Source organism: Quercus robur, chromosome 11 (assembly GCF_932294415.1).
Source record: "Quercus robur chromosome 11, dhQueRobu3.1, whole genome shotgun sequence".
NCBI classification, from domain to species: Eukaryota; Viridiplantae; Streptophyta; class Magnoliopsida; order Fagales; family Fagaceae; genus Quercus; species Quercus robur.
Genome location: NC_065544.1, coordinates 46,894,669 through 47,183,026, shown reverse-complemented (window position 1 = coordinate 47,183,026; position 288,358 = coordinate 46,894,669). Strand labels below are relative to the sequence as shown.

The 288,358-nt window shown below is 35.2% G+C and overlaps 17 protein-coding genes, 1 long non-coding RNA gene and 4 pseudogenes across 28 annotated transcripts; 6 read left to right on the top strand and 16 right to left on the bottom strand.

Annotated features, from left to right (window-relative positions):
* Positions 1 to 26,280: 26,280 nt before the first annotated feature.
* LOC126705365 (TMV resistance protein N-like) lies at positions 26,281 to 35,143 on the bottom strand. 2 transcript variants are annotated; one of them, XM_050404333.1, is made up of 7 exons: positions 34,485 to 35,143; positions 32,979 to 34,077; positions 32,557 to 32,877; positions 31,392 to 32,471; positions 30,446 to 31,281; positions 30,195 to 30,264; positions 26,281 to 26,588 (listed from the first exon to the last, which is right to left on the bottom strand). In XM_050404333.1, exons 1-5 carry the CDS (start codon positions 34,970 to 34,972, stop codon positions 30,496 to 30,498), a joined length of 3,774 nt encoding a protein of 1,257 aa, XP_050260290.1. In that variant the 5' UTR covers positions 34,973 to 35,143; the 3' UTR covers positions 26,281 to 26,588; positions 30,195 to 30,264; positions 30,446 to 30,495. The 2 variants fall into 2 exon arrangements, with proteins under 2 accessions (XP_050260290.1, XP_050260291.1); XM_050404334.1 differs by lacking the exon at positions 30,195 to 30,264.
* An 8,903-nt stretch (positions 35,144 to 44,046) lies between these two features.
* Positions 44,047 to 49,787, bottom strand: LOC126705366 (uncharacterized). Of its 4 annotated transcripts, none has more exons than XR_007648262.1 (5): positions 48,906 to 49,787; positions 47,502 to 47,714; positions 47,031 to 47,207; positions 45,285 to 45,543; positions 44,047 to 44,731 (listed from the first exon to the last, which is right to left on the bottom strand). It is a non-coding gene; the product is annotated as an uncharacterized LOC126705366 (long non-coding RNA). The 4 variants fall into 4 exon arrangements; XR_007648261.1 differs by lacking the exon at positions 48,906 to 49,787 and adding an exon at positions 46,911 to 46,975 and having other exon boundaries at positions 47,502 to 47,762; XR_007648260.1 differs by lacking the exon at positions 48,906 to 49,787 and having other exon boundaries at positions 47,502 to 47,762.
* A 3,576-nt stretch (positions 49,788 to 53,363) lies between these two features.
* LOC126705131 (TMV resistance protein N-like) lies at positions 53,364 to 53,843 on the bottom strand. The gene has a single exon (XM_050404074.1). It carries the CDS (start codon positions 53,841 to 53,843, stop codon positions 53,364 to 53,366), a length of 480 nt encoding a protein of 159 aa, XP_050260031.1.
* Positions 53,844 to 66,154: 12,311 nt separating this feature from the next.
* On the bottom strand, positions 66,155 to 67,495 carry LOC126705130 (uncharacterized). Its single transcript, XM_050404073.1, has one exon. The coding sequence runs from the start codon at positions 67,493 to 67,495 to the stop codon at positions 66,155 to 66,157; it is 1,341 nt and encodes a 446-aa protein (XP_050260030.1).
* A 93-nt stretch (positions 67,496 to 67,588) lies between these two features.
* On the bottom strand, positions 67,589 to 71,020 carry LOC126705129 (uncharacterized). The gene is made up of 7 exons (XM_050404072.1): positions 70,660 to 71,020; positions 70,437 to 70,517; positions 70,277 to 70,345; positions 70,085 to 70,153; positions 69,013 to 69,413; positions 68,732 to 68,915; positions 67,589 to 68,634 (listed from the first exon to the last, which is right to left on the bottom strand). Exons 1-7 carry the CDS (start codon positions 71,018 to 71,020, stop codon positions 67,589 to 67,591), a joined length of 2,211 nt encoding a protein of 736 aa, XP_050260029.1.
* A 4,890-nt stretch (positions 71,021 to 75,910) lies between these two features.
* LOC126705128 (putative pentatricopeptide repeat-containing protein At1g26500) lies at positions 75,911 to 85,441 on the top strand (annotated as a pseudogene).
* A 7,084-nt stretch (positions 85,442 to 92,525) lies between these two features.
* LOC126705127 (putative pentatricopeptide repeat-containing protein At1g26500) lies at positions 92,526 to 97,191 on the top strand (annotated as a pseudogene).
* A 1,479-nt stretch (positions 97,192 to 98,670) lies between these two features.
* LOC126706043 (T-complex protein 1 subunit zeta 1-like) lies at positions 98,671 to 101,071 on the bottom strand. Of its 2 annotated transcripts, XR_007648499.1 has the most exons (4): positions 100,455 to 101,071; positions 100,089 to 100,206; positions 99,897 to 99,983; positions 98,671 to 99,057 (listed from the first exon to the last, which is right to left on the bottom strand). XR_007648499.1 is itself a non-coding variant. In XM_050405304.1 (3 exons), the coding sequence occupies exons 1-3, from the start codon at positions 100,134 to 100,136 to the stop codon at positions 98,935 to 98,937; spliced, it is 258 nt and encodes an 85-aa protein (XP_050261261.1). In that variant the 5' UTR covers positions 100,137 to 100,281; the 3' UTR covers positions 98,671 to 98,934. The 2 variants fall into 2 exon arrangements, 1 of the variants encoding a protein (XP_050261261.1); XM_050405304.1 differs by lacking the exon at positions 100,455 to 101,071 and having other exon boundaries at positions 100,089 to 100,281.
* A 1,948-nt stretch (positions 101,072 to 103,019) lies between these two features.
* LOC126705126 (uncharacterized) lies at positions 103,020 to 104,983 on the top strand. Its single transcript, XM_050404071.1, has 2 exons — positions 103,020 to 103,893; positions 104,004 to 104,983. The coding sequence occupies exons 1-2, from the start codon at positions 103,020 to 103,022 to the stop codon at positions 104,981 to 104,983; spliced, it is 1,854 nt and encodes a 617-aa protein (XP_050260028.1).
* A 756-nt stretch (positions 104,984 to 105,739) lies between these two features.
* LOC126706954 (pentatricopeptide repeat-containing protein At4g35850, mitochondrial-like) lies at positions 105,740 to 109,752 on the bottom strand. The gene is made up of 4 exons (XM_050406545.1): positions 109,354 to 109,752; positions 108,691 to 108,767; positions 106,832 to 106,925; positions 105,740 to 106,114 (listed from the first exon to the last, which is right to left on the bottom strand). Exons 1-4 carry the CDS (start codon positions 109,546 to 109,548, stop codon positions 106,016 to 106,018), a joined length of 465 nt encoding a protein of 154 aa, XP_050262502.1. The 5' UTR covers positions 109,549 to 109,752; the 3' UTR covers positions 105,740 to 106,015.
* A 1,635-nt stretch (positions 109,753 to 111,387) lies between these two features.
* On the bottom strand, positions 111,388 to 115,086 carry LOC126706455 (RNA demethylase ALKBH10B-like). Its single transcript, XM_050405935.1, has 6 exons — positions 114,956 to 115,086; positions 113,996 to 114,075; positions 113,749 to 113,866; positions 112,024 to 112,143; positions 111,799 to 111,911; positions 111,388 to 111,715 (listed from the first exon to the last, which is right to left on the bottom strand). Exons 2-6 carry the CDS (start codon positions 114,011 to 114,013, stop codon positions 111,557 to 111,559), a joined length of 528 nt encoding a protein of 175 aa, XP_050261892.1. The 5' UTR covers positions 114,014 to 114,075; positions 114,956 to 115,086; the 3' UTR covers positions 111,388 to 111,556.
* A 968-nt stretch (positions 115,087 to 116,054) lies between these two features.
* LOC126706454 (uncharacterized) lies at positions 116,055 to 124,235 on the bottom strand. Of its 3 annotated transcripts, XM_050405933.1 has the most exons (10): positions 124,083 to 124,235; positions 123,881 to 123,995; positions 120,721 to 120,832; positions 119,815 to 120,572; positions 119,446 to 119,536; positions 118,934 to 119,332; positions 118,042 to 118,848; positions 117,772 to 117,939; positions 117,013 to 117,158; positions 116,055 to 116,161 (listed from the first exon to the last, which is right to left on the bottom strand). In XM_050405933.1, the coding sequence occupies exons 4-8, from the start codon at positions 120,057 to 120,059 to the stop codon at positions 117,850 to 117,852; spliced, it is 1,632 nt and encodes a 543-aa protein (XP_050261890.1). In that variant the 5' UTR covers positions 120,060 to 120,572; positions 120,721 to 120,832; positions 123,881 to 123,995; positions 124,083 to 124,235; the 3' UTR covers positions 116,055 to 116,161; positions 117,013 to 117,158; positions 117,772 to 117,849. The 3 variants fall into 3 exon arrangements, with proteins under 3 accessions (XP_050261890.1, XP_050261888.1, XP_050261891.1); XM_050405931.1 differs by lacking the exon at positions 124,083 to 124,235 and having other exon boundaries at positions 123,881 to 124,046; XM_050405934.1 differs by lacking the exons at positions 116,055 to 116,161; positions 124,083 to 124,235 and adding an exon at positions 116,322 to 116,838 and having other exon boundaries at positions 123,881 to 124,046.
* A 1,844-nt stretch (positions 124,236 to 126,079) lies between these two features.
* On the bottom strand, positions 126,080 to 128,730 carry LOC126705125 (receptor-like protein EIX2). The gene is made up of 2 exons (XM_050404070.1): positions 128,120 to 128,730; positions 126,080 to 128,069 (listed from the first exon to the last, which is right to left on the bottom strand). Exons 1-2 carry the CDS (start codon positions 128,728 to 128,730, stop codon positions 126,080 to 126,082), a joined length of 2,601 nt encoding a protein of 866 aa, XP_050260027.1.
* A 12,594-nt stretch (positions 128,731 to 141,324) lies between these two features.
* On the bottom strand, positions 141,325 to 166,277 carry LOC126705124 (disease resistance RPP8-like protein 3; annotated as a pseudogene).
* Positions 166,278 to 175,284: 9,007 nt separating this feature from the next.
* On the bottom strand, positions 175,285 to 181,229 carry LOC126705818 (putative disease resistance protein At1g50180). 2 transcript variants are annotated; one of them, XR_007648435.1, is made up of 4 exons: positions 179,970 to 181,229; positions 177,073 to 178,769; positions 176,829 to 176,901; positions 175,285 to 175,621 (listed from the first exon to the last, which is right to left on the bottom strand). XR_007648435.1 is itself a non-coding variant. In XM_050405033.1 (3 exons), exons 1-2 carry the CDS (start codon positions 180,997 to 180,999, stop codon positions 177,091 to 177,093), a joined length of 2,709 nt encoding a protein of 902 aa, XP_050260990.1. In that variant the 5' UTR covers positions 181,000 to 181,224; the 3' UTR covers positions 175,285 to 175,621; positions 177,073 to 177,090. The 2 variants fall into 2 exon arrangements, 1 of the variants encoding a protein (XP_050260990.1); XM_050405033.1 differs by lacking the exon at positions 176,829 to 176,901 and having other exon boundaries at positions 179,970 to 181,224.
* Positions 181,230 to 192,816: 11,587 nt separating this feature from the next.
* On the bottom strand, positions 192,817 to 202,013 carry LOC126705123 (putative disease resistance protein At1g50180). Its single transcript, XM_050404068.1, has 3 exons — positions 200,957 to 202,013; positions 194,328 to 194,474; positions 192,817 to 194,219 (listed from the first exon to the last, which is right to left on the bottom strand). The coding sequence occupies exons 1-3, from the start codon at positions 202,011 to 202,013 to the stop codon at positions 192,817 to 192,819; spliced, it is 2,607 nt and encodes an 868-aa protein (XP_050260025.1).
* Positions 202,014 to 228,652: 26,639 nt separating this feature from the next.
* Positions 228,653 to 237,591, bottom strand: LOC126705122 (putative disease resistance protein At1g50180). The gene is given in 7 exon segments (XM_050404067.1): positions 228,653 to 229,230; positions 229,340 to 229,716; positions 229,807 to 229,941; positions 229,944 to 230,107; positions 230,186 to 230,306; positions 231,398 to 231,841; positions 237,259 to 237,591. Coding segments are annotated over 7 exon segments (1,929 nt in total). The 5' UTR covers positions 237,527 to 237,591; the 3' UTR covers positions 228,653 to 228,810.
* Positions 237,592 to 238,130: 539 nt separating this feature from the next.
* LOC126705121 (uncharacterized) lies at positions 238,131 to 239,500 on the bottom strand. Its single transcript, XM_050404066.1, has 3 exons — positions 239,306 to 239,500; positions 239,001 to 239,144; positions 238,131 to 238,886 (listed from the first exon to the last, which is right to left on the bottom strand). Exons 1-3 carry the CDS (start codon positions 239,498 to 239,500, stop codon positions 238,131 to 238,133), a joined length of 1,095 nt encoding a protein of 364 aa, XP_050260023.1.
* A 12,110-nt stretch (positions 239,501 to 251,610) lies between these two features.
* LOC126706693 (putative pentatricopeptide repeat-containing protein At1g26500) lies at positions 251,611 to 256,108 on the top strand (annotated as a pseudogene).
* A 1,375-nt stretch (positions 256,109 to 257,483) lies between these two features.
* On the top strand, positions 257,484 to 261,633 carry LOC126706150 (uncharacterized). Its single transcript, XM_050405451.1, has 5 exons — positions 257,484 to 257,803; positions 258,836 to 259,002; positions 259,419 to 259,476; positions 260,599 to 260,677; positions 261,327 to 261,633. The coding sequence occupies exons 1-5, from the start codon at positions 257,611 to 257,613 to the stop codon at positions 261,445 to 261,447; spliced, it is 618 nt and encodes a 205-aa protein (XP_050261408.1). The 5' UTR covers positions 257,484 to 257,610; the 3' UTR covers positions 261,448 to 261,633.
* Positions 261,634 to 262,838: 1,205 nt separating this feature from the next.
* LOC126706400 (protein FMP32, mitochondrial-like) lies at positions 262,839 to 267,168 on the top strand. Of its 2 annotated transcripts, XM_050405819.1 has the most exons (8): positions 262,839 to 263,130; positions 263,212 to 263,275; positions 263,364 to 263,495; positions 263,658 to 263,717; positions 266,263 to 266,339; positions 266,446 to 266,502; positions 266,612 to 266,678; positions 266,766 to 267,168. In XM_050405819.1, the coding sequence occupies exons 1-8, from the start codon at positions 263,057 to 263,059 to the stop codon at positions 266,883 to 266,885; spliced, it is 651 nt and encodes a 216-aa protein (XP_050261776.1). In that variant the 5' UTR covers positions 262,839 to 263,056; the 3' UTR covers positions 266,886 to 267,168. The 2 variants fall into 2 exon arrangements, with proteins under 2 accessions (XP_050261776.1, XP_050261775.1); XM_050405818.1 differs by having other exon boundaries at positions 262,844 to 263,275.
* Positions 267,169 to 282,829: 15,661 nt separating this feature from the next.
* Positions 282,830 to 285,891, bottom strand: LOC126706083 (cytochrome P450 84A1-like). 2 transcript variants are annotated; one of them, XM_050405348.1, is made up of 3 exons: positions 285,850 to 285,891; positions 284,337 to 285,188; positions 282,830 to 283,450 (listed from the first exon to the last, which is right to left on the bottom strand). In XM_050405348.1, the coding sequence occupies exons 1-3, from the start codon at positions 285,889 to 285,891 to the stop codon at positions 282,830 to 282,832; spliced, it is 1,515 nt and encodes a 504-aa protein (XP_050261305.1). The 2 variants fall into 2 exon arrangements, with proteins under 2 accessions (XP_050261305.1, XP_050261304.1); XM_050405347.1 differs by lacking the exon at positions 285,850 to 285,891 and having other exon boundaries at positions 284,337 to 285,266.
* Positions 285,892 to 288,358: the final 2,467 nt, after the last annotated feature.

Below are 288,358 nucleotides of genomic sequence, written 5' to 3'. Positions count from 1 at the left end.
AAGCAAAAGAAGACGCAGCGAAAAATAACACCGAGGAAGACAAAGATTGCTCTTAAATATACCATAAGGACAGAAAACCATGACCACAGGAAGGTGGCTCTGATACCATGTTAAAATATTAGCATTGATACACCATGTTGAATATGCTAGTATAGATGCGGAAGCGAAAGCATAAAGTATAGAACACAGTAACACACGGGAGTTACGTGGTTCAGCCTAACGGCCTACATCCACGGAGGAAACCCTAAAGGGCTACATCAATAATATATTAGAGTGTAGTACAAATCCTGTGTTATAATGAATCATAACATGTGTATATATAGTAGACTAAACCCTAGACTAATAGACTTCTAGTACAAGTAGGAGACTTGGCTTGCACACAAAGTAGAATTAGACTTGGGCCTATGCTAATGGGCTAATATATCTCTAACAGTATTTGTACTATAGTTTTACTTGTGGGGAAAATTTGATGAGTTTTCTATGTTTGTGATTTCTAGTTCGTATTGATTTACTCAATGTGAATGGTGATATGGGGGGACTTAGACAAAGATGATGAACTACTTGTCTTCTATCTCAAGGTTTCTGTTTTTCCTTTATATTAAGCTGTAAATGCGTAGTAGTTTCTTTGAAATTTATCTAGATTCTATTTATAGTCATAAGTTCAACATAATATATTCAAAGAAACTCCTATTAATTATTATTTTTCCTAAGTTATTGAATCAAACATGCATCCAAAATCCGTTTTAAATGGAAATAATTCAACTGATGATTATTTACCCTTTTTTTTTCTAGACTAGAGATGAATGTTTACATTGAATTGTGTATGATAGGCTACAAACTGAATGACCCCTTGTGATAGAAATTAATTAATTAATTAGCCAAGTTATTAATTAATCAATTTATCATGTAAACGCATGGTAGCACAAACAAATCACCAATAAGCTAATAATGCAGCGGAAAATAAATAATACGGTAATTTGTTTATGAATGGGGAAAACCTAATGGCAAAAACCCCACCGGGTGATTTTCAGGTCACCACTATTACAAGTAAAGGAATTCCAGTACCTTACCAACTTACAGTTAAACCCTTACCCCAATACCCAATTGGACTTGTTCTGTAGTGACAATTCCCCTTTTTGATGCACGACTCCCAGTACGTGACTAACCAATTGCGCGTATCCCAGTACACGACTTCAATCACCAACAAAGAAGGTTGTTGGTTGTAAAGTTCTTCAGTTCATCCAAACGATGAAGATTAAGAAGATGCTTGGTTACAAAATTCTACGGTGCACATACACAGCAACTTCTTCAAGAGAAAGAGATGAACTAGGGCAAGAACTTCGTTTCCGGTCACAATTTGCTTGAACAGAGTTTGCTCAAAGCTTGTGCAACTTGTGAACACATTGACGACCCTTAAACTAATCCTTTAAAATGTCTAGGTTTAGGAGAAAAGAAGGCCCAAAGATACATTCACGGATACCAAGAAAATCAGATTGAAATTTTGAAAATCTTAAATCTCGACAGATAGCAGGTATTGAGCAACTGTCGAGAAGGTGTCGAGCACATCGAATGTAGAACAGCTTCCTTAAGCTCGATAGATGCAGCTGTCGAGCCAGCTGTCAAGCTTTAATGGTTTTGCACACTGAACTTATTTTCTTGAACAAACTTGAAAGCTTCAATACTTGATCTTGAAACAAGGTTTCTTGAAGTATTTAAAACATCCTAAATCTACCCAAATACAAGTAAAGTGAGTTTTGTCAAAAGATAAGCCAATTTCATAAAATCATGACATATGTTTTTAACAAGTGAAACACATATGTCCTAACAGTGTACCTGATGGTGCACTCCCACACATAGATAGCATGGAAGAAAACCATAAACTAAATTGATGTGTGATTGTTTCATTATCAATTCTATCAACTACATCATTTTCAATGTATACAACCAAACAATCATTAAACTACTGATATCCCATCCAATTACGAACATCTTGCCTAATAAGTAACAATATGAACAAAATACATCATTTTTTTTTTATGATCTATTCTAAAATTTCAAATAGTGTATAAAACACCCTTGAACGTTTAGACCCCCAATAACTAAAATACCAATTCAAGCTTTATGACAAACAATAAGTGTACGGAAAATGAACACAAGCTATAAACAGAATTGGTCAACAATCTAAGCCAATTAAAATCACATCCACAGCAGAAAATAAAACGCAAAGATTAAGGGAAGAGAGATGCAAATACAAGGACAACACAACGATGTGTTATCGAAGAGGAAACCGAAGCCCTCAGTGTAAAACCTCTCTGTCGCCTTCCAAGCAGTAAGTAATCCACTAGAAAATGTAGTTGGGATACATGAACAATAATAGACCCTTCAAGCCTAATCTACCCAGTGTACCTAAGCCCTCCAAGTTTTTTGCTCCAACGAGGTTGCGCCAAACCTATTTCTTTTCTAGCTTCCCGGATTCCACTACTTGACCATAGCATCAACCAATGTGAAATTGGTTCCTTTCTAACTGTTTCCCAAAAACACCAAACAGCTCTCTCATAGTAATGGATATGGTGAGAAAAGGTTTTGGTAAAAAGCCTCTCAAGGATTTAACAATGGAGAGGAAGAGAGTAGAGGAATTTGAAGAGTCTCTTATGTGAAGATTGTGCATGAATCAATCTTGTTTTTCTCTAGGGTTTCTTTCTCAAAATTCTCTCGAGAAACTCTCATTCTTTCGTGGGTATAAAGGGTATTTATACTAGGGTGAGAATGGAATGTGAAGAGTCAGGTTTTTCAAAACAGGGCTGGCTCGCGGCTTGACTGAGTCGCGAGTTCTAGCCGCAAGATAATTGAACGGCCAGTTGTCCTATTTTATCCTGTAGTGCTCTAGCTAGCATGACGCTTCAACTTTTGGCATGCCTAGCACGTGTGAAGCTTCTACTGGCTTGCAGCCGCGAGTCACCCGCGAGATCCAGTCGCGAGTCTCTGTTTTTCTTGCACACTCTTGAGCATTTCTTCACACTATCTCACTCACTACCTTTACAAGAATCCCACCTAAATACAGGGTTACTAATTGTTGAAATACAAGCAAATTTGGCATGGAATAAAGCCAACAAGATGGTTGATTAAATTCAACCTTACATATTCCAACCAATTTTTGTATTCTTTAAACTAATTAGTATTAAATCAACACAATGCTCCATTAATTTCTTTTTTAGGGAAATCATGGCCAAGAAGTTGACAAAAACCTCTTTGTAAATATGCTCTTCTTATTTCAACTTGATCATTAGGATGAAAGAACGAGACATTTTTTCATAGCCTATGATTTGAAAGAAAATTATTAAAGTCAACACAATCTTGCCTAGAATATTAATCTTGCAATACAGGTGATTTCTTTATAAGAAATTTATTCATGGTACAAAATAATAAAGTGTAAACTATAAGTTCATTCAATATAGGCATTCAACTATTATATTAATCATATTCAATAAAGAATTCAAGCATTACTTAATTTAGTGCATATGCGTATGTACAAAATATATCACATAAATCCAACAAATTTAGCTAAAGACAAAAATAAACACTAATAGACTAGCCATTTGAAAAGGTGTGTCTTTTGAGAACACAATTTAAAAATTACAATTAGGATCTATTTGAGATTCGCTTATTTTGCTGAAATTGAAAACTTTTTACTGAAAGTACGCTGAAATAGTACAGTGGGACCCATGAATAGTACCAAAAAGTGCAATGGGGCCCATAAATAGTAGTAAAAATAAGCTGAATAGAAAAATAAGTTAACTTTTAAATTTGGAGCCAAACATACACTTGGATGAATTCTCTTCCCTTGCAAATAGGAGAGCAAGCAAGTCAGCAAGACTAGAAACAGTAGCATTATAAATATTTTTAATGTAAAATTGATGGGTAATGGTAACGTCAGTGGGTGGTTGGGATAGATAATGAAATGAATTGAACTTTATCACTTGATTTTATTTTGGCACAAGGCACAAGGCACAAAGCACATCCATCCACAATACGTGGTTCAAGCGTGGATGAAGTTTGTACTCTTGAAACAACAATTTTATTATTATTTTTTCAATTTGTATTTAAATTTTTGATATAAAAGGATTAAAAACCTCATAGATTCACTTCCCAAAAAAAAATTGTTTGGTCACTTGATGTGATACTAATTACAAGTCTTTTGTAGTTTGTACTACAATTATTGATACATTGTCAACAACTTATTAGCATTATTTGAACAACAGGGACAAACTGGGATACTTGAAACATTTTCCTTCTTTCAATTATTATGCTCTACATAGATATTAAAAGCGTTACTTTGTCGAATGGATCCAAAACATTTTCTTAAAAATAACCACATAAAACAAAAAGGGCACTAAATGTTCATTTGGGAACAACTTAAACATTTGATTTGGGCTTTTGGGCTAAATTGTATTTGTTTGGGCAATTTTTTAGTAGTGTTACATTCGCAACATTTTCACGACATGTTTATAACAAATCCTAGATGAGCAGTTTTTACTAGTTCTAATTTGAACCTGCCACAAAAATTACTTTTTTATCCACTAATAACAACCAGTAACAACTTACTATTTAAGATTTATTTGTGAAACTACTGTGAAAATGTTGTAAAAATTGCATTTTTTGAAATTCTTTGGTTCAACCTTCAATGGACCAAACTATTGGAGAGATCAAATTTTATTTTTAATGGACTTAAATTTTTATTTAGGGTGTTCAAGTTTTTTCAAGGTGGTCAAGATTTTTTTTCTAGAGTGGTCAACAACCCATATTAATTAAAAATTAAAAATTTTTAAGGTATTAAAAAAAAAAAAATCAATTCAGGGTGGTCATGTGACCACCCTAAGTAACATGTAGAGCTGCCAGTGGTATATTAACCATATCATCATCCAAACCAAACTGCTAGAGTTGTATAATACAATACAAAATATTAAAAAATGCAAATAAAATACCTCTTTACCATAAAAGCCTTTTTTTTTATTTTTATTTTTTATTTTTTTATATTACAGTAACTTTTTTTTTTTTTTTGATCCATTATTATATTTTCTAGTTCACCAAACTTACTCATGTACTGCCTAAATCCTTCCTAGAACCTATAAAAAACCACATCAAGAAAAGGATATATTATTAACAAGAAGAGCATGTCCTAAGTTTGAAGATACACATACTACCAATTTTTGGCCTTCACTCGTCATAACAACTAGGCTCCGAAATAACAATGTAGAATGGCACATAAAAGTAATTCAATTATATGCAAGTGAATAATATATATATATATATATATATATATATATATTTGATCTGCCTGTATTCGGGCAATCTATCATGTGAGCCAAGGTTTGTCTTGTTCCATTTGAGTGGCGAGTGTGTCATGTGCACCACGATCTGTGAAAGGAGGCAAGATGGTGACTTACAAAAAATTTAGAGAAGAAAGTTTATTAGCATTCTAGATTTGCCAAAGCTACCATTTTCACTGGTATTTCTCATAATCAGAATTATCTTGTGTGCTTAAACTCCCAATCAAATTTCCCAAACTTGGAATGAATCTTTCAATATTACTAGATAATTTCCCGCACGATGCGTGGATACTTGGTAATTTCATTTGAATTTTTATTTTTATTTTTATTTTTTTAAGACTCTTATATAATACTCATTTTGTTATATAGTATTAATGATGTTGTAGGAGGAAAAATTTTAAGCAAATTATAAAATGCCACATCAAAGTTTAGTGACAAATTCTAAACTAATATGCCATTAAATTAGTTAAATCAAATGATGACATGTGTCATCCAAATTGATGTTACATTGGCATATTGAAATTTGCCATGTGTCACTTGGCCCACAAGATAAAGATAAATCCCCTATTCAAAGTTTATGGATCATTATCTTTATTAAAATAAAAGATAAAGATAAATTTCTATTCAAAATTGATGGATAATTATCTTTATTAAAATGAATAAATAAAATAGAGATAATTATTTATCTTTATTGATTATTATCTCTATCAAAATATGATCTTTATCAAAATAGATAAATAGAGATAATTATCTCTAAGAAAATTTTGGCCAATCAAGAGTCTACTACATCTTTTCAAGCATATCAATTCAAAGGGGAGTTTATCCTCTGAAACCACTATAAATAGAGGACATTCCCTTTTATTTCCAACACCAAGTTTTCAAGAGGCCCAAGCTCTGGAGAAATTCTTTTTGAAGAATCTTTGAAGAACTTGAAAAACATTTGAAGAGCTTGAAGAACTTGAAGGAGAATAAATCTCTAATAAGCTCAAAGCTAGAGATTTATTGTCAAGACCGATCAATCCATCTTCCAACTAAAGTCAAGAAGATTTCTTGTTCGAGTCAAGTTCAAAGAAGATAGAATTAGAGGGTATTCTTTTGTAAAAGAATTGAAATAGAGATTGTACTCATTATTCTTCAATACAAATTTATATTTGCAAACCATATTTCTTTTCAATTGTTTGATTTTCTGCAATTGAGAAAATTTGTGTTTACAAATTTCTGGCATGCTCGGTGGGAACATCTCTACCTCTCATCTCTTCTTCATCAATTTGTCATATCTTTTGAAGTCTTATGGCTTCAAAGAAGATTCAAATCAACAACCCTCTTTTTGGAACAAGTAAAGTTGATCCTACAATGGATTCAAACTCTTCATCAAGTTCTAACACTGGCGGCTCTACATGTTACTCAGGGTGGTCACATGACCACCCTGAATTGATTTATTTATTTGTTTAAATACCTTAAAATTTTTGAATTTTAAATTAATATGGGTTGTTGACCACCCTAGAAAAAAATCTTGACCACCTTGAAAAAACTTGAACACCCTAAATAAAATTTTGAGTCCATTAAAAATAAAATTTGATCCCTCCAAAATTTTGGTCCGTTGAAGGTTGAACCAAAGAATTTAAAAAAAAAAAAAAATTTTTTTTTACAACATTTTCACAACAGTTTCACAAATAAATCTTAAGTAGTACGTTGTTACTGGTTGTTATTGGTGGATAAAAAAGTGATTTCTGTGGTAGGTTTAAATTAGAACTAGTAAAAACTGCTCATCTAGGATTTGTTGTAAAAATGTCGTGAAAATGTTGCGAACGTAACACTTCTAAAAAATTGCCAAAACAAATACAATTTAGCCCAAAAGCCCAAATCAAATGTTTAAGTTGTTCCCAAATGAACACTTAATACCCTTTTTGTTTTTTGTGGTTATTTTTAAGAAAATGTTTTGGATCCATTCGATAAAGTAACGCTTTTAATATCTATGTGGAGCATAATAATTGAAAGAAGGAAAATGTTTTAAGGATCCCAGTTTGTCCCTGTTGTTCAAATAATGCTAATAAGTTGTTAACAATGTATCAACAATTGTAGTACAAACTACAAAAGACTTGTAATCAATATCACATCAAGTGACCAACCAATTTTTTTTTTTTTTTTTGGAAGTGAATCTATGAGGTTTTTAATACTTTTATATCAAAAATTTTAATACAAATTGAAAAAATAATAATAAAATTGTTGTTTCAAGAGGACAAACTTCGTCCACACTTGAGCCATGTATTATGGATGGATGTGCTTTGTGCCTTGTGCCAAAATAAAATCAAGTGATAAAGTCCAATTTGTTTCATTATCTATCCCAACCACCTACTGACTTTACCATTACCCATCAATTTTACATTGAAAATATTTATAATGCTACTGTTTCTAGTCTTGATGACTTGCTTGCTCTCCTATTTGCGAGGGAAGAGATTTCATCTAAGTGTGCGTTTGGCTCCAAATTTAAAAGTCAGTTTATTTTAGTATTTAGCTTATTTTTACTACTATTTATGGGCCCCATTGCATTTTTTGGTACTATTTATGGGTCTCACTGTACTATTTCAGCATACTTTCAGTAAAAAGTTTTCAGTTTCAGCAAAATAAACAAATCCCTAATAGACCCTAATTGTGATTTTTAAATTGTGTTCTCAAAAGACACCTTTTAGTCTATTAGTGTTTACTTTAGTTTTTAGCTGAATTTGTTGGATTTATGTGATATATTTTGTACATACGCATATGAACTAAATTAAATAATGCTTGAATTCTTTATTGAATATGATTAATATAACAGTTGAATGCCTAAATTGAATATATTGAATGAACTTATAGTTTACCCTTTATTATTTTGCACCATGAATAAATTTCTTATAAAGAAATCACCTGTATTGCAAGATTAATATTCTAAGCAAAACTGTGTTGACTTTAATAATTTTCTTTTAGATCATAGGCTATGAGAAAATGTCTCATTTTTTCATCCTAATGATCAAGTTGAAATAAGAAAAGCATATCTACAAAGAGGTTTTTGTCAACTTCTTGGCCATGATTTCCCTCAAAAAGAAATTAATGGAGCATTGTGTTGATTTAATACTAATTACTTTAAAGAATACAAAAATTGTTTGGAATAGATCGTAAAAAAAAGAAAAGAAAAAAAAAGATGATGTATTTTGTTTATATTGTTACTTATTAGGCAAGATGTTCGTAATTGGATGGAATATCAGTAGTTTAATGATTGTTTGGTTGTATAAATTGAGAATGATGCAGTTGATAGAATTGATAACGAAACTATCATACATCAATTTAAAAATATGAAAACTCTCCAAGAAGAATAACAGGGTGAGGAGGGGGTGGTGGAGGCTATTTGAATGGCCATGGAAGCAACTGGAAATTTACTAGCTTGTAAAACCATGTAGCAGAATTGGAGGAATATAGGAATAAACAAGAAGAGACCTTAGAGCATCCGTAGCCGATGTGCCATAAAAAATGCTATTTTAACACACCAAAAACCTACTTTATTATTTTACCACATCATTTTACAATATACCATTTATTAGACGTTCTATTCTTCAATTCTATACATTAAAATAATATTTACAACACATTAAAATGATATATTAACTCATCCCACCATCATCATCATCAAACACAACAACAACAGTGGCAACAACGCACAACCACCATTGCCGCAACAACGGCCACCAACAAACACTGTCGCAACAACATCGACAGCCACCACCAGCATAAACCCACATCCACCAACGCCAACTAAAAAAAAAAAAAAAAAAATCCACAACAACTTGTCACATTCACAAACCTCAAAACCCATCCCAAATCAAACAAACCCACAACCACCACTGCCGCAACAAACATCGACAGCCACCACCGGCACAAACCCACATCCACCAACACCATCTTAAAAAAAAAGAAGCCCAAACTTACATGTGATCTCCACTAGTCGACCTCATCGGTGAGGCCAAACTCCACGGCAACGGTTGATCTCAATGGCAACGGTTTAGGCGAAGAAAAAAGAAGAAAGAGAGAGAGAATGACCAAAAAAAAAAAAAAAAGAGACAAAGAGGCGCAGTGAAAGTGATAGAAAAAAGAAAAAAGGAAAAAAAAAAGAGGGAGAAAAAAAGAAAAAGTAAAAAATAGATGTGAAGCTTCTGGAGAAAGAAGAAGAAAAGAGGAGAAGAGAGTGACCGAGATGGAGTGGCGGAGAAAGAAAAAAGAAAAAGAAAGAGAGAGAAGAGAGAAAGTCAAAAAGGATGAGAGAGAAATGAATAAAAAACTTTTTTTTTTTTAGCATTCTCGTCCGTACCGTTTCAAAGATGGAACGGTATTGTTCATATGTTACAAAAATTATGAGATTTGGAACATTTGATAAAAGAGGATTTTTGTGTTTGGTGTGCCAAATGTGCCAAATATTTGGCATTTGGCACATTTGCCATGGATGCTCTTAAAATTTGGAAATTGCAGGTGTTAATGAAAAAGCTCAAAATGTCGGCATGCACAGGTCAACAGAACACCCTTTTCAAATAACAATAAATATAAAAAAAATTAGTTAGTTGTCACGTTTCAAAACAATGTTGAAAAGTAGCATCTCGAGTGTCTAAAACTCGAGTTTTTAAGTCTCAATTTATAGGTGGACGGGTCTGATGTGGAAAAAATCTACGTGGAAATCGAGTTTTAAAAACTCAATTTCCATAAATTGCAGGAAAACGCCGCTATAGGGTTTTAAAACGTCACTATATGGCTTATAAAAATGCCACTATAGGGCTCCCTGAACCTGGTACGGGGTGATCATACTTATAAAAAAAATTTGCAAGAAAACGCCGTTACAGTGATTCAAAACGTCACTATAGGGATTAAAAACGCTACTATAGGGCTCCCTGAAGTGTGGGGTGATCATATAAAATTTTTTTTCAGGGAAACACCGCTATAGAGCCTTAAAACGTCACTATAGAACTATAAAACGCTACTATAGAAACTCGAGATCTATGTAGCAGTTTTTAGTCAACTCAGAGTTCACAACAACTGCAAAGCGAGTTTATAAAACTCGATTTTTAATTGAATCTCGAGTTTTTAAAACTTGAGATGTTACTTTTCTTAAAACTTTGAAACGGTTCCTAACTTACTACTTTGTATCTCTATTAACAACTATTCTGCACATTCCCTCCAGGTCAACAATTCATCAATTAGAAAACAAATCCTCTTCTATTGCACGACTTTGCTGCCAGCTGTCATGATTATATTCCTTTTTTTATTTTATTTATTCTTAGTTAAATAATTTTGGTCGTTGTTTTGCCACTTGTACGTGCACCTACTTTGTTTCAACAATCAGTAGTTGAGCATAATTCTTCCTCCTTGATTGATTCCAATACTCATTGTTCTCCTTTGACCATAATTATCTTCCTCTTTAATTTATGCTATGTAATTTGATAAGGGTAATTGCTAGTTTACGCACGCTTTGTTGCACATACCATACCTTTAATTTATTTATTGAACTAAAATCGTTACTTCAAGTTATAATTACAGTTCAAAAACTGAAATATGTGTAATAGACACTACCCAATTGATAATTTCTAGTCTTTGGTTTGCCTTGAAGATTCCAGGAAGAAGGAGAGGGCAATGTGCATGCCTACACTTATCAAAAATTGAACTGTTGACTTTACTCAAAACATATGGAAGTCTATGTTTGGAGCAGTTGATTGGGAACAAAAGATCTTCATTTGAAAATCAACAATAAACAAGCATGTGGAATTGCGCATGTGCTTAGTTTTAACAATTATAAGCACTAGTCGCAGACCCCACGCAATGAGTGGGAATAGATAATCTATATATCTATATAATAATAATAATAATAATAATAGGTGAAACTGAGAAAAACTCAAATTAGAATTCCAAATTAGAGTTCTAATTTTGCGCCATGTGTCCTAAATTATTTATTATTAAAGAGTTTTATTTCTCAATTTTAGAATCAAATGTGGGACTACATCATAAATATTCATCCAGGTGAGTTATTAAGTACAAAAACCAAAGAATTTAGAATAAATGAATCTTAAAAAAAAAAGTGCTTCACAATAATAAATAAATAAATAAATAAAACATTGACAATTTACATTTTATACCTAATAATATCCTTACAAATTTTTTTAAAGAGTTAACAAAATATAAAATGACTATCAATAGCATTTAAATTATATATATAAGAATTATATTATGCATTTTATTATATATCTTTAAGTATTTCCATGTATATGCATGGGTTACAAGCTAATTATTTTATAATTGTGGTATAAAAAATAATTTGTTTTCTAAATTTTGTTGAAGATAATTTTGTTCTCCCTAAAAATTAAAAAATTTCTAAAATTATTTTATCTTTCTAACTCTACCAATATATCATTCTATTTTTTTGGGTTGCGTTTGATTGATATTATTCCTTTATGAGATAGTCCATATTATTCGAAATTATGTTATAGTGCACTATGTTTTTCTAATTTTTTTTTTGTGCAATTAAAATTTTTAAGTTTTGAATAAATCATTCAAATTCCTCATTCTCTTAAAGAAGATTATTATGATAATAAAAAATCAAAACAAAATTGCACTTAATGTTACTCAAATAATTGATAGACACATTCAAATACATAGCCAAGACTTTTTTTTTATTTTATTTTTATATAAATTCAAATTCTCACTTACAAAATAACTGAGTAACTCAAACAAAAATTAAACCAAAACTATAAGAGGGAGAGAGATTACTTATAATATAGAAATCTCAAAAATATAACACTAAAACGTATGAACCCAAAATAAAGTTTAAAAAAATACAATGATTTGTCAACCTAAAGTAGAGTCGCAAGAAAGAATAAAAAATAGAGAGAGAGAGAGAGAGAGAGAGAGAGAGAGAGAGAGAGAGAGAGAGAGAGAGAGAGAGAGAGAGAAACAAATTTATAAAAAATAAAATAGGAACAAAAAGAGTAAAAATATAAGATATAGTAATAAACATCAAATTATTCTTATATACTATCTTTATAATGTAATAAGATGACATCTATTAAATCAAAGAAAAAAAATAACATCATAAAATACAAAACTAAATCACATCAATCTAAAGTGAAGTTCTAAAAAACATAAAAATTCATCAACTTAAAGTAAGTTTTGAAAATAAGTTACGTTGATAATATGAGACTAATTAATTCAATAACCTACAACTGAATGTTAATTATTCAATAATTGAAAATATACTTGCATTTCTTTATAGTGTAATATGAGGCTAGCCATTCCACATCAACCACACACACAAACACACACACACACACACACATACACACACACACACACACACACATATATATATATATATATAAAAGAGGGAAAATAATTATGAAACTTTTCAATTATCAATAATATGGAAAGGAACTCATAATCTCAACCAAAGAAAAAAAAAATTTTAACTTGGAAACTCATATGGTCTAGGCATATTTGATAACTCAAAAGGATATGCATTTCAAACTTCGGCATGGTCATGTTCAATTTAGGCCAAGTATATAGGTTTCATTACTTCAGTTCAACAATAACAATGATAACATAAACAACAATTGTAATTGACAATTAACAGTGGTATACTTAGGCTTCCCAAGCATTAGTGGTATACTAATTCTGTACTCCCATATCTACATCAGATTGGCTGAAATCACAAACATGAATTCTATGATGTGGCTTGACGCAAATGAGCTGCAAACAAATATTAATGATAAGCATGAAAGAAAAAACTTTTGATACAATGAACCATGATCACAAAGGATTGGGAGTGGACCATGATTTCTCTAATAGGAAATCATGATCACCAAAAAATGAAAAAAAAAAAAAAATTAGAGAAAGAGAGAGGAGTAACATTTTGTGTGTGAGAAAACTATGCACAGAAGCTGAGAGAGAATTGGAAATTTATAATAAGAAGAGCAAAAAATAAAGGAAGATGACGGGATAGAGGAAGAGAGATATTATGGTAGTTAATAGTGGGAAGATGAAAGGGTAAAAGGGAGGGGAAAAAGTTTGAGAATTTGTAACAATAAGTTAAGAAAATTAATAAAAAGAAAGAGTTAAGAGAGAGAGAGAGAGAGAGAGTTGGAAGTAAGTAGATGATGTGTCTTAACAGAAACATAGTAATAATAAATAATATGCTTCAGCTTTTAGATATATATATATATATATATATATATTTATATAAATATGGAACAAGAGGGCTACAAGTCAATTGGCCCTCCTCCTCTTCCAATTGTGAATGTCCAAGAGAATATAGATTCCCTATAGGTTTAGGGTGTTAGAAATGATGTCAAATTCCTATTCAGATTTTGGTTTTGCTATTAGGTTTCTTTGGTAAGAGAGGAAATTTTTTTCCTTATTGTAGAAGAAAAAAAATTCTCCTTAGTATAGAATGAAAAAAATATTCCCTATTAAAAAAGTAATTGGATATTCCTTGTGCATCAATGAATAGAATTTGAACCTTATATATAGGTATTGTTGGAAAGGATTGGATGACTTCTAACTAAGGGTCCTTCCACATTGAGAGAAGAAAAGACTCTTTTAGAAGAACATAGAGTAGGTTTCTTCGAAAAGTAATTTGAGTGCTTATCTATTTGTGTGTGTGTGTGAGGTTTATGACATAGTTTGTTTTTTTTTTTTTGGTGAGAGATTTTGTTTTTGTAAGGTATGTGAGTGTTGTTTGTGAGAGTATGTGAGTTTGGTTTGAGGTTAGATTGAGTTTAGTTGTAATCCATATTGTTTTTTTTTTTTTTTTTTTTTTTTTTTTTTTTTTTTTGAGAAAATTGTAATCCATATTGTTGATAGTGAATTTTGTTAAGCATTGCTCGTGGACATAGGCTTGGAATTGGCCAGGTTACATTAAATATTGTTGTTTTGTATGGTTGTTTTATATTATTTTTCGTGTAAATGCACTTTTACTAACCCCAAATAACAAATATTGGTAATTAATTAATTATTGTTGTGATCACAATCAAGGAAGGTGAAGAGTTTTTACAAGCACCACATTGATTTGCCCTCAATGGCATTTGCAAGCACTGAATGTCAATTTTTTTTTAAAATTGTTTTTTAACAGATCTCTAATCGTTTCCAAAAACATATTAAACCATAAAAATATTAGCATTTTGAAGAAAATAATTAATAGATTTTATTCAATCAATGCTGTTAAAAGAAATCTGCTAACCACATGCACTAACCATAGCTGTGTTACATCACATTATTTAACATACCATTCTTCTCAACCTTTTATTCTTGAATAAGGATTCTCAGTTTCAGTCTCCACCTAACTAAACACCTTTTTTTTTTTGGTTAAGTAAAGAAAAATTTTATTAGAAAAAAAAAAAAAAAACCCTAGTATAACTGGTGGCATACTAAGAGAGAAGTACAATCAATTCAAAATACAATGATCAAATAATTGTAAGAGAGAAAACTTGTGCACGCAATGATTCTTCTTTTTTTGTCATTATCATCTTAGAGCGTTAAATTACCATATTTTAGAGTGTTAAATTGCCATTTCTCCAAAGAGTTTAAGCCATTAAAAATAATAAATTTAATTATTTAACCATAATTCTAACATAATGCCTAACTTTCATTTAGGTATATACGAAATTCTCTCTCTATCTGTGTGTGTGTGTGAAGGATGGAGAACAAAGAAAACTTTTTCATTGAAACAAAAATCAGAGATAAAGAGAAAACATAGTAAGAAATCTTTTCCCCCCCTTTTTTTTCCAATCTTGAAACATTAAAATAAATCATTTTAATGTTAGAATTTTCTTCCAACTAGTTTCTACTTTCAACTAATGATGTAGCATGCACTGACATTTCTCTTCCACTACAAGTTCCCTCATCTCCATGCTAACTCCATTAAGAAACCCTTTTTTTTTTTTTTACTTCAATTTTATTTGTGCATGCTGTGACTTCAATTCACTAACTCTAATTAATCTAGAATTAATGGTCCATTATTCAGATTGATCTTTGCAGACACATGCATGTTTGATTTATCTAGCAAATATTCCTTATTGACTTTAAATTCTAAATATGTGCATTTTAATGTACAATGTGTACATTGTAGTCAATTAACCTTAACACAAGTTCTTCTCCAAAAAAAAAAAAAATCTTAAATAAGCAAAACTTTCAAGTTTTATACAAATAACTATGTATGCTTGATAGGTGTCAATTCATAACCAAAATGAGAAAGAATGAAAGAAAGGAGGGAGGAAAAAAAAACACTATCATCTCATCAAAATGAGTAGTAGCTTTCAATATACGTTTAGTTACAGTCACAAGCTTGTCAAAATGCTAACGTGAGAAATAAAAGAGAGAGAGAAAGAATACCATAGGTAGTGCCATTCAAGTCGAGGTTAAAGATGTGCATGGGGGTGCCCGATTCGAGGCTGAGGAGAGTGTCCATATCTGATAAGTTTGGGTTCTTTAGGACATCAGCGAGAATAGAATTTTCAACAAGAGCAGTGAGCTTTGAATTTAGACATGCCTTCTTCACGCTATTGCTTTTGTTTTTATTGATAGGTTCACACTATTTCTTTTGTATTCGTAATTGATACTAATAGAAGAATGATGAGAAGAGGAGTTAGGAAGTGCAAAAATAACGTGTTAGGGTGAGGACACAAAAACTACATGTGGTACTAGTACCAACAAGCTAAATTAGAAGCATTCTGATTCCTTTTTAAATAAGCAGGACACATGGCAGCAATTCACACTTTTCAGGGGGAAAAAAAAACACAAGAAGAAGAAGATGCATGCTACCATATAAAACATAGCTGATTTGGAATGTGAAATGAAGAGAATTTTGTTTGCTTCTCAAGAATGCACCACAGTGGAGGGATCTGCAGCCTCCATATCATTTGCGATAGGAGCAACTTTCTCTAGTACAATCTGCAGGAAACAGAATTCAAGATTTCTAGGGCACCAACAATAAAATGAGAACAAGTTGTTTTATAATTGTCTTCAATGTAATGACATTCCATCCAGTATACGTCCTGTATACTTCAAATGTTCAATTAGATTAATAGAGTTTTCTTAAAATGAAAGTGAAATTCAAACCCAACAGAGATAGCACAAAGAAAAACGCAACAGGAATTTATGGAAGCTTTAACTAGATTAATTATGTCAAACTGCTTCTTCTTTCTTATATTTCAAGTTCCAACCAACTGGGACTAGCCAATTAGGCCAGTTGAGTTCTAAGTTTCTGCTGGCACTACTAGAACTACAATGAGTCTTTAATCACAAGTTTTTGTATTTTTTTTTTTAAGTCAATTCGAGAGTTGCAATCAATACAGCAAATTGGTATAAGGATGGTGGTGAAGTATTTATAGCTATCACATTACAATTGCCATATCCACAGAACGTGGTGTCCATAGAGTAGATCAACCTTGTTTTCAAAACTTCACCCACACCCAAAATGTTAGTCCCGACCCTTTTAAATTACAGGCTCAAATGTGCTATCTCTCTCTTACTTTTTTAAAAATAAAAAAATGTCATTAAGGGACAATGGGTTAGCGAATTCCCCATCCTCCCACAGGTTGAAAACTAGAACCCAATACCTGCACTTTTAAAGGGTTAAGATCATAAAAGGAGTTCATCATATTATCAAACATGGTAATTTAGTTTTAAAAGAAAGTCTAAAGATTCAAGAAAATTAATATAAACATCACCATCATGCATTAAGGTGTGGAATCCTGAAAGTGGAAGTCTGTCGAGAAAGCAACTCTTAAACATTATCCTACCGCTAAGTTTATAGATTTAATAAAGAAGTGCCAACTACATTGCAGGTATCCTATGAGATTTTACCAATACCAATCAATGATCGCTGTTAAAATAAATCAAGATATTTATGCTTTAAGAATTTATCAGAACAAATTCAAAATATAACCATTTTTAAAGTTGAGTTTAGATTTGGAAATCCAAAATGTTCTTTTTCATTTTCTTTGGTGCTCATTTTTTAATGTGCCTATCAAGGTTGACAACTTGTGCATAATAACTGAGCTAAGAAAATCTGTGTAATGCAGAGAATTTAACTTCTGTTCTTTTTATATTGAAGATCCACATCTACAAGCTCTGACTTTATTGGCACATCCTCACCGAGTTAGAGTAAGGTGGAGGGGTAAGTTGTGGGTTTAATATCCACAAGGTGTGTGAGTAACCTAACAATAAAGAAAGCTCCTGGCTCCACCTACACACACAAAGCAAGGAAAATTCCTAGCTCCACCTAATTGGAGATGAGAACTGACGCAGAGGCATAGCTGACATTAGCAGCAGTAATGGCAACAAACCTGCCCAAGCATCCTATGTACTTTTTGAGAAGCATATTGGGCTAAAATTTCATCAGCAAATGTCATATAACCAAACCCTCTATGACAAGTTTTTCTTTCAACTTGAAGCAAAATGCATCATGATATTAGTTTGAAGCCAAAACATATCGGCAAAGCCCAAAGAACATGTGAAGGATACCTCTTGACCATGTATCAAATGTTTACGTCAGGCAACCCAGGCAGGTGAGAATCATCTGCAAAGGTCACAAACCCAAAGCCTCTCTGACAAATTTTCTTCACATCCTGCACATACCAGAACAAAAGGCATGAGTAGAAAAAAAAAAGTTAGTTAAAACCGTGAAAATTATACAATTGAATTACCCTGCAGGAGAACATAGCCTTGAAGTTGAACACCACATGCTAGATCAAAGAATCAAGTTGGAATCACTAGAGATGCGTAAAGGTTTCCAAATATATCAACAAATATATTTTCTCGTTTGGACTACTTCAATACTACAAAGACATTTTTAAAGGTGCTTAGTATGCAATCAAAAATTCTCTTCCAGTCCTAAATTGGTTTTTTTTTATTTTTTTATTTTTATTTTTAATTCAAATGCTAAAGCATTCTTTTATAGCTTAGTTGACCATAACTTTTTTAAAAATCAACTACTAAGTACAGCCAAGTTTAGAGGGGATATTACAGAAATACTGTGTAATGAAAAATTTTCCAAAATGCAGAGAACATTTTTCTGTACCTACATTTTCTATAAATGTACACCGATTGATCATTGGGAAGCAGAGTTCAAATGTACTATAAAAGCCATGCAAGGAAGCGGCTTTACATCTACACTTCTAAAAGTAGCCTACCTAGCTAAAATCTATCGTATATAGAAGAAAATCAGAGATGCCATGCTCAAAATTTCAAAGATGAAGAAGCCATTTTTGAATTCATAAAGGATGCCATAAGATTCAGCTTCATCTCTTATTTTTATAATTAATTTTTGTAGCTTAAGCTGCTTGTTTTTCTGTTGTATTAAAATGTACACTCATTCTTCCTAACCCAAAAAAAAAAAAAAAAAAAAAAAGATGAAAAATAAATGGTTAAGCTCGTTGACACCTAAGTTGGATTTTGCTCTGTATTATTAACCTATTAGGTTCCAGATAATACCAACTTTGGACTTTGAAGAAATTAAGGTAACGATAAGTTTCATTTTTCAAAAATAAAATCTTATTTAGCGTGTAAATCCCATCCAGAAATGATCTTTCTTAGTTCAATCAAGCACCAACTTGATGAAGTGTTATCTCTTGAGAATGACAATAATGAAATTAAGGAGAGGGATGTGATTAAAAAGTGAGTTGAGAGATTTAGGAAAAGGAAATAGAAGCGGTAACTGAAAAATGCAGGAAGTTTATGAGATTCTTGAAATGTAATTCACAGATTTAGGAAATTGCAGTCCACCAACCCAGCCCTCTGTCCATGCTGCCACAATCACTTCAGAAGATCTCATTCAGCAGAATAAACACAACAAGAGCAGAGGAAAAGTGAAAACAAACCCTTAGCATCCCTGAAATGACAAATGGTATGAACAATGAACCATCAAGTGTTCCCAAAAGAACTTTTTGATGTTGCCCAGAATTTCAATGAACATGTCTTGAAACTTGAGCATATGCCATTCCTCACTTATCCTTCAGTCCATAACAACAAGAGGAGAAGGGAATAGTACCCTTTGCAGAAGCACAGAACTCTGGCATTCTTCCTCAGAACAAGTAAGAAAATACAAAGAGTTTGCATCTGAAGAGCTCACAACCTCAATTAGCAACTACAATCAATTATACAATTATATGTGTTTGTATGTATGTAGCCAAAGTATGACAAGCGATGCACTAAAATGGGTTACCAGATACAATTGGAAAAGGGCTGCTCTTTGAACCATTTCTATAATGGTCTATATTCTCAAGTAGATACTAGAGGATGTGAACTGTATTCCGAAATAGGAAACACATGAAACCCGGCCAAAATGGCCAAATACCACAAATTTTTGAAATATTTTGTAAAAAAACACTGTTTCGGAACTATATAGGGAAATACCAGTTTTTATGGAACTCGAGTTTCTTAAACTGGAGTTCCTAGGAGTTTTGCCACCGTGGCACTGCTGAGGTGGAAATTGGGCCATTCAAAAAAATTATGTGGTACTCGAGCATGGTAAACTTGAGTACCATGCAACACAATACTCGAGTATACCAGGCTCGAGTACCATTAAAATGCTGTTTTTTTTTTTTTTTTTTTTTTTTTTTTTTTTTTTTTAAATTTTTTTATTTCTAAGGTACTCAAGCTTGTTTAGGAACTCGAGTTTAATAAACTCGAGTTCCTTATAAATTTTTTTTTTTTTTTTTTTTTTTGTTGTTGTTGTTGTTGTTGTTGGGATTATTGACAAATAAACATAAACATAAAAATAAGTAGCTTTTTTTTTAATGTTTTTATTTATTTAAATAGAAGCATTGTAAAATATAGAGATTTTAATTTCAAAATATGAATTTAATTTCTACATTAAGTAAAACTGTTCACTGTTTTCTCATAAAATTTTTCCAGCCCAAGTCTCCGCTCCATGGACTAAGCCTCAAAAAATCTCCCATTAAAAACCACACAACATTATTCGAGTCGTCAACATGAATCAAATGATACCCTTAATGTGTGGATGAAATGTTTTATAATGCTTAAATTTATAAAAGATACTAGTGAAAGTTCCATGCATTGCATGGCTTTAATCCTGCATTTTCTTTATATATTTTTTTGAGAAATTATAACTAAATGAGTTATTATTACATAATTTTAGAATTATTTTCTAACTATATATAAGACAACTAATGACTGTGTACATTCAACTTTTACAAATCTAAAGATTAACTATTCATTAGTTTTTGCTAAGTTTATATGAAATCATTGTGTCATTTTTTCCCTGCTGTTCTTTGTTGCTACGTATGATTCTTGTGCTTTGGTTGGACAATGTCCTCTGCTTTGTAATGTAGGAAACACCTTAGGAAGTGAAATGCCTCCAGTTAGATATGTTGATGTTTCCAATATTTGTGTAATTTGAAATGTTACACACATAACACTTATCACACAAATTAGATTTATTGTACATTACTTGTAGCAAAATTTAATAAATTCAATACATACAGACTCATCCAAACCACACAGACCAACCACTCTTTCACAAAAAAACCATATGGCTCTTAAAGTAAGGACTTGCCATGTGAATACACAGATATGCAACCCTTTGTAATGCACCGTTTTCAAGGATGCAGAGCATCCCTGGAAAGTTTATGCATCAATTTTGGGGGTGAGCTGTCCACCATTACTACATTGATGTTCGTAATGCTGCATGTGCTGCTCAACAATTTAGTACGTTCTTTGATTTTCCATTGAGTATGATTTTCTTCATTCAACGATTTCGAATTTTTCAACAAATTTGGATGATCGATACATTAGTACACAGTTTTCCATTTAATTTTCACGATTTTGTACATTTAACGAATTCAAACTTTTCAACAAATTCAAACTATCTGTACATCTAATTTACACAATTTTATTTTGTACTTTCAAGATTTTATACAATCAACGAAATCAAATTCGAACGATCTGTACATCTAAATTTTGTTTTTTACAAATTCGAACGATCTGTACATCTAATGTACACAATAACTAAATGAATTTTCACGATTTTGTACTTTCAACGAATTCAAATTTCTCAACAAGTCTGAAATATTTGTACATCTAATGTACACAACTTTCCATTGAATTTTCATGATTTGGTATGTTCAACAATTTCGACTTTCCATTAAGATTTCACGATTTTGTACGTTCAACAATTTTGAAATTTTCATCAAATCAGGATGATTAGTACATTAGTACATAGTTTTAAATTGAATTTTCACGATTTTGTACATTTGACGACTTCAAATTTGGAAACAAATTTGGACGATCTGTACATCTAATGTAATTAATTTTCCATTAAGTTTACTCAATTTGTTATGTTCTTCAATTTTCATTTGAATTTTCATGATTTTACACACTCAACAAATTCGAATTTTTCAACAAATTCGAATTTTTCAACAAATTTGTACTATCTGTACATCTAATGTACACAATTTTTCCTTGAGTTTTCACGGTTTTGTACATTCAACGAATTCAAATTTTTAAACAAATTCATACGATCTGTACATCTAACGTACATACTTTTCCTTTGAATTTTCATTATTTTGTACTTTCAACGAAGTCAAATTTCTCAACAAGTCTAGACTATCTGTACATCTTATGTACACTTTCACGATTTGGTACGTTCATTGATTTTCCTACGATTTTTCCCAAATTTCTACATTCAAATAATTTGAACTTTTTTACAAATTCGAATTATTCGAGGCATTTACCATTAGGTGATTTATACGAATCATTCATTTTTCTTTCATGGAGTTTGTCCATTATTCATATGGTTACATATTTAAAAAAACACAAAAACCATTTAAGTGCAATAACCGTGCCAATGCTAAAAACAGTTTATGCAGAAAATTGTTCACTGTTTTCTCATAAATACTGTTCACTATTTTCTGCATAAACTATTTCTAGCATTCTACATAAAATTATTTTCTGATCAGCATTATTTAAAAAATTGTTCACTCTCTTTTCTGCATAAATTATTTTTTATTCACTATTTAAAAAATTGTTCACTGATTTCTCATAAAACACCTAGTGAAATCGTGTTTTCTAAATTTAAAAGCCAAATCTGAATGCTTTTTCATGTTTGAATTTCACAATAATCGAATCTATTTTTCTGCATTGATAAAATCTGTTTCTACATTAATATAATTTTCTCTCTGCACATCATGTTTACTGCATATTCAAATCTGCTTACTGCATTCATAAAATTTGTTTTTTGCATTAATTAAAACTATTCATTGTTTTCTCATAAAAATTGTTCACTGTTTTCTACATAAACTATTTCTAGGATTTTGCATAAAATCATCTTTAAAATTTAAAGCATATATAATAAAACAAACTTTTTTCTGTACACCTTTGTGCTCTTGCTGAGTAGTGGTATAAGAGTAGCCATGATGATCAATTTTATGCAAAATCCTAGAAATAGTTTATGCAGAAAATAGTGAACAATTTTTATGAGAAAACAATAAATAGTTTTAATTAATGCAGAAAATAGATTTTATGAATGCAGTAAGCAGATTTGAATATCCAGTAAATATGATGTGCAGAGAGCATATAATATTAATGTAGAAACAGATTTTATCAATGCAGAAAAATAGATTCGATTATTGTGAAATTCAAACATGAAAAAGCATTTAGATTTGGCTTTTAAATTTAGAAAACACGATTTCCCTGTACTTAGTTTTGGAGGTTTGCCGACCATGATGTGCCCCACGCTTCCAAGACTCTCGTATGTGTATATTGGCATATTAAGGAAGGCTATTACAAAAGGCTTTCTAAAACTTGGAACTTAAAAGCCTAGAATCTTAGAAACTTAGAAACTTAGAAACTTGTCTTCTGTCTTCGTAGTTCATCTCTTTTATAGGTGAAATGAACCATGGTAAAGTAACCTGAGTAGGTAAATTTAACTTAAGTTAATCTGTCGGTGGTATGGAAATTAGTACTAATGAGTAATAGTTTGTCTGTATCTGTCTGGGAATCTTTCAGATCACGGGAATCTATCAGATCTCGGGAATCTATCAGATCTCTTTTTACGCATGCTAGTAACAGTAGTAACTTTTGAACATTTGTCTGGATTGTCTTGATTTGTCTGGAAGCTATTCACGCGTGCTGGAGAATAGTAATCTGTCATGGATGCCATCTTCGGTGGTTCTACCCAAGCCATTAAAGATGCAATGGCTGTCTTGAATCAAGAAATTATGTAACTGTGGTAGTCAATGTTGATGTGAATTTGAATTGGTTCAGAACCTTAGGAACAAGTACAATGAGTCCATGGCTTAGGTGATTATCTTGTTTTGTGTTTCATTCTCTTTTCCCTTTGCATGCAAATTTCATTCTAGATATGATTCACATTTGTTTGTTCATTCTAATGATTTCTGCCTTTATATAAACTACAAAATGGCAATTCTTTGTTAGGGTTCTTGTTTTTGAATAAACAGAGTAATATCAATAACATTCTAGTGAATGATCATTATTGACAACTACCCTCTAGGAAGCTGTTTTATATTCAGGTATTTGTTATTTTGTTAGCTTTAACACATTATTAAATAATTTACGCAGAAAAAAGAGTAAACAATTTTTAAAATAATGCTAAACAGAAAATAATTTTATGCAGAATACTAGAAATAGTTTATGCAGAAAACAGATTTAATGAATGCAGTAAGCAAATTCGAATATACAGTAAACATGATGTGCAGAGAGGAAATTTTATTAATGTAGAAATATATTTTATCAATGCAGAAAAAGAGATTCGATTATTGTGAAATTCAAACATGAAAAAGCATTTAGATTTGGCTTTTAAATTTAGAAATCACGATTTCACTAGATGTTTTATGAGAAAACAGTGAATAATTTTTTAAATAGTGAACAGAAAATAATTTACGCAGAAAAGAGAGTGAACAACTTGTTATAAAGTTTACACAGTAAGTTGTTACTAATTCTCATCTGGACCTATTAGTGACATTATATTTTTCCCTACCATTAACAACTTGCCATGCAGACTTTATTGTGAAATTTTTGAAAAAATATTGTGTCCATAACTTGCATAAAGAGAGGTAATTAAAACATATATATTTATATATATCTTGTCTTTTTTGGTAATTTACAACTCAAACCGCCACTTTTATAAGTATTAGCCAAACATTCAACTTTGTCAAAAAGCATTTTTTGATAGTTTTTACCAAACATGTTACTTTAAAAAAAAAAAAAAAAAACACTCAGTTTCATATTTTATTTTTTAAAACTTCCACTTTTTCCAAAAGAACTGTTTGAAAAAGCTGAACCAAACTCACCTTAGTAGAACTAATAGATTGTGGTTTTTTTTTAGTTGCAACTTACGCATATGCAAGTAACAATAATATGCAAGTATTATAAAAGATTTAATTGCTTGAGTTCAAATCATCTCCTTCATTAATAAATAAGGAGTTATAAAAAAAAATTAGAAAGGTTTTTTTATTGATAATCTTAATTAAAGATATTATATATAAGGACAAATATACAAAATTATGCATGTTATATTATAATAATCATTCATTTAGTTAGAAAATAATTCTAAAATTATGTAATAATAACTCATTTAGTTATAATTTCTCAAAAAAATATATAAAGAAAATTCAGGATTAAAGCCATGCAACGCATGGAACTTTCACTAGTATCTTTTATAAATTTAAGCATTATAAAACATTTCATCCACACTTTAAGGGTATCATTTGATTCATGTTGACGACTCGAATAATGTTGTGTGGTTTTTAATATGCATGGTACTCGAGTTCCATAAAAAGTGGTATTTCCCTATATAGTTCCGATACAGTGTTTTTTTACAAAATATTTCAAAAATTTGTGGTATTTGGCCATTTTGGCCCATGAAACCCCCCTAATTTGTATTTATACTCCCAATTTTGCTTTTGTCAGAAAATCCATGTTTTTAATGTCAAACCAAATAATATCCTCAAAAATTTTGGATTTTCATGCAGCAGAAATAAAACCCAGCATATTATGATTTATGAGATGAAACAAAAAAAGTGTCGCTTTTGACACTAGGAGCAAGAGAAATGGGAAAAAAAAAGTTTCAAAAGGATTAAATACTGGAGCTGTTAGAGGCAAATCAGGCTTGCTGATGCAAAGCATGTAGGAAGACATTTGGATTAGAAAAAATTCCCCAAGTCCTTTGGCATTTCAATCATAGATAAATCCTTTCGAACAATCTGCATCTACCTTGAGCAATAAAGAAAGTGTATAATTTTTGACAAAAGCTCTTTGAACTTGGCTGAGGTATATGGTATAAAGGGGAAATTGATAAAGTCGTGGATGTATATCAACACCCAAATTCTGCCAGCAACCCAGCTGGATATGGATATGTTGGATGGGACCATCTGGAAGCACTGAGCAAGAAATTTCCAAGGCAGTAAAACTATAATTAAAAAGTTAAAAGACTTGAGGCAAATGATCTATCCATATTCATCTAATTGAGTATTGCTTGGAATATGATGATTGGTTTTTGTTTTTACTAAACAATAAGTTAATGGGCACAACTTTTTTCATACACACTAATATGATCTATTGTACGATTGGTGCAAAATAACGATAGTGTAACTTTATAAGTGGTAAGTACATATAAAAGTGATTTTACAATCACAATTTGCTATTTACAAAATATATAAAACCTTGAGGTCTTTTCCTTCTTAATATAAAAAGTATATCATTGCTTCAAACATTTTTTTTTTTTTTTGTTCCTTAAGCAGTCAAGTCAACTGACCAGCCTTCATGGCTTGATTCCTGTTAGATTGCGTTCAGCGTGAGCTTTCAAAGCTACAAAGTTTTGTGACATAATATCATCGCTGATTAGAATGAATCTCCCATTATCCTTACTAAAAAAGAAATCAAATAACAGATAGTACCAATGCCAGTAAACTGTTCTAAAGAACTAAAAGCCTTTTCTTACCAACTTTCTCCTTCATGCAATCAATGTGGTGAAGGTTTGGAAATATCTATTCAAGGTAGATTATACAATTAGCATGCATTTGACAGCAAACAGAAGAAAAATACAAACTACATCACAGTACATTTAGCATGGTCCATTCCATCAGATTTGAAGTATACTAATTAGATTACAGGGGGAGAAGTATAAAGTTCATAATCAATGACAATGCTTTCCTTGCGTCCTATCAATTCAATCATCCTTGCCAGCAACACTGATAAATGCTTTGATTTCAGTCCTCCCTATTGCAAACCAGCAGAAAACATCAACACAAGTTATTGGACAAAAGTGGGTCTAGAAATGGACTTACATCTACTTACAAAGATTGTATTAGAAAAATGCATATTGACTCAGCCAGAACCACTTCATCTTCTTAAGTAAAGTGACATACGTATGAAATCAACCAATGGTAAGTCCAAGACCATGCATGTAGGATACTATACAGACTTTGTAAAATTTGATCAACAAGAAAGTTAAACAGAGAAAATACATCAATTTGGTTATAATAAATATTTGATAACTGTTAAAAGTATTATCCTTCAAAATTTTGGAAAAAAAAAGTATACATATTTAAGATTATACATAACATATATATAATCTAAAATATGCGGAAACCCAACGGGTGGTCCTAATATGGTGGGGCTAATGAAAGAAGAATATAGGCAGTTTCAGTTCGTGGCATGTCACAAAGAAGGGCTGTAATGCTATGGTATGGATCGCTGTGTAAAATCCAATGTTCAAAGTAGCACAGCACACAAATTCAAATAATAAATATAGCTCACAAGCACAGAAACACAGATCTACGACTACAAGCAACTCATATAGTTCACAAAAAATAAAAATAGAAAAGCTTTTTAAATTTTAAAATAGCAAAAACAATTTACAACTAAAAAAAGACTAGCAGATCAGAGAGGAAACAGGCACCGTACAACAGATCAGTATGAGAACAAGTATTAGGCCTCTGTTTGGTAACTGAGAAATCGCAATCCATCTCCTTCTTTCTCGGTGTCAATATCTCTCTCTCTCTCTATCTCAGTCTCAATCTCACGATCCCTCGCCGACTCGCAATCTCTCTCTCTCTCAACTGCCGATCCGACGATCCCTAACTCTTTCTCCTTCCCCCTTTCTTTCTCCCTCAATTCCTCAGGTAGGGCTCAATCGTATTGTGATTTTTTGGTTTGTTTTCAGGGGCAAGGAACGACGTCGTTCCCCTTTTCTGCCTTTTTCTTTCTTTTCTTTTCTTTTTTTTTAATTACAAATTAAAAAAAAAAAAAAAAAAAAAAAAAAACCTACATCATTTTGGTTAGTAAACGGAAAAACTTAACAAAATCCTAACAGAATATTTAATTGACAAAATTTGAAACTTAGAGGACTGAAATAACAAAACTAAAACTCAGAGGACTGAAATGACAAAAGATGAAATTTAAAGGGTCAGTTTTGGGTTTTAGTCAAAGTTTTACAACTAGTATTCCAATGTTATATTTATGAGAAAGTTTAAAGACACAATTTTAGTGTCACAATTTTTACTACAATTCTGAAATGTTTAACTAAAGTAGTAGAGAAAAAGTGGTGAGTATGTGAAAGTGATTGTCCAAACTCATAATTGCCAACTTTCAAGTTGTGGTATAAGTTGGGGCAAATAATGTGTTAGTAGAAGAAAGGTATATTTATACATGTAATTTTTTCCACAAGTGTATAAAATCAGTACTTTCCACTCAAATAAAAATAAAAATAATTCCTATAAAAAAAATAATTATTTCATATAAATTTATTGATAGAAGACTAGGAAGTATAGTTTTAAAAATTGGACTGACCGGTGAAATCGGGAATCAGGCACCAATTTGGTCTGGTAAAAACCCCTAAAACCGGTATAAAATAGGCCAAAAATTGAAAAAAAAAAAAAATAGGGAACCAAGACCAAAAACAGTTCTTTGGTCGTACCGGTTTTTAAAACCATACTAGGAAGTGAATGACATATCAGTAACTTAAAAAGGAAGAGCTCAAAAGACAAGAGTCACAAATGTAGCAATGCAAGTAGAGGAAAGGTTATTCTACAACTTGTTAAACCATTTCTTTAAGCATGGGATTGTTAGAAATAGGATAATAATTGTTGTAATCCCTTTAGTTAGTTAGTTGAGATTATGATGAGTTAGTTAAGATATGTAACTCATTTAACACTTAGATTAATTCTTTGACCACATGTAACTCATTTAACACATGGATTAATTCTTAGAGCACATGTTGAATTAATTAACTAATTATCTTACGCCAAGTGGGCCAATAAGATTGGAGCTAATCTTCTATAAATACTAAGTGTAATTCAACGGTAGATGTTGAAGAATAAACCAATTAATTGCTTAGTGTATTTTCTCTCTTTTAATATTTTTCTATTGAGGGTGATTACCTCAAATTAAGTCAATTCTCCTATATTCTCCTACAATTCCTATCAATCCCCACTAGGAATCGCTAGGTTCCGAACAAGGATCAACAGATGTTATTAGTCTTTCAGGATAAAATTCCCGATTACAACTTCTAGTTCTACGAGGTCTCACTTCACTATTACAATTTTGCTTATTTCTTTCCCTAATATCAATTATCAATTAACAAAGGAGACCCCAATTGTAAGATAAAGAAGCCATATGGACACCCCACAACCTGTCCCCAAATAAACACTTAACATTCTCCAAAACTTTCTGGCATAGCTCAAACTAGTACCCTCAGAAAACATTTTACAAAACAACATAACCCACAATAAGCTCCTCCTATTTTCTTGGGAAAAAATGCATTTTATATAAAGGAAAGAAATTGCCAGCAAATCCGAACAAAACTAGCTTGCTTGAGCTATGCGTATGTGTTCTAAAAAGAAAACCATATAAAGGCATAAACCCCAGCATTTTCTCACTTGTCCAGTTTGTATGAAAAATATAGGATAAGAAAACAAAATTTATATGTTTCAAAGGGAAACCAGAAAGTTGAGAACTCAAGAACTAAGTCTGGCACCACTATTTCAACCTGTTTTAGTAAAGCATTACAATTTTCCAAATACAAATATTAGGGATTTGTCACGTTTCCTTATAGCCATACAGAGAAATAGTCACATACAAGAATAAATTTTGTGCTGAGTACATCAATAAAGATAATCTGACCAGCAAAAAATAAATAATAATTAAAGATATTCAATTAATAAAAGATAATCCATCAAATACAAATATTTTAAGGACATAAATAAAATATACTTAACTAGAGCTCAGTTGCCACAAACACCTAACAGGAATTCTAGACAAAAACTTCAATTTTAAAATCAAATTGTTTAAATGAAACAAGAAATAATGACCTTTAAGTTTCTTATATTAGGATCCCCAAAACAAAAAGCCCTCCAATAAAAAGAGCTCAATTCAACTATTACAAACTCAATACAAAAATCAAAAAACCAATGAGCAAAATTTCCACTGCTTTCTAAAAATCCAAACTGAACTAAATTAACAAAATTCATCATAGCCTCAAAGATTAACAAAAATAAAACTGAACTAACGGTTAACTCAATTTTCAGATTTCAAAAGGTTGATGCAGTGAAGGGAAAAAAATGATCAAATGCTCTTTTTTTAATTAATTAATATATTTATATAGGCCCTAAGAGAAGGCGGCCTCTATGGGAAAAAGGGCCCAATGTTTTTCTCTGTTTGATTTTATGTGGCAAGCATCTATTGTATTCTTTTATGGAAAATTATATTCTTTTATGGAAAATTGTAGTAAGTACTACAAATGGAGCAACAAAAGTTCTAAGTTTACCCTCCAACATTATTGAACAAAAATGATGAGCACACAATTAATTGCACATTTCTTCTCACCTGCTAGCAATTTGACAATTTCTCCCCCCCAACAAAGTCTAACAACTTCATCTTATGCACCATCCAGCAACTAGACAAAACAAGAATCACACATTACTAAACTCAGATGGCCCTTTGTCACAGATTAAAAAAAAAAAAAAAAAAAAAAGCAAGCATATGTCAATGAATTTAAAGAGAAAAAAGAAATTAAAAAAAAAAGCTACAAACGAGTTCTGTAAGAGAGAGAGAGAGAGAGAAAGATGGTGACTTACAAAAAAATCAGAATTATTATCCTTGCAGATTCATCAAAAAGCTACCACTTTCACGGGGATTCCTCTTGCTCGCAATCAGAGTTACCTTGTTCATGTGTGCTTAAATTCCCAAACCAATTTCCCAAACGCGGAACGAATCTTTCAATTAGATTAGGGAGTTGTATCCTCTTTGGATCAGGTATGTCTGTGTCATTAGATGTGCCTTGTCCACTAGGTCCAGCCCCATCCCCATCAGATTCATCACGGCTTCGCTTAACTTTGGTATCTTCTACTAAATTATCTAAGTCATCCTCATAAGGAGTGATGTTGCAGTTGTTGCCCCGAGCCATTTGTTTGAGATCTTCAATGTCTTGCTCATATACCAAACGGGCCCCACATTTCGTAAACTCCATGCCTGGACTGGTAGATTGAAATCCAACCAGAATATGGCTGAATCCATTAGCATCAACTTGATTCAATTCTTCTATCCAATCCCCTCCGAAATATTGGAAGGGATAATATTCTAGCCAAAGGTGATTTGATTCAACATTACCAAACTCTTCGGTTAAAGAAATGCCCCGTGTGGTATATTGATATTCATTGGCTATAACAGAACACCAAAGCTTATGCGTAAATTTAAAAAATCCCATATATTCAATTTCAAGTTTGTCAAGTGGATGATGCTGGCGAAATACATAAGCAACACACACGGCGATTCCTATCAATTTGTCACATAATAAATCTGAAGGTACTTGTAGTTTCAATGAAGGCCCCACATTTTGGTGGCTAAACCATTTTGGAATTTCACCTCCAGGCATCTCGAAACCATATGTCCACAGCTTTGGATTACAGTTTCTCTGAAATATACAAATCATGATGATTAGTACTTCACATGAGAGAGAGAGAGAGAGAGAGAGAGAGAGAGAGAGAGAGAGAGAGAGAGAGAGAGAGAGAGAGAGAGAGAGACCTGAGTGATATAACGCCATAGCATTGTTAACAACAAATCACCATAGCCTTGATTGTCAATCAATTTGACACAATTGGTAAGACGAATATCCGGCCGAAAATCATCTTCTGGTCTTAATGATAATGTTTCCAGTGAGGTACACTCCATTGCATAAATATGCTTAATATTTAATGGAAGTTCTGGCAATGATCGAAGACCAGTGCAACCACACAAATAAAGTTCTTCCATACTAGATAGTTGAGTGATACTTTTAGGAAGGTAAGCAAAATTATTTCCTATTAGACTTAATTTTAATAAAGACGACAAGTTGCTAAGAACATCAGGAATTGTTTGAAGATTGCAGTAACTAAGATCCAGTTTAGTCAAAGAGCACAAGCCTGCTAAACTATGGACTAACATTCTCATGGGATTTGGACTTCTTCTTGGCATTAAAGGAAAACTAAGAACTTTATTTGAAGATTTAGGTGATAGCCATTCACATCCTTTGAAAGATACTGCTCTAAGATTTTTTAAGTGACCAATGGATGAAGGTAGCCTTGTTATAGCAGTTCCACCCAAACCTAGCTCCTCCAAGCCTTCAACATTTCCCAAGATCTCTGGCAATTCATCCAGTTTTGAGCAGCCAGATAAAATGAGAGATTTAAGAGACGTCAAGCTACAACAAGCAATAGGAAGAATTGAAAGGTTTTTGCAGTCTCTTAAATTCAATCTAACAAGGCTAGTTAAATGCTCCATAGATATTGGTAGATCTTTTATAGAAGTATCATTCAAATAAAGCTTCAACAAACGTGACATATTTCCCACAATCTCTGGAAACTTCTTCAATCTTGAACAACCACCAAGATCAAAAATTTCAAGAGCATCCAAGCCAATCTTGTTTGGAAGTCTTTTGAGACATTTGCAACCATTCAGGTCCAATTGAATAAGTTGTTTGAGATTTCCAAGAGATGCATGGATATACGACAATCTTGTACATCCTCGAAGAATCAAATGCTTAAGATTTGGGGCTCCACTGAGGTCTGGGGTCTCAATCAAGTTTTGAGACTCACTTAGGTCAATGAGTTTTAACTCATCTAAAATCTGTTATAAAATAATATTTAATTAGATAAACTCAATCCTTAATGGAAACGAAGAAAATACACATTTGTAAAAGTGAAAAACTTACCAAAATCCCTTTCCATAATTGTCTAATGCCACTGCAAACCATTCTCAATTCAACAAGTTTGTTTGGTTGAAAACTAGTTGGGATGTAATTTAAAGGATATCCATGCCAATTTATAACATGTAACTCATTAGAAAGATAGTTGAGACCATGTGGAAGTTGCATATTACATCTAATGAGGTCTTCTGGAGGTTGTACATCTGAGAATGCTTTCCCAATTTTAAGAAATCTCAAATTTTTCATCTTTGAGAATGCTTCAGCATTCAATTGTTCCTCTTTATGAATAGGTATTATTAGGGCTATGCCTTCAACTACCTCTGTTCCCTAATAACAAAAAATAATAAAATTAGAATAATTGGCAATTTCTTAGAAAAACTATAAGAATATATGTATTTCTAAGTTCAGGTTTAGACTAGTCAACTTACAGTATTATTATTCAATACATGATGAACATCCTCATAGAGCCACAACCTACTACGCCCACCAGGCTCTTCAGGGGATTCACGAAGAACAATTTCTTGACCCATTTTTTGTAGCAAATCATGCATCCACAAATTTCTATCGTCATCAACAGTTATGAGAGATTTTTCCATAAGAACACCAATATTGTAGTCCGGATAGTAACCAAAACCTTTTAGTATATCTCTAATGCAATCATTGCTCTCTCCTTTGAAAAAACATGCAATATCTAAAAACAATTTTTGTTGCATGTCCGTCAGCCCATTATAACTTATTTGAAGTATATTCAAAATGTTTTCATCAGGTTCTGCTTTTAGTTTTTGTAAGACATTTTCCCATTCATTAATCTCCTCATCAAACAAAGAAGAACCTAAAACTTTAAGAGCTAAAGGAAGGCCTTTGGCGTAACGCATAAATTTCTTAGACAAATCAATAAAGTTTTCTTCAGGACGAGGTTTCTTAAAAGCTCTCCAACTAAAAAGTTGCAAGGCATCATCTTTATTCAACCCCTTAATTGTATATATATAATTCACACCACATCTTCTCAACAAATGGCTATCTCTACTAGTTACAATGATTCTACTCCCTAGACCAAACCAATCATGCCTCCCAGCTAATGCTTTTAGTTGTTCATCTCCATCCACATCATCAAGGACAATCAAAACCTTTTTATTATGTAGTATAGTCCCCATAACATTGATTCCCTCATAAAAATTCCATATATCTATTTCGCTTTCCATGAGGATCGTAGATAGAAGCTGCTTTTGTAAAAAAACTAGACCTTGATTTTTAGTTTTTTCTTTAACATTTTCAATACAGCTGCTAGCTTCAAAATTACCAGAAATTCTTTTATAAATTTCTTTTGCAAGAGTTGTTTTGCCCATTCCACCCATCCCACAAATCCCAACAAAACGAACATCACCCAACCCTTCATCTAAATATAAATCCAACACTTCCTTCACGCGGGAGTCTATTCCAACAAGTTCCTCGCAAACACTTGGAAATTCACGATTCAACTCACTAAATATCTTTATGAGAATTTCATGGATAACTATTGAGTCATGCCTGTAAACAAGAGAGCAGAACAATAATTTTGTTGAGATAGAGTAAAGTCACATTTAGAGACAAAACATTCAACATAAGTACAATCTTAGCTACGTTCATTAGTAAAAGGAATCTTTTAAAAGTGTAAAATAAGACATCTTGGACATTCTAGGTTGCTTATCATAACAATTCTTAAGGAAACTAAAACTATAAAAAGGAGGCAAGCTTTATAGATTCGTCAAGTCATTTGTAGAATGTGGATCAACCAATTTTGTGTCTATGTTTGTCCATATTGGGTGATTTAGTAAGTGACTACCATGTGGTTCTTCAACCAAAGTCCAATTTGAGCTTATAATTTCCTAATTTTGTAATATGGATGGAAGAAAGAAATTAACGATGGATAGAATTATTCTAAAAGAAATTCTTACTTTTCCTTTAAATCCCATCCAGTGAGATCACCAATTTTTGTCAAAGCAGCTTTCCATGTTTGCACATTCCCTATGTTATCCTGGAGGTGCTCTTCATGTTTTGCAAAGGCATTTGCAAAAGTCCCCCTCTGATGACGCACGTCATTAGGATCTACATAGTGGAAAACTGGCAGAACTACCAACCCCATCTTCTCCATGCACTCAACAATCTTTGCTAGTTCAATCAAGCACCACTTCGAAGAGGCATAGTCTTTTGAGAGAATAACGATAGCAACTCTTGATTCTTCTATTGCTTTCAAGAGTTCTGAAGTAGTGATTGCTCCCTGCTTGAGTTTTTCATCAACCCTAAAAGTGGATATACCCTTTTGTTTCAAACCAGAATATAGATCATTTGTAAAATAAGTGCTCTCACCTTTGAAACTAAGAAACACATCGTGTGCCCACCTAGGGGTAGAAGAAGAAGATGGTAATGATGAAGTAAAAGCCATGAGAGAAATGGATGAGCTTGAACCGTGAGCACTTTTAGTTTACAGACACAGAAAATTGTAGGTATGACTGAAGAAAGCTTGTTGAAATAACACTGGGCAATGGAGTGTACTGTAGCTAAGTGAGACAAATTAAGGTTCCAGCATTCATGAATCATGTGTCAACAATTCATTTTCTATGTGCAAGTGGCCATCCTCATCTTTCAGGTATCTTCCTGGCCCAACAACTACATAAATTTAAAAGTAAATTGTTAAACTATATTATTTGGTTTATAATGGGGGACAGGTATATAGAATTTCTATGCATCGCATGTGGTGGGTTTGTGAGAGTGAGAAGATGCATGGTATTGGTGGGGTTTGTGTACGACTATTTCTCTTCTTCTTTTTTGGCTAAATGAACGACTCTTTATTGAAAGAGTGGATGTCTTTTTGTCCTAACTAGGTATAGGATACTTTAATTTACATTAAAAAAAAAAAAAAGATACTTTAATAAGTTTGGATTTGGGTCATAAACGGGTTAACCCGAAAGCAATATGATAAGAAATATGTCATAAGCAGGTCAACCCGCATAACCCGCAATAGATACGTTTGGCATGCCAATTTATTTGTGTCAACCTAAAATGACCCACTTAACACAACCCATTTAACAAGTATAACAAATAAATATTTATTTTATTTTAGATTTGTCAAATACCTTTTGATATCCAACATATATTTTAAATTTAAAAAGAAAAGTGAGTAATTACAAAAACTTACTAGGTATATAATTGGAAATTGAAACTTTACAAATCCTAGATTTCTAAACCTTACAAACCCTAAATCTCTAAACCTTCTTATAAATGTCTAATTTTTTTATTTATTTTTATTTCAGCTGTACTACTCACTCTACTATATGATAGACTCATGCACAATTCTCAAACTCAAAGTTTCAAACCGGTTATTTCTCTCTCTCTCTCTCCCTCTCTCTCTCTCTCTCTCTCTCTCTCTCTCTCTCTCTCTCTCTCTCTCTCTCTCTCTCTCTCTCTCTCTCTCTCTCTCTCTCTCTCTCTCATGTGTTTAGTGAGTTTTAGAATTAAAGAAAACCGTTTTCTTGGTGTTTCAAAATTCTGCAATAATTTTTTCTGCATAATGTTTTTGTTCTATAAACTTTGAACCCATGTGTTGTTATTAATATATGAGATATATTAATTGTTAATTAAGGCCACAAGTTTCTCAAAAAAAAAAAAAAATTAAGGCCACAATTGTAGCTTTTATCTTGTACCGTGTGTTTTTTTTTTGGTGTTTGTATTAGTGTTGGACACCGTCTGCATATCTTGCAAGTGGGTTTATTGAGATAGTTTATAAACTAGATTTGATGGGTATTGCTTTTAAAACTATTGAGGCATGATCATATTTTGTAACTACTAATACTTATATATATATATATATATATATATATATTTTTTTTTTTTTGGCATAGAACTTGCACAAATGAAATTGGATGAGCTTGTGGAAGATGTTATGAATTTGGACATCAACAAAGAATCTATGGATGATAATCGTAGTCATAGTCAGGATTAGTCAACTGTTTGCTCCAATTCTTTCAATATTGATACTTAGCATTTGGCGAGTTCTAAGGATATTATACTTTTGTTGAACTATGTTATTTCATTTTTGTTAAACTATGTTATTTTGAATTTTGGGTTGAAATGTATGCACTTCTTTTAGAGTGTAAAGAACTTATTTCTAGATGAATGTTATATTTTTGTTGAACTATATTATTTTGAATGTGGGTTGAAGACTTGAAATGTATGCACTGCTTTTGAGATGTAAAAAAAATTATTTATAAATGAATGTTATATTTAATATTATGTAGGTTGAAATGGGTTGTGTTACATTTGTGTCAACCCAACACGACTCGTTTATTAAGCGTGTCCAATGGGTTGGGTCAGGTCAACCCGCCTTATTAACAGGTCGGGTTAGGGTTGAAGGATCATGACATGATTATTAAATGGGTCGGGTTAGGGTTGAGTCATTTAGTCGAATACCCTACCTCGACACGACACTAACCCGAATTGACACCCCTACTGAGAAACACATCGTGTGCCCACCACCTAGGGTTAGAAGAAGAAGATGGTAATGATGAAGTAAAAGCCATGAGAGAAATGGTTGAGCTTGAACAGTGAGCGCGTTTAGTTAACAGTCACAGAAACTTGTAGGTGTAACTGAAGAAAGCTTGTTGAAATAATGCTGGGCAGTGGAGTGGGTGTAGGTAAGTGAGACAAATTAAGGTTTCGGCATTCATGAATCATGAGTCAACAATTCATTTTCTATGTGCAAGTGGTCCTCCTCATCTTCCAGGTATCTTCCTAGCCCAAGTACGTGAATTTAAAAGTAATTTGTTAAACTATATTATTTGGTTTTTAATGGGGGACAGGCATATAGAATTTCTATGCATTGCATGTGGTGGGTTTGTGAGAGTGAGAAGATGCATGGTATTGGTGGGGTTCGTGTACAACTCTTTCTCTTTTTTTTTTTTTTTTTTTTTGGCTAATGAACGACTCTTTATTGAAAGAGTGGATGTCTTTTTGTCCTAACTAGGTATAGGATAATTTAATTTAGATAAAAAAAAAAGGATACTTTAATAAGTTAATATTATTAATGATCATTCACATTATTAAAATCATATAATATTTATTGTTTAAATCTAATTCAACAGCCAAGAATCTTGTAGTTCGATTAGTTGGCACTTTATAGTGTTTTCAATAGTGATATTCTTGATTCAAATCTCCTCTCTCCAAACTATAAAATTATCAAAAAATCTCATCCCATAATACTAGATACTTTTGTCAAAGCAACTCTCTATTAGTACACATCCTCTGTGTGTTTTTTTTTTTTCAACACTCTTCATGCAGTGGTAGCTCAAGACCTAGCATAAGGACCCTGTTTATTAAAAAAAAATGCTCTACTTACTTTATAAAAAAAAAGCACTACTCCAAAAAAGCCAAAAATTGTAGAGTAATGCTATAGATATACAACTTTTATTACATAGTGTTTACAATTTTTTTTTTTTTTTGAGTGAGTATTTACCTATGGTGCCCGCTCCTTATAATAACTCTTTAACATCAGACTAAGACACCAATCGATATTTGGTGTAGGCCGAAATTGAACCCTAGATCTCTTATTTAACCATAAGAGACTTTACCAATTGAACTAATTGGAACCAACTAATGTTTACAAATTGATGTGTCACAATCACAATTAAAAAAAAAAAAATCAAATAGTTATTTTTTAGGTGGTTGAAGTCTACCAATCACATCAATTGTCACATCAATTTGTATGCTTTACACAATAAATTTTTTTAGGTATCTTTAGCATGTTCTATAAATATATGACTATAAGTGGTTAAAAAATGATTGTGCACTATTTTTTCATACCTCCAAAAAATCTCTAAAATATTAGACTAATAGAAACTTAACCCAATTGAAAACCATAATTTATATGGAAAAAAAAAAACATTTTGAAATTTCAATTATTGTAAACTAATATTTTACATGGTAGATTACTAGATTGTTAACGTTAGCAACCTAATCTCTCACATAACCATATATCAAACAATCTCCAAGAAAGCCACTATAAACTTACCAAACAATCCCCTCTTTCCACGTTGTAGAAATGTGACCTTTTTTTTTTCTTGGGAGAAGCAAGAGGAGTGACTTTTAGACGAACAAATTAAGCTTGTTTGACGGGTGTGAAAAGCACAAATGCTTTGAAAGAGTGAATGTCTTTTTGTCCTAACTAGGTATCTCGTTGTGTGTGTGTGTATACATATGGGGACAATAGGATACTTTAATAATGATCATTCACATTATTCCAATAAAATAGTACTTATTATTTATAGTGTAAATCTAATTCAACGACCAAGAATCTTGTAGTTTAATTTTTTGGTACTTGACAGTGTTTCTAATAGTGACATCCACGATTCAAATCCCCCTTCCCCTATTTTATTTTAATTTTTTTGATACAAGATAAAATTATACTTTAACCTAATCTAAGTGTATATGTATGTGAAGCTCTTTCCTGGAGACTTGAACCTCGGCCCTTGCCCCCCACACCCCACAAGCACTTATACTTGTGGAGTGACCATCACACCAAGGGTGTGCAGTAGTCACCTTCCCCTAATTAAAACACAGAGGATGTGTAATAATAGAGATCTTTTGATTCAAAAGATCTCATCCCATAATACTAGCAACTTTTTCCAAAGAAAGGCTCTATTAATACACATCCTCTATGTTTTTTTCTTTTAAAAACTCTTCAATTCATGCAGTGGCAGGCTGGCAGCTCAAGGCCTAACTTAACCTAAGGCCCCTGTTAATTTAAAAAAAGAAAAAAAAATGTTCAACTCACGTTATAAAAAAGCACCACTCCATTATAAAAAGACTCAAAATTAAAGTTATGATATTTTATGTATATACAACTTTTATTACATAAAGTTTACAAACTGATGTGTCACCAATAAAAAAATTAAATTATATTTCATTTATTAAGCCATTAAAGTTGTACGCTTTTACACAATAAATTTTTAAATATCTTTAGCATGTTCCATAAATACACGACTATAAATGGTTAAAAAAGGATTGTGCACTATTTTTCTTACCTCTAAAAATATGTCTAAAATTATTTGGAAAGAAATATTTTGAGACTTTAATTTTTGTAAACCAATATTTTACATGGTTGATTGTTAACGTTAGCAACCTAGTCTCCCACATGGCCATATACTAAATAATCTCTATCTCTTTTATAACACCAAAATAAAAATTTATAAAGATTAATATATATACATATTATATATATATATATATATATATATATATATATATATTCAATTAGAAATGAGGCTAAAAATCCAATAAACAAATTAGAGGAGGAGAAGTTGGGGAGGTTGTTTTAGTGATCAAGGAATAAGACACTACAAACTTACTAAGCTTTGCTATATTGTATCATGTACCAAGTAATTCCCCTTTCCACTTTGTGAGAAAGGTGGTCAAGATGAGTGACTTTTAGGTGAACAAATTAAGCTTGTTTGACGCATAGTCATGAAAAGCATAAACGGTGATGTGGAAGGCATTTTATGCTTAAGTAGGTGAAAAGAGGATGACAAATGCTACCATTGGAGAAGCCACTATAAATATTGTATCACTATCATGTACCAAGGTTTGGATTAGCCCAACAAGTACGTGAATTTAAAAGTAATTTGTTAAACTATATTATTTTGTTTTTAATGGGGGACAGGCATATAGAATTTCTATGCATTGCATGTGGTGGGTTTGTGAGAGTGAGAAGATGCATGGTATTGGTGGGGTTCGTGTATGACTCTCTCTTTTTTTTTTTTTTTTTTTTTTTTTTTTTTTTGGCTAATTGAACGACACTTTATTGAAAGAGTGGATGTCTTTTTGTCCTAACTAGGTATAGGATAATTTAATTTACATAAAAAAAAGGATACTTTAATAAGTTAATATTATTAATGATCATTCACATTATTAAAATCATATAATATTTATTGTTTAAATCTAATTCAACAGCCAAGAATCTTGTAGTTCGATTAGTTGGCACTTGATAGTGTTTTCAATAGTGATATTCTTGATTCAAATCCCCTCTCCCCAAACTATAAAATTATCAAAAAATCTCATCCCATAATACTAGATACTTTTGTCAAAGCAACTCTCTATTAGTACACATCCTTTGTGTGTTTTTTTTTTTTAAACACTCTTCATGCAGTGGTAGCTCAAGACCTAGCATAAGGACCCTGTTTATTTACAAAAAAAAAATGCTCTACTTACTTTATAAAAAAAAGCACTACTCCATTATAAAAAAGCCAAAAATTGTAGAGTAATGCTATAGATATACAACTTTTATTACATAGTGTTTACAATTTTTTTTTTTTTTTTTGAGAGAGTATTTACCTATGGCACCCGCTCCTTATGATAACTCTTTATCATCAGACTAAGACACCAATCGATATTTGGTGTAAGTCGAAATTAAACCCTAGATCTCTTATTTAACCTTAAGAGACTTTATCAGTTAAGCTAATTGGAACCCACTAATGTTTACAAATTGATGTGTCACAATCACAATTAAAAAAACAAAAAAATCAAATAGTTATTTTTTAGGTGGTTGAAGTCTACCAATCACATCAATTGTCACATCAATTTGTATGCTTTACACAATATATTTTTTTAGGTATCTTTAGCATACTCTATAAATATATGATTATAAGTGGTTAAAAAATGATTGTGCACTATTTTTTCATACCTCCAAAAAATCTCTAAAATATTAGACTAATAGAAACTTAACCCAATTGAAAACCATAATTTATATGGAAAAAAAAAACATTTTGAAATTTCAATTATTGTAAACTAATATTTTACATGGTAGATTACTAGATTGTTAACGTTAGCAACCTAATCTCTCACATAACCGTCTACCAAACAATCTCCAAGAAAGCCACTATAAACTTACCAAACAATCCCCTCTTTCCACGTTGTAGAAATGTGACCTTTTTTTTTTCTTGGGAGAAACAAGAGGAGTGACTTTTAGACGAACAAATTAAGCTTGTTTGACGGGTGTGAAAAGCACAAATGCTTTGAAAGAGTGAATGTCTTTTTGTCCTAACTAGGTATCTCGTTGTGTGTGTGTATACATATGGGGACAATAGGATACTTTAATAATGATCATTCACATTATTCCAATAAAATAGTACTTATTATTTATAGCATAAATCTAATTCAACGACCAAGAATCTTGTAGTTTAATTTTTTGGTACTTGACAGTGTTTCTAATAGTGACATCCACGATTCAAATCCCCCTTCCCCTTTTTTTTTTTTTTTTTTTTGATACAAGATAAAATTCTACTCTAGCCTAATCTAAGTGTATATGTGTGTGAAGTTCCTTCCTGGAGACTTGAACCTCGACTCTTGCCTCCCACACCCCACAAGCACTTATACATGTGGAGTGACCATCGCACCAAGGGTGTGCAGTAGTCACCTTACTCTAATTAAAACACAGAGGATGTGTATTAATAGAGATCTTTTGATTCAAAAGATCTCATCCCATAATACTAGCAACTTTTTCCAAAGAAAGTCTCTATTAATAAACATCCTCTATGTTTTTTTCTTTTAAAAACTCTTCAATTCATGCAGTGGCAGCTCAAGGCCTAACTTAACCTAAGGCCCCTGTTAATTTAAAAGAAAAAAGAAATGTTCAACTCACGTTATAAAAAAGCACCACTCCATTATAAAAAGACTCAAAATTAAAGTTATGCTATGTTATGTATATACAACTTTTATTACATAAAGTTTACAAACTAATGTATCACCAATAAAAAAAATTAAATTAAATTTCATTTATTAAGCTATTAAAGTTGTATGCTTTACACAATAAATTTTTAAATATCTTTAGCATGTTCCGTAAATGCACAACTATAAATGGTTAAAAAAGGATTGTGCACTATTTTTCTTACCTCTAAAAATATCTCTAAAATTATTTGGAAAGAAATATTTTGAGACTTTAATTTTTGTAAACCAATATTTTACATGGTTGGTTGTTAACGTTAGCAACCTAGTCTACCACATGGCCATATACTAAATAATCTCTATCTCTTTTATAACACCAAAATAAAAATTTATAAAGATTAATATATATACATACATATATATATATATATATATATATATATATATATTCAATTAGAAATGAGGCTAAAAATCCAATAAACAAATTAGAGGAGGAGAAGTTGGGGAGGTTGTTTTAGTGATCAAGGAATAAACCACTATAAACTTAATAAGCTTTGCTATATTGTATCATGTACCAAGTAATTCCCCTTTCCACGTTGTGAGAAAGGTGATCAAGATGAGTGACTTTTAGGTGAACAAATTAAGCTTGTTTGACGCATAGTTATGAAAAGCATAAACGGTGATGTGGAAGGCATTTTATGCTTAAGTAGGTGAAAAGAGGATGACAAATGCTACCATTGGAGAAGCCACTATAAATATTGTATCACTATCATGTACCAAGGTTTGGATTAGCGGTATATGCAAGTAATTCCCCTCTTTCCGCGTTGTTGAATCCACTGGACTAGCTCAGCAAACCGTGATCAATTCAATTGTATTCATTTTGTAAGAGTCTTAGTTTTTCTTGAGTGTGTTTTAAGCTCCATTCTAGACCAAAGATTCAAGACCAAGAAAAACAGAAGTTTATGTGATATCGAAACCACTTGACACCAACTCAATTGATCGAGAATCACTTATCTCAAACTATTGATGCAAAAGTCTTGACTTATCAAAATTTGTGCATAACAGAATCCAAGTATGTTTCAATCAGGCTAGGGTTTAGTGGTTTTCAAGTGAAGGTATAAAAATGACCCTAGGGCACATATTTCAAGACTTTGTAGAACTGTGTGGTGTACACAATCATAAGAGATATTTGGGTACTCTCTAAAGCATCAATTGGAGATCCAAATTCATGATTTTGAAGATCTGGTGATCAAGATGAAGTTATTGCATTCAATTAAAAAAGAATTGTTGGAGTTAATCTTCAAATGGGTACTTGGAAGTCATGAGTGAGTGTTCACGTTCAACAAAGTTCACTTGTAGAAGAGTCAATCAATTCAGAGCTACATGTGGTCACTTTACTAAATAACACATATGATAGTAATAGATTTAAAGTGAAGCCTATTGTATATATTTCAAATTTAAATAGTGGAGCTATTTTCCTTATGGTTGTTAGTTAAGCCCCCGACAGTGGTTTTTACTTTGGAATTGTTATTCCATTGGTTTCCCAAGGTAACTAAATTATGTATTCATCTATTTATTTATTTACGCAATACTGTGTATGATAATATCTATCAAGTCTAGAACATAATTAGAATGATTAACTATATGGCTTAAAATACTAGGATGGAATACAAAGGTGCTATAGCGGGAAGATGATGACAAATGCAATAACGGATTGGGTGCTTGTCCTTGCCCCTACAGACACTTTTGTTGCATCCTCACAAAAAAAAAAAAAAAAAAAAAAAAAAAAAAAAAAAAAAAAAAAAAAAAAAAAAAAAGGAATTGAGCATTCTTCTATCTTTTTTGGATAATTCATAATTTTTTATTGTTACAAAACAGAAACACTTAAAACACTGAGACTTCAGTTAGTCCACTACAACAAAGGCATCTGCCCTGACCTATACATTAAAAGATCATCTCCATTTGAAAACAGTGTTACATCGTCCCAACCCAGTTTTACATAGAGATATGAGCCTTCGGACTAAACTACAGCATCAGATTGGTGCTAATCGTACCCAACATCTTCTTTAATAAAATAAGACCAATCACAAACCCAGCTACTAGCAAAACTTTTAAGCAGAAGCCATGAATGATAGAGTCGCAGTTACTTCCTTTGAACATCATTCTAAACTTAACATCCTTTCTCATTCTCTTCACTTTGATTTCCTCTGTTTTGACCTCTCCATGAATTCTTAAGTTTCTCTGAGACCATATGTGATAGACAGTAGCCCACCAAACCACTCTGCACAAGAAAGTTCTGAGGCTCTTTCCTTTGATAGTCAGCTACCCACATGAGTGCCTATTGGACCCAAGCACCTGTCTATCATATTTCATGATAACATACACATGTCTGCCCACGTATCCTATGTACTTTCTGAGAAGTGTACTCAGCTGAAATTTCATCAGACAATGTCATAAAACCGAACCCCCTATGACACATTTTTCTTTCATCCTGAAGCAAAATGCATTATGATATTAGTTATGCCAATAACATATGGGCAACACCCAAAAAGGATTTGATAAATACTAATATATAACACAGAATATGCAATTACAGTACAAAATGAGTTTACATGATGTGCAAATTCAACATGAAAAACCAAGCAATCAATTACAATTAGTACCAAGAAAAGCCTCTGAGAAATTACTAATTTTCAATTCTTGTCCCAGGATGAATTTGGCAGAATATCTCATCTGTTTCCAATTGGTGTTACGTCTAAGTGCTCATCATGTGTTCATTTTCCCTCTCGTAGTCATATCTGAACATCTTAATTTCAGCATTGAATTTTTGCTATATAGATAAGTTGGTAAAAGTATCGCTCTACAAGCAAGCCCATTTTAAAAACTTGAACCCCAAGCTGGTTTAACAATACATCTAATCACATGCTTCATAGCATGGTTGAAGCATTTAGAAAGTTGTCAAGAAAAACAATGCAGTAATATTTTCATTAGCTAGCCATCCACACATTCTCAATTAAACGACATATAAATCAGCAACTTTTTACCTTAGGAAGATACACGTCCAAAACATAGCTAAACTGACTGAAATGCAACTGCACATTATCAACTGTAGATTCAATCGGAATACATCCTATGAAAATCCTCTTTCTCCACTTAGCAGCTGAACTTGTCAAAGCCTTAACAGCACAGTCATCAGCAGAAGCAGAACCAACCGCCATTTCTGCACAGTCATCTACGAGTCTTCTTTACGTCCAGAAGATAATAGTCAATTCACAGGCATCTGACTGGTTACATGAGCATGATCTGCTGGAGAGCAGAGTCAACAGCAATATGCACACCCCCCACCCCCAAAAAAACAATTTTAAAAATTGACAGCTTGAGAGCCAATATACTAGCATAGCATTGTAAATATTTTCTAATGTACAATAAGGATATCCATAATGACTGTAAGTAGAACTATTCCATGTCCTATAAAATGGAGAACCAAACCAAAATTAAGGAATAATATGGGCTCATTTAAATCTTGAGGATACATTTTCCAGTGCAGGTTGAGATGCAGAGAACAATATAACTCATGCACATGAGATCTATCAACTAAATTCCATATTAGGACATTGTCCCATAAAAGTGTTTGTGAACACTAGCATTGGACCCAATATCACACAGATCATATACACAAGCAGTATGCTTCTCTCAGTTGTTACTTCCAATGACCACTTAAAATGTTGTAAAGGGCTGGCAATCACATATTCTAATTTAAATTTCTTTTCCGTCAGTGCCAATCTAATTCAACTATAACCAACAAACAACAATGGTCTTGAACCTCTTAAGTTGTCTATTACAATGTTTATCCAAGAGAATAGGAAATATATACATTTTGGCAAAGTAAATATATCAATTTTTGAAGAGTGAATACCCATTTTGCGGTAAAATTTCCAGTTATTATAAAATGAGGAAGTGCTATTATGAGTGAAAGGATGGAAAAGTCATTACTCACCAAATCACAAAGAGAGTTAGAAAAAAATGAGATATTTTATTTAAATTTAAGACAGAAGGAAGAGCACAATAGTACTGAAGGCAACTGTGCAAGTAGTGAAGAGGTTATTCTAAAACTTGTTTTCCCATATCTTTAAGAATGGTATCAGTGGGGTTGTCTCAATCTCTCAAGGTGAAATTCCTCATTAGAGCTTCTTGTTCTACTGGGTCATGCCTCATAAATCATAATTAGAGTTTTGCATTTTTCTTTCACAATTATCAATCATCAATTAACGAATGAGACCCCAATTAACAGATAAAGAGGCCACACAATCCTTTATTTGCTTGCTTACACTACATATCACCTAGCTGTTTAAAGAGTAAGCCCAAACTTCTACACTATCAAGGTTGGTCAATTTCTAGGAATTGAATCCTGGGTTCTAGGAATTGATGCTTTTGTACTATTTGGTAGTCTAGCCCTATCTTGATTTTGTTTATATATTTCAAGGGATCACGAGATCATACTTCATAGTATAATCATGGTTCTGATGATAAAATGCTAAACTCCCTTCCATTGTGAACTTGAAGTACCTAGATTCAAAATGCCCCTTCTTAAAATCTAGAATCACAATGAGAAATTCCATACATAAGCACTAAAAAGCAACAACCCTACCCGCTTCTCACGACCTACATACCTACAACTTCAGCCAAGCCAAAGAGCACATCACTTCATTATTGTGCAATGTACCAGCCGTATAACCTACAAATACTGTCTCAAACTTAACTACAAGCCAACATGATAGATAGTAGCTTACCTGCTGAACCAGAGCCACCGTAGGGGCAAGGATGATGCATATGCTCTTCTAGGGCTTCCTTATCAAGTGACCCAGCTCATGTATAAGCAGTACAACAATGTGGTTGTCCCACAACCTGTCCCCAAATAAACAACAATATTCTCCTCCAAAGCTTTCTGGCATAGCTCCAACTGGTACCTTCAGAAAACATATATACAAAACAACATAAACCACAATAAGGTCCTATTTTCTTGGAAAAATAAATTTTATTTAAAGGAAAGAAATTGCCAATAAAGCCAAACACAACTGGCTTGCTAGAGCTGTGCTTATATGTTCTGAAAAGTTTCTAAGAAAATGATAGGATTAGAAAAAATAAATAAATATATAAGTGTGTGTGTGTGTTTTGAAGGGAAACCAAAAAAATTAAGAACTCAAGAAATAAGTGGGGATGGGAATTGCTATTTCAGCCCATATGATTCAAAAGCTTTTTACCCTTTTCATATTATTTAACCTCAAGTTTCCTCGTAGCCAAACAGAAATAGCCCCAAACCCAGTTCAACTCTCCATCATCATCAGCATCAACCCCATAGTCACTCAAAGACAGTGTAGTGGTCGTTGTAGTAAGCACCAAACCCTTTGCTTTGGCGGTAGTATGAACATCTCTGCCATTTGGCATTGCGTAGCCTCTTTATCTACTATTGGTTTCTAAATGACAAATAAGATGATGAGAAGTTTCTAATTCCAAATTGTCCAGAATCGGTTTGTCCAGTGGAATGGAATATTTCGGTACCGGCCGATTTCGGCGTATCGTTTCAGGGTGTTTCGGGATTCTTAAAAAATAATTTATATATATTCTTGTAGAACATAAAATTGTCAATTCTAATAAATAAATAACTAAATATCAAATAATACAAGATTTACTCCTCCTCATCATTATTCATGAGAGAAGGATCAAATTCATCATCAAAAGAACTCCCAAATATAACCCTTTTTTTTTTTTTTTTTTAATAACAGGCCAAATCCAATACCGGCCGAAATTTACATCTCGGCCGGAATTTTCCGGAATGACCGGAATGGACCGAAACGACCCGAAATTTGACCCGAGGTGGAACGTGGGGTATTCCGGTACCATTTTGCATACCGGTATGAAAAATTTCGGCCGTTCCAGCCGGAATGGAACGGAATCAATAACAATGGTTTAGAGCACAACAATTAAGACTATTCTGATAAGCAATAACACAAATAATGATATTTAATTGATAGAAGATAATCCATCAACTACAATATTATAAGGAAAGATAATCCACACACAAACACACTAGGAGTTCTAGACAAAACTTCATTTCTAAAATCAAATTGTTTAAATGAAAAAAAAAAAATTATAATTAAGTTTCTTATATTAGGATCCAAAAAAAAAAAAAAAAAACAACAACAACAACAAGAAGAGCCTAATTCAACTATTACAAGCCCAATTCTAGGGCAAACTCAATACAAAATCGGAAAACCAAAAGGCAAATTTCCAAAGCTTCATACGACTGGGAAAAAAAAAAAAAAAAATCATTGACTCCATTTTCAGATTTCAAAAGGGTTAATTTGGTGAAGAAAAACAAAATCACGTGCCTTTTTTTTTTTTTTTTTTTCAAAAGGGTCCAAATATTCTACTTTCCATTTGATTACACAACAACACTGAGTAAGGATGCATCTATTCAATTGTATTCTCCTATGGAAAATATTGTAGCAAATACTATAGATAGAACAACAAAAGTGCTGATTTTACCCCTTGGCATAATTGAACAAAAATGATGAACACACAATCAATTGCAAACTAGACCCATAAGAAAGAGAAAAAGGTGACTTACAAATAAATCAAAGAGAAAAAAAAAAAAGTTTCTCAACTGTGCAGATTCATCAAAGTTGCCACTTTTGCTGGGATTCCTCTTTCCTTACTCACAATCAGAGTCACCTTGTTCATGTATGCATGAATTCCCAATCCAGTTTTCAATTAGATTAGGGTGCTCTGTCTTGGGTGTGGTGGTTCATCATCATGGCTTTCCTTGATTTTGGTATCTTTCTCTGAATCGCCTAAATCATCATCCTCATAATAAGGAGTGATAGTGCAGCTGCTAGACCCAGGCTTAGTTTGATTGAGATCTTCAATGTCTTGCTCGAATATCAAATGGGCTCTGCATTTCGTAACCTCCAAGCCTGGACCAATGGTTTTAAATGTAACCTCAATTTGGGTGAATTCATTAGCATCCACACGATTCAATTTTTCTTTCCAGTTGCTTCTGAAGTCTTCATGGGGAAAATATTTGAGCCAAAGATGATACGATTCAATCTTACCAAATTCGGTTGAAAACCTAACGCCCGGTCCGCAAGATCCATATCCGTTGCCTCTAATGGAACACCAAAGCTCATGTTGGTGAAGTAGATGATGCTGGCGGAATATATAAACAGCGCACACAGCGATTCCCATAAATTTGCTATTTAATAATAAATGTGAAGGCACTTGTAGATTCACTGAAGCCCCCACATTTTGGTGCCTAAACCAATTTGTAATTTCACTTCCAGGAATTGTGAGATATGTAAACGAATTTTGGTTACAGCATCTCTGAAACAAACAAATCTTGATGTTTAGAACTTCACTCACATGCAAGAGAGAGAGAGAGAGAGACCTTAATGATAAAATGTCTTAGAAATGTTGACAACAGGTCACCTTTGCCTTGATTATAAATCAATTTGACGCAATTGAGAAGATTTATACTCGGCCCAAAATCATATCCTAGACTTAATGATAATATTTCCAGTGAGGTACACCTTGCTGTATTGATAAAATACATATTTAATGGAAGCTTGGGCAACATTTGAAGTTGAGTGCAACCACTCAAGTAAGGGTATTGCAAATTAGATAGCTGAATGATGCTTTCGAGAAGGCAAACAAAATTGTTTCCTTTTAGATTTAATACTTTTAAAGATGACAAGGACCCAAGAACATTAGAAATCGTTCGAATATTGCAATAACTTAAATCCAGTTTCGTCTAAGACCATAAGCCTTGTAAACAACACTCTAACATGCCCATGGGATTAGGACTTCTTTTTCGTTGCATTAAAGGAAAACTCAGGAGCTTATTGAAAGATTTAGATGATAGCCCCACACATCCATGGAGAGATAGTACTTTGAGATTTTTTAAGTGAACAACAGACAAAGGTAACCCTGTTATAGTAGTTTCACTCACGTCTAGCTTTTCTAGGCCTTTGATATTACCCAAATTCTCTGGTAATTCATCAAGTTTTCAGTAGCCAGATAAAGTGAGAATTTTTAGAGACATCAAACAACAACATGCATTCGAAAGACTTGAAAGGTTTTTACAGTCCCTTAGATCCAATTCAATAAGGCTAATTAAATGCTCCATTGATAATGGTAGATCTTTTATAGCTGCCCCACTCAAACAAAGTTTCAACAAACGTGACATATTTCCTACAATTTTTGGAAACTTCTTCAGTCTTGAACAACCACCAAGATCGAAAATTTCAAGTGCTTCCAAGCTGATCTTGTGAGGAAGGCTTTCAAGACATTTGCAACCATTCAGATCTAATCGAATAAGCTATTTGAGATCTCCAAGAGATGCATGAGTCTTATATAGTCTTGTACAATGTCGAAAAATCAATTGCTTAAGTTTTGGGGCTCTACTAAGGTATGGCATCTCAATCAAGTTTTGAGAGTCACTTAGGTCAATGAGTCTTAACTCATTTAAATTCTATTATAAACCAACAAAAAAAAAAAAATTATTAGATAAAGTCAAGCCTTAATGAAAACGAATAAAATGCACATTTGCATAACTAAAAATCTTACCATATTTCCATTCCATAGTTGTTTGATGCCACTACAATGCATTCTCAATTCAACAAGTTTGTTTAGTTGGAAATTGGTTGGTAAGCATTTTAAATGATATCCATGCCATTCGAGAAGAAGTAACTCATTAGAAAGATAACTGAGGCCTTGTGGAAGTTGCACCTTACCTCTAATGAGGTCTTTTGGAAATTGCATAGTACAATTTATGTAGTCTTCTAGAAGTTTCTCACTACTAATTTTAAGCAATCTCAAAATTTTCATCTTTGAGAAGGCTTCAACACTCAGGTGTTCCACTTTTTGAATAGGTATGTTTAGCATTATGCCTTCAACTACCTTTGTTCCCAAATAAACAAAAACAATGAAATTAAAATAATTGGTAAATTCTTAGAAAAATTTATAATAACATAAATACTTCTTTAAGTTCAAGCTTGTACTAGTCAACTTACAGTATTATTCTTCAATACATGAATGACATCATCATAAATCCACAACCTACTACGTCCACCAGGCTCTTTAGGAGATTCATGACGAACAATTTCTTGACCCATATCTTGTAGCAAATCATGCATCCACAAAGTTCCATGGTCATCAATGGTTACGAGAGATTTGCCCTTAAGAACACCAATATTGTAGTCTAGATAACAACAAAAACTTTCCAATATATCTCTTATGCAATCTTTGTTCTTTCCTTTGAAAAAACATGCAATATCTAGAAACAATCCTTTCTCTGAATTTGTAAGCCCATCAAAACTTATTTGAAGTATATCCAAAATGTTTCTATTAGGTTCTTTTTTTAGTTTATATAGGGCACTTTCCCATTCTTTCGATTTTTTAGCAAACAATGAAGAACCTAAAACTTTAAGAGCTAAAGGAAGGCCCGTTTAGCAAAATTCACAAAGTCCTTAGACAAATTCACATAATTTTCTTCAGGATGAGGTTTATGAAAAGCTTTCCAACTAAAAAGCTGCAAAGCAACATCATTATTCAATTCCTTGGCTGTATATATGTAATTCACACCACATCTTATCAATAAATGGCTATCTCTGCTTGTTACAATGATTCTACTTCCAAGACCAAACCAATCATGCTTCCTTGCCAATGCTTCTAATTGCTCATCACCATCCACATCATCAAGAATAATAAAAACATTTTTATTACATAGTGTATTCTTTATAACATTGTTTCGCTCACAAACATCCCATATATTTATTTCACTTTCCATGAGGATTAGAAAGAAGTTGTTTTTGTAAAGAAACTAGACCTTGATTTTTAGTTTCTTCTCTAATATTAGCAATAAAGCTTCTAGCTTCAAAGTTACCAGAAATTCTTCTATAAATTTCATGTGCAAGGGTTGTTTTGCCCATTCCACCCATCCCACATATCCCAACAAAGCGAACACCACCCAACCCTTCACCTATGTATGAATCCAACATTTCCTCCACACAGAAGTCCATTCCAAGAAGGTCCTCGGAAACACATGGGAGTTTGTGATACAACTAACTAAATATCCTTCTAATGATTTTTTGTATAATTATTGATTCATGCCTGCAAAGAAAATAGTAAAACAATCATTTCTATGGCGCAAAGCTAGCTACGTTTAGAGACAAAACATTCATCATAAACATAATCTTGGCTTCATTAAGCCACATTGAGAGTGCCTAATTATAATTAGAGATTCATTACTAGATGTATTATGAGGACAATTTTAGAGCTATTAGGGGCCAAATTTGTTGCAAGGTCTGTGTAAAGTTTATACTTGCATGTCTAGAATCTAGTCCTAGTAGGATTAGAATAGGGTTAGTCTAGGTTATTCTATAAATAGTTAAATACTCTCTTATCATGTGGCCAAATAAAAAAAAAAAAGAAAAAAGTTAAGTAATAATAATGAACGTATGAGAAATCTACCAAAAAATCAAAGTATATATGGGATTAGAACCTACGTATCATAGACTTTGGAAATAACTACTGATTAAGTAGATGTCTAAACACATTTGTCCTGTAATGAGTCTTGTCACCCTTTTGAGATAAATAAGTAATAGTTTTGAACTAAAAGGAGGCAAGAATTTGAATTGAGGCATTAAAGGGTCAACTATAAATACCAAACAAATCACTTTAAAGAATGCGGATTAATTGCTAAGTTTGTGTCTTAATTTGTATATATTGAGTAAATCACTAATATAAATATACTACCATGCTTCAAACTACCCAAAGGTTCAACCAGGGTCCAATTTGATATTATATATAATGTCCTAAGTTCATAATATACATGCAGGAGATAAACATAAATTTACTCTGGTTTGACTGACTAGAAAAAGTAAAATAATAATAATAGTAAATTTCCTGTTAGTCCATGGGAAAGTCAGCAAAATTTTAGTGTAGAAAATTATGATATTGATAATAGTATGATTCAGTAAAACAAAAAGATAATAGTATGAACAAAATTACTCAAGACAAATGTTACCTATCATGCAAATGCCATCCAGATATATGACCTAAGTCTTTTAAAGCAGCTTTCCACACTTGCACATCTTATGTGTTAACTCTGGTATCTTCCTCATGTTTTGCAAAGGCTTTAGCAAGAGTGCCTCTCGGTTCCTTACGTCAGAAGGATCCACATGATAAAAGACAGGCAAAATTGTCAATTTGGCCTTTTTCATGCATTCAAAATTTTTTGCTAGTTCAGTTAAGCACCACCTTGAAGAAGCATAGTTTGTTGAGAGAACAATGATAGCATACTTGGACTCTTCTATTGCTTTCAAGAGCTCTGGGGAAATATACTTTCCTCGCTCAAGTTTCTCATCATCCCAAAAAGTGATAATACCCTTTTGTTTCAAAGCAATATAAAGATGATCTGTGAAATTCTTGCGAGTGTCAACACCACAAAAATTGAGAAACACATGGCATTTCCATCGAGGGCAAGAAGAAGAAGAAGAAGATGAAGATGTTGAAGAGGGGGAGGAGGAAGTTGCTTGAGTGGCCATGGAAGCAATTGGTAACTTACTAGCTTGTTAAGCGATATGTACCAAAGAGTGTTGCAGACTTAGAGAATGGGAGCAACAATATATAAGAGATTTTAAGTTTCTTTAGCAAGGCTGAGTGAACTTCTAGGTGACCAGCTATGAGCCATTTTTATGGTTGAAGACCGGCTATGAAGTTTCCCACTTGCTTTCGTTTAGTCTATAAAGTTGAGTCCAAATCTTCTGTCCTATTTTTCCTGTTTTACTCTATACTCCACTAATAAAAACTTGCCACATGCTTACCTAATTAATTAAATACTACCATTATTGACTTATTAATACTACTATTATTAATTAATGGTAGTATTTAATTAATTAAGTAAACATGTGTCAAGATTTTATTGGTGGGGTATAAAGTGGAGGAGGTAGTGTTGATGCGCTTGCAAGGAATGGTAGCACGATGGAGGAAGAATTTTACATTTTTGATTCAGCCCCAAACTTTTTTAAGGAGTTGTTATGCTCTGATGTTAATGGGGTTAACTATTGTAGGCTATTAGCCGCGAACTTAGCCATTTTGGCTTCCTAGTTTGTCTTATTTATGTCCTTTTAACCCAAAAAAAGTGGAGGAGGTAAAGCCTGGCTTTTTTGTTTATCAAATATCAAGTTGGCTATTAGTTGTTGTTTAAGCCCGTACGGCCATGCGGACATATGGTAAGGCAAGAGCAATAGGCCAAAATGGCTAAATACCACCATTTTCAGAAATTTGTAGTAAAAAAACATTGTTTCAGAACTATATAGGGAAATACCACTTTTTATGGTACTCGAGTTTCTTAAACTCGAGTTCCTAGAAGTTTTGCCACTGTGGCAATGCTGAGGTGGAAATTGGGCAATTAAAAAAAAATTATGTGGTACTCGAGCATGGTAAACTCAAGTACCATGCAACACAATACTCGAGTATCTGGAAATTTATTATTTATTATTTTTTTTGGGATTATCAACAAATAAACATAAACATAAAATGGTGTTTATCTTATTTATAGAGTACTCAAGCTCAGCAAGCTCGTACCTAGTAATTTTTTTTTTTTTTTTTGGGGATTATCGACAAATAAACATAAACATAAAATGGTGTTTATCTTATTTATAGAGTACTCGAGCTCAGCAAGCTCGAGTACCTAGTAATTTTTTTTTTTTTTGGATTATTGACAAATAAACATAAACATAAAAATAAGTAGCTTTTTTACGTTTTTATTTATTTAAATAGAAGCATTGTAAAATATAGAGATTTTAATTTCAAAATATGAATTTAATTTCTACATTAAGTAAAATTGTTCACTGTTTTCTCACAAAAATTGTTCACTGTCTTCTGCATAAACTATTTCTAGCTTTTTGCATAAAATTATTTTCTGTTCAGCATTATTTAAAAAATTGTTCACTCTCTTTTCTGTATAAATTATTTTCTATTCACTATTTAAAAAATCGTTCACTGTTTTCTCACAAAACACCTAGTGAAATCTTTTTTTCTAAATCTAAACGCCAAATTTGAATGCTTTTTCATGTTTGAATTTCACAATAATCGAATCTATTTTTCTGCATTGATAAAATCTGTTTCTACATTAATAAGATTTGCACTCTGCCCATTATGTTTACTATATATTCGAATCTGCTTACGGCATTCATAAAATTTGTTTTTTGCATTAAGTAGAACTGTTCACTGTTTTCTCATAAAAATTGTTCACTATTTTCTGCATAAACTATTTCTAGGATTCTGCATAAAATTATTTTCTGTTCAGCATTATTTAAAAAATTGTTCACTCTCTTTTCTGCGTAAATTATTTTCTGTTCACTATTTAAAAAATTGTTCCCTGTTTTCTCATAAAAAACCTAGCGAAATCTTGTTTTCTAATTTTAAAAGCTAAATTTGAATGTTTTTTCATGTTTAAATTTCAAAATGAACGAATTTGTTTTTCTGCAATGATAAAATCTGTTTCTATATTAATAAAATTTGCACTTTGCCTATCATGTTTACTGTATATTTGAATCTGCTTACTGCATTCATAAAATCTGTTTTTTGCATTAAGTAAAACTGTTCACTGTTTTCTCATAAAAATTGTTCACTGTTTTTTGCATAAACTATTTCTAGCATTTTGCATAAAATTATTTTTTATTCAGCATTATTTAAAAAATTGTTCATTCTCTTTTCTGTGTAAATTATTTTCTGTTCACTATTAAAAAAAAATTGTTCCCTGTTTTCTCATAAAACACCTAGTGAAATCTTGTTTTCTAATTTTAAAAGCCAAATCTAAATGCTTTTTCATGTTTAAATTTCAAAATGAACGAATTTTTTTTTCTTCATTGATAAAATCTATTTCTACATTAATAAAATTTGCTCTTTGTACATCATGTTCACTGTATATTCAAATCTGCTTACTACGTTCATAAAATCTATTTTTTGCATTAAGTAAAACTGTTCACTGTTTTCTCATAAAAATTGTTCACTGTTTTCTGCATAAACTATTTTTAGCATTTTGCATAAAATTATTTTCTATTCAGCATTATTTAAAAAATTGTTCACTCTCTTTTCTGCGTAAATTATTTTCTGTTCACTATTTAAAAAATTGTTCACTGTTTTCTCATAAAACACCTAGTGAAATTGTTTTGTCTAAATCTAAACCCCAAATCTGAATGCTTTTTCATGTTTGAATTTCACAATAATCGAATCTATTTTTCTGTATTGATAAAATCTATTTCTACATTAATAAAATTTGCACTCTGCCCATCATGTTTACTGTATATTCGAATCTACTTATTGCATTCATAAAATCTGTTTTTTGCAATAAGTAAAACTGTTCACTGTTTTCTCATAAAAATTGTTCACTGTTTTCTGTATAAACTATTTCTAGCATTCTGCATAAAATTATTTTCTGTTCAGCATTATTTAAAAAATTGTTCACTCTCTTTTCTGTGTAAATTATTTTCTATTCACTATTTAAAAAATTGTTCACTGTTTTCTCATAAAACACCTAGTCAAATCGTTTTTTCTAAATCTAAACGCCAAATCTGAATGCTTTTTCATGTTTGAATTTCACAATTATCGAATCTATTTTTCTGCATTGATAAAATATGTTTCTACATTAATAAAATTCGAACTCTGCACATCATGTTTACTATATATTTGAATCTGCTTACTACATTCATAAAATCTGTTTTTTGCATTAAGTAAAACTATTCACTGTTTTCTCATAAAAATTGTTCACTTTTTTTCTGCATAAACTATTTCTAGCATTCTGCATAAAATTATTTTCTATTCAGCATTATTTAAAAAATTGTTCACTCTCTTTTCTGCGTAAATTATTTTCTGTTCACTATTTAAAAAATTGTTCCCTGTTTTCTCATAAAACACCTAGTGAAATTGTGTTTTCAAAATTTGAACGCCAAATCTGAATGCTTTTTCATGTTTAAATTTCACAATGAACGAATTTGTTTTTCTGCATTGATAAAATCTACTTTTAGCCATACAGTCTGCCTTTCTAGAGCATCAAGTAGCCAAATGATTGTGTCTGTCTATTTGCCTACCTTCAGGCTTTGCAAGAAACAAATTTACTTTTATAGGGATGCATACACCTCCTATTGTAGTCTTTTAAAGCTGGCCAGTTTGCATTTTGTGCAGCCACTTCTTTCATACTCATGGCTTGGGTACGTAATCTTTAGTATTGCACAACTGCATTGTACAAACACTAGGAATTGCACATTTTTAATTTCATTATTATGCCATTCTCATAATTTTTTTAAAGTATTTTTCATGTGTATTATTTTCATACTAAGCTACATTGTATTTCTACAAAATTTAATGCAACACAAGTGCTAAATGTCTCTTTTAGATTTCTACTGCCTATTGCTTCCATGCTTTAGAAACCTAAAGATTTTCTAGCTGATTGCTGAATGGAGAACAATACACAATATCTGGTCCAATCAGAGTCCACTCACATAGGCTTAATTTATGCAGTAATCTTCCAATCAAAAGTACGAGTTGGCATTAGAACGTAACCATTAGTAGAGGAAAGTCAATTAAATTTGAAACAAGAGGTATAGAAAAAGTCATGTTTCTTTAGCAATTTTATGAAACAAAGTCTAACAAGATACATAGCTACAGTTAACACTGAATTAAATAAACTATCTATTACACGTGGAACAAGAACTTGGAGACAATGTCACTTTGCAAGAAATAGAAGTGGTATCAACTCAAAACACAACAAAAGTGAAATGTCCTATGATATTTAAAAGATTTTTTTTTTTCATAAAAAAAAAAGAAAAAAAAAAAAAGAAGATATTTGTTTTGTGATGCGTTTGGATGGCTATCAAACTATCTATCATTTTGCCATTTTGTAAGGAATGTAATAGAATGATTATATATATATATATATAGAAGGATTTGTTCAAAATTTAAATTGAAAGAAATGAATCAAATGATACCCTTAAAGTATGGATGAAATGTTTTATAATGCTTAAATTTATAAAAGATACTAGTGAAAGTTCCATGCGTTGCATGGCTTTAATCATAAATTTTCTTTATATATATTTTTGAGAAATTATAACTAAATAAGTTATTATTACATAATTTTAGAATTATTTTCTAACTAAATGAATGATTATTATAATATAACATGCATAATTTTGTATATTTGTCCTTATATATAATATCTGTAATTAAGATTATCAAAAAAAACCTTTCTAATTTTTTTTTATAACTCCTTATTTATTAATGAAGGAGATGGTTTTAACTCAAGCAATTAAATCTTTTATAATACTTGCATATTATTGTTACTTGCATATGCGTAAGCTGCAACTAAAAAAAAAAAAAAAAAACAATAAACAAAAATGTGGGGTGCAAGAGAGATTCTATGGCAAGATTATTGGTGAATGTATATAAGTTTTAAAATTTTGATAGGGAGCTAGGTTACGGAATAGTAACGGAGTGAAATAGATTCGATTATGTAATAATAGATTACATAAGGACAATGCAGAAAAATAGATTCGATTATTGTGAAATTCAAACATGAAAAAGTATTCAAATTTAGCGTTTAGATTTAGAAAAAACGATTTCACTAGGTGTTTTATGAGAAAACAGTGAACGATTTTTTAAATAGTGAACATAAAATAATTTATGCAAAAAAGAGAGTGAACAATTTTTTAAATAATGTTGAACAGAAAATAATTTTATGCAAAATGCTAGAAATAGTTTTTGCAAAAAACAGTGAACAATTTTTGTGAAAAAATAGTGAACAGTTTTACTTAATGTAGAAATTAAATTCATATTTTGAAATTAAAATCTCTATATTTTACAATGCTTCTATTTAAATAAATAAAAACATAAAAAAGCTACTTATTTTTATGTTTATGTTTATTTGTCGATAATCCTGAAAAAAAAATACTAGGTACTCGAGCTTGGTTAGCTCGAGTACTCTATAAATAAAATAAACACCATTTTGTGTTTATGTTTATTTGTCGATAATCCAAAAAAAAAAAAAAAAACAGCATTTTATTATAAAATGGTACTCGAGCCTGGTATACTTGAGTATTATGTTGCATGGTACTTGAGCTTACCATGCTCGAGTACCACATAATTTTTTTTAATTGCCCAATTTCCACCTCAGTAGTGCCAAGGTGGCAAAACTTCTAGGAACTCGAGTTTAAGAAACTTGAGTACCATAAAAAGTGGTATTTTCCTATATAGTTCTGAAATAGTGTTTTTTTAAAAAAAGTTCTGAAATTGGTGGTATTTGGCCATTTTGGCCCAATAGGTATGTCTATAGAATCTTTCAATTTTATTAAATAGTATTTTTTGTCTTTTACTTGATTAGGTAAATTATCTATCAATTTCATTATTATGTCTTTTTGTTTCCTAATTCTTTTGTTAACCTTAAGTGGATTGGTTGATTTTAATTCTTTCTTTTTCTTTACTTGATCTATTTCTTTTTGATTAACATTAAATATTTCCATTAATTCATTTATTATATCTGGCTCAAATTCTAATTTACTTATACGTTTTACATTTTTATTATGTCTATCACATTTTTTTTTAGGATGTCCATATTTTTTGCATTTATGACAAATAGTATTACTAACATGTCTGTCAGTTTTCTCATTATCTGATGACTCAATAACATTTAAAACTATTATATCTCTTTTTCTGTCTAGCTCTAAAGGTGCATTAAAATTTCTATCTTTTTAGTTAATTCTGCCAGACTATCATCTTGGGTATCTACTATAGATCTTTCAATTAATTTTAGTCTTTCCTCAATTTCCTCTTTTAAATTATTATTTTTATTTTTCCTACCTTTGTTGACTTTTCCTATCTCATCCTTTGTATCAAGTTTCCTACATAGAGATTCTTTAAGACTACTATTTTCTTTCTTTAACACTCTTTCTTCATTACTTGTCTCTATTAGGCTCTTTTGTTTTTCTATTTTTTCTAACATTTCTTTTACTGCGCCTTTCCTTATCATACCTCTTTCTTTGTCTTCATTTATTATATCTCTGACACTTTCTATAGTACTTTTTATGAGATCCTTTCTTTTATCTTCTATACGTGTTACTCTTTCCTTAATTGGGCCAGTTTCTTTGTCAACTCTTCTGTCGGTTGCTTTTAATGTCTATAAGTTCTTATCTATTTCTTCTTCTTCTTTTGAATTATTATTTATATACCAACTATCTATCATAGTTTTAGTTGAAGATGATCTATGATGAGGTTCAAATTCTCTTTCATTTTTTAAAGGTGAATTTAAAGCTTTCATTCTTTCATAGAGGTCCAAAAAACTATCATTTTTCCTTTCTACTTTAACAGAAAACCCAAGAACGGTTAACTTCTGCAAGTGGTGGGAAAATGCAGATTGAATTCAAAATCCCAGAAGCAGTATCTTAGTGCATCCTGTAGTGGTTCGGGCCAATTTTGTTGAGTTGAACCAAACATTTCCCACCACTTGAGGAACCACGAAGGTATCTGTCCCTTGAAATTCCTGTCAAACTGAATGAACCATGAGTGATCATAGTTCTCATTCTGGAAGAATAATACCTTTTCAAATGTGTCCATATAGTCATAATAGTTGTACAGGGGTTCTGAGCCCTTGAGCACTGTAAGTGTCTTGAGCGTGGAGGGATGTCCCCAAGCTTTGCTGCTTACAAAACTCTGTATTATGAATTTATGGTATAGGACAATTGAGGGATTATTCCTATCTCTGATATCTTCTATTCGGGCAGACTTTTCTTGTGTGAGAATGCCTTTATAGAATTTGATGCTTTTTTCTGGGCTTTTAGGAAGGAAGTGCCATTCAGGAGGCATTACTTCCATTGCCAGTGCCAGTGGATCCGTTATATGGGCCAAGTGTGGCTCAATATAAGAGATATGCTGAACAAAAGGTTTCTTAAGGTAAGAAGCTCTACCTGTTCTGGGAGGGAGAGCAAATGAAGATTGCTTAGACACGATAGGACCAAAGGGTTCTTCAACTTTGTATGGAGCTAAAGTTGCTTTGGGAGGAAGTGTGGCTAAAGCAGAGCTATAACTGTGTTGTCCTTGGGGCCTTTGGTAATTTGGTTTCGGAATTGTGGAGACCAAATAACGATTGGCAACAATGGATGGTGACACAGGTGAAACTTTTGGTGAACTAGAAAAGGGTACTAAAGGGCCAGGGTTCTGTGCCTGACTGGTACTCCTAGTGGTTTGCTATTTAGGCAATTTAGGGGGTTGGGGTTGTGCGGGTTTCTTCCCGGACATTTTGGTCTGGATTCTGCAAAAATTCACGGGTTAGGAAGTCAGGGATACTGTTCTGAGTTCCTGCTATGAATTCAATGTCAAAATCGAAAACAGAAAGAATAGCTTGCCAACGTGCAAAAATCTGTTTTGATGCAATGTTTTGAACATCTTTTTCTAAAACATGTTTTGCAGATTTACAATCAATTCTTATTAAAAACTTTTGATTTAAAAGGTCACTTTGGAACTTTGAAATGCATAGTACTATAGATAAAATTTCTTTTTTAATAGTACTATAATTTAACTGAGTGGGAGTCCAAACTCCAGAATGGAAACAAACAATTTGTTCCGGGGAGGTGGGACTAACACGCTGAAGGAGAATGCCACCATAACCAACGTTAGAGGCATCTGTCTGTACTACCTTGAAGGAATTTTCAGAGGGGATTCCGAGGCAAGGGAGTGTTTTGACATACTTCTTGATCTGTTGGACAACCGATGTATGAGTGGGTGTCCAAGGAGGAGGATTGGTTCGGAGTCTATCAAAAAGAGGCTTGCATTGTTGCCTAAGGTTTTGATAGAAATCAGAAATGTAGTTGAGGGATCCTAGAAACCTTTGGAGTTGGGTTTTTTCGAGGATCTCATCTGGGAACTTTTCTGCAAACTGGATGGCCCTATCTATGGGTTTGATGACTCCATGTCTTATATCAAAACCTAAGAACCTAACACTTGTTTGGAAAAGCTTTATCTTCGGGGCCGAGACAACAAGACCATTTTTCTTGATGGTTTGGAAGAATGTCTGAGATGCTTCCAATGTTTGTCTAGGGATTCAGAGAAGATGAGTACATCATCAATGTACACAATGACATGACTGGAGAATGGATTAAAAATCTCATTCATGATGTTCTGGAATTCAGAAGGTGCATTTTTAAGACCGAAGGGCATTACATTCCATTCGTAATGACCAAAGGGTGTGGTGAAGGCTGTCTTGTACCTATCAGACTCTCTGATCTGTATCTGCCAAAAACCACTCTTCATGTCAAACTTACTGAAAACCGTTGCTTTACTAAGCCTGTTAACTAGGTCTCTCTTATTGGGTATTGGATACCGAATCCATTCTAAGACTTTGTTAAGGGGCTTGTAATTGATGACAAGTCGAGGAACACCTCTCTCAATCTTAGCGTTTTTCTGGACATAAAAGGCTGGACAAGACCATGGTGACCTGGAATTTCTGATGATTCCCTTTCCAAGGAGATCCTCTATCTCTGCTTTGCAGGTATCCATGAGGTTCTGGCTCATTTGGATAGGTCTGGCTTTGGTTGGGATGTTCTTTTCATGAAAATCTTTGACATAAGGTAGTGCAACTTCATGCCTTTTCCTATGCCAAAAAGCTGTGGGTAGATCAGAGCAAACTTCATGCTTGAGTTTTTCTTCAAACTTTCTGATGTCTGATTGGTAACTTTTGCAAGCTAATTGCTCATCAACCCTAGCGTAGTTCAGTTCTTTACCGAGGTACTTAAGGTGTTGGGTTTTGGCTTTAATAAGGTTAAGGGTCTTGGAGATAGAAACCTCTTGGAGACTATTGATGTCTTTGGGTTCTGGGCTCTTAAGAAACTTGAACTTAACTGGCTGGCCAAAAGGATGGGTAGTGATTCCTTCACTATCCGTGGTGAAAGGATATAACAGACACATGAATGGGTTCCCTAAGATGACCCTATCTGTCATGTTCTTAACAAGAACAAAGGTGGTTTTGAAACACGCATTGTCTTGGCAAACATGTGCTCTTGGGATTTTAAATTCAATCTGCATTTTCCCACCACTTGCGAAGGTTAACCTTTCTTTGGTTTTCCGGAAGTATTTAGAGGGAATGATTCCTTCTTGAATGTAGTTGAGATCTGCGCCTGAGTCTATTAAGGCAATGACCTCGAATTGAAAATCCTTACTTATGACAATCCTGACTTTGGAATGCCATTTCTGGGAGTTAATTCTACTAATGGTTTGTAAGAACGATCTATTGGATAGTTCCGATCCCATATCTGCAGTAGGGTTAACTGTATCATTTGCTTCTTCATCAGAAGGGTTCTGTAATGAGATTCTGTCCTCATTATCCTGATGAGAAGTATACTCAGGGTTTTTGATTCTTTGATCCATAAGATCATGATCAACCTTGAGGATGATTAGCTCTTGCCTAAGGGTTCTAGCCTCGGACTTGGTATCTTTAATCTCTTTCTGGAGATCTTGGACGGTTATCTCTTTCTTGGATTTAGTAAACCTATTGTAGATTTTTTCCAAGTCAACTCTGGGTTCCTGAGACCTAGGTTCGGATGTGCTAGCTTCCGTGACTAGGGTTTTGTGGAACTTACTAAGTTTCTGAGATTTCTCAACTGGATCCTTGATCTGTTCTATGAGATCTAGGAGTAGTTGTTCTTGCTGAGAAAGTACTTTGATAGTGTTGTTCCTGCAACAACTATCTTGGCAAGGTATGGCTTCATCTGGGCTACTAGAGGTGCTATCTGAAACTCTAGGAGAGGATGAATCTTGGTAAATCTGACTGATTTCTCGGTCGATAGAACTATTGGGAGACTCACTTTCCGGGTGGTCAAGCTCTATGGTTTTGGAAATATCATCAGATACTAAGGAATGGGTAGGGGATTTGCCTGGACATTCTTTCTTGAAATGTCCTTTCTTTCCACACCGAAAGCATTTTCCTTTTGCTTTGGGTTTGAGGTCGGCAATCGGTCTAGGTTTGGAGTTTCCTTTCTTATAGAGGCCTCTTGCTTCCAATTTTCGCCTTCTATATTCTCTGGAAACAATCCTTTCCCTGTGGAAATCTTTAAAGGCTGGGTTACCTCTAAACTTGGATATCCATTTCTTAGGAGGAAGTGGGGGCGAATTATATAACTGATCCTCTAGATATTCCTTCTCCTTTTCACTTTCTGAGGAGGGTTAGTTGGAACTACTAGAAGATATGTGGGCTTCTAAGGCATTTACTTCTGGTAAAGGAGAGACTAATTTCTCTACTTTTTGTGTTGAATGTCTAGCCTTTGCTGGTGAAGGAGTTTTTGTTGGAAGTTTGGTTTTGACATAGTTCTTTTTATGCCAATTGAAATGTTTCTCAAAGTATTCAAAGAAAGAATAATCTGCTTTCACCGTTCTCATGAATAACTTCCATTTCTCCAAAACTTCAACCTTTTGTTCTCTGGTATGGTTGGCTCGATAGGCTTCTCTTTTAACTCTGTTCTGCTCAGAATTAAATTCCTTTTCAAGCATGTCCATATCAGGGATGAATTCTTTGGTCAACACAAGGAGCTGATGATCGTATTCAGTTTCCTGCTGAATAGGATTTTTAAAGTCAGATCCTGATGGTGAAGGGGGTTTAAGACTGTCCTGACTGTTGCTGTCTTCTTCTTGATCAACAACTGAGTCTTGTTTGGCTATGTAACAAGGGGTACTAACCTGAGAATGGTCTTTGACTCCTTGAAACAGTGGACCTAAGTCTCTTCTAGAGGTAGGAGCTCGTGTTCTAGACGAACTACTATACTGGGATGCAGGTCTATCTTTCAAGAGGATAGTTGGCTGCCTAAAGGGTTGGCGTAGATCTATGGATCTAGACCTGTGATGTAGATCTATGGGAGATCTGGGTTCCTCATAGTCTAAAGGTGACCTAAACCTATACTGATCAAAGCTTAGTCTAACCGTTCCATCGGCTAGCTGCTGGATGATATCTAGATCTGGACTCCTAACAGGGTTCTGAACCTGTAAAGGATAATTCTCATTTTCCAAAGTCCATTGGGCTGGGAATGTTATTTCAGACCATTGCAGGGTTCTTGGTACCTGAACAGTGGATCTAACATCCGAGGTTTGGATAAGAGTAGTTTCTCCTGGCTTTCTCTTATCGAACGCTTGAATGGACATGTTGGTTCGCATGCACTTATAATACACTCTGTATATAAGAGCAAGCTGCTTGGTTCCATGTAACACAAGGTTTCCATGGGTCTTGATGTTGAGAGTGAGGACCTTCAAGATATGAGGGTCGTCAAGTGCAACTGTGAGGTTCGGGTAACAGTCGAAGTGAACTGGACCATTACTCAGACTGGATTCTATGGTTCCTAGGAGACTGTCTCTAAATCTGATAAGACGGGTGTCTCGTAGTGCCATAAGGATCGAGTTGTTCAAACCTTCTCTGATCAATGGTTTTACTCCAACTTGGACGAGTCCTATGTGGAGGAATCTATGACCATTTTCCCTGTGAGCTTTCATGGCTGTAGGGGACAAATGGCAGGTGTACATTTTCTGTTGTCTTCAAAGGGATTCTTGGCAAAAAAATGCGTGTACCCACATATTGTCCAGTCAAAATTTCAGCATCAATTACGTTGTTAAAACATCCACGGCATATCAATCTTGTACCATTACATAATCCGGCTTTTGGATCTATATTGCGCAACAACATAATTGGAGCACCCTTTTTTAGCCTTAATATATGTGGTGGTAAACCCCCTGGAGATATAGAATTTAGGAATTCTTGTTGATATAGATGTTGTGTATCTCTTTCAACCTCATCAAAAGAATGTAATGTAAACTCATCTCCTGGAAACTAAGAAATTATCTTTGCATTAAGTTGTTCAACATCATCATTTATAGGTGTTAGCAAAGCCCTATCAACCATATACCTTGCATCATTGACATGGTCTTGTAAATTTGGAAAAACTTGATCAATCAAGTTGTATATAGAATGCTGACCCTCCCATTCCATTGCCATTGAAGGGGGTAGTTTAATCAAATCATCAATTATATATGGTTCATTCCCATCACCAATGTGTTGTATGTACTCAGCATACTCTTCATCATTGCTAGACCTCATATTCTGCTTCAAATGTAACACTTTGACATCTTTCCATAATGGGGACTTGACTATGCATGCATCAATCATTTCTGCCTTTGTACCCTTTGGAACAACCGGAAGTACTTGACGAAAATCTCCACCCAAAATTAGCACCTTCCCACCAAAAGGTAAATTTACTTCCATAATATCTCTAAATGTTCTATCTAAAGATTCGAGTGCACGTCGATTTACCATTGGGGCTTCATCCCAAATTATTATGGTGGCACGTCTAATAAGCTCAGCTAAGTCTGATTGTTTACTTATTGAGCAAGTAGATGAAGCATCTAGAGTTAAAGAAATCTTAAACCTGGAATGCGCTGTTCTTCCACCGGGGAGTAATGTTGCTGCTATGCCAGATGTAGCTGTGGCAATTGCAATGTGACCAGCTTTTCTCAAGGCTGCCAATATTGTGCGATACAAAAATGTTTTTCCAGTTCCCCCTGGCCCATCGACGAAGAATATCATGCTTTCGTTACGATCAATAACTGTCATGATTGTCTCATATGCAAGTCTCTCGTCGTTATTCAACTTCTCAATTAAAGTGAATTCTTCATCTATATTAGGAATAGTTAGCTCATCTTGAATGAGTCTTGGTATAGTTGAATCATTGTCACATTCTCCAGTTAAAATCGGCAAATCATACTCTGTAATATGCTTTCCATGTTGCAAGAGTAATGCCTCTAAATCATTGAGAAGTTTATTTGTACGATGTGTCTCTGTTGTAACAGATGTTGATGGGTAATCTTCTATCATATATGGATAGAACTCATTCCACAATTCTCTTACTCCAATTGGTAAACAAAATACCAATATTGTTGCGAACAATCTTCTTAAAGCTGACGGCATTCGAATGTCTCTTGCCTCAAGTAGACATTGTCGTATGCTGTTATCATTTTCTAGTAAACCCCTATGTTCAGCTGCTTGTTTAAAAGTTGGATAGGTTATCCCATTCACAGTCAATAAATCATCAAATCCTGTTGGCCCCTTGACATGATTAAGAAGAACACGCAAATTGAACTTCTCTCCATCAAATGGTGAAACAGTATATACCATGCCCACTACTTTTTTATGAGATCTTCTTTGTGTCCATGTTTTGTTTTTATAATCCCAACAATAATGCTCAGGGAACTCTCTATATAGATAATTTCATGCATCATGATCAATCGTGTTCATATAAAAAAATTCAGTGAGCATTGTCTTTTTACTTCGCTCCAAAACATTAGCAATTGGTTCATGTGGTCTAAAATGTACCTGTTGTCTATCTGGAAGATGAATTTGCAAACGAAAAACGGCAGGGTACATTCGATACATAGGGAAAGAAAATATCTTCCAACATGCCTCTTGAGCACATACCCATCTTGCATCAACGTACTGTTGGACCTCATCATAATTTGGGCCTGGTCTAACTTCCATAGAGACACGATCTGGGCCTTTATACACATATTTGTATAAGTACTTTACACTCTTGATACTGCAACATATTTCAACATTAATATGACAATTATATTTTAGCAGTAACCAAGGATTATATGGAACAACCCAAGTATTATCTACCATAATCCTGCAATGATCATTCAATGGCACGGGATTATTAGTATCATATCGTTTGTAAACAGGATATGAGTCATTGCCTTGGTAGGTTTCTGGTGAGAAAGGCTTTGGGTATCCTTTTTTAAATCGCCCATTTTTCATACATGGTGATCTTGGATTTTGTACTCCGCAAGGACCATGTATCATATGTTTCAGTACAGCTTTATGTAACTGAGGTTGTTCCTCCTTATACGGTATTTCTGCTTTAACAACTCGATCGTAATCCTCTGGATTATGCAATTTATCATCTTCATCGAGAATTATAAGCATGTGTGCATGTGGTAAACCCCTTTTTTGGAACTCAAAGACTTGCACATATACAATAACTCTTCCGAGAACCCCTTTAACCACAATATCATCTTTCAATTCTTCAAATTTTGATTTGAAAACTCTTGCAAGCAAGTCTGGACGATCTTGTGCGGTTTGTGCAGGTAAAAGCTCATTTTGGATTTCTTCCCATCCTGGATTACACGTCATTGTGATGAATAAATCTGGTTTCCCAAACTTTTGAACCAATGAAATTGCATCTTGAAATCGTTGGATCATATCGCGTGGGCTTCCCACAAATGATGAAGGTAGAATGGTTCTATGTCCAACATTTCCTAAATATAAGGTGAAAAAGTTGGGTCATTAATAAATATTCCTACCAATTTGCCATTAATAAGATAATGTAAATTTCAAGTGTAAAATTTACATTACCAGTATCACTCTCTCCTTCATGGAAAGCATCTTGTAGGCCTTGGTACAGATCTGCCCTAATAGAATCTTGATTGTGCTCAAACCACCTAAGCTTGTGTGTTTCAATTTTTACATAATTATCAACAACATACTGTTGTGAAAGGCGTCCTCCATACCAAATCATTGATAGAGCATCGTCGCGAATCTTGAACATTAGTAAAAATAAATGTAAGTTCAGTTATTTTATAGTGTAAGCGGCATTTTGAAGTAAAAAAAAAAATTGAAAATAATAAAACTGTTACCTGAAAGATGAATGCATAATACTCACGACATGACACTTTATTTCTATTAGTGTCGCGTGTATTGATATCCCATCCATATGTTCCAAATGGGAAAAGTATTGGGTACTGCAATGGATCATAATATCCTGCTGTATCTTGAACATTGATCAAATTACCACCAAATGTTTGAACCAAAATTTCTCTACCACTTAAATGACCAGCTTCTTCTCCTCCTACAATAATAGCTGCCACTTGGGAAGCACTAGGAAGGCAATATTGAGGTTGGTTTAAAGGTTGTTCTTTAATCAGAAGTTTACATTGATGTAAATTTAGACTTCGAGATAGTTGACGAAATTTCTCCACAAATGGGTTATGCATGTCTAAGATCCTTTGAATAAGTTGCACAATATCTTCATGAGCTTCTACAGATTGAGACATTTGCCGTTGTATTTCAAGACCAGTGTCGTAGATATATAATTGTAAATGCCGTACACTTAGAGGTGTATGTGGTAAAAGACTACCAATTCTATGATAGATGGCACCTTGGGCCCGAAATGTATATATTCCTCGACTATTCAAGGCCATGGTTTCGTCTACGTGTACTCCCATTGAGGTAAATGCAAACATGTTGTTGTAAAACCGTATATATTGCCTGAAATGTCTGCCTCGTGGTGTTTGCTCACAAATGAGCTCCCTAAATTCAGGACAAATTGGTATGTTGGGTAAGGATATTTTTCCATCCTTGCAACACATCGAGGATGTCTCTCGATGGAACAAACGGGCATTACAAAAGTAACATGTCTTTGGTTGTGGTAGTTGGTACCTAATGGTCTGTATACCTTCTTTATAATCCTTTGCACAATTGTATCTGCCTCGCATACAATTTATTACATGTGCAGTACCATCAAACGTGTTGTCAACACCTAATTTTTATTTTGAGGAAAAAATTAGTGATAAAGAGTGTTATGATAGTTGTGAAAGAAAATATTAAAATATTAATAATGTTTCAAATATGCAGCTTATTAACAAATAATAAAATTGATAATGATAAACATGTAAATTGAAATTAAAATGGTGAGATTGAGTAACAAACCTTGTTCTCTGTAGCCATCCCCGTGATTTTGACAATTTATATTTTCAACTGCTTCTGTTCTTTCTGCTCCTGCAATGTAATTATAGAAAATGCTCAATTGGTGTTATTATATATAAAAAATAATGATGAAATGTTTATAGAAGGATATAAACATGAAATTGAGGATAAAAATGGTGACATTGAGTAACGAACCTTGTTCTCTATAGGCATCCCCTTGGTTTTGCTCAACTATATTTTCAACTCCTTCAATTCTTTCTGTAACTGCAATGTATTTATATAAAATGCTCAATTGGTGTAATTATATATAAAAAAATATGGTTAAAGCTTTATCAATATATTATATAAGACTTACCAGTAGTAACATTAGAATTTATATGACTTGATCCAGCCTCAAAGTCATTCGCCATTATAGTTGGATAGGTTGGAGGGAGACCTAAATTTAATATTATAAACATTGACTTAGTATCTTTGTATACATTGACATACAATTAACATGCCAAAGATTACGGATTTTATCAAAATAATAAGATTCCAATCAATGAAGAATGTTTAAACAGCTTAAACTATAATCTCACCACTGACTTCTTGCATAGCCCTATGCTCAACTGGCATATTGCGTGCCAAGTTACGGATATGGGTAAGCCGACGACTTCGTCCATCCTCGTGATTAGGTGGTATTAGTGATGGGTTTGTTGATGTTGAATTAGAATGTACAACATCTTCTTCATTTAAATTTGTTGGGCCTCCCACTAAAATGTGATCACCACCTAAAGTTTGTTGCCTTTGTCTTGAGTAATTAGCACGACGTCTTGCCAATCGAATATTTCTGCTTTCATTGTCTTCTCGTTGTCTTCTCAAGCAAGCATAATATCTCCATTGTTCTCGACGACGTTCTATGTCATCGGTATTCACCGCCGATGTATTTTGCGAACTCATTTCTACATAAAATTAAATTAAATTTATGGTGGTCGTTGCGCATACATACACAATAATCAATAGATTTTTCCTTGTCACAAACAGGGTGTTTTAAAACCTCATTAAAGTGAACTAATTTTGAACAAATTAATCACATGTAAGAATTGTAATAATATGTGTGATTGTAATAAACTTTTAGTAAAATAGGAGAAATAAGTTACACTTCTTAAAATTATTAAATTATTATTTTAGGTTATGATTTGTTAGATCAATATGATGAAAATATAATTCAGAAAATGTTTAATTTATTTCAAAAAATCATTTATTTATAGTTAAAATTAGATTAAATTTTTCGTACTCATTTCACACACTTTAAAAAAAAATCATGCCATTTTGGTTAATTTGGATGAGAAAATAATGTGTCTGTTTGTAACTTTATGTGTCTGTGTGTAAGTGTAAGAGAGAGAAGAAGTGGCTTAGTGAGTTTAGAAGTTGAGAGTTGTGGAGGTGATGATTTAAAGGATTTGAATGTACATTTAATTTCTTACTTTACCGGATATAAATATAATATCAAACAAATATACAAAGAGGCGTTGAAGTCTGAAAAGAAAAATATTGTTGTTTTACGTTAAAACTTTTTTAATCCCTTCTTTACTAAAGTTCCCTTAATTATCCGTAAAAAAAATACCCTTAATTACGTGGGACATACTGATAGATGGCTAACGTGTAAGAGTTAATTTAGAACATTTATTATAATTTTGGATTATTACATTTTCCAATCACAAAAAAAAAAAAAAAAAAAGTCTAGGGGTGTGATGAAAAATTCAAAAACTGTAGGTTAAAAATTGAGAAGATGACTAGCTCGATCAATTGAGAAGAAGTTTTGACCGATCGAGTCATAATTTTGTAGAATTTAAATAAAGCCCATCAGCCGTTAAACAATTATGGTTTCACCTAGATTTGATACCACTTGCAAAGTTTTAGACCCCTGGAAAACACAGTGTTTAATCTAATTTATTAGCCAAGTTTTTACTCAAATTAATTATTCAGATTTTGGTTGAACATTCATCACAAATAACATGCACAACAGTAACCTAAATAACACAAAATATGATGACTTAAGAAAGCAAATCTATCTCCAAGCATAAATCAAAGATTCTCTAAACTATAACCTGTTTGAGGAAAATGAAAGTACCATAATCAGTATTACCTAAATCCACTAAGGAGAGAACCTGCAAAATTGCTGCAAGATTCTAAAAACCATATAAGTAAGGTATATAATGTAAAATTATATCTTTAGGGAATTTATATCCTACATTGCAATGTGACCACATCTTGTTTGAAATGTTTCTGTCACTCAATTTTTTGGCTTAAAAAAAAAGGGTGGGGCCGACAGTCCAATGAAACAAAGCCTAGACAGCAATAAAACCATATACGTTCCGTCAGATGGTGTCAACCGTACCTTTGACCTTACTTCACCATTCCAAATATCCTTAAGACCAATAAGAGGTGCATAATTATTTTCATATCTTGTTAAATTGTTATTACAACCGTATCAATTTTATAATAGGTATTTGTTAACACAGTTTATATTATGTATTAATTATACTAAACCATTTCAATCGTTATAAAAAAAAAAGTGCAAATTTTTGTGTCCAAATTTTATTAATTAATTTAATGTATACTAATTCTTGTGCCATAAATTAAAATTTCATGTAAAAGAAAAAAAATTTATTAATTCTATTGAAACCGTTTTAATAATTAGTGAGTCATGAGTAAATTAACAATTTTAATAATTAGTTAGTCACATTACAAAAACTTTTTAATTTTAAGGCAATATATCTTGAGTCACTCGGCTTGAGCAAGACATGTAACATGTAGTTTTGCTACATTAAAACACAAAACTATAATAGATATGATCAAAAAATAAGTATTAAATTTCATTTTTTAATTTTTAATAAATGAACTTTAGGTGTAATAGAATATTAAATTTATTAAAGCTTAGGTAATAGGGTTATACAGAGAATAAACATCTTAACAATTAATAAGCAACTTAATATTTTGGTAATAGAGTTTCATTTAAATTATATTATTTTAAAATTTACTATATCTACTTAGCATAAACAAAAGATATATAGTCACTCAGATGAGGGGGATTTGAACTTTAGATGTCATAAAAATACTAGGAGGTGTTAACTAATAAAACTACAAGGCTCTTGGCATCCAATCCACATAGTCAAGCCCATTAAAGCAATATCGTTTTGGAAAGTGAAAAATATAAATAAATAAAGTTAAAATTGGATATAGAACTGATGAAATGACTAAATTGAAATAAAAAATGAAAATGAAATAAAAAAATATTAAAATTAAAGAAACAAAATGAAGTAATATTAGAGGATATAATTTTTAACATATGTAATTTTTTGATTTAAATTTCCTTCATGTAATTATCATTTTTTTGGCTAAAAATAAAAATGTGATAGGCCAAAAATGTATTGACCCCTTTGGTAACTTAATCAAATCAATTAGCCAAGTGAATGAATTAGATTCTATTACATGCAATAAGTGTGATAGTACAAACAAATCACTAAATAAGTTAAATGTAGTGGAAAATAAATTTGACATAGGTGATTTGTTTACGAATAGAGAAAACCACCAAGGCAAAACCTCATCGGGTGAATTTAAGGTCACTACTCAAAATCCACTATTATCAAAACAAATGGTTACAAGTAAAAGAAATCCCAGTACCTAATACCAACCTACAATTGAACCCTTACCCTAATACACAATTGGACTTGTAATGTAGTGACAATCTCTCCTCTCAATGCACAGCTCCCAGTACGTGACTAACCAATCGATACACGGATCCAAGTACGTGACTAACACACTGACTTTGAGAAAGATGTTAGCCACAAAGTTCTTCAGTTCATCCAAACGATGAAGATGAAGAAGCTCATTGGTTACAAAACCGTCGATGCAAAGACACAATAGCTTCTACAATGAATATGATGAACTAGGGCAATTGTCTCCGGTCACAATATGCATGTACAATGACTTTGCATCAAGTTGCATAACCTTGCATCACCTTTGAGGGCCCTTAAAATAATCCTTATATATGTTTAGGATTGTGAGAAAAGAAACCCTACACAAATAACTTGGATATGCATGAAAAAAAATTTTTGGAAATCTGAATTTCGTAATTCTCGATAGATACAACTTCTATTGAGAGCTGTTGAGAATTCTTATTAAACCTCAATAGATATTATCTGTCGAGCTATCTATCGAGTTTTAATGAACAACACTTCTTAACTTGTTTTTGAACAGATTTGCATGGCTTCAATATTAGGCTTGAACTCTTGTTTCTTGAAGTACTAAATCATCCTAGATCTACCCAAGTACAAGAAAAGTGCGTTTTGTCAAAGGATTAGCCAATTTACAATAGCATATGTTCTAACAAGTACCACATATGTCTTAACAAAATGATTTGAGCAAAAAGAAATAGATAACATTAAACAGTTCTTGATAATACCATTTTTACACTTTCAATCTAGCATGGTTAATTTAGACACCAAAAAAATATGATTGCTACACGTTTAATTTGCAATGACTCAACAATGTGAACAAACAATTCTATAGTCCAAATTCAGGGTAAGTAATAATAGACGGACCTTGTAGAAAAATATGCTTCCCAAGTCTTTGCAAGTTAAACGTCAACAAATAATGAATATCAAAATTATTTTTTAGTGATTGGTTATACAGTTTGTAAATGTATTATAATAAAATTTGTAATATTTCTAGCATGACTCAAAAAAAAAAAAAATCATTGTTAAAGAAAATAATTGATTTTTACTAAGCACATTCCAATAAGTAAATTAAAACAATATTGGTTTTGGAATACACAAGTCTCACCAATTTCCTTAGCACAACCAATGAAAAATAACATCAAAATTGAATCTGACTCTCTGTTTTTGTATACTCTCAACACTATAAAAGTTCACAGCTATGCAAAACCAAATCATTTTGCACTTTTTCCATTACAAAAGGAAAGAGGAAAAAACAAACAATGAAATGATTTTTTATTTATTCTAGTTTATCTTTTTTTTTTTTTAAGTATATTTCATTGAAAAATAGTCAGTCATAAGTAATCCCCCCTCCCCCCTTTTTTTTTTCTACCAAATGGAAATTGAGTATGATGTTGGCTTGTATACATGAAATTGAAAATGCAACACCAAATTGGACCTTCCCCATTTTTTTGATGAACTGAAAGACTATTAAAATTTAAAACACAAACAGCAAGATTTTACAAGGCATTAGATAGAATCGTTAACTTGACTGTCTGGCAAGATAGTATTAGAGATGGCGTTTTGATTCTCCAATGGGTGTGTTTCTAAAAAAAAATTCCAATGGGTGTCACTGCACTTGGAATTCAACTTTTATTACTTGTTGTTGATCATGACTATACTTGAAATTTAACTGTTAGATTTTCTAATGAGTGTCACTGCACTTAAAATTCAATGGTTAAATTTTCAAAACTACAATTAGTTTTGTAGCCTTAGGCTACAATGAGTTTTGTAGTTAAACTTCGTCATTTTCTAAACTAATTTCCTTGAGGCATCAATTGACAAAATCCTGTTATTATATATGAAATGTAATTCCACTAATCTTCAACATCCGTACGCACCCAACCTCTTTTAAATACAAACGTCTCTTTCTTTATTTGATTCTTTATTTCATTAGCATTACTCAAATATTAATGGTTTGTTATTAAAAAGTTAGCAATAATTGATTGAAATGTCTAACTTTAAGCACCTCAAAAAAGAAAAAAAGAAAAAAATGTCTAACTTTAAAGCGACATCTAGCTTGTCATTCGTGCTTGAAGTATAATGATAAATTCATTCGTAGTCATTAACAATGTCCTTTGTTATAATGGAATCTCCAACCTTATGGTGAGTACATTTTCAGGGTTCGATCTCAGTATTTTCAATTAACAAATGAGTTTATTTAAACGATTTACATATATTATGTATGTGTGTCAGTGTGTGTGATTATTTAAACGATTTACATATATTATAACTAAATGAGTTTAGTATTTTTAAATGAGAGATTTAAAATGTGGTTATTTAAAAAAAAAAATGCAAGTACTAAGATTTGGATATACTTGATATTATTAAATTTTGTTGTCAACAATATGGTTAAGGCGCCAACTTAAAAAAAAAAAAAAATTTCAATGGGTGTCACTGCACTTGGAATTCAACTTTTATTAATTCAACTTAAAAAAAAAAAAAAAAATCAAATTCATACCTTAAACGAATTAAGGATGTTTTCCGAAGTGCTTGTATTTCTAGGCCAAACTAAATTTTAGTAAAATACAATTGTGGGAAACCAGGAGGTTTTGAACATCCTCCACAAGCTGCACCATATATCAAATGAGAACTGAGAAATTCAACAATTATGCCAAGAGGATGCCTTATTTCTTATTTGCTGGGTGGGTGGGTCCTTTACAATGTGCTAAATGTCTAGCATTAATTTTTTACCCCCCCAAAAAAAAAATGTATAGCGTACATGTCATAGGTTAATTATTTTTATAAGCTGATGGTCCTAGATAGACAGAGACAAATATATCCACTATAGGTATCAACATGAGTTTCTCAAAAAATAAAAAAAAAAAAAAAAAAAATAAAGTATCAATATGAGTGAATTTTTTTTAGAAGAAGATATGAATGAATCTAGATCTAAAGTATATGGGATTATTATGATACTTGTGTTTATAAGGAGTTTTTAGTTTTAAAAATCTGAGCCAGATAATCTGATTATTTTCACTTTCAAAACTAGTTCTTTAAATTAAAAAAAATAGAGTAACCCATCCAGTAGTAGTAGTAGTAATAATAATAATAATAATGTTGTAACCCACAAGAGATTAAATTTTCCATGCCTTTGACAAGTGTCAACAGTTCCATAGACCACAATTCACACTAGTTATTAGAGTGACCCACAAGACCTTAATTTTCCATGTCATGGGCCAAAGACTTTTTGAAACATTTTACTGGGTTAAAGTCTTTTCTAAGATAATGAGAGCCAAGAAGCTAAAGAAAAGCCCAACCCATAAAATACGCTAATACTAAGGATTAGAATTGTGTTGTGGCTAATAACCGTGGTTATGTTCTCCCCCTAGGTTGAATCGGTTAGAAATTAATTCATTACGAAAAAATGTTGGAAGAAGAATGAGATTAGTGTTAGTTTCTCTTCTCAAAAAAAAAAAAAAAAAAAAAAGGAAAAAAGATTAGTGTTAGTTTCCTCCCTTCAAAGAAAGTATTGTGTATGGCTCCGCATAGATATCTTATTAAAACACTAATTTGAAACTTACCAAGATAATTAACACAATTTCTCTTAGTTCAATCTAGCATGAATTGTGGGTTCCAATTAGTTCAACTAGTAAAACCTTTGATGGTTGAATAAGAGATCTGGGGTTCAATCCCTATCTACACCAAAAATCAATTGGTGTCTTAGTCTAATGATAAAGAACTATCATCAGGAGCAGACACCATAGGTTATAACTCTCCAAGAAAGGAAAAAAAAAAAATCTAGCATGAATCTTTAGCAAATAGTTATATAGTCCAAAAGTCATGCTAGTTAATAGTTGGACCATGATGCCATTACTTTCCAAGTCTAAATTGAATTTCTAAACACTAACCAAAGACTCATTCAATATAATTAGGATTAAAGTCTTCTAACAGATTCACATGTTTTGAAGTCTATTGGATAATTCCATAGTTATAACAAAGGAGAAGGCTTTGAATCATGAAGATACTAGAAAGTGTCAACTAATTAAGCTATAAAAATCTAGGCACGAGTTTTGAAGTATATTCTCCCATAACACATGTTCTCAAGTTTGAATGAATTTAGAGAATCAATGACCTGAAAAGAGTAGTTGTATATCATCAAACAATTATATAGCTCAAAAGTCATGCTAGTCGATAGTGGGACCACTAATCAACGTCTAAATTTATTTTACAAACACTAATCAAAGACTTCTTGCTATCAGGATTAAAGTTTTCTCTAATAGTACCACATGTTTTGAAGTTTTTTTGTTTTTTTGTTTTTAATTCGATGGTTATACAGAAGAGGGAGGATTGAAATCCTTGATGTCTCCATTTATAGTTATATCCAATTAGAATATACTATCTTTTCAAATAAAGAAACCTAATAGTAAATAAATTTTAGTTTAGGTTTGATTAAATTTCCTTGAACCAATTTTAATAAATATGTATATTCTACACTAAGAGGTCTCTATCTGACCTTTTTATTCATTACTACTTATTAAACAAAGGCTAAATTACAAATTACACCTCTAACGAAAAAGTAATGGAAGGCGTAAAATTGACCGGGATATTATGATTGCTACACATTTGATAATTTCCATACACTTAGTCTTGCAATTATACAATCTACACCAAACAATTGTTATATAGTCCAAAATTTTAAGATTATAACTTTCCAAGTCTTTGGAAGTTTCAAACAATGACCAAAAGACATTGGAAGTTTTGAACAATGACCAAAGACTCAGTGAGACGTTAACAAGATTAAAGACTTCTAATAATGGTGTCACTTGTTTTCATGATTAAAGGTATCTGGCATATCAATGACTTAAAAAGAGTTGCGATTATATATTTTCTCCCAAACAAATTTTAGGAGAGAAAGCTACTAATTAAACTTTTCTTACCAGTTATTTTGGAAGACTCTGTCTTCCCCATAAGTCCACTCCCCCCATTATCTTAAATATTACAAAATGTATGTATGCATATTTTGGAAGGCTCATACAACTACTTAGCTCTAGTTTCTTCTTAATGTTATGTGGACTTGACGTCAATGCATGTTCACTGATTGAGAAGTTATCTCTATAAATTAAGAAAATTCAGAAAGTTAATTATGATTTCAAAAAATGTCAAAAATACACCTAATTTAATTAGATAATTCTTATTTTTAAAAAATAAAAAATAAGGTTAAAATTGTAATTCAACAAAATTCAAAAAAAAAAAATTCAGAGAAACTTTTTTCCTAAAAATTAGCACTCTCTATTTAAATACTCCCTCTGTCACACTTTTTTTGTCCTTTATTCCATTTTGAGATGTCCTAAAATATTGTATTTTTTCTAAAAATAAAAGTAATTAATTTACTGATGTTCCTATTATACCCCTATTAATTTACTAAGTCAATTTTTTGATAAATTTTTTTAAGGATAGTTTTGGAAACTTATACATTTTTAAAAGGTAGACAAGACAATAAATGATGTTTCCTTAAAAAGTTTGACTTTTCAAACATGACAAAAAAAGTGAGACGGAGGGAGTATATCTTAAGCATATCAAATACAATTTTTTTTTTCCCTAAAAACTAGCACACACTAATAAAATTTAGCATTTTACTCTATTTCAAATCTTAAATTTTAGTTCTTTAAAAACCTCTTCCTGTGTACCCTCACTAATAGTAAATAAATTCAAATTGGAAAATTACATTAAACTCAAAATAGAAAAAGAACCCCATCACACGTGCAAAGCACGTATGACGAGGCTAGTATATGTTAGTATAATACGTTGAATAACAACTAGCAATTGTGGTGCAGCGGTGGGAAGCTCTAAAAAAGAATCATCACTTTGATGAAGAACCAAGTATCAAGAAGTCGATTCTCAAAAAACAAAAGAGTGCCAAGAAGTCAAATACTCAAATGATGAGTCCCAACTTTCAACATTGTGTGTGTGTGTGTGTGTGCTTTTTTTTTTTTTAATTTTTATTTATTTATTTATTTATTTTACCTATAGATAGGTATCTACATTGCATATGGTTATTGCGGGGTTAAGGGCCCGGATCACATATTGGGCCTTGGGCCCTATCTGAGGAGGTAAGTAATCCGAAGATAAGCAAGCAATACAAATTGTTTTGAGTTAGAATTTACGAACAGAACATGGAACGAGAAGGTTGTCCGAGGAGGAGTGTCTCCTCGGACTGGCTAGGAATAGGTCAAACACCGGACCTAATGATCAAGGTGACCTCCCAGGATGCATCAATGACAAGGACGTATCCCAGAAACATGCAAGAGAGAAGAAAACCCCAAAAAAATATCTAAAGGAAAGATGCTACCACCACATTGAATGCACTGCAGCTACTTTTCTGGCCGCATTTATGTGGAGAAGATCCCTGAACAGTATTGCCTTGGCAACCGCAACTCACAGAAAGCCAAGGAAGGTGTTTGATGGGACAGGTACTCAAGTAAGGGTTCAAATGGTCAACAAGTGTAAGATCAAGATGGTCCAAAGAGGGCTATATAACGTGAAAGACCCTCCATGAAGAGGGGGAGAAAAAATCTGTAAACAAAATCTGTAATAAAGCTTTAAGAGTAAATATTAAAGAATCACTATCCTCAGACCAATCCGAATGTTATTTCTTAACAAACTTCTGTTATCTTTCTCTTTCTAGCATCAAATCCTGTCTTTCTGTTATCTAGTTCACGAAAGCCCAGTTTTACAACACATTCTCTACAAATTTATTGTTTTGGGTTGTTTTGGGCTTGAGTCCATAAACCCATTGGGTTAGGAGTCTAAATCTGGTCCTTACAATTATCATGAGTCATGAAAATTTCATATGCATTTCCACTGCCAACAAGAGGATTGCATTCAAAGTTTTGCTTTTTACTTTTTTGCACGCACCAACAAAGGGGTATCACACATAATGCTAACATATTTTAATCACCCTATCAAAGAATTTGAGTTTAACAAAAATAAAAATAATGCTATATTCACAACATTTTCACAATAATTTCACTAAAATGAGACTAAACAAAAGAACATCAAGTGAACAAATTTCCGACAAAAAACTATTCAAAAAAAATAAAAAATAAAAATCTCTAATCATTCAAATTTGTAATTCATTTAACTTATTACATAAAAATAATTTCTAATTTCATTTTTCCTTAAAAAATGTATCGAGTAATACTGTAGTCATGAGTTCTCCTTAGCAGTACTATCAGTTATGGTCTCTTTGGCTTTACAATCATAATAATTTTGCTCTCCTTAACAATTCGACTTGCAGTTGTAACAAATATCACATCTCTTTGTCTCTCTCTCTCTCTCTCTCTCTCTCTCTCTCTCTCTCTCTCCATTCTTGAGTCCCATTTTATCTCTTATCAATCCCTTTTTTCTTTTTCTCTTTGTTACTAGAAAGAAATTGTAATACTTTATTTATTTGCATTTTTTTTTTTGTGAGCATAATATATTCAAGTTCTCTTTATTATATTTTGTATAATTTAAGGTTTTTAGTCATTATCCTTAAAAAAATTCCTAAAACTGTCGTTGCGCATAAATTATAAAATCCAAACCGTCCTAATTGATCAGACTATAAACCAAGTGACCAATATGTAAGCGGGTTCGATTGATTAATTAGACTGCTCATGTAATTAAATTGGTAAAACCCACTAAATCCCAACATTGGTTTTGTAACCTGTGCATCCTAGATGGGCTGTTTTCATCAAACAGATTTACCCACTAAATTTCAACATTGTTTTTATAACCTTTGCAACCTAGATGGGTTGTTTTCGTCAAGCAGATTTTGTAGTTAGGAAAAAAAATTACATGCAAGGGTCCATGATAGTGTCTTTTTCTACTTCCTTGCTATTTAAAGTGAGACAATTGAGTGAATTTGCTAGAAATACTAACTTAAAAGGAGTCAAAACTGATTTGCATTTGTGAAATTATGATTTTGATTAGGTGGCTAACTTCTAAACTTAATTTTAATTAGCTATTTTGGGATATGCCTATTTTTTAACTTATATTTATTTTATTTTATGTTTTATCAAAATTATTATTATAGCTATATAATTATGTACTTTTTATTTGACCCTATGGTTCAATCAGTGACCCATTGATTGAACTAGAGAACTAATAACCCAACTCTAAGATTAGGTTCATGTCTAGTTCAGGTTTAATGACTATGTTATCACCTTTCTCTAGGAGTTTAGCTCGCGGTAAGTGCTCCTGTGGACTATGACACATGCTGATCTTGTATCCTGTATAATGTATAGAAGCACTAGTATTTTGAAATGATCCATTTTTTTGGGCACATTGGGATACAGATATCGAATATCCTTTCTTTTTTTTTAATGTAAAAATCGCAATTTCATTCAAACGAGAATAAAAAAAGTACATCTTGATACACTAGGTGCTCAACAATACAAGGAATTTCCCCTGTCCAGGTGATAAATTCAGGAATGTCTCTAGCATGTTAGGCTAAAGCATGAGATACTTTATTCCCCATGCGTGGAACATGTAGAAACTAAACAGAGCGAAACTAGTGAATCTAAGACAGAGAGCCTGAAATGTTATTAGCAATTTGAATGGGAGGAACTTAATTGCCCATCAAGGCATTAACAACCACCTGGGAGTCACCCTCAAATATAGCATCCTAGATCCCATGTCCCAAGCAAAAGCAATTGCTTCTTCCATAGCCTTTGCTTCCACTTCAAGAGTTATGGATTCAAAATGTTTAAACAAGCCACAATAAGCGAGCTGAAAAACGTTCAAACCGTAGTCAACCCACCAAAATCTATAACTAACGGATCAATTGAAAATGTAGGCAATTTCAATTCAGTGAGTTGGGCAGATTGTGCGAGTTAACAAGATACATTTACTTATATTGGAATTTCTCTGATTAGGCCAAAAAATAAAACTTTTTGTGGATCTTCTTTCAAACAATTCTTTATTTTCTCCCAAACTAAAAAGAATAACAAAAGCTTTTTAATTTAAGTAATATTTTTTTTATGCCTACATATATAATTATATAGATAAATGGATCAAATTCATTCTTGACGGATCAAAAAAAAAAAAAAAAAATCAACCCGCATGTCAAACTGACCCACAATTTTAATGGGTAAAATAAAACCCATTTCGGATTGAATCAAGCGAGTGAGTCAAGCAGGTTTCTCACAAAGCCCTAGTTCCAAGGGCGCGTATGTTGGTGTTAGCTTCAAAGATCCAAATCAGAATGGGTCGATAGTGGTTGCTTCTTTACTACTCCAAATCCAACCCATATGAAAAAATTTAAAATTTTAACAAAACACTTCTTTTAGAAAAAATTAAATTTATTATAAATTTTATAACATAAAACTTTTTTTTTTTTTGAAATTGCAAATTATACACTTAAAGTTTGAGGGTGTTTGAATTTTACATTGTGACATTTTACAATTTAGATTTTACCCCTTAAAGTTTGATAATGTTTGGATTTTATATCCTAAAATTCTGAAACTTTAGTTGTAAATTTAAACACCTCCAAATTTTAGGGAGTAAAATCCAAACATTCCTAAAATTTAGGGCGTAAAATCCAAATTCTAAAACATTAGAGTGTAAAATTTAAACATCTCAAATTTCAAAGGATAAAATTCAAATTCTAAAATTTTAGTGTGTAAAATCTAAACACGAACTAACTTACGATTTACCTTCTTTTTTTATTTTATTTTATTTTTATTTTTATTTTTAATGAAGTTTGTAAATTCTCTCGTAAAGGATTACTCTACTAAAGAAAAACCCAACCCCTGATTTTATTACTGCTCTGTCTCTTTTCGTTTGTGCTGATCTTCCAGGTACTAATCTTTCTCTATCTCTCTCACTTGTTTCCTTTTTTTTTAATTACTCAGAAACCGCGGGAAAATCAATTAAAGCTTCCAAACTTTGCTTATGGTGGTAATTTTAATGGGTTTTTTCATTCTCTTTGTCATTAGTAGTAGTGTGTTAATTGAAGTGCCTTGAATGTGAAAGAATTGTATGCGATATTATTTTCAATCTTATTCCATCTGTCGCTTTCTTCATTTCCAAGTGTTCAATGTCTAAAAATTCACTGGAAGCTTAGACTGCTGATTGGCATTGTGTTGTCCATTGGGACCCTTTTTTTTAAGCACCAACTCTACTCACACACACAACCTTCCAACCCCATTACCACCATTTCACCACCCAAACCCTGATCACCTACTCCGAGTCTGCACCATCCTTTACCAGCAACAATACTCCCCAGACCCAAGACTCCACTCCAAGCTCCATGCTTGCTTGTCACAATTTGACCAAGACAAACACCTCACCCACGAGTTCTTCCTCCGAGTCCGCAACAAGTTCCCTTACTCATGGCAACCTGTCTACGGCTTCTTTCAATACACAGAAACCAACACAACTTCACATTTCACTCACACCTCTGTCTCATTCAACAAGTTGCTTGACGTGATTGGAGAATCACGCAACATTGAGCTTTTTTGGGAGCTTCTCCATGAAATGGGACGGCATCATCTGGTCAATGATAAGACTTTTAGGATTGCGCTTAACACCTTGGCAGCAGCAAGGGAGTTGAAAAAGTGCGTGGAGTTTTTCCACTCTCTGAATGCATGTGGGTATGAGTATTTGAATAAGGTGGTTGAGACTTTGTGTGGGAATGGACTTGTTGAGGAGGCCAAGTTTGTTGTGTCCAAGTTGAGAGAATGAATAAAACCAAGTGGGGTTACATATAAGTGTTTGATAAAGGGTTTTTTTGATGTGGGTGATTTAGTTGAGGCTTCAAAGGTTTGGAACTTGATGGTGGATGAAGGGTTTCAGCCAGATATTGATGCGGTTGAGAAAATGATGGAAACCCATTTCAAGATTAATAGGTATGATGAGGCATTAAAGTTATTTCAGATGATGAGAACGATGAGGATAGACAATTTGGGTCTTCCAACTTATAGGCTTGTGATTGAGTGGATGTGCAAAAGGGGTAAGAATGCGCAAGCATGCATGATGTTCGAAGAAATGCGTGAGAGAGGTATTCAGGTCGATAATCCAACGTTGGCATCACTTATTTATGGGCTTTTGTTGAGAGGGATAGTTAGAGAGGCTTATAGGATTGTGGAAGAGATTGAGAAACCGGATGTCAGTGTGTACCATGGGCTGATAAAAGGACTTTTGAAGTTAAGAAGGGCAAGTGAAGCAACACAAGTGTTTAGAGAGATGATAAAGAGTGGGTGTGAGCCTACAATGCATACCTATATAATGTTATTGCAAGGGAATTTAGGGTAGGAAGGGAACTTACCCAATTGTGAATTTTGAAACTATTTTTGTTGGTGGTTTGGTTACGGTGGGAAAGTCTTTAGAAGCCACAAAGTATGTAAAGAGGAGTTCGAGGAAAGGGCTTGAGGTTCCTTACAACAAGTTTTTGCATTATTATTCAAGTGAGGAGGGTTTTGTTATGTTTGGGGAGGTGGCAAAGAAATTGGGAGAAGTAGGGTCGGTTGATTTGGCAGATATATTTGAGAGGTATGGGCTGAGAATGGCTACGAGAGGCAGAAGAAGAAACATATCAGTGGAACCTTGAGAACCAATTTTAATGACTGAATTTGTAGATTATAATTTTCTCCAAGGAGGTTATATGACAAACAAGAAAGGAGGTGAAAATATAGAAAATTAATTCATCAGGATCCTCTCTCCCCCTCTACTGTGGTCCACAAAATTTCTCCCTTTGACCAGATTGTTTTGAGGCTCATGGGGTGTTTCTATTATGGATATATGAAGTGTACAAGATGGCCAGAGCAGTACAAGATTTGGTAATCCTAGTAGTAGAGCTAAAGCTTGCTTATATTCTGTGCATGCACACATATTGATGATTTGTAAACTCTATCATTTACTTGGATCAACTTGCTATTGTCTTCCTAGATGCTTAAGGGTGTGCTTTATAATGTTCCTGTGATTGTAGAACTGGTTGGTAGTGCAGTTGCAAAGCAAATATTGCATATTGATGAGAAGGATGGGGAGGGAAAAGTAAAGTTTGTTCTGCAGTCAATTTTCACCCAACTACTGTTGGCTAGCAAAGAGTCACCCAAATCATGTTGGCTAGCAAATAGACAATAACGGAAGTGATATCCAATATAAAAAAGTCGTATCTGGTTGGTATTTACATTGCATATGGTTATTGTGGGGTTAAGGGCCCGGATCACATACTGGGCCTTGGGCCCTATCTGAGGAGGTAAGTAATCCGAAGATAAGCAAGCAGTACAAATTGTTTTGAGTTAGAATTTACGAACAAAACATGGAACGAGAAGGTTGTCCGAGGAGGAGTGTCTCCTCGGACTGGCTAGGAATAGGTCAAACACCGGACCTAATGATCAAGGTGACCTCCCAGGATGCATCAATGACAAGGACGTATCCCAGAAACGTGCAAGAGAGAAGAAAACCCCAAAAAAATATCTAAAGAAAAGATGCTACCACCACATTGAATGCACTGCAGCTACTTTTCTGGCCGCATTTATGTAGAGAAGATCCCTAAACAGTATTGCCTTGGCAACCGCAACTCACAGAAAGCCAAGGAAGGTGTCTGATGGGACAGGTACTCAAGTAAGGGTTCAAATGGTCAACAAGTGTAAGATCAAGATGGTCCAAAGAGGGCTATATAACGTGAAAGACCCTCCATGAAGAGGGGGAGAAAAAATCTATAAACAAAATCTCTAATAAAGCTTTAAGAGTAAATATTAAAGAATCACTGTCCTCAGACCAATCCGAACGTTATTCCTTAACAAACTTCTGTTATCTTTCTCTTTCTAGCATCAAATCCTGTCTTTCTGTTATCTAGTTCACGAAAGCCCAGTTTTCCAACCCATTCTCTACAAATTTATTGTTTTGGGTTGTTTTGGGCTTGAGTCCATAAACCCGTTGGGCTAGGAGTCTAAATCCGGTCCTTACAATTATCATGAGTCATGAAAATTTCATATGCATTTCCACCGCCAACAAGAGGATTGCATTCAAAGTTTTGCTTTTTACTTTTTTGCACGCACCAACAAAGGGGTATCACGCATAATGCTAACATATTTTAATCACTCTATCAAAGAATTTGAGTTTAACAAAAATAAAAATAATGCTATATTCGTAACATTTTCACAATAATTTCACTAAAATGAGACTAAACAAAAGAACATCAAGTGAACAAATTTCCAACAAAAAACTATTCAAAAAAAATAAAAAATAAAAATCTCTAATCATTCAAATTTGTAATTCATTTAACTTATTACATAAAATAATTTCTAATTTCATTTTTCCTTAAAAAATGTATCGAGTAATACTGTAGTCATGAGTTCTCCTTAGCAGTACTATCAGTTATGGTCTCTTTGGCTTTACAATCATAATAATTTTGCTCTCCTTAACAATTCGACTTGCAGTTGTAACAAATATCACATCTCTCTGTCTCTCTATTTCTCTCTCTCTCTCTCTCTCCATTCTTGAGTCCCATTTTATCTCTTATCAATCCCTTTTTTCTTTTTCTCTTTGTTACTAGAAAGAAATTGTAATACTTTATTTATTTGCATTTTTTTTTTTTGTGAACTTAATATATTCAAGTTCTCTTTATTATATTTTGTATAATTTAAGGTTTTTAGTCATTATCCTTAAAAAAATTCCTAAAACTGTCGTTGCGCATAAATTATAAAATCCAAACCGTCCTAATTGATCAGACTATAAACCAAGTGACCAATATGTAAGCGGGTTCGATTGATTAATTAGACTACTCATGTAATTAAATTGGTAAAACCCACTAAATCCCAATTTTTTCCCCTTGCGTGACAGTGTTACGTATAGGGCTTGTGGGTTAACTTTTTCTGGGGGCTGGGAAACAGTTCTCTTCTTTCCTTTCATTCCTCAAAGGACAGTTTTTTTCTATCCAGTATTCCATGGAAGATCTCACATGGCATTGGAATCGACTATCTCTTTCCGAAAAGGAGGGAGATGATGTTTGTTTCAAAAAAGATAGATGCTCAAAGGAATACATCATAGCAGCACAATTTTTCACAAAACGGGCTTTCAATATGGATGCAGTGGCAAGGACTTTTAAGCCACTATGGAAGGCGGACAGTGGTTTCACGGTGAGTAAGGAAGGGTCTCACACGGCGCTATTTATTTTTGATAACAAGGAAGATGTGGATAGGGTTCTCTCTAGTGAACCATGGAGTTTCGATAAATATTTGGTGGTCTTGGAGAGATATGAGAGACAAACTCCTCTGGAAGAACTGAAATTTGACAAGGCATCATTCTGGGTTCAAGTGCATAATATTCCAATTGGCTATAGAAATAAATCGGTCGCTGATGATATTTGTGAAGCGATAGGCCAGGTTGATAGATCAACTAGTGTCTCTGCCAATGAGGGAGGCAGCTATGTTAGAGTGCGAGTCACACTAGATGTATATCAGCCACTCTGCAGAGGAAGGGTAGTTACTTTCGAAGAAGGCGGAAAAACATGGGTAAGCTTCAGGTATGAACGTTTGCCTAATTTTTGCTACTGGTGTGGTTGTTTTGACCATGGTGACAGGGACTGTGATAGTTGGATCCAAAGCAAAGGTACACTGAGGGCAGAGGATCAACAATTTGGATCGTGGATTCGTGCGTCGCAGACAGGTCCGCCAAAGAAAACGGTGGTTCGGGTTTCCGGTTTCTATGAAGATAGGGTGGAGAACATGTCTACACGACGGCGGAGGGAGATGAAATCCACTCCGATGGCGACAGGACCGATCCCAAAAGTCAAACCCCACTGCCCATACGGATAAGGAAACACCAGACAGGGGAGCGGATTTTGTGGAAATCAGAGATACAAATCCCCATAATCAAGAGTCAGTAACGGAAACTTCCATTCCTGATGCCCAAGTCCACGGAAATCAGGGGACTGATTTTGAGGAGCAATTAAATGATATTGACGCAGAACTGGGGATTTACGAGCAGCAAAATAGTTCGGGTTATACCGAAAATGTTACAGCTATTCACGTACACACCCAGCCTTTCAACTCTGAAAATCTTAAGTCTAAGCTGGCACTCAACCAGGGGCATGCTGAGACCCCACAAAGAGACATGCCACGTCACAGGGCCCATGCACGTCCACTCCAAGATGTCACTAATTACAGCCAAGCTCCCCTGTTCGTGGAGAAACCATCTCAGACAAAATGGAAGCGATTGGTCCGTGAGTTTTCTGGTAATGCTGCCACCACAGAAGATCCGATTGGCTCTAAACGCCCCATTGACATGGCCATTGATCTCAGTGAGTCACCTTGCAAGAAAATCTTGGTCTCTTATGGAGTTGCAGAAAATTACCCGGTTATGGTGGAGGCTGATTTTCAGCCCCGCCAAGCGCAATGAGTTGCATCGTGTGGAACTGCAGGGGGCTCGGGAACCAACTGGCAGTTCAAGAACTTGCGGAGGTAGTGACCGCAAAAGCTCCCACTGTCGTGTTCTTGGCCGAAACACTGGCAGATGAAGCTAGGCTTGATTTTGTAAAAGACCGGATCCGTTTTGACAAAAAATTTGTTGTTCAGAGGGTTAACAGAGGTGGAGGTTTGGCTCTTTATTGGAAGAATGACTTGTTAATTGATGTTGTTTCTTCTTCTTTGAATCATATAGACGTTATCATCAACAAGGACACAGAGGAAGCATGGCGTTTTACCGAATTCTACGGCGAACCGGAAACTCACAAACGGCAGGAAACATGGGAGCTACTCCGCAATCTTCATAGCCAAAACTCACTGCCTTGGCTGTGTGCCGGGGATTTCAATGAGATCCTAAAGCAGAGTGAGAAGCTAGGGGGGCGGACTAGACCACCAGGACAGATGCAGCTCTTCCGTGACACACTAGATGAATGCGGACTGATGGACATTGGCTTCAAGGGTTCTCCCTTTACATGGAGTAAACTTTGCAACAACGGAATTTCGATTTGGGAGAGGCTAGATAGAGCTGTGGTGTCTTATGAATGGTTCTCCAAACACCCAGGTACTCAAGTTCATCATATTGACAGCACAACTTCAGACCATAAAATTCTTTGGATTGAGCAGTCGGTCTTGGATTGCTCACCGAGGAAAAAGCTCTTCCGATTCGAGGAAATATGGCTAGGTGATAAGGGGTGTGGCGAAACAGTGGAAGGGGTATGGCAAATTAACTATGAAGAGGCAGGGACCACTAGGGTGATTCGAAAGGTTGAGAAATGTGGGACGGCACTGACAAATTGGAGCAAGGATAGCTTCGGTAATGTAAGAAAGCAATTGGAAAAAAAAAGAAGAGAACTTATGAAGGCAGAAAAAGTGGTCCTCCAGGGTGGAAATTCAAGCAAATTAATTGAGCTAAAGAAAGAGATCAATTCTTTAATGGGTAAAGAGGAACGAATGTGGCGACAGAGGTCACGCACCTTGCACATCAAAGATGGTGATCGAAACACTCGATATTTCCATTGTCGGGCAACTCAAAGAAGGCGCAAGAATCTTATCACAGGAATTAAAAACCAGTCAAACATCTGGTGTACAAAACCAGAGGAAGTGTCCGGAATGTTCATGAACTATTTTCAGCAACTATTCTCATCCACCAATCCAGAAATCGAAGTGTCTGATTTAAACTCCATTCCACGGGTAGTTACAGCTGAAATGAATGATAGTTTGTCTGAAAATTTTCAACCTTGGGAAGTTAAGTTGGCTTTGAAGCAAATGGCACCACTTAAAGCACCTGGACCGGACGGGATGCCGCCACTATTTTATTAGAATTTTTGGGAGTTGATAAGAGGTGATGTAATCCATGATGTGCTTGGTTTTTTGAATTCAGGTTCCCTTCCTAACTCTCTAAACCATACTTTCATCACTTTAATTCCTAAAATTAAGAATCCAGAGTATGTTACTCAGTTTAGACCTATTAGCTTGTGTAACGTGCTTTACAAGATTTTTTCAAAAGTTCTTGCCAACAGGTTGAAAAGAGTCCTCCCCAACATTATCTCAGAACATCAAAGCGCTTTTCTCAAAGGGCGCTTGATCATAGATAATATCCTAGTAGCCTTCGAAACATTGCATTATATGAAAAATCACAACTCCGGAAGTTCAGGGTACATGGTGCTCAAACTTGATATGAGCAAAGCATATGATCGAGTGGAGTGGTCTTTCCTGAAGGCGGTGATGGCTCAGATGGGGTTTAATGATCAGTGGATAGATTTGGTCATGGAGTGTATCACCTCAGTCACATACTCAATCTTGATCAATGGAGAACCTAGTGGCGATATCAGGCCAAGTAGGGGTATTCGCCAAGGTGACCCCCTATCACCCTACTTATTTCTGCTCTGCTCGGAAGGACTACATCGATTGATTCAACAAGCAACAGATATGGGTGACATTCAGGGGGTATCTATCTGTCGTAATGGCCCTAAATTAACTCACCTGTTCTTTGCAGACGATAGCCTCTTATTCTGTAGGGCTACCACCCAGGAGTGTGAAAAGGTGATGGATATTCTCTCCTCTTATGAAAAAGTGTTGGGGCAAAAATTGAATAGAGACAAAACTGCACTCTTTTTTAGCAAGTCTACCCCTCCCGACACGCAAAGGCAAATAATGGAAACTCTTGGGGTTCATGAGTTGAAGCAATATGAAGATTACTTGGGATTGCCGGCCTTGGTAGGGAGAAATAAAAGAGCTAGTTTTGACCAATTGAAGCAGAGGATTTGGAAGAGATTACAAGGATGGGAGGGTAAGCTTTTATCACAAGCTGGAAGGGAAGTACTCATCGAATCAGTTATCCAAGCTATCCCCACCTACACGATGAGTTGCTTTAAACTACCCATTACTTTGTGCCACGAAATTGAGACTCTCATCAGGAAGTTTTGGTGGGGGCAAAGGGGAGATAGGAGAAAGATACATTGGATTAAATGGGAGGATTTGTGCCTACATAAAGATCAAGGGGGAGTAGGTTTTAAAGATTTGACAATGTTCAACGAGGCGATGCTTGCCAAGTTAGCTTGGCGCCTTCTCCATGATGATAAATCCCTATTTTACCGAGTCTTTAAGGCTAGGTTCTTTCCAAGATGTTCCATCCTAGAAGCCAAGGACTCCCCTTCCGCTTCTTATGCTTGGAAAAGTATTCTAAAAGGAAGGGAAGTTATTCAAAAAGGGGCTATTTGGAGAGTGGGAGACGGGAAGAAGATAAGGATTTGGGGGGACAATTGGTTGCCATCAAAATCTTCAGCCAAGGTTACTACACCGGTTCTTTATGGACAGGAAAATTCGAATGTGGAGGTGCTTATAAATCCGGTAACAAAAATGTGGAGAACTGAGATCATTGACCATGTTTTCAATGAACAAGAAGCTGAAACCATCAAAAATATTCCCTTGTGTGCCACAAACCAATCGGATGTGCTGATTTGGCCTTTTACACCATCCGGCAACTACTCGGTCAAGTCAGGCTACAGGTTTCTTTTTGAGAATTCTACACAACCTCAGAGAACAGAGCAAGCCGATGGTTTGTGGAAGAAAATCTCGAGATTGGAGGTCCCAAGCAAGATCAAAAACTTTATTTGGCGAGCCTGTAGAGAAGCGCTACCGGTGAAAGCAAATTTATGCCGTCGACGGATCATCCCTGAGGGTTGGTGTGAAATATGCAGAACAGGGAAGGAGTTTTGTTCACATGCTATTTTCTTTTGTGTTGATGTGCAGGTGATGTGGAATGCAGATTCTTAATGGCGGTGGCTCTCAGAGATGTCAGGAAGAAGTGTAAAAGAAATCTTTACACGAGCCTTTGAAGAGGAGATGGACGTGGCGCTGTTGGCCTTCACGAGTTGGGCTGTGTGGAACAGAAGAAACCAGGTTCGACTCAATGAAACGGCATGTCCTCTGGAGCAGATTCACGCCTTATCCAAAGACAGGAAGAACGAGTTCCAACTCATCCATAAATCGGTTGGAACGCCTCAGCATAGGAATCACGTCAGATGGAAGCCACCAGACCAAGGCCTCTACAAAATCAACTACGACGGAGCAATATTTGCCCAGCAAGCAAGAGCTGGTATTGGCATTGTCATCAGGAATGAAGACGGCGCTGTTATGGCGTCGATGGCACAGCAGCTGACACTCCCAACGACGGTGGCCCAAGTTGAAGCATTGGCTGCGAGGAGAGCTCTGGACTTTGCACTGGACCTTGGCTTTACTAAAGTAATCTTGGAGGGAGACTCAGAAGTGATTTGCAGGGAGCTAAATGAACCAAACCCGTCTCTAGCTTTACACGGGCATATCCTTCAGGACATTAAGCTTTTGTCAAGTACTCTTTCATTTATTGGCTTTTCTCATGTACGTCGCCAAGGGAATAGTGTAGCGCATGCTTTGGCTAGAAGGGCTGTTAGGGAAGTTGATTTAACTGTCTGGATGGAAGATGTACCATCAGACATCCACCATTGTGTTCAGGCTGATTTAGCCAATTTTTGATTAGTAAAATAGTTAACTTCTTTCTCAAAAAAAAAAAAAAAAACTAAATCCCAACATTGGTTTTGTAACCTGTGCATCCTAGATGGGTTGTTTTCATCAAACAGATTTACCCACTAAATTTCAACATTGTTTTTATAACCTTTGCAACCTAGATGGGTTGTTTTCGTCAAGCAGATTTTGTAGTTAGGAAAAAAAATTACATGCAAGGGTCCATGATAGTGTCTTTTTCTACTTCCTTGCTATTTAAAGTGAGACAATTGAGTGAATTTGCTAGAAATACTAACTTAAAAGGAGTCAAAACTGATTTGCATTTGTGAAATTATGATTTTGATTAGGTGGCTAACTTCTAAACTTAATTTTAATTAGCTATTTTGGGATATGCCTATTTTTTAACTTATATTTATTTTATTTTATGTTTTATCAAAATTATTATTATAGCTATATAATTATGTACTTTTTATTTGACCCTATGGTTCAATCAGTGACCCATTGATTGAACTAGAGAACTAATAACCCAACTCTAAGATTAGGTTCATGTCTAGTTCAGGTTTAATGACTATGTTATCACCTTTCTCTAGGAGTTTAGCTCGCGGTAAGTGCTCCTGTGGACTATGACACATGCTGATCTTGTATCCTGTATAATGTATAGAAGCACTAGTATTTTGAAATGATCCATTTTTTTGGGCACATTGGGATACAGATATCGAATATCCTCTTTTTTTTTAATGTAAAAATCGCAATTTCATTCAAACGAGAATAAAAAAGTACATCTTGATACACTAGGTGCTCAACAATACAAGGAATTTCCCCTGTCCAGGTGATAAATTCAGGAATGTCTCTAGCATGTTAGGCTAAAGCATGAGATACTTTATTCCCCATGCGTGGAACATGTAGAAACTACACAGAGCGAAACTAGTGAATCTGAGACACAGCCCGAAATGTTATTAGCAATTTGAATGGGAGGAACTTAATTGCCCATCAAGGCATTAACATCCACCTGGGAGTCACCCTCAAATATAGCATCCTAGATCCCATGTCCCAAGCAAAAGCAATTGCTTCTTCCATAGCCTTTGCTTCCACTTCAAAATGTTTAAACAAGCCACAATAAGCGAGCTGAAAAAAGTTCAAACCGTAGTCAACCCACCAAAATCTATAACTAACGGATCAATTGAAAATGTAGGCAATTTCAATTCAGTGAGTTGGGCAAATTGTGCAAGTTAACAAGATATATTTACTTATATTGGAATTTCTCTGATTAGGCCAAAAAATAAAACTTTTTGTGGATCTTCTTTCAAACAATTCTTTATTTTCTCCCAAACTAAAAAGAATAACAAAAGCTTTTTAATATAAGTAATTTTTTTTTTTTTATGCCTACATATATAATTATATAGATAAATAGATCAAATTCATTCTTGACTTGTCAAAAAAAAAAAATCACCGCATGTCAAACTGACCCACAATTTTAATGGGTAAAATAAAACCCATTTCGGATTGAATCAAGCGAGTGAATCAAGCAGGTTTCTCACAAAGCCCTAGTTCCAAGGGCGCGTATGTTGGTGTTAGCTTCAAAGATCCAAATCAGAATGGGTCGAGAGTGGTTGCTTCTTTACTACTCCAAATCCAACCCATATGAAAAAATATAAAATTTTAACAAAACACTTCTTTTAGAAAAAATTAAATTTATTATAAATTTTATAACATAATTTTTTTTTTCAAATGATAAATTATATGCTTAAAGTTTGGGGGTGTTTGAATTTTACACTTTTAATTTGGAATTTACCCTCTAAAATTTGGAGTTGTTTGAATTTTATTTTAGAATTTAGATTTTACCCCTTAAAGTTTGATAATGTTTGAATTTTACACTCTAAAATTCTGAAACTTTAGTTGTAAAATTTAAACACCTCCAAATTTTAGGGAGTAAAATCCAAACATTCCTAAAATTTATGGCGTAAAATCCAAATTCTGAAACGTTAGAGTGTAAAATTTAAATATCTCCAAATTTCAAGAGGTAAAATTCAAATTCTAAAATTTTAGGGTGTAAAAAACACATCCAAATTTTAGAGGCATAATTTACAATTTACCTTACTGCTCTGTCTCTTTTCGTTTGTGCTGATCTTCCAGGTACTAATCTTTCTCTATCTCTCTCACTTGTTTCCTTTTTTTAATTACTCAGAAACCGCGGGAAAATCAATTAAAGCTTCCAAACTTTGCTTATGGTGGTAATTTTAATGGGTTTTTTCATTCTCTTTGTCATTAGTAGTAGTGTGTAAATTGAAGTGCCTTGAATGTGAAAGAGTTGTATGCGATATTATTTTCAATCTTATTCCATCTGTCGCTTTCTTCATTTCCAAGTGTTCCATGTCTAAAAATTCACTGGAAGCTTAGACTGCTGATTGGCATTGTGTTGTCCATTGGGACCCTTTTTTTTAAGCACCAACTCTACTCACACACACAACCTTCCAACCCCATTACCACCATTTCACCACCCAACCCTGATCACCTACTCCGAGTCTGCACCATCCTCTACCAGCAACAAGACTCCCTAGACCCAAGACTCCACCCCAAGCTCCATGCTTGCTAGTCACAATTTGACCAAGACAAACACCTCACCCACGAGTTCTTCCTCCGAGTCCGCAACAAGTTCCCTTACTCATGGCAACCTGTCTACGGCTTCTTTCAATACACAGAAGCCAACACAACTTCACATTTCACTCACACCTCTGTCTCATTCAACAAGTTGCTTGACGTGATTGGAGAATCGCGCAACATTGGGCTTTTTTGGGAGCTTCTCCATGAAAAGGGACGGCGTCATCTGGTCAATGATAAGACTTTTAGGATTGCGCTTAACACCTTGGCAGCAGCAAGGGCGTTGCAAAAGTGCGTGGAGTTTTTCCACTCTCTGAATGCATGTGGGTATGAGTATTTGAATAAGGTGGTTGAGACTTTGTGTGGGAATGGACTTGTTGAGGAGGCCAAGTTTGTTGTGTCCAAGTTGAGAGAATGAATAAAACCAAGTGGGGTTACATATAAGTGTTTGATAAAGGGTTTTTTTGATGTGGGTGATTTAGTTGAGGCTTCAAAGGTTTGGAACTTGATGGTGGATGAAGGGTTTCAGCCAGATATTGATGCGGTTGAGAAAATGATGGAAACCCATTTCAAGATTAATAGGTATGATGAGGCATTAAAGTTATTTCAGATGATGAGAACGATGAGGATAGACAATTTGGGTCTTTCAACTTATAGGCTTGTGATTGAGTGGATGTGCAAAAGGGGTAAGAATGCGCAAGCATGCATGATGTTTGAAGAAATGCGTGAGAGAGGTATTCAGGTCAATAATCTAATGTTGGCATAACTTATTTATGGGCTTTTGGTGAGAGGGAGAGTTAGAGAGGCTTATAGGGTTGTGGAAGAGATTGAGAAACCGGATGTCAGTGTGTACCATGGGTTGATAAAAGGATTTTTGAAGTTAAGAAGGGCAAGTGAAGCAACACAAGTGTTTAGAGAGATGATAAAGAGAGGGTGTGAGCCTACAATGCATACCTATATAATGTTATTGCAAGGGCATTTAGGGAAGAGAGGTAGGAAGGGAACTTACCCACTTGTGAATTTTGAAACTATTTTTGTTGGTGGTTTGGTTACGGTGGGAAAGTCTTTAGTAGCCACAAAGTATGTAAAGAGGAGTTCGAGGAAAGGGCTTGAGGTGCCTTACAACAAGTTTTTGCATTATTATTCAAGTGAGGAGGATTTTGTTATGTTTGGGGAGGTGGCAAAGAAATTGGGAGAAGTAGGGTCGGTTGATTTGGCAGATATATTTGAGAGGTATGGGCTGAGAATGGCTACGAGAGGCAGAAGAAGAAACATATCAGTGGAACCTTGAGAACCAATTTTAATGACTGAATTTGTAGATTATAATTTTCTCCAAGGAGGTTATATGACAAACAAGAAAGGAGGTGAAAATATAGAAAATTAATTCATCAGGATCCTCTCTCCCCCTCTACTGTGGTCCACAAAATTTCTCCCTTTGACCAGACTGTTTTGAGGCTCACGGGGTGTTTCTATTATGGATATATGAAGTGTACAAGATGGCCAGAGCAGTACAAGATTTGGTAATCCTAGTAGTAGAGCTAAAGCTTGCTTATATTCTGTGCATGCACACATGTTGATGATTTGTAAACTCTATCATTTACTTGGATCAACTTGCTATTGTCTTCCTAGATGCTTAAGGGTGTGCTTTATAATGTTCCTGTGATTGTAGAACTGGTTGGTAGTGTAGTTGCATAGCAAATATTGCATATTGATGAGAAGGATGGGGAGGGAAAAGTAAAGTTTGTTCTGCAGTCAATTTTCACCCAACTACTGTTGGCTAGCAAAGAGTCACCCAAATCATGTTGGCTAGCAAATAACGGAAGTGATATCCAATATAAAAAAGTCGTATGCAAGAAGGTTAGGTCAGTTGCACAATTTCACTTATTAATAATTTCCTTTTTTATGTTTGTAGTTCTATAAGTAAGATTGTTCTTCAAGAGCTTTATGCTGTTATCTGTAGAATGGTTTGTAGTTCTATAAGTAAGATTGTTCCGCTGCGAAGCCTTCTTTGAGCACGGAGGTTTCCTGTTCTATCTCAGGTTCAGATTCCATCTAGTTATAAGCCCCTGGGGTATCACCCAAAAGCTTCTCCTTGAAGGAAACCTTGAGGGGAACCTGCCCATTACCCACGAAGGGGGATCCCAAGGAATGGCCTTGGTCTTCATTGAAGCTGGCATGATGGACATCTTTAACTTTTTTGTTACTCCTAGCTAGTTCAGCCTCTTCCTCTCTAGAGAGAAAAGGAGAGCTCTCGCGAGACAATTTTCTTTTTGTCAATGTTAGAGTATATATCATGTTTGGGGATTTTTCAGAAAATAACTACAAAACCCAAACTATTTCATTAGTTAGGAAACGTTTGAAACTAATTTGGAATATAACAACTCGAGTTCAGTAGGGACGATTTCCTGGGTTTTTTTATTTTATTATTGCGAGAAATCGAGTTGAAAGAAGTCGACTTCTAAGCCTAGAAAACGAGTAGACTACACTCGACTTCTAATCCTGGAAAACGAGTACAGTGTACTCGTTTTCCAGGCTTAGAAACCGAGTCCTTCGAACTCGGTTTCTTTGTATGCAAAAACCAGTCCAATTCTCACTCCCATCCCACAGGCGAAGCAGAATACAACAACAGAACTCAGATTGACATAAGCGTGTTTGACAACAATGTCAATGAACTTGGGACTGTTTTGAAAATTAGAATATTAACAAATTTGATTTTTCTGTTGTTATATTATTTGGGTTTAATGTGATTTCTGGTCCTTTCATATTTATTCTGTCCTCAAGGTTAAAATCAAATTTAAAAAAAAAAAAAATACCTGACCACAGAAGGGGCGAATTTTTTAAGCATAACATTATTAGCTCTTCTGCTCCTAAATGTCAACATAAGTATAAGCATTGTATAATTAGAACAAGTTGCAGTAGTAAATCCTTGAAATGCCTCAACTTATTAGTTGCTGCATGATTCAGTATTTCTTTATTTTTGCTCTGCTGTGTTGTATGCACAAATAATATAAAATGAATGAATCTCCTTGTGTGCTGCAGTGTTGATGAGTTTTTGATGGACATGAAACAAAGTAATGCTTAAAGAAACTGATCAGAGAGATAACTAATGCTTAAAAAAAATTATGTGCAGGGAAAATTTTGGGAGACATTTTGTTACCCCTTGAACAGTCTTCTTTACTTCGTTTATTAGATATTGTCTGGCAGCAACTTCAAAAGCTCCAGCACCCTGAACAAAAGACAAGCATACTTCATCATCCAAAATATACACCAGTAAAGCAAGCCATTATTACAACTAGCACTGATGCGAGCATGGTCTAAAGCTGAGTCTTACAACAGCCAACCATATTAAAGACTCAAAACAATAATTTAAGTTAAAGAGTACATACAGGAGCTAATGAACAACTAATTCGGCCTTTGTATTACTCAGCAATAAATAAACAAAAAAAAAAAATTCAGTGATTGTAATAGTTGCTGATGCATCCTATTTCTTTTTCCTGATCTCTCTATTTTTCCTTTTTGTTGACGATTTGATCTCTCAATTTATGTTCCTATCTCTAGGATGGGAATATGAAACACCAATACAGCATCCAAAGAATAACCAGCAAGTTTCCAGTGAAGGGTGGCAGAACATGAAGGAACAGTCTCCTACTAAGCATGTCTAACCAAGAAAGACTCAATCTTGTTGTAACCTGGCCTACTCATATTCCCAGCGAACAAATTGTAGTAAGAATTCAATTGGCAAATAAATGCATCTGAACAACTGAAAAAATTCCTTCCATCAGGTGTTTAATCAAACCTTAGGCATGTAAACAAAAATCCTATAATCCCACAGTATGTTTCCCCATCTCAAAGGAAGTAGTATGGCATCAAGTATTAGTTCCACCCCATGTTTTATTCACTAACATTGATTGAGGATTAAATTTGACAACAAAGTGATCAAAGTTACTAGTAGCATGGGATCCATTTAAACACAAATAGAGACCATTCAGGAAACACTGAAAGATTAAACAAACACAAAGCTAAATCAATAAGTGAGAAACAGGACAACAATGGTGCACAGCTTACCCCTGCCCTCGCAAGAATGTCCAGTGATGGGGGATCAATTCCCTTTTGATTAATGACAACAAAGTTATTGTCATTACCAGAACAAACCTGCATTCAACCACAAGAATTAGTAATATATCAAAAACCATAAACTCTGCACATCTACACTAATGTACTTACAATCTAAACAAGGACACAACTAGAAGTAGGTACCTTATTTTTCAGTTCAATGATTTTAAAGTCTATTTTCCTTTGTCTCATCAATAGTTATTGGCTTAACAAATGGAGCTACCTTAGGCCCATAAACTTTCACTGGTGCTCTTAGTCAAGACTACAAGTTTGACATGTAAAAAAAGTCAAATTGCAAAGTATATTGCAGAAACTTCTACAACAAATAAAAATTCCAAACCAGTTTTCTATATTCTAATGCAGCAAATGAATTTAGAGATACATGATAAATCATAACAACAAGCCTAAGAATACTAGCTGATAACAAAATTCCATAAACTTGATGGACTAAAGTTCTATTCATATAGAACTTTTGAATGAATTCACATCAAAATTTCATTTGACACATACCTAATTTGTTGACTGTATAGAATACATGTGCTGAGTATCCAACACTGAATAAGAACAAGAAAAAATGAATCTCAATATGTGATTGCAATTGTAAAATAAATCCACTCCTAAGTTGATCAGAAGGTGCAGGGAAAAACCGAGTTCATTTGAGTCGGTTTCTAGGCTTTAAAACCGAGTTCATTTGAGTTGGTTTCTAGGCTTTGAAACCGACTTTAAAGGACTCGTTTTTTGCGCTTAGAAACCGAGTCCATTGGACTCGGTTTCTACTCTTTGAAACCGAGTTCAACGAACTCGTTTTTCAGGCTTAGGAACCGAGTCCTTTGGACTCGATTTCCTTTTATAAGCTGCCAGCATCAGTTCCATCAAACAGCAGCACTCCCATCCAACAGCAGCACTCCCATCCCACAGCAGCAACTTCACGTGGGCATCACAGTTCCCCCACAGCAGCATCAGTCCCCAGCCCTCCACGTGTCTGTGGGTCCCAGCTGGACCTGTCCCTCTTGCCGTGGGGTCTCATAAGTGAATATGTCTTCCATATCACACATTCAGCTCTACATTCAGCTCTACACTCAGTCTCTACATTCAGCTCTTCTCTTCAAACCCTTACACTCACAGAACACTCATCACACAACATTCTCAGGTAATATTTTTACAATATTGTGATTATTTGCTAGATTTTTTTTAAAGAAAAATTTAGAACATATTAGGAAAAGTTTTGTTTTTCTTATTTGTTAGTGTAAATATTGTGATCAATTTATTTGTTAGTATATTGTGATTATTTGCTAGGTTTTTTTTAAAGAAAAATTTAGAACATATTAGGAAATGTTTTTTTTTTCTTATTTGTTAGTGTAAATAGTGTGATTAATTTATTTGTTAGTATATTGTGATTATTTGCTATTTTTTTTTAAAAAAAATTAATGTTATGAGACATTTATATAAGATCATAAATCTACTTAAGAAAAAATATCTATAATGAGTAGTAATTTAATGATTAATTGTTGGGAATATTTAGTAAATAATTGTGATTAAATTACAACATATTGGGGAATTTTTTTTTGTTAGTGTAATTATTTTGATTAAATTACAACATATTGGGGAAATTTTTTTTTTTTTTTTTTTTTTTTTGTTAGTGTGAATATTGTGATTAAATTATTTGCTAAGTTTTTTTTTAAGAAAGTTAATATTGTGATTATTGGGAATATTTAGTACCAAATATTGTGATTATTATGTTATTACAACATATGGGAATATTTGTTTTGTTTGTTAGTGTAAATATTGTGATAATATGCTAAGTTAAAAAAAAAAATTAATATTGTGATTAATTATTGGGAATATTTAGTACTAAATATTGTGATCAATTGTTAGGAATATTTAGTACTTTTAGGTCTTTCTCATGGATATGAAATGGATTATGAGTTTGATACCTAAGATAGTAGTCTTTTTACCATAAATTATTTCAAGATATATTTGTTTAAGATTTGTAACAGAGATTTCAATGGATAACTGGTTGGTATATAATATTTTTGTTCATCATAACTTATTTGAATGGGTTTTGAAAGTCATGCCCCTAGAATGATTTAGAATTTTTAAAGAATATGAAATTGGTAATGACTATTTTTGTAAGATTACTAAAGGTGAGTATATGCAAATTTGGTTGAGGTTAGTATTGTTGGCATTTCATACGCAAAGTTTTGTGATTGATGTTGATTGAGCGTTATAAATTTGTCACTAACACAATTGCACTTGATGATCTATAGGTTGACAATGATCTATATAAATATATACTACGGTGGACCCCTTAGCAATGCCAACCCTTATGATGGAGCCTCATTTCAAGGTCCGGGTATCCAGTGCTACTATATGATGATACGCCGTAAGCTAAAGACCCTGAATGAGCTGAAAGTAAAAATTATGGAAGAGTTGCAAGTGAACCCTGCTTTGCATGACATACATATTACTTTCCGTTCTCCATATGAAGTCCTCAATCAATGCATTAATTACAGATATATGGCGATAACAGAGGACAAACATGTGAAATTCATGTTTAGTAAGATGGACAAATGGAAACAAGCAGCAGATTTTGAGTTATATGTCACTTTGGAGCCTCGTGCAGAAGTCGGCGTAGAAGACGAAATTGTACAAACAACTACATCTCTACAGTTTGCAGTCCTAGATGATCAATGCACCACATTGGGAGGCTATACACCCCCTTTTCAAGAGACACCAGTAACAATTGAGAGTGAACCTGGAAATAGATATGAAGATCAATTTTGTACACATCGAGGTGAATCCTCTACAGTTCCAGTAGTTGAAGATGAAGATGAAGACGAAGACTGTTCTGGGGAAGATGGTGAGGATAGAGATGAGTATGAAGAGAGGATTGACGATGGTGACTTTGACAGGGGTCTTGATGACCATGAAATTACTCACATTCCTCATGTTGATGATATGGCTGAATGTGATGAAGATGATGAGGACGCTAATGCTAGAGTTTAGCATGTTACAAATACGACCCTCGTTTATGAACCTCCTGCCTCATCATTTTATGAAAATACTTGGGAAAATATGGTTGATCCTGAAGTTGTTCAGCAATCATTTGGTTCTTGGAATGCAGACATGAATTTTGCAAAAGGGTTGATTTTTGCTAATAAAGATGCGGTGAGACGTGCATTAACAATTTACGCCTCAAAGCATAACAGAAACTTTGTGACTAGTAGGTCGACCACAAGTAGACTGTCTGTGAAATGCAGCGATGAATCATGCATGTGGTACGTTGGGGCAGTTGTGAAGCCTGAACTCGGACTATGGATGGTCACATCTTATAGGGGTCCTCATAATTGTATGCCCCTTGCCACGACCCTTGATGGTAGAATGATGGATTGTAATTTTCTAGCAGAAGAATTTGTTCCATTGTTGAAAGAGAAACACACGGCAACAATTTATCACCTCAGACATTTCATTAAAGGGAAGTATTATGGGCATATTCTTTCTTACTATAAGATATGGGATGCGAAACAACGAGGTATTGCAAAGATATTTGGGGATTGGGAAGAGTCTTACCAAAGGTTGAGAAAGTTATTGTTTGCATACTGGGATCAAGAACCTGGCACCCGTTTCTGGTTTCACACCATACCCAGGGACGAGTTCGGTGATACAATATTGCGCTATATATTTTGGGCTTTCGCTCCATGCATTGCAGGATTCAGACATTGTAAGCCAGTGATCAGTATTGATGGGACCCATTTGTATGGTAAATATCGAGGGGTGTTGTTGATTGCAATGGCCACCGATGCCAACAACAAGGTTTTGCCTCTTGCCTTTGCCGTTGTGGACAAAGAGTCAGGGTCTAGTTGGGGGTGGTTTTTAGAACGCCTCAGGAATGCACTGGGGGATGTGATAGCAGATAAGGACATCTGTATAATTTCTGACCGACATAAGGGTATTCAAAGTGCAATTGCAAACTGGCCTAGACATGATGATGGACGACAACGAGTAGTTCACAGATATTGCCTTCGACATGTTGCTAGCAACTTCAATACGCATTTTCAGGACGCCACTTTAAAGTCATTAGCCTTGAAAGCGGGTATGCTACTCAGGAATCTAAATTTGAGTTGTACATGCAACCTATCAAGGAAGCTGAGATCGAGGCCCTTAGGAAGAAACGGAGAACCGAGCGGCAGGAAAGTGAACCCGACTCATCCATCATGCCATACACATATCTAATGAACGAGGATCTAGACAAGTGGACCCAACTACATGATGGTGGATACCGTTATGGGGCTATGACAACCAATGTCTCGGAGTGCTTCAATGGAGTACTCAAAGGTGCCCGTGGCCTACCCATTGCTGCAATGGTTGAATTCACTCATTGCAAACTTGTTGCGTATTTCCATGATCGACACAAAGAAATTACTCATGATCTCTCAAAGGACAAGGTATGGACTAAATATGCCTTAAAAATCTATGGACACAACCTACAAAAATCAATTTCACACCACATAAATCCGTTTAATAATCTGAATGGTATATATCAAGTAATTACTTCATACAACATCTATAGCTCTGGAGGGGGACACCATAGTTATGAAGTAAATGTAAAAGCCAGAACATGTGGTTGTGGAAAGTGGCAAATGAGAAAGATCCCTTGTTCACATGCAATTAAAGCTCTTCAGTACTTGGGGCAAGATGCGACTGCATATATTGACCCATGTTATAGTTTGGTGAACGCCATTCACACCTACTCACATGCATTTGTGGTGCCAAAGTCAGATTCATTGTGGAGGGATGTGGATGGTCCAAAGTGGGTGCCTGACCCAAAACTGTTGCGGGGCAAAGGTCGACCTGTGGCGTCTAGGATACGAAATGAGATGGATGGGGTCCGGCGAGAACCGGGAAGCCGGAGGCCAGATTCTGACTTGAGGGAGATTCAGCAAAAGCAGAGCTGTGGACTGTGTCATCAACATGGGCATAACCGTAGAAGATGTCCGCTTTCCCGTGGGGCTTCGACAAGTAGTAATAATCCAAACTAGGTAAGTGATGCTTTTATATAAAATGCCATGATTGTATCAATTAGCCAAGTTGCATAGATTAGTACGTATGTTTTGGGTTTTGGTATCTAACAACAATATTTGAATTTTTGCTAGGCATGCAAATACTCGAGTTTGGAATGGCATTGTAGATGTCAATTGGGGTTCTCTTTATTATGTATTTGAACTTACTACTGGGTTGTATCCACACAATTATTATTTTGTTTGTCACTGAATGAACTTGTAATTGAAGTATTTTATATCCAATGTACCTGTTTCTAGATTGTGATATCACTGAATGAACATGTTATCTTATTGGCTTCAACCAATAACTCAATAATTTTTTAGTAAAAAATAAGTCCAACAACTTGTTACACTTAAGTAAAAGCAGAAATTTGAACAAAAAATCCAATTTAAATGCACATATATCTATGTATTATCCAATACATGTGACTTATATTATTATTATTTTTTTTTTTTTATGAATGATACATGTGATTTACAAATCAAATACATATGATTTATATAATACACATGTATCATATGATTTATGAATATGGTTGATACGTTGACACTTTTTTCACTCAATCAATACATATTGTAGTTTTACCTAAAAAAATAACCAATAGGACAGTGAAGCTCAATTTGTATTTATTAGTTCAGTGTTTAATTAGGTCCTTATGGAATGAGTACATGCCTGCAACTCATTGCTGTATACAAGAATAGAAAGTGGAAGGAAAGGGGCAAGAAACCAAGAACTAAGAAGCAGCCAACACATTGATGCTTTACTTGAAGAAATATCAAAATACTACAATGTCCTTATTCCTCATGTTTCTCATTCTAAAACTTGATTAAAACTGTGTATGAAGCTAAGAACAATACAGAGACCATTATAAATTCTACATGATCTTTGATACAACAGAGGATTAGGCCTGCACAAATCCTTGTAGTTGTATCTCTTGCATCAAAACATGACTAATATAACCAAAAAATCCATGCCAAAGACTCTCCAAGGAATCTTTTGTTATCATCCAACTAAGGTCGTCGAGGTCCTGGTCCAGATCTTTGGCGAAGGTTGTCGTAAGTCTTAGAAACCAGCAACAGTCGTGGATCATCTTCAGGTATTTCACGTTCCTGAACCCAGAACAAAAATGGACACAGTTACGAATATGCACATAATGGGAATCAGTTATGAATATGCACATAATTCATATATGAAGAGATATCTAACTATATGAGGGCCAGCATGGCCAGACATAGTAGCAATTGCAGGCATTTGGATGCATCCAGAAGACCAAGGACTGGAATTTGACAACTTAGGATATTGTTATTGACTGTAAAAATAGCTAGCTGCACTTTCTGCTATGAAGCATTACAACTTCTGGTTGTGTTGGGCTGGAAACAATGTAGGTCATTACTAACTTTTTGGATCTAAAAAAAAAATCCCTCATACATGACAATAAATGATTTCTATTCTAAGAAAGCTGGTCATTACACAATTACTCCGATAAACTTTTTTGATTAGTACAAATTACCCTGATAACTTAATGCAGTATTAACAGCAAAGTGATATGTTCATCGGGTTGTCTAAAACCAAGAACAATGTAAAACTGTAAATCCAAAATTTTGTCAAGATCATATAACAAAGGTAACAGCATTCAGATATTAAGAATTAATATATTCATTCATAATTGCAATTCTCTCTTAAAATTTTATTCTAATTTCTTGGGAAGTAGTATACTCTTTCCTGTATATCTATTCATTAATTTTTAAAAGAATTGTTATTATTTACTGAAAGAAAAGATATCTGACTTAGCACATTGCAGAAATTGTATTGGTTTAAAAACTCACCACATATAGTTCCACTATAGGCGGCTTCCCTGAACTCACGTAGTCTTCAAAAGTTTTAAGGCCACGATCGATGTCCCCAGAATGTAGATAGCACCTACAAATAAATGTTAGTTTAAGGCAATACAGAAATATGTAAAGTGATATGGCCAAAAAGAAAGGTCAAGATAAGATGAACTTTCTCAAAAAAAAAAAAAAAAAAAAAAAAAAAAAAAAAAAAAAGATAGGATGAAGGCAAAATAAAAGAATATAACATCAGGAGCACCGTCTAGTAAATAGAGAAAGTATTCCAGAACACATACACACAAAATAGAAAATGGCAAGGTGGATAGAACGTAATGTCCAGAGAAATCAGGTTAATAGAGAGATTCCAGAACAGAGTCAACAGACACAGACAGACCTAACCAGAGTTTACAAGGAATGGAAGAAAATAGAAAAGCCTACCTTACAAAGATATAGATCAGTGGAACTTCTGAAGATACAACCAAAGAAAAGATTAAGCTTTTGGCTCACTGCAAAGGACCTATAAAGTGATGGCTGAATTGCAAATGTTATTAGCCATGACAAACTTCCTTGGCAGTGCTGCTGGTCCTGAGTTATGTTTTTATTTTTCTCTTTAACAATATATTTTTTGATAAGTATCATAATGCAAACCACATCCCATCCAAGAATATGCCTGGGCAAGTGGGATTTGTAAAACCAAAGATATTCATCTATAGAACTGCTCTAAGCTCATCAACCAGACCATACAGTTTTTGCCTTTTCTTTTCTTTTTTTATTAAAAAAATTCTAAGTAACATGCAGCAGCTACTGCTGAGAGATACCAATTTCATGAGACAATCAGCAGGGCAGTTAGCTTACATGTAAGTTCACCTTCACATCGATAACCAAAAATTAATTTTCTTCCAGTTTGTTATAAGAGAAGCATACATAATGTTTTTACCAATTTACCTTGACTCAAATGGACTGGCAATGCTCTAGCTTAACCAAATCAGACAAACACATCTTTTATATGTATTGGCCACTTTAGGAGCATGACTTGTTGCAGTTTACAGATGCAGATACACACTCTTTTTTGATAATTATAACCAAAATTATTTTTCTTCTAGTTTTGTTATCATAGAAGTGTAGCATATTAGATTCTCAATTTAAAAAAAACGAAGAAGAAGAAAGTGTAGCATATATGTTGGTCAATTAAAATAAACTCAAATGGATTAGAAACATCCTTACATAATCAAAACACACACACACACACGCATCCCACTCCAGCTCAAATGGCACACAAACAAAAAATATGCATTTGCCAGTCAGGAGTATCAATTGTTGCATTTTACAAAATTTATCTAACGCACACAACAAGAGATTCGCAAATTATTAACATCAAAATGGATTGCAGATAAAAGTAGGCTTCTGCACCAAATGTTCCATGGCCAGGATGCCCATATTGAGTAGTGATCAGGAAGGTCATGTAGATACAGATTCTAAACCTTATATAAAAGTAGTGAATCTGTGACAGCTGCATCTCTAAATGATTTATGTGCAAAGGCTTTTTCACGCCTTTTTTTTGTTTTTTTTTTTGTTTTTTTTTTGTTCCTTTTTAGGCCAGTGTTGCACAGAGAAGAACAGATCAACTAAACTAAGAGACAAAGCTATTCTCACTTAAAATGCAAGTATGAACCACAAGTGAAAAAGCACACATGCACTAAGAATTGAACTTTTCAGTCATGATCTTAATATCAATGAATGCATCTGTACAAATAAACATATATCATGTATGTATACATGTATTTGCCACATCCATGGTAGTCCATAGCTCATTTAAGCAAGAAATAATTCGAAATTATTCGTCAACAAATATTTACCTCATAACTTGCATCACAGTAAAGACATCAGGAGTGTTTCCATTATTCTTTAGCATCTCCAACAAAGTTTCCATCACCTACCATGGTCATAAAAAAAAGCACCCATATGAAAGCAGAAAATTGCTTCATAGCATTCAACAGAAAATTCTCTCAATTCTTAGATATTAAGCAACAGAAAAATAAATGAAAATTAAGCAATTAATGAGTTGAAGCTTCTCTTCTTTCAGACTTTTTTTGGATGCGTAAATGCTTCAGTTGTTTTTACTTTCAACTCTCTGCCTGATCTGCTTGATTTTTATACTTTCTTTGTTATTTAATTTTTTTTCAGTTTGCCTCTTAGCACGCTGCCTGTGTGCTTTGCATTCTTTGTAATTTCTTTTAGCTTTTTTCAATGAAATTTATAGCTTATTAAAAAAAAAATCACTAAACCGAGCAACAATAGAGGAAAATTTATGTTATAAATAAGGACTTCTACATTAGGGCTTCAAAAAAACAAATTTTTCCTAGTCTTCTGTGTCTGTATATAATTATAGATACAAACTAACAAATGAAATAGGTGACAGAAGGTCATGAGAGCATATTGACACAAAAACTGTACCAATCACCATTGGCAAAAGGCCAACAAGAATGCAAAGATACAGTAAGAGCAGAAGGTTCACTTACAGTCAACTCAACCTCCAGCACAGCTAGGTCTTGGAGATTTGAAGAGTCCTCAACTCGTGATGGATCAATATACTTTGTAGATGTTAAATTCTCTGAAGTCTCATCATGTTCACTCCTCTCTATGACAGGCTCTTGATCTTTCTCAAAATGTTCATGTACAGCCACAGAAGTTGGGAGATGTTGAGGATTTTCCATCTCTAGTGAATCAAACTTCCTCTTTCAATTATTAGTACTCAAATCACCCATTTTAGTGACTAACTCATGGCTTGTTGAAGTAGAATCTACAGATATGCCATGTTTGCTTTCATCTACAAGATCATTAATTGTGGTAATTTCTTGAGTATCCTCCCATTGAAGGAAATGACAAGCTCCTTGTCCCTGTTTCAAAGCCAGAATCCATTAATCAGATATCAACTAGTATGTGAAAGAATGGCATTTTAAAATGCTCTATAAGGAGGATACACAAAATGAACAGAGGCTGCTCTCCTAAAATGCTGCCATTGGATCTATATCTTTTCAAGTTTCTTAGTTTATTTTTATCTGTATTGGTTTAAGGACAAGGTGCTGTATAAGTAGTTGGAACTAAGCAAGACCCACTTACAGATGGATGTTTGGCACATTATATTTAATAACATTAACACCAACAATGAAATAAGCAAAGGACCATGCAATATAAAATTATACATGGATACTGAGAAAATTTATATCACAAAATATCACTACATGCATAATCACCCATCTCATATGAATTTGCATTACATGCCTCAATTTGTTGGTGAATCAACGGTAGTGATTGTTAAATGGAAAATCCAACTGTGAGTTCAACAAGTATATACTTTTCTTCTATACATGTTAATAAGTTACACTCAATCAGGTATTGCAAGAAGGATTAATCATGCCAACAAAAGCAGATACTAAACCGCAGAGTGCTAGGGCAGCAGTTCTTAAGTTAATAGACGATCCAAAACGATAAAAGTAGATTCCACCACCTGTATCATGGACTCATGTTGAAGCGGATTCATTGATTCAAGATGGGTAAGAAGCTGATTTTGAACATGCAACACTGTCTGCTCAAGCACATCCACGTTTAAAGTTGTTACGCTACCTTTTAGCAAAGCAGGAGGACTCTTGGGGATTGACAATTCACTCGAAGACTGAGCGTCACGACAAGATGTTTGTGATGACGTCTCATCAAATTCAACAATTGAAGGACTATGATGCAGGTCAGCAGAGCCTTCACAATTAGACACATCTTTATCTCGAGGAACAAATATGGAATCAAAATTAGGGAAAACACCTGCCAAAAATATGAATCAGAGTCACAACCAAAGATGAAAGAGGGAAAAAAAACCAAACAAATGGAATGTAATCTGTATTTACCACAAGAGAGAGGCCGAGGTGGAAGAACTAATAAACATCGAGGAGGAGGGAAAGCAAGCCGGCCCAACCAACCCAGAATATGAAGTCCTAAAACTTGACTTACACAATCTGTCACTGGAAGAAAAAATATATATATTAACAGATAACTGATAAGGGCAAGCAGCAAGTTAGCAAGAACAAAGCAAGAGAAACATAAACTATAAAGATACGGTGGGTGAGAGAGGGGGGGGGGGGGTTGGGCTGGGCAGGGCAATAACTGAAGGATACATAGCAAATGTGTACATGCGCAAGAAAATACCTTCAGTACAAGTGTCTCCAGCAGCAGTAATCTGCCTCCAGATCTCAGCCTGTCCGCAATGAATCTCAGCCTGGACCATAAAATGGTTTTTCTGCTTCTGGACCAATATAATATCCTTCCTTATAATCTCCTGATTTTACAATACAAACAAAAATTATAGATAAAATGAGATGAAATGATAAGATATCGTGTAAATAAGATGAAATGATAAGGAGGAAATAAGTGTCAATTAGATGAAATGACATCTTGTAAATTAACAATAGAGTGCTATGACAAATAAGTGTCATTTAGATGTTGAAATTTTAATTAGTAATTTTATTAAACTTGATATCCCCTCCATTCAAATTCCCCAAATTTGAAGGAATTGAAAAGAAGGCTATTGAATGGTGCCCCTTCCCTCAAAACTCAAGCCTTCCCTTCACCTTTCATCTTCTATCCATCCATCCAAACATACCCTTAAAGTAGCAACCTCTTAACCAGTAAAAATAAAGCAACAAGAAGAAAAGAGTTCAGGGTTAAAATTGATTACCCAGGTGTAAGAGAAAGCTTGAGAGAGCCTCTAAACTCCCCAGGTTGTCCTATCGAAATACTTTTTCCAAAGGTCATGTCACAGTCTGTCAAGAACAGGACGCAAACAAGCCTTCCAAACCAATGTGGGAAAATGTGAGGCTGTGAGTGATCACCCTAGAAGTAATCACCATAAAATTAGGCTTGGTTGGCACATTACACACTTATAATTAAAAAAAGAAAACACCTTAATGATCAACCTCATTATAAAAATCAATGATGCAAGAGTCTGGCTTCACAGTCATAATCTGCATGCCTACTAAGCGTTCAATAACATCTTGCAGCAAGGAAGGGATGGATTCTGTTCCCCGATCTGCAAAGTTAAATTTATAGAGATCCAAGAAATGATATCTAAGTAAAAAGATAACCAACAGAGCTCTTAAAATTTGACTATCCAACACAAATATTCTTAATATGGAACATGCCTTTGGAGGTTCCTACTGCATTATCCTCTTCTGGAGGTGCATCTGCAATTGGAAGGCCTAACTGAATCATCTCTCTTCCATGTCCCTTCATAGGCCTCTTTAAGGCCACATAAGTCTGACCTGCTTCTCAACAAACAAAGATCCTACCCATTGTTATTACTTATATACATAAAAGGAAAATCTTTATAAATTTAAAAATGCTTCTACAAAAGCTAGCAGCGAATTTCTAACAAGAAATAATGAAATACAAATCACATAAAAAACAATTTTGTCCAATAATGTATACAAAATTAGAATAGGCTTTTTTCCTTCCCATTCTTTTTTTCTAGAAAGAAGTAGAGGTTAAGTACACAAACAACAGAAAGATAGCAATAAAAATAACAATAACAGTGCTGGTAATAGTTGTAATAGTAGCACTGTCAACCTTTTACTCAGAAAGTTTCTCAAAAGGCAAATCACTGTTCTGGATTCGGACAACTTTCTTACAATGCAAAATACCACCAATCTCATGGTCCCCGCAAAACATCAACACAATCCCCCCCCATCATTTATTAATTTTATAATTTTTTAGTTTAATAGATTTATTTAGTTCTTCAAGTTTTGTAATTTAATGGAGTTTAAATCTGTCAAAGATTTTCATCAATCACATGATGACTTTGTAATACTGTTCAAGATAAAATTGTAAATTATGTTGGAATTATCATATAATTGTTCATAATTTCATATATACATACATACATACATACACACACACAAACACACACACACACACATATATATATATGGACAGAGAGAGAGTTATAGACAAACACAGATAAGCACATTAACCCTTGATTGTAGAGTACACAGTGCAGTTGAGTAATTGTGTGCAATGAACAAATTCAAGACTTGTTAAATCATATAATGCTGACACTAACAGCTTGTTTGGGAGAGGGGAATAGGGGAAAATGGAATGGGGGAAAAATGAAAGATTATTTTTTTTATTCCCTCGTTTAGGACTTTAATAGCCCTCTTGAACCCATTTTTTAATCCCTCCCAAATTGGGAAGAATCAGAGAATGGAATGTGCTTTTATGAAGTTTTAATGAAGTCCTCATAATACCCCCCCCCCCCTCTTTTTTTTTAATGATTGTCTATAACCCTTTTTTTAATAAAATAAAGGGCATAATGGCAATGTTTTTATAACAGAAGTCATTTACATTCAATTCCCAATCAAGGTTACTTTCCATTCCATTCAAATGCAGTCTCTTATAAAAAATAATACGCATGTAGTCTACATTTAATTCGGAATTGATGAACTTTTTGTAATATTTTAGGGAAACCAGAAAAACAACAGGCACAGATTATATTTGAACAAACCAGTAAGAATGCAAGGAAAAAAGCATGGCATACGGAATTGCACAATTTCATACAGAGATCACTTGCACTGCTATCACAGAAAGTCATTTTAATTTTCTGTACCTCAGATGTCATCCATAAATGTTACAGAATCCATTTTGCAAGCAATGTGTCCAGAAATGGATCTCCCTAGATTTTAAAACATACATGGAAATGGATTATGTCTATTTAAAATTTTGAAGCCTACATGGTGAAACTTGTTCCAAATTTTTAATGGCAACAAATGAATCATCTGAAAATCACAGGTACAGTTTTAGAGAAAGAAACCACATGAAAATTTCTTTCTTCTTCAAGTGTACAGAAAAAAAAATGCACTTAGCAAACTTGCCTTGATTTTGTCCTGTTTTTCCTGCGGCCCTCAAATTATTAACCAAAGAAACAAGTTTGGGAACTTCCGAGTCATCAAGTAACGATTCAAAATGTTTCAATCCCTCGACCACATTAACCTGACATGAAGATAAGCACATCTCAAAAATAGAAAACAATTATAAATGAAAATTCAGTATCAAGATTCAACATATTAAGCAATAAAACTAAGTCATAGATATCCACAAAAGTATTTAGTAGAATACTACCTCCTTATGGTCAAGCATCTCAAAGACAGAAAAAGTTTTTGGAACCGGAGCAAGATTCTGCTTCTCATTTTGATTTTGTTCTGCAGAATGATTCTCTGTAAGAAAATTATAGGAGTCCAACTCAAAATACAATAGCAAAAATATTTAGAACTAGCCTCATCACACACGCTTCACGCGTGCGATGAGGCTCTTTTTCAATATTAATTTTGGTTTAGTGTCATAATGTTTAAAAGTGGGATAGAGATAGTGTCCTAATTCTTAGGATCTTTCTCTATGTGAGTTTTTTTTACATGGAATAATGTTTAAAAGTGAGATAGATATAGTGTCCTAATTTCTAAGATATTTCTCTACATGAGAGTTGATAAAAGTTTGAAGTTTTGAATGTAAAATTTATAAAAATAAATATAAAAGAAAGGTAATTCAGATTGGAGAAGAGAAAGGGAAAAAGCCTAAAACTTAGGAACTTTTTTAAAAATAGTAAATTACTCTTTTAAACAGTTTTTGTTTTTAAATTTAAAATTATTTAACTAAAAGATAGGGGTATTTTAGAGAGTTTAAGAATTTTTGTGAGGATATTTAAGTACACAAAATGATGAAATCTAGACAGAGAATCCTATTATTAGTAGCATAAATAAATTAAAGAACAAATTTCTAGATAAGAAGCATCTGTATTCTGTCCTAAATTCAGGCAAGAGAAAGGGAGAGTTTCTCCCCTTTCAGCCAAAAAATGGAACCTAGATGTTCCAACCACCAAACCGTTGATACCTAAAGAGCTACGAGAATTAGCCTTCAAATTATATCCTGCTCAGTACAGCCACCACTTCCTTTTTCTCTTTGGCCAATCAAGAGCTGATGGATACAACCCCAATGGCTCACCTAGTCCCAAGGGGTTTTTAATCCCCCCACCCCCCCTCTCCCCAAAACCCAAACCTGGCACATTCCATAAAGAAATCCAATTACCTTTGCAATTTGAGGTGCATCCATCATCTACCACCTTGGCTTCAGTTGGAGAATTGCCACACGTTGTCCCTTCTGAACTTCCCAAACTCTTCAAGCTACCAGCATCTGCTTTGGTAACCAGAAACAATAAACATCAAAGTTGCCACATAGAACTTCTCAAATATAAGGCATATTTCATATTTCATAATTCTGTAACTTTAAGCTTGATTCTATTTGGAGTTGTCGAACCTTCATTAGGAGAGCAACGAAATTTGTTAGTTAATGAGTCACTGTTTGCTAATAGTAAATAAAAAAAAAATCCAATATATTTCCAGAAAACCAGGCAAATAGAGGGAAGAAGGTGCAAAACAAAACCCATAGGCAATCAAACTTTCCAGAGTTTTAGGCTTTCTAACAACAGAGCAACACAAGACTGGTGTTGTCATTATACAGGCATGCCATGCATGTCTAAATATTTATGTGATACTTTGTTTATATATATATTTAAATTTTCATTTTCAGATACTTTGTTATTAATGTGCATTGATTGTTTAAAAATCAGTATAAACAGCTTTGCAATATACACCATAATGATCTATTTTGATAATCATACCTAAATTTTATAATAACAAATTAACATTTTTTTTTCTTTTAATTAAGCCACAGACTATTACATTACCAAAAAAAGGCAACAGACCCTTGTCCTTCCTTGTAAATTGTCACTTGGTATTGAAAACTATATAAAAGCCACTTAAGAAAATTTATTTTGCAATGAGTTCGCATCAAAAGATATGTGCAATGATCCAATATGATGTTCTATAAGCTTTCAGGTAAAACAGTACTATTGACAAACAATCAAAAGTAGTAACTACATATCTCAAAAGTAGCCATAATCTAAGGAAGCAACTTTCAGGTAGGAGAACAATTACCCCTAATTGACTTACGAAATAAATTGCTTGATATTTACCCTAAAGAAAATTAATACTTATCCAAAATTCCCATGTAACATGGCTGCACACATGGCCAAAGAAGCTTAAAAGAAGTTACTTTCCTATTCAATAACATTAACATCAAAGGGATGACCAAAAATGCTTCAAAAGAAGTCATTTTCCTAGTCAATAACCTACAAAAATGCTGCTGAAATGGATATGACCTTAAGTTTTCCTGGCACTGCACTGTTGATGGCCTCCCCTATATCCCGAGGTTTTATATCCCTTCTCCAAGTAGCTAGATATAACAATTATAAGGTCAGCAATTATCACACGCCAGATGGATAAAATGGAACAAGTGTCAAACTTTAAACAGGATAGAGAACCAATAAACTTTAAACATTATGTCCAAGTGGTACAATGCTTGGACTAATATACTAGAATAGTCCCAAGCCATATCAACACCTTTCCCATGTTCTGTATATAAAGCATTAGAGCATACAGCCAACCAGCACTACCTCACTTGAAGCAATGTCCAAATGCATGAAGTTTATGTGTGTGTGTGTGTGTGTGTTGCACTTCATTGAGCTCATACAACAATGTTTATATCCTAGCTACCTTGTTACTTTTACATAAAGCCTTTGAGATCTTATAATTGATGAGTTCATACGTAACATTGAATACAGTCCAAATCTACAATTTCCTCTCAAAACCTTATAATGAAGTCAAACCAATTTAAAAACATTCTTGCAGTTATATATCACAATCATAGAGATAACAGCATCTATCATTCTAAATAAGGGCATTTCCACTAGACAATTGGAATTTGTACATGTAACTGAATATGGACCTCAGTAACAATAGCAAAAAAGTTAAGAAAAATTCTCAAACTAACATATGTCTTTAGGGCAAGACTACAAGAACTCCACTCTTAGCTTCTTTTACTCCACACAATGATAGCATCATAGTTCATACCTAAATAGAAAGTGGAGTGTGTTAAGCAAACAGCCATCAGAGCATAGCCACCTTTATAAATGTTTAAATAATAACATCATGGCCAAAAGTTACATGTTCAAGTAGCCAATATACAACAATTAGGGATATGAAGTAATAACATACTTATCAAAAAAAAAAGAAGTAATAACATACAAAAAGCACAATTTTGTTGAAGAGCTGTGACCCCTTTGTCTGTGCGCCCAGCAACAACAACACAGCCTTCTAGTGGTAAACCTTTGTCTTTCAGCAGTTTAACTTTATTCTCATCAACAAATTTCCCAAGAGATATTTCAATTAGGCTGTCCAAAGTAAAGTTTAGTCAAGACTCAAGAGTATTAATTTCCATGAAAGAGGACTATCAAAGTATTTAGCAAATTCCAATCAATTCACTCATTTTGTACACATAGGAATCTTGATAGTTTTAAATCAGCAGAAGGCATATTGAAGCACCCAAAAACACAGAATTAGGTAGCATTTGTCATTGTGTATTAACCAATAATGATGACAATTTTGTTAGCACATTTAGAGGCAGAAAGACCAGACTTCAAAGTTGAGTTCCTAATTCAAAAGGAATGGTATAAGTTGTGATTCCGTTATTCCTATAACTAAAAAATCTATGGAAAAAGCACAAACGGTCCATTGACCAACGAAAACCACAATAAACTCATTTCATAAATCGTTTTTTTTTTGTAAATATAAATAAAAAGGATCAACTCCTCTCCACTTGCAGTTCAAACAGTTTCAACTAAAAACCCATGCAAACAATTACCACTTGGTGGGAGTTTTAATAATGGAACGATAAACCCCATCATTTTAGATTTTCCGTAAAATATGAATTCCTTTATCTAAAGCCAATATAAAGGAAAATATATTCAATCACAAGACCAAGGGCTTCATTTAAGTTTTCCTTACCTCATCAAAAGTTAATCCACCAATTTTTGACACACTTCCACAAAATGAAAGATCAACAATCTCTATGGGATGCTAATCTTAATGCATTTTACGCTTATGCTGTCTCGTATAGTGTCTGGTATGTGGGGGAGGGGGTACTGCATCTCCTTCGTGAGGCTCCTCACGATGCTGCAAAGATGAAGTTACAACCAAACAATGGATTACATGAATTCCAATACCAACCATAACAGTAGTTACTCGATATTCATTACATTAAATGATTTGTCATACTGTGGGGCCAACGTTGTGTCCTGCTTTGTGACCACCTGTCCCACAAGGAGGTGCTTTTATTGTACGTTTAGGTCGACCTTGTGGGGGTGACTGTAACCCAACAACCTGCTCATTCTCAACATACACAGCTGGCTGTTTTGCTTGACTCCCAACAACTGCGGGGGAGGATGGTGTAGCAAATGAAATGTGAGTGCCCGTAGTCATGGGATCTATATGCAGTCTAGGAGTGGGCATGAATGACATGGAGTGACTATGGGGTGGTACATGGTCTGTATGACCAATGCTGTACGAGGGGGATTGCGTGTGCATGACAGGAGGGGTTTGACTGAAATCAGGGCCTAGATCAAAGGATGGTGGAGTAAATGAAAGATGAGCAGGATCAAAAAATGTATGTGAGGTGTGTGAAGGGATCTCGGGGTGAAAAGATGCATGAGCAGTGGGTAGAGAGATCTCTAGGTCAGAAACTGCATGAGCAGTACGTGGAGGGATCTCTGGGGAAGGAGATGCATGTGGAGGTGGAGGGAACTCTGGGGCAGGAGATGCACGTGGGGGTGGAGGGAGATCTGCCCTACTGACGACCTGATGGGATGCAGCACGCTGACCATGGCTATGGCTGGCATGAGTTGAGCTTGTGCTTGGTCGTCCAGTATCTTCTGGCGCTTCTGGATTTGCCCCATCGATATCTTCCAACGGAAGTCGAGCAGTTATACGGTGAAGGCGTTCCACTGTCTTAAGTACAGCTGAAATATGCTTGTACTCATGACTGCCTACTGTATAAAGTTTCAACAACTTCTTGTGACTGGCAACCTGAAAGTAAATAAATACCATTAGTACATCATACTGAAGTTCTTGATACGCAACAAAAATTGAAAAGAAAGGTCGAAGCAATTACCATAATAATAAGTGAAGCCGAAGTGTGGTCGACGAACCTCCAAGTCACCCTATCGTACCAATCGAAGTATGGATGAGCAGGCGATATATCACCCTCTAGTTGTGCTCCAGGACATGGAGATCGTGCTCGACTATCCCATACTCGGATATGGCCATAATGTCTGTCCCTCCAATTCACCTCCATCTTCCCCCTCAGGTCTATGGCATGAAGGGCTTCGTCAGTATCAACATATAGGGGGGGTTCTTGTACCTTCCCGAACTGACGAACAACACGGTCCGGTGTATGTTTCTCTACTAGCCAGAAACATACAAGCGGTACCCTCGCTGTCCATACATCCCTTCCGGCGACACAAAACGCAGGCAGGTGGGCTAATTTAGCTTCATATGGTTGCCACACCACCTGAAATAATCAAATCAAAGGGCAGCACATTATGCAATGTTCCATATCTATGAGCTTTTTTACATTTATAAATACAATAGTCATAAACAATAGAATAAACACAATTTTGGTACCTGCTTTGGATGCATACAATCTAAAAGCTGACGGTACCGGACCAAACAGATTTCGGCGGGGCTATTCAAGGTGTTCACAACCCACACAGTCCTACAATTGCGAAAGAGGGAGTCAATACTTGGAATTGAGAATATGAAATAATCAACAACAATAAATGATGGGCAATCGTAAATTTAACAGTACATACCACTAAGTTTATACTAATAAATGGTTATCTAAACATATGATTTGTGGAGCTATTACTCAGCTATTAATCAGTCAAAATTTAAAGAATATCAAGGTTAAAATTTAATTTTCTATGTCTAACAATGTGTTTAAAATTATGGATCTATTTCCAATAGAGAGAATCGGTCAAGGAAGAGACTTACTTAATAGACAATGGAGAAGGTGCAAATGGTGGGCCATATGCACCATCTGGTGGGAGGTCCATCCTTGGGCACAAAAAAGGGAATCTGACCCATGCCCAATACTGAACTAGCAACAAGGCCCCACCAATCTGACTAGCACCTCTGTCGGTTGCCCTGCATAACTGTCTGTACAGCCATGCAAGGCAAGCGCTCCCCCAACTGTACTGAGGTGGATTTCGAAGGTTCCTCAGCATCTGCAACCACATCGTATGCACCCTATCACCAGACTTGTCGGCGAAAATTGTGTCTGCCAGGAGTGCTAGGATATAACACCGTGCATATTGATGCACAACCACCTCTGTTGCATCATCGGGCAACCCTTCGTCAATTTTTTCTAGTAGCTTCTTAATTTGGATCCTTTGTCCTTTAAGCGTGGTGCTATTAGTAGCAATTCCAAGCAGACTCCGACATTCATCCTTCCATTTCAAGTCAGTTGTTCCAACAATTGCCTCACCATCGATTGGAATCCCGAAAAGAACCTCCACATCTTGTAATGTGATCGTTGTCTCACCATGGGGCAGGTGGAAGGTGTGGGTTTCAGGCCGCCATCGCTCAACGAAGGCCGTGATCAGGTTATGATCAATCTCTCTACCTGGGGTCCTATACAGCCCCTCTAATCCAACTCTCTTCACAATGTCGACGATACGATCATCCACCACTATCCGGCGTCGTTTTCAGAACTCGTCATTACGACCGCGGCATTTCAGTGGCCCTGGATCCTGCACATGATAGAACTATGGTGATGAGATGCAATATGTCATAACCTTTGTATATATGATTGTAGTTATTGATCCCAAAAAACAAAAATAAAGCAGTTATGAAGGATAAGAAGAGAATATTCAGCAGGTGGTCGGTTTTAATTTTTACCTTGCCTTCCCAAACAGCGCACGCTCGATGTGTTTTTATAAACCTTAACACCGAATCGTTAATGGGCCCAGGACCAAACTCATCAGGGAGCTGAGCAGGAATAGCAGCCATACTGCACGAAGTTTAGGGAGTCAAGAGTAATATAATCACATGTTAAATTGGCAAGGAAAGTGATGAACAAGAAAATGATTCAGTTTATTTTGACAACAAGCAGATGGTCCTCTTTACTCATCAAATTAATTTGGGCTACAATGAAGTTTTACAAAAGGTGACAAAAAGAATGAAGGAAAATCATATCCGCGTTGATTAATTTGGGCTACCCACGTAGTTCGCCTTACTATTTTCCCTCCTACCAAATGGACCCTACAGAGTTACGTGCTACATAAAAGATCTGAAAAAATTAAAAAGGGGGGAGGAGTTTGTGGGGTGGGTTCTTAAAAGACTTTCTAAAATTGATTGTCTGAACTCACAACAAAACATCCAAACCAGGGTACAATGGTGAACAAAGCCTTTACCCTACCACCCCAACACAAGTAGGTACGAAAAATCTCATTTCTACACTTCATCCTACCAAACATAATGTAAGAAATCATAAAATCATTTCAACATTGCAGCATTGCCTGTGTAGATTCATGTGAAAACTATGCAGAAGAAGTGAAGAACCAGATGTTAAAAATAAGACAATATAATGCAAATTTTAAATACCAGGACAAAAAAAAAATAAATAAATAAATAAAAAATCTTCAATAACAGCAATGTATAGTAAAGCAAATGAACAAAGGTAACAAAGCAAACATGGCAGCCAAGATTTGAAATGCAGCAACATAGTAGAATCATTCCCTGCAATATCACTATGCAACTACCTTCTCTAAAAACTTATGTTGTGAAGCCTTTTCAAGCCTATTCCTGCAAGGTATAAAACGATTACTTGGAAATATGCTGATTTGAGAACTAAAACGATTAATTGGAAAGAGGAGCATTAATGGCAAAGTCCATTTACACTTGTATGAGCAGTTAATAACGTAATTTTTTAATTTCCAAATGATGAGAAATCTATCAATAGATTCTTTACATATAAATATGTATAAAGAAAATCTCTGCCCTCTCGTTCAATGCCTAACAGAAAACCAAGATTAAAGAGATGTTTTTATTCCTTAAGTTTTCGAGGTTAAAATTATCTTTCTATCGTTTAGGATCCTCTATCCGCATTTTATAGCCAATTCTTTAAAGCTCAAACTAAATCTTCAAAGTAGTTACGAGTCACACTTTTTTCCATTAGATTACAAGACAAGCATTAATAGGAAAGTTCCAATTTCAAGTCAGTCTTATGCAAGTAGAAAGATAGTCAGAAAATGAAAATAAGCATTTAATAGTGCTTATGAGCAGAAGGTTATGAGCTGTAAGCATCTCAAGCTTAATGGGCAGTCTAGCAAAATTACAATGAAATTGTGCATTAGTGAGGAATTGATATGCATCTCATGGAGCCAACTCTATCATTCAGAAGCAGCTAACTCCTAGGTTTGGAAGTGCAGTTAATCCGATTAGGGCCATGAATCAGTCAGCTCTCTTTACTGTCAACCGATCCAACTGGCTTCTCCATGTTGAATGCTTATATTGGAAGCTTCAAAACTCTAAGATACAATTCTTAAATGTGGGCTGACCTATGGCCAATGTGCTTCAATACTCAAAATACTCAATAGTTTTATTAATTAACTCTAACTTGTTTGAGTACAATAAGACACTCATAGAGCTCACTCTTATAGGACCCTAAATAAATTAAATCAAAGCCCACACATAAAGACCTAAGTTCACAAGAGCCTATTAATGATAGGATTTTTATGTGAATGCTAATCTTTGAATTTTTCTCTTCTTTTAGGTGAATACAAAGTTATGCCAAACAAAGTTAAAAGTTCAAGAGTTTTGTAATTTTGATCTAAACCCCCCTTCCCACTTATTATAATAGTTCAATTCTTAAAAAAAAAAAAAAAAAAATACTAAAGCTAAAGCTAAAAGTAGAGCAGAAATGCAGTTGAAAATACCAATCAATTTTCGTGACAATTCTTCCATAATGCTGATGCAGACATAAAAAAGATAAAAAGGACACTAACCCAAATGGGAAAATAATGCAGTAAGAAATCAAAGTAATGATTAGGTAATGAAAGTTTCATTATTCTTCTCCTTCCTCATCAGATCATGATTATAATCGTTAATTTGACTGGCAATTTCACAAACATTGCATACATCACATATGACAATGCGAGGACACCCCATGACAATGCATTATGGCTTTGTACAAATAACTTTAACTTTCTCCCCTTTGATCATTAACTAGACACACGTTTTTATTATGGTCAAAGCCTGTTTAATCAATGTATCATCAATCTTTCAGTTACCGATTCCTACTAGACAGAAAGGGTTTAAAGGTCCAAAGTCCACCGATTATAGCTAGCCTAAATTGTTACATTTTTAATATTGTAAATTGTGGGTGATATATATAATGAACCCAATGAAATTTGGTGTTGTAAAATTACTATAGTCTATTATATTAAAAAAAATAATCATGGTTTATAATATATATAGTAATATTCAGAAGGGCATTGTTTGCCTCACAGCAGAGATATGGCAGCAAACTCTGCACCCCCAAATATCAAGTACAATGCATGCGGAGAGAGAGAGTAAGAACCTCCCTTATGATGACTTCTCTTATCTTTCAAACAATATCAGTAACGTTTCAATTAAAAATAAATGAATCCTAAATTCTTATCCGTATCGATCAAACAATGTACATCCTCCCACAACAAACACAACTCATCCTCGTCAATAACTCTAACATTATAACCATATATGTAACCAATTCAATCCTTTAAGAAAAACCTCTATACTTGGCTTTGTTGTTGTTGTTGTAGTATTATAAATAGAACCAATATAAACATAAAAGCAATACATGTTAATCTGCATCAATCAAACAATGTACATCATCTCGCGCCAAATACAACTCATCCTCGTAAATAACTCGTATAACATTAACCATATATGTAATCAATTCAATCATTTAAGCAATTCCACCAATAGTAACACTAGCACTGGCACTAGTAGCAAACAAGACAGTCACAAAACCTAATCAATTGAATGAAATTCACAGTGAGAAAAGAAGCAAAACCTCGTTGATTTCCTCGGGAGGCGGAGGCGGAGGCGGAGTCTGGCGAGGCTGATAGAACTGCTTGAGCTTGGACAAATCGACAGCGAGGTCAACGTTGCACTGAGGGCAAGTGAACCTGGCCAAGCCATGAGGGACATTGAGAATGGCCTTGCAGTGAGCGCACGGCACCAAATAAACCCAGAAAAAAAGAGAGAGTCCTTACTTTTTTGTGAGGTACTTCGCCAACCACTGAGGGAGAAAGATGCGAGGCGGAGACAGACCGACGGAAGCGAAAGGCAGCGACGGCGACGGAAGCGAGAGAGCCAGCGACGGCGACGGTGCCGGCGAAGGAGCGACAGGCTCGGAGAGAGTGTGAGAGTGAGAGAGAGAGAGACTGAGAGTGAGAGTGAGAGGGTCTAGACTGAGAGTGAGACGGCGACGGTGCCGGCGAAGGAGCGGCAGGCTCGGAGAGAGTGTGAGAGTGAGAGAGAGACGTCTCGTGAGAGAGAGAGAGAGAGTGAGAGTGAGAGGGCAGAGACGAGTGCAGTCAGGAGTGAGAGGGAAATGTTTGAACTTAGTTTTTTTTTTTGTGTTTGGCTGTCTGCGATGGTTGACACGTGGTTTTTTTTTTTTTGAAAACAAACCGAGTTCAATGAACTCGGTTTACAAGAATGGAAACCGAGTTCATTGAACTCGTTTTCCAGTCATACAAAACGAGTTAATTAAACTCGATTTGTACCTATAAAAATTAACTTTAATAAACTCGGTTTACAAGAATATAAACCGAGTTTATTAATCTCGTTTTCTACTCTTACAAAACGACTCCTACGAACTCGATTTCTGGCATATCAGACCCACCTGGGGACAGTGCAAAATAGGGAAATCGAGTACACCATACTCGATTTTATAGCACACAAATCGTGGATACTGAACTCGAGTTGTTATATTCCAAATTAGTTTCAAACGTTTCCTAACTAATGATATTGTTTGAATTTTATTGTTATTTTCTAAAAAAATCCTCATGTTTGTCGCAAACTCATCTTTACTCTTATTTTTTCTCTCTTGCTCCAAAACTGTAAAAGTTATTTCCCACTTTTGAGAGGGAAGCTTCTACGAGCAGAGAAGAAATGTTAATCTGTAAAAGGTTTTTGTTTTTTTTTTTTTCCACCTCAAATTAAAGGTCAAAGTGCAAAAAGATTATTTGGGATTTGGATTAGTTGCAAACTGACTGTACTACCAATTTTGTATTATCAATCCTTGAGGTTTAAGAGTTATCTAAATTGATCCCTCCATCTTATTTATGTTAAGTATAACTAACAGGAAATGGTCAAGTAGTATGCCCGTTAGTGTGTGTTTGTGCTTCCTACTTGGTGCTAACGAGCCCATTGACATGGAGAATTTCCAAGAGCCTTTATTTATATGGATGCCTAGGGCAGTGGTCATCAAAATTAATGGAGAACTACAAATAATGTTTATACCAGAACATTTTATCATATTCAAAGAACTTTGTCTAGAACCTGGACACTGAAGAAAATTTGAGTATTTTTTACAACGGGAAGTAGGGATTCTGGTAAAATAGTTTCTTTGTTTGTTTCCAGTTTTTTAATTTTGTTCTCTTTCCCAATATTTGGAATGAAGTTCATTGTTCATAACTGGTAGTTTCTGCATAAGCTACATTAGTTGGTTTATTACTTACAACAAACTACAAGCCGTATTGTAACATATTAGTTTAGTTGTTTACTATAGTTCCACGTGTAAATATGTTATTGGTTTAGTTAGGTTAGTGAGTCAGTTTTTCTGTTTTGACACGTGTATTAGCCGTTGGATTTCCGTTAGGATTTAGCTAGTTTGTTAGTTAATCTCTCTATTGGCTTTGTTTCTCATATATAAGAGCAGAGATCAATGTAAATTTATCTAAGCTTAATACAAAATCACATGTGGAGAAGGAATAGTACCTGAATTAGGGTTACGAAAAATATCCTCGCAATCTGCTTTTACCTTGATTCTTGAAATGGAGTTAATGCCATTGTCATTCTAGTTTGCTGCAAATTACTTTGATTTAAATTTTAAAACATCCTTCATTTGACAGAAGAAGTTATGACAATGCAAGCATGGGAAGCATATTCCAACATAGTACAATTTATTCAACACTTATAATACAGAAAGACATAAAGCAGGTACTCGCAAAGGTGATTATTGAACATAATTATTGAGGACCCTTTACTTGGGAGCTTGTTGGTGTTGAAACTTCCTTTTCAATTTGGCTGCTCCAACTACTACCATCACATAAATTTTGTCATTCATGTTGCCCAAGAAGCGGAAATAAGCATACCTCCAAGATTTATTCAGCAGTAAAGAGCCCCAAAATCCACAATACCCCACAATAAATCCAAGTCCCATGCTTAAATAAAATGAAGGTATTTTGAAGTCATGCTGCTCTTGTTTTTGAATGCTTTGCTTTTCATCATCTCCTTCTTCAATGCTACAATGTGGATCTCCAAATGATTCATTGCTCGAGCAATTGTCTGAAAGTGGAGGCCCACAAAGTTGAGGATTCCCTATAAAGGCTTGGCCGGAAAATGATTGTAACTGGGTAGACAATGGAATTTTCCCTGACAAACTGTTATGTGATATGTTCAAATACGATAGGAAGGATAGATTTGTCATGCTAGCTGGCATAGTGCATGAAAGGTGGTTCCTTGATAAATCAAGAGCCTCTAAATTTGCCATTTCACCAATGTTTGGTGGGATAGGTCCAACTAGATGATTTCTTGACAAATTCAAAACTATCAATCCGTAAAGGCTCATTACTTCCGTGGGAATCTTTCCTGACAAGTTATTAGATGAAAGGTCAAGAATGTTAGAAAATAAGTAGTGAAAATTACGATGTCTAATAAATTCCCTGGAGTTGAATGTGAGTTTGACACTGTCAGAATATGCCATATATGGATAACTCATGTCGGGATTAGTGTCTACCAAAGCAATCACCATGCTAGGAAACGCGCATGGTGGAATAGCTCCCGATAAATTATTTGACGAAAGATCCAAAAAATTCAAATGTTGCAGTTGACACAATTGCATGGGAATATTTCCACTGAATGAATTAGAACGTAATGAAAGAAATTTCAGCTTTTGTAAATTTTCACTAATCCATGTTGGTACGTTACCCAAGAGCCTGTTATTCGCAAGATACAAAGCAGTCAACTCAGTGCAAGTCTTCAATGCTAAAGGCACTTCCCCTGACAAAATATTGTTCTCCAATCGCAACGTGTTAAGACGTATTAATTGGCCCATTGAGTAGGGAATTTGTCCGGAAAGATTATTATTAGCTAAGTTTAGAGCGATCAGATTGTGTCCATATTTCCAACAGTCTGGAATCTCACCCCATAAATTATTTGAAGATAGATCCAAATAATTCAGGGAGTTATTTATAGACAATATTCCACACAAGTTCGAAATATGTCCAAAAAATGAATTTTTAGCTAAAAGTAATATCCTTGTGTTGGCCGAGAAGCGAGGCAGGGGGCTCGAAAAGTTATTGCCAGTCAAATCTTGTTCTGATAGTTGGTGCTGCGATGAAAAATCGGGCACATGTCCTTTGAGCTTATTGAAAGACAGATTCATATACATGATCCTGGAAGAAAGGTTCCAAAACCAATCTGGCACAACATCTACAATACCAGCATTAGAGATATCAATGGCAGAAAAATTCTTTTGTGATCGAAGCCACTGGGGAAATTTCGGGCCTAGAAGGCAAGACCTCAAACCTATGGCTTCAAGTTGAAAGGGTGGAGTCCATTTAGAACTCACTTTCAATGCTAACCGGTTTGAAGAAAGATCTAACACCCGCAAGCTATTGAATTTTTGCAAGTGAGCATCTTTGATGCTACCCTTCATGTAATTCATAGCCACATCCAGGACAGCCAGTTGCGAAAATTGGGCAAGACTTCGCGCTAAGGATCCATTCAATCCATTGCTAGAAAGATACAATTTTCTCAGTGATGAAGATCTGTTACGCTCGCCTTGCTCTTGAAATAGGCCTAAAGTCAATGGTATTGGACCCTCGAGATTATTATCCGAGAGATCAAGAGAGATGAGAGAAGTCAAGTTACCGAAAGCATCTGGGATCACACCATATAACTGGCATCTTGAAAGATTAAGGTAAACAAGACTATGACCAATGTCAAACAACCAATCTGGTATTGTAGAACTGAAATTATTCAACGAGAGATCAAGGATTTTAAGAGAAGTAAAATTCACATGATGCAAATTTTGAGGAAGCTTGTGAAGTTTACAAAAGATAAACGCAATTCTACCAGAGAAGGTAGCATATTTACTGCATCAAGCCAATCCTCTGCATTGCTAATCTCAACACCACCTAGAGCAAGAACTTCCAAAGAAGAAAGACCATAAACCCAACTGAGGTTTTCGGCTTTTAAATAAAAAAGGCCATTTCCACTCAAATCCAGAGACTTTAAGTGTGAGAGGTTTCCAAGACTACTGGGAATGGTTCCTCGAAAATTGGCATTAGATAGGTTGAGATGTTCGATATATTTAAGAGAACATATAAACTCTGGAATTAGAGTCTGCTGGAAATGGTTGAGGCTCAAGTTTAGAGATCTCAAATATGGTAAGTCAAGCAGAGAAGGACTTACCTCACCTAGCAATTTGCTGGATGGGTCTCGACTGTGGAGATCAAGCATGGTCACATGACCAGTTGTGTTGTCACATCCAACTCCTCTCCAATTGCAACAATCTTCTACTGCAGTCCATGAAGAGAAGGGTTCTGAAACATCCTTAAAGCCTTCTTTGATCTTGAGAAGAGCCTCTTGCTCACTATCCATGCACGGTACCACACCAGTCAACGCCATTTCCATGCAGTGAAGCCCAATGAGATAAAATACAAGTATTTGAATAAACTTGCTTCCTCTGATCAACATGATCATGGTTGTGTTTGAGATTGCAAACTATCGGTACAAAAGTAAAGTAAGGTTTGCAAAATTAAGTCTCAAGCCTGTGAATAGAGAATATATGACCAACTCTTTTTGCAGTAGAATTTTTGTATTATTTTTATCAACAATTATGGCAAAAGTTCTATCACGCAGGTGTGTAGAAACTTCCCTTTGGTACCCATGGACTTACCAAAAAGCCAATCTTTTAAAGTCCATCTGTCCATGTTTTCCAAGAAACTCGTTCCATTTATAATTATGACAAATTTAACGCGTTTTACTTTTTAAATTTAAGGACTTGACTCGAGTCAAATGATCGTGTCCAAACTTTCTAACATTGCTTTTTTCTTTTTCCCCCATAGACAGCTATCTACATTGCATATCGTTTATAATGGGTCGTGAAAATTTCATATGCATTTCCACCTCCAACAAAAGGATTGGAACTAATTAATATTATTGTGGCTCATTATCAGGAGGAGCAGCAGTAACCTATCGATGTTCATAAAAACACTAACGCCACTCTTTTGTTTTGTCCTTGGCATATTCTAAGGTAAAGTGGAATACTTCCAATGGGAGCTTTTGCTCGTGATCAGGTTAAGATTCATTAGAAATTTTTTCTTAAATTTATCACAATAACACGAGTGAAGGTCATCCATGCAACTAGGTCGACTTGAGCGTCTAATAACCTCCCAAGTTCATAACCTAACTTATTCAAAATTGTACATTTTGCCTTTTTGCATGCACTGCAACAAAGGGCTATCAAGCATAATAATAAAATTCGGACCTTATGTTTTTAAGTTGTTATCATTTTTCTTCTCTTTGATTTCATAGATATTATCCTATTGCTCTATATATAAAGATGGTATATAAGAATAGAATACTATTTTATTATATAACATAACATGACTTCGATAATTTGGTGTTTATTACAATAATTTTTAATTTTACTTTTTTTCTTCTCATATTATTTTCCATAAATTTCTTATTATTCTCTCTTAAAACGTGGCTGTTCTCTCTCTCTCTCTCTTCATTTTTTTTTTTAATTCTTTCTTACAAATCTTCTTTATATTGATGAATTATTGTGATTTTTAAAACTCTATTTTGGGTTCATACGTTTTGGTGTTTTAGTTTTTAGTTTCCCATTCCAAGTAGCTTATTTTTCTCTCTTTTAGTTTTGGTTTGATTTTAGTTGGGTTAATAGTTGATTATTTTGAAAGTAAGAATTTGAATTTATATCAAAACACAATCTTGGCTATATACTAATAACAGATTGGCATTTGGTCCACTTCATCAATTTGGTCCGATTCAGTCTACTTCAGTCCACTTTGGTCAATTTTAGTTCAATTCAGTCGACTTTAGTCCACTTCAATTCAATTTGGTCTACTTCGGTCAATTCAATCCAATTCGGAGCTGGTTCGGTCCATTCAAACCCATTTAGTCTACTTTGGTCAGTCCGGTCCTCTTTGGTCTATTCCGGTCTGTTCGGTCCACTTAGATCTATTCAGTCCAATTTGGTCCATACGGTCAACCTAGGTCTATTCGGTCCAATTTGGCCAATTCGGTCCAGTTAGGTCTATTAGGTCCATACAGTCCACTTAGGTCTATTCAGTCCAATTTGGCCAATTCGGTCCAGTTAGGTCTATTAGGTCCATATAGTCCACTTAGGTTTATTTGGTCCTCTTTCTCAAAAAAAAAAAAAAAGGTTTATTTGGTCCAATTTGGTTCATTCAGTCTATTTAGGTCTATTTGGTCCAATATGGTCCATTCAGTCCACCTAGGTCTATTTGGTCCAATTTGGTCCGTAAGGTCCGTTGGCCAATTCGGTCCAGTTCGGTCCTTTCGGTCTACTTTGGTCAATGCGGTTCTGTTTGGTCCATTCGGTCCAATCCGGTCCATTCTGTCCACTTTGATCTATTTGGTCCAATTTGGTCCATACGGTCCACCTAGGTCTATTCGGTCCAATTTGGCCAATTCAGTCCAATTAGGTCTATTCAGTCCAATTTGGTCCCTACAGTCCAATTAGGTCTATTCGGTCTACTTTGGTCCCTATGGTCCAGTTAGGTCTATTCGGTCCAATTTGGTCCATACGGTCCACTTGGCCAATTCGGTCCAGTTAGGTCTATTCGGTCCATTCAGTCTAATTTGGTCCATTCAGTCTACTTTGGTAAATTCAATCCTGTTCAGTCTATTCGGTCCAATCCGGTACATTTAGTCCACTTCGATCTATTCGGTCCAATGTGGTCAATTCAATGCAGTTACACACACACACACACACACACACACACACACTTGTTTATTTATTTATTTTTATTTTTTTGCTTGAATGTATAATCAACCTCAATTCATTTAAAAATAATGATGTTAAAATAAATGAGCCATAAATATTAGATTTGTATATTCATAGGCTTAATGTTTAGAAAGACTTTCACTTAAATTTAGCCGGATCAAAGGGGACTGAAATACTATGTTAATGTGGCTCAACAAAAGTGTAGCAACAATAAATGCTATGACTAAAATTTTAAATATTACGAATTTAATATATATATATATATATATATATATATAATAAATTTGGATTTAGAATCGGTACTCTCAACTTAAACATTTCTTTTCCCTGTATGCAAGTGTACAAAAATGGATTGAAGTGAACACAAATGGACCAAATGGAAGAAAGTGGACCGAATGGACAAAATAGGATCAAATGGGAATAAGGAGGACTGAATAAGACCAAAGTGAATTGAATAGGACAGAGTGAACCAATGTGATCTGAGTAGGAACAAATAAGACGGAATAGGACCAAGTGGAAAAATTGGACCAAATAGGACAATATGGACCAAATAGGGCCAATGTGAATCGAATAGAACCAAAGTGTGCAGAATGGACCAACATAGACCAAATAGGACCGATGTGAACCAAATAATACTTTTGAATATTTATCATTTTTATTGCATTTTTAGGGCTCATATTTCTAATTTTTAATGTTTATTTTTTTGTATTTTTAAATTCAAAACTAAAGAGTTTAGCCCAGATATAATAAAATCTCATACTTTCTGACACAAAAATTAAGAAAAAACAATGAATTCTTGAGCTAAACTTGAAAAGGCAACCTACAAAAGAATCAATTTAAGTCTCAATTTGTCCAAAATGGACCGAATTGACCGAATGGACCAAATTGGACTGAATGGGACCAAAGTGGACTGAAGTAGACCTAATTGGACCGAATAGCAACTGTTTAATTTTTAGGGAGAACAAATTATACATTATATTACAATTACAATTACAAAATAATTATTTATTCCCACACATTGCGTGAGTTTGCGACTAGTTTCCTTAAAAATGAAGGGCATGGTTGGAGGATTATTGATTTTGGACTTAGCCAAGTTCCTTATATGAACCTATTATCATCTGATTCACTCTGAAGAGAGAGCATTTGAATTCTTTTGTCATCTAATTCACTACTAGTCTATAATGATTGTAGAAATATTAATGTGGAGCTTGACCAAAGCTATTCCTTTTTTTTTTTTTTTTTGAAAAAAGACTTCCTATTAAATTCAACTTGAAAAAGTCATTACAATGATTCATTAAAAAAAAATCTCATCAACACAATTAGGACTATCCTCTATCCTTTTAATAATATAGTAGCTGCAAGAGGATTAGAATATTTATCTGTTTTTATTGCCCTCTACCTTAAGGACTATCCTCTATCCTTTGTATTCCAACATCTATCTATTTTCATTCTCCTATAACATCATTTAGCTTTCAACGATGTTAAATTGTTTATAGTAAAATCTTTTCTTTTCCTTTAGAATTTTGTCCTACTTGTCCTTTTCCCCCTATGATGGGAGCATTTATTCATAGGAATGAAAATGATACTTCCAAAATAAATAGGTGGGTTTTAGGATTTAAGAGTGTGGGGGCCAATTAATTAGGGAGTACTGTTAAGACAGTGTTAACTGGGCCTATTGCCCAATCCGAGGAGGTCCAGATAAGATTGTAAGGAGAACGAAATGAAGAAAGGAGTAGAGACAATATGAGATAGGTCCAACAGGCGTCTGAGGACAAAAGCCCTCTCGGCAACATGTGTCCGAGGTCGATCTGAGTGCCATATCATCACAGACTTACTTTGGAGTTACATCATCACTAAGGGTTAGACGTCGGACAAAGGATAAGAAAGGAGAAGGACAACAAATATCTTCAAAAAGCTGCTGCCTCCACATTAAATGACTCCCAACCAACTCTCTGGCTACATTAATGTGGAAGTGATGCCTGAACAGTGATCAAGCAGCCTTACAGCTACTAGTTGATGGTTTTGGGAAGTGCTAGATGGGACAGGAATGAGTTCTCCGAATCTAACCTACACATGTGTGGTAGGGACGACACCAAGGTTGGAATATATAACATGGAAAGATGTACTAAAGAAAGGGAGGAAAAAAATAAAGGATTAGGACTGTAACTCTTGTACAATTTTTATTCAACAAAACCATATGATATGAACTACTTGGACTATTTCGAGGATAGATTTTCTAATCTGAATTGTGTTTTACAGTCTGAAACCACTAAATCTAATCGTTTTTCTTCTGGAATAGATCTAGTTCTTCCATCCACGCTCTACAAATTTATTGTTTGGGCCGCTTGGGTTTTAGCCCAATCTTGTTTGGGACCAATCCAATTTCAGTCCTTACAATTGGCGCCATCTGTGGGGATTACTTGATCTAGTCTAAAGGAAATTCGGTTACAATGTTCACGATAGAGGAGGTAGGTCCACACCAGGCAGCAGCAGGACCGCACCAGATAGATGCTAATCTACATCAAGTAGAGTCAAGGGGTTCCCAGCATGGCAACCTGCGCAGGAGCATCGAACGAAGAGGGGGCCGTGAGGGAAGTGTGCGCACAACTCATACCAGCAAAAGTCAGTCTCAAGGGAATAGTCATGTTTCCCATGCAAAGAATGACAGAGACATGCAACGTGAAATCGACGAGTTGAAAAGAGAGTTGCGTCACACTCGGCAAAGACGTTCCCTGCCCAGCTCCGAACCGTCCTCTGAAGAGACAGATGGTGCTAGTTATAGACGGAGATCCAGAACTCTGCCTAGCGAGACCTTTTCCTATGAAGAGGAGCAACACCGTCGACATAGGTACAAAAGCCCACCTCATAAAGGCTTGGGGAACGATGCCATGTACAAGGCACTGAGTCAAGTTTCTAAATCACCCTTCACACGGAACATAGAGGATGCGAGCCTTCCTCGGCGATTTCATCAACCCACATTCACCATTTATAATGGTCGGACAGACTCGGTAGAACACGTTAGCCATTTCAATCAAAGGATGACTATTCACTCCAAGGATGAGGCCTTGATGTGTAAGGTCTTTCCATCTAACTTGGGCCTGGTGGCGATGAGGTGGTTCAACGGTTTAAGGGCTAACTTTATCGATTCCTTCAAAAAACTCACCCGGGCTTTTGGCGCTCGCTTTATTACTTGCAGCAGGGTTCCTCGGCCTTTGGGGTCCTTATTTTCTATGTTCATGTGGGAGGGTGAGACTCTGAAGACTTATTCGGATAGATACTGGGAGATGTTTAATGAGATAGAGGGAGAGCACGATGATGTGGCCATAAGCACTTTCAAGGATGGTCTTCTAGCCGAGCATGATTTGAGGAAATCTCTAACTGGTAAACTTGTTACTAGTGTATGCCAATTGATGGATCGGATTGACAAGCATAGAAGAGTAGAAGAAGATCAACTGTAGAGAAAAGGAAAGGCTAAGGTGATCCCTCAGGAGAGAAAGGATTTCAGGTCGGACTGGTACAACAATAATCGACCTCGGAAAGACTTTGTTGGGCAATCAGGTTTTACCAACACCCAGGCGGTTAATGCTGTGTTTCGAGAGCCAGTGCAACAAGTACTGGAGAAGATCAAGAATGAGCCATTTTTCAAGTGGCCAAAAAAGATGGCAGAAGAGCCTATGAGATGCAACCAGAATCTTTATTGCCACTATCATCAGGATCATGGACAAACAACTGAGAATTGCAAGAATTTATGGGACCATTTGGACCAGCTAGTCTGAGAAGGGAAGTTGAAGCAACTCTTGCATCATTCCAGTGGTCGGATAAGCTAAGCAGGCTCGGAGATGCGGGAAGATGCTTCTTCGAGACTCCCCCTTGGCACAATAAACATTATTTTTGCTACCCCAGGGAGGACTGGATCTTGTCCTTCCAGGGTAATGTCGGTATCCCGATCTCCAACCGAGGAGTATAGCTCAATGCCTAAGAGAGCCAGGATGGACATCTCGTTGGTTTTGGGTTTTTCAGATGAGGATAAGGTTGGAACCATACAGCCCCATGATGATGCTCTTATGGTCACACTGAGAATTGGCGGGTACGACATGAAAAGGGTGATGATTGACCAAGGCAGTGCTGCTGATATAATGTACCCTGACTTGTATAAGGGACTAGGTTTGAAGTCTGAGAACTTGGCAGCCTACAGTTCTCCTCTGGTGAGTTTTGAGGGAAGAATGGTCGTCCCAAAAGGTCAGATCAGATTACCTGTGCAGACCGGTACAGATGTGGTGGAGGTGGACTTCATCGTTGTAGACGCTTACTCTCCATACACGGCCATCATGGGCTAACCTTGGCTTTATACCCTAGGGGCTGTCTCTTCTACTCTACACTAGAAGATGAAGTATCCATCCGGAGATCGGGTTCTGGAGATAGTAGGAAGTCAAGCTGCAGCCCGACAATGTCTGGTAGCGGCTATTCAACATTGGTCTGAGGTAGAGACCTCGGCCACTGCTGATAATGGTTTATAGTAGTCAGAAACCCCGACGTTACCCTTCAGCGGACCAGCTGACGAGGCAAGATGCGAAGATTTGGAAAGGGTAACCGTTGGAGATGATCCGGAGAAGTTCTTTCAGATTAGAGCTAAACTGCCTTTATGGGAAATAGAGCAGTTGGTTGGATTCCTCAGAGAAAATATTGATGTATTCGTGTGGAGCGCATATGAAGCTCCAGGTATAGACCCAAGTTTCATCTGTCATCATCTAAATGTTAATCCTTCCGTCACCCCGAAGAGACAACCACCTTGGCGTTCGTGGAAAGAGCACGCCGAGGCTGTCAGAAATGAAGTGACCAAGCTCAAGCATGTAGGGGCTATCAAGGAAGTTTTTTATCCCCAATGGTTGGCCATCATAGTGGTGGTGAAAAAGAAGACTGGGAAATGGCGAGTGTGTGTTGACATCACAGACCTCAATAAGGCCTGTCCTAAGGACCCTTTCCCTATGCCTCGGATAGACCAGTTGGTGGATGCAACAATAAGGCATCCTCAGATGAGCTTTTTAGATGCTTTCCAAGGATATCACCAAATACCGTTAGCATTGGAGGATCAAGAGAAGACAGCTTTTGTCACCCCCATTGGAAACTATTATTATAAAGTGATGCCCTTTGGTTTGAAAAATGCAGGGTCTACTTATCAACGAATGATGACTAAAATGTTCAAACCATAATTGGGCAGGAACATTGAGATCTATATCGATGATATGGTTGTGAAGAGTAAAGTGGTGTCCGAGCATGTGGGGGATCTTACTAGCATTTTTGGAATTCTGAGAAAGCACAAGCTACGACTGAATGCTTCAAAGTGTTCCTTTGATGTAGGTTTCGGAAAGTTCTTGGGGTACATGGTGACTCACAGGGGAATTGAGGTGAACCCAGATCAAATTAAGGCCATTAACGGCTTACAAGCACCTCGAAATCCGAAAAAAGTGCAGAAACTGATAGGAATGACTGCTGCCTTGAACCAATTTATCTCTAGGTCAGCTAATAGGTGCAGACCCTTTTTCCTTTTATTGCATAAATGGAAAGGATTTGAATGGACTGAGGAATGTGCTATAGCATTTCAGCAGCTAAAAGAATACCTATCTCGGCCACCTATCATGTCCAGTCCTGAGGTGGACGAGGTCCTGTTTGCCTACCTGGCAGTGGCCTCTCATGTAGTAAGTTTTGTCTTAATACGAGAAGACAGTGGCATCCAAAGACCGGTTTATTACGTAAGTAAGTCACTTCATGAAGCCGAGGTGCGGTACTTATCACTGGAAAAGGCCATCTTAGCAGTAGTGCATGCTACACGGAAACTCCCACATTATTTCCAGGCACACACTACGTAGTTCTAACTCAGTTACCGCCCAAGTCCATACTTAGGAGCGCAGATTATACTGGGAGGATCGCTAAGTGGGGCACGATCCTAGGGGCTTTCGACATCAAGTATATGCCTCACACCTCTGTGAAAGGCCAGGTCCTCGCCGACCTAGTAGCTGAGTTCCCTGAGCTTCCAGAAGAAGCTGAGATGAAGCAACATGGCATGCACAAAAAGTCGGTTGGCCTAATCTCCACACAAGACTCCCCATCCTGGAAAGTATATGTGGATGGAACAGTGAACCAGTGGGGAGCAGGGGTGGGGCTAGTTTTGGTATCCCCTGAAAAGATCATCATTGAGAAGTCCTAGAGGCTGGGATTCTCAGCTACGAACAACGAAGCGAAATATGAAGCTTTGCTAATGGGAATGACTATGGTCTAGAAAATGGGTGGAAAGGCAGTGGAAATGTTTTCATATTCAAGACTGATCGTCGGCCAAGTAAAAGGGGAGCTGGAAGCACGAGATACAAGAATGCAAGAGTATTTGGGTCAAGTCAGGCGTGTACAAACAAAGTTTGAATCTTTTGACTTGTCACATGTTCCCAGAGGTGAGAACACCCATGCAGATTCCTTGGCAACGCTTGCCACCTCCTCGGCAAGGAATTTGCCTCAGGTGATAATTGTTGAAGATTTATCACCCCTACCTCAACAAGGAAGGACTTGCTCCTGATTCATCAAGTCAACTTAGGGTCGAGCTGGATGGACCCCATACTCCTATTCCTCGAAAGCGATATATTGCTTGAGGAGAAAACAGAATCTGAGAAAATACGAAGGAAAGCTCCTCGGTTTTGGTTGTCCGAGGATAAAAAGTTGTATAAACGTTCTTTTTCTGGGCCGTATCTACTTTGTGTACATCCTGAGATGTCAGAGTCACTCCTAGAGGAACTGCATGAAGGAATTTGCGGAAGTCACACGGGGGGAAGGTCCCTATCTCATCGAGCCATTACTCAAGGATACTGGTGGCCAAATATGCAGAAGGAAGCGCAAGAGTATGTTAGAAAATGTGACCAATGTTAGAGATTTGCTCCAAACATCCACCAGCCTGGAGGAATTCTTAATCCTTTTTCCAGCCCTTGGCCTTTTGCTCAGTGGGGTTTAGATATTGTAGGTCCTTTTCCTAAAGCATTAGGAAACAAAAAGTATCTGCTGGTCTGCATGGATTATTTCACTAAGTGGGTCGAAGCTGAACCTTTGGCTAACATCAGAGACGTTAATGTTAAAAGGTTTATCTGGAAGAATATCGTTACTCGATTCGAAACTCCCCACACCCTTATCTCCGATAATGGCCTTTAATTTGATAGTAAAGCCTTCAGGCAATACTGTTCTGACTTAGGGATAAAGAATAGATATTCCACTTCGGCCTATCCTCAAGGGAATGGGCAAGTTGAAGCTGTTAACAAGGTTATAGTGAATGGACTTAAGAAGAGGCTGGATGATGCAAAGGGAAAATGGGTGGAGGAATTGCCACATGTCCTTTGGACGTATCGAACAATGCCTCGACGGTCAACAGGATAGACCCCTTTTTCAATGACATTTGGAGCTGAGGCTGTAATCCCTCTGGAAACTGGTTTCCCAACATTAAGAACTAGTGCATTTACCTCGGATAGTAATGATGGGTTGTTGGAAAAAATTCTAGACTTGATTGAAGAGCGAAGGGAGAATGCAATGGTCCAACTGGCTTACTACCAACATAAACTCAAGCAACGTTACGACACCAATGTAAAGCTGAGGTCATTAGCTGTAGGAGATTTGGTGCTGAGGAAAGTTCTGGGAACCACCAAGAATTTAGCCTACGGAAAATTGGGGCCTAATTGGGAAGCACCGTATCGAATTACTTCAGTGGCCAAAATAGGAGCCTATTATTTGGAAGACTTAGATGAAAAAGCTGTACTCCATCCTTGGAATGTAAACAATCTGAAGAGGTATTATTATTAATAAAAGTAATCTTGTTTAGTCTTCCTTTAATTTATGTCAATCACACATCATGTGTTCCACATCTATTGAAGTATTAAATAGAAACTAAGTTATGTCAGGTTCCTCGGACCACAAACTTAGTGGAAATTAATACCCTATGACATCTATTGAAGTATTAAACAGAAACTAAGTTATGTCAGGTTCCTCGGACCACAAACTTAGTGGAAATTAATACCCTATGACATCTATTGAAGTATTAAACAGAAACTAAGTTATGTCAGGTTCCTCAGATCACAAACTTAGTGGAAATTAATACCCTATGACGTCTATTGGAGCATTAAATAGGTTCCATAGAAACTAATACAACCTCTTATTATTAAAATGCTAGTGCAACACAAACTTGGGCATTTAAAGGGAGTAAACCTTCAAGTCCCATTCTCGGATTACGGAGTTTCTAATTACCTAGTAAAGGTATAAATCCCAATAAGCTTGTGAGCATCATTTAAAGCATACTGTGGTGCTCTAGACTTAACTTTATCCAACTTTTGGACATTTTCTTAAGTTTGAACTTGTTAGAATGGATATATATGTATCCAAAATATATCTATGTGATGTTATAGACTCAATGGTTATCATCCATTTTAACTGCCAATTAAAAATGTATGTAAGTTATGTTTTTCTCTTGTATAAACAAAGGGCAGTCAAGATGAAAACTACTCAAAACCAAAGTAACAAAACGAATAAAACAAAAATGAAATAAACAATGACTCAAACGAATTCGAAAAAGTAAAAGTGCCCACTTCATTAAAATATGTCTAAAAAAAAAAAAAAAAAAACAGAAACAGAACCCCTTACAAAAGTTTTAATTACATTACAAAAGGAAGCTCATTTTTTCAGCTTAATTTGAAGCTTGGAAGTTTTGTTGGTCGGGTTATCTGCTTCCGAGGTAGTTGTTCCCTCCTTGTCTTTAGAAGCTCCCTCAGCGGGCATTACTGTAGAAGCCAAGTCTTGTTGAAAGCCCTAGGAAGCTGCCCCTACCTTCGGAACAACTGCAGCCTTATCCAAGGATACTAATTGGGAAGCACCGGTTTCTTTTGTTGGCCCTTGTTGGCTGGAAGTAGGAGGATCTTGAGGCAATGCTTCTGGATTTGGATCAACAGTTGTAGAAGCCACATCATCTTGAGTGGAAGGAGGATCCGAGGCTCGAATTTCAGAAGGGTAAAACACATTCTCTGCTTTCCTCAACTCAGATGACGCCTCAACCCCAGCTCGGTTAAGAGCTTCATCCTAATTTTGGGCGTAGTAAATATGGCACACTGTTGGGACCTCTGCCCTAAGGGTTTCCTCTATCTCAGCTACTCCAAGGTCATAACCCTTCTGCTCGGCCTCGTCCCTTGCCTTCTCGGCCTCAATCCTTGCCTTCTCAGCTTGATCCTTTAGCCTTTGGGTTTCCTCTAGTTGTTTTTTAAGGGCTGCCATTTGCTCCCTGGCAGCAGTCAATTCATCAATTACCTTGCGCAGATGCCTCCTCTAGTCCTCGGCTTGCCTCTCTGCGCCCTCCAAGGCCGAGTCAGCGCTACGGCGAGCCTACTCCTCACTGGTCAATTATTTCTTCAGCTCAGCAATATTATGTTCAGATATGGTCAGTGTTTGTATAGCTGCCGTTCGTTTTTTCCTTTCATCTTCCAACTGCTGATAGCAGTTATTGGTGATCTCTTCCAACCTGAAAGTGGCTTAGACAATCTTAAAAAAAAAAAAAAAAAAAAGGTGTTAATACCGTAGCCAATAAAAAATATATATGTTTACAAATAATAATTATATAAAAAAAAAGGTTAATATAATACCATTCCCAGGTATCTTTTGTAGTTGAGGAAAACCTCATTCTTCCTCATGCTCCTCAGGTCGGCCATGTCTTTGGGGAGCAGCAAAGCCTCCTCCACGGCCAAGGTAACATGGCACCCAATGCCACCGTTGAAGTCCCTGAGTGATGCATCATCCCTCAGGGGCTCCCCACCATGCATGGGTGCTGGGAGCCAAGCTTGTGGCTCAAGAGGCTGAGTGTCCAACCTCTCCTAGCCTCGCTGTGATGGGTGGCTGACCTTTTGCTGCTTTGCAGCTCGTTGAGCCTCCTCTTCCTGGGTCGGGCAAGACCTTCCTGTCTCAACCACATCCTTCCCTTTTTGCTCCCTTCTCCTTTTTGGATCAGCAGTATCAGGTCTAATGGACTGAGGTGGGTGAGGAGCAGGCGGAGGAGATTTAGGAAGAGGAAGGGGAATCTGAGGCTGGGTGGATTTCCCTAGTACACCTTTTCCAGGCTGATTTTCTATCAGCTCCATTAAACTCCTTTGAGGCTTCCTTTGGATACCATTTCGTCAAAAACGTCCTCGGGAGGTAGATTCTGGTTAAAAACCTCGAATTCTTCAGAGGAATCTGATAAATCTACAACTTCCTTTGGATTTCTTTCTTTCTTCTTCTTCTTCTTCTTCTTCTCTTCTTTCCTCCTCTTCCTTGAGAACGAGTTGGGATGAGGATGCTCCTACTGAAGGAGTGGCAATGAAAAGTGGTTGGGTGCGGGAAGTATCTCTAGGGAGTGGAACACCTTCTGGAACGACAAACCCTTGGTAAGCAACGCCAATGTGGTGGAGCCGGGGGTCGCGACCTTTGATCACGTATTTGGGGTCTTGGAAGGTGAACGGAAGGGGTGTGTATCCAAGGATCAGATGAGCTGCTCGAAGTTGACCATCAGCTTCGTTCACGTACACCTCGGCTTGCAAGATCCTATCCAAGCTTGCCTTGTTAACTAAGCTGAGTTTGGGCTTGGTAGTACTCTTGTCTGCAAAATCATTGAATTAGAATGGGGCTTCGTTAGAAACAAGGACATTGAGACACAAAAAGGAAACATAAATCAAAATTCATGAATCTACAGCTATACCCCCACCTAGTTCTCCCTCCTCTGTTGGACAGGGTAGGCCATCGTGCCATTCCTCGGAGAAGATAAGGAAATCCTCCTTTAAATTCTTGTTTGAAGTGTGAAGGCACTGGATTAGCCTTACTGCGGGATACCTCGATTTGAGGTAATATCCCTGGCCCTTCAAATTGTGCAGATTGTACACCCAATTCACATCATGGTGGGTCAGGTTTAGATTCATTCTCTTGTTTAAAGCTTCTATACTTCCCAAGATCCTAAACATGTTTGGGGCACACTGTGTGGGAGATAACCTAAAAAACCTAAGTTAATTCCTAGTAATAGTACCCATGGGAATGGTCATCCCACCCTTTATGAAGGCAATTATGGGAATGACCACCTTCCCTGTTTTCCTAGCCCCGACCCACTCCCCTGGGCAACGTACCTCATGCCCACTGTTGGTGGGATCCTATACTTAGCCCTGAAACTTCTCATACCCTCCTTGGACTCAACCAAACATTGGAACTTACCCATTTTTCTAAGAGGTTACGAAGAAAATTAACAAGTTTAAGATGAAAGCTAAAAAGGTTTTAAGAAGACTTACAGGTTTGAAAGAGGGTCCTCGGACAAAATTCTAGTATTTGTAGATGCACGGGGAGATGAAAGAGAGAAAGAGAGGTTCAATGTATGAGCTCTGGGATTGTGTGATTGTTGAAAGTAAGAGAGAGAATTGATTTGAAAATCTATTTATAATGGTACAAAAGTTACAAGCGGGAAAGTTCCCACTCGTAAAACAAGAAAAACCTTCCACCGTTAGATTTACATCTTACCGTTGAACGTGGGGGATAGGGGCATCGCCAAAATTTAATGCTAGCACGCTCTGGACGCCGAAGCATCAGGAGCGTGCCTTGAGCATTCAAAAAGACATATTTGAGGTCAGGAATACAGAATAGGACCAAAAACAAGATGGGCTAAGGATGTCAAAATCATCCTTTCCTCCCAAGGAGTCGAAAATCAAGATTTTGAGGGGCTATTGTGGGGGCCAATTAATTAGGGAGTATTGTTAAGACAGTGTTAACTGGGCCTATGGCCCGATCCGAGGACATTAGACCATCCGAGGAGGTCCAGATAAGATTATAAGGAGAACGGAATGAAGAGAGGAGTAGAGACAATATGAGATAGGTCCAACAGGCGTCCGAGGACAAAAGCCCTCTCGGCAACATGTGTCCGAGGTCGATCTGAGTGCCATATCATCACGGACTTATTTCGGAGTTACATCATCACTAAGGGTTAGACGTCGAACAAAGGATAAGAAAAGAGAAGGACAACAAATATCTTCAAAAAGCTGCTGCCTCCGCATTAAATGACTCCCAACCAACTCTCTGGCCGCATTAATGTGGAAGTGATGCCTGAACAGTGATCAAGCAGCCTTACAGCTACTAGTTGAGAGTTCTGGGAAGTGCTAGATGGGACAGGAACGAGTTCTCTGAATCTAACCTACACGTGTGTGGTAGGGACGACACCAAGGCTGGAATATATAACATGGAAAGATGTACTAAAGAAAGGGAGGAAAAAATAGAGGATCAGGATTGTAACTCTTGTACAATTTTTATTCAACAAAACCATATGATACGAACTACTTGGACTATTTCGAGGATAGATTTTCCAATTTGAATTGTGTTTTACAGTCTGAAACCACTAAATCTAATCATTTTTCTTTTGGGATAGATCTAGTTCTTCCATCCACGCTCTACAAATTTATTTTTTGGGCCGCTTGGGTTTGAGCCCAATCTTGTTTGGGACCAATCCAATTTCAATCCTTACAAAGAATGTTGATCATATTTTGTTCAGTAATGGAAGGGTAAGATTGTGGTTAGAAAACATAGGAGGCTTGCAATGTGTTATGCTGTCATAAATTGCGACTATATACGTGATAGCAGACATAAATTTGGGGTATATGAGGCCAAAATTGGCTTCTTTGGGAAAAGAAAAGAAGTTTATGATCACTACATTAATACTAGTATAATTATAATCTAAATATGTTACCAAGTGGTAAATTCATTTTTTCTAATTTTTTCTAATTCATTTTTTTTTTCATGTGAAAAATACGGGTCAACCCAAACCTAAACTTGAATTCAATTGACTCAGCTTGTTTCTGACTCATGACCCTTTTTAAGCTAAATCTAATTGACTTGACCCAAACCATTTGCCATGTCTATGTGATATAATGCATGACCTGGTATTTTATTTAGTGACACTTACCGGCCGGTATATTCTGGTCAATTGACTTGACCCACTCCCCCTGGGCAACTCACTAGTCAATTGCTTGTTTGTTATACGGGAAAGTTAAAAATTCTAATTTGTATTTGCAGGCTGGTTTTGTCTATACTTATTTGGCTTATGAGTATTTTAAAATTGAGGACAAGAATATGCCAAAGATTGAGCAACTTCTGTCTTGGCTAGTATTGGTTTATCTTGTGCTAGTACCCAAGAATACAACTAAAATGGAGTTAAAATTAGTTTAAGACACCAATTGATTTTTGGTGTAGGTAGGGTTTGAACCCTAGATATCTTATTCGAGAACAATAGACTTTAATAGTTAAGTTAAATGAAACCCACTTTAGCCTCTCATCTTAACGGTTGAAAATTGCATCAAGTTCACAAAGTCCTCTTGGCATCCATCTTAGGTGTTGCTTCTGCACTACACCTTCCTATTGTTAGGAATTTAACCTAATTCTTAGAATCTAGGAGATGCAAAAAATAGAGAAAAATTATGCAAAGAAAAAATCACACATCACAAAGATTTCCATGGTTTGGCAATGTGCTTACATACACATAGTTGTAGCTGTTTTCACTATGTCAGCAAAAAAATACAGAGGCGGCAGTTTAATTTTTAATAGTTCAAAGCATAATTTTGAATATATATATATATATATATATATATATATATATATATATATATATCCCAATCAAACAGGCCAAAAGTGGCTCCGAAAATAGATAAAAAATTTCAGCCCAGACCTCTGCTTCATGAGCTAAGCCTCACAAGATCTCTCATTTAAAATCATAATGCTTCCAAGTCAGGTTGGGTCACAAATTGGAACGAACACATAACCAGGCTCCACATAGCTCAACACCTGCCACAAACTGCGCATTGTGCAATTTTTCAAAATGGCTGGACGGTGACAAGAGTCATTGCATTTAAAATGGATTTCGATCTAGTTTTAACTGTATAACTTTTTTCAACGAATGTGTAAGCTGACTCTGTGTAACTATACACACAATATTAGGTTGTGAGGTTTAGATAATTTCACCATAAATTTCTGATGTCCCACTTTTGACCAGAGATCTTTTGCGGGTAAGTTAACTAGTTCCTAGGACTTGAATATAAGAGCTCTCATGTTCCGATACATGGCTTCTGACTGTGTGGGTGACTGTCAGAGCCTTGAATACAATTGGCTTCCAATAGTTTGGGTGAATCAGAGCCTTGTATACAAAAATATTTTGCTATTTGGCATACAGGGAGAAAAAAGCAACATTCTTCACGAGATAAAGAATGACTTGGATATTTAGGTCTGGTGGTGATAATTGTTCCTAGGTGCTTCCTTGATGCCTCCATATATAATTCATTTTCTATGGAGTCCCACTGTTCAGTGTTAAGTAATATACATGAAGAACTAACTACTTAATTGGATTTCAAGACTAAGTTTACAGCATTCTGAAAAGAGGCATGAGTAACACTTAAAAATTGTCAGAGTAATATAAAAAGGTAAAAGGCTATCAAGAGAAGTAAGGAGCAAGGAGTTCTAATGGGGTTTTGTTCACTCAATAAGAGGGAAGCAATGAATATAGCAGATCCCAATAAGTTCACAAGACATTAACAGTATACATGACTAGTCTTGCAATACCAAGAATTTAAGAATGTAAGGTTATACTGCAGAAGAAATGTGATATTTAAGAAAGCCAGATAATGATGTTAATCTGAGAATATAGAAATCAATACCAAGACTACGCAGAACTATGAGAAATTATTGGAAGCGTAAAAGGGAATTATATTCAGTACTACTGCCATGGAAGTGAAAATTAGCATTCCTCCCATTAACATGAATGGCATAAGTTACAACTTTGGATGAAAAAGCACATTGAGGTTAAGTACAACTAGGGATGGCAATGGGGGTAGGGGAGAAATTGTATCCCTTAGTACAACAACTACAGGGCTAGTGTTGAATAGTGTGTCCTGTATGACAAATTTTTGGAATGAAATTAAGCTCCCTCACTGTTCTGGTGGGCATGAAAGATCTTTAGCTTTAGTAACACTCATTAATCATAACCACTAATAGAAATGATGAATTATCATTTGATATAATTGTCAGTAGTAAATTTGTGAACTTCTATCACTCATATGCAATGCCTAACATACCCATACTAATTACAATAGTATAAGGACCTCATTTTCTTTAACCCACTTGAAATTTTCTTACTTACAACCCAAATGTATTCACAAACTCTTGCAGTTCATCTTTGTCACAGCAACATGAGAAGGGTAAACAAATACAGATTTTCGGTCAATCTGAAGCTGAAGCCAGCAATCAATCAACAGCAAATGAAGTTGAAATGCCAATTGAACTAGAATCATTTTTCAGTAAATGGAAATGCAAATTTCTCACAGCAAAAAACCATTTCTAGGGAAGCTATCTGGCAGACGCATAGCAAATTGAAGACATCCCAAGCTGCAACAAATAATTAAAAGCATATGTTCTACATTTATCTCAACTGTTGATAAAATTGAAGTAAATGATCCAACGATCAATATATATATATATATATATATATAAGCAGATGCAGGAAAGTATAAGGTTTTGCCAAGTGACGCATTGTATGACATTATTTTCATTTGAGCTTTCACCTCATCTAAATTTAGCATTTATGTCAAATTACTAAGTAATGATAAATGCATTTATTTTAATGTATTAATAAAATTCAAAAAAATTGTATACATTTATAACTTTTTTTTAGAAACTATAAATTTATAACTTTAAATGCTTTGGATAGATATGGATGAATCTAAAAAGTCATGGGAAATGTAGGAATTAAGAAAAATTTTCAATTTTTTGCACAAGACTAACTTCAATGCTGAATTGCAAGAGTCAGATTCAATGAATTTGGTAATATGATTATTTGTCTCAATATTTGTCCAATATAAATCCTCATTTCCTTTGAACTTAAATATTAAACTTCCATAATTTCTCTTACAATATCTTTGGTTCCCTTTTTGAGAGATATGTTAATTTCCAAAATATTATGTTCTTCTTAAATACTTTTTTTTATTTTTTATTTTATTTTATGTATACGTTTTTACTAATGTAGCATTGTAATGTGATTAGGCGGGTTTTTTCATATTATGTGTCAATTTATATTTTTGGTTTTCCTTATGATGTATATACTTGGTAAGGATTTGTAGTATTTTTGGTGTTTTGGCTGCTTTTAGTTCAATTAAAATTTGGAGGTTAAATTGTGATATTATTGTGTCACTATGGCATTATTGTTTTCATTGTTGTATCATGAAATTCTAGCAATTTTTATATCTAATTGATTGATGTCCTTTCACTTTTCACCCTATTATAATTACAATCTTAGAAAATCAAAGTTTTTTTCGGTTAAAAAGTTAATGGGCCATAACTTTATCTCTCACATCAATTCTTAAACTAAAGAAAAAAGCTGCTTTCATTGACATAAAAATTGTAGGTGTTGATACAGTGGAGATAGAGATTTTAGTAGTATAAGAATTGTAGAAATTAACACTATAGAATCCATATATCAAGCATAAATCATACAAGAAATACACATAAGAACCACTAGGTTTGTAGGTGACAATGTGAACTTTGATCTAGTGACATTTGTTGGTTGCATGAATTAGAGGAATTTTTCCCCCATGTATATAGTTTGAATTTAGTTTTACTAGAAAATTTCACAAATTAATTATAACTAACAATAATAGAATTCATGAAATCAATGGGTCATAAATAATTTCTTACAAAATTTATCAAAATGCACTGCGCAATGCGTGGGATATCAGCTAGTATATTTAATACAACGAGAAATGCTATGCACACATAAAAATGCACAACTTTGTGCCACAACTCCTAACATGACGAGTTGTGATTGGTGGATGTGTGATGGTAGGCCATCTGGGGACACACTTCCACCACTCACAACTCAACACTTGGCGAGTTGTGGCACAAAGTTGTGCATTTTTATGTGTCCCTAGTATTACTCAATAGCAACATCATAGATTTTGAACTATAGAAATTTATTTTAGAAGAGAATCATAAATGAACCTTCAATATCTAGGAATTCTAGATGAACCATCTACCGTTGTATTATAATTCCTCTTTGTAGGTTATAATTTCTTAAATATATAACTTATGTTCATGTTCAATTATTGTGATAAGGATATGAACATTTTTTTTTTTTTTTGATAAACAAGGGTATCCAGACCTTTTCGAGTATCTGACTATTACCTTAGGCACGTGCAGTCCTCTCGTCCCACACACACTGGGTTATTACAGGAAGGAATCCCATGGGGGTGGCCTCTCGATGCTGGTAAGAGGTTTCGAATCCAAGATCTCATTTATATCATGATGCCTCAGGAACCACTAAACCAACCCCTTGGGGTTAAAGTACACAGGTGTTTTCTGTTGATATAGTCTCATGTTCAATAGTTCATGAGCATTGAGGAAGATATTTGGTCCATAGTGTACATGAATGTTAAAATAGTCACAGTAATCTCTTTTTTACTTATATGAATGCAGTATAAGTTGAATGTTAGCCATTTTGCCATCTCATATTTTCTTAAAAGAGGTAAAGAAAATGGATTGGGGATTTGGAATTTCTTATTGGCTTGGGCAGTTTTATAATTAGAGCTGCTTGCCTGGGATTTGGCAGTTATAATTAGCTTGTTGGACATCTACATTCAATTCTCTCATTGCCAAGGGAGGCATAGCAAGTTGTACAATACTTTGTAGGAAGTGATGATGCACCAAGATTGTAGTACAACTACTGCAGAGCTGTCCAAGTTATAAACACACAAATGTGAAATTAAACTACCATATGATTATCAACTAAACAATTATCTAAAACATCAATAATGGGTATTCAGAGAAATGAAAAGCCTGAAGGGAATAAAACAAGGTAAACATATGCACAGTGCTTAAAATAGTATATGTCATGCAGTAGTGTTGGACAGTGTGGTTCTTGAGTGAAGAAAGAGAGAACAAGATTGATGAAAGTAGAAGCAAATAAATTTGATATTTGGAAAGTTGCACACTATAATATGCTTTTTACATACTGTTTCCATACTAACTAATACCAAGCTCAGTATTATCGCCCAGATGACCCTCAACTTTGGGCTTCTAGCTTACAAGTTGCATTTTACCGTTCATATTCACCTAACATTATATTCAACTATAACTATTTTAATTAATATTAAGAACATCCATATTCCATCTTAATGATTACTTTAATTAAGTATGCTTTTGAAATTTAAAGAATTCCAATTATGGCATGAGATCCAAATGGAATAAAAGTTTCATCAAACAAAATTTGTCTACAGGATTGTTTATTTCTCAAAATCACATAACTCGTGTTTTAGTAATTGTATTGATATGGAAAAGCAACGATACTATCCATGCTAATTGATATTCCATCCAAGGATATACTCTGCTTGCACTCATAGGTGAGAAAAGAACCATTTCAATGGATACTCAGTATGATGGAGAAAGCAGCACACATTTAGATATTAATATTAAGTGAAAAATTCAATAAGACCATATTTCATCATCCTTTGTTCTAATTGTTATTAGTTACTAGCAAGCAAGAATGTCAATACCGTAACGGAGGCCATATCAGTTTGGCCACCGGTACGATATATTTTGGATACTGGTCAATACCGGTGTACCGTTTCGGGTTTACCGCTATTTTATATATATATATATATATATATATATATATATATATATGTATGTATGTATGTATGTATGTGTCTGTGTATATATATGTTATAATAAATATAAAGTTTACCATAAAACATTTCCTCAATTCAGAACTAATTATTCATGGTTTTAGACTTTAGTATCAATTAAAAGGGAAAAAAAAATAAAATAAATAAAATAGAAAGCTTAAAAGTTACCATTGCATACTAAGAAAACAAATAATACTAATAAGTTAATACAAATAAGTTACCATTCTGTCCTAACAAAAATTCAAAAATTACAAAACTTTAAAAAAAAAAAAAAAAAAAAAAAACTTTTTTTCTGTACCGGCCGGTACGCCCGGTACCGGCCAGTATTGCCCGAAATTGGCCGGTACGAGGCCAGTACGGCCGGTATTTTTTCTGGTATGAAACAAGGGGGTCGAGCGTACCGGATTGCTGGCCGGTACGGTATATTCTGGCCGTACCAGCCGGTACGGTATGGAATCGATAACCTTGCTAGTAAGTTGCCCGTGCAATGCACGGATAATTTTGTAATATTTTATATAAGACGGTTTTGGATAGTGTTGTACATATATTATAAAAAAAGTAAGCTAAATTAGAGTAAAGAAACATATACATTTTGAGATATTAAAAATTAATTTAGTAGTTTCACTGTATATTTATAGTCTTTTCAAGGAAATTTTTTATTTTATTTTTAAATCATGAAACCAAAAATAAATGTAAAAGAGTAACGGCACCATGAAAATCAACTAATTTGTGTTGTGTTCACATATTTAATACTATGAAATAAAAGTATGTCCAACTCTCTCATTGTCTTCCACTCATCGATAGTGTGACATTAAAACATGATGTGGGCAAGTGTGTATGCATATGTCTTATAGATGATTTAAAACCATGGTAGAATATGGCTTTACATTGCATACCAAGTATTCTCTCTACTTATATACCCAAAACAAAAATTATCCAACCAAATAACCCAAACCTAAATCATATTTAACCCCCTAATTTAAAAAGAAAAAAAAAAATACTCATAGGGGTTTCGGCATCTTGATGGTGGTGGGAGGCCAATATGATGGAGGCAGCAGCCTCTTAGATTTCTCTCTCTCTCTTTTAAATGTTTTATTGGTCTCAGGCCTTTTATTTTGGTAATATGTAGTGAAACAATGTGTTTTATTTAACAATCCACAACATTTTTATGTCTCTCTATCTCACTCCAAAGCCTTATCTGGTTAGTTATTACTATTAGTCCTTAATTATTATTATTTTGCTTTTTTTAAAAAATATTAAAAAGGTGGGTATGCTAAAAGACATGAAAAAGAAAGAAAAGTGTGATGTAAGCTTAGGCAATAAATGAGAGATTAATGAGATAACAGTAAAATAAGTTAATATAAACTTTTGAGTAACAGTAAAAAAAAAAAAAAAAAAAAAAAAAAACCTTAACGAAAGGGGTAAAAAAATGCTAATTGAAAAATTAGAGAGTCACTTGGCAAGACCTCATTTACTCCCGCATGAGATCTCTGCTTTTATATATATTGATGATTATTCCTTTATAACTCCTAATCACTAATCAACATGAGTCTCAAAAAACTTTGTGATAGGACTTTATCATATGTACAAAATAAGCATAGATTTTTTTTATCTTTATTGTTATTTTTTAAAATGATATTGCTATTGTGTTCATCCTTATAAGAATTTAAACACATATTAAATTTTCATTATTTTTGACAATTTTTCTTTGATTCCTTTATAATTTATATATTGTGTTAGTTTAAATGAATTTTTTCTCAAGCTTTCAAAGGATGGACTTTAGATAAGATGTTTAAACTTTTATATGCCAAGTATTGATTGTAAGTCTTGTACATGGAACAAATTGAGATAAGAAATTAAGAATATGATCCATTTTGGTCGGCCTTAGCTTGATTTGTCTAGACATCAATTTTCTCTCTTGCCAAAAGTTCGACTTATTTTAGGCGGAAGTTTCCTTGATTATTACTTGTATACAAAATTCCAGGATCATTAAAATGGAATAGGTCCCTTACTGACCTAAACAATTGGAATAGGATGAAATTTCTTCCCATCCACACTAAACATTGTGTACACTCCAAATTTTTTCTACATCTCATAATGATACGTTGTGTAAAGGTGTCATCCAAGTCCAACATGATTGAGAGTTGTAGTTGAGACTATGACCCAGAAGCTTTACTATTCAATACTTTGCGAGAAAAATTAAATACTCATTTGATGTAACAGGAGAGACTATGGAATTTGACACTGTATACACTGGGGTTTGTTCTTGATGTTGTGAAATTGCTGTAGGTATTAAAAACTCTAGTTTGATTAGTTCGTAAGTCATGTTCTTTAAGCATGAAAAGTCTACAATAGAAAACTTTTATGTTCCTACAATAAATGTTTTGGAGAGAAAATTGTTAGCCCCCCATCCTATTGGGACCCCCCCTATTTATACAAAGGAAAAAATGTCCAATACTCTTGAGTATGACTTAGTTACATGGAATTTTTGTGCAATTGTGCCTAGATTTCTTTTAAAAATTTAATTATAATTTAAACTCTAATTTGGTGATTTTTATATGATTTTTGTGGTTTGATTTTGATTTAAACTAGCCGCGAACACGCGCGTTGCGCGTGATAATTATTTTTATGGTGGTTTTATTATTATTTTTTTTACAATTTAAACTAATCTAATAATGAGTAATGTATTTCGTAATTATATTTTTATTTATTATAGGGACAATCATAAATGTAATATAGGAACAGTCCAAAACACCAAAAAAACGTAAACTAAAAAAATTAATAAAACTTAACCATGATTAATTGAACCAATATTAGGATAAAATTTTGTTTTTGATAATCTATTAAGGATATTTTCTTTGTAGAAATTATAATTTCGGCCGTCCAAAACATATTATCAAATAAACAATTATTAGCAAAATCTAAGAATTAAATTTCTACACATGCATTGTTATAAAATAATAATAATAAAAATAAAATTACAAAAGTTAAAATTTGTCACCTATCCAATTACTTTCTGTTTGGCTAACCTTTGTTTTTCTTTAAATAAATGACATTATAGAGTACTTCTAATACAACTACTAAGAGTACTTTGTCCACCACAAAGGATTAGAAAATAAACAAAAATGAGTAAAGTCTCATAATTTATCATCTAAATTGAGCACTATAAAAAATCATGCTATGTAACAGAATAAATACCAAATTATCCAAATCATGCTATGTAATAAAATAATATTATATTTTCATATGCTATATTTAATTCTTTAGAATGCAATAGGATAACATTTAACAATCAAAGAGAATAAAAAATAAATAAAAAACAACAACAATTTAAAAAACAAAACTAAATCACAATTTAAAAAACAAAACTAAATCGCATTAACCCAAAATAGAGTTTTAAAGAATATAAAAAATTATCAACCTAAAGTAGAGATGCAAGAAAAAAAAAAAAATCCACTAAAAAATTTAGAGAGAGAGAGAAAGAGAGAGAGAGGGAACATTTTTTTTTTTTTTTTTTTTGTGAGGGAAAACTTTGCATAGAATAGAAGAGATAGTGACAAATTTATAGTAAGATGATGTGAATAAGAAGAGACAAAAATAAAGGAAGATGAAGGGAAAGAGGAAGAATGATATTAATGTAGAGGGTAATGGGGAGATGAAAAGGTAAGGGAGGGAGAAAGATTGAAGAAGTAGTGGGGAGATGAAAAGATAAGGGAAAGAGAAAGGTTGGAGAAGTATAAATATTAAAAAAATAAATGTTAAAAACAATTATAAGGAAAAAAAAAAACTTTTTTTTTTTTTCTGCTAAAAAGGCTCACACAAAATCCTAAAACTGAACTGAAAATGCTTTGGGTTGGGCTTGATAGTAGAACTAAATAAATAAGAGGTGGGTTGGATTAATTATACAGATTTATTATAGGGTGATAGTGGAAGTAAATAAATAAGTAGTGGACTGCATTTATAGGGCTGAAAAATTGTAAAAATCATTTTAAAATTGTAGGAAAAATTATATTTTAAAAAATAAAAGAAAAAAAGAATGACGTGACAGCTGATGTGGTGTAACATAAGAGCAGCAGCATTAAACACTACGCTTCAGCTGATATGGCGCAAAACTTTTTTTTTTTTTTTTTTCCTTTAAGCTGAAAAGGCTCACACAAAATCCTAAAGCTGAACTAAAAGGGCTTTGGGTTGGGCTTGATAGTAGAACTAAATAAATAAGAGGTGGGTTGGATTAATTATACAGATTTATTATAGGGTGATAGTGGAAGTAAATAAATAAGTAGTGGGCTAGATTTATTATAGGGTGATAGTGGAAGTAAATAAATAAGTAGTGAGCTGCATTTATAGGGCTGAAAAATTGTAAAAACCATTTTAAAATTGTAGGACAAATTATATTTTAAAAAAGAAAAGAAAAAAAAAGAATGACGTGACAGTTGATGTGGCGCAACATGAGAGCAGCAGTATTAAACACTACGCTTTAGCTTTTAGTAATATATAGATATAGATATAGATTCTTATGAGTGCTAAATGCAAGAGGTAAAAAAAACTTAATGAAAGAGGTAAAAAAATGCTAAATGCAAAATTAGAGCGCCACTTGGCAAGACCTCATACACTTCCGTATGAGGTCTCTGCTTATATATAAATATATATATATATATATATATATATATATATATATATATATATATTGATGTTAGTGACGATATTCCCAATTCAATAAGATCAACTGCAACTGCTTAGCACACAGACTGACTGAACTAGCTTCACCATAAACTATATACATCTAAAGTGATGTGAGATAAACATAACTTAAAGAAATATGAAAATCCCACATTAAATGAAGAATTACTTTTCTCCTTAAATAATACATCGGTTTCTTTTTTTTCAAAAGAATACATGAACAAAGAGTGGAATCATAGTAATCCATCAAAGAGGAACAAAAAAGCAGCACTAAAACAAACAATGCAACAAAAGAGTACACTGCAGAGTACCATCACCAAATAAGCAACTTTTAATACTACTACACATAGGCATCAAAGAATATGTTTAATGAGTTTCTGGAATCACATTCTTTAAATTATATAACTAACACCAACCCATACAAGTTGCAAACCAATGAAAATATTTTGTTGATTTTTTTTTCAAAGCAAGTAGAAACTTCTACACCATGGATGATTTTCACCTGCAAAGAATGAAGAGGGAGACAAGCAACTAAAATGATTTAGGCCAAAACATTTAAAACAAAAGTACTCTTAAATTAACAAACACAAGAAGAAAGCAATTAAATTTGGTAAAGATCATTACTGGAAATTTTTTTTTTTTTTTGATTTGATTGAAGAGGAAGAGATTTGAAAGAAAAGAAGTGTTCAAGTTGCCAAAAATGCAAGTTCAAGTATTCACGGCTATACCTTGTTAGCTAATGCTGGTTATAAGATACACCATTGAAATACTATGAAAGGCACGTGTTGGACTTTGTAAAAATCGGTTCCTCCTTTGATAAGCCTATCTTTGAATGACTTTGGCATCCATATGATCTTCAATTCCCGGAGGTTTTTGATGAATCTTAGTGCATTTGGAATCGTATTTAAACACATGCATGCTACAATTTCCAAACGGCAGAGACTGGGCATGTCTCCTTTCTCCACCCTCCACTCCTTTAATTTATCTAAACAACAAATGACAAGAGATTGAAGCAGAGGAAATCCTCCTTTAGAACAAACCATAGTGTCCCCTGAGAAGGTCTTATCTAAAAGGCGGAGGATTTTTAAGTTGGGAAAATTCTCAAATGTTGCCATTGGGTCAACGTTAAGTCGAGTGTTACGCAAGGTCAACTTGGCAAGATTTGGAGAGAATTGGTGAACTTCTGGGAGCTTATTTATTATCATGCATAGGCTTAGCTTATGTATATGAGGACAACTTGATACTATTTGTATTGCATCTTGGGCTAGTTCCTTATAATAACGCCACACGCCAGGAACCCGAAGACGGTTTAATCTGAAACTTGTGGCCATTTGGATGGTTTTGGGCTGAACATTCTCCAATGTCTACAAATAACAAAGATTAGCCAATTCCAACTTCTCACTTACTTTGTATTTACTGGGTAAGTATAGATGCCTCAATTGTTCCATCTTGTTAAACACATTTGACACACTCATTCCATGAGACCTCAAATCTAGTGTCTGTAAGCACCTCAAATTGCCCAAGGATGATGGCAAGCTTGTCATAGTGCTATTTTTGATAGATAAAAATTTCAAGTGGATGAGCAATCCAATGTCTTCAGGTAAGTTTCTGGTGTAATTTTCTAGATTCAAGACTCTAAGCAACTTGAAATTCTTGAAACAAAGTTCTTTTACATACATAGGATTAAGATGAGGCACAGAGTAGAGAAGAGACCTAAGGTAAGGATATTTTTTTAATTTGATTCCCTGAAGGCATTCATCACCTGATTTCCAGTTGATAGCAAGTCTTCAAATTTACCAATATGCTCTTCACTTAGTCCTAATGAACGAATATTGGTGATTAGGAGAAAATTTTCCCTTTGGGCTTTTGCTATGCAAAAGTCATGCATAAGATCATGGATTCAACAAGTTTTGATCCTTCCAAGTGAGCCAATTTTCCCCACCTGAACCATACATCTCTACACTAGCTCCTGTAAATATCGCTCTCCCTCATCCTCCATTGTATCCTCTCCATCTCCTTTGTGCTAAATTTGTGGTATAAAACCTTCTGCCATCCACATTCGTATCAATTCTTTTGACCGTGTCTCAAAATCCTTCAAGAAATGGCCTAAATATAGAAAACATGGTTTTAAGTGACAAGGTAAATCATTGTAACTTAAAGCGAACATCTTATTAACTCCAAAGTTTTCTTTATGTGATTTAACATATCTAAGCACATTCTCCTAGTCTTCTTGTGTTTGTTTTGCAGCTAATAGGCCTCCAAGTATAGTGATGGCCAATGGTAAACCTCCACAATATCCAATCATTTCCTTCCCCAACTTCTCCATCCTAGTTTTGCTTATAGAGTTTGGATCTGGAAAGCCACCAACAAACAAATCAATCTCTTTTTTTTTTTTTTTTTTTTTTTCTACTGAGCAAAGACAAATAGAATAATAACAACAAATTATATTTTAAAATTTAGAAAACTAACAAATAACTTCAAATTTAAATAAACCATTGATGGTACATCCATTTGGAGAAATTTGCTCCAAGCATATGGAATATACTAATATATGGCTTTTAGCCCATATACAGGCTCTCGGCCAGTATCAAATTTCATTAAATTATTTATAGTGCAATAAAACTTAAATGAGAAGTTGTAATCTCATTTTGTGTGTGCATGGTAATATTTTATCAAATAATTTGGAGGCTTTCAAAGGTTAGCAGCCCTTTTGTAAGTGCTAGTGTTGTATGTCTTGTGTCCCATTCTCACCTCCTTCCCTATCCCCTGTGTATTCTATGTTACTAATAAATAATAATAATAATAATAAAACATAAAAATGACAAGTCAACCTAGAAGTTTGTTTTTCTTTTTTTATTTTATTTTTATGGCTCAATCACTATGTTTTTTATTTTTTCATCATTTGACCATATTTAAAGGGTAAATTATACAAACCTCTCCTAACGTTTTGAGAAATGAAACTTCATCCCAAACTTTAATAACACTCGTTTTCCTTGAGGTTTGAGAAAATTAATAATCTTTTTGTTAATAACACTAACCGAAATTTCAAAATTTAAAAAGAATCCTTTGACCAAACCACTTCTATTAGAGTAACCTACCAAAAGTGCTTTTGACTTCTTTTCAAGAGACGAGAGGGCGTGGATGCTTGACTGCAAAAAGAGAAGAGGACTATTGAAAGAGGAAATGTGTGGGGCTGTTGGGTTCTACTCAAGTGAGAGAGAAAGGACATGGGTTTCTAACGGGAAGTGTTTTAATGCCGTTTACTAATTTCATTAAATAGTCCCATAGTTTAATTTTAAGAGGGAACCTATAGGGTACAGGATAAGGTACTATATCTAATTAAGTATAAGTACAAGTACCATTGGGCTTTCACTCGAACACCAATTGAAAGTCGCAATTGAGTGGATATATATTATACAAAGTATATTCAAATTAAAGTTTGTACAATGGGTTTTAATTGGTTTATATTCATTAATTCAATTACTGTTCAAAATAGTTTTTTGGACCAAATAATTTTAAATTGTTAAAGTTGTTAAGTGATTGATTGTTTGAAAGCGACAAAAGAGTAAAATGGAAGCAAGATTTTTTACCGCAGCAGAAAGCCCTTGATGGCCACATTTTCACTATATGATTATAAACCCAATGTAGTTTTATATGGTAGAGAACCCTAAGTTAATCCTAGACGAACCTTGGGCCAACTAAATATATTTGGAAGCTTAAGGTGATAAATTAAGTGGAGTTTTTTATATTGAAATATCAATTAAATAAATTTATTTAAAATTAATATAACCAAGATTAATTTGATGAATTAATACTAACCGGCTAAAGTTAATTTCAAATAACAATCAAATATCATGGTTCAAGCATAAAATTTAACAAAAAGATATGAAAATTTAAAATTCTTTCATAAAGGAATTTATCTTAGACAAGGTGATGCATCGTTATAAATTTTGATTTTGGTGTTAAAGAATGATATAGATATTTTTTTTTAGTGTGATTATGTGGGAGATTATGTGGCTAATGTTGCCAATCTCTATAAAATATTGGTTTACAAAAATTAAGGCCTCAAAAAAAAAAAAAAAAAAAAACTTTCCCCAAAAACTTTATAGTTTTCGATTAGGTTAGGTTTCTATTAGTCTAATATTTTGGAGACCTTTTTGAAGGTGAGAAAAACACTGTACGGCTTTTTCTTTTTTTTTTTTTTTTTTTTTTTTTTTTTTTTTTTTTTTATAAAAAAACCACTTAATACAAATTTGGAAATTGCTAAAAGTACTACAAATTTCACTACACAAATCATACAACCTAATATGACAACAAATGTAATTGGTGGGTTTCAACCAAATAATAAATGAATGATTAATTTTTTTTATTTTTAATTATTTTATATTTTTAATGATTGATAACACATCACTTTTTAAAGCTCCATATTGTAAAATTTGTGATATCCCTAATATCACTCTACAATTTTAGCTCTTTTTATTATGCGATGGGGTCTTGAATTGCCACAAGACTAAATTATGATTATTATGCTTGCTTTACAAGTACATGGGTCTACAATATGCTTAAGCTTCTTATGCCATAATATATGTCTAAGGTGTATTATGAGATATTGAATGTCATGATCAATTAGGAAATGCGGAAGAAAATTGTCATTGGTAGTGCATGAACACATATGATGATGATGATGATGGATAACAACAATTCTTGGACAAATGGAAGCATCATGTGTGGATAGTGTTGTGAGTCCTTGCTTGACATGAAGTTTGTACGTGAGTCAGGTCTATCCTTAAAAAAAATGTTATATCCACAACATTTTCACAATAAATCATAAGTGGCAGGTTTTTATTGATCGCTACTGGTGAGTAAAAAAGTAATTTCAATGGTGGGTTCAAATTAGAACCAATAACAACTTACTACCTATGAATTATTGTAAAAATGTTGTGGACTTAGAATGCTTAAACAAGAAAAATGCTCAAAGTTTGTTTCTACCTATCACCAATGTGGTATTGCTAGACTAATTTGTCCAAATTATTTCAAATTAAAATCTAAGAATGGTGTTTCTCAAAAAAAAAAAAAAAAATCTAAGAATGGTGTGTCTCAATCTAGGACAATAGATCATGTATCCCAAGTCACAAGTCCAGAAAAATTGTGTAGTCAAACTTCTAAAAAAATTTCAGATTGTACCCCAAGTCATTCTCAAATGAATTTTGATTTCCCCCAAATACACTTTGTTTTTAATGATTTTGCGCCTACAATGCAAAGCCAAAATTTTGTGTTGTGTGGGTGAAAAAAGATTTTTCTAAGTGAGTGTGATTTAAATAGTCGGTGGTTTAATTCTGTCAAATTATTGAGGATATATATTTTTTTTGTTTCCTTTTTTTTTTTTTTTTTTTAATGCTTTTTGCTCAGTTTCTCGAGAAGAATATAGAGGTTAAACTCCACACCTAAAAAGGTGCTCCACATAGTTCTTTCCTAAAGAACCTATTAACTAAGGTAAACAACATAAAATAAAATAGGTCAAAATGCAAAACACACTCTTTAAGTTTTACCACTTTTTATTTTAGTCTTCTAAATTTGCATTTGGTCATTTTAGCTCTCTAAATTTCAAAACTCCTCAATTCAATCATCCGTTAAACAACTATCCATTTCTACCATCAACACCCCCAAAATGATGCCGTTTTGGAATGATTTAAAATTTAAAATTTTATTTAATTATTTATTTCTTACTTTAAAAAAAACATTAATAAAAAAATCAGAAAAATAAAAAATAAAACCCTAAATCCAAACGATGTAGTTAAATATTAGTTAAGTGTAAAAAGACAAATTAAAATAAGCCTATTCTTCTTGAGGTAAACGTTTGGTTCAAAAGTGTGGTTGACACACATACATAAAAAATCATGTCTAGAAAAACTTTATTATTTACATGTTATTAGTTATTGTGTCTTTTAAATTATTTTTATTAATTAATTATGTTAGTCATTTCACACTAAATATGTTTTATGCGTGTAACATTTTCATCTACTCTTCCTTACCTTCAATTTAATTAAAAAAAGAAAAAAGAAAATTGTCTTCAAATTAACTACCAAAAAGTTAAAATTAATAAAGTAAGACTAAATATTACTTGTACCTTTTCTATGAGACATTATCTTCTCAAGTAATTCCAAACTCCATTTATCATTTAGATGCTGCAATTCATATATAAAGGAAGCCTCTAGGATCTGCATGCAAAGACACATCTTTATTACGAGAGGTAAGCAATATTTTGCTGCCCGTATTCTTTTCTTTGGGAAGGCTTCACATAAATTATTCCAAGTCTCAATTGTACAAATATCATCTAAAATCACCAAACACTTTTGCTTTTGTTGAACTTGACGGAGTTCCTCAACGAGTTCTGCATCGCTCATTTTTTTTAATTTCATCCCGTCGATCTTTAGATTGAAGACTAATAAAAATTTCTTCGCAAACATGTCTTCTTTGACATTGTTGAGAAACATATACCCAAGCGCGGTCTATTGCCTTCTTCTTCTTTCAGCATAAACTCCACCAATTTTTTTACATCATTGTCGAACCCAACAACGTCATCTTCAAGATAAGAGTAAGTTTCCCTTTGCTCTTGTTGCCTCTCATTCAAAGAACCGGACCTGCCTCCTTGTATTATAGATTCTCTCATGCCATAGTCTCGGAAACTAGTTTTTAAAATAGAAATTTTCGTCTTGATATTTACAATCTGTGACCCAACCTTGTCGTGCACTGTAATTCCTTCATACAAGATGCAAGCGCACCTCTTGGGGACGCCTCCTTCCTTTCTGGATGCAACTTTGAGGGCATATGTCGCAATGATATCTTCTGCATCATAAGCAAGATCTCTTGTTTCAGCAACCCACTGCCTTAGAATATCTGATTCATCCTGCCTCGCATCTGCATCCTTTAATAAGCCTTGCATCAGTTTGAGCTCAGCAGCTCAACTTGGTCACTCACCCCGTACAAGAAATTTGATTCTTGTATGAGCAAGTCACCAATCCTTGTCAAGACACCGGAAACAACAGGCTAAGCCATTTCTCTTTTACGAAATGAGGACAAGTGAGAGATGATCTGAAAGCAGCAGATGGCTATGAAGGAGAAGATGGAGACAGAGAGGAAATTGTGGAGCTTATAAATTGAATATTGAAAACAACTTGAAGAAAAATAAATAAATAAATAAAATAAATAAAAAGCAGATGGTTGTGATGGGAAGTTGGGAACGGAAGGAATAAGCGATCTCTCTCTCGCTTGAGCATCTCCCTACAAATTGTTTTCTAAACTTTACTCCTCTTTCTCCATTTTTACATTTCTTGTCTTGTTTGTTTAACAGTTGTGATACCTTACTTTGATACTCTATTATCGTGCATCTCTTTTCTTTTGCGTGTGTCCTTGGAGGAGAACAAATTCAAGAAATATCTAATTCTGAAATTTCTTATTTATCATATTAATTTTTTTTTTAACTTTACTTTTATTTGTGGTTTTAGTCTTCTTTCTACTAACATTCAAATTTATAAATTTAATTTATGAGTCGTTTATCATTAGAATTCATAATTTCAACTTATAATTCAAAAAATAATTAATTATTCTTTGTACCCATTTTATTGTTAATTGTTAAATTGGGTTAAGACTTATGAATGTTTATTTTTCATTCTTTGGCCTTTATGCTCATTTTATGCGGCAACTGTGTATACTTGTTCTTTATGCATCATTTTTTTTTTTACATGCTTATGCTTTAGTACTGTAATTAAAGCAGTGGTAAGAATTAAGGCTTTGTTGTGTTAGGAAAGCTTTATCTGTTTAGACAATGTGCTGAGATTATTTTCAACTAAATTTAGAGTAATAACGATTCTCCACTAAAAAAAAAAAAGTAATTTCTGAATTAAAGAGGAAATTCGTTTCATTGAACATCAGTCCAAGGCCCATTTGATCTTTTATTAATATATTGCTTCAAATTTTACCTTATGATAAAATTTGTTTGAATTATGAGGTTAAATAATTAAATCTACTATTTTTCATAAGTTTAATATTTTGAGAGAATTATAATTTAACATGATATTAAAATAGACAACTTAAACTTTTGAAAAAATTGGTAATTTAACAAAGACTCCCTACTTTAACAAGACTCAAATTTATATACCGAAGATTAATTGCATTTTATCAAAACGCTCTAAATAAAGCGGTTTTTCTCATTGATAAAAAATAGAAAGCATAATTACAACGAACCCACTAATCATCAGTTACAACCAATCAAAATAAAATACGTGTCTAAACTAATCCTCCAATTAACTGAACCATGTGACGAACACGTGATTGACTTAACTTTCATGTTTTTTTTTATAGGCGTGATTGACTTAACTTGATTACTGATCAGTTCACTACGACAATGTTTTCAGTGGGCTCTTCAGTGTGACTACATCGTTTAGTCTTAGGCATTTTGGTCATTTGCAAAATACGACATTGTTGTACAATAGAGATGCCCAAGCGAGAAGTGTCTTCCATAAATAAATTGTTTTCTGAACTATACTCCTCTTTCACCTTTTAACATTTCTTGTCTTGTTTGTTTAACGGTTGTGATACCTTACTTGGATACTCCACTCTCATGCATCTCTTTTCTTTTGCGTGTGTATGTGGATGATGAATAAATTCAAGAAATATCTTAATTATTCTACAATCTTTCTCATTTATCACACTAATTTTTTTTTTTAACTTTACTTTTATTTGTGGTTTTAATCTTTGTATTTTACATTCAAATTTTTAATTTTAATTTATGAGTTGTTTATCGTTAGAATTCACAATTTCATCATATAAATAATAAAAAAAAATTAATTAATTATTCTTCCTTCTCATTTTATTGTTAATTGTTAAATTGGGTTAAGAATATTTATTCCTCATTCTTTGGCATCATACTCATTTATGTGGAAACTGTGAGTACTTGTTCCTTATACATCAATGTTTTGTTTAGGAAAGATTCTTTAAATGCAGTAGTACTGGAATCAAAGTAGTAGTAGGAGTTAGGGCTTTTTTGTGTTAGGAAAACTTTATATTTTTAGAAAATGTGCTGAGATTATTTACAATTAAATTTTAGGGTCTTATAAAAAAAAAAAAAATTAGAGTAATAACTAAAAGAGAATATTTCAAAAAAAAAAAAGAAAGAGAATATTTGTTTCATTGAACATCAGTGCTACCCATAGCCCATTTTGATCTTTTTTAATTAATACTATGCATCAAGTTTTACCTTATGATAGAATATGATAAGATTGATTTATCCAAAAAGCTCTAAATAAAATGGTTTTTCTCATTTTGATAAAAATTAGAGAGCATAATTACAAATTTACCATATTGATTATTCTTGAATCAATATTAAAGGGTTGAGTAATATCCTTTTTGTGTCCAAAATCCAAATGGAGCCAAGCAAGCCACACCAATTGCTAAAAGCCGGTGAAAGGATATATATACAAGGGCGGAGCTACACATATAATATTTAACATTTTAATTATTTGTCTACAAAAATGCGACTCGGCTCTCTCAAATATTTGAGCTAGTCAAATTATGCTCTTAAAAAAGTTGTCCAATTGATCTAGTAGTTATAGAGAATTTTTTTTTTTCTCATATTCATTTTTTATTGTAAAATGTGTTCTTGTGTTTGTTAAAGTTTTAGATCATTCATGTCTTGTTTTCAAAAAAAAAAGATCACTCATGTCTTTGAATACTTCATTAGTTCAATTGATATTTTTTTTTACTCACTTTGGTAGACAATTTGGTAACTTATATTAAAAATGCAAACTTTGAGGATATTCACTATGAAGAATACTAAAGTTATATATGTGTATATGTGTTTGTGCATGTTTATGAAAGTTTGTATAAGCTAATAAATTAGCACTGTGGGGCCCAGCAATATATGGGCTAGGCCCATTTGTTCATGGGAAGCTTTAAGGCCCAAGCCGAAGAAGATGTTAGTCCAAGCTCATTAGTGTAAAGCACACTTGGGCCCAAAGAGGCAGCCGAGGACGGTGCAGCCCTCGGTTTGGTCCAAAGCTCCACCAGGAAAAGGGGCAAAAGCGGCATAGGGACAATCTTAAAAGAAAATCTGAAATATCTAGGAAAGGCTGACCTTACTGCCTTTCCCAGACTGATCTTTGCACCTAACAGAGCCGTGTTCTTTGGCTTTATCAACCACTCCCAACGACTTAGGTCTGAGACAGATGGGACAAGTATCAGTCTTGGAAAGGTCGACCCTACACGTGGACGAAGAAAATTGAACGCATGCTAGTATAAAAGAAAAAATATGTAACCTAAAGGGGAGGCCTCCAGTCCCGGAAGGGGAGGGAGGGGTTCCAAAGGTGAATACACCTGAACCATGTATGAAAAGCTTAACAAAACCACCACCGGGTGAACATGACTTAGCCTTTCGATCCCACTCTCTACAAATGATATTGTATGGGCCCATTCACGTCCTAACCCAACTACAATTTCGGTTCGTTCTGGAACGTGACCCTACAATTGGCGCCGTCTGTGGGGAGGCTTGCGCGTTAGCTCGAGCGGTGGAGAGGTTGAGCTTCTGTCGAACAAGGGGCTACGAGGACGCCTTTATCACCGGCGACACATTGTTGCTATTCCAACATAAGCTCCCACTAGGGGCTACGCTCCGCGGGGTCAATGACATGGGCAAGTCTAGGGGCTTCAAACATCAGGCCAGCTTCCCCCACCTTATTCGAGGAGCTAAACCTACGGAAGATAAGCAAATAAAGAAGAATACAAGTTTTGGACAGAACCAAGGCCTTGTATGGTCCTCGGACCCAAGCCTCTGGGGAAACCAACTACTTAAAAAAGAGAATACAAGTTTTGGACAGAACCAAGGCCTTGTATGGTCCTCGGACCCAAGCCTCTGGGGAAACCAACTACTTAAAAAGAGAATACAAGTTTTGGACAGAACCAAGGCCTTGTATGGTCCTCGGACCCAAGCCTCTGGGGAAACCAACTACTTAAAAAGAGAATACAAGTTTTGGACAGAACCAAGGCCTTGTATGGTCCACGGACCCAAGCCTCTGGGGAAACCAACTACTTAAAAAGAGAATACAAGTTTTGGACAGAACCAAGGCCTTGTATGGTCCTCGGACCCAAGCCTCTGGGGAAACCAACTACTTAAAAAGAGAATACAAGTTTTGGACAGAACCAAGGCCTTGTATGGTCCTCGGACCCAAGCCTCTGGGGAAACCAACTACTTAAAAAGAGAATACAAGTTTTGGACAGAACCAAGGCCTTGTATGGTCCTCGGACCCAAGCCTCTGGGGAAACCAACTACTTAAAAAGAGAATACAAGTTTTGGACAGAACCACGGCCTTGTATGGTCCTCGGACCCAAGCCTCTGGGGAAACCAACTACTTAAAAAGAGAATACAAGTTTTGGACAGAACCAAGGCCTTGTATGGTCCTCGGACCCAAGCCTCTGGGGAAACCAACTACTTAAAAAGAGAATACAAGTTTTGGACAGAACCAAGGCCTTGTATGGTCCACGGACCCAAGCCTCTGGGGAAACCAACTACTTATAAGGAAAAACCGTGTTACCTGGATTTTCTAGTTTGCCCTCGGATCCTCAACGCTAAAGGGACCAGTATGGAATGGAGTAACGTGTTTCCAAAAGCATAACCGAAGTCATGCAATGCTCGGTCGCTCCCTCGGATGAATTATTTAGAATTTTTCGTCCTCAGACAATACTCCCGCGCTTATTACAGAACGTTCAACCGTCATCTCGGTTAGTTTCCTAAGTTTAACTTACTATGAGTTATTATTATGCCTGATAGTGTCGGTAGATTAGAATTAGTTGGATTGTGTTTCAAGAGTTCATGCTTTAAATACCGCCGAGGAGGAACACACACATAGAGCACACCCACTCACAAAGTAATGTTATCAAAGGAACAGCATTCAAAACAAGTAAAGAAATCTCCATTTTTTACTAAAGCAAAGAAATAGTACAGCATACAATGAAAAGCTAGAATCAGTTTGTGCCAAAGCTCACTACATAACCAAAAAGAAAGGAAGATACAAGAGAATAAAGTAAAGCCGAGGAAGTTTATCAGAGGAGAGGTTGGCTACAGCTCCAAGATTTTGTTCTTCCTCAATGCTTTTACTTGCCCACAACTCAAACAGCAAAAGAGATCCAACTTGAGCCTGACACCGCTGAAGGAAAGGTGCAGGGAGTTGGAAGTTGAGGGGCTTTCTCTAAATATTTGCCCGCCACAAGGCAGAGGCGATGATGGCGGAGAATCTTTCTTCTGACACACCAAAGTTCTGGTATGAACAGAACCTGTTTCGGATTTTGACTAAAAAAGGGAGAGACATCCTTTCCCCTCTATTGAAATGGAGTACTCTCTTGAACTTATGCTTCCTGTGCCCATACCTCACCATTTTTAGTCTCATAAGTGCACGGCGCTTCCGTGGTGGAGAGACTTTCTTCTTCCCAACCCTCGCCTAAGACATATTGTGCTAAGGGAAGACAGCACTGAGTATAGGAGCTGTGATTTGGGAGAAAACTAAAGAATTGGTGCGAGGATGAAGTAACTTTCTTTCCTATTTATTTAAAGAGATAAAGAGGTGGCATTTAATTCACGCAGCGTCCCAAGGAACGCTACAGACAAGATGGCGTAGGCTCAATCTCCAACGCCACCTACAACCAGGGAATTAAAGAAGTCTCTGGAAGGTGCACCTCTAACATTGGGACATCCAAAAGTACTACGTAACCAAAAACTACATAAATACCCTTTAAGTTGTGGGCCAAGTGAGTTCGTGGCCCAGGCCTATTCCGCACGGGGGCCCATGGGCAATGGCCCACACCGAGGAATAATTGTTGCCGAGGACAACTTCCTGCTCGGCACCTCGTGAAATACCTGAGGGAAGGGAGAAAATGAACTCAGAGAGTCTTGGACAGAACCTAGGCCTCGTATGGTCCTCGGACCCAAGCCTATGGGGAAACCAAGTACTGAGAAAACCTAAGTTTAGGGCAGAACCTAGGGTATTACGAAGTCCTCGGACTCAAGCCCATGGGGAAACCAAGTAATGAGAAAAAAGTCTAAGTTTAAGACAGAGCCAGGGTATTACGAAGTCCTCGGACTCAAGCCCATGGGGAAACCAAGTGATGAGAAAAAAGTCTAAGTTTAAGACAGAGCCCAGGTATTATGAAGTCCTCGGACCCAGGCCTTTTGGGGAAACCGACTATTCGAATGGGGAAGGTTCTCGGCTCAAATACTGTAAAAGGTTAAAGCCAGTGTGTTTAAAAGATGGCGAAACGGCCCAACTTTCAGTAACCTAAGGAAACTGTCCATTTGGCGAGTGAAATGTCCTCGGATAGTTATTTCCTACACTGTATCAAGCACTTAGTCCTCATCTTGGCCAATTTTAAGGTGAGTTTCGTTCCTCACTGGTCGGCTTTGCTATGTTAAATAATTTTATTAAAGTCATGGTGACACCTTTTTATTAGAAAACATTTTAGCCTTAGTTATCATTGATTCAAATACTATATTACGGCGCCGAGCAGCGTTGGTAAACTTGTAAAAGCATAAAACATAACATACGAAATAAATGAATATCAACTTTTATTAATATGGAAAATTGTTACAACGTACAAAGAATGGCTTAAACAAGCCTATACAAAAAATGAACTGCCAAAGCAACACTAACATCTGCGATACAGATAAGTAAATAGTCAGCTGCCTTTTAAACTCGCCTTCAAAGCTTCTCCAATCTCTGCCTCAGTACTGCTCGTATCAGGAAAAGAACCTTTTTAGAAAAAGATAAAGGAGAAGGAAGAAGAATTGGAACACATGGAAGCACTTCAGCAAGCTCTTGTCACCGAAGAGTGCAAAGGAAGAAGAAGATGGAGGACATGAGCAGAAGATGGAGGAGATGAATGAGGAAGATGGAGGACATGAGCAAGAGAAGGAGGAGAAGAAGAGGGAAGAAATGAAAAGAAGGAGAAAGGAGCAAAAGAGAGAGAAGGAAAAGCCCCAGGAGGGAGCTGGTGGTGAAAAGAAGAAGAAAGAAAAGTAAAGGGTGGCACCAGTTAACAAAGAGAGAAAGAAGCAAGGGCATTTAGTCCCTGCCCCCGTCCTGACTCCTAGCACACCGATACCACATTAGGTACGCTCATGAAAGAGCGGGTGGTGATGATGCTGTGTGTCCTCGGCTCGGTCACGTCGAAGGAGCGACGTGACGAGTTCCTGCTTCGGATTTTGGCTAAAAGATAGGAGAGACAAATCTTGAGTCTCCGCCATCCCTGCCCCGATCGAGCCATCTCGAGCTTAGCCAGAACAAGGTATTTTTGGGGGGGAGAAGGTTTCTTCATCACCTATGGCTGTGGCGAACGTATTACGAGTCGAGGTATAATCAGAGGGTAAATATAAATTCTGGGAGGAATCTAAGGAATTCAGTTTTCTGGGGGATTAAGGGATTCACTTATGAAAGAAACAACTCATGTCCACCCTCTTTATATAAGGGACGAAAAGGATGGCATTAAATGTGTTCAGAGCTTCAAGGAAATCTGCCAGCGAGAATGCGCCTGTTCCGCTCCCCCACGTCATCAGTAGCCATTGAATTTGAGAGGTCTCGTGAAGGGAAAACATTAAAGACCTACTACGGGTAACCAAACGGACAGAACGTACCAAGGCTAAATCAAGAAGGATATCTCGTAGGTCGGAGCGTTTCCTGGGTATTTGGAGAATTGCCAACGCCAGGGAAGGGTCGAATTAAATGAGCAGTAATGAAGGCTCGGAGTTACCAAAACCCCCCTTTCCAACCAAGAGGTCGGACAGCAGGGTTTTGAGGGGCTATTGTGGGGCCCAGCAATATATGGGCTAGGCCCATTTGTTCATGGGAAGCTTTAAGGCCCAAGCCGAAGAAGATGTTAGTCCAAGCTCATTAGTGTAAAGCACACTTGGGCCCAAAGAGGCAGCCGAGGACGGTGCCGCCCTCGGTTTGGTCCAAAGCTCCACCAGGAAAAGGGGCAAAAGCGGCATAGGGACAATCTTAAAAGAAAATCTGAAATATCTAGGAAAGGCTGACCTTACTGCCTTTCCCAGACTGATCTTTGCACCTAACAGAGCCGTGTTCTTTGGCTTTATCAGCCACTCCCAACGACTTAGGTCTGAGACAGATGGGACAAGTATCAGTCTTGGAAAGGTCGACCCTACACGTGGACGAAGGAAATTGAACGCATGCTAGTATAAAAGAAAAAATATGTAACCTAAAGGGGAGGCCTCCAGTCCCGGAAGGGGAGGGAGGGGTTCCAAAGGTGAATACACCTGAACCATGTATGAAAAGCTTAACAAAACCACCACCGGGTGAACATGACTTAGCCTTTCGATCCCACTCTCTACAAATGATATTGTATGGGCCCATTCACGTCCTGACCCAACTACAATTTCGGTTCGTTCTGGAACGTGACCCTACAAGCACCATAAGTCGGCCTCCAAACAAAAATTTCTAGCTATGCCCTTGTGTATGTATGTATGTATATGTGTGTGTGTATATATATATATACTTATCATTATGAATTAATATAATGCAACACACAAAAATCCATTGAGAAATTATCATAACCGGCAATGAGAGAATTGACTCACTATTGGGGTGAGTGTGTGATAGCGCATATAACCGGCTAGTTAGCTAGGGTACTATTATATAATATGGTCATAATTAAGATGAAATTAAGCATGGAGAGACAAATGAAAGTATTCAAGTAAATTTTGCTGTAAGGAAAGTGAGATACTTAGGAACCAATACTACTATTATCTTAAACTTTTAGAGATAGAGAGGAACCAATACTACTATTATCTTAAACTTTTAGAGATAGAGAGAGAAAGAGGGTTTTTTTAATACAAAGGCAAAAGGAGAGGAAAGGAGAAATGGACAGTATCAATGAATCAATCATGTGATTAAGTGAATTTTTTGAGTTGAAATTGTGATTTGAAGTCACGATTTTAGTTCAAAAACTAAAATGTGTATATTGTGTGTAATTGACAGTGTAAAATTGACACTACTAATCATAATCAGCAGTGACTTTGTAGTCTCTTAAAGTCATGCGACTTCATTGAATTTTCACCACATAAGCAAAAAATTACAACGCTAAAATTATGGAAGGACTAAGTCAATACATCAGAATTAAAAATGAACTTTTAAAAATAAAAATGGATCTAATTTAAAAGGAATTAAAGTATATATTTTTTCTTCTTAAATTTCATTCGCATACAATACATCAATGTATTGTTTGCTAAAGTATTTTTATTGCTTATTTAGAGTACTTAATAACCTTTTTTTTTCTTCTAAAAAAAATATTTTTTTAAAGGGAAAGAGTACTTAAAAAGAGAATATCTGTTTCATTCAAGGACAGTCCATAGTCCATTTTGATATTTTATTTATATTTTGCATCAAGCTTTACTTATGGTAAAATGTGACAAGAATAATTGAAGTCCTACTCTGTACGTATACAAGACAAAATTTTAAAGCATTTTTGGCCAGTGTAGTTAACAAAGTCCTCTTCAATTTCATCTCAAGTGTTGCCTCTGCACTGTGCAATTTTTAAAACGACTGGATGGTCATTAAAGTTAATTGCATTTTGAATGTCTTTCAATTTAGTATGTTTATAACCTTCGTCAAGGAATGCATAAACTGACTATGTGAAACATGCACACGATATCAGATTGTGAGTCCTAGAGAGTTCCACCAAAAGTTTCTGAATCTATGCCCCAATATTTACCAAAGATCTTCTGCAGTGAGTTAACTAGTTCTCAAGACTTACTCTTTTCGAGAGCTCTCATGTTCCAACACATGGCTACCAAATGTGTAGGTGAGACAGAACACTGGATACAATTAGCTTCCTACAATTTGGGTGAGAACAAATATTTTGGCTATTTGGCAAGATGAAGATAAAGAATGACTCGAACATTTAGGCCTGAAGGTGATAAAAATTAATAAGTGGCTTACTTAGTGACTCATATATAATTACTTCTCAGTGGAGTCCCACCATTCAGTGTAAATGAACAAACCTTAATCAGTTGACTGTTGTGGGAGGCAATCTTAAGTCTTTGCTCCCTTGATCTCTCCTTGCAGACCAAATTAAGGAGGAGACATCCAGGGAGACAAAATTCTAACAAATAAATTTCAACTCATACACATAAGCGAAACCAAGTTAACACAATCTGACAAAGAGAAAGATGCAAATGAATATGGCAGGCCCCAGTAAGTTCACAGGACAATGATATTAAACATAACCTGTCTTGTAATGTCAAAAATTTGAGAATGTAAGCTTATAATGCAGAAATATTTAAGAATGTATACCTGGATTATGTAGAAATATGAGAAACTATTAGAAGCAGAAAAGAGATTTTTAAATTCTATGCAACGACTGCCCTGAGAATAAAAATGTAGCACTCCTTTTAACATGAGAGTCATAAGAATTTCTACAACATTTGGATGAAGAAGTGATGCACAGGTTGAAATACAACTACTGCAGAGTCTCCTAGTATCAAACACTGTTCAATAGTGTCTGTATGTCATATTTTTTGAAAGAAATTAAACTTCCTCATAGTTATTAGTTCAATATTTCAATGCTTGCAGTAATGTCAACGATAGGTATATATATCTAAAGATGAAAGGGGGAAGGGGGTGTGAAAGATCTTTAGTTCTAGTAACACTCTCATTGATCACTGCCACTAACAGAAAAGATGAACTATCATTTGATACAATTCTCACAAAATAAAATTTTGTACATCTGTCTTTCATATGTAATGGCTAATAAACCCTTACTAATTATAATGGTATCAGGGCCTCATTTTTTTGTTGCACTTGAAATTCTCTTACTTCACAACCCAAATGTATTTTCAAACTCATCCAGTTCATCTTTATCATTTGATACTAATCTCAAATTTTTGTTACATTTCTTTAATTTGAATTAGTCCATGGTCTTTAGATTTAATAGTGTAAAGGTCAATACAAACTACCCATATTGGAGCTTCTTTTCTCACTGCAAACCTTAACATTTATTCACCAGTAAACATAACAGAAGGAAGCAAGGCAGTCCACCATAATCACTTTATAACCTCTCTAGGATGCAAACTTTTTCAAATTTCTCTTTTGCTGGAGTATTTTTCCTTTTTAATTGCAGATTTTTATTAATCAAATGTTGAATACAAGTACACCTTTGTTCCTAATTTATCAAGTATCTATGAGGGTACAAAATGTGTTATTGTCGATGTAGACTCCATGACCCATGAGTCTTATGCTTAGTGGTTTATAGAAATATGAAAAGGAGAGTGAAGAAAACACACATCTGTCAGGGCTGCAAAGGCAACCAAGAGAAGTCTGGGAGCAAGAAGGTTGGTTAGACTACATAACACAGTTAATCTGAGGGTTTTTTTTCTTTGATGAGTCATAAAAGAAATTATTTTCAGCAAAAAAAATTAAAGAATTTATTAATGGAGAACAGAGAATACAAAACAAGGCCAACTACAGAAATAAGGGACAGTGAAGCCCAAGCTAAAGCATACAACAGAGGCAATTTGAGCCCAAAACTCATCCCAAGAGACTATATTTTTACAAATTAAAACAAGAGACACATTTAAGAACAGATTACAGAAACTTTTACACCAAAACAGTACACCTCTTAATGATATTTAGAATCTATCCCCCCAGTTATAGGCTTAATAGTAGAGAATATTGTTCACTTATTATATTTGGAATTTGGTTCAGGACTCTAATCTACCTCTTAATATTCTTCTTAATTCTTCTCAAAATCTGCTCTTCATACCACAATGACCAATTATGTATAATGGCATTTCTCTAGGACTAAACACAAGACACAGTGGCCAATGAGCAAGCCATTAAAAAGATGATCTTAGGATTTTCCCTCTCAAGTTGGTAATACCCTAGCTCATTAGATCATGCCAGTTGCACTAAGCATCTGAAACTAAGCAATACCCAATGAGAGTTTCCCAGATTCTCTTGGCAAAAGAACATTCTAAGAAAATACGATCTCTGCTCTCAATGCACACAAGCAGCCATTAGTATAGGCTGTATAGCCCCACTGAGCTAATCTTTCTCTAGTTGTCAGTTTATTTTTTATTTCCAACCAACCTGTAAAGGTAGACAAGGGATAGCAAGGTTAAACAACAACATTCTCCACCTATCCACCTCATCTGCCTCAGCTCCAAGTTCATTGCCGGTGGCTGTGCAAGACTAGCAGCCTGATCTAGTAGCAGACCACCTAGCTTTATCTTCATCTTTAATCTCTAAGCTCAACCAAACACAACACTCGCTTTGTATGATGACTGTCTTCAGACCTTGCAGGTTTCCAAACCCATGTTTCGTTCCTCAAACAGAATTTACGTTAGCCTTAGGTTTACATGCTACATCATGGATAACCCTAAAGCCATACTGCATGAAAAGGATCCTAATAGGATCTCAATTACCATGTCATAAGAAAATCCTTTTACCATCCCCCCACGTCAAACTTTATGGACTTCCTAGCCTCACTTCTTAGTTTTAGGATTGCTCACCAGCCCCATGTACAATCCTATGGGATCTTTAAAGTCCAAAACCCCTGCCTTTATACTTGGTTTTATTTATAAATTTGACAAACTAAGCGGAAAAGATAACTAATGCCATGAGGTAAAATCTAGAACTCCTCTCATTGCCATTGGAGGCAAAAAATTCTACAATCCTTGAGGTTGAAGTACATCTACTGCAGAGCGGTCCAAGTTATAAACTCTAAAATGTTTGGAAAGAAATTGAACTCCTGTATGGTTATCAATTCAAGGCTTGCCTAAAACATCAATTTTGGGTAATCCGAGAAATGGAAATCATAAATAATCATTTGATACTACGCTCAACAAAATAATTTCAAATAACTGTCATACATATGCAATTCCCCACTAATCACAATAGCATAAAAACATTTTTTTTAGATTAGATAGTTAATATCTTGGACATATTTGTTTTAGATTCTTCTAAGAGAAATGTTGTTTCAATTGTCCTCAATAAGTAAGAGGAAAAGTTATTTTGGTCATGAAAATGAAATGAAAAAGTGATGGTTTAGTTGGGTTCAACCCTGTGGGCCATGTTGGATCCAATTGGCACTGGCCCGTTATCCTTCCACTGCAAAGAGTGGGAGGTTGTCGCTGCTCTGTGAAACCAGACTCACACATTGCCCTCATCTTTAGGAACCACTGAACCCAGAGCCTTAGCTCAAGTCCATTGGCTCATCTCTTTGCTTGGAACGGGCAGGCCAGATTGAAAGCCTCACTGAAATCCGACCAACTAGTTGGGACCAAAGTCCCATCACATCTATGCCCCCACTTGGGTTACAAGCTCACATTAGTACATTACAGAGCTCGGCACAATAGCATAAAAACCTAAACAGTAACGACCTCATCTTCCAGTTTACAAGAAGCAGTTTACAGCTCATATTCACCCAACACTATTCAGCTCATGTACGGTGTTGAATTTATAGAATTCCAATTATGGCATAACATCTAAAAGGACTAAAAACTCCATCAAATATAATTTTCCTGCATAATGGTTTATTTCTCAATTGCAAATAACTAATATTTTAGTTACTATATTGATACGGAAAAAGCAGAGATTTCCATCCATGCTAATTGATATTCCTAGCTCAATAAGATACAGTGCTACAGCATAACACAAGGACAGATTGAACTAGCTTCACTATAAACAACAAACAACTAAAATGCTGTGAGATAAGCATAACTTGAAGAAATATGAGGAATCCCACATTAAATGAAGAATTATTTTTCTCCTCCAGTGATACATTGGTTTCTCTTATACAACATAATACATGAACAAAGAGTGCAATCATAGCAGAGCAGCAAAGCGGAGCAAGAAAGAAACACTAAAACAAACACACTAATGCAAACAAACCACCCAATAAAATATCACAACGCAGAGTACCATCACCAAACAAACAATTCTTTACATCACTACACATAGGCATCAGAGAATATGTTTAATGAGTCGGTGCAATCATATCCTTGAAATTGTATAACTGACACTAACCCATACCAGTAGCAAACCATGGATGATTTCACCTGCAAAAAACCAAAGGAGAATGATTAAGCCCAAAACATCAAAAACGAATTAAAATGAAATATACTGTAACATGAACTCATTAAAATAACATTTAGAACTGTATTTACCATCAACCAATATATTTATGCAGTAGGAATAAAAAGAAAATAGAATGACCCAAAAAACTAATTGTCAGTTTGTTTTTTATTTTTAATCAACCAATAAAGGCAACCAGGAGATAGCAAGGTTAAACCCCCAGAGTCTCCACCATCCCACCTCATCAGCCTTAGCTTTATGTTCATTGTAGATGGCTGCACAAGAGCAGCCATCCTGATCTAGTCGCAGACCACCTAGCTTTACCTCCATCTTTAAGCTCAACCAAACACAACAGGCATTGAATGGTGATTAATTTTTTGGGAAATGCAGGTTTCCAAACCCATATTTTGTTCTTCAAAACTGAATTAACCTATCCCAATTATCATGTCATTAGAAAACCCTTCTACCATCCCCAACATCAAACTTTATGAACCTCCTAACCTCACTTCTAAATTTTAGGACAGCTCTGTGGCCCCATTTACAATCTTGTGGGACCTTTATAGTCCAAAACTTTTTGCCATGAGGTAAAATCTAGCACTCCTCTCAATGCCAATGGAGGCATAGAAAGTTCAACAATCCTTGAGGTTGAAGTGAAGTGAAACTATGTTGAGCTGTCCAAGTTATAAATTCTAAAATGTTTGCAAAGAAATAAAACTCCCATATGGTTATCAACTCAACCAAATTGCATCTTAATTATTACTCTGATTATGTATGATGTTGAATTTATAGAGTTCCAACTATGGCATAAAATCTACAAGGAATAGAAGTTCCATCTAACATAATTTGTCTGCATAATTTTTTATTTTAGTGTTTTAGTTACCATATTGATATGGAAAAAGCAGCAATTTTCGCCCATGCTAATTCATATTCCCAGCTCAATAAGATACAGTGTTACTGCTTAACACAAGGATATTCTGAACTAGCTTCACTATAAACAATATACATCTAAAATGCACTGAGATAAAACATAACTTGAATGATACATAGTTTTTTTTTTTTTTTTTTCCAACAGAATACACGAAGAGTGTAGCAAAGCAGAAAACCAGAACAGGAAAGCAACACTAAAACAAATACAAAACAATGCAAAAAAATAAAAATAAAAACACCCAAGAAAATATCATAATTATTTACATCACTACACATAGGCATCGGAGAATATGTTTGATGAATCTGTGCAAGCATATTAGACCATGGACGATTTCACCTAAAAAAAAAAGGAATCAAAATGAAATATGTTGTAGACATGTAAGATTTAGAGCTATATTCACACCATCAACCAATATATAAAATTGAATTAATTGGAGAGAAAGATTTAGAAGAAAAGAAGCACCATAAAATTTATCAAAAATGCAAGTGCAAAAATTCATTGCTATACCTTGTTAGGTAAAGATTATCAGTAGTCCCATCTTTGAAATACAAGGGAAGGCACATGTTTGACTTTGTCAAAATCTGGTCCTCCTTCGTTAAGCCTGTCTTTGAATGACTTTGACATTTTTTTGATCTCCAATTGCTGGAGGGTTGTGATGAACCTCAATCCATCAGGGACCATCTTCAATTGATCGCAAAATTCAATTTCCAAACGGCAGAGACTGGGCATGGCTCCTTCCTCCACCCTCCACTCCTCTAAGTCGTACAAGTGAGAAAGGAGAAGAGATTGAAGCAGAGGAAATCCTCTTTCAGAACAAACCATATTCTTCCCAGTAAAGGTTGCACATCCAACGTATGTGTGTCTGGATATCTTCTCCAACGCATGACGGAAGCAGAGGATTTTTAAGTTGGGTAACTTCTCTAACGTTTCCATTGGGTCTTCCTCAAGTTTAGTCCCCGATAAAGTCAACTTGGCTAGATTTGGAGAGAATTGGTGAGCTTCTGGAAGCTTCTTTAAATGTTTACGTAGATGTAGCTTTTCTATAAGTGGACACCTTGATATTAGCATTTGTATTGCATCTTGGGCCCCTTTTTTATTCTTCACTTTAAGAACCCGAAGAAGGTTGAATTTGAACCATGTGGGAATTTGGATGGTTTTGGGCTTAACATTCACCAATGTTTGCAAATAACTAAGATTACCCAATTCCAACTTACAACATACCCTATATCTCCAAGGTAAATAAAGATGTTTCAATTGTTTCATATACTTGAACACATTTGGCACTCTTGGTTTGGAGGCGATTCGCAAATCTAGTGTCTCCAGGCACCTCAAATTGCCAATAGATGTCGACACCTTATTTATATTGCTATTTTTGAGAGATAAATATCTCAAGTGGATGAGACATCCAATGTCTTTAGATAATTTGCGGCCGTGTTTTCGAAAACGTTCCAGATGTAAGACTCTAACCAACTTGAATTTCTTGAAACATGATTCTTTAAAATCAGAATAACTTTGAATCAAATTATTTTCATAAGGTAGAGGCAGAAGGTAGAGAAGAGACCTGAGGTATGGATATTCACTGAATTTAATTCCCGTGATGTAATAATCATTTGATTCCAAAATGATAGCAAGTCTTCGAACCTTACAGTTTTGCGCTTCACGCCGTTCCAAGGAAAGAATATTGGTAATATGGAGAAAATTTTCCTCTTGGGCCTTTGATACACAAAAGTCTCGCATAAGATCATGCATTCGACAAGTTTTAATCCTTCCAAGTGAGCCCATTTTCCCCACCAAAACCATGCATCTTTGCACTAGCTCCCTTAAATATCGGTGTCCCACATCATCCATTGTATCCTCTCTTCCTCTATTGTGCTGAATTTCCGATACAAAACCTTCTCCCATCCACATCCGAATCAATTCTTTTGTCGGTATCTCAAAATCCTCTGGAAAATGACCTAAATATAGAAAGCATGGTTTCAAGTGACAAGGTAAATCATTATAGCTTAAAGCTAAAACTTTGTTGACTCTTAAGTTTTGTTCTACATGAAGGTATGATTTGATATGTCTAAGCACATCCTCCCATTCTTCCTGTGTTTGCTTTGCTGCTAAAAGACCTCCAAGTACAGTGATGGCCAATGGCAAACCCCCACAATATCCAATCATTTCCTTTCCAAACTTCTTCATGTAAGTTTTGGTCACACAGTCTAAAAAGCCAACAACAAACAAAATAATATCATTTTTTTTCTTGAACAACGAGAAACATAACATCAGCAACTAAATGATAAAATACAACTATATTTTAAGACTTGAAAGTCTAGAGATAACCACTTGAAGAAATTTTCTCCATGCGTATGGACTGTACTAATATATGGCTTTTAACTCTTGCTCAATTTTAAATTTAGTTAAAATATTTAAAATGGAATTTAATTTAAATCACAAGTTTTAATTTCGTTTTATGTGCGGTAATATTTTATTTAAATAATTTGGAAACATTCAGCAATTTACTTTTGCTAAAATTTAGAGAAATCTTTCTCTATGTTTTATTCTTGTCTTCAAATATTAGTTAACCATATTTTGAACTAATGCATTTTGCTGTTTTGGTAAATCTGTATTGGTTTATGCATGTTTTGGCGTTTGTTTTTTCAATCATAAACATCTCTCTTTTATCACTTTATTTTGCTTTTAGATTTAGATTAATATTTACTTGTTTAGAGAGTGGAAATTTGAGTTTCACACAATAGTTGACTATGTATTTCAATGTACGTATCAATTACAAACTCTATCTCTTCTCAAAAAAAGAAAAAAAAAATTACAAAATCTCTCTTATTTAGGATAATATTCTATTTGAGGGGAAGTTTGATAAAATGGTTATAGATTTCATCCAATTTCCTCTTTTTTTCTTTTTTTTTTTTCGAGAATTGACAAAAGGTATACATAATAACTATCTCCCTGTACTTTTCTCAACCAAAAAAAAAAAAAAAAAAAAAAACCCTGTACAACCAACGTATAAACAAAATGTATCTTAATTTTATTAAAATGTGCATTCCTAATTGATAATTAAATATCTGATAGTCTTTAAAATACACCTTTAAAGGAATCTATTACCAAATATGTAGAATAATTCAGCTTTCCAATAATTGAAATTAGAGAAATTAAATCTAGACATGTTAATTAACATTTGATCTTAAAATATTTCATGCATTATACAGCTTAGTGATTAGTAACATCTTTAAAGGCATCTGTTACCTTTTCCTTATTTACAAAAAAAAAAAAAAAAAAAAAAAAAAAAAAAAAAAAAAAAAAAAAAAAAAAAGGAGAGAGAGAGAGAGAGAGATAAATTCATTAAAATAATTACCCAAAAAGAAAAATTATTAGAGTAAAGCAGGATTAGATATTAGTTGTACCTTCTCTCCAAGATATTGCTATCTTGTCAAGTAATTCCCAACTCCTTTCTTCATTTAGAGATTGCAATTCACAAAGGAAACTTCTGGGGTCTACATGCAAACACACTTGTTTATTACGAGAGGTAAGCAATATTTTGCTACCAGTACTCCTCACTAGGAAGGCTTCCTGTACACTGTTCCAGGCCTCAATGTTCCAAATATCGTCTAAAATCACCAAACACTTTTTCTCGCATTGAACTTGACGAAGTTTCTCAACAATCTCTGCATCCTTCAACTTTTGAATTTCATCCCTTTGATCTTTAGACAGAAGGCTAATCAAAATTTCTTCCCAAACACGTCTTCTTTGACATTGTTGTGAAATATATACCCAAGCATGACAATCAAAGTGTTGCTTGACTTCGCGGTAATTATAAACCATCTTAGCAAGAGTGGTCTTTCCCAAACCACCCATACCACATATGGAAGCTACTCTGCTGTCTTCGCCTTCTTTAAGCAAAAACTCCACCAATTTATTCAAGTCATCGTCAAACCCAACAACGTCATGTTCAAGATGAGAAAATGTTTGCCTTTGCTCTCGTTGCCTCTCATTAAAAGAACTGGATCCACCTCCTTTTATCATAGATTCCCTTATGCCATAGCCTTGAAAACTTGTTTTCAAGTTAGAAATTTTTATCATGATATCTTCAATCTTTGACCCAACGTGGTGCACTGTAATTCCTTCATCCAAGATGCGACTGCACCTCTCGAGAACCTTTTGTACACCTCCTCCCTTTCTGGATCCAACTGTGTGGGCATGAGTGGCAATGATATCATCTGCATCATAAGCAAGATCTCTTATTTCAGCAACCCACTGCCTTACAAGCTCTGACTCATTCTGCCTTGCATCTGCATCCTTTAATAAGCCTTGCATAAGTTTGAGCTCAATTTGTAGCAGCTCAACTTGGTTACTCACCCCGGACAAGAATTTTCCTTCTTGTACGAGCAAGTCACCAATCCTTGTCACCACACCGGAAACAACCGCCTCGGCCATTTCACTTCCCCGAAAAGAAGATGAATGGAATGGGAGCTTTGAATGTTTATTTGCTTACAACGAATCTGCACTCTCTTTGTATAATTTCTCAAACCTTCCCATTTCGGACATACTCTACTTAAAACTCAAAAAATTGTAGTTTTGCTCTACCTTTTGGCTTTTGTGTTTTCTTCATCTTGCAATCTGACAATTTTGTGTCAATTCAATGCCAGTGCCAAAGAAAGAGTGCTTTGGACTTTTGTGACGTGTTGAAAACGTGAATGATGCTAGCTGGCCTCAATTATTCATCTTTTCATAGTGACAAACAGCTAGCTTCATTATTGTGTGTGGGGTTATGAAGAGGACGGACTGACTGAGGGGATAATAAGGAAATTTCAATCTTCATTAATTATATACTGACTCACTAATCATCAATGTGCACCGTTTGTATTGGCGACAATCTTTAGAATCCCGGAGTGCTGATTTACACGCCTGTTTAGCACGTGATTTCTGTAAAACGTGTACAGCTTTGATTAGTTGTAGAGGTAGTTTGTTGTTATTAAGTTTAGGAATTGTAACAGCTAGTGAGTTAAATTAATAAGGCTACTTTCAATGGCCCTTGAACAAATTCTTTAGTGTCAATAGAATCCGATTTTCTCTCAATTCTCTTTTAAGTTCTAGATGAGTTTGTTCTTTGCATTTATATATATATATATATATATATATATATTTGAGAAGAATTAGCATTTGTAATATAATATGATATTTTGGCCAGTTTAGTTCACAAAGTCCTCTTGCCATTGGTTGTGTAATGTGCAATTTAGTATAGATTGTATAGCTTTGTCAAGGAATGCATAAACTGACTTTATGTTGACCATGTACACAATATTAGATTATGAGCCTTAGAGAGTTTCCCCATAAGTTTCTGATATCCAAATATTTACCAGAGATTTTCTCCATCTAATTTAACTATATTGAAAATTCTTCTGTATATTGCATAATGAATAATAGATACATCTCTGCTCTTATATACAAGAATCAGAGCGGGAAATTTTCTGACAAACTAACAACCCAAATAACAAACTACTTGTAGTTTAACAAAGATAACAAAGACAACTTCACACGACTTGTAGCTTTGGCATAGCTGGCTTAGCTGAAAGCCTGAAATTTTGCACTCTAATTCAAATCAATTTCAATAAACCATTCTGAAAACTTTTCTCTTTTTCAAGAGTTCTCTATTCCAACACGTCTTCCAAATCAGTGGGTGAGATATAGCATTGTACACAATTGGCTTCCTAGAATTAAGGTGAGGCAAAGCCTTTTATACAAATATTTGGCTATTTGGGATTAAGATGAAGATACAAGCAGAAAAAAGCAACATCTTTACAAGATAAAGAATGACTTGGACATTTGGGCCTGGAGGTGATAAATATTTATAGGTAGCCTGTCATATATAATCCCTTCTCTATAGAGTCCCACCGTTCAGTGTAAATGAACAAACCTTAAGAATTCATTAATTAACTGTTGTGGGAGGCAATCTGAAGTCTTTCCCCCCTTGATCTCTACTTGCAATCCATATTAAGATGGAGACATCTGTGGAGGCAAAATTCTTACAAATAAATTATGACTCAATACATAAGCAAAACCAAGTTTACGGATTCTGAAAGAGAGACAGAAGCAATACATGCGCAAACAGTCAGTGTAATACATAAAGGCTCTGAATGGTACCATGAATAGTATAGGAGCCAGTAGTCCTAACAGCATTTTGGTCCCTCAATAAGATAGATACAAATGAATATGGCAGACCCCATTAAGTTCACAGGACAATGATAGTAAGCATAACCTGTCTTGCAATGTCAACAATTTGACAATGTGACCTTATAATTCAAAAATATTACTGGATGATATTGTTATTTGTTAATCTGAGATTAAAGGAAATGTATACCTGGATTATGCAGAAGAAATATGAGATACTAATGGAAGCAAAAAAGAGATTTAAATTCTATACAACTACTGTCATGAGAGTAGAAATGAAGTACTCCTATCAATATAAGGGGCATTGGAAGTTCTACATTGTTTGGATGAAGAAGCAATGCTCGTTGAAATACAACTAATGCAGAGCAAGTATCAAACACCGTTAAACAATGTGTCTGTATGTTGAATTTTTGGAAAGAAAATTAAACTCCCCCACAGTTCTTAATTCAATGTTTTCAGTAATGCCAACTATAGGTATATTTAGAGATAAGAGGGGTGGGGGGTGTGAGATCTTTAGCTCTAGTAACACTCATTTATCACAGCCACTAATTAAAAAGATGAATTATCGTTTGATACTACTCTCACTAAATAAATTTTGTGTTTCATTCATTCAAAAGCAATGGCTAGCAAGCCCCTAATAATTACAATACTAAAAAGTTCATCTTTGTCACAACAACAAGAGCTGGATAAACAAATAATGGTTTCTGGTCAATGTGAAGCTGAAGCTAGTAATTAATCAATAGCATGTGAAGTTGAAGCAATTCCAATTGAACTATGATATTTTTCAGTAAATGGAAATGTAATTGTGTCTCAACAGAAAACCATTCAAAGGCAACCTATCCTGGTGGACGCATGGAAAATGGAAGATGTTCCAAGCTACAACATATAATCAAAATCACATGTTTTAGAAGAGTTACACAGATGAATCTTCATTATCAAGGAATCCTAGATGAACAATCTCATTTAGTTGTATTTTTTTTTTTTTTTTTTTTTTTGTGAATGCTTTAATTTTTAATTATAGAACTTATAATTCATTATTGTGATAAGAATATGAACACATGAGTGCACTAGGAGTCTTATTGTTGATAAAGTCCCCTGTTCAGTACATTATAAGCATTGAGGTAGGTATTTGGTCCAAAGTGAAAAAGAATGTTAAAATAGTCGCAACAATCTCTTTTTTAGTTGTATAAATGCTTTAAATTTTGAATTTCAACCATTTCTCCATCTCATGTCTTCTTAAACTAGTCAAGTCTCTACATTCGGGATTTGGAATTTCTGACTAGCTTGGAAATCTTACTAGCCAGAGCAGCTGCCTGCTGATTTCATTATTTGGTAGTTTTAATTAACTTAGTGGAGAGCTACATGCCCTAATACGAAAAACACTAAAGAAAACTAAATCATTCTAGCACCAAGACACTGCATAAACTTGCATTATTTGTAGGTAAAGGTTACCCATAAAGTGATCTGGCAAGAGTTTTTCATCTAGACAAAAAATTATTATTTTTCATTTGTTCCATTTCTTTAATTTGAACTAGTCCATGATCTTCAGATTTAGTAGTGTCGAGGTCATTGGTGAAATTACCCATATAGGAGCATCTTTGCACAGTGCATACCTTAACATTTTTTTATTCTTTAGTGAGGACAACAGAAGGAAACACGGCAGTCCACGCACACTGTCTACTTTTTTGCATATGCATACAGCAGGGCCAATTTTTTTATTCTTTAGTAAACAAAGAGAGAACATGGATATAGGAGCATCTTTGCACAGTGCATACCTTAACATTTTTTTATTCTTTAGTGAGCACAACAGAAGGAAACACGGCAGTCCACGCACACTGTCTACTTTTTTGCATATGCATACAGCAGGGCCAATTTTTTTATTCTTTAGTAAACAAAGAGAGAACATGATTGATGAAGCAGGAGCATAACTGAATAAATTTGGATTTTAACAATATCATGAATTATAAGAATAATGGTTGGGTGTCTCTATGGTGGTGCGAGTTCTCTTTTTCATCAAACTTGACATCACAGTTAAAAAATTCTAATTCAAAATGGGAAGATTAATTAACTAGAAATCTTATTTTCGTCAAGGAACAAGATTTAGGTTTTTCAGAGAAATTTAAACTAATTAATTCCTTTAAAACATCAATAATGATTGTTAGGTTCTAAGAATTTAGATTTAAATGTATTAGAACTTCATTATGTAATGTTAGCAAACCATGATCAAAACGTTTAGTCTTGTCTTAGACTTGCTCAAAGTATTTGTTTGTAAAGTTGGAATTGAGTTTGTTAGGTTCTAAGACTTTAAATTTAAATGCATTAAAACTTCATTACGCAATGTTGGCAAACCATGATCAAAATGTTTAGTCTTGTTTTAAACTTGCTCAAAGTATTTGTTTGTAAGGTTGGAATCAAGTAATTGCATAAAATTACTATTGACTTTCTACAAGGTTCGATCGATCGAAAATTAGACTTAATCGATCAAGTCTAAGCCTGTTTGACGTATAGGGTTTTATATTTTGCTTTAAGTATAAAAGGAAAAACCCTAGCCACGTTTTATAGTTGTTGTTTATGCTGTGTATGTGAATCCCTTGTAAGATCTCGAGGTGTTTGCCTTCACATATACTTAGGGTTATCAAGAATCAAGATTATGTCAAGAACTTGATGATCAGTTTGGTTGCTGCATAAAGAGCTTAAAGATATATAAGCGGGAGTGTTTATGCTTGTTGTGAATCCAAGAAAGAAATAGTTCGTAGACTCGAAGCTATCATGTGGTCGTGGTAGTAAGTTTTCTACTCGAGGTAGTAATAGGATGTTAGTGGTCTAAGTCGTTATTGTGTAAACTTCAATTCTTTCATAATGAATCTATTTTACCTTAAGGATAGCTAGGTTAAATCCTCCCCAGGTTTTTTACCAGTTTGATTTTCCTAGGTTATCATATTGTTGTGTTATTTATTTTCTGCACTTTACAATGATATGAAATCTTTGTGTTAACCTAAATTGGAATAATTTGACTAAGTAATCACTTGGCTAATTGACTAGGTTAATCTGGTTGTATTTTAAAAGGTCTAAAAATGTACAATGATTCTAAGATGCAAAATTTTCAAACCTCTCTTTTGTTAGAATATTTTTCCATTCTAATTTACAGTTTCTTTATAGTTGAATGTTGAATACAAGTACATCTTTGTTCCAAAATTTTCAAATTTCTCTACTAGTCAGTTTTTTTTTTCCTAATCAACCAATAAAGGCAACCAGGAGATAGCAAGGTTAAACCACCACAGTCTCCACCATCCCACCTCATCTACCTTAGCTTTATGTTCATTGCAAATGGCTGCACAAGAGTAGCCAGCTTGAACTAGTCGCAGACCACCTAGCTTTATCATCTTTAAGCTCAACCAAACACATCTAGCATTGTATGGTGATTAATTTGTTGCCTTGCAGGTTTCCAAACCCTTATTTATGTTCTTCAAAACAAAATCCATCTTTGCCTCAAATTTAGTTTCTGCACTATGGATAATCCTAAAGGTATACTTTATGAAAAGGATCCTAGTAGGATTCCAGTTATCATGTCATAAGAAAACCTTCTACCATCCCTAAAATCAAACTTTATGAACCTCCCAACCACACTTATAAGTTTTGGGACAGCTCTGCTGCCCCATTTACAATATTGTGGAACCTTTATAGTCCAAAAATACTTGCCATGAGGTAAAATCTAACACTCCTTTCAATGCCAATACAGGCATAGAAAGTTCAACAATCCTTGAGATTGAAGTGAAACCATGCAGGGCTGTTCAAGTTATAAATTCTAAAATTTTTGTAAAAAAATAAAACTCCCATATGGTTATCAACTCAAGGCTTGCCTAAAACATTAATTATGGGTATACTGAGAATGGAAAACATAAATAATCTTTTGACATAATCTTTTCAAAAATATATATATATATATATATATATATATATATATTCTACAAATGCAATGGCTATGATTCCCCACTAATCACAATAGTATAACTATATAAAAACCTCATCTTCTAGTTTACAATAAGCATTTTACAGCTCATATTTACCCAACACTTTGTTCAACTAGAACTATTTAAATTACTGTTAAGAACAACCAAATTGCTTCTTAATTATTAATTTGATTATGTATGATGTTGAATTTATAAAGTTCCAATTATGGCATAAAATCAAATAGGAATTGAAGTTCCATCTAAATATCATGAATTTATTTCTCAATTGCACGTAACTAGTGTTTTAGTTACTAAATTGATACAGAAAAGGTAGTGCTTTTTATCATGCTAATTGATATTCCCAGATCAATAAGATACAGTGCTATTGCTTAACACAATGAAAGACTAAACTAGCTTCGCTATAAACTATATACATCTAAAATGCTGTAAGATAAACATTACTCAAAGAAATATGAGGAATCCCATATTAAATGAAGAATTATGTTTCTCCTCCAATGATACATTGGTTTTCTTTCTATTTAACAAAATACATCAACACAGAGTGCAATCATAGCAAAGCCAACAAAGCGGAACAAGAAAGAAACACTAAAACAAATACACTAATGCAAAAACAAACCAGCCAACAAAATATCACAGTGTAGAGTGCCATCACCAAACAAACAGTTCTTTACATCACAACACATAAGCATCAGAGAATGTGTTTTATAAGTCTCGGCAATCATATCATTCAAATTGTATAACTAACACCAACTCGTACCAGTTGCAGACCATGGATGATTTCACCTGCAAAAAAACCAAAGGAGAATGATTAAGCCCAAAACATCAAAAAACAAATTAAAATGAAATATTATGCAGACATGAACTCATTAATGTAACATTTAGAACTATATTTACACTATCAACCAATATATTTATGCTGTAGGATTGAAATGAAAGTACAAGTACCAAAAAAGAAAGATATAAATAAAAAGACCCCAAAAAAGGTGAGAACATGAAAAGAAGAAACTGTTAATAATAGTGGCAAAAATTAAGATACCACCACAAGAGAATTTTCTTGTAAATAAGTGCGAAATTTCAAGAAAAGAATAGATAACAGCTTCATTTTGCTAAATATTATTAGGGAAAAATTCCTTTTCTATGGATTCCAATCATTCAATGTAAATGAACAAACATGAAGAATTTATTTGTTAAAGTGCTATGGCAAGAAGTCTTAAGTCTTTACTCCCTTGATCTCTCTTTGGAAACCTATTCTAAGAAGACATCTATAGAGACAAAATTTTAACAAATAGGTTTTAACTTATAATGCAGAAGCAAAACAAAGCAAAACATGCACAAACAGTAAAAGCAATACACAAAGACCGTACAGGGCACCATGAGAAATATAGGAGCAAAGAGTCCTAATGGGGTTTTGTTCACACAAAAAGATTGATGCAAATGAATATAGATGACCCCAATAAGTTCATAGGACATTGACCATAACAGAACATGGATATTTGGAATAGCAAAAGAATATATGGCAAAGAATATTGTTCAGAAATGATATTTGGAATTTAGTTTTGGGCTCTAATCTACCTCTTACATCCTTCTTAATTCTTTTACAAATTTGCTCTTCAAACCACACTAACGTGTTATGTATAATGGCATTTCTCTAAGACCAAATATAATACACAGATTCTTCTTCAAAAAAAAAAAAATATAATACACAGCAGCCCACAAAGCAAGCTTAAAAATAGATGATCTCAGGCTTTTCATTCTCAAGTTGGTAATGTCCTAGCTCATTAGATCATGCCACTTGCACTTAGCCTCTAAAACTAAGCAGTGCCTAGTGACAATGTCACAGATTCTCATAGCAAAAGAAAATTCTAAGAAAAATGCTCACTACTCTCAAAATACATACAAGCAGCCACCAGTATAGCCCCACTAAGCTAATCTCTTTCTAGTTGTCAATTTGTTTTTTATTCCTAATCAACCAATAAAGGGAACCAAGGGATAGCAATATTAAACCACCAGTCTCCACCATTCCACCACATCTGCCTTAGCTTTATGTTCATTGCAAATGGCTGCACAAGAGCATAAGCCTGATCTAGTTGTAGAGCACCTAGCTTTATTTTCATCTTTAAGTTCAACCAAATACAACTGGCTATGTGTGGTGATTAATTCTTCGAACCTTGCAGGTTTCCAAACCCTTGTTTTGTTCTTCAAAACAGAATCCCCGTTTGCTTTAGATTTAGTTGCTGCATCAGGATAATCCTAAAGCTATACTTCATGAAAAGGATTCTAATAGGATCCCAATTATCATGTCATGAGAAAACCTTCTACCATCCCCCGCATCAAAATTTATGAACCTCCTAACCTCACCTCTAAGTTTTAGGACTACTCTGCAGCCCCATGTACAATCTCGTGGGACCTTTATAGTCCAAAAATACCTACCATGAGATAAAATCTAGTACTCCTCTCATTGCCAATTAAGGCATAGAAAGTTCTACAATCCTTGAGGTTGAAAGGCAACTACTGCTGAGCTATTCAAGTTATAAACACCAAAATGATAATTTGATAGTTACAACAGGGGAAGGGGGATTTGAACCCTAGATGTCATGGACACACTAGGGAGGTGCCAGCCAGTTGAGCTACAAGGCTCTTGGAAAGTTATAAACACTAAATGTTTGCAAAGGAATAGAACTCCAATATGGTTATCAACTCAAGGCTTGCCCAAAACATTAATTATGGGTATATTGAGAAATGGAAAACATAAATAATCAATTGATACCACTCTGTACTACACATGCAATGGCTATGATTCCCCACTAATCACAATAGTATAAGAACCACATCTTCTAGTTTACAAGAAGTATTTTACAACTCATATTCACCTAAGAATATATTCAATTAGAACTATATAAATTATTATCAAGAACAACCAAATTCCTGCTTAACGATTACTTTGATTATGTATGATGTTGAATTTATAGTGTTCCAATTATCTATCAGCAATTTCTACCCATGCTAATTGATATTCCTAGTTCAATAAGATACAGTGCTACTGCTTAACACATGGATAGACTGAACTAGCTTCACTATAAACAATACACATCTAAAATGTTGTGAGATAAACAATACGCATCAGAGAATATGTTTAATGAGCTTGTGCAATCATATCCTTCAAATTGTATAATTGACACCAACTTGTACTAGTTGTAGAACATAAATGATCTCATTTGCAAAAAAAAAAAAAAAAAACCGAAAGAGAATGATTAAGCCCAAAACATCAAAAATGAAATATACCATAGACATGAACTCATTAAAGTAAAATTTGGAACTATATTTATGCTGTAGGAATGAAAAGAAAGTAGAAGGACCTAGAAAAAAAAAATAGAAAGACCCCAAAAAAGGGGAGAAAAGGAAAGAAGAAACCGTTAATAAAAGTGGCAAAATAAGATACCACCACAAGATGAAGTGGAGAAGAATTTTCTTGTAATATAATGGAGAGGTAAGTTGTGAGTTCAGAACCTAATAAATAAGTGTATAAATTGCAATTCAATTTTTACTCCTTGTAAATGATATTGTGAAGTTCTTTTTTCTTAATGTTTCTTTTTTAAAAATAAAAAATTGAATTTCAATCAACATTGAGTCTTATGCCTAGAGGTTTACAGAAATATGAAAAAGATAAATGAACAAAACACAAACAACCATTATGGCCATAGAGGTAACCAATATAAGTCTAGGAGCAAGGAATGCTGACAGGTTTTTTTTGTTGCTCAATAAGATAGATGCAGAAGAAGATTGAATAACACAATAGTTCACAGGACATTAACAGCAAACATGACTCCTACAATTTCAACAATTTGAGAATGTAAATTTATAATTTTAAAAAAATTATATTAAGAATGACTAAATAATGTAGCTAATCTTAGTTTTTTTTTTTTTTTTTGGATGAATTAGTGAAGGATGCTATTAATAGAGAACAAAATAGACAATAGCTAGGCAAACTACAAAAACTGGGGACAGTGAACCCAAGGCTAAAGAATACAACAGAGGCTATTAAATCCCAAACCTTATCCCAAGAGACTAGATTCTTACAAATTAACACAACAGAAGCTCAGGCAATAACAAATTACAGAAACTTTCACACCAAAACAAAACACCTCCTAAACATCAGTAACACACAAATATTTGGAATAACAAAAACATTTATAGTAGAGAGTATTGTTCAAAAATGATATTTGGAATTTGTTTAAGATTCCTATCAACCTCTAATATCCTTCTAAGTTCTTCTCAAAATCTGCTCTTCAAGCCACACTAACCCATTATGTATAATGGCATTTCTCCAAGACCAAACCTAATATACATTGGCCCAATGGGCAAGCTTACAGATGGATAATCTCAGGCTTCTCCCTTGATAATGCCCTAGCTCATTAAATCATGCTAGTTGCACTTAGCCTCTGAAACTATGCAGTGCATAATGATAGTGTCTCAAATTTTCTTGGCAAAAGAACATTCTAAGAAAATATGATCTCTACTCTCAAAACACACACAAACAGCCACCGGTATAATCCCGCTAAGCAAATCTTTCTCTAGTTGTCAGTTTGTTTTGACTCCTAATCAACTAATAAACAGAACCAGGGGATAGTAAGGTTAAACCACCACAGTCTCCACCACCCCACCTCATCTACCTTAGCAGTATGTTCATTGCAAATGGCTGCACAAGAGCAACCAGCCTGATCTAGTCACAGACCACTTAGCTTTATCTTCATCTTTAATCTCAACCAAACACAACTGGCATTGTATGGTGATTAATTCTTTGAACCTTGCAGGTTTCCAAACCCTTATTTGTTCTTTAGAACAGAATCCACCTTTGCCTCAGATTTAGTTGTTGCACCATGGATAATCCTAAAGCTATACTCCATGAAAAGGATCCTAACAGGATCCTAATTATCATATCATAAGAAAACCTCCGACCATCCCCAACTTTAAACACTATGAAACTCCTAACCTCACTTCTAAGTTTTAGGACAGCTTTGTAGCCCCATGTACAATCTTGTGAGACCTTTATAATCCAAAAATACCTGCCATCAGGTAAAATCTAGCATTTTTCTCATTGCCAATGGAGGCAAAGAAAGTTTTACAATCGTTGAGGTTAGAGTGAAACTAAGCTGAGTTGTCCAAATTGAAAATACTAAAATGTTTGTAAAGAAATTAAACTTCCATTTGGTTATCAACTCAAGGCTCACCTAAAACATTAATTATGGGTATACTGAGAAATGGAGAACATAAATAATCATTTGATACTACTCTTGATATAAAATTTTCAAAACCAAATATCCTACAAAATCAAAGGCTATGATTCCTCACTAATCACAATAGTATAACTAAATAAGAAACTCATCTTCTAGTATACAATAAGCATTTTACAACTCATATTTACCTAACGCTATTCAACTAGAACTATTTAAATTACTATTAAGAACAACCAAATTGCTTCTTAATTACTACTCTGATTATGTATCATGTTGAATTTATAGAGTTCCAATCATGGCAAAAAATCTGAAAGGAATAGAAGTTCCATCTAGCATAACTAGTGTTTTAGTTACTATATTGATATGAAAAAAGCAACAATTTTCATCCACGCTAATTAATAATACCAAATCAATATGATACTGTGCTATTGCTTAACATAATGATAGACTGAACTGACTTCACTATAAACAATATACAGCTAAAATGTTGTGATATAAACATAACTGAAAGTATCCAATGATACATTGGTTTTCTTTTATTCAACAGAATACATCAACAAAGAGTGCAATCATAGCAAAGCCAACAAAGCGGAACAAGAAAGCAAACACTAATGCAAAAACAAACCAGCCAACAAAATATCACAAGGCAGAGTACCATCACCAAACAAACAATTCTCTACATCACTACACATAGGCATCAGAGAATATATTTAATGAGTTTGTGCGATCATATTCTTCAAATTGTATAATTGACACCAACCAATATATATTCACGCTGTAGGAATGAAAAGAAAGTTGAAAGACCCCAAAAAAATGGGAGAAAAGAAAGAACAAATTGTTAATAACGGTGGCAAAAATCAAGAGACCACCACAGTTTATCAAATATGCAAGAATTCATTACTGTACCTGATTACCATTCTCTGCACATGTTGGACTTTGTAAAAATCGGGTCCTCCTTCATGAAGCCTATCTTTGAATGACTTTGGCATGTGTTTGATCTCCAATTCCTTGAGGGTTGTGATGAACCTCAATTCATCTGGAATAGTCTTCAAGCTTTGGCAGCTATCAATTGTCAAATGGCTGAGACTTGGCATGGCTCCTTCCTCCACCCTCCACTGCTCTAAGTTGTCACAAAAACCAATGACAAGAGTTTGAAGTACAAGAAATCCTCTTTCAGAACAAGCCATATTCTTCATTTGAAAGAAGCTGCCAAAAAGGCGGAGGAGTTTTAAGTTGGGCAACTTCTCTAACGTTGCCATTGGGTCTGCCTCAAGGTTAGTCCCCCATAAAATCAACTTAAATAGATATGGAGAGAATTGGTGAGCTTCTGGAAGCTTCTTTATGGGTTTAAATATATTTAGCTTTTCTAAATGTGGACACCTTGATATTAGTATTTGTAGTATTTGTGTTGCATCTTGGGCCTGTTTATTAATCCTCACTTTAAGAAGTTGAAGACGGCTAAGTTTGAACCATGTGGGAATTTGGATGGTTTTGGGATCAACACTCACCAATGATTGCAAATAACTAAGATTACTTAGTTCCAACTCAAAACGTACCCTATAAACGTAGGGTAAATAAAGATGCTTCAATTGTTTCATATACTTAAACACATTTGGCACTATCGGTTCATATGAGTCGTCTGAGTGGATCCGCAAATCTATTGTCTCCAAGCACCTCAAATTGCCAATAGATGATGGCACCTTATTTATATTGCTATCTTTGAGAGATAAATATCTCAAGTGGATGAGACATCCAATGTCTTTAGGTAATTTTTTGTTGTCTTTGTTAAAATTCTCCAAATATAAGACTCTAACCAACTTGAATTTCTTGAAACAAGACTCTTTAAATTGAGAATAATTTCGACTAGGCATAAAGTGGAGAAGAGACCTGAGGTAAGGATATTCTTTGAATTTAACTCCCTCAATGTAATTATCACCAGATTTCGGAATGATAGCAAGTCTTCGAACTTTACCGATTTGCACTTCACATTGTTTCATGGAAAGAATATTGGTGAAATGGAGAAAATTTTCCTCTTGGGCTTTTGATACGCAAAAATCCCGCATAAGATCATGCATTCGACAAGTTTTAATCCTTCCATGTAAGCCTCTTTTCCCCACCAAAACCATGCACCTCTGCACTAACTCTCTTAAATATCGGTCTCCCACATCATCCATTGTATCCTCTCTTTCTCCTTCGTGCTGAATTTGTGATATAAAACCTTCTCCCATCCACATTCGAATCAATTTTCTTGTAGGTATCTCAAAATCCTCTGGGAAATGGCCTAGATATAGAAAGCATGGTTTCAAGTGGCAAGGTAAATCATAATAACTTAAAGCTAAAACCTTGTTGACTCGTAAGTTTTGTTCTACATGATGGTATGATTCAATACATCCAAGCACATCGCCCCACTCATCTTGTGTTTGCTTTGCTGCCAAAAGACCTCCAAGTACAATGATTGCCAACGGTAAACCCCCACAATATCCAATCATTCTCTTTCCAAACTTCTCCACATTAGTTTTAGTTTTGGTCACACAATCTGGAAAGCCAACAACAAACAAAATAATACCATTTTTTTCCTTGAACAACAAGAACCACAACATCAACAACTAAAATAATAAAATGAAACTATATATATATATATATATATATATGTATGTATGTATGTATTTAAAAACAAAAAATGAAACTATATTTTAGGACTTGAAAGCCTAGAGATGAACCATTGATGCTACATCCACTTGGAGAAATTTGCTCCATGCATATGGACCATACTATATTTTTGACTCTTACTCTTGTTCAGCAACCAAAAAAAAAAAAAAACTATTACTATTGCTTAATTTTTAAATTTTGTAAAAATATTTAAAATGAATTTAATTTAAATCATAAGTTTTAATTTCATTTTATGTGCGGTAATATTATATTTAAATAATTTTGAAACATTCACCGATTTTTTACTAGATTAAAAACACAAAAATAATAAGTCGACCTACAATTTTTTTTTTCATTATTTGGCTATATTTTAAATTATCTAAGTTTGTCTCACGGATTAAGACTAGTAAAGAATTATCATTTGCTGGTGCAAGGTTTAAATTTAAATGCGAACCTTAGGTCTGTGACGTCTGTCTAAAAGTTAGATAACGGTCAATCACTTAATTATTTGCATTTATTACAAGGAATTGAAAGTAATCCCTTTATTTTTGGTTAAGTAATATATTGGTGAAGGTAGGGTTTGAACCCAAGGCAACGGCTACCACCAAGACACTTTTTTTTTTTTTTTAATGAAACCACCAAGAGAGTTACAAGTGGGCTATCGTGCAAAACCCAATTAAATGTCAAAATTAATTGGATATATTGTTATACATAATATGTTCAAGTTTAAGTTTGTACAATGGGTTTTAATGTGTAGCATTAATTCAATTATTGTTCAACATAGTATTTTTTTGAGAAACCCTTAACCCTCTGTTTGTTTCGGCAATAACATTTTATTATAGAAAATGAGTCATTTTTCAAAAAAATATTTTCTATAAAACCATCTCATTTTCCTATATTTTGTAGCAACCTTTAATGAGTTAAAAAGAAGTCTCCTAATTCCTTTATTTAACATACAGTGAGATAGAGTTGTTTTCCAAAAAAAATTTAATAGAAAACAACTTCTAAAAATAAGTCATATTTTTTCTGTTGGCCAAAAATAGTTTTCCTTTAACTCATTTTTTATGATGCTACCAAATACTGAAAAACATTGAAAATTATCTTTACAAAAGGTTTTCCAATGAAACAAATAGAACGTAAGTGTGTATAAGTTCATGGTTCCACACAAACTTGGTAATTACAAGAAGGAATATATTGGAATTGGCCTTAACATCTTAGCTAAAAATTTGAACCCAGTATCATATGAACCTCATGAGATCTTGGAAAGTATTAGACCAACCCCTTGGGCTTATAACCTAAGTGTTGTTGGTCATAAAATTTAGAGAAATCTCTCTCTATGTTTTACTATTATTCATATTGAACATTTTTATTCTTTATGTCTTCAAATACTAGTTGACCATAATTGTTCATTTCACACTAAATCTATACAATATTTAATAATTAAGGATTTAATTTCACTAAACTCTTGTTGCACCGCGTCACTGGAAAATCAATTTATTTCTTCTTTAATTTTTTGTTAATCCAATCCAAATCTTACCTCTGCACTCTATCCCGCCTTCCTCTTCATTCCTTTTTACTCTTCTTCTCCCCCATAATTTCACACCCTATTGTTACTCTTACCCCAATGCTTCATTTTCCATCTTTTTACCATAAATTTTCTACTACTCTCTGTTCACCTCTTTCTCTCTCTCATTCATTCCATTTTTGCACACAACAAAACCAAAAGGTGATTACTCCTCCTATTTATTCAATTTTCTTTTTCCTTTGGTTGATTTTTAATTGGTTATGTTATTTATATGATGGATTCCTGATTCCATCTGCAACTCTAATTTGTGCTCGTGCCTCTTGCATTTTGTTTTTTGTTTTTTGTTTTTGTTTTTGTTTTTTTTGTTTTTTTTTTTTTTTTTTGGTAAATCTGTTTTGGCTTATGCATTTTTCAGTGTTTTAATTTTTCATCATAGGTCATCTTTCTTTGTCACTTTGTTTTGCTTTTAGTTTTAGATTAATATATTTCATCACACCCTTCATTCACAAGGTTTCTTTTTTCTTTTTTTTTGGGGGGGGGGGGGGGGTGGGGTAAGGGAGGTACTAAGCATCATCATCATCAGATGTTCAATAATTATGTTATTTTAACAGATAAAAAATGCTACTTTATTATTTTAACACACTATTTTACAATTCGTATTATATCACATCTTCTATTCTTCAATTCTATACATTAAAATAATATATACTAGGCGCGTGCTCAGAGGCTCTTCTATTATTTTGAGAAAAAATTAATAATTTGCATCTATTATAATTTGATATTACTACATTTTCCAATCACAAAATACCTAGAGGATTATAATTTGAAATTACTTCATTTTTCAATTACAAAAAATTCCTAGGGGTGTGATGAATATTATGCATTTGTATTTGTGAGAAGTTCAACTGCTGAGAAGGTTTTTTTTTTTTTTTTTTTTAATGAACGTGAGTAGTGTTTTGGTGTACTGGGAGTTTTTTTTTTTTTTATAGAACTTTTTTTTTTTCAATAGGAACGTGGGTAGATATTTGATAGAAAGTGTGTGTGTGTGTTTTTTTTAACTACTGGGATGAGTTTGTATTTGTGAGAAGTTACGTGGGTAGATAATTTTATTTATTTTTGATAGATTACGTGGGTAGATAATTGATAGAGCGTTATTTGAACGTGGGGAGTTTTTTTTTTTTTTTTGGTTGCTGAACGTGGGGAGTGTTTTGGAGTACTGGGAGTGTTTTTTTTTTTTTGGGTGGCCGGGGTATTTTTCTTTTATTTTTTTTTAAAAGAACGTGGGATAGTATTTCAATGTGGGTAGGAGTTTATTGAGGATAAAATTTATTATTTTATCCCCATTTTGATTAGTTTAGATTAATTAAATTACGGATACTTTTTTTTTTTTTTTTGAAATGAATTACGGGTACTTTTAACAGTAAAAAGAAAAAAATCAATAACTAATTTTTGAATCTTCTTAATATATACTTTCATTTTTTTAAAAAGAATGTGCGATACTATTTCAACGTGGGTAGGAATTTATTGAGGATAAAATTTACTATTTTAACTCCATTTTGATTAGTTTAGATTAATTAAATTAGGGATATCTTTGACAATAAAAAAAAAATCATTAATTAATATCTGAAACCTTTTAATATATACAGATAAATATTAAAATAACATTAATTATTTCCCTCTTTTTCTCTCTCTTGCTCTCTGCCAACTTCTCTAAAATAAAATTCTGAAGCTTTCTCTTCTCTCTCCTTTTCACTAATCTCTCTCTCTCTCTTTGAAACTCACCAGTCACCACCACCAAATAAAAAAAACCTGATCACCACCACCACCTCAAACCCACTACCCACTTCCACCAACAACCAATCACAAATCACAATATGTATAAAACTCTCTGGTGACCACCATGGGAGGAAAAAAAAACTTAAAACATGTTTGAAACTCACCACCACCGAAGGAAAAATTTTCAGCTAATCTCCTCCATGCCGATCTCCACCAGTTGATCTCCTCCTATAGCGAGGGTCGATCTCAGTAAGAGAAGAAAGAGGCAATGGGTTTGCCTAGTGATGGGTTTGGCTGTGATTTTGTTTGATGTGACCTCGGTGAGGTTTTCCAGTGATTGGGTTTGCTAGGATCGATGGGTTTGGCTGGTGATTGAGCATGTTGTGATCAATGGGTTTTGCCTATGATTGTGTTTGGTGGATTTTGTGGTTAAAGATGGTGCTTGGTGGTTTTTGCCGGTGATTTTATTTGCTGTAATCAGTGGTGATTGGCGAAGGTGTTGTTGAAGGTGGATCTTTGATTGTTGTTGCTATGGAGGTGGGTTGAGAGAGACAAAAAAGACACAGGCGAGAGAGATAAGAGAAGACAGAGAAGAGAGAGAGAGTACGGAGGAGAGAGAGATGAATAAAAATAAAAATAAAAAGTTTTAGCATATATGTCCGTACTGTCTCATATTTAGAATGTCATTGTAGCTTAATGCTAAAAATTTTGAGATTTAAAACATTTGATAATGGTGAGCTTTTGTTTGTTTGGTGTGCATAATGCCCAATATTTAGTATTTGGCACATCTGATGCTGGTGTTCTAATGCCACTCAAATCATTGAAGTCTTAACCAATCACTAAAATGTCTACGTCAATTGCATGTATGAACTCTAGATTAGCAGTTTAGTATATGACTATATGTATTTGGGCTTATTATGCTTTACTAAGTTTAGCTTATTAATTCTAACCTGTTAAAAAAAAAGAGAAAAAAAAAAAAGAGTTTAACTTATTAATCAAACGTATTTATCTATATAAAATACAATATTACGAAAGGTACATCTAACTATCTCTCTGTAGGGGCTTTGGGTTTTCGTGACTTGAAGCTTTTCAATCTAGCTCTCTTAGCGAAATAGGGATGGAGGCTGCAAACAAACACCTCTTCCCTGTTTTGCCAAGTCTTTAGAGCTAAATATTTTCCTTATGGTAGCTTTGTGGAGGCTGATATAGGAAGAAACCCGTCCTATGCATGGAGGAGCCTTATGGCGGTACAAGGGGTGGTGCAAAAAGGTATTAGATGGCAGGTGGGGGATGGAGATAACATTAGAGTTTGGTGCGATAAATGGGTGCTAAGACCAAGCACCTACATGGTGGTATCTCTAGAAAATCTGAGTCTGCGGGTTTCTTTGGTTAAGGACCTCATAAACAGAGATGCTTTTGAATGGGATGTGGAGATGGTCAACTAGTGTTTCAATGCCGAGGATGCATCAGCTATTTTGGGTATTCTGTTAAACTCGACTGGTAGACGTGATAGGCTGATTTGGGCTACTAATAATTCTGGAAAGTTTTCGGTCAAGTTGGCATATGCGTTAGCCTATGAGGAAAGGATAGAATAGAACAGGGGCGATTGCTCAAACGTCTCAATTCGCAAATGGGTTTGGAGAGGTATTTGGCAAATGAAACTCCCACACAAGCTAAGACACTTCACATGGAAAGCAGGCCGGAATATCCTAGCCACCAAGGATAACCTCATACGAAGGAAAATTACCAAGGATGATGTTTGTGTCTTATGTGGACAACCTGAGGAAACAACGTGCCACCTGTTATGGTTTTACAAGCACGCCCGGGAGGTATGGGAGTCCAGTATGCTTGCTCTGCCATTCATCATTGATTAGTCTTGGACCTTCCTGGATGTTTTACAGAACCTGTAAAATTGGGAAGTAACTTAACCCGGTTTGATAGAGAAGGTCATATCAGTTTGCTGGGGAATATGGAAAGCTCAAAATGAAAGAAGGATGGGGGGCAAATGCAAGCCAGGAAAAGTGATCCTGAAGACCGCTCTACACCTTGTGGAAGAGTACCACGCTACGAATGAAGTTAGATAGGGAGATTTCCCGAGTGTGGGTCCATTGACAATATGGAAGCCACCTGCTCGAGAATAGTACAAAGTGAACGTAGACGATGCAGTTTTCAAGCATGGGAAAAAAGCGGGAATAGGTGTGTTGATTCAGGATGAAACCGAGGAGGTAATAGCAGCCTTAAGCAAGATAGTGAATGCACCTTTGGGGGCAGCGAAGATAGAAGCAAAAGCAATGGAGGTGGGGGCTTTGTTTGCAAGGGACATGGGTATTAGAAAGGCAGTGTTTGAAGGTGACCCGTTGATCATTTGCAAGGCTCTCTAGGGTGAAGGGGTGGCTCCTTCATCCATTCAAAATGTGCTGGAAGGAACACTGGAACTAACCACAGGCTTTAGGAATTTTTATTTCTCTCATGTGAAAAGATAGGGAAATGTCCCTGCTCACTTGTTAGCACAGTATGTTGAAGAGCTTGAGGACTATGTAGTTTGGCTAGAGGAATGCCCTAGCTTTTTAGAGCACGCGTGTGCTCATGACATGTTTGTAGTCTCTCACTCTTGATTTAATGATATTACTCAGTATTTCCTATCACAAAAAAAAAAAAAAAAAAAAAAAAAAAAAAGAGAGAGAAAACTATCTCTCTGTACAACCAATGTATAAATGTATCTTATTTTTATTTAACTTGTGCATTCCAGTTGATAATTAAATATCTGATATTCTTTAAAATGCTCCTTTAAAGGCATTTGTTACCAAATATGTAGAATAATCTAGCTTTGCTAGAATTGAAATTGGAGAAACTAAATCTAAACTTGTTAAGATTTGATCTAAAAATATTTCATGCATTGTACAAATTAGTGATTAATTAGGATGTCTTATGCTTGTAACATCTTCATCTACTCTTCCTTTTCTTCAATTTATTTACCCATTTTTTAAAATAAAATTAAACAAATTCTTCAAATTAATTATCACAAAGGAAAATTAATAAAGTAAAGTAGGATTAGATATTACATGTACCTTTTCTTCCAGATATTGCTATCTTCTCAAGCAATTCCAAACTCTCAACATCATTTAGATGCTGCAATTGATAATGGAAACCTCCGGGATCTACATGCTGACACACTTGTTGATTACGAGAGGTAAGCAAAATTTTACTGTTCGTAGCCTCCTTTGGGAAGGCTTCACGTAGTTTGTTCCAAGCCTCCTCATTCCAAATATCATCTAAAACCACCAAACACTTTTGATCAAACTGAACTTGGTAAAGTTTATTAATAATATCTACTTCATCTAACTTTCGAATTTGATCCTTTTGTTTCTTAATAATATCTACTTCATCTGACTTTTGAATTTCATCCTTTTGAGATTGAGAGAGAAGGTTAATCAGAATTTCTTCCAAAACAGGTCTTCTTTGACATTGTTGTGAGATATATACCCAAGAACAGCAGTTAAAGTGTTGCTTGACTTTGGGGTTGTTGTAAACCATTTTGGCAAGAGTGGTTTTACCTAGACCACCCATACCACATATGGAAGCAACTCTTTTGCCTCCCTCTTCTTTCAACAAAAAATTCACCAATTTATTTAGACCATCGTTGAACCCAACAACGTCATGTTCAGGATGAGAAAATGTTTGTCTTTGCTCTCGTTGCGTCTCAGTCAAAGAACTCAGCCTGCCTGCTTGAATTGTTGATTTTTCTATGCCATAGTCTTGAAAACTCTGTTTCAAATTAGAAATTCTTGTCTTGATAACATCAATCTTTGAGCCAACCTGGTGCACTGTAATTCCTTCACCCAAGATGCAAGCGCACTGCTTAACGCCTCTAGATCCAACTTTGAGAGCATATGTAGCAATGATATCTTCTGCATCATAAGCAAGATCTCTTATTTGAGTAACCAACTGCCTTACAAGATCTGATTCATCCTGCTTTGTATCTGCAACTTTTAGAAAGCTTTGCATTAGTTTGAGCTCATTTTGTAGCATCTCAACTTGGTGACTCACTCCGGACAAGAAGTTTGCTTCTTGTAAAAGCAATTTACCAAGCCTTTCTACTACACCGGATACAACAAACTCCGCCATTTCTCTTTTACGAAAGGAGGACAAGTGAGAGATAAACTAAAGGTAGCAATGTCTATGAAGGATGAGATGGAGGAGATGTGGGGTGAAAATAGCCAAATACCACATTTTGGCAAAATTTGTGGCAAACTAGCACTGTTTCGGAAATATTTAGCAATCTACCACATTTTTAGTACTCGAGTTTCACAAAATCGAGTTCTAAATAATAATCGAGTTCAGTGAACTCGAGTTCCTAGGTGAGTTGCCAGCGTGGCATTGCTGACCTGGAATTTGTGTAATCAAAAGAGTAATATGTACTCGATATTACTGAAATCGAGTACTTCTTTATAGTACTCGAACTAAACAAAGTCGAGTACTTTTTTTTTTCTTTTCTTTTTTTTTTCTTTTTTTTTTCTTTTTTCTACTTTTTGTTTAGTAAGAAGACTGCACTTAGTTCTCACTTTCTCTGGGACTTCACTTCTTGCTCACTGGCCGAATGGCCTCTCCTTTTATTTCTTCATCTTTTCCTTCTTCTCTTCCTTTCACACTCATGACATCAAATCAAAATAAATGCAACTCACTTGCCTTGACTTTACTTTAGCCACTTTCCTTAATGCATCAACCCCTTTCTTTTCTTCTTTTTCTCCTCAGCGTGTCCAACACACCTAACTCACTGCCCAAGAAGAAAATAGGTTGACTTTTGTGGCTTGTCCAACCACCTCTTTAATGAGGTGTTTTATCAAGTGTGGGCTGGACTCACGGTGCTATGATGCACCCAACATGGTGGACACAACGATCATAAGCAGTTGAGATGAAATAAGTAAAAGTTTTGTATGAAACAAAAAGTAGAAAAAAAAAAGAAAAAAAGAAAAGAAAAACAAGGTACTCGACTTTGTTAAGCTCGAGTACTATAAAGAAGTACTCGATTTCCGCAATATCGAGTACCACGTTTTTTTAATTCTTCAAATTCCAGGTCAGCAATGCCACTCTGGCGACTCACCTAGAAACTCAAGTTCACTGAACTCGAGTGCTATTTAGAACTTGATTTTGTGAAACTCGAGTACTAAAAAAGTGGTACATTGCTAAATATTTCCGAAACAGTGCTAATTTGCCATAAACAAGGTAGAACAGTGCTAGGACTCGATTTATAAGCCGGCCCTTTTTTTTTTTTTTACCGAAACAAGGTAGAATAGTATATTTAAATAAAACAAATACAAAAGTTGTAAGGAAGGGTCCTGAGCCATGCAGGCCTACCCAATAGCTTGGGCACAAGGACAAGGACAGACTACCCACTACCAAAAGCAACAAAAAAAAATGTATAAAATACAAAAAAAAAAAAAAAAAAGTTGGGTAGTCACAGAAAAATGTATAAAATACAACTAAAAGTTGAGTAGTCACAATCATGTCATAATTAATTTAGGGATAATTACACTTTATCTACCTGTGGTTTACCTCTAATTTGACTTGCCTACCCGTGGTTTCAATTTTGACATTTTACCCACCCAAGGTTCAATCCGTTACTGCTCCGTAACCCACCTCCCTGTCTGCTATTACTCTAACATGTTTTCTTTCAAAATCAAAACACAAAACAAATCAAAAAGTTAGGGTTTTTGATTGCTTAAGAACATTTTCACGTGGTTTTGGTTGTGGGTTCATCTAATTTCCATCGTTCTCGCATCCGTCTCGGTCTCAGCCTCCGTCTCGGCAGTTCGAAGTAATGAAGGTATCTCATCAACGTCTACTGGAGGTTTATTCGCTGATCGCATGACCCATATCCTTTCTATATACCTGATGAACCTAACAAGAATCATGGGAATAGTAAGAAGCGAAAGCCAGTTGCCCTTCAAAGATGTGTTAAAGATGTAGAATGTCACACATGATTGAACAACTAGTGCAAGAAAGCGCCTTAACCACAATTGATTGTCTTGTATCGCGAAAGCTGTGATTGTGTCCTGGCCGCCAAAGTGTAACAGCATAAATGGTGCCCAGAATGCCGTGAGCTCATTATGTACTTTAGGATTATTATTGCCAAAATTACAGTTTTTACTAGAAATGACACCTAGTGCAATTGCTGCCATTGAATAAGCCATGAGGTAGCAAAACTACATAAAGATATGGATCCTTATTTTAACATTATATCTTCTTTGTCTGCCAAAGTGAAAGAGAGACAGTTGCAAGGTGAGACTGAGTAGGACCAACAGTCGTAGCTCCCAATTATTCCATACTTTCTGCAGTAACTCTAGAACCACTTGAAAATGCTTTCCTGTTTCTGGGAAAATCAAACTATTCAAAACTTCACCAAGATTTAAACCAAAAGATAATATTAAGGCAAACGTGTTTGATCTATTTTGTGTTTTGATTTTGAAAGAAAACGTGTTAGAGTAACGGCAGACAAGGAGGTGAGTTACGGAGCAATAACGGATTGAACCTCGGGTGGGTAAAGTGTCAAAATTGAAACCACGGGTAGGCTAGTCAAATTAGAGGCAAACCATAGATGGGTAAAGTGTAATTATCCCATTAATTTAATAATTATTTACCATATAAATAGATATAATAAATTAGTAAAAATTGAAAATTTAACTAAAATAGTTCAAATAAATATAGAAATTTATTTTGCAAATAAACATTTTCAACTTAAGATTTATGGTGAATTTATTATAAAATTTACGTTATTTTAAATATTAATTTGATATAAGAATTTATTTTAAAAATATTATAAAAATATTGTGTAAAAATATCTAATTTCTAACCCAAAACAAATTTAAAACCTTTTTTCTTTTTACTCCCTTCATTCACTTGACAGCATCATGTCTGGTCTCATCAAGACATCAACTTCACCCATTTTTATTTTTATTTCCCCAAGGCTTCCATTTCCCAAAGTTTACTCTGCACCACACCTTTTAAAACAATCTCTACAATAAGTCAGCCATTTTTACTTCTAGTCTTCTTCCTATCTTTTTCTTCTTTCATCTAAGTTTCCTTCGTTTTTTCCATCACTCCAACTTTTCACACCTTTTTTTTTATTTTACCTTTCTTAAGTTTTCTTAAACCAGTTCAATTTCTATATTTATTTGAACTATTTTAGTTAAATTTTCAATTTTTACTAATTTATTATATTTATTTATATTTTAAATAATTATTAAATTAATTATGAAATGATTGTGACTACTCAACTTTTAGTTGTATTTTATACATTTTTCTGTGACTACCCAACTTTTGTTTTGTATTTTATACGTTTTTTTTTTTTTTTTTTTTTTTTTTTTTTTTTTTTTTTTTTTGCTTTTGGCAGTGGGTAGTCTGTCCTTGTTCTTGTGCCTAGGCTATTGGGTAGGCCTGCATGGCTCAAGACCCTTCCTTACACCTTTTCTATTTGTTTGATTTAAATATACTATTCTACCTTGTTTCGGTCAAAAAAAAAAGGGGCCGGCTTATAAATCGAGTCCTAAAGACTCGATTTCCAAGTGGACGTCACGTGGAAAAAAATGCCACATCAGACGTAATCAGACCATGAAAATTGAGTTTTTGTGACTCGATTTATAGCCCTAATTCAAGTCTTTTAAACTCGAGATGTTAGTAATATATATAGTTTGAAAACTGTGCCTACTAATTATATTGTTTAATAAACAGTGCTAATTTCCAATTTTGGCCCCCAAAAGCCTGTTTGGATATTAAAAATTAAAATTAAAATATATTAGTGTATTGCCCCAACAGGCTCTAGGCCCACTATATTTTTGAGTTTTTTATCTTTAGAATTCACAATTCAAAAATTATTATTATTATTATTATTATTATTATTCTTGCTTCCCATTTTATTGTTGATTGTTAAATAAGATTAAGAATGTTTATTCCTCATTCTTTGGCCTTGTCTTTTATACATCAATGTTTTGTCTAGGAAAGGTTTTTGTATTTTTTTTTTTTTTTTTAATTATTGGAATCAAAGTAGTATTAAGAGTTAAGGCTTTTTCGTTTTTTTTTTTTTTTTTTTTTTTTTTTTTTTTTTTTTTTTTTGGTTAGGAAAACTTCATATGTTTAGACAATGTGCTAAGATTTTTTTTTTTTTTTTTTGAGAGAGTTTTTAACCTATGGCGTCCACTCCTGATAATAGCTCTTTATTTTCAGACCAAGACACCAATCAGTTTTTGGTGTAGGCGGGGATTGAACCCCAGATCTCTTATACAACCATCAGAGACTTTACCAGTTGAGCTAACTGGAACCCACATTTTCTAATAAATCTATATATTACTAAAAGCTAAAGCGTAGTATTTATTGTTGCTACGCTCTAGTTAAGTCACATCAGTGCCATGTCATCATTTATTTTCTTATTTTATTTTTTATTTTTAGATTTACGAGTTGACATTTATTGAGCATCTCCTTAAATTCGAATGTTACTCTTATGTTCAACTTTATCATGTGTCCCTCCATTAACCAAGATTCTTCAAATGCCGCTATTATATGGAATTCTAACTATCACCAATAGGTTACAACCTCCTCACATCCTTTATTTGTTGTAACTTCTTCCATTTATTAGGTATGATATGATAATTATATATATAAATATATATATATATATATATATATGAAGCGTAGCATTTATTGTTGTTGCGCTCTAGTTAAGCCACATCAACACCATCTCATCATTTATTTTCTTTTTTTATTTTTTATTTTTAGATTTACCGGTTGACAATTATTGAGCATCTACTTAAATTCGGATGTTACTCTTATCTTCAACTTTATCATGTGTCCCTCCACTAACCAAGACTCTTCAAATGCCGTTATTATATGGAATTCTAACAATCACCAATAGGTTACAATCTCCTCACATCCTTTATTTGTTGTAACTTCTTCCATTTATTGGGTATGATATGAAAATTCTATACACACACACACACACAAATTTCAGCCAAGTGGCTACATAAATTTCAGCCACGTTAACATTTAAAAACACCAAACATTGTGACTTTTCAGGGTTTTACATTTTTAAATAACTGTTTAATTCAATACTTTTTAAATACACATTTTAAGAATTAACTATAAACAGGTGCCATTTCATAATTTGTTTGTTGATGTGAAACGTTTTTGATTTCTAATTTCTACAAATAATATCACACGACTAAAAATAAAAAAAAAATTTAAAAAAAATTCAAACTAATGCAATATTTTGCCTGGATCCAGATAGTTTTAATTTTTACAGGTTTCATAGCAGTTCTTCTTTCCAAAAAACACCACAAACACTTCTCTCCCCCCTATCTTTGTACGTACTTCTCCTTTTCTCCACCTCCCTGTACTTTATTTCCTACAATAATAATTTTGAGACTTTAACTTCATAAAATTTTTGCTCATTTTGCAGAAATCCTCATAATCAAGCAAATTGTCAAAGCAAGCCCAAAAACCAAAGGTCAGATCCCTTCTCTCATTCTATAATTTAGTAATCTAATTTTACCTATCTTAAACCCAAACCAATAAATACAATGAATGGATAGAACTACTTTTAGCCTTCTTACCCTTCTGATTCTTTGAATGATGCAACAGGTTTTTCTAATTCATCTTACACACATGTGAAGGATATGAAAGAATAAGTGGTTGACAAGGAAAACAAAGAGTCAAAGTCGAAGTTTCCATTCTTTTTGAACTTCAAAGTCCTCAGTCTCCACTCCACTCTCTTCCTCAACAATGATATTGCTCAAAACACCAACTCCTTCAAGATGGTCACTCTCTTTCTCTCTCTTTGATTAAATCCATTTTAGTACGAATGACATCAGATATCTATGAACTGTTTTAACTTTTACTTAGTTTCACTAATTCGTGAATGTGTGAATTGCTTTTGGTTTGAGTATTGTTGGTTTCAAAAGCAAATTTTGATTATAAAAGTCTATTATAAACCTAAGAATTTTTTAAATTGACTAGGTTTGTTTGTTCGTTTACTCATTAATTTTTTAATGTAATTCCTTACTATGATTTCATAGCCGATAAAGCACATCTCAAGGTCCCTAAAAATTGAAACTTCTATTGCACTTCTTGTGAATTAAATCTAAGTTTTTGGAAAAAAGTTTGATTTCTTGACTGAATATTACTTAGTAGTGGATTTGCATTTTAAATTTTTGTATGGTAGTTACTTTTATAGGTTGGTAGAATGGCAAGCGAGTCTGTGAAACCGAAATTAGAGCCATTACAGAGGGGATCGCACCTTTGGATTTCACAAAGCATAGGTATGTGCCATTTAATATGCAAATTCTCTTTGGTTTCTTTTATTTTTCTTTTTGTTCGTTAGCCCACCATGAAGCTTAAATATAATTCAAATGATTGATATTGAACCATACTTTTATTTTGTTGTTTTGTTGTGATTGTTTAATACCTAGAACATGCTACTTCTTTTTTGACTGCTATCCCATTTGGTTATACAAGTTGAACATCTAATATCTATGTTTTGAATATATCATATAGATATAGATCAGTGGAGATAAAAGATGATATCATATCTTTTTTATGTTTTGCTGATACAATGCATGCATATTCTTCAAAAAATTAGGTTCCAGTCTTCTCTTTACAAGCCATGACCTACCAGTTTAAAGCCTTTGTTGTGTATTATTGTGATTAACTCAAGTGAGAAATGATGAAATGAAGACAGTATGGTTGTTGATTGTAACATCTATTTATTTTCCTTTTCAAGTGTTATGGAAACTAAGAATTAATTTTGCCAATGAAGCTTACAATTGTTTACCATAAACAGTCCATCTTGGCAAAGCTAATAACTTCCAAGTAATAAGGTCTAGCTTTGATTGCTATTGGACTCATTGAAATTCTCTCAACCTTTTCTTTTTAATTATGTGGAATCACAAAAATAACAGAGCTTATACATTGATTGTTTAATCTATCGAGTTTTTTGTATGCTTTTTGGTCAGAACTTAGTTTACTTTTTCCTTTTCTAAATGCATCAATATACACATGACTTCCGGAATCTTTATTGCTTTATCCTAGAATTTGTTCTAGGTTATGGAGCCTAGATATGACTTTTTATTTCTATATTGCATTTTGATTTACTAGATATGCCTGTTTTGGGGAAATAACTTTTTGAAAAGATATAAACAGAGAGAAATTCTCATGTTGTACGGCACCGAGCTCCCAAAGCCCATACTGGCCTTGGGCCCAGACCCACCTAGGCCCCGAGCTCCCAAAGCCCATACTGGCCTTGGGCCCAGACCCATCTAGGCCCCAGGCCCAAGCCCAGGCCCAGCAGAAAGTTCCAGTTACCTTATGCCCTTCTTGAAACTGCCTTAGAGCAAAAACAAGTTTTGGGTATTAAGTTCCCGGGGTTGACCGGTTAATCTTTCCCGGTAGAGCGCATGAGTCATATCCGGGAAGGTCATGATATGCACAGGAACGTGAGTTGCCGAACATAATCGGTGAAAATGGAACCAAGTTCCAAGATCATAAATGCTGCACCGCCCTTTCACCTAAACAACCACTTTAACCAGATAATACTGGACCTTCAATAGCACTAACGGTGACTGTAATCATGATCTCCCCACTAACCTTGGCTATAAATAGAGGAAAGTTGGGAGAAGAAGGGGTTCAGAAAAATTGAGAGGGTCAAGGAGAGAGTATCAACTGAGTGTTGCTTTGAGTCCCTCTGCCGAGAACGACCCATTATAGGAAATCCTTAAACCCACTAAAAAAAAATTGTGAGCCCAAGTAATCTAAGGCCCAGAATTCTTGTACTTGGTTCTTACAATTGGCGCCCACCGTGGGGCTATCCTACGAAGCTGTGGTTCGAGTGAGACTCAAGCAAAGAAGATGTCTGAGGAGCGTTCAGGAGGGCACGTTCCGAGCAATTCCGCAGGATCTTCTCGGGGATCGACGTGGAGGGAGAGAAGGCAGAAGCGGCTGGAGGATAGGGAGCATCCAAGAGGAGAGGAAAGGTCCGGATTGGGAAAAGGATCGGCCCAGACACACCGGATGATTTCAAACGTTTCAGCACATCGGCAACATGATGATAGAGACCGGGAGCTGGAGCGGTTGCGCAGATTGGTAATGGACTTGGAGTTGGAAGCAAGGGGTCGGCGCCACGAAAGGAACCATAACCCCCAACCCAGGAGGAACCGTGGCGAGGAAGGTTCCAGCCGATCTGTTACACAACAACACCGAGACCGATCACGTTCTCAAGAGTCACGTCGTCACTCCCGGGAGACGCGTCGTAGACAGGACCGTTCCCGGTCGCATGGATATGATAACCAAGGGTCAGAGTCGCCAGAGGAGCGGCGGCCCCACAACGCCGCGATGGACGCCATGAGCAGGGCCTTGCGGATGGCAGCCTGGTCTCCATTCTCTGATGAGATTGAACGGGCACCCATGCCGAGCAGATTCACGCGTCCACCATTCAATTCCTATGAGGGGAGGACAGACCCCGTGGAGCATGTCAGTCATTACATCCACATGATGTCGTTGCATGCGCACAACGATGCATTGATGTGTAAAGTATTCCCCTCTAGTCTCGGCTCTACCGCACTGAGATGGTTCAATGGGTTGCGGAAAGGTTCTATACACAGCTTCGCCGAGCTGATTCAGGAGTTCGGCAGCAGGTTCGTAACATGCAGCCGAGTGCAACAACCGGTCGACGCGTTGCTTTCCATGAAAATGAGGGTCGGGGAAACCCTTCGGAGTTATGCCAGCCGATACTGGGAACTCTACAATGAGATTGGTGGGGGAAACGAGAAAATCGCGGCTAGCACCTTCAGGATGGGGCTCCCCGAGGATTCTGAACTACGGGAGTCGCTGACGAGAAGACCCCCGGAGGATATGAGGCAACTGATGAGACGCATAGAGGAGTACAAACGCCTGGAGGATGATCGGCTGCAAAGCAGGGGGAAAGCCCCTTTTACGGGGAGATCTCGGCAAAGCATCTTGCCGCCAAAGCCGAAAAGGGACTTCAGAATGCAGGAACCAGAGGTGCAGATCGAAGGGGTTAATGTGTTGTTTAAAGAGCCCGTGCACAAGATACTGGAACGGATAAGGAACGAGCCATTCTTCAGATGGCCGAACAAAATGGGGGGCGACCCATCTCGGAGGAACCAAAGCCTATACTGCACCTATCATAGAGACAAGGGGCACACCACCGAGCAGTGTAGGGTATTGAAAGATCATCTCTGGCAGTTAGTGAAGGCAGGGCACCTGAAAGAGTTTGTAGCAGATTCCACTGACCGGGAGACCGAGCAGGGCGCCCAACAGAAAAGGAATCCCCTTCCACCACCCCGGGGGGTAATCAACGTCATTCATGCCGCACCAAGAGGGGCCGCAGCGGCAAGGATGGTGATGACAGTGGCTTGCGCGGAGGGAGAATCATCCAAGAAGCAAAGGAGAGTTGGACGGCTAGACATCTCGTTCGGAGAAGATGATTTCGAAGGAACCATCCAACCTCACGACGACGCTTTGGTGGTGACAGCCCGGATAGGCGGATTCCTGGTGAAGAGGGTGATGATTGATCAGGGTAGCGGAGCTGACGTTATGTACCCGGACCTCTTCCAAGGGCTCGGGTTAAAAACCCAGGATTTGGCAAAGTATAACACGCCATTGGTCTTGTTTGACGGGAGAATTGTGATTCCCGAGGGGCAAATCTCTCTCCCAGTGGACATGGAGGGCAAGGAAGTTGTAGTTACATTCATAGTCGTCCGATCATTCGCACCTTACACCGCAATCCTGGGGAGGCCGTGGATTCACGCCATGGGGGCTGTTCCGTCCACCCTTCACGTGAAAGTAAAATTTCCTACTGAGTACGGAGTTGTAGAGGTAAGGGGGAATCAGCAGGTGGCGAAGCAATGCCTCGTAGCCGCGGTCCAGTGGGAAAAGGAACAGCTCGGCCAAGCTGAGCACGCCGAGAAAGAGACTGCATAGCAATTACAGATACCCCGGGAAAATGGGGCGGACGTTGCCGAGGAGATGCTGAAGGTAAGAATTCTCCCAGATAGTGACAAATACTTCCAGATAGGTACAAGCATGAATGACCGGGAAAGGGTAGAGATGTTGTTGTTCCTGTTAAAAAACATAGATGTCTTCGCGTGGAACCCGTATGAAGTGCCCGGCGTAGACCCCGAGTTCATTGTTCACAAACTCAATGTGGACCCATCGTTTCCCCCGAAAAAGCAGAGGCCGAGAAGAGCATCAAAGGAGCACGTCGATGCAGTAAACCTGGAGGTCCAGCGACTGAAGGAAGCCGGGGTCATAAAAGAAATATTCTTCCCGAGATGGCTAGCAAACACTGTCGTAGTAAAGAAGAAGAGCGGGAAATGGAGAGTTTGCGTGGACTTCACCGATCTAAACAGAGCGTGTCCCAAGGATCCATTCCCGATGCCCAAGATTGATCAGCTAGTGGATGCCACGTACGGGCACCCGAGAATGAGTTTCCTGGACGCCTTCCAAGGCTACCACCAGATTGCCTTGGCGCCCGAGGACCGAGAGAAGACAGCATTTATATCCCCGAACGCAAACTATCACTACGAGGTCATGCCGTTTGGGTTGAAGAATGCCGGGGCCACCTACCAACGTATGATGACACGAATGTTCCGGGAAAAAATTGGGTGCACGGTTGAAGTTTATATCGACGACATGGTAGTAAAAAGCAGAAAAGAGTCGCTGCATACTGAAGACCTTCGGGGAGTATTCGAGATACTACGGCGACACAGGCTGCGCCTCAATGCCGAAAAGTGCACTTTCGGAGTGGGGGCTGGCAAGTTCCTGGGCTATCTGATCTCCACTCGGGGAATAGAGGCCGTCAATCGCCTCCAACCACCGAGCAATCCTAAGGAGGTGCAAGTGCTCACCGGGATGTTGGCCGCCCTGAACCGATTCATCTCCAAGTTTGCCGATCGCTACCGGCCATTCTATCAACTTCTGAAGAAGTGGAAGGGGTTTCAGTGGGATGAGAGCTGCGATGAAGCTTTTCGAGAACTAAAGGAATATTTGGCAAAGGCACCGAGGTTGACGGCCCCGGAGCCCGGGGAGGATCTGTTTATGTACCTTGCAGTCACCAATCATGCCGTAAGTGCTGTGTTACTAAGGGACCGGGGAGTGCAAATGCCGGTGTATTACATGAGCAAGACCTTGGTCGATGCCGAGACAAGGTACCTGCCTCTTGAAAAGTTGGTTCTGGCCTTGGTACACGCCACGAGGAAGTTACCACACTACTTCCAGGCACACACAGTGTTCGTCCTCACCGAGTATCCATTACAATCACTGTTGAAAAGATCCGATTTCACAGGACGGATTGCTAAATGGGGGACTCGGTTGGGATCGTTTGACATAAGATACCGACCTAGAAGCTCGGTGAAAGGGCAGGTCCTCGCTGATTTCATCGCGGAATTTACACCTAAGGGTGAAGGCAAGGTAATCTGTAGTACGGAGATTCGCCCGTGGAGGTTATTTGTGGACGGCGCATCAAATGCTATGGGGGCTGGGGCTGGTATTGTCATAGTCACCCCCGAAGGTATGCGACTGGAACACTCCTTCAGATTGGGGTTCAAAGCCTCGAACAACGAAGCCGAATATGAAGCCCTGTTGGCCGGACTGAGGGTAGTATTGCATCTGGGCGCCAAGGACGTGGAAATCTACTCGGACTCTCGGCTGATTGTTTGTCAGATCACTGGGGACTTCGAGGCTCGGGATCCCCGAATGAAAGCTTATCTAAGTACGGCAAAGCAAATTATCGGTCAGTTTGGAACGGTGAAGATATCCCAGGTAGCCCGGTCACAAAACAGGCATGCTGACTCTCTTGCCACGTTAGCCTCATCTGCTACCGAGGACACCCCGAGGCTTATCACGATTGAACTTGTAAGGGAGCCAAGCATCTGTGTGAAGACTGCTCTCGACCAGGCCGGAGTAGAGGTCGCGCAGGTGGCGGTGGCCGGATCATGCTGGATGAACCCGATCATAGACTTTCTTTCCGAGGATAAAGTTCCAGAGGATGAGGCCGAGGCCAACAAGATTCGACGAATGGCTCCCAAGTACTGGTTATCTTTGGACCGAAAGTTGTACAGAAGGTCCTTCGCGGGCCCTTACCTCTTGTGCCTGCATCCTGAAAGAGTCAAGGAGCTTCTAACCGAGCTGCATGAAGGAGTATGCGGCGGTCATGCTGGGGGACGATCTTTAGCACACAGAGCAATGACGCAGGGGTTTTGGTGGCCACAGATGCAGAAGGACGCCGCCGAATACGTTCGGAGGTGCGAGCAATGTCAAAAGCATGCCCCAATGATCCATCAGCCGGCAGGACATCTAAATCCTGTCAGCAGCCCGTGGCCATTTGCACAATGGGGGCTTGACATCCTCGGGCCGTTCCCCCGAGCAACGGGGAACCGCCGTTTTGTACTGGTGGCTGTGGATTACTTCACAAAGTGGGTTGAAACTGAAGCCTTGGCCAATATCTGGGATACTGACGTGAAAAAGTTTGTGTGGAAAAACATAGTTACAAGGTTTGGGGTGCCGAATTCACTAGTGACAGACAACGGGCTACAATTCGACAGCAACGCTTTTCGGACTTTTTGCAGCGAGCTCGGCATCAAGAACAAGTATTCAACCCCGGCATACCCCCAGAGCAACGGCCAAGCTGAAGCAGTAAACAAGACTATTTTGAACGGGCTCAAGAGAAGGTTGGATGGAGCGAAAGGAAGATGGGCAGAAGAACTACCTAGTGTTTTATGGGCCTACCGCACGACCCCCAGGAGATCCACGGGGGAAACCCCATTTTCTCTGGCATACGGGGCAGAAGCAGTGATACCAACCGAGGTGAGCTTATGCAGTGCACGGGTCGCCGGGTTTGACCCCGTACAAAACGCCGACCTTATGATGGAGCATTTGGATTGGCTAGAAGAGTGCAGGGAGGCCGCGACCGTACGTCTTGCCGAGTATCAGCAGAAGCTGGCGCAAAGGTATAACCGAAATGTAAAGACCAAGGAATTCAGGGCCGGGGAATTAGTGTTAAGAAGGGTAGTGGGGCACATGCGGGACATGGCTGCAGGGAAGCTTGCTCAGAGTTGGGAGGGACCATACAGAGTCACAGCCGTCGCAGGTGCAGGGGCCTACCACTTGGAGGACCTGGACGAGAGGCCGCTCCCCCAACCATGGAACGCCAACAACCTGAAGAAATTCTACGCGTAACCATCGATGTAAGCCAAAACTTGTATTCTATTAAGATTATGAGCATGATGAACTTTTTTGTCTGTGCTGTTTTTTTTTTTTTTTTTTTTTTTTTTGACCCTGTAACCACACCAAGAGAATCGCCAATAAAGCCTAAGGACAGAAACTTGACCCTCGGCTCGATCAACATCGCCGAGCAGGTGAAAACCTTACGAATAAAACTTAAGGACAGAAACCTGACCCTCGGCTCGATCAACATCGCCGAGCAGGTGAAAACCTTACGAATAAATCCTAAGGACAGAAACCTGACCCTCGGCTCGATCAACATCGCCGAGCAGGTGAAAACCTTACAAATAAATCCTAAGGACAGAAACCTGACCCTCGGCTCGATCAACATCGCCGAACAGGTAAAAACCTTACGAAGAAATCCTAAGGACAGAAATCTGACCCTCGGCTCGATCAACATCGCCGAGCAGGTGAAAACCTTACGAATAAAACCTAAGGACAGAAACCTGATCCTCGGCTCGTTCAATATCGCCGAACAGGTGAGAACCTTACAATCAAATCTATAAGGACGAAAGCACAATCCTCGGTTAAACCAAATCCTGATAAAAACCTAACCTTTTTTTTTCAAAAACTAAGTCCAATAGCGCTCTCAAATTTCTCACAGCGCCGCACAACAGGTTTTCGGGGGTACCATTCTATTAAGCGGCCATAGCACTGGTATAATTCAAGCAAAACACAAAACAAAGATAATTTCATTCAACAAATTGGAACGGAAGCAGAAAACGGACTACTGATTAAAAAGGTAAAAGAAATTGTTCAGTCACTACATCCCGGTGACATGGGCAAATAAAACCGACAAACTAAAGCAATTGTTCAATCACCACATCCCGGTGACATAGGCAAATAAAACAAAATAAAGATAAGCTAACAAGTAAAAATAAAATCAGCTGGGAGGTTGAGTCGGTGTTGGCACTTCCTGCTGGACGGTCAGAGGAAAAGGCTGGCCCTCACCAAGAAGCTCCTGCACGGTAGGTATGCTCGTGGCCTCCATATCCTCGGGCTCGGCATGAGAGTCGATTTGCTCAACCAACTCCCTCATACTGGCCGTCTCCTCCTCGTCAAAAGCAGCCGGGGCGTTCTGGATGGCAGGTACAGGGTTCGGAAATGGAATCTGGCCGGGGTCTCTCAACGGCGAGTCTTCAGGAACTCCCATTGCCTGAAGAGCAGCAAACCACCCGGCCTCGAAACCCATATGCCGAGCCCGAGCAACTACTGGCTCTGCGGAGTTCTCGGCGTCGGCGAAGCCTACGTCGTACCACTTTTGCTCCGCGGCCGCCAAGCCTGCCCTGAGATCAGCTATCTCGTCGGTATGAGAATTGTTGAGGCTGAGGGCTTCGGCTAGTTTGAGTTCCGTCTCATTTTGCCTGACCAGGAGGTCTGCACACCTATTTTCAGCCGACGCTCGGAACTTCTCCGCAGCAGCAGCCTTCTTCTCGGCAGCCTCAGCAATCTTTGCCTTTTCCTTAGTTGTTTTTACTGCTGACTCCCGCGCCCCCTTCTCGCGCTCATTTTCCTCATCGAGCTCCCGTGCCTGGGCAGCCACAATGTGAGCCAGTTGAGCGGCCTAGCAAGCACGAAGGTTAGCAAAGTGACAAAAGGAAATCTACATGGAGCAAATAGACAAAAGAATTACCGCAATGGCGTGCCACTCTAACCGGCGCCCCACGGACTCCTCGGACCCATCATCAAAGGCGTGCACGTCCTCGGGAAGTTGGAGAGCTCCGGCCAAGGTTTGGGCAATACGGCCGCCCTCGCCCTTATCCCACATCCGAACAGAGGCCGTGCTCCCAAAGCCCATACTGGCCTTGGGCCCAGACCCACCTAGGCCCCGAGCTCCCAAAGCCCATACTGGCCTTGGGCCCAGACCCATCTAGGCCCCGGGCCCAAGCCCATACCGGCCTTGGGCGCAGGCCCAGCAGAAAGTTCCAGTTACCTTATGCCCTTCTTGAAACTGCCTTAGAGCAAAAACAAGTTTTGGGTATTAAGTTCCCGGGGTTGACCGGTTAATCTTTCCCGGTAGAGCGCATGAGTCATATCCGGGAAGGTCATGATATGCACGGGAACGTGAGTTGCCGAACATAATCGGTGAAAATGGAACCAAGTTCCAAGATCATAAATGCTGCACCGCCCTTTCACCTAAACAACCACTTTAACCAGATAATACTGGACCTTCAATAGCACTAACGGTGACTGTAATCATGATCTCCCCACTAACCTTGGCTATAAATAGAGGAAAGTTGGGAGAAGAAGGGGTTCAGAAAAATTGAGAGAAAATAGTCAAGGAGAGAGTATCAACTGAGTGTTGCTTTGAGTCCCTCTGCCGAGAACGACCCATTGTAGGAAATCCTTAAACCCACTACAAATAAATTGTGAGCCCAAGTAATCTAAGGCCCAGAATTCTTGTACTTGGTTCTTACACATGTCATTGATGATGGAACTTATATAGCAATTGACATTTTTTGAAGGTAAAGATTGCAATATCTATGTTATTTAGCAATATATATATATATATATGATTTGAATTTATAAAAAACCTGTGACTACTCATTCCATCATTGGTACTTTATTCTTAGTCCTTTTACATTCATAAATGTGGTGTTTACAAATTATTTGATTCCAAAAAAAATTGTCACTGACAAACATTTAATAATTAGCAGTTAATGACCGTTAGCTTATTTGGTTATTTGCTTTTGTACAACTTTGAACAATTTTTAAGACTCTCACTTACAACTGTACTTCTGTCAACTTAAAACAAATAAAATTTTCTTAATTAAATTCATTAAAACCATTGTTCAAATTTTCTTTATATGTTTGTATGGTGTTTTCTATCAAAAGGCAGCTTGGGTTTTGAAAAAGGTTTTCAAATTGGTTTTTAGTGAGTGAATAGTTTTGTATTACTAAAATAATTTAATTTTATATTTAATTATATATATATATATATATTTTTTGGAGGTTTGTTCAATGAATTGTGTTTCTTCCTAATGTATCATATAATATTAAATATTGTGGTACATGTTATATACTCAGTAGCTTCCCCGTGCATCACACGGGTTAGCGACTAGTTTAGAATAATAACTGAAAGACAATAGTTGTTTCATCAAACATCAATCCATAGCCCATTTTGATCTTTTATTAATATTTTGCTTCAAGTTTTACCTTATGATAGAACAATTGATTGAAGACTCTCTACTCTATGTAAGTACAAGACTCAAATTTATACACTGAAAGTTAATTGCATTTTATCATAGTAACAAGGTTTTAAAAAACGGTACGGTGAAAGAATCGAAAAAGGGACTAATTATCAGTTTTCTGGTTCGACCGATGGTCAAACTGGTGACATCATAAATAATTTAATTAATAATTTTTTAAATTATATAAATAAATAATGATGAATATATTTTATTTTTATAATGTTAATAATTTTTCACAACTTATATAATAAATATCATTTAAATATTAAAGGTAACTTACTATATTTGTTTACAAATATGGTTAAAACTTTAAAAGAGGCACATGCAACTACAAGACTTTCTAAGCTCCATCGAAAAAGGAAAAGAGATAATGAATAAATAAATAAAAAACCCACCCCACTTTGGTTACTTCTCCCTGCCATTACTAACTATTAACACCCACCCACTTTTTGACTTTTATGACATATCATTTACTTCTTCCAAGTCCCAAGACTCCCAGCCTTTCCACTTTTCTAATAGAAATCCCTCAAAATCCAAATTGGCAATTTCCCATAACCACTCATTCGTCTCTCTGTCTAATCTATCTCTCCCTCTCACCTTTTCTGCCAAGCTTGTCCATCACTCCATCTTTCTGCAACATATCAATTAGCAATAGTTCAAACTTCAAACCAAAATACCTTCCTCCACCCTTCTCATGTTGCTTCCTTACCTCCTCTCCAAATTTTATTTTACCCACAGATTTAAAAGCTTCATTCACCAAATCTTATTTACAAAAAATCTAAGATTCTCAAAATGAGGAAGAGAAATCATTCATTCCCATTATTCACAGCAATAAAGTAACTGCTGCACCAATGAGTGAGGCCGAATGGGGAAGAAATCAAGAGAAACAAAGTCATTTTCTTTGTATTTTGCAAAACCCGTTCAATCATACCGGTTTCCGGTTTTATGGTTGAACTAGCCAGTTTTTTTATTATTTCCAGTTTTTAGCTATAATCAGACCGGATTGTAAGTCGGTTCCCGATTGAATCAGTTGGTCCGGTCTAGTTTTTAAAACCATGCATAGTACTAGGTGTTAAATGGTAAATTTTAAACATGATGTGATATAAAGTGTATTGTGAAATAAGAACGGAACCAGGATTTTAAGTTAGAAGGGGCTGGAGTATAAGTAAAAAAAAAACTCCAAATAGGCATCCTTCCAATATAAACAAATTATAAATACACAAAATCATTATTTCTTAAAACATTAAGATGCAATCATCTACCAATAAAGACAAAAAATAACAATAATAATAATAAATAAAAGCTTTAAAAAAAAAAACTAGTGTTGGGTTATAGATTGACTCTAGTTAATTAATTGAATTATCCAAGTTGATTAATTAGGTCAAATTACATAAAAATCGTGGAGGCACCAACAAATCACCAAATAAAATAATATGCAGCAGAAATTAAAAGACACGGTGATTTGTTGATGAATAAGGAAAACCTCTCGCGAGGCAAAATCCCTATTAGGTAATTTTCAGTTCACCACTCCCAAAAATCCACTAATGAAGAATAAGCAGTTACAAGTATAAGAAATCTTACAACTACTGGCCTATCCCAAAATACCAACCTACAGTTGAACCTTTGCTTCAATCCTCAATTGGACTTGATCTTGTAGAAGACTTCTTCCTTTGCACAGATCCCAGTACGTGACTAACTCCTTTGCGTGAATCCCAATATATGACTAACTCCACAATAACTATTTAATTGTTGTAGTTAATTTGCAACAGCTTCACATAGAAACACCAATAAGATCTTCAATGGTTGGTGCTTGAGACTTTGCTTGGATACAGAAACCAAAGGCGTACAAAAAATGCATCAATATTTGTTTCTTCTGTAGGAGGAGATTAGGATTTCAAAAAAAAAAAACCTTATGAAGCTTTCTAGGGTTAGGGTTTTCTTTCTCCACCTCCTTATTTAAATAGGAGCTTAATGGGCCTTTTAATTAGACTCTCCTATTCCAATTAGGTTTACATAAACCTTGGGCTTTCTTAGTCCTATTAGGATTATACAAACTCATAAACAAATAGCCTCTTAGAATAAAATGTTGCTAACTATATTTTGAAATCCATCAACTTAATAGATCGAGAGTTGTCGAGCTTATGTCGAGAATTCTTCATTGACTCGATAGATGCTAGTGTTGAAACTAGTGTCGACCTGTATTGCTTCAGCTTTTCTTCATTAGTTTCTTGGTTCAATTTTCATGTCTTTAATGATACCACTTGTAATGTAAATTTTACATACTTCTTGATATATTAAATCCATCTTAGATCTACTCAATTACAAATAAAATGCATTTTGTCATAGGATATGCCAATACATAGAAAATATGATCCTAACAACTAGGCTAGCCTTTTTTTTCTTTTTTCTTTTTTTTTGAATTTAGAGCATTTACAATAGTGGTGCTAAAAAATTTAGCTTTTAGCACCTCAAAAACCTCAAAAAACTACTTTATCTATTTTTTACTACCTTACTTTACAATATACCTAATATCAAATGTTCTTTTTTTTACCAATTTATTTAAATAATATAAATAACTCATTAAAATAATAGGGATGAGAGAGAAATTGAGTTTTTTAATTGAAGGAAGAGAGATAATCTTAATAAAATATTGTATTTTATTTTTAACAACTTGCTATTGTCAATTGGTATTTATACTAGTTTATTGTAGTTGCAAAAAATTTAGCTTTAATTTCTCCAATAACACATAGTTTTTTGGTTCTTTGGTGGTTAAATAGTTTTTTTTTTTTTTTTTTTTTGTTAAAATACAATCACCATTGTGAATATTTTTATTGTTTTTGTTAAGTTTTTGGGTGGAATAGTTGCTAGTTGTGCTAGGCTGGTTGGGAAGGAGGGGACATAAGGTTTTAGAAGAGGGGGCCAACTACAAAAATAAAAAATAGCATATGTAAAATATAAATATATATATATATATATATATTTTAAGTAATAAGTTAAAATAGATAAAGTGACTTTTTTTGATATATTAAAATAGCATTTTTTTAGAACACTTGATTCCTCTAAATAAAATTGTTTTTCTCATTGATCAAAAACAAAATGCATAAGATGCTCTATTATACAGGGTAACAGATTCCTAATTAGTAGTTTAAAAAAAAAAGAAAAAAAAAAAGACACCTAATTAGTTAAAACAAACCCATAAATCATCAGGTAGAACCACTCAAGATAAACCACGTGTCTAAAGTAATCTTTATGTTAACAAAAGCCAGTAACAAACACGTGACTGACTTAAGTTGATTCTTCATCACTACCACAACGTTTCACCAGGCTCTTTACTGGTATAAGGCAAAATTTGCTGAAACAACATATTTTTTTGGAAAAATATTAGTAAAATAGCATGTTGATGAAACAATTTAGTAAGTTGGACTATTTTTGGAACTCGAGTTTGTGAAACTCGAGTTCCTTGGAGTTATTTTTTTCTCGCTTGGAACTTGAGTCTAGCAAACTCAAGTTCCTTGCAGTTATTTTTTAATTTTATTTTTATTATTATTATTTTTTTAATCTAGGTCAAATGAATCCAAAAGTAAATCAAGTTTGGGAAACTCGATTTTGGGTTGGAACTTGAGTTTCACAACTCGAGTTCCAAAAACAGTCCAACTAACTAAATAAGTTCAAACGCATGCTAGTCACCGAATTTTTTCTAGAAAATATACTATTTACCAAATTTTGTTACTGGTATCGTTTAGTCTTAGGCGTTTGGTCACTTGCTGAGAATACGACATTGTTTGAGAGTCATCTCTTTTAAATTCTGTACAACTACTTACATGAGAGCAAATATGTAAAAATATTGCACTCCTGACATTAACTTGAGAGACATAAAGGTAGGAAGTTCTACAACCTTAGGATGAAGAAGCGAGGCACTGAGGTTGAAGTAGCCAGACTTAACTGCAAAGCTCTCCAAGTTACAACTTACAAACATTATTGTAAAATAGTGTCTGGATATCAATTTTTTACAATATTTTGAACTCATGATGCCATTCATATGTAATGGCTAACATGTCCCTACTAATTACAATACTATGTGGACCTCTATTTTTACCCCTTTTGAATTTCTCTTGCTTCATAATCCAAATGTATTCTCGGACTCAATACAATTTATTACTATCACAGCAACAACATGAGCAGGGTAAACAAACAACAATTTCTTGTCAATCTTAAACTAAAGCCAGTAACCAATCAATAACAAGCTAAGATGAAGCACGATCTCATCCATTCGCGTGGGTCCGGCCTGATATAAAAATCCAGTAGGCCAAGGTTGTAGTTTCTCACAATCCAAGCTCAATTAGATACATTGGTTTCTTTTATTGAATTGAATAAATGAACAAAGAGTGCAATCATAGAAGAACAAGAAAGCCGCACTATTTAGGCGAAAAGCATATTTTCGTCCCTACGTTTTCAGGCGATTCTTGTTTTAGTCCCTAGATTTTATTTTTACCGCTTTTAGTCCCTATTTAGAAAAACGCCTTCTGTTTTAGTCCTTTCCGTCAGTGCCGTTAGGGCACTGACCTACGTGGCAAACGGAAGTATTAAAATAATAATAAAAATTTTTATTTTGGCATTACAAAATACCACGTCAGCATCTAAATTAAAAAAATTAATTTATTAATTTAAACTAAATAAAAAAAATTAAAAACAGAGTTAAAAATAAAAACAAGAACACAAACAACAAAATTTAAACACAAAATTTAAATTTAAGAACACAAAATTAAAAACCAAAATCACAAACCCAGAAAATAAGAACACAAAATTAAACTTCAGACCCACATCAGATTAAACATGAAAACAAAATTTAAAACCCAAAAAATTTGAACAAGAAATTGAAACCCAGCCATCAAGAAGAAGAAATTGAAATTGAACAAAACCCTAACTTTATTCATCAGATCTGAGCTCTGAAAAATCACCTCCGTGGATCCCAATTCCACAGACGACGAAGCTTTGTTCTTGGCTTTGGATTTGGACTTATCATCCTCGCCTTTGTAGTACCCATCACCCCAACCCAAAATAGAGACACCGTTGGAATAGTCGTAGGAGCTCTGCCAAAAGATAGCGTAGGTCCAACTCTTGCGAGCACCTTCGAATAAAGCTTGGAGGCGTTGTTGGAGCGTTTCTTGGTTGAAGAGAGCAACGGAGGGCTGTGATTGAGAGACAGTGGGCATGGGTGTGGGTGTGGGTGTTGAGGTCGAAGCTGCAGAAGATATCTAGTGATGGAGTTGAGGTTGTTGCTGCTGGGAAGGAGGTGGTGGCCAAAAATTTGAGAGATCGGAACTCATGAAATTTCTGGGTTTTATGTGTGTTTGTTTCCCAAGGAAATTTCTGGGTTTATGGGTTTGCTAGAGATTGGGTTAGTTACTGTGTTTATGGGTTTGTTTCTTGGATTTATTTTTTGTTTTTCTAGATTTGATGGAGATTGGGTTTGGTTGCTGGATTTGGATTTGGCATTTGCTAGAGATTGGTTTGGTTGCTTCTTGGATTTGGACAGAACATGAATAAAATTTCCTGTTAGTATTTAATTTAATTTTTTTTTCTTTTTTTGTTTGTGTTCTTCTGATATGGGTTTAGTTCTTGGTTGCTGGGTTTGGTCTCTGAAGAACATGAAGAACAAGTTGAAGAACATGAATATTAAGAAAAGAAAATTTTAATTAAAATTTTAAATTAATTAGATTTAAGGTTTTTCTTTAAATTTAATTTTTTAAAAGAAATTTCTGATGTGGGTTTAAAAAAATAAAATAAAATGCTGATGTGGCATATAAAAATGCCAAATAATATTTTTTAATAATATTTTAATGACCACATCAGTGCCACATCAGTGCCACGTCAGCTAATAGGGTGTTCCGTCTGCCACCTAGGACTTTGCCATTAGGGCACTGACGGTAAGGACAAAAACGAGATCGCTTTTTTGATTTTAGGGACTAAAAGCGGTGAAAATAAAAGATAGGGACCAAAGTGGAAATCGCGTGAAAATGTAGGGACGAAAATGGGTTTTTCGCCCACTATTTATCAAAATAAGAAAAAGAAAAAGAAAGCTGCACTAAAACAAACACACAACATTCCAAACAAACCACTATACGAAAAAGTATAACGCAGAGTACAATCACCAAGTAAACAATTCTTGACCTCATCAGAGAATATGTTTAATAAGTCTATGCAATCAAGTTCTTCAAATTGTATAATAGACACTAACTTGTACAAGTTGCAGAGTAGAAACTTTGGCACCATGGATCAGATCACCTGAAGAAATAGAAAAGGAGAGAATGAAGAGGGAAACAACCAACTAAAATGATTAAGCCCAATACATTAAAAATAAAATAAAATAAATTGAAATCAAGTATGCTGTAAACATGAACTCATTAAAGAACGCTTAAAACCATATTTGTTTTTGTGGGTTCTAGTTAGTTCAATTGGTAAAGTCTCTAATGATTGTATAAGAGATCTGGGGTTCAATCCTTGCCTACACCAAAAACTAATTGGTATCTTGGTCTGATGATAAAGAGCTATTGTCAGGGGCGGTTTTTTGCGCGTAGCCACATGACTTTGGAGGTGTGACTTTGCTAGGCCCGGATTTTTTTTTGGTGAGATCAACCCAGAACTTAACATTGGGCTGCATAGACCAATGGCTTCTGGTGTATTTTTAAGCCTACAAAATAGATAAAACCTAAAGTCTTAGAATCATGATAATGGTTGAAATAAATAAATAATATGCTTAGCATGATAGCTTTGATTAAATGGTGAGTTGATACGTTATTATTATGTTTATTAAGTGATGTCCAATATTAGAAAGTGTTTAATTAGGTGTCCAATGTCCAACAATGGGATGAGTCCAATAGTCCATGTCTAGTTGCGGTTCATGGCTCATGTTCAACATAATAAGGCATGTCTAGCAATGGTCCATGTCCAAATAATATATGTCCAAGGGAGATTCATGTCCAAATAATAAGTATCCAAGGGTGGTTCATGTCCAAATAATATATGTGCGATGGTGGTAGATTGATTTATTAATATGTGTGTTTGTTAATGAAGTATTAGTGAGATCATATTCATTAAATAGTGAGATGATATTAAAATAACTTGCATCCAGCGGTAAAATAATAATGAATTACCATATGCTTAACAATGTAATTTCAAAGATGGAGAAAACATTGATTAATCTTTTATGTTTCTGGCCCCAGCTGTGTAGTAGTACTTCATTCTTTATATAATTTGCGGCTCTGGCTGTTTAGCATTAATGGGTTGATAACCTTCATGTTCTTCATATTTTGTAGCTCCAGCCCTTCATGTTTTGCAGCTCTAACCATATCACATCAGTAGGCTTTAACATTTTAGCAACATGAGAAAATGAGTCCAGCAGCATAATAACATTAGTCGAGTGGTATAATGATGATGAATAAAATATACTTAATAATATAAATTTGAAGACAAAAGTATGATGACTTATCTTCATGTTTTGCAGCTCCAGCCATACCACATCAGTGGACTTAACATTTCAGCAACTTTCATATTCGAAAGGGAAAAATGGATGCAACTAGAGGGAGAGAGAGCATATCCAACCGTGCGCATCGGTTGGTTAAGTTTGTCCCCTTAATCATGCACTTAAATGATTTTCCTCATGTAATGCTCTTTTAGATTTTAGTCAAGTATGAGTGATATTGTCTTTCATAAGAATAGCTTTAAGTATTAGAAATGTATGTCTTCAATGAGAAAGATTTTAATATGAAGTCTTTGTGCCTTTTAAGAGAAAGGCCTTAGTATTGATGTTCATTTGAGAGAGGGCTTTTGTGATGTGTTCTTTGAAGAGTATTTTGATATGTTTTGAGATGTACAGAGATGGTACTAAATATATTTATATATATATATATATATATATTGTGAGATATGGTGTTGTAATGTGTATGGGAACTATATGTAGATACTTTGTTGGACATGGATCTTGTATATGTATACTTTGTGAGACATGGAGTTTAAAGATATATGAGAAGTATGTATGGGTATTTTGTGAGGTATGTGTCATGTTGCTTTCTAAGAAGGGAGATTTTGTATGAGAAATAAAGAATGAGATGAAGATGTGTTTCTGGGCAGCAAAGTGATAAAGTTTCAAAATATTGAAGTGTGGGAGAGATGGATAATGTGTAATGGTGTAATAGGTGTGATGTAATGGTGTTATCTAAGAAGAGATCTTTTTGTAAGGGGGATGGAGAAGTATGGAAGAGTTTAGAGATATATGCAACAAAGTGAAGTTTCAGAATATTGGGGATGAGAGAGGGGATCAAAAAGGGGCCCCTTTAGTGTGGCTTGGTCCTCTTTATATAGAGCCAAGCTATGTAACTAGATTAGAACTAGTTGAAGGGAGGTTCAGCAAATAAGGAAAAATCTTTGACAAAGTAAGTGGTTTCATTAGAGGGATTTTGTTTTTTAGCCAAATGAAGAAAGCTAGAGACTTAATGGTGCTGGAGCTGCTGTCAATCATAGCTGTCACAGCTGGCTGATGACATCTTTTGCTTGGAGGACAATACTTGGCATTAAATTCATGATTTGGCTAAAGATGGTAAGATAATCTTTATGGGACCCTCTTGTTTCTGGTACCATAGCTGCTGGGATTGAGCATTAATGGGCGAATGACATTATTTTAGGACATGTATCAACCTGCTGGAGCTTCTGTAGCTTCTGTTGGGGCTATCACAGCTTCCGCTGGAGTTGTTTCAGCTTATGTAGAAGCTGTTGCAGCTTCCACTGGAACTGTTATAGCTTGTGCAGAAGTTGTTGCAGCTTCTGCTGGAGCCGTTTTTGGTGTTTTCGACTAAGTTTCCTCTCTTGAAAAAATTATATGTTTAGTCCATATATAATTTTGGTAAGTAATAGACTAGTTGGTTGATATTTGATGAAGTTTTAAAGATGTAATTATGGTCTTTTTGTATTTTAACCAAATCTTGGAGAGTAAGGAGAGCATTTTAATGCTAGATGTGAGATATTAATATAAATTTAGCCATGTGCTTGGAATTGATTTATATGAAAATAATAATATAACTAATATGGAATGATATAATTATATTTTAAAACTTATATTATATGATGGATATTAATTTTTATGTAAAGAGCATAGGGAGTTTTATCATTTTAAGTGTTATGTGATATGAGAGGCTTACAAAATATTACCTATTGCACATTAACCCGTCAGAGTTCAGGGAATTGGGGAAGACATGCCAAGCAACATGCTTTCCTTTATCAACTTGAACCACAGGAGCTTTATTGAACATACTTCTTGGCCTTCCAAACCACAACTCCCAAAATTCCTCTGATGGGACTCATGAGCTTGGATCATGAGCCAAAAATGAGATGATGTGCTATGAGCTTGAACCATGGGCTTTGACGCCTTTTTGTGCAAATATGGGCTCTTTTGGGCTTTAGAAGAGATTTTCCTAAAATCCATGATAGTGTTGATGTGGTGCGGGTTGCCAATGAAATGAAGCCATGTGATGTGAAAATTTTGTCCTCAACAGCTATTATCAGGAGTGGACGTCATAGGTTGAAACTCTCTCTAAAAAAAAAAAAAAAAAAAAAGAACCATATTTATTTAACCTATATATTCTGATTCATCCTATGGAAATGAAATGAGAAAGTAGGAAGCCCCCCCCCCCCCCCCCCCCAAAAAAAAGTAAAAAGACCCCTAAAAAGGGGAGAGGGAGAAAGAAGAAGCTGTTATAAAAATTCATTGCTTAATTTATTGATTACAGGGAAAAAAATAAGAGTCCACCACAAAAAGAAGCGGAAAAGAATTAGCTAGTAATATAATGGGCAGATAAGTTGTGGGTTCAAAACCAAGTACATAAGTATGTAAATTGAGGGGGGAAGAATTGATAAGACCTTCATTCTAATCAAAAGAAGAAGTACCCTTACATTGGGGAAAATATTGTTAAATATTATTGAACAAAGTTTTGTTCTAAATATATTTTGAGTCTTGGGCTTCTAATAGGAAGATGTCATTAATCATTGTCAAGTGCAATGCACATGACTCACTTAATTCAACCAACCAAGTGAGTTATATACACTACACATGACAGGACATATGTCATCTTCCTATTGGTCGTTGGAGCCTAAGGCTCCAAACATGTCTGGAAACAAACCTTTTCCAATATTTTTTAGGAAAAAAATTGAATTAATTGGAGAGAGATTTGAAACAAAAGAAGCACCATGAAATATTTCAAAAATGTGAGTGCAAGAATTCATTGATGTACCTTGTTAGCTAAAGATTATCATTCTCTGTCACATTGTTGAAATACAAGTTAAGGGACATGTTGGACTTTGTAAAAACCAGGTCCTCCTTTGTCAAGCCTATCTTTGAATGACTTTGTCATGTCATTGATCTCCAATTTCTGGAGGGTTGCAATGAAACTCAATCAATCTGGAATTGTCATCAAGCACCAGCATTCTCTAATTTCCAAACGTAAAAGATTGGGTGCGGCTCCTTCATCCACCCTCCACTCATCTAAATATCTCAATTCAGAAAGGACAAGAAACTGAAGCAAAGGAAATCCTCTTTGAGAACAAACCATATTCTTTCCTAAGAATGAATTAAAAAGAAGGAGAAGGATTTTTAAGTTTGGCAACTTCTCTAATGTTGCCATTGGGTCTTCTTCAAGACCAGTTCTCCATAAGGTCAACTTGGCCAGATTTGGAGAGAATTGGTGAGCTTCTGGGAGATTCTTTATTAAGCAGTGTAGATTTAGCTTATATATATAAGGACAGCTTGATACTACTTGTACTACATCTGAATCCCATTCCCATTCATTTAAAAAAGTTGTCGCGCGTGCGAAGAACTCGAAGACGGTTAAACCTAAAACTTATGGGAATGTGGATACTTTCAGGGATGACATTCACTAATGTTTGCAAATAACAAAGATTAGCCAATTCCAACTTCTCACTTACCATATAATAAATGGGTAGATACAGATGCCTTAATTGTTTCATGTTCTTAAATACATTTGGTACCCTCATACTGTATTCTTGAGCCAGCAAATCTAGTGTCTCCAAGCACTTCAAATTGCCCATGGATGATGGCAAGATTTCTATCTTGGTATTTTTCAAAGATAAAAATCTCAAGTGGATGAGATATCCAATGTCATCAGGTAAGTTTCCACACAAAAAAAATATTTGAAAATTTTCAAGATTTAAGACTCTAAGCAACCTGATTTTCTTGAAATAAGATTCTTTAAGATACAAATCATTGTCACAAGGCACAAAGTAGAGAAGAGACCTAAGGTAAGGATATTTATTGAATTTAATCCCCTCGAGGCAATTATCACCTGATTCCAAATTGATAGCAAGTCTTCGAATTTTACCAATATGCGCTTTACTTTCTTCTGTGGAAGGAATATTGGTGATCTAGAGAAAATTTTCCCTTTGGGCTTTTGATACCCAAAATTCTCGCATAAGATCATGGTTTCGACAAGTTCTGATCCTTCCAAGTGAGCCAATTTTCCCCACTTGAATCATGCACCTCTACACTAGCTCCTGTAATATTTCTCTCCCAAATCCTCCATTGTATCCTCTCTTCCTCCTCTATGCTGAATTTGTGATATAAAGCCTTCTCCCATCCACATCCGAATAAATTCCTTTCTTGTTATCTCAAAATCCTCTAGGAAATGGGCTAAATATAAAAAACATGGTTTCAAGTGGTAAGGCAGATCGTCATAACTTAATCCCATTACCTTGGTGAGTCGTAAGTCTGGTTGTTCATAAAGGTATGATTTGACATGTCCAAGCACATCCTACCATTCTTCTGTTTGCTTTGTAGCTAAAAGACCTCCAAGAACAATGACAGCCAATGGTAAACCTCCACAATATCCAATCATTTCCTTGCCTAACTTTTCCATCGTTGTTTTCATTATAGAGTCTAGAAAACCAATAACAAACAAAACACTAATATCAATTTTTTTAAATAAAAACACTAATAAAATTTCTTCTTCAAATACCATAACCAGAACATCAGCAACTAAAATAGCTAGTAGCAAACCAATGTGATGCGCAGAAAAAATTTGACGATTTATTTTTATTAAGTGAAAAATGAAAATAGTAAATGAGATTTATAAGTGTTGATATCAAACCCTTCTTAAAATGATGTAATTATTTTCAGAAAAAATATAGTTGATACAATATATTAGATTGTTACCACTAATGTAAGCATAATATTATTTTAGATATTCTTGATTGTGTGCTATTAAATTTTATTTTATTCATCGTTAGATTTTGTTTTAGTTGTTGGGAATGAAATCCAATTTGAACAAGAATATCATATTTTAAATTGTGGTTGAGAGAGATCGTTGGTGGTGGTGTGGTTGAGAGAGTGTCAAAGTGATAGAGTGACAAAAATTAGAGAAAGGAGTGATAGATAATTTTATATTATTTTATTGTATAATTTATATTATTTTGATGTGCTAAATGGTAAAATAAAAGTTGAGATGTTGGATGTATTATAAAATAGTATGGTATAATAGATAAAGTAATTTTTGAGATGATAAAATGAGATATTTTTTAGAAACCAATACTAATGCTCTAACACCAGCAGCTACTCTTCTTTTTCTTCAAATTATTTTTTTAAAATAAAAATTTCATAAATAATTTTTTCCAAAAAATAAAATTTTACTTGATCTCCAAGATATTGCCATGATCTTCTCAAGCAATTCCCAACTCCTTTTGTTATTTAGACATTGTAGTTCATCTCATGAAGACCTCTAGGATCAACATACAAAGCCAAATCTTTATTACGAGAGGTAAGCAATATCTTACTATTAGCAGTTTCCATTGGGAAGACTTCACGTAGAATGTTCCAATCCTCAGTTTTCCAAATATCATCTAGAATCACCATACATTTTTCCTCCAGTTGAACTTGACGAATTTTCTCAACGAGCATTGCATTGTTCAAGTTCCGAATATCATCTCTTTGATCTTTAGATGGAGAGAGAAGGCTAATCAGAATGTCTTCTCATACTCGTCTTCTTTGAAATTGTTGAGAGATATATACCCAAGCATGGCGGTCAAAGTGCCGCTTGACTTCATGGTGATTATAAACCATCTTGGCAAGAGTGGTCTTTCCCAGACCACCCATACCACATATGGAAGCAACTCCTTCCTCTTTCAATAGAAACACCACCAATTTATTTGTATCATCTTCCAACCCAACAACGATACGTTCAGGATGAGGATAAGTTTCCCTTTGGTCTCGTTGCGTCTCATTCAATGAACTTGGTCCGCGTCCTTGCATTATTGATTCTCTTATGCTGTCTTCAAAACTCTTTCTCAAATTAGAAAGTTTTGCCATTATATCTGCAATCTTTGACCCTACTTGGTGCACTGTAATTCCTTCACCCAAGATGCAAGCGAACCTCTCGAGGGCCTTTTGTACGCCTCCTCCCTTGCTGAACTTGGTCACTCACACCATACAGAAATTTTGCTTCTTGTTCGAGCAAGTTACCAAGCCTTGTCGCCACACCAGAGACAACAGACTCTGCCATTCCTCTTCACTAGAAAGAAGATGAATGGGAGCTTTGAATATTACTTCACACTTCGCAAGAATTGGTAACACCCTCTTTGTATGACTTTAGTCAACCTAACCTTTTGGCACTTCTTTTTCCAGATTTCAAAACATGAATCTGGTTATATATATACAGCTTGCTCTATATATGTCATGCTCCACGCCCAAACCCAAAAGGGTTCAAAGCATGAGAAAAAGAACTATCCAAAGGGATTTTTTTTTTCTTTCTTTATGATAAACATAAATAAACATATTGATCTCTTCACAATATATGGCAAATCTCTATAACATAATTACAACATACAACTACAAATCATGTGCCTCCAAAATACATGAATTTATTTCGAAACTCCAAATGAATCAACACAAGATCAAAGACCTCCACCAACAAATCTAAGATTGGCATAACCAAGGCTTACAACCTCCAATTAGACTGAGTCACTAACCATTTATAACACTAGTCTACCAATTAGCATAATACTTCAACCACCGCTAACAAGGAAAGCTCGATGCCTGAGGTATAACTAACTGATCTGAAAAATTGTGAAAGAGTGGGATGAGCTAGAACCCAATAAGTAGCATAATTAATGAGGGTGGGAAAAATGCAAGTTTCATGATAATGAGCATTTTACAAAGCATGCTATAATTTAGGAATTTCCATTTAATTTCTACAAAATCAATTTCATTAACAACACGACAAGAATAATAGAAATAATGTAGCACCAAATTTCCCAAGATAACTATGAAACTACATATTATTCACTGTGAGCCAGAAAAATATTCAATACTATTTCAAATCCAAAAACTTCACCCAAGGCCACGTGACAAAGTGCCACAAAGATGGAAATGTCACCAAGACATACCGCCACAGCCAAGTCAGAACCCAAACACAATTGCATGATATGTACCTCTTTTGGCATGTTATCTATCAGCCCCATGGGCAACAACCTCACCCACACCCTTTACCTCTCTTTGTTAGGAACCCATGGGTAGAATTCACTCTTGAAAACTAGTTTGCAAAAGGAGTGTGCTTAAGAGCTTATAAACACATGGTTAAACTTATACTTAATCCATGTGGGACACTAGGTTCATTATACTTAATCCATGTGGGACACTAGGTTCATTATACTCTCCCCCCATGGGCAATATGGGAAAATGAGCCATATAATACCTCTTTTGCATATCATCTATTGGCTCTATCTAGCTTTACTTACACACTCATGGATTTACCTCTTCCCCTCATGGAGGGCAAGGAATGACGTGTCATGCAGTACACCTTTTGCATGTGGTCTTTTGGCCCTATAGACAACGGCCTCACCCACACACTTAGGGATTTACCTGCATCATGCAAAGTGAGAGGCTCTAACCTGGCTCGTCATCACAGAGACGGGGTAATCACATGTCACACAAACATCGTCACAAAAACAGGGTAATCACCAATATTATAGCACCAGGGCAAACCCACCTCAAAAGCTCACAAGTTAATGTATTTGAAATACATAGTCCACTTTCAAGTAGTTTCATAAAATATTTCAATAACCAAATATCCACAATATTCTCAAAGTCCAAAAAATCATTTCTTGTCAAAATATTTTGCATCAATTTCCCAAATAATACAAAGTAAGAAGCGTTTTTAGTATTTTCAAATAATACCATAAATCCATGAAATCCATTATCAAAGGAATTCAAAGATGCTTGTCTTTTCTATGCCAAATATTCATGCATTTCTCTATATTCAAATATTAAATATGATGCACTTTTCATATATAATCATTTATAGTAGGATCACAACACGACACTGTAGGAGGCAAAATTTTAAGCCAATCATAAAATACCACATCAAAATTTAGTGACAAAATTTAAATTAATATGTCATTGAATTAGATAAATCAAGTGTTGACAAGTGTTATTTAAGATGATATTTATCCTAATTAAATAGAGATAAATATCTTGATGATAATTATTCTAATTAAATAGAGATAAATATCTCAATTAAATTGGAATGATAATAGTTAGTCATTATTTCCATTAAAATAAATAAATAAAAACAGAGATAATTATCTACAAGGAAGTCAATCCCAAGTGGGACTTATCCTTTGAAACCACTATAAATAGAGGACATACCTCCTCTCATTTAGGAGAATTGGCTAAGACGTCGAAGCTTTGGAGAAATTCTGCCTCAAGAACACATGAAGAACATTCAAATAAGTTCTTTGAAGTTCTATTGGAATTAAGCTAAAAAAGCCTCCATAAACTTCAACAAACCTCAAATTCTTGAAGCTCAACAGATCAAGCCTCTAAAACCCCGAAGAACTTCAACCTAAGAACATTCACATTCAAAGACTTGAAGAACAATAAATCTCTAATAAGCTTGAAGCTAGAGATTTGTTATGGAGACCGTTCAATCCATCTTCCCACTAAAGTCAAGAAGATTTCTTGTTTGAGTCAAGTTCAATGAAGATAGAATCAGAGGGTATTCTTTTGTAAAAGGATTGAAATAGAGATTGTACTCATTATTCATCAATACAAATTTATATTTGCAAACCATATTTATTTTCAATTGTTTAATTTTCTACACTTGATTTATCTAATTTAATGACATTAATTTAAATTTTGTCACTAAATTTTGATGTGGCATTTTATGATTGGCTTAAAATTTTGCCTCCTACAGACACTTTTTAGCACAACTTAGTTCCATAAATAATTTTTCAAAATGTGTTTAACTCAAAAACAATGTTTCATGCAATATGATTATGTTTCTTAAAAAAATGTCATTAAGAAGCTACTTACCTTGGAAGTCCAATCCAATATTACCTCAATTGGGCGCAATACAATCAATTGCTCAAATTACTAGGCCCATCACCAAGCACCTTGAAACCTAGAAATGCAAGCATCAAGCCTATTAAAAATAAGGCTCATCACGAAGTACATCATCACATTCATCCCCAATTAATCAGAAAGATACTCCAAAAATCCAACCAAATGGCCTAAAGCCTAGCTTGGTTAGACTATAGTGAGGACCTATTCCCTATTCAAGTAGGAAATCACACAAACACACAAGAAATCCATAGGATCAAAACTTGTCACTATTAAATAGAGTAGCATGTCACATGAATTTATTTTGGTCACCAAACCAAAGAACATCAATTTTATGTCTGGACTCTAGAGTGACAAGAATTATTTATACAATTTAAAATTAAAGTTTGTTGAGTTTATATGCATTAATTTACCCGAGGACCAAGGATTGGAAGCATCGTTGTAGCCTTCAGCTGTCCCTTATTAAGAAGCATCTATTGCACGAGGAGTGAGGTTGCCCGAGGAGAGAATGGGAAGTGACAGAGCGTCCTTAGGAAGTAGTATGAGAGGTGAAAGGGGGGCGCCTCAGGGGATAAACAAGATATTTGTAGGAGGTTCCTGTAAAGTCTCACCTACTCTTCTGCATTAAATGGCTGGCAACAATTTTATCAGCTACATTAATGAGGAAGTAACCTAAATAGTAGATCCATAGCTCAGCAACTCCTTCCACCACCTTCACCAGAAGTCTAATGGGACAAGTGTCCTAAGGAGATTTGGGAGGATTGAAAATAGAGGGCTAGGATGCAAGAAGTCATGGAGTATATAAAGGAAAGGGACTCTCAGATGAAGGGGGGATCAAAAAAAAAAAAATTTTTGAAGAAAAGAGATCAGAGTCAGAATAGTAAGAGAGTGAACAGTGTATGTAACAACTCAAGAACATTGTCCTCGAGCTAGCTTGTAAAGATCCATCTATACATTTTAATTTTAGACTTTTGCCTCCTCCTTCTCTATCTGTGTCATCGGGCGAAGCCCAACTTGTTCATCCCACTCTCTTTACAAATATCTATTGGTTTGGGTCGGGTTTGGGAACATCAATCCCACTATTCTAAGTGGGCTTGGACTTTCCAAGTTTTCGTGCCCTTATAGTTAAAATTATATAACTAGCATTTACGTACACTTGCTCAAATATTTTAAAGAAATATTTCTCTATCTTTTATTCGTCATATTGAAATTTTATGTTTTGATGTCATCAAGTGCAATTTAGCCATACCAAATGAAATTGAAATAAGGCCCTTTGTTTTTCCTTGAGTTGACATACTTATTCATAGTTTTGGGACTAAAAAGTTTCTACTTTCTACATTCACATGTTCCAAATAAAGATTGATATTAGAGGAAAAAAATATGCACACACATTTATATGTTTTCCTCTAGAACCTTCTAAAAACAATGTTTTCCTTTAGAACTAACAAAATTTAATATTATAAACTTATTTTTATTTTGTCTTTTAAATTCTTTTATATTAACTTCTCAAAAAAATTCTTTTATATTAATTAATTGTGTTTGTCTATTATAGTCTACCAAACATATTCTAAATATGTTTTATGTGCGTATCACACCTTCCGCTACTCTTCTTTTATGTCAAATTAATTTGAAAAGCGAAAAGAAAAATTTCTTCAAATTTTAAAATTTAAAATATTTCCAAAAAAGAAAATTTAATAAAGTAGTATTACTAGATATTACTTGTACCTAATCTCCAAGATATTGCCAGCTTTTCAAGCAATTCCCAACTCTTTTCAAGACTTAAACACTCCAGTTTATGAAAACTTCTAGGATCCGCATGCAAAGCCACATCATTATTACAAGAAGTAAGCAATATCTTACTTTTAGTATCTTGTATTGGGAAGACTTCACACAAAATATTCCAATCCTCAATTTTCCAAATATCATCTAGAACAACCAAACACTTTGGTTTTGCTGAACTTGACGAAGTTCCTCGACAAGCTTTGTATTAGACCAATCTTTAATTTTATCCCTTTGATATTTAGAGAGAAGACTAATTAGAATTTCTTCCCAAACAGTTCTTTTTTGACATTGTTGTGAGATACATACCCAAGCGAAGCAGTCAAAGTGCTGCTTGACTATGGTGTCATTATAAACCATTTTGCCAAAAGTGGTCTTTCCCAGACCACCCATGACCCATACCACATATGGAAGCGACTCTAGTATTGCCTTCCTCTTCTCTCAGCAAAAACTCCACCAAATTATTTAGATCCTCGTTAAACCCAGTAACATCATGTTGAAGATGAGAATATGTTTCTCTTTGCTCTGGTTGCGTCTCATTGTGAGAACTCGGCCCCCCTTCTTGCAGTGTTGATTCTCTTATTATGCCATATTCTTGAAAACTCTGTTTCAAATTAGAAATTTCTTGTCTTGATAACATCAATCTTTGACCCAACCTGGTGCACCGTAATTCCTTCATCCAAGATGCTAGCGCACCTCTTTAGGACCTTTTATGTGCCCCTTCCCTTTCTGGATGCAACTGTGAGGGCACAAGTCGCAATGATATTTTCTGCATCATAACCAAGATCTTTCATTTCTACAACGCTATTCTTTACAAACGCTGATTCATTCTGCCTCGCATCAGCATCTTTTAAAAAGCATTGCATCCGCGTAAGCTCCGTTTGTAACTCATGAACTTTGTCACTCACATCGTTCAAGTATATTGCTTCTTGTGCGACCAAGTTACCAAGCCTTGTCACCACACAGGACACAACAGACACAGCCATTCCTCTTCAACAGAAAGAAGATGAATGGGAGCACTTATCTTTGTATGAATTTAGTCAACTATGTCTCTTCGGCACTTCTTTTTCCATCTCATAACATGAATACGTGCTTGCTCTATATATGCAGGTCAGATGTGACTACGTACAATAGCACAATCACCGAACATTCTAATTAAATTTTTTAGTTGATAAACAACATTCTAATTAAATTAATTTCGTGATCTTGTTGACTTTTAAAAGATGCTTTTTTTCTCCATAATAATAATAATAATAATAATAGAAAGATGCTTTTTTTTTTTAACTCTCACTTAGATTAAGGTTGTCATCTGTGGTAAATCGTGATGATCACTCCGGCAGGTCAATAACGAATTTCATAATACGATATAAAGTACTTGATATTGCTGGACAGACTGGACACTGCTCACTTGCAAATTAATCATATTAAATCAACAAGTTGCATGTTAGTATGATAAAAAATATAAAAAAAAATCCCCATATTTAGATGTGACTGATGTGACTACATTCAATTGGACTCAGCTTCTGTGACCCCATTCAATTAACATTCTTTTTTTTTTTTTTTTTTATGGGAAATACTTCAATAACTATATTAATCAATAGAGGTAGCAACTACATCCTGGTTGAGAGCCTGTTCAAGGAAACAAGGAGTCTCTTCAACCCAAACAGATAAATCAGCAATGCCTAACGCATGTCTTGCAAGTAAATGGGTTGGCCTATTGCCATTACGACCTACATATGAGAACTCTACACATCTGAAAGAATGGGACATGGCAACTGAACTATAGACTAGCGCTGCTACTGATGATGGAGGAGGAGACAGGTCTTGAAGCGCATTAATTAACGTTAAAGAGTCACTCTCAAGAGTGAAATCTTGGATGGAAAAATCCCTTGCAAACAGAAGACCCAACTCCACGGCCTTGGCTTCAGCTTCGACTGCACCCAAAGGAGCTTCAAGCTTCCTGCTACATGCACCGATCAGATGACCCTCAGCGTCTCTAATCAAGATCCTCACACCGGCCATACATTGCTCCTTGAACACAGCACCATCCATGTTAATTTTGTACCGGTCCGGAGAGGGAGGCTTCCATTTTGCAGGTTCAACAGGTTGCTTCGGACATCCCAACTCCACCACACATGTTTGGTAAGCATCCAAGTACTCCAACACCCTTTGCAGCAATGATTGACATGATTTCTTTGCCCCTCCGTTCCTGCACTCATTTCTATTTGACCAAAGCGCCCAAACCACCACGATAAGCTTCTCCACGTCGCTGTGCTCCCACTGGGCCACCATAACCACGTACCATAACATGTCCATGAACGACCCAAAGAGCTGGACCCGAGACTCCTAAAACAAAGAAGACAAACTCCAGATTTCACGGGCTCTTTGGCAACTCCAAAAAAGGTGGCCTGAATTTTCTTCAGCCAAATTACACTCATCACAACAGCTGTCCGAGAGTACTTTCCGCTTGACTAGGTTCTCCTTTATGGGCAACACATCTCTGCAGGCTCTCCAAGCAAAGTGACGGATCTTGTGTAGGATATTAAAGCTCCAAATAGACCGCCAGAACCTCCTCAAATGACTTCCATCAGACCCGGATCCCACCTGTACATCTGATCTCAGCTCCATAGCAAGTTTATAAGCACTACGAATGCTAAAGAGACCATTGTTTGTCAGTGCCCATACTTGCTTATCTTCTGGCAGATTGGTACACAACGCAATACACGGATCAAATCCGCTTCATGAGGAAGGAAGACATTACACACCAGATCAGTTTTCCAAGCACCTTTCTCTTCATCAATTAGCTCTACAACTCTAGAATCCTCAGGCATGTTGTTTACCAGAGAGACAACTTCATAAGTTGAGGGAGAGGGCAACCATTTATCCTTCCAAATCCTTATGCTACGTCCATTACCAACTTGCCACCTTCTGCCTTTTTGTACTATGTCTTGGGCTGCCATTATACTCCTCCAAGCGAAGGAAGGATTTCTACCAAGACTAGCATCAACAAATTCACAATTAGGAAAATATTTGGACTTAAACACCCTATACAATAGAGAATTAGTCCCAGTCTGGAGCCTCCAGCCTTGTTTTGCCAGCATAGCCAAATTAAACTATTTTAGTTGCTTGAAACCCATACCCCCACAGGCCTTAGGAGCACAAAGTTTCTCCCAATTGATCCATGCTATTTTCCGTTCCTCCTTGCACTGCCCCCACCAAAAATTCCTGATTAGGCTAGTCATCTCATCACAAAGAGAGTCAGGAATTTTGAAGCAACTCATAGTGTATGTAGGAATAGCTTGGGCTACAGCTTTAATCAGGACTTCTTTACCAGCTTTGGACAAAAGTTTTTCCTTCCACCCTGCCAATTTCTTAGCCAATTTTTCCTTCACTTCCTTGAAAGTATTCTTCTTATTTCTTCCCACCAAAGATGGAAGACCCAAATACTTCTCATGTTGACGGATCACTTGAGCACCAAACCGAATTCTTATCTCATCCTGGATCTCCTTGACTGTGTTAGGGCTAAAAAACAGAGAAGTTTTGGATCGGTTCAGCTGTTGGCCAGAAGCTTTCTCATACGTGTTCAACACCCTCTGTAAGACGTCACACTCCTCCATAGTAGCTTTGCAAAAAATTAAACTGTCATCTGCAAAAAATAAATGAGACAGGCAAGGACCTCCCCTACTCACAGATATGCCTTCCAACAAACCATCAGCTGTGGCTTTTTTGATTAGTGCAGAAAGACCCTCAGCATATAGCAGAAATAAGTAAGGAGAAAGCGGATCACCTTGACGAAGCCCTCTGGTGGGAATGATGTAACCGCTAGGTTTACCATTAATACGGACAGCATAAGTGACTGAAGAAATGCATTGCATCATTAAGTTTCTCCATTTTGAGTGAAACCCCAATTTCTCCATAATTTTGTCTAGGCATGCCCACTCCACCCTGTCATAAGCCTTGCTCATATCTAGCTTTAGAGCTATCTCTCCCGTAGTCCCTGTTTTCTTCAAATTTATATGATGCATCGTCTCAAAAGCCACTAAAACATTATCAGTAATTAATTTACCATTCACAAAAGCACTCTGGGTATCACTGATAATAGTAGGGAGGATTTTTTTAAGTCTATTGGCTAAAGTTTTTTATGCCAATTTATAAATGACATTACATAAACTTATTGGTCTAAAATTAGTCACCCTTGTAGGTGATTTAGTTTTAGGGATCAAAACAATATGGGTTTCATTAAATTTAGGTGGGATAATACCCAAATTTAAGAAATCCAGAACTGTCTTAGTCACTAAACCGCCTACCGTAGACCAAAATTTTTGAAAGAAAAGAGGGGGCATACCATCAGGGCCTGGAGCTTTTAAGGGATACATCTGCTTCAGGGCTTTGTGCACTTCACTTGCTTGGAATTCCTTTACTAGCATAGCATTCATGGATTGGGTCACATCTCTCATCTTTCTACACGATATACCCACTTGCCATGATGTACAAAGTAATTTATTTGATTATTGATGGGTATTAGTTGTCTAAGATCAATCCCTTGGGTCACAATCTAGTCTTATGTGATTTAAGAAAATCAACTAATAATCTTAACCAATCACCAAAAAAATATTATTACAAAAATTATCAAGCCAAGATATCAATCACACAATAGACACATATTACTTACATAGAAAACCCTTTCTTCTTGAAGGAGAAACCACATGACAAACTCCCAATAATTTCAATAGCATCAAATCAATTACAGTATTTTTCTCAAGAAATCCCAAATTTATCTCCCTTATGTAAGTCTCACGGCTAAAAAAATTTCTTTGATTTTCTTTGCTCTCACATACACCTATTGCACTCATTATGCTCACTATCATTTCTTCATCTTTCTTCACTTTGCAATATCAAACAAAGTCCCCCAAATTCTCCTTGATTTGTGCACTTTACAAAAAATATTATCAACAAAACCAAACTTTATTGTCTCTCTCCTAATGCTATCTCCCAAGTAAAAATTCCTTTTTTTTATCTCTTGGTTTCACATCCAATTCTACCTTGTTGTCTCACTCCTTACATTAATAAGAATCATGAAGTAGATTAGACCAAGAAGGACAAGTCTCATAAAGCAAGAAAAGCCAATCCCAACGATATAGGTGTAAGATCCTCTCCAATTAACCCATGAATACTGATAAGGGTATTTTCATTTGACAGGAATTTTCATTGCTTAATTCGTGCCAAGCAACCTCGACAAGCTCGAGACTTCTCTTCGTCCATCTAGGTACTCATAGGAATGGACGATTTCCATCCATACGGCAAGTTGCGAAGCCTATCGACCATGAACCCACCACTGTAGAGGCCTCGGATCCATCATGGTGTGTTTCTCTGTTAGATCTAATGGTACAAACGAATAATGACACCACCCCTGGGAGACCCGTCAGGTCATTTCTCGTATTAGTGCTTAAACACCAATGAACAGAGGACCATGCCGACAGGTAGATCCAGTGGGCCCCACAATCCTTTATGTAGTCTATGTATCCTCATATGGAAATATCTTATGCACCATGTCCAAAGACCCTACTACACGCCCATATCTTCCCCGTATGGAAAGACATCCTAAAATCTTGAAATCTTAATTCCAAATTTTCTCTACAAGGAAAGATCCCTACATCCAAGGGATCTTGGTTCACTGTTCACCAGTATATAAGCATCAGACCTCCTTTTCTCCCAGGTATGCAAAAAATCCCTAGCTCTCTCACTATAGAGTTCTTGGAGATTTCTCATTCACTGACTTAACATTCGAAGGATCTTTGGCCGACACCCCATTGGTGCTCTTTGTTTGGTTCCCAATTTCTTGCTCTTTAGGTACCCATTAGAGCAATCAAGGGTAATCAGCTCATTGACAATTTTTGTGCATCATCAACTACCAATAATGGGCATGGATTCCAAAATTCTTATCCGCTATTAAAGGGATTTTTTTGCAAATTAACACTAAAATGTTAACAATTTCGTTAGTTAGCATCGTTTCCAAATTTTTTAGAAAACTAACATCTCGACTTTCTCATACTTGAGTTCGCTATAGCAACTCGAGTTCTATGTGCTGGCAAAGCTGAGGTGAAATTTTATTTTCCCCATGGAACTCTAGTCTTTCCCTAAACAAAACCTTAAAAACACATGCTCTCATCTTTTCTCATCTTCTCTCAACAAACCTAGAAAAAAAACATGCTCTCATCTTCTCTCAACAAACCTAGAAAACAAACACGCTCTCATCTTTTCTCAAGAAACCCAAAAAACAATAACAAAACAAGAACCAAACCCCAATTCCACGCTCTCATCTTCTATCTGGCAATTGCTTTCAAAGCAATCGGTGGTGGTGGCAACAAGAAGGAAGAACGGAGAGTTGGTGTCCAGTAGAGCTCCAAGTTGCAATTTCAAAAATTACTTGCCCTAAGGAAGCTAGATCGGATGCCTTCTTCTTTCTTCTTCACTCCTTCTTCACTCAGTTTGTACACCTTCTTTTCTTTTAGCTATATGGAACTCAAGTTTTAGAGACTTAAGTTCAACTTGGAAAAAATTTTCCGCATCAGCTTGGGACTCGAGTTTTACAAGCTCGATTTTTATATTGAATTCAAGTATCTTAGACTCGAGATGCTATTTTCCTAAATAGTTTCAAAAACTACTAACTAACAAAATTGTTCCTAAAATAGTGTTAAATGACAAAAAAAAATCCGTTATTAAAGCCTAATGTCTCTCACTCCCCAACTAAGGAAATGGAGGTAATAGTGGATATGATAGTCAAATTAAGGCTGTAAAAAACGTCAAACTACACCACCCAAGTTATGATAGAAAAACTTATAAACTGGATGAATTTGGTAGTCATAGGCATGGGAAAAATAAAAGCTAAAAATTGTCAAAGAAATCAATTACTTTTTTTTTCCTATAAAAATTTCTAAAAATATTTTTTTAAACCAATTCCTTTAAGGCATATGTTAACTTTTTCTATACTATCAACGGTAAAGTGAGAAATTATCGTTTTTCTATAATATATTTTTAGAGAGAGATGAGGAACGTCAATGCTAAAGTTTTGATTGGATCATTTGGATGGCTAGCAAAAGAAAAATCGTTTGGTAGATATTCTAGCCCAAAATTTGGGTGAAAATGTAAAAAGATGCTTATTCGTCGGTCAACACCTTCTATGGGTTATAAAAAGCCTTTTTTTTTTTTTTTTTTTTTTTTTTTTTAATACAAAATAGAAATTCTACTTTTGCATTATCTAATATATATGAATGTGAAGCTCTTTCCTGAAGATTTGAACTCCTTGCCCCCTACAAGTTATTTAACCAATAAAAATTTGACAGATCCCTGAAAGTAGGAGGTCAAAGTGGTCAAACACGTGAACTCAATGTCCGGAAACGATGAAGAGACTTACTATTATATTTATACTAGTCACAGACCCACAAGATGCGTGAAAAATATGTAACTATTTTGTAATGTGGTATAATGTATGATTTATTCTCTAAAACGTATGGAGATAATTTGTTCTCCTTAAAATCACCCTACATATGTTTTATCAACAACATATATTATCTAATGGCATTACCTGCAGAATGAATTTAAACCTGTGTTGATGATTCTGCTCCTTTTAGTGCAATGTTCCTCGTCAATGAAGAATATTTATTGGTAAGAGAGGCACAAGGAGAAAATGATTTCAAAATACTTGGATTTGCTGTAGACTTTGCCACAGAATTGTTTGTCTCATAAAACGTGTAAAGCTTTTCTCTACCTGATACTCCAAGAAAGGCATTATAGCTAATGGATTTTTGCTCTTCACCAAGCTCATCATTTGGCTTATTAAATTCATTCGCTTCTACAGGTGGATCATATATGTTAATAGAATCAGCACTATGCTTAATTTTAGACAATAGTGTAGGCAACTCTGAATCAGAAGCAATTTCCTCTTTAGATCCTTCCACTTGCAACACAGTCGCTTCTTTACCCAAAGTAAGAGGATGTAGCATACCCGATTCAAAGTTATATACTCCATGATCTTTCAGATTTAGTAGTGTCAAGGTCATTAGAGAAACTACCCATATTGGCGCTTTTATTCATTAATGAACATAACAGAAGGAAACACGACAGTCCATGCAAACTGCCTAATTTTTTGTATGTGCATAGAGCAGGGCTAGTTTTTTGATTCTTTAGTAAACAAAAAGAGAACATGATTGATAAAGCAGGAACATAAGTGAATAAATTTGGATTTTAACAATATCATGAATTATAAGAATAATGGTTGGGTGTCTATGATGGTGCAAGTTCCCTTTTTTCTCATACTTGACATCACAGTTACAGAATTCTAATCCAAAATGGGAAGATTGACTAATGAGAAACCTGATTTTCATCAAGGAACAAGATTTATATTTTTCAGAGATATTTATACCAATTAATTTCTTTAAAACATCAATAATGAATCTAAAATGCAAAATTTTCAAATCTCTCTTTTGTTAGAATATTTTCCCTTCTAATTTACAGATTCTTTATAGTCGAATATTGAATACAAGTACATCTTTGTTTCAAAATTTTCAAATTTCTCTAGTTGTCAGTTTGTTTTTGATTTCTAATCAACATATAAAGGCAACCAGGGGATAGCAAGGTTAAACCAGTAGAGTCGCAACCATCCCACCTCATCTGCTGTAGCTTTATGTTCATTGCAGGTGGCTCAACAAGAGAAGCCAGCCTGATCTTGTTGCAAACCACCTAGCTCTATCATCTTCAAGCTTAACCAAATACAACTGACATTGTATGGTGATTAATTCATTGGACCTTGCAGGTTTCCTAACCCTTATTTTGTTCTTCAAAACAGAATCCTTCTTTGCCTCAGATTTAGTTGCTACATATTGGATAATCCTAAAGCTCTAAGTTATGAAAAGGATCCTACCAATTATCATGTCATAAGAAAACCTTCTACCATCCCCAGCATCAAACTTTATGAACCTCCTAACCTCACTTCTAAGTGTTAGGACAACTTTGAGGCCTTATGTACAATCTTGTGGGACCTTTATAGTCCAAAAATACTTGCCATGAGGTAAAATCTAGCACTTCTCTTCAGAACCAATGGAGGCATGGAAAGTTCAACATTCCTTGATGTTAAGCCATATGTGAATAATGTTAGGAACATATGTTAATGTAGAATTGGCTAATCCTTTGACAAAACACACTTTACTTGTAATTGGGTAGATCTAGGATGTGTTTAATACTTCAAGGAACAAGAGTTCAAGTCCAAGTGTTAAAGCCATGCAAATCTATCCAAGAATCAAGTGAAGAAATGTTGGATTTTAAAGCTTGACAGCTAGCTCAATAGATAGAATCTATCGAGGTTTGAAAGGCTGTGTAAGCCCGATGCTCGACAGTTACTCGATAGATAAGCTATCTATTAAGATTTACAAAAATTAGATTTTCAGTTCTAATTTCACTCCAATCCGTGTATATTTGTTTAGGCTTTCTTTTCTCACAACCCTAAACATATATAAGGATTATTTTAAGGACCGTCACAGCTGATGCAATTGAATGCAAAATGTTTTTCACAAGCATATTGTGACCGGAGACATATGACCTAGTTCATCTTTCTCTTCAAGAAGCTACTGTGTTTGTATGTCGTAGGATTTTGTAACCAAGGAGTTTCGTAATCTTCATTGTATTGATGAACTAAAGAACTTTGCAACCAACATCGTTCTTAAGTTGGTGGTTAGTCATGTACTTGGATCTGTGCATCAATTGGTTAGTCATGTACTGGAAACCGTGCATTGAAAGGAGAGATTGTCACTACAGAACAAGTCCAATTGGGTACTGGGATAAGGGTTCAACTGTAAGTTAGTATAAAATACTGGGATTCCTTTACTTGTAACCGCTTGTTGTGACAATAGTGGATTCTCGGGAATGGTGACCTTAAAATCACCCGATGGGGTTTTTGCTAAATCCCAAGCCACCTTGAATCTTTGGTAGACACAACTTCTTTCATCCCATCCAATCTATCTTGTGCACATCACCCTTATAACCCCACCAAAATTTCTGGATTAAGGATTCAATATCCTTACATAGGCACTTTGGGAGTTTAAAGCAATTCATTGCAAAGTTGGCATGGCTTGGATTACCGCCTTAATCAAGATTTCCCTTCCAGCTTGGGACAACAGCTTTTCCTTTCAACCTTGAATTTTTTTCCATATTATTTCCCAAATGTAGATGAAGCTCTATTTTTTTGCTCGTCTAACAAAGGAAGGCAATCCCAAGTATTTTTCATAATGAGCTATAACCGAAACCCCAAGCAATCCAGTAATGTGTTCCTGCATTGGTCTTGTTGTATTGGAGCTGAAAAAAATCTGCGTTTAGTCTCGATCAATTTGTTGCCCTAACGCTTGTTCATATTTGGCAAGAATTTCCAACATAGTTTGGCAATCATGGTCATTTGTTCGACAAAATAGGAGGCTGTCATTCGCAAAGAATAAGTGAGAGACCTTGGGACCATCTTTGCACAATGAGACACCTCTTATTAAACAACTGTTTTGTGCCTATTGTATAAGTGAATGGAGACCTTCTACACATTAAAGAAACAAGTAAGGCGATAATGGATCTCCTTATTGGAGACCTCTATTAGGATGGGTTAAACCATGGGATTCTCCGTTCACCAAAATTGAGAATGAGATCAACCTTATGCACATGCTAATAAGGGAAACCCATTTCTCATCAAATCCCAATTTTTCCATAAGTTTTTCCAAAAAGTTCCACTCAACCCTATCATAGGCCTTACTCATATCTAGTTTAAGAGCCATAAATCATGTTTCAAATATGAGGCGGTCTGACATAAAGGCACTTTGGGATTCAGAGACAAGTTTAGGCAGAATTTTTTTAAGGCGATTTGCTATGGTTTTTTATATGATTTTGTAAACAACTTTACAAAGACTAATAGGGTGGAAATCTTTGGCTTTTTCTGTATTTTTTTATTTTTGGAATTAGAGATATGAAGGTATGGTTTATATGTGGTGGCATTGAACCCAAATTAAGAACAAATAGAGTAGCATCAGTTACATCACAACCCACAGTTTTCCAATAAGATTTATAAAAGAGTGGTGGCATACCGTCCGGGCCTGGGGCTGTCATTGGTTTCATTTGTGTTAGTGCTTGCTCAACCTCCTCTACGTTGAACTCTCTAGTTAGCTCAGCATTCATAGTGGGAGTGACCTTGGACTCAATACCATGGAGAATGGATTCAAAATTCGAAGGATTTGTGGAAGTGAATAGGTCCTTGAAATATTCAACAAGCACCTCCCCTACTTTCTGTTCTTCCTCCACAAACGTTCCATCGTCTAAAACCAGCTTTGAAATATAGTTCCTCCGGTTTCTTTGGTTTGCTCGGTTATGGAAGTAGCTGGTATTTAAGTTCCCAGATTGCAACCAATTAACTCTGGATCTTTGATGCCATAAACACTCTTCCTTTACCATAAGATCATAGACTTCTCCTCTTAGGATTCGTACCTACTCATGGTTGTTGCCCATCATTGAGATGGCCTCGGCTTGAGCTAGCAATTTTTTCTTTTGACCAAGTAGCCTGCGAATATTTCCAAAGGACATTCTGCTCCAAGTTTGCAATAGTACAGGGCATCTATCCATTTTATGGATAAAATTTTGCATCAGTGACCCCATTCCTTGTCCGTCCCAAGCATTTTTTATAACCATTCCGCATTGTTCTTCCTTCATCCATACTGCTTCAAATCTGAAAAGGCGCCTTTTTTTTGTAAAATCTTTTATTCTCATCGTCAAAGCATATCCAGAGAGGGGAGTGGTCAGATAAGGAACATGTAATATGATGGACACAGACCGATGGGAAAATCTGAGTCCAAGAAGGCGTGGCTACCCCTTCATCTAATCTTATCCATGTTACTGTCCCATTGAATTGGTTGTTGCACCAAGTGAAAGGAGATCCCATAAACCCCAAATCACAAACACCACAAAAGTCCAGAGCTTCTTTGAAAGCAACCATTTGCCTCTCCGGTCTACTCGCACCCCCCATCTTTTCTTCTGACTTCACAATTTCATTAAAATCTCCAACGCAAAATCATGGGAGGTCCATTTGAAGGCAAAAGTGTTTAAGTAGTGTCCAAGAATGTTCCCAGTTGGTTGTTACTGGATTTCCGTAAAAAGCCGTAAACCACTAGGTGTCATCCAAACTTGGGTTGACTACAGCATCTATGAATGTTGGTGAAGAATTTAGCACACGAAGATTAATCTCATCTTTCCAGTAGAGAACTAAGGCGCCCCCTGTATTGTTCCTAGGGACAATGAAAAAGTGATCAAACTGGAGCCTAGAACAGAGTCTTTTGAGATAGTCATCTTTTGATTTAGTTTCCATGAGAAAAACAATAGTGGGGGATTTTGTTTTCACCAACTCGATGAGTTCTAGAACTGCACGTAATTGCCCCAAATGTCGGCAGTTCCAACTGATACAATTCATTGGTTCCGGCAAGGCTGAGCCACAGCCACCACCATTGAGGGAAGATGAGAAACATCACAAGCTTGGCGCTTCACTGGTCGAAGGTCCTCTATTTCAATTGCCTCTCCGCGTGAGGCAGGTTCAGTCATTGTTATTTCTTTGCTGCCTAGGTTTGGATTACGTAGAATTCTTTTCCACTTAGGCTGTAGACTTCGATTGTTTGAGTCATGGACTTCAGTGTTGGGCATAAGGTTTGTGGTGGGATTTAGTTTAAGGTCCATATCGAGCCCAATAGATGGGCACAGTGTTGCCACATCGTGGGCCGTGAGTTTGAGCTTTGCTTGAAACCGATGGACTAGCATGTGAGGCACCCTTTCCACTATCATTGTGATTCGGTGCGATTACTCCATGACGGGCTCTATCTTTAACGTCCGAGATAGTGGGAGATTTGAAACTGATGTCGTCATTAATTGCCTTTAAAGTTTCCTGGGATTCCGCTGACTGAACGTTGCATTTTCCCTTTGCTGTTACTGAATCCAAAACCTATTCAGATGAGGTTGTCGTCGATATCTTGGCCGGAGGTACGACGCCTGCACCGGACTGGGCATCGGTGTGTTGGGACGATGTTGATGGTTGAGCTCTCTTTGGTGGTCCTGAGGATTTGGGAAGCTGACCTGAGACAAGCAGAGAGTTCTTTCGGTTTGAGAGTTTGCTTCCGCCCGTAGCCATGCACCAAATTGTTGGTCCTCCTTTTTCAATGTCCTCTTGCTACTTAGCCATAGGTTGCAGTCACGTTCATCATGGGTAACACACCCACACTAGTAGCAGAAATTTGGTAGCCTTTTGTATCATAGAGCAGCCCACCCAATCACTCTATCTTCTGACCAAAATTTTCGAACATGACTGGCAGTTTAGAAATATCCACACAAACTCTCACACGCAGATAATTACCTTTGCCCCCCTCTTTTTCGGTATCTAACATTTCAATGACAGTTCCCAGCGATTTTCCAATGGAATCCCGTATTACTAGTGTCATACAATGGACTAGGAGATCATGTATCTGAACCCAGAATGTTATGAACTTGAAAGGAAGTGCAGCTATGGGTACATTGTCCACCACTCTCTCAAAAATCACCAGGTGTTTGTCATATGTCCACGGCTCATGTTCCAGCACTCGCTTCAGGTCATATTCATCCTCAAATTCAAAGAACATCAAGTTGTTTCTCATATCTTTGATCTCGAAGTCCCTCTGAGTTCTCCAAAGAGGTTTGAATGTGTGTGCCACAGATTCAATGTTAGTGAACCTCTTTGTTAAGAACTTTGCAGCTAGCAGTAAACGGGGTGCTAAAGAGTTTTTTGGGCATTGTACACCACTTTCCTCTGAGTCCAGTAGCGAAAGTTTGTTCCAAAGATTTTCTAGAGAATCCATTGGTATTAGCATGATGAGAAAAGGGTAAGAATAAGAAAAGAAAGTCTTCCACTAAGGGGTACGAAAACTTGTATTGAGACAAGGACTGTAAAGCTCCACTGTTCTAAGAGAGAGCGAAGTTGACCCTAAGGACAGAGAGCAACCCTTCAGAATGCACTTAGATGGGTATTAGAATTGATTGAGTATGATTATGATTATTTATTTATTATATAATAAGATGACATGACATATTGGGATTGGAAGTATAAAACTTGGGTTTTATGCCTAGTCCATACAAAATTTAATCTCTTCTTAAAAAGACTCGACCCCCCCCCCCCCCCCCCTCTCCATCAAAAAAAAAAAAAAAAAAACCTAACCCAACCTAACCTCTTGATTTTCCTGGTGCCTGTGCACCATCAAAGTCCCTTAGCCATCATTCTCAAGCTCAACTTCTCAACTCCATTGATCATGGAACTGCCATCACTTTAAGCTCGCTCTACTTTGGTACTAATCTTTCTCTATCTCTGTCACTTTTTTCCTTTGTTTGGTTGGTTGGAAACCGCAGGGAAATCAATAAGAAAAGCTTCCAAACTTTGGTTTTTGTGGGATTTTAATGGGTTTTCATTCTCTTTGTTATTCGTAATAATGCGTTAACTGAAGTGCCTTGAATGTGAAAGAGTTGTATGCAATATTGTTTTCAATCTTATTCCATCTTTGGCTTTCTTCAATTCCAAGTGTTCAATGTCTAAAATCTCACTAGAAGTTTCGAAGGTTTTTTAAAGAAACTTATAGCAGTGTATATCCAAAAGGGCCTAACTCTTGGATACACAGCACAGGCTTTAAACCTCTCTAATTCACACTCATTTTCTAATATGATATTAACCCATTGTTTTTTTTTTTTTTTTGAAAATACTAAATATTTTTAACATACACACACGGAGAGAGGGAAAAATGTTTTTTTTTAAAGAAAAATACTTAGTATTCTCAAAAGGAAAAACAATGGGTTAATCCCACGTTGGAAAATAAATGTGAGTTAAAAAGTTTTAAAGTTTGTGTTATATATTCAAGAGTTAGACCCTTTTGGATATACATAATTGAAATGCTAGTTTGTAAAAGGGTTTTTCCCCTTGTATTATATTAAGGCAACTTTTGCCATTATAGGAACTTTATAGCTAAATGTTATGTGTAATCGGCCAATTTCAATTTATGTTATAATTGGTTTGATTAAGTTTCCATTTTAACACTACAAAATATGATTCAATGCAGTCTGCTTAAGCAAATCGTGAACAAGATCGGTCTCTCTCAATGATAGTGAAACGAATAGCACCCACTAAACCCATCATAAACCTCCTCCACCACCACCTTCATCTATTAAGCACCAACTCTATCCACCCAACACAACCTTCCAACCCCATTACCACCATTTCACCACCCAACCCGGATCACCTACTCCGAGTCTGCACCATACTCTATCAGCAACAAGACTCCCCAGACCCAAGACTCCACTCCAAGCTCCACGCTTGCCAGTCACAATTTGACCAAGACAACCACCTCACCCACGAGTTCTTCCTCCAAGTCTGCAACAAATTCCCTTACTTATGGCAACCTGTCTACCGCTTCTTTCAATACACAGAATCCAACACAACTTCACATTTCACTCACACCTCTGTCTCCTTCAACAAGTTGCTCAGCATGATTGGAAAATCAAGAAACATCGAGCTTTTCTGGGAGATTCTTCATGAGATGGGACGACGTCATCTGGTCAATGATAAGACTTTTAGTATTGCGCTTAACACCTTGGCAGTAGCAAGGGAGTTGAAAAAGTGCGTGGAGTTTTTCCACTCTATGAATGCATGCGGGTATGAGTATAGCCTGGAGACTTTGAATAAGGTGGTTCAGACTTTGTGTGGGAATGGTCTTGTTGAGGAGGCCAAGTTTCTTGTGTCCAAATTGAGAGAATGGATAAAACCAAGTGGGGCTACTTATAAGTGTTTGATAAAAGGTTTTTGTGATGTTGGTGATTTGGTTGAGGCTTCAAAGGTTTGGAATTTGATGGTGGATGAAGGGTTTCAGCCAAATATTGATGCAGTTGAGAAAATGATGGAAACCCACTTTAAGATTAATAGGTATGATGAGGCATTGAAGTTATTTCAGATGATGAGAACGATGAGGATAGACGATTTGGGCCTTTCAACTTATAGGCTTATGATTGATTGGATGTGCAAAAGGGGTAAGACTGCGCAAGCATACATGATGTTTGAAGAAATGCATGAGAGAAGGATTCAGGTCAATAATCTAACATTGGCATCGCTTATTTATGGGCTTTTGGTGAGAGGGAGAGTTAGAGAGGCTTATAAAATTGTGGAAGGGATTGAGAAACCAGATATCAGTGTGTACCATGGGTTGATAAAAGGACTTTTGAAGTTAAGAAGGGCAAGTGAAGCAACACAAGTGTTTAGAGAGATGATAAAAAAAGGGTGTTAGCCTACAATGCATACTTATATAATGTTATTGCAAGGGCATTTAGGGAAGAGAGGTAGGAAGGGAACCGACACACTTGTGAATTTCGAAACTATTTTTGTTGGTGGTTTGGTTAAGGCGGGAAAGTCTTTAGACGCCACAAAGTATGTGGAGAGGAGTTTGAGGAAGGGCTTGAGGTGCCCAGATTTGATTACAATAAGTTTTTGCATTATTATTCAAATGAGGAGGGTGTTGTTATGTTTGAGGAGGTGGCAAAGAAATTGAGAGAAGTAGGGTCGGTTGATTTGGCAGATATATTTGAGAGGTATGGCTGAGAATGGCTACGAGAGACAGAAGAAGAAACATATCAGTGGAACCTTGAGAACCAATTTTAATGACTGAATTTGTAGATTATAATTTTCTCAAAGGATTTTATATGACAAACAAGAAAGGAAGTTGATATATTGAAAACCAATTAATCAGGATCTTGTCTCTCTCTCTCTGCTGCGGTCCACAAAATTTTCTCCCTTTGACCAAACTGTTTTGAGGCTCACAGGATGTTTCTATTATGGATATATGAAGTGTACAAGATGACCAGAGTGGTACAAGATTTGGTAATCCTAGTAGCTGAGCTAAAGCTTGCTTATAATCTATGCATGCACGCATATTGATGATTTTTAAGCTCTGTATCATTTACTTGGGAGCAACTTGCTATTGTCTTCCCAGGTGCTTAAGGTTGTGCTTTGTAATGTTCCTGTGATTGTAAAACTGGTTGGTAGTGCAGTTGCAAACCAAAGCTTTCATATTGATGGACAGGATTGGGAGGGAAAAGTAAAGTTTGTTCTGCAGTCAGTTTTCACCCTACTCATGTTCGCTAGCAAAGAGTCACCCAATCATGTTGGCTAGCAAATAGACAATAACGGAAGTGACATCCAATGTAAAAAGTCATATGCAAATGGAAGGTCAGGTCAGTTGCAAAATTTTACTTATTTATAATTTCCTATTTTATGTTTGTGGTTCTACAAGTAAGATTGTTCTTCAAGAGCTTTATGCCGCTATCTATAGAATGGTTTGATTGTAATAGTTAGCCTTTGAGAAGATGCTCCTTCCTACTACATATGATCACTATTTAATAAAAACTTATGTTTTCATATTATCACAATGCAGATTTGGTAACTGTCAAATTATAGAGCTCACACATGCACGCACGCATGTGCGCACACACACACTTATATTGATCAAGAGAGAGAGAGAGAGAGAGGATCAAGTCATGCCGATGTAAATTGAGCAATTTTGCACCACTCAATTACTTTTTATAGTATATACAATTTTATGAACCCAAAGTTGGATCAACTACACCCTATGTATCCCATATGTGTGCTAAACTTCCAATTATTAAATCAATTTGTTGTTAGTAGCTCTCCAATCCATAAAAATTACACTACTTTATGTAAATAAACCTCAATTTTCAACATTCTGGATGTGATGACATTTTATCTCTGTCTCTCTAACAGGCAAAAGAAGTTTTTTTTTTTAAATGTTCCTAATTTTGTTTTTTCTCTCTTTTTTTTTTTTTTTTTTTTTTTTGATGATTGATAAGACCTAATTTCCCCAAGGAGCTACTGGTGTTGTGGTTGGAGAAGAAGCAATATTCAGTTGATGTCAGTGTCATATCAGCATTTTTTTTGTTGGTAAGTATGTGAAGCTTAATCCCGGTAAAGCATTGTAACTTGGGGCAGGTGAACCCTATATATATATATATATCCGATGAGTGCATTGAATGCTTGGCAACTTCAGACAATGTTGTCCAGGCTGGCCTTGTAACTATTGAAGTAAAAAATGTTGTACAGGCTGGCCTTACTCCCAAGCACAGTGTCCAAACTCTTTGTTCCATGCTCACATTCAAACAGGTAATGACTGGATGTTCTGTTTGCTTCATAGGGAATACATCTCTCCTTTCCTTTGGCAACCTTGCAGTCCACTTTGGGGAGTTAATCAAGCCATATCCACTAGTAATTTGAGATATGTACTGTTAACCTCCCAAGTAGGATCTTTTATGGGTTTATTCAAACCAAAAGTTTGGTTGTTGTGTAGTATGAAACTAATTAATGGCAATTAATGGTTTGACAGACCTGCCAATAAATAAACATTCCCACATGCAGTTTCACACACACACACACATATATACTGGATTGGTAAACTGTCCTTTGGAGTGTGGAATTGGTGTTCTTGTGTCTGAAGTGGACTTTGTGGAGGGAGTGAAACTGTTGGCACTTTTGGAGATGTGGAAGTATCAGAGGTTCAGTTGAAGGTTTCCCTGATTAGACAATTTAATGAATGGTTTAATGGGTCTTAGTGCTAGTAGTACCGTTACAGACTTCATTGATTCACTTTTGTTTGCATGTAATACTTGATGTATTTTTTAGGCTACCCCGTGTTCATTTCATGAGGTAGCTCTTTAGTAATAGAATTCTTAGTCATCAAACAAAATATTGGTCCCCATTTCAAAGAGTGAATAGATGTTGTGTTAATGATTGTGCCTCAAACGTGCAGCTTCACTGTTATGGCCTATGGGTGCAAGAAAAACATGAGGTTACTTTAATATTTTCTTATTAAATGATTTTGTGTTATTTTTATCAATTCTCTTGGTGATGTGAGTGACTACATCGGACCCAAATTACAAAATATATGATGTTGCATTAATGATTGTGCCTCAAACTCGCAGCTTCACTGTTCTAGGCGCAAGAAAAACAAGAGGTTGCTTTAATATTTTCTTACTGAATGATTTTGTGTATTTTATCGATTCTCTTGGTGATGTGAGTGACTACATCGGACCCAAACAAATGTATGAATAAATATTGATGTGTCTCTGCTGTAGGGCTTTCCTGAAATCTTGCAAGGAACTCCTTTGAATTCATATGTAACAAGGTACCTGCTACCTTTTGATTAATTTGAGGTCGATTGCTGTATTCTTCGCCCATGAAGCATCAAAAGTTTTTCCAGCAGTTTCAGGCGCTTCCATTTTTCTCATTATGGCTGGGGAGGGAATTATGCGTGCAGGATCATTTGAAGGAGATGTTCTTTTTGCACCTGCTAACACTGAGATTAGCGTTACAAGTGAATCAGAATTGCAGTTATATAGAGCTGAATTAAACTTTTTTATTTCAAGCCTCCTCGTGAAATTATAATGCAAGAGCACCTTTTCTTTTTTCTTTAGATCAAGTAATTAACTAATTTATTTGCGTGTCCAATGCTGTGCACTGTCTATAAACGTGTATTATGAAGCATCAGCACTTGCATTTTCATGCTTGAGCAATGAGTATGGTAAAAAAGTGTGGGGGGAAAGGTTATTGAAGTATATTTTGGTCACCCTTGCCACTTTCTCTCCTCCCCCTATCTTTCTTTGTTCCGAACATGCTTTAGAATATTATCTTAGTACTACTAAATTCTCTTATGGTTAAGCCCACTTATGATAAGTTCATTCCATCTATGTGGCTTGATCTAGATATATCCTCAAAACTTTTTAATCATGAAAGCTATTTGGACATCTCTATATAGCCTCCCTTTCCTTAATGGATTTCGTAAGTTCTTCTAGAGTCTTTTAGTCATGATTGAGATTTATTCTTCAAAGAGATGTTATGTTAGTCATCATGATTGGTAATAGAGAAAGGAGAATCCCTAGGTTTGGATGCAGGTGTATTTTCCTGAAAAGAAATTCAGAATCATCACTTGATACATCTACTTCTTCAAAAACCAGAGCTTTTTGGCTTGAGTGTTCTTCAAATTTGAGGAACATTTCTCAAAGCTTTCGAAGAATTTTGGACTTGATTTTGAGAGAGTTATTTTATTTTTATTTTTATTTTTATTAGAGAGAGCTTAAATGCTTAAAAGAATGATAATGAATGAAAAAAAAAAATGATAATGAATGAACCTAGAGATGCTGGTTAAAGTGGGAGACTGGATGAGTTCCACTATGATTTTTGTCCTTGTGAGGATATGAGTTGTCAATTTCGATTAACAATAATAATAATAATTTCACTTGATCTTAGCCAAAAAAATAATTATTATTATTTCTTATTTTACATTGAGATTAATATTATTGTATCAATGTAAAGAATGTTTACCCAAAAAAAAAAGTCATGTCTCCCTCACAAGAGTTGAAATGTGACGTCGGCGTGGTGTATTGGTAGGAGTTCCAAACTACGTCACACTTGTGGGTCTAAGAGTTGCTTGATTCGAGTTGCACGCTTCACAAAAATACTGTGCCATGACGTGAATCATCCTAACGCACTCAGGGATGCCCCCACACCATGAGTTATGTGAGTTCAAGTGGGGCAGGTCAATGATAATCCATAAGGCCCTTTTTTCATTAAAAAAAAAAAAAAAGAGTTTAAATGTGACAATTCTACCTAAAATTTTTATTTATCAATATGAATGTATGATGTCAACTACTCAACTTAGCCAAAAAAGAAGGAAAAAAAAAAAAAAAAAAAACTTTTATATTTTTGATTAAAAGTTAGAAAAAAGAAAAAAGAAAAAATTATTTTTTAACATTGGACAAACAATATATTCCTATAAAAGTGCATTGTGCACGTATAAATTTGGAGTTTTCTATTTGCGTTTAAACTTTTTTAACTAATAGCATAGCAAAATGGGAGCAAAACACCAGCACATACTATACTATTACTAATACGTTAGGGACGAAGAAGACAGATTTTGTAGAGTAGTAGTTAATAATGGCGGAGGACAAAGAAGACAGAGAAGGAGGAGGATTCCATAATCAGAACCCTAACCCTAATCACAACAACGACATCAGCAAGAAAGGATCCAAAGGAAAGTCATGCAAGGGATGTCTCTACTACTCGTCTCTGCAAAGATCCAAATCTAAGAACCCCACTTGCGTTGGCATCCCCAGAACCCTCCACCAAGGTCAATCTCTCTATAATCCCTCTTTTTATTTTTTGATTCATTGATTCTTATGATGATGCTTGTGGGTCTGTTTGGTTGCCGAGAAAATCAAGGAAATTTGAAAGAAAATTCTGGGTTTTCTGTTTTTTGCTGTGTTTGCTTACTCAAGTCTAATTTTTGATGGGTTTTTTGCATTTTTGGATTAGAAGAGTGGATGTTGTTATTTTGGTTTGATTGTTGTTGTTGTTGGCTTGTTGTTTCTTGGGTATTTTTCCCGGAATCCAAGCAGTGAAATAGGGTTTGGTTGTGATGATTTTGATATCCTTAAGTGGTAGCTTAAGATGATTTCTGGTTTTGGATGCATTATATGTGGTGGGCTGATGTAAAGTTTTGTGTCTTTGTTTTTAAATAATGTAAAATACATACTGTTACTTGAGCATTAATGACACTAGTTTGGTTCCAATGTTGTAATTTATGTAGAATGGCTGGAAATGTTGAGGGAATAGAGTACTGGGAAAAAAATTAGTGTTCTATGCTAAAATCAAATGCTTTTGTGCCAGGGCTTTTCTTTACTTTGGGGGTGGGGGGCGCTTCTTTGATTGTTTTTCTTTAAGTTTTGACCTTCTGAACCATTGTGGAAGTATTTTACTTTTTTACATAGCAAATTGATGATTTGGTTGTGAAATTTGTAAGCTTCTTCAAATTTACCACCCATATAATGGAAAACTTCAACACTTACTGAACGGCTAAAAGACCTGAATGATTTGATATTTTATGCGTCATCAATAGGCAAATTGAAGAATTATGAATTTCTTCTGAGGTGCTCATGAAAATCTTTTGTTTGACATAACATGTTTTCAAGGCTAGGACTTTTCACCAAAGAATGTTTACATTGTTCACAAATTCACATGTAACTTTGTGGATTTATATATAAGTTCCACGGTATTAGTTATTTGACTTTACTAGTTTTATTGATAATTTCGGTTCCAAACAGTGGACTTTATTGGTAGGAACTTTTACAAGAATGTACTGATATTTAAGGTGCATGACCAGTGCCCAGCTACATTGTGGGGGAAACTGAGTTGGAAGCTTCCAAAGAGGGCCGCAGTCTAACAGATTTCAAGTATGCTTGTGTTGGTTACTCGGTGTTCCTGAACAAGGACTCTTCAAGTGATCAGCAGAACAAACAAGCAGAATTGCCATTTTGTGTTGGTCTTGAGGTGCTATATCTTTACCTTTTGCCCTTTGTTTTCCCAATGAATAATTCCATTTCACATTTTACTTTTAAGTTTGAAGACAATGGTGTATATATATTAGGATTATAACCTTGTAGCAAATTCTTTAGATCAATATATAGCTTTTGTCATTTCAGCCAAAATTCATGTAAAATGAGGGTATGTTATTGTTACTGAATGTTGTGAAGCGATTAGAATTACTTTGTCCAAGTGTGATAAAGAACCCTTGTGGGTTGTTGCAAAAGGTTTTTAATTTTAACTTCAAATATAACTCTCGTTGAAGTGTAATTTCTTTCAAATTTTTAAAGTTTTTTGAAGTTCAAAATGCACTTGTGATGATATTTATATGGTTTTTATTGCTTCATCAAATTATAATCTGACATAATTACCCCTTGTTTCAGGTATTGTTGGACAGAAGACCAGCAGACCATGCTCAGGCTCCTGCTCATGTTAATAAAGGTAAAAGTTGATGGTGTTCTTGCTTGTTGCAAAATTTTATGCAATCTCTGGTTGTGTACTAGACTCTTTTTTCTTTTTGATAAGTAATAAAAATATACTAAAAAGAAGAAGGGTTGTGTACTAGACTTGTCACTCTCTTAGACTATTTCCGATGGATTGTATGAAGTTGTTCTGTTGTTGAGAATTCATCTCTTGTGGAGTTTCATCAGAGTTCATAGATTTTGGTGTTGCATATGGAGAAATCCTTCATTTAACTTTTGGGTTATCCATGCTCATTTAACTTTTTTGAATTCCAAATTGCTGGAATGGAACCCATATTGCGCAGTCCATTGCGTGGTTAATTTTTATTAAATTTACTTGTGATGTTATTATATTTTATTCAATCACTAAAAGTTTAGATCAAAATCTCTTGAAGTTTTGGAAGAATTGTCAGTCATATCTGCGATATGATTTTCCTGAAATAATGTAGTTTTCATGACTGTTCATTGAATTTCTGACTCTTGTTTTTTTAGAGTAGAAGGTGTTTGAATATTACAATTACATACAAATGAGTACCTGCAGAATTGCAGGAATATATAGTTTAGGTGCCTCACTCAAGGAAATTGAAGAGCTGAAGATAAATATATAATATTGAGGTGTAGATGTGTTTGTAAAACTATTAAATTTTTATATTATTATTATTTGCATCTAAAGGCAAAATACTTTATTAAGAAAATATGGCATCAAATGTGTCTAGATGTTATCTCATTTTAAATTTTACAAAAACAAATTACCGAATAATTTTATATTCATGTGGATTCCAAATACCTCTAGATCTACCGATGGATCATCAATGTGTTCCATATGAAAATAAAAACATGCTGGGATGAGTAAATGCACTGCACGACTGTTAAGGAGGTACCTGCTTTACTGCTTCTATGTTTGGTCTTTTCATTCATGATTTCTACTGACATTTGATTCATTCTATGTTCGTGAAATTATAAATATTGCAAAGTGATTTGAAACTCCAGATAACATGAAATATAGTGTTTACCTATCAAAAAAAAAAATGAGATACAGTGTTTAATCAGTTTCCCCTGGAACTCAGGACTTTAAACTTCATTTTTGTGTCTTCATTTCCAGATGATGGTCGTGTTCTTCCCCAACCTCAACCTCGAACCTACAGACCAGCTCATTCCACAGGAGAGGAGTACCTGAACAGGCAAGACATAAATTTGATAAAAATATAGGAATCATAGATAAATTATCAGTATGCTTTCTGATATAGGTCTTTTGTTGAAGTTTACTCTCTCTCTCTCTGAGGGAAATCACATAAAAAGGCCTACAGTTGATACCCTGTTTCTGATTAGATCCTAAATTTTTCATTATGTCAATTAAAGTCCCAACTTTAAAAAATCATTTCAATTTAAAGCCTTTGTCCATCTCCATTATTCATTTCCATTATTTTTGAGTTTCACTTTTGAAGTTTTTGTCCATCTCGGTTATTCATTTCCATTATTTTGAGCGATAATAAAGCAGAGAAAAATGGTAAACCGTCCATTAAACTCTGCATAAATGAAATACAAAGCTTTACCAGTAGTTTTTCCTTTTTCTCTGTTTTGTTACTGTCTAGAATAATTGAACTAGATAACTGAGATGAACATGCGCATCAAATTGAAATGGTTTGATAAGTTTGAGACTTTAATTGACAAAATTAAAAACCTGGGACTTAGTCTGAAGTAGGGCAAAGATTCTAAGCCCTTTAATATAAACCCCTCCGGTTTTTTGTTTTGTTTTTTTTACTTTTTTACTTTGGTAAGTTGATTAAGTGTATTCACATATCACAAAACCTGAAGTTCACAAATTTGCAGGTTTAAGAGGAATGCAAGCCTAGTAGCATCTGGTGTGGCTAGGAACGTGAATAGAGTGGGCATCTATATAAAAGAGAGTTTGGATGACATTTTATACCCTTACCGAACACGACCCAAGTAATACCGCTGATCACAGTTGCAATGTATATCTGAAAGGATTTCTATTGCTGGAATTGGGATTGTCCGATTTTGTTAATCCCATCTCCTTGTTTCAATTAATAACACTATTTTTGAGGAATGATGTTCTTTCACTGAATTATAACAAATAATGTTGTGGTTTAATTCACTATAAATTGTGTTTTCTTCATTGACACTTGTGATTGAAGTTTGGCTAGATGGTGGCTAAATGGCCCGTACAAAGACGGGTAAACCACTTCATTTTAGTCTTCAAATTAGGGAGACTAGCATATCTGAATGAGTTTGAGTTTCCAGAATGATATGAAAAGTGAAAACAGATCGGCTTTTTAATAATTTTATTGTTGCTTGGTATGGTTGGGTAAATTGCTAGAGGCCTCTTGATCAGAGTCAGATCTGTGTTATTTGTGAAATGTAATGCCAGGGATTGGTAATATTAAAATAAATAAATAAATAAAAAACTCTAGGCATGACTCGCCATCAGTAATTTTACTTTTGCCTAAGTTTACAATTGATACTACTTTTATTATGCACCAATCACAATATGTCATTTAAATAGTTTTGAAAAAAAGTTTTGAAAAAAAGTTGCGCCCTTGTTGATTGGTGAAAGGGTCCTAGCAGCTGGGACATCTCTAGAAAGTGGTCAAATTTTGAAAATTTTGTTGGAGTTACTTGAGTTGAAATTTCAACCTAAACCCCAAGTTTCAAAAAACAATTTAAGATCCAACTCATTTTATCAGCCCAAAAAAAAGGAAAAATCAACCCAATGTGTTGAGTTGGATCAGGTTCGTCAAATTGGTGAGAGTCGAATGCATGCCTTTAATAACCAATACACTCTAGCCTGATCTCACTTGAATTGAACCTAAATCATTTTGTTACTCCTTTGTCCTTTTTTTTTTTTTTTTTTTTTTTTGTGGCTGTCCCTCAAATAAATGAAAATGTTCTTTTTTTTTTTTTTTTTTTGCCATCCTTCAAATAAATGAAAATGTCAATTTATAAGCTTCGTTTTTAATTTTTATATACAGTTTTTTAAATTTTAAATTTTTTCTTTTCTTTTTTTCTTAATTTTTTTAAAATACAAATATATTTTTGCACATTTTTAACAAAAAAATTTTCAACAAAAATCTAGATAAACAATTCAAAACTAAAAGAAGTCTAGAACCTAGAAAGAGAGGAAACTTTGGCGTTTTGGGCAAGCAACCATAACTATAATAGTTGCAGCATTACAAATTTGCTTCCACACGCACTACTACAACTTTTATCCAATTATTTTATTTTAAAAAAAAACACACACACACTTTAATCCAACTAGGCAATTATTATAAGTAAATTAATTATAAATAACTGACATGCCCATTTCATTTCTCACCCACGTTTTTCGTCACCACCTCTCTCTGTCTCTCTCTCAAATCTCAATCTGCCCGCCAATTTTTATTTTTCTTTTGTTAATTCCACTTTTTGTTTTAAAAAAAAATTTAATTCCAATTCTGACCCAATTTGACTCTCTCTATTTTGCTTCACCTATATAAACTCGTACACAGCCTCCATTTCTTTCTCTACAAGCTTTTATCGTACTCGAAGAAAATCAAACATTCATGGCTCTCTCTAAGCGCGTGCTTCGATTAGTAGCCAACTCCAACTCCAATTCCAGCTTCCGATACCTCAATACGTCGTCGTCTTCACCTTCATCTTCCTCTTCGTCTTCGTCTTCGTCTTTGTCGTCTTTACCTCCTAATGGTTTCCATTTCAGGCAGCTCTCTGAGGCCGTCAAACCTAATCTCAGGCGCGCATTTCTCGTCGATACTTTGGCTCTGGTAATTTCATTTCTCTTTCAATTTTATTTGTGAGAATTTTTGTATTTTATCGATTTTGAGTGACTTATTTACGGTTTTTGCCATTTAGGTGAGGGGCTTAGAAGCACAGGGCGTGCCGTCGAAACAAGCGGAGGCGATCACGGCTGCACTGACGGAAGTGTTGAACGACAGTTTGGAGAATGTCGCTCATTCCTTTGTCTCGAAAGCCGAAATGCAGAGGGTAATTGCTAATACATGTGTAATTCATTCGCGCTTTTTGTCTTGCGCGCCAAGTGTTTGATGTTTTGTTTGTTTAAGAAAGGAAAATATTAGATTGGATAGGATTGGATTTTTTGGTTTTGCGTATGGCATGGCGATGATTTCTGTGTGATTTTGTGTGCAGTCTGAGATGGTGCAAGATTCAAATCTTTCGAAGTTTAAGGCCGAAGTACAGAGCTCGCAGGTACTACTAATTGTTGATTCATTTGTTTTACTTCTTATAAGCTAATCGTGTTTGTTTCGGTTGAATAGTTGTTAATGCAATTGTTTTCTTTTATGGAGATTCTTAAACAATTTTTCAACATGTGTAACAGCAATTGTTTTATAAGCTGCTTGGGCTTTTTTTTCTGTGTTTCAAGTAGTAGGATGAGTTTATGATAACAGTAATTTTACAAATGCGAATCTAATGTCTGGACCTCTTCTGCTAGTGTCGATGAAAGAATCTATAGACAAGTGAGAAATATGGGCTTGTAGTTTGATTAATGGATTTGAGTTTTGGAAGTACTAGTTGAGTTTGGTTGGTACAATGGAAAATTTTAGAAAGTTGCGGCAGTGATCATGTCAGAATTTCAGGGCAAACGGCTGAAATGGCAAACTGAATGATTATGATGAAAGACAATATTTATGACCTTTTGGTTGATTGTATAAATTAAACGTATGAGATTAGGTTTGTTAATAAGTGAACGTTAATTATTACATCTCTGAAACTCTGAGTTTTGGATGGTAACTGCTCTTTTTTATATTCGTAAGTCCTTATGCAATGATGGAGGAAGAAGTGTTTGTTAGAGATCTGTGGACTCATTAGATGGCACATGGATGTTGCCTTTAGACTTGGTGACAACTAAAGAACTGGGAGGTGGCTATTTTGGCAGATTCATCAGATTATGCTCATTAGAATGCTCTTGTAGAGCAAGGGAGCTTATTAAGATTATTAGAGATTTAATATTGGACATTTCCATTGAATTTAGTTGGTCCTTTGTGGTTTCCTTCGATTTAATTGTTCAGCTGCAACAATCTCTTAGCTGTGTCATGTGCCTTTTCTTCTTTCAGTTACCATTAGTTGCGTTATAGCATTAATTAATCATGGCCTATTGAACAATCTCGTATATAAATTTCTTCTTATTCCCCTTTTCGGTATACAAGAAGGGAAAGAATAGGTGATATGTCTTTTCTTATTAAATTCTTACAATCGTACTATTGCTTATGAGTGCACAGTGGTCCATATGTAATGTGACTTTGAACAGTTTAGTTGTTGCTTTGAGAGAGAGAGAGAGAGAGAGATTGCTTGTTTTGGTCGTTTTGTGCCACTTCTTACTACCAATAAAACAGGGTACTAGACTACTAATTGACTTCGTTTGCCACGGTTTTGTGATTGTATTCTTCATATTAATCTTGGACAAGTATCAGAGTTCTTTTAGTTCTTCGTTACTGTACATTTTTTTTTGAAACTTAGACTCAGATCTCAAATCAACTATGGCCTCCTACCTTTCTCCCTCTCTAAACCCCTCCTTCATGCCCAAGATAATCTTGATATCTAATCCCTTTCAGAGAACTGAATTCAGTTTTGGGTACAAGTTACTACCAGACATGAGCGCAGGTCAAATTTTTAGTTTGATGTTTGGATTTCTTGTTGATTTTGGAAGATCTAGGTACATGTATCCCTATTTAAATCCCCCCCACCCCCTTTCCTTTTTTCTTCAATACAAGCAAGTAAACAAACCAAAAGAATGTGAAGAAAGAAAAGGTTGTTAAAGATGAGCAAAAAACAAATTGAAAAGGCAAGGAATTTGTTTCAATATAGTTTTAAAAAATATGGTTGCACAGACCGAAATTATTATAAGAGGAACTTGAACCATTGCTCAATTGCTTGTGACTCTGTTGTCAAAAGTCAAACATCAGCACATGATGCATATGTACTTATACATCCCCAGATCAGTAATGGCACAGGGGAGTTCCTTTTAATGGACCATAAGTAGTGACAGGACTTCTTAAAACTCTAAACTTTGTAGCAGCAAGAGTTCCTAAATTATGAAACTTCAATCCAATCTTGTTTATCAACAAAACTTATACAATATTTGTGGAAAGTTTGAGAGAAATGGAAAATAACCAAAGCTTATAATTTCTCATCTTTAATTCACATGGAATGGAGGAAGTGTGGAACAGAGAAGTTTGATGAGAGTATTGGGATAAAGGAGATGAGATGTCATTTGTTTCTATTATTTAAGGTGGACTGCTTTAGAATTCTACTTGGCACAGCTTCTTCAAAAGTAAAAAAGAGTTAGGGGGCATCTAACTTCTATCTTTGCAAATTAATTGACCTAAGGTTTTATATATTTATTTAAATGAAATATCTAAAATTTATGAGTTTGTTCGAGTTTCAGCCATTTTGATTGTTGCCATCCTCCATTCTGCAATCTTCAGTAATCAAACTTTCTTCTCCTTCTCTTTTATTTTCTTTCGTCTTTTTTTTTTTTTTTTGAGATAGGTAGATGGTGGGGAGGTGGGATGTGAAGTTCGAATCTTTTTAGTCATCTTCTGATATTGCAGTAAAGGAAAATGCTATTTATAGCTTATTATAAATATTTTCCCTGTGTGTATACCTGTGCTGTTTAAAATATGTACTAATGATCTTGTATTTTTCAAGTTCTTTCTTGCTATGGAACCAGTATTAGTATATAGGCATTGATGTATTGATTATTTCTCAAACGTCCTTCTGATAAATTCTACAGGAACATCACTTTTCTATGTTGCAACGTGAGACTGAAAAACTTAGGAGTGACATAGAGAAAATGCGCAGTGAATTGAGGTCTGTCTCACAAACTATAATGCTATTGGCTTCTGCCATCTGAATTAAATTTATTTTATTTTTTAGCCATGATACTTTCAGTGAAAGTTGTTGCTTGCTGAAACAGGTATGAAATTGACAAAGTTACTGCTGGACAGCGTTTAGATTTGAATCTTGAAAGAGGGTAAGGAAATTAAGTATAAATTTTTTCTTCTTCTTTTCCATGATGCTACTGCTGGACAGCGATTTTGTCATTGTCCCCATTATATTTTATTTATTACATCTGAGTGCAGGCGCATACGTGATGAGCTTGCCAATCAGAATGCAGAAACCTCGAGTCTCACCAACAAACTTGACAAAGTGAGTATAGCGATTGCGCTGGAAAATTTATTCTTAAAGAACCTTGATTTATTAATTAATTTGTAATTCTTTGAATCTTGTCTACAGGAAATTCATTCATTAAAAGCCCAGTTAGAAGCTGCAAAGTATGATGTGATCAAATATTGCATAGGTACCCTCGTCTCAATATCTGCAGTTGGTCTTGCTGTGCTCCGCATCTTGTTGTAGGGATAATTGTTACTTTGGCAGTTAAAGACGACACTGATGAAAATCTTGAATTCATTCTTTTCATGGCAATTGTGTGTTGGGGAAATTCAGGTTGTATTTCTTGTAATTATTCCCCAAAACAAGGCTAATCCCAGGCGGTTGGAACAGTTTTCATAGTTCCCTGTGGGATAAAGCTAAACACCAATTATTCATACAACTCCTTTTCAGATGCTATTATGTTTTGCCATATTGGAGAGGTGAAGTAGATAAATAGTTGAAAAATGGATGTCTTTATGAGAATAAATGTTGATTGCGTTGCCATTTGAGTCCCTAGTAGGGCTACTTGTTAGTGCCTGAAACCCTGTACCGATATTATTATTGATCCAGCAGCCCCAACATATTTATTTTCAAAATGCAATACTATGAAATTGAAGTTATCACTTATCTTGCATGAGATTTGTGGTTACATTGACATTCAAATGTAGTGCCTATTTTATACTTCTGTGTATGTGTGTATATATATATATATATATATATTTCAATGGTCCTCCAGTTCCTCTTGCTTTGGGGCTTGTTGTAATTGTTATATAAGATCATTGATACACTGTATTTATATGACAAGAAGGGTTTTTACTCACCCCTATTTTGTTGCTAGCTGATGAAATCAGCCTGACTTTAGGCCAACCTAAGCACGAGCCAACATCCCTTTAATCCTTCACTTTTATTGTCCTCCATTTCTCCTTATCCCTTCACCTTTAGCTAACCACGCAATCTGCTTTCCGCCAGAGATATATAAGTAAAAGATAAATTTCTTTTTAAAATGATTGATGCTTTGCGTTTCTGTCTTATTAATACAAGTAAAAGATAATTTTTTTTTTTTTTTTTGAAATGATTGATTTTTATAAAGAGGTCACAATAGTTTTGTGTACGTTCACAAATTTATTTATTTGATTTTTATAAAGGTATTTACAATATGTAGCATAATTTTCGTTAGAATTTTGTATATACACACATATATATATATATATATGAGATGGGTTCAAGTTACACCTAGTGTAACTCTAAAAAGTTATACCTGGTGTAACTTTAAAGAGTTACATCTTTTTTAAACCATTGGATTTAAGTAGATCTAACGGTTAAAAAAATACTCTCATTATTACAAATATTTTTATTAGAATCTCATTAATTACATCTTTTATTACATTTTAAACTTATTTCTAAACCCAACAAAATTTGACGTTTGACTCTCTCTCTCTCTCTCTCTCTCTCTCTACAATTCTCTTTCTCTCCATTTCTCTCTCTCTCTCTCTATCTCCTCCTCCATTGCTCCTCCACCATTGTTCCACCTCCATAGGTTGCCAGTAGAAAAAAAAAAAAAAAAAAAAAAAAAAAAAAAAAAAAAAAAAAAACACCAAGCCGAACACTGTTTCTATTTTTGTGAGTACTCTGTTTCTATTTTTCCTTTCTTTTCTGTTGTGAGTGCTCTGTTTTTTTTTTTTTTTTTTCTTTTCTTTTCTTTTCTTTTCTGGTCTGACTCTCTCCAGAACTCTACGTTTCTTTTCTGGTATGCCATAGAATAATGATGGTTTAAATTGAAGCTAGTGACTACTCAAATGCTAAGTGGCGTATAGAAAATTTTTTGGTGATGGTAGCTATTAATATAAAGGCTACATGCATGTTCTTTTCTGGTCTTATATTTTTCTTTGGTGATGGATTTTTTTTTTAATATATTTTTTTTAAAAAAGCATTCTATGTGTATGATCAAATGCCGCTTAGAAGTTCTTACCTTTCTTTTCCTATACTAATGTTGTATTCCATATGGGTTTTCTAGTTACACTATGACTTAAAATGGGGTTTCTTATCTTTCTTTTAGAGAAACTTACATTGTGGCTTACATCGTTGGTAGTTCCCTAGTTGCATCCCCAAGAATTTTTCTTATAAATGGGATATCTGGATTTTATGCATTAGCTTGCTAGTGATTAAGATCTATAGGCAAAGAAAGGAAAGAAGCAGTCTAAATAAGCAGGGTTGGATCTTTTTTTCCTCTCTTCATTGTGGTAAGATTCATAGGTTTGTGTGTTTGATATCTGAACAGTTGGTTAAAATGGTTTTGCACTGGTTTGTAAGTGCTCTGTTTCATTTGCAGGCAGCCTTTTGTCGATGCTGTTGTAACCAAGTGCAAGCACTATTTCTGTGAGCAAGCACTGCTTCAGTTAACTGTTTGTGGATTTTTAGGATGGAATTTTTTTACATTCATTTATAGAAGAAAATTAGATCACACATTTAAAAAATTAACCATTTTAAATTTTAAAAAAGAAGTTGGCAATGGATTAAATTGCAAACTTGCAGTGAATGAAACATGGCAATGGAAGTAATCAGATCACACATTTACTGCACTGTTTAGGACAAGTAGATATAACAAGCAAACACAGTAGATGACAAGTAGTTTAGCTATAGTTTAGCCTAACTATTTAATCAGTTAGGCTTTGGCATTTGTCATGTTTTCATTAGTAGATCAGGTCAGTCAGTTAGACATTATGTTTGAATATTTTACCAAGTATCTTTTTATGATGCAAGATTTAGGGATTATACCACTTACAAGTAATTCTTATGGGACAAGCTAGAACTTATATGTATGGGTACATTGAGTTATTTATGCACATGTTTCTAGAATTGTTGTTCAATCTGCCTTTGAATTGGTATGAGGAATTTATTGTTCATTTTACCCATGATACTTTGAGAAATTATCTTGGTAGGTGATGATGAATACTTTGTGACATTGGTATATCGAGATGAATGCCATTTGAGAAATTACTATTTAAGTACTCATGATGATTGACATGGAATTTGATGTTTATATTCTTTTGTAGTAGTTGAAAGGTATCATGATTTTAAAGTATATATTTTGCAAAGAGAGTACTGGAATACTTTTAGAATGATTAATTTTGAAACACATTTAATATGAGAATTTTGAGAGAATGATTTTAACATCCTAAGGCTAGTTGTGATTAGTGGCATGGTACTGTAGGTAAGTCCTTGCAGTCTTTTATGCTACTAGCCGTGCTAAGTTATGTTTCCTTCTTATTGACATTAAGTTACATGATTTCCAAACCATGTTGCGTCTTTCTTTTGACATTTTTGGTTTATGTGAAATACTTCAGAATTATACTGCTATGAATCATTTAAACTTTTAATTTGAACTACTTTGATAGATTACATATAATCAAAAAATTAGGTATTTAAAAAAAAAAATTAACTAGCTCTTTCAAAACAAACAAGTATGATATGCCATTTGCTCCTTTTACAAGGTTAAACCATCATTGTCAATCAATTTTATTTGGTTGTGCATTGTTGCAAGATGAGCCAGAACAAACTTTTGTGTGGCTGTTTGAAACTTGGCTTCAAGCAATGTGGGGGAAGGAACCAAAATCTATTATTACGGATCAAGATTTAGTCATGGGTGCAGCTATTGCAAAGGTATTCCCAAGAACTCGTCTTTGTCTCTGGCATTTTAAGAAGAAATTTCTAGAGAAACTTTCCCATATATATCATAAGAAGTTAATATTCAAATGTGAGAAAGTTTCTTATGATATATATTGACTTCTTATGATATATATGAGAAAGTTTCTCCAGAAATTTCTTCTTAATATGCCAAAGACAAAGATGATGACGAGTTCTTGGAAATACCTTTGCAATAGCTACACCCATGGCTAAATCTTGATCCGTAATAACAGATTTTGGTTCCTTCCCCCACGTTGCTTGAAGCCAAGTTTCAAATAGCCACACAAAAGTTTGTTCTGTCTTATCCTGCAACAATGCACAACCAAATAAAATTGATTGACAATGATGGTTTAACCCCGTAAAAGGAGTAAATGGCATATCATACTTGTTTGTTTTGTAAGAGCTAGTTAATTTTTTTTTTAATTACTTAATTTTTTGATTATATGTAATCTATCAAAGTAGTTCAAATTAAAAGTTTAAATGATTCATAGCAATATAATTTTGAAGTATTTCACATAAACCAAAAATGTCAAAAGAAAGATGCAATATAGTTTGGAAATCATGTAACTTAACGTCAGTAAGAAGGAAACATAACTTAGCACGGCTAGTGGCATAAAAGACTGCAAGGACTTACCTACAGTACCATGCCACTAATCACAACTAGCCTTAGGGTGTTAAAATCATTCTCTTAAAGTTCTCATAGTAAATGTGCTTCAAAATTAATCATTCTAAAAGTATTCCAGTACTATCTTTGCAAAATATATACTTTAAAATCATGATACCTTCCAACCACTCCAAAATAATATAAACATTAAATTCCATGTAAAACATCATGAGTACTTAAATAGTAATTTCTCAAATGGCATTCATCTCAATATACCAATGTCACAAAGTATTCATCATCACCTACCATGATAATTTCTCAAAGTATCGTGGGTAAAATGAACAATAAATTCCTCATACCAATTCATAGGCAGATTGAACGACAATTCTAGAAACATGTGCATAAATAACTCAGTGTACCCATACATATAAGTTCTAGCTTGTCCCATAAGAATTACTTGTAAGTGGTATAATTCCTAAATCTTGCATCATAAAAAGATACTTGGTAAAGTATTCAAACATAATGTCTAATTGACTAACCTGATCTACTAATGAAAACATGACAAATGTCAAAGCCTAACTGATTAAATAGTTAGGCTAAACTATAGCTAAACGACTTGTCCTAAATAGTGCAGTAAATGTGTGATCTGGTTACTTCCATTGCCATTTTCATTCATTGCAAGTTTGCAATTTAATCCATTGCCAGCTTCTTTTTTAAAATTTAAAAGGGCTAATTTTTTAAATGTGTGATCTGATTTTCTTCTATAAATGAATGTAAAAAAATTCCATCCTCAAAATCCACAAACAGTTGATTGAAGTAGTGCTTGCTCATAGAAATAGAAGGTATACCTTTAATGCGCAATGCTCACAAAAATAGTGCTTGCACTTGGTTACAATAGCATCGACAAAAGGCTGCTTGCAAATGAAACAGAGCACTCACAAACCAGTGCAAAACCATTTTAACCAACTGTTCAAATATCAAACACACAACCCTATGAATCTTACCACAATGAAGAGAGGAAAAAAGATCCAACCCTGCTTATTTAGACTGCTTCTTTCCTTTCTTTGCCTATAGTTCTTAATTATTGGCATGCTAATGCATAAAATCCAAATATCCCATTTATAAGAAAAATTCTTGGGGATGTAACTAGGGAACTACCAACAATGTAAGTTTCTCTAAAAGAAAGATAAGAAAACCCATTTTAAGTCAGAGTGTAACTAGAAAACCCATATGGAATACAACATTAGTATTGGAAAAGAAAGATAAGAACTTCTAAGCGGCATTTGATCATAGAACGCCTTTTTTTTTTAATATAAAAAAAAAAAAAAAAAAAAAAAAAAAAAAAAAAAAACCATCACCAAAGAAAAATGTAAGACCAGAAAAGAACATGCCCATAGCCTTTATATTAATAGCTACCATCACCAAAAAAATTTCTATACGCCACTTAGCATTTGAGTAGTCACTAGCTTCAATTTAAACCATCATTATTCTATGGCATACTAGAAAAGAAACGTAGAGTTCTTGAGAGAGTTAGACTAGGAAAAAAAAAAAAAAAAGAGCACTCACAACAAAAAAGAAAGGAAAAATAGAAACAAACAGAGTACTCACAAAAATAGAAATAGTGTTCAGCTTGGTTTGTTTGTTTGTTTTTTTTTTTTTTTTTTTTTTTTTTTACTAGCAACCTGTGGAGGTGGAGCAATGGAGAAGGAGATAGAGAGAGAGAAATGTAGGTTTAGAATGTAGAGAGAGAGAGAGAGAGAGAGAGAGAGAGAGAGAGAGAGAGAAAAGGAGAAAAAGAGAAGGCAAAACTACATAGTAAGTCCCTAAAGTTTACTTGCTATGTAGTTTTCTCCTACATAGAAGAGGTGTGGATAACACTATCATAATTCAAGAGCTTATTCACTCCATTGGTAGAGTCAAGAGGAAGAAGGGGTATATGGCTATTAAAATCGATCTCGAAAAGGCGTATGACAAACTTGAGTGGGGTTTTATTAGGGACATGTTGACTAGATTTAACTTCCCTCCCAATCTCTCTGACCTCATCATGAGCTGCATCTCCTCTGTGTCCACATCCTTATTGTTTAACGGAGGTAAACTTGAGTCCTTTTGTCCTTCAAGAGGCATTAGGCAAGGCGATCCTCTCTCTTCGTACTTATTTATTCTTTGCATGGAGTTTTTAGGAGCTCTAATTAAGGATAAATGCAATTCCAAGCTTAGGGTTCCAGTTAAGGCCTCTAGAAGTGGGCTAGCCTTTTCTCACCTCTTCTTCGCAGATGATCTAATCCTTTTTGCCAGGGCTAACCCAGAAAATTGTGCCACCATTAAGGGTGTGCTTGAAGAATTTTGTGCTAGTTCGGGTCAGACTATTAGTACAGAAAAATCTCGGGTGTATTTCTCTCCCAATATTGATCCGGATCAAAGAGAGGTGCTTGCTGATTAGCTGGGTTTTCATGCGACCTCCAATCTAGGCAAATACCTAGGTTTTCCTCTAAAACACCCGGGTTCTCGTAGGCAAGATTTTGGGTTTGTGCTTGATAGAGTTAAGAAGAAGCTTGCAGGGTGGAAAGCCAATCTTTTCTCGATGGCGGGAAGACTTGTTCTAATCCAGTCCTCTTCTTCCACTATTCCAGCTCATGTCATGCAAAATGTGCTCCTGCCTAATAAGATTCTTGAAGGGATAGATAGGGTTAATAGGAACTTCTTGTGGGGTTCCACGGAAAGCACAAGAAAGATGCACTGGGTAAATTGGCATAAGGTTACCAAGCCAAAGGAGTTAGGAGGGCTTGGCTTGCAATCAGCCAAAGGTAGAAACACGGCTCTTTTGGCTAAACTTAACTGGCGTTTTCATACGGAGAGTGACTCACAATGGGCAAGGGTTCTTAGATTGAAATACTGCACTAGATTGAGAGTGGAGTCCAGGAATGATTCGAGGCTACCTTGTTCTCCCACCTGGAGAAGTATGATAAAAGGAGAAGATGTGTTCCAAAATGGGGTGAAGTGGATCCCTGGGCATGATAGTAGCCTAAACTTCTAGTCGGATTGTTGGTTAAACATTGGCCCAATTAGACAACTCATTCATGGCCCCCTCCCCCGTGACATAGTTAATCTCAGAATCAAGGATGTGGCTGCCCTGTGGCTGGGATTGGTCAGTAATCCCCTTTAAGCTTCCTGATAACTTAAAAGCTGAGATCCAAGCTATACCAACTCCTATTCTCACTAGAGGAATTGATAAAATAGCCTGGAGTCCCTCACCAAAGGGCACTTTTGATTTAAAGAGTGCTTACTGTCTTGCAATTGACCCCTTAAAGACTGAAACTTTTGCTAGAAAATGGATATGGAAGCTTAACACCCTCCCTAGAATCCAAATGTTTGTGTGGAAATGTATGCATGGTAGCATCGGAGTAAAGGAGTGTCTTTTGGGTAGAGGGATTAATCAAGATCCTACATGCCCCTTGTGTCATTTGGAAGCTGAATCCATTTCACATGCTCTCCGTGATTGCATTTGCATCAAACCTATCTGGGCTCAGCTGTGTCGCCAAGCTCTCACTCCCTCCTTTTTCACTCAATCTACTAGGGAATGGCTTCTTTCTAACTGCCATGATAAGACCAACTACATGGCAGACCTTCCACCTTGGAATTCCCTTTTCCTATTTGCCATTTGGATTATCTGGAAGCAAAGAAACCTGTTGGTTTTCAAAAACAAAGGCATTAACCCAAACATTGTGTAGGAGATCATTATGCAGTCCAACGAATTTGTCCACTATGCAGGAAGATGGAAGCATCGCAGACAAGGGATTGTTAAAAGAATTTGCTGGGGAAAACCTGATATGGGGTGGCTGAAGCTCAACATGGATGGGGCTGCAAATGGTGTGCTGGGTTTAGCCGGGGGTGGAGGTTCTGTAAGGGATGAGAATGGCAACTGGGTTATAGGCTTCTCTAGGAGATTAGGGAAAGCTAGCAGTTTTTTGGCCGAGCTTTGGGTTCTTAGGGATGGCCTCCTCTTATGCCAACAACTAAATTCCCCCAAGATCATTGTGGAAATGGATTCTAAATCTCTTGTAGATGCTTTTAACAATCCTAGTTATACTACTACTGTCATCTCCCCTCTCTTTGAAGACTACAAACAGTTGATGCTACAATTACCCCATTGTCGGATCAAGCACATTTTCCGCGAAGCTAATGGGTGTGCAGATAGGCTAGCTAATATTGGCTGCTTGCAAGCTATGGATTTTATTGTGTATTCAAGTCCGCCTGTGGACGTTTTATGTTTTGTTGAGGCTGATAGCCACGGTTTTTGTACAAACAGGATCTGTCCTGCTGTTTAGCTTTCTTTAATGAAGTTTCCTTTCTACCAAAAAAAAAAAGTTTACTTGCTAAGCACGATTGGTCCCTAAACTTTTAAATGAGTGTTATTGGTCTCTAAAGTTTTAAAAATGAGCATTATTGGTCCCTTTGTTAACTTCTGTTAGTTTTTTTACTTATGTGTCAAATGGAACAATGATATGTGTCTTTTTTTAATGACATGGCAACTGTTTTCAATATTAAAAAATTACTTGCCAGCAAACACACCACCCTCAGGTTAGCCATTGTTGTCGCCGCACCTCTGGCTCAGGCCAACACTTAGTCCCCTTCCTCGGCTCACCTCCCCAAGCACTTCTCCTCGTTGTGGACACCTCCTGCGACCTCATATGGATTATCTCTAATAAGTATCATCAAACAAACTCAATAATTTCTTCAAATGGTACCCAAATTCCAATCTCAAATCAATATTAGACGAAAATTTGCCCAAGATCTAAGCTTGAATTACAAAACCCATTTTTCAATAACCCCAGTTGCAACAAAATAGATGGTGGAAACCAAGAGGTGGGTCTGTTAGAGAACAGATTTAAGCTCACGAAACCACAAAACAAAGAGGTGGGTCTTGCACTATTTTTTATTTTTTTTTGTGGGGCTAACTTGGTCTTGCTCCTAATTGATGGTGGCTAGTTTAGTATATTGAACAATAGTAATATTAATAGATAGTATAGAACAAGATTCGAAGGAATAGGAAATGATTGGGCTTTTGGCTTTTATTTTTGGGGCCAAACAAGAAATGTGCAGTAAGCAAAATTGGGGTTGTAGGGATTGGGTCCAGACACTGCTGATGTAGGTGACAAGGAGGACGAGTTGAAGAGACAATGTCTGCAGCTCTGTTTCGTTCCCTATCTCGTTAGGGATATTTCCACTGAATGAATTGTGACTCAAATCAAGATGAACTAATTTGGTCAAATTGCCAAAGCCATCACGTGGCAATTCTCCCTGGAATGAATTGGAACTCAAATCAAGATATTGAAGATACCTCAAGTGAAAAAGTTGAGAGGGAATGGAGCCATTGAAGTAATTACTCCTCAAATCAAGATGAACTGATTTGGTCAAATTGCCAAAGCCATCACGTGGCAATTCTCCCTGGAATGAACTGAAACTCAAATCAAGATATTGAAGATACCTCAAGTGAAAAAGTTGAGAGGGAATGGAGCCATTGAAGAGATTATTCGTCAAATTAAGATGAAATAATTTGGTCAAATTGCCAAAGCCATCACCTGGCAATTCTCCTTGTATTTCATTGCCAGACAAGTCAAGGTGCATCAAGCTTCTAATGTGAAAGAGCGGTGTCAAGATGGTGGAACGCAACCACACTAGCTTCTATAAAGTATTGGCCGGATCTAGCAATGGCACCGGAGACTATGGCGGGCTTGATGCAGTGGCAGTCTAAGGAGAGAACTTGGTCTGAGGTGAGTGGTGTTTGCTGACATGTAATTTTTTAATACTAAAAACAGTTGCCATGTCATTGAAAAAAGACACATCATTATTCTGTTAGACACACAGGCAAAAAAACTAACAGAAGTTAACAAAGGGATTGATAATGTTTATTTTTAAAACTTTAAGGACTAATAGTGCTCATTTAAAACTTTAGGGACCAATTACGCTCAATAGGTAAATTTTAGAGACTTGCACTGTAGTTTTGCCAAAAGAGAAACATAGAGAGAGAGAGTTAGACGTCAAATTTTGTTGGGTTTAGATATAGGTTTAGAATGTAATAAATGAGGGTAATTAATGAGATTCTAATAAAAATATTTGTAATAATGAGAGTCTTTTTTTAACCGTTGGATCTACTTAAATCCAATGGTTTAAAAAATGTATAACTCTTTAGAGTTACACTAGGTGTAACTTGAATCCATCTCTCTCTCTCTCTCTCTCTCTCTCTCTCTCTCTCTATATATATATATATATATATATATATATGTATATATATATGAGATGAGTTCAAGATACATCTGGTGTAATTTTTTAGAGTTACACCTGGTGTAACCATTGAATTTAAGTAGATCCAACGGTAAATAAAAGACCCTCATTAATGCTAATATTCTGATTAGAATCTCATTAATTATCCCTCATTTATCATATTTTATATCTATCTCTAAACCCAAAAAAAGTGTTATATTTGACTCTTTCTCTCTACGTTTCTCTCTCTATCTCTAACACTTATAACACTTTGTTAGGATGCTGGCATTTATAACTTTGTTAATCATCTTTAACAATTTCATGGGTGGGCTTTTGTTAAACTAAGTCACATCTCTTCTGCATTCATTAATATAACAAAGGTGTTAAGGGCCATTTGTAGAGGCCCAGGCAGACAGAAAAGCCCAATAATGAGGACTACAAAGAATTGACAAGATAAATAGCAAAAAACTCATTAGGCCCAAGCGGCAGGAACAATGGATCACAGGCCCAACAAATAAATAAATGGGTCTTGAAGAGGCAAGCAGGCTCAAAGAAGCCAAGAAAGAAAGAAATAGCATCCCATGGACAGAGTATGAGGTAGAAAAGTGAGAAAAGGCCGCCACAAGCCCAAGGCAATGCAAACTAAGAGAGTAAGGGGTTTATAGCAGACCCATGAACCCCAAAGATAAGGATAAGGTTATTAGGCCGGGGAAGCCCAATGAAGTTAGTAAAAAGCCCATGAGAGTGTGGAATTAGCAAATGGATCGAGGAATCCCAAAGAAAGCAATCAGGTCATGGATGCCCAAAGGGACATAGGAGCCCATGAGTAAAAGCAAAACAGTGCCCATAACAGGCCACTGAGAAAATGAATGAACGGCTGGCTCAAAAAGAGGTCCAGCAGGATTAAATTATTACGGTAGGAATAACAGTTCAACATAGCAGGTGATAAAGAAAATCAAAAGTAGGCCAAAGAAATGTAAGGCCCATCATCATATGAAGCCCAGCTCCTGAATGGAGCGGGAAACCAAAGAAAAGCCCACATGAAGGGTCAGGAAACGCAGACGGAGAGTCTCCAGATCACGGCAGACGCATGAGCAGCAGACAGACCCTTGAACATACCTGAAAGGGAAGCACGCGTAAGGCCCAGGCACCACCAGCCTGTACCCAGCCAATATAGAACATGGTGGGGCCATGGGCCAGAGGTAAGAGGTAAAAGGGGTATAGTTTGGTGGTGGGGAGAGGGGAAAAGGTCTATTTGTGGCTCCTGCCCAAAGCCCTTTTGGGAGGTACGTCCTGCTGGGATGACAGACCACCCAAAAGAGGCAAGTTTGAGGGGGAACCGTTGGGTGCATGCCTTGAGAGTGGAGAGAGAGAGCATTTATACCGTGGCAGGAAAGAAGTGCTGCGGTAAAGGGAGAAATGAAACCTGCTTCTGTCTGGCAAGAGTGAGTGGCACACACCTCTGGTGGTCGGCAAGTACCCCCAGACCAGACAGAGGCGGTTAAGGGGCAAAATGGTAAAATCTTGGTCATGGCAAGCACTATAAAAAGGCTCTTGCCGTGCCCTATAAAAAGGATCGAAAAACAGAGTATTTTACGGAGTGAAAAGAAAAACAAAGCAAGAACAAAAGAAAAAAGATAAGAAAGAAAACAGAGAAGAAAAGAAAGGAAACTAAGGAAAAAGGAGAGTTAGTTCAATGGACATGCACCAATAGATCGGTTTCCCTTTCTCTCCCTTCAAATCTTACTTTCTTCCAAAACGTAAACAATGACTCTTTCTTTTTGGGCAATAACCATTCAGGTCCAACTCCCTCAAAACCATTAATCCCCCACGGCAGGATCTTTTTCCTGGGGGATTATTTGCATTGAGAAGAGGCATTCTCTCCTCTTTGGCTTTGCTGTGGCAAACTAAGCTTAAAACTTACTTTATGCCCATTTGATTAGCTAGTATTATTTTCTTCATTTTTCTCTGTGATTGATATCATTATGACTGTAATCATGCTTTATTAGTAGGGAATACATAGTCATTTATTTAAATAGTCAGAATACTCTGTTTTGGTTATTATTATATCTGCCTACCGTAACTCGTCTGCAGCAGTTCTGCTTACCGTAAGTTTACTCCTAGTAGACAAGGCATAAGTTTGTGCACAAACCGGCCCAAGTTGAGTTACAATTGGACCGGCCCCAACTCCCTTACTCAGAAATATTAGGACCCATCACCGCAGGAGGCAGCCCAGCCCATTACCGCAGGAGGCAGCCCAATACACCATACACAAAAAAGGCCCCTACAAAAGGCAAGTCACAGTTCAAGTTAAAAATACCCCCACAAACATGCACAAAGAATTGAAGGGATTGTAAAATCAAAATTTCAGATAACGAGTCTTAGCGTAGAGAGCGAGGCTTTCTTTTCCTGTTTTAATCTGGAAGGATGTTCCACCAGATATTTATCGTTCTGTATTTGCTAATTTTTCTATATCTTAATAAAATGCTAACGAGTTTGGATTCGAAAAAAAAAAAAAAATTCAAATAAACATTGAAGAGAAATTACCTTTATACAATCTCAAAAATAGTAAAGTTCCCTCAAATCAGCATTTTCAATAAACTCTATATGCTATATGCTTAAGCTGCATAAAAGTTGTCCTAGGAAGAAAAAATGCTAGACACTTAACCATTAACTAGCTAAGCAGTCCCAGAATCATCCGAACAATGAAAGAGACAAGAGAAATTCATTCAATGAATGGCACATCAAATCCAAGAAAAATTTTGTGTCCCATCTAAAATGTAGCTGCATGGTACCAAAAATGAGAACACCATGAAGGCAGGCCAAGAAAGAATGAGCAAATTTTAATATTAATTATACATAAATTGCTAAATTCTTATCAAGTTATGTCACATTGTGGCTTCGTCGCATAAAATGAGCCCTAATACATTTTTTTCCCTCTGTTTCATTTTCAACACCACGGTCCCCTAGGCCCAAGTTTAACCAATAACTTAGCTCTCAAAGTGCCAACAATAGAAAATAAAAGGCTAGATCTTGAGGCTAAGACTTTAGCCTTATGCTGAAAAGTTGGCCCATGATCATTTAAGTATCTCACTTTAGTTCGTTGAACTGAAATATTTTGCTGCAAGCACCAATTGCCTGAGGTTATGATCATTCCCAGTCAGAAAGATGAAAGGTAATATGATTGCATTAACATGAAAAGAACATGAATTTTTGTTTTGAATTTTCATTTTTAACCATACATGAAATATGGCAATGATGTCTAGGTAATTACTTGAAGCTAAGCCTTCTCTTTTTCTTTGAAATTCATTTGGCAATAATGGACAAATTATAAACTGCATGCATACAATTCATTTTCTTTTATAAGTGTTAGAGATAGAGAGAGAAACGTAGAGAGAGAAAGTAAAATATAACACTTTTTGGGTTTAGAGATAGATATAAAATATAATAAATGAGAAATAATTAATAAGATCCTAATTAAAATATTAGCATTAATGAGGGTTTTTTTTTTTTTTTTTTTTTACCGTTGGATCTACTTAAATCCAGTGGTTTAAAAATGTGTAACTTAAACCCCTCTCTCTCTCTCTCTCTAGATATACACACACATATATATATATATATATAAATAAAGTTCAAGTCAATGATTGACATTGCAAATGCACTCATACGAGATACTTTAGGGTGAATGGTAACTTGTTATGTTTTTTATTTTGCAAATGTTATAAAATGTTTTTAGATTGTATAAAATATTTCTTAAAATTGTTTACTAATATATATTCTAAGGGCATATGTTAATAAAACTCAATTTAAATATTGGATATTAACTATAAAAGTGCTCGATACAACTCAACAACTTTATCAATTCACTTTACAAAGTTATATTTTCTATTAAGGCTAATTGTTAGTTCAAACATTATCATACACATTGTAATTAAAAAGTTTTATTTTGAAATGAAATAATGACTTCGAAATAGGATTTCGGTTTAAAAACCGAATTGTGTGTAGATTGTGTCTAACAGATATGTAATAGACACCACCCTTTTATTAAGCTGCCGGCCGAAGAAAAACTCTTTCTAACACAAAACAGAAAAACCAATCTATAAAAGCAACGCAATATCTTTTCCATTCAAGCTACTGGGAGACACGCACTGTCTAGCACAAAATCTGATATTGCATCCCATAGTGAAAGATCAGCTCATCGTTCTTCACCAAAGCTGCTAGTGAAAAGAACAAGAGCATAGGTCATCGTCTTCTTTACCGATGATTCAGGGAAAAAAAAGGGACAAAAGCACATATCTATTGTCTGCCTCACTTTAGCTTCTGGAGAAAAGAAAAGGCACAGCCCTATATTGTGTTCTTCAATGAAGCTACTTTGTATCATCTTCTTGGTCAAATCAGCTGAAGCAAAAGCAATTGACAACACAAAGAAAGCTCCATGAAAATCTGCTGGACTCATGCAAAACCCTTTTCTCCTGTGGTCCAAGCCCAAAGATCTCATAGTTTTGGGAAATGGCTTGGTTTCATTCATTTACCCTTGACCGTTTATGCCTGGGTACATACTTAAAGGAATGAAAACCATATCTCAACCAAGGATGCATATATATGAATTAATTGATAGCAGTAATAGATATTTAATCAAGTCTAAGGAAAGCCTTGCGCATACGACTATAAATGAGCCAAATTGCTTGTAAATAGTTTGGATTTATATTTACTTGTTTATTAAACAAATGAGTTGAAACCTAAGTGCAAACTCAACTATTAAACTCGAGCTCAAATATAATAATGTGATGTTGAATGCTCGTGGATATAAAACTCTATTAATGTATATATAATATTATATGTATGTATAAATGTTTAAAATATACTTATGTATAAATTTGAGATGGGATTAAATAAATTTGTAAATGAATGAATAAGATATATAATTATTACATATAACTTATTGATAATTTAAATAGTTCATATCGTGATAAAATTATATAAAATTTTTAACAACAAAGGATTGGTGAGTCTAATTTTTATAAGTTTATAAACAAAAATCATTCTATCCAATTAAATAATCCAAATAATGTAATTTCAAGCATAATTCTTTTATTAAGTAATAACTTGAAGGGGTAAAATCTTTTAGTCATAGTGTTTAATGAAAAAATAATAAGTTAATCAAATAGTTCATGTACAAGTTCTAGCTTGCTTGATATAAAAAAAATGAACTAAACTGGAACATGTTATCTAATTTGATAATGACATTGAGCTCAACCTGTAGAGAAGCCCAAGCAACAATATTATGAGTCAAAAAATTAGCCTAGGAATAAAATGTACAATTAAAAAAAAAAAAAAAACTATAATAAAGGTGTATTTTATCTCTTGGCCTTTTACACCACTAAATGTTTGTTTAATATAATTTATTTGTCATTATAAAATAGGATGTAAGTAATATAAAGCCTCCCATTTTTTTTTGGGATACGATTATATCGTTATGTTTTAAGCAAAATGGATCGAGAGAAACTGACAAAAAATTGTCTTATTATTACCTTTTTATTTATTATATTTTGATCATCAACCCCATCAAAACACATCTTCCTTCCTGTTATTTCACCTATCAAAGTGCACACTCTAGGCGATAACTCGGCACCACAACAAGAGGAATAGCTTTTGGAGTAGTGAGTCCAAAATTATCACTCATATCAATCTCACTACCTTTCATCCCCCCATGTAACTCCCAAGTAAAACAATGTACAAGCTCAGCCACACACTTCTCTAATACATAAAACCCTAGTTGCATGCCTGGGCAAGACCTCCTTCCTGACCCAAAAGGAATAAACTCAAAATCATTTCCCTTAAAATCCTTAGCACCTGGTTCCAAAAACCTTGAGGGCTTGAATGCGTTTGGCTCATCCCACGCCGTCTTGTCCCGCCCAATAGCCCACGTGTTGATCACCACGCTCCAGCGAGCTGGGATCGAATACCCGGCTAACATGGTATCCTTGGCGGTCTCATGGAAGACGAGGGGGATTGGAGGGTGGAGACGGAGAGTTTCTTTGAGTGTGCACTTGAGATACGTGAGGTTTTCGAGGTCGGAGTCTTGGACTCTACGGCACAAGCCTACAACATTTGAGAGCTCTTCTTGGATCTTCTTGAGCTCTTCTGGGTTCTTCATTAGCTCTGTCATCGCCCACTCAATCACTGAAGCAACAGTTTCTGTTCCACCAATCATTATATCCTGTGTAATAATATAGACAACCAATAAATCTTACTTTTATCATCCATGCACATACGTATACAATTTATGATAAGAAGTGGTGTGAGAGATACACTGAATTTTACTAAATAAGCCTTTGCAAATGTATTATTAATCACCAAAAAAGAAAAAAACAATTCAAACATTTATTTATTATGTTGTTTATGTAGCAACAATCACATTTGTTGTTAGTTAATTATAAGCCTTTTTTAATAAATTGATAGCAATTTTAACATTTTCCTATAATCAAGTAGTTTAAGTAGCAACAATCACATTCGTTGTTAGTTAATTATAAACCTTTTTTAATAAATTGATAGCAATTTTAACATTTTCCTATGATCAAGTATAATTTGCATCCATACACTACTCTTATCTGTTGATAATTAATATCACAATAAGTTATCACATTTGTTAATGAAAAATTTTAGGACCACAAATTATTTTACAATTTATTACCACTATGATGTGGTAAAGTATGAGGGGTGAATAAAAAATGGTAATTCTCTATGTAAGTAATAAGCAACTATTCACAATCTGTCATATCAGAGACTCAGAGTTGTGATAAAAAAATTGTGAAATAATTTGTGATCCTACAACCACTCTTAGCCTCCAAATTCCTTATGATATTAAAAAAAATATTGAAATTATTATCAATTTTAATAATAAATATAATTGATGCTTCATCAATAAATAATAATATAATAAAAAAAAATTTTAATTACTTTTATAGTATCCATAGCAATAATAGCATTATTCATGGTATAAATGAGAATATGTACAATATATTTTTATTTAACTTGTGATAGATTATCTTTTAAGATGATGGTTTTAGTAATTTACTTCATAGGAATTAATAAAAAGCTCTTACCATGATAAGACCTTTGATGTTATCTCTATTGAGCTTAAAGGTGGATAGCGAGTCCGTGGACTTGTTGTTCTCATGATCAGCACCTTCATCAAGGAAACTTACTAGTTCATCCACCATATCTGTAGCTGCAGCTTCATTCTCATCCTTGCTATTCTTGTTGCTCTTTTTGGCCAAGTGTTCATCTATGAGCTTATCAATGAACACGTCAAGTGCCCTTCTTACATTAACCAGTCTTCTCTTTAAATCTTTTGTATATATCCAACTCAACCATGGTATAAAATCCGCAACATTAAACTCCGCGAAAAGCTTCGAGAATTCTTGCAAAATGGTTTCAAATTGGCCCTCTTCTCCTTCACGTGAGTTGGTACCAAACGCTGCCTTATAGGTAATGTGGCTGGTAAGACTTGAAGCCACCTTAGAGAGATCAATGGGAGACCCAGTTTTAGTCGCAACGGCTTGGACCATCTTGTTGATCTCGTCTCCCACAGAGTCCCAAGTCTCGACTCGTTTTCGGCTAAAGAGCTTCATGACACATATCTTACGCATTTGACGCCAAAATGGGCCGTAATTGGCAAAGGACATGTCGGCCCGATTATAGCTTAGGTATGTAGCTACGAAGCTTGAGGATCGGTTCGCGAAGACACTATCTTGGCCCTGGAGGACTTCACGGGCCATGTCCGGAGTAGATACGACCACCATGTCATGCAGGCCCATTCTGAGATGCATGAGCCCACCATATTGCTTAGCAAGCTGGGCTAGACCACGGTGAGTCAATTGGGCCACCATCGACATGTTGCCGATGATGGGTAACCCTTTTGGGCCTGGTGGGTAACAACAGTGTTTTCTAGATAGCTGAAACAAGAAAACCATGATACATAACAAAGAGGGAAGAAAGAAAAACACGGCTGAATTTTGTATAGGGGATTCCATGGCTTTGGGATTGGGATTTATGAATTGGTGATAAAAGAGTGTTATGTTTCCAAAAGGGAAAAATAAGTAATCCATTCTAGATAAACTCTGTGTTTTGTTAAGTGTGGCTGACAACCAAGTGAAACTGGTTTACTTTATTAAAAAAAATTGTGTATTACTAGTATCTTATGTCAATCATGCAAACTATTCTTTGCTATTTGTCTAACATGGAAATGGGTTGAATTTGGTGTATCAATACTACGTTTTCAGGGTTTTCTTGTTTCAGCTACCATGCAGCCACACCTTTTATAGCTAAAGAGGCATGTTGGCTTGGTGAAAGTCTCTCAATAGTCATGAATAGTCGCACACAAATAGCATCATAGAGAAAGATTTGAGGGTGTTCCATATGTTACGGTGTGGAAAGTCATTAGGGCAGATTCTTGGGTAGAGAGAAATAGTCCTCTATCATTTTTAGGCAATGAACAAATTACGAATTGACTAAGAGTTTGAACATAATAAATTTGGAAACAAAAAATCATTGAAAAAGCCTTTAAATGAATTGTGGAACGTAGTACTTGGTCCAAATCTCTTGCTTTTCTCTCACTAGGAGAAATATTAGGAATAGATAGAGTGATATAATTATCATTTTTGTTGAGACTATGTACTAACATTTCCATATATATATGTCACTCAGGCAAACTATCTGGTTGGTTTTTAAATAGCTTTATCTAATTATAAACTGTATTTTCAAACTTTTCTCTCACTTTTTCGGAGAAACATCACGAAGGAACAATAGACCAATTTCATTATCATTTTGTTGAGATTGTGTACTACCACTGCCATATATAATTAAAACAAACTCAAATTTACATTTTTTGTTAAAAAAAAAAAAAAAAAAAAAAAAAAAAAAAAAAAAAACTCCTAAAATTACTAAAAGTTTTTGTTGTTTGTTTTTTTTTTTTGCTTATATATACATATATATATATATATATATATATATCTTATTCACTTACTACAATAAATATGTAAAATTGTGTTCCATTTTAAAATCCCACTAACACGTATTATTTATGTCAAAAAACTATGCTAAAGAGAGGTTGTATTATTGTAAAGCATATTTTTGCAAGAAGTGATTCTATAAAAGGATTTTTTTTCCCTATGAGTTTACTATGTTTTCGATAATCGTAATGAGAAAAACATGTCGAGATGGAAGTTTGTGATATGTTCCTTCTTCTGTTGTGGAACCCACCCCCAAACATTTTGAAGATGCGTAATTTTTTTTAGCAATTTAAAGTAATGTTCCAAGCGTATCAGTTACGTGCATTGCTTCACAGCTTGTGAGTGCATTCTTGATCTTTGTAATTTATAATAGGTTGGTTGGTCCATTATTATATTACTAAGTTTTGATGTAAATTCAGTGTTTATGTGTCGAAGTTCATAGTTTGTGTATTTGTGAATGTCTTTTCGAAGCAGATATTTTCTTGGTTGATGATGAGATGAGAATTTCTCTTTTAATTGATTGTTTTTAAATTCTATTTATCTTTGGTGGAAGTAATCTTTTTTTCATTTTCATGTAAAGATCATTTCCTTCATGAGTACATTCACCTACTCCACCAAATACATATACACCCCATGAGCTTTGACAATGTTGTTGATCAATTCCATAATGAGCATCATTGGAAATAAATAAATAGAAACGTTTTACATTTTTGAATATAAAAACCAGTGAATTAGAAAATAGAATAGAAAAATAATTCGTGATTGAGAAACTCAAAGCTACTATTCCACTTATTGCCTTGGGCAGAATAACAAAACAAGTACGAGTATACAAGTATTAGTCCAATAGCAAGGTTGGGCAATAAGGGTCAAAGAAGGGCAATCACTCATTCTTAAAACTAGCATTCTTAAGACCAAAGAGAATGGAGGAAAGGGGGGGGGGGGGGGGGTGTTGACACTACATTTTGTACCCATTATGACTCAGGCCCTCGTTCCCCAACGATGTAAGAATTCTAAAGCCTAAGGTTGGTTTAGGGATCAATTAGATGAAAATTAACTTAAGGAAAGTGTTTATGGAAAATATAACTTATTTTTTGACCAAATAAACTATTTTTGAAAAAGAAAGGCCACAGAAACCCTAAGGCATGCATACGCATACACGCATACTCAAGATCTGCATGTGTATGCATACACGTGCGTGCGTGCGCATGCTAGGGTTCTAGAAATTATGTAAGGCAAGTTTTCTGCATTTTAACTAGGTTTGGAACGAATCCTACATCATTTGGGAGCCACCCCAAACCCCTATTTTTCAACTATATAAAGCCTTAAATAGTACATTTTCAAGGAGGACAATTTATGGTGGTAAAACACATAAGATTCACTAAGAAATAGTGAATCAAAGAGGGATTTTTTCACAAAACATCATCAAGTCAAGTTTTATTTGATTGAGACCTTTTTTGGTCTTGATCTTTGAGTTCTTAATTTACTAACTCGTTTTTGAATTAGATTAACTGTGGGGGGGGGGGGGGGGGGGAATGGTCAAAACTCAAAATCAAGCTCTAAAAAGTTCTTGTATTGAGGTAAAGTTTCTAACTTTGGCTCTTCACTTTTCTTTACTTTTCCTTTTTGGTCTTGTGTTTATATATGTGTCTTATTTGCTTTAATATGTTTTTTTAGGCTAGGTTTACTTTGTGTTCGTGTTTTAAGCATGTTAGGTTCTTAGATTCCTAGCTTTTGTATTTTTGTTCTGTAGTTTCTGGATCAAGTTCTTAGGACGTGTATGCATACGCATGCTACTTGCATGCGTACACATACTTATAGTATGCGTATGGATACAACTGGGCTACGCACGCATGTCTTATGTATGCACACGCACACTCCTACTTAGAAACCCTAATCTGCTCCTATTCGTCTTCCCTTTGTTTTAATTACATGTTTTATTCTCTGTTTAACCTGTTGTTTCTGTCTTGGAGTCTTTGCTTCTCTATTTTTGTCTTATTTTGTTGGTTTTATCTCTTTAATGCTTATTAAGGTTTCAATTCGGTTAAATTCCATAAACATGCATATGAATCTAAACATGCATTGATGCATAGGTGCTGTGATGCAAAGAGTTAAGT

Bases quoted from the DNA above. Each gene is read 5' to 3' on its own strand.
- LOC126705818 (XM_050405033.1), bottom strand. From the start codon at position 180,999: ATGGCCGAGGCGGTTGTTTCCGGTGTGGTGACAAGGATTGGTGACTTG. The intron at 178,770-179,969 runs GTACAACTAATA...TTGGCTTTTTAG, and splicing joins AGCAATATCTTGGAGAGAAG to ACTGTGTGACCAAAACTTAC.
- LOC126706400 (XM_050405818.1), top strand. From the start codon at position 263,057: ATGGCTCTCTCTAAGCGCGTGCTTCGATTAGTAGCCAACTCCAACTCC. The intron at 263,276-263,363 runs GTAATTTCATTT...TTTGCCATTTAG, and splicing joins TCGTCGATACTTTGGCTCTG to GTGAGGGGCTTAGAAGCACA. The intron at 266,340-266,445 runs GTCTGTCTCACA...TTGCTGAAACAG, and splicing joins AAAATGCGCAGTGAATTGAG to GTATGAAATTGACAAAGTTA.
- LOC126705130 (XM_050404073.1), bottom strand. From the start codon at position 67,495: ATGGTATATACTGTTTCACCATTTGATGGAGAGAAGTTCAATTTGCGT.
- LOC126705123 (XM_050404068.1), bottom strand. From the start codon at position 202,013: ATGGCGGAGTTTGTTGTATCCGGTGTAGTAGAAAGGCTTGGTAAATTG. The intron at 194,475-200,956 runs GTACATGTAATA...TTGGCTTTCCAG, and splicing joins AGCAATATCTGGAAGAAAAG to ATTGTGTGACCAAAACTAAA. The intron at 194,220-194,327 runs GTATTGAATCAT...TTCTATATCTAG, and splicing joins GTGGGGCGATGTGCTTGGAT to GCCATTTCCCAGAGGATTTT.
- LOC126705121 (XM_050404066.1), bottom strand. From the start codon at position 239,500: ATGGCAGCCCAAGACATAGTACAAAAAGGCAGAAGGTGGCAAGTTGGT. The intron at 239,145-239,305 runs GTGTGTAATGTC...TCAGATGTACAG, and splicing joins GTGCTTGGAAAACTGATCTG to GTGGGATCCGGGTCTGATGG. The intron at 238,887-239,000 runs GTACTCTCGGAC...TCTTTGTTTTAG, and splicing joins AGAACCTAGTCAAGCGGAAA to GAGTCTCGGGTCCAGCTCTT.
- LOC126705129 (XM_050404072.1), bottom strand. From the start codon at position 71,020: ATGAGTTCGCAAAATACATCGGCGGTGAATACCGATGACATAGAACGT. The intron at 70,154-70,276 runs GTTCGTTACTCA...ATTACATTGCAG, and splicing joins GGATGCCTATAGAGAACAAG to GAGCAGAAAGAACAGAAGCA. The intron at 68,916-69,012 runs GTAACAGTTTTA...CTAATGTTCAAG, and splicing joins ATTATGCATTCATCTTTCAG to ATTCGCGACGATGCTCTATC.
- LOC126706083 (XM_050405347.1), bottom strand. From the start codon at position 285,266: ATGGAATCCCCTATACAAAATTCAGCCGTGTTTTTCTTTCTTCCCTCT. The intron at 283,451-284,336 runs GTAAGAGCTTTT...ATTATTACACAG, and splicing joins ACATCAAAGGTCTTATCATG to GATATAATGATTGGTGGAAC.
- LOC126706455 (XM_050405935.1), bottom strand. The intron at 111,912-112,023 runs GCATGTTCCATA...TTAACTTTGCAG, and splicing joins TGCAGTAGGAACCTCCAAAG to ATCGGGGAACAGAATCCATC. The intron at 111,716-111,798 runs GTTGATCATTAA...GATTACTTCTAG, and splicing joins TCATTGATTTTTATAATGAG to GGTGATCACTCACAGCCTCA.
- LOC126706150 (XM_050405451.1), top strand. From the start codon at position 257,611: ATGGCGGAGGACAAAGAAGACAGAGAAGGAGGAGGATTCCATAATCAG. The intron at 257,804-258,835 runs GTCAATCTCTCT...GTGCATGACCAG, and splicing joins CCCCAGAACCCTCCACCAAG to TGCCCAGCTACATTGTGGGG. The intron at 260,678-261,326 runs GCAAGACATAAA...ACAAATTTGCAG, and splicing joins GGAGAGGAGTACCTGAACAG to GTTTAAGAGGAATGCAAGCC.
- LOC126705125 (XM_050404070.1), bottom strand. From the start codon at position 128,730: ATGGCGTTGACTGGTGTGGTACCGTGCATGGATAGTGAGCAAGAGGCT. The intron at 128,070-128,119 runs GTGAATTTTACT...GAATAATTTCAG, and splicing joins TTCCTCAAAATTTGCATCAT to TTCTACAATACCAGATTGGT.
- LOC126706954 (XM_050406545.1), bottom strand. From the start codon at position 109,548: ATGGAAAATCCTCAACATCTCCCAACTTCTGTGGCTGTACATGAACAT. The intron at 108,768-109,353 runs GTAAGTGAACCT...TGACCATGGTAG, and splicing joins TGCTGGAGGTTGAGTTGACT to GTGATGGAAACTTTGTTGGA. The intron at 106,115-106,831 runs GTGAGTTTTTAA...TTCTGGGTTCAG, and splicing joins CTATAGTGGAACTATATGTG to GAACGTGAAATACCTGAAGA.
- LOC126705131 (XM_050404074.1), bottom strand. From the start codon at position 53,843: ATGGCCACTCAAGCAACTTCCTCCTCCCCCTCTTCAACATCTTCATCT.
- LOC126706454 (XM_050405933.1), bottom strand. From the start codon at position 120,059: ATGTGGTTGCAGATGCTGAGGAACCTTCGAAATCCACCTCAGTACAGT. The intron at 119,333-119,445 runs GTACCAAAATTG...TGATTATTTCAG, and splicing joins ATTGTATGCATCCAAAGCAG to GTGGTGTGGCAACCATATGA. The intron at 117,940-118,041 runs GTATGACAAATC...TCATCTTTGCAG, and splicing joins GACACAACGTTGGCCCCACA to CATCGTGAGGAGCCTCACGA.
- LOC126705126 (XM_050404071.1), top strand. From the start codon at position 103,020: ATGGTTGATCCTGAAGTTGTTCAGCAATCATTTGGTTCTTGGAATGCA. The intron at 103,894-104,003 runs GTATTCAAAGTG...ACGCATTTTCAG, and splicing joins AATTTCTGACCGACATAAGG to GACGCCACTTTAAAGTCATT.
- LOC126706043 (XM_050405304.1), bottom strand. From the start codon at position 100,136: ATGAGACAAAGGAAAATAGACTTTAAAATCATTGAACTGAAAAATAAG. The intron at 99,984-100,088 runs GTACCTACTTCT...GGTTGAATGCAG, and splicing joins TCATTGAACTGAAAAATAAG to GTTTGTTCTGGTAATGACAA. The intron at 99,058-99,896 runs GTAAGCTGTGCA...TCTTTTGTTCAG, and splicing joins ACATTCTTGCGAGGGCAGGG to GGTGCTGGAGCTTTTGAAGT.
- LOC126705365 (XM_050404333.1), bottom strand. From the start codon at position 34,972: ATGGCTTTTACTTCATCATTACCATCTTCTTCTTCTACCCCTAGGTGG. The intron at 32,878-32,978 runs GTAAGTTGACTA...TTTTGTTATTAG, and splicing joins ATGTATTGAATAATAATACT to GGAACAGAGGTAGTTGAAGG. The intron at 31,282-31,391 runs GTCTCTCTCTCT...TGTATATTTCAG, and splicing joins TATGGCGTTATATCACTCAG to AGAAACTGTAATCCAAAGCT.